The 262478-nt window shown below is 32.5% G+C and overlaps 6 protein-coding genes across 12 annotated transcripts; 4 read left to right on the top strand and 2 right to left on the bottom strand.

Moving 5' to 3' along the window:
• The first annotated feature begins 7156 nt into the window (after positions 1-7156).
• LOC135126822 (venom acid phosphatase Acph-1-like) lies at positions 7157-8533 on the top strand. Its single transcript, XM_064052976.1, has 7 exons — positions 7157-7249; positions 7300-7404; positions 7449-7685; positions 7734-7919; positions 7969-8092; positions 8140-8348; positions 8396-8533. Exons 1-7 carry the CDS (start codon positions 7157-7159, stop codon positions 8531-8533), a joined length of 1092 nt encoding a protein of 363 aa, XP_063909046.1.
• Positions 8534-11561: 3028 nt separating this feature from the next.
• Positions 11562-12940, top strand: LOC135126821 (venom acid phosphatase Acph-1-like). Its single transcript, XM_064052975.1, has 7 exons — positions 11562-11651; positions 11698-11802; positions 11847-12083; positions 12133-12318; positions 12368-12491; positions 12538-12746; positions 12803-12940. Exons 1-7 carry the CDS (start codon positions 11562-11564, stop codon positions 12938-12940), a joined length of 1089 nt encoding a protein of 362 aa, XP_063909045.1.
• Positions 12941-18705: 5765 nt separating this feature from the next.
• Positions 18706-20245, top strand: LOC135127272 (venom acid phosphatase Acph-1-like). Of its 2 annotated transcripts, none has more exons than XM_064053718.1 (7): positions 18706-18861; positions 18901-19005; positions 19071-19289; positions 19336-19521; positions 19581-19704; positions 19763-19971; positions 20022-20245. In XM_064053718.1, exons 1-7 carry the CDS (start codon positions 18766-18768, stop codon positions 20157-20159), a joined length of 1077 nt encoding a protein of 358 aa, XP_063909788.1. In that variant the 5' UTR covers positions 18706-18765; the 3' UTR covers positions 20160-20245. The 2 variants fall into 2 exon arrangements, with proteins under 2 accessions (XP_063909788.1, XP_063909787.1); XM_064053717.1 differs by having other exon boundaries at positions 19053-19289; positions 20022-20244.
• Positions 20246-27753: 7508 nt separating this feature from the next.
• Positions 27754-29683, top strand: LOC135127271 (venom acid phosphatase Acph-1-like). Its single transcript, XM_064053716.1, has 6 exons — positions 27754-28120; positions 28168-28272; positions 28328-28567; positions 28661-28973; positions 29030-29247; positions 29294-29683. The coding sequence occupies exons 1-6, from the start codon at positions 28040-28042 to the stop codon at positions 29447-29449; spliced, it is 1113 nt and encodes a 370-aa protein (XP_063909786.1). The 5' UTR covers positions 27754-28039; the 3' UTR covers positions 29450-29683.
• Positions 29684-60758: 31075 nt separating this feature from the next.
• LOC135127269 (FMRFamide receptor) lies at positions 60759-246310 on the bottom strand. 6 transcript variants are annotated; one of them, XM_064053712.1, is made up of 5 exons: positions 246081-246310; positions 141447-141483; positions 84402-85236; positions 70084-70432; positions 60759-62280 (listed from the first exon to the last, which is right to left on the bottom strand). In XM_064053712.1, the coding sequence occupies exons 3-5, from the start codon at positions 85119-85121 to the stop codon at positions 62081-62083; spliced, it is 1269 nt and encodes a 422-aa protein (XP_063909782.1). In that variant the 5' UTR covers positions 85122-85236; positions 141447-141483; positions 246081-246310; the 3' UTR covers positions 60759-62080. The 6 variants fall into 6 exon arrangements, with proteins under 6 accessions (XP_063909782.1, XP_063909781.1, XP_063909780.1 ...); XM_064053711.1 differs by lacking the exon at positions 141447-141483 and adding an exon at positions 138204-138240; XM_064053710.1 differs by lacking the exons at positions 141447-141483; positions 246081-246310 and adding exons at positions 138204-138240; positions 223545-223602.
• Positions 172949-185503, bottom strand: LOC135126818 (uncharacterized). The gene is made up of 4 exons (XM_064052973.1): positions 185479-185503; positions 185194-185408; positions 182255-182494; positions 172949-173290 (listed from the first exon to the last, which is right to left on the bottom strand). Exons 1-4 carry the CDS (start codon positions 185501-185503, stop codon positions 172949-172951), a joined length of 822 nt encoding a protein of 273 aa, XP_063909043.1.
• Positions 246311-262478: the final 16168 nt, after the last annotated feature.

The following is a 262478-nucleotide window of genomic DNA, read 5'->3' as shown; positions in this document are numbered from 1 at the left end:
TGTTCTCGTCACGTAAAACCACCATGGATCCTTTGCTTATGGAATTCGCGTTTCGTTGACTCCAACGGTTCCGTGGCTGTAGTTGGGTCAGATATTCTGCAGTCCACCTTCTCCAGAACGTTTGACGCAGCTGCTCGACTCGCTGCCATCTCGTCAATCGGTTTTCTTTTATCGCAAGTAGGCATGGTTCAGGTAGATCGGTTAATGCAGATCCGATGAGGAAGTGACCCGGCGTTAGTGGTTCCAAGTCATTGGGGTCATTGCTCAAAGGTGTTAAGGGGCGAGAATTCAGAATTGATTCAATTTGGGTAAGAAGTGTATACATCTCTTCTGCCGTAAGCAAAGAGGTTCCCGCTATTCGTTTGTAATGGTGCTTAAAAGATTTGACCCCTGCTTCCCAAATACCACCCATATGTGGCGAATTTGGTGGAATAAATTGCCATTTAATTCCCTGCTCTGTGATATTATCAATTACTGATCTTTGAAATTCGTCACTATCGAACAATTTCTTTAAATCTTTTAGTTCTCGATTCGCGCCTACAAAATTAGTCCCGTTATCCGAGTACATATGTAAAATCTTACCGCGTCTGGATATCATACGTTTCAGACAATTAAGAAAAGATTGTGACGTATAATCGAGTACTAAATCTAAATGAATAGCTTTTGTGACGAGGCAAACAAAAACTACGACATAACACTTGATGTTTCTTTTTCCGCGACCACGTCCTTCTTTTATCATGATAGGACCCGCGTAATCTACGCCACAATTTGAAAATGGTCTAGATGGATTGACTCGATCAAAAGGTAAATTACCCATCAATTGTTCATAGGTAATGGGTTTCACTCGACGACATTTTACGCAATTGTGTATTATCTTTTTGATAGTTGTTTTTCCACATACGGGCCAAAATTGCCTTCTTACTGCCGCCAGAGTTGCCTGCGTTCCTGCGTGTAGTGTGTCCGTGTGTGCGTCACGTATGATAATTTTTGTCACATAATGATTTTTTGGAAGGAGGATTTGATGTTTCATATCGTAATTTATTTTTGCGTTTTGCAAGCGCCCTCCCACTCTCAAAATGCCGTTGTCATCCATAAATATATTTAGCGATTTCAAATGGCTATTGTTGTTTATGAACCCGTTGCTTTGCAGCTCTTTTATTTTGGATGAAAATTGATCTTTTTGAACTAACTTTATGGTATTAATATGCGCTGCGTCTAATTCTTCCACCGATAATTCACCTGAATAATTACACTGTTTTTTCTGCAATTTATTAATAAATCTGTAACAGTATGCTACAATGCGTTTTAGTTTTTTATATGTACTAACTCTCGTAAACAATGAAGACAGCGAAGATTCGTCTGAAGTACAATGTGAAACTAGTGAAATTTTGCGCTCTTCAGGTAAATTATTATTTAAAACGCTTTTTGGTACTGGCCATTCGTTTGAATCTTTAGTTAAAAAAGAAGGACCGTGCCACCACAAGTCACATGATTTTAGCTCACTTGGGTCCATTCCTCTTGAAATTATATCTGCGGGATTTTCGTTGCTGATTACATGACGCCATTTACAATTATTAGTAAGAGTTTGAATTTCTGACACACGGTTAGCAACAAATGTTTGCCAACGATTTGGTGATGCCGCTATCCAAGATAATGCAATTGTTGAATCGCTCCATAAGTAACAGTCGTCAAAATTAATTTTCATCGCATTTTTGACTTTAGACATTAATTTGGCAAGTAAAGTAGCGGCGCATAATTCTAACCTAGGTAGGGTAATTTGTTTAATTGGAGCAACTCGTGTCTTCGAACAAAGAAGTTTCACAGTATGCGAATTTGATATATCAGTCGTTCTTATATAAACTGCCGCCCCGTAGGCCTTTGTACTCGCGTCGCTAAATCCGTGAATTTGTATTTTTTGATACGGATAATCTGCAACTACCTTCCGAGGAATTTGAATTTCATTTACATGCTGTAGTTCAGCGAGAAAGTGCTCAAATTGTTTATTTAGTTCAGGTGGCAATTCGTCATCCCAGTCGGATTGTAATTGACATAATTTTTGTAATATTAATTTTGCTGACACTAGGACAGGACCTAAGATGCCTATGGGGTCATACACCGTGGCTATTGTGCTTAGAACGGATCGTTTAGTAATTTTAATTGGATGTTGTAGTTTGAAGTCATATTTTAAATTATCATTCGCACAATCCCAACTTAGGCCTAACGTTTTTGTTTGCATATTTTCATCTAAACGCACGAGTGCAGTGTTGTCACTGTGACACTGTGGCAGAACAGCGTCATTATTAGAAGCCCACTTTGTGATTTCGAAACCGCCACTACCTAAAATATTTATTAAATTATCGCGAAGTGTGATTGCTTCGCTTTCGTCATTTGTACCCGTTAGAAGATCATCCATGTAAAAGTCTTCCAAAATGACCCTGCTAGCGTGTGGATAAGAGTCCGCGGTTTTTACTGCTAATTGTCGCAAACATCGCATGGCTAAATAAGGCGCACAAGCCATGCCATATGACACTGTTTTCAAGCAATATATCCGTATGGGTTCGTCTAGATTTGAACGCCATAAAACTTTTTGATATTTCCAGTCGTCTGGTGCCACCCAAATTTGCCGAAACATTTTTACAATATCAGCAGATAGCACAAAATGGTATTGTCTGGACCTCACCAATAATGAAAATATATCGGTTTGAAGATTTTGTCCCGGTAGTAGATAATCATTGAGACTAAATCCGGATGACGACTTTGTGCTGGCATCAAAAACGGCTCGTACTTTTGTCGTTAGGCTCGAATCCTTAATCACACCGTGATGCGGCAGGAAACAACCTTCGTGAATATTTTGATCTGTTGCCAGTTGCATATGATTAAGTGCAATGTAATCGGCCATGAAAGTGCAATATTGATTCCTAAATTCATAATTGTTTTCAAATTTCTTTTCGAGAGACCTAAATCGCTTGTACGCTATTTCCTTTGTAGAACCTAAATTGGGAGGATTTGCCTTAAATGGTAAGCGCACAATAAATTTCCCATTGCGATCTCTGCTGTGTTGTTTTACGAATAAATTTTCGCACAACTGATCCTCAGAACTTAAGTTTTCGATACGGTTGTCATAATTTTCGACCTCCCAAAATTTTGTTACTTGTTTGTCTAAATGTTCTAATGCACAGGTGTTTAAATTACCGCAAAATATACTATTAATCTGGATTGCTGCCGCTGTAAATGGTCCACCCAATATCCACCCCAAACATGTGTTATGAAGAAAAGTCTGTTCGTTCGACAATTTCATCCGTCCGTCTCGAAGTAGTTCCCAAAACAAAGCCGCGCCAATTAAAATGTCAATAGGACTTGAAATGTTGTAATTAGGATCTGCTAAATTTAAATTTTGGGGAACCGGAATCTCGGATTTGTCGAACGTATCTATGGGATAATTTCGATTTATATTGGGGACTACCAAACATGCAATTTTTTCGGTATAATTATCGTGCAATGATTTAAAGTGAAGCGTAGTAGAATGTTTAATTTCATTGTAACTACCACAGACCGAACTTATGCCTGCATGCACAGATTTTGTAGTTAAGTTTAATCTTTTACACATTTCTTCCGTAATTAAATGTTGTTGCGATCCTTGATCAAGCAAAGCTCTACAGGTGTAAACCTTTCCATTTGAATCTGAACACTGAACCAATGCTGTTGACAAAATTACTTGAACATTAGAATTTAATTGATAATTGTTTATGCTAAGGTTTGCAGTCTGACTCTGATTATTATAATTTGGACCTCTTGATTGATGCAGTAACGAATTGTGTCGGTTTGAACATATCTTGCACGTCATAGAACGGCAAGTTCTTGAATCATGACCACCTTTTAAACAATTGAAGCATATTTTCCATCTTTTAACGTGCTCAATGCGCTCGTTTATGCTGAGTTCGAGGAATTTGGGACAGTGAAATAAATTGTGATGGCCTTTACACATAACGCACGCGATTGTATTTTGATTATTAACAAATTGATAGTTTTTCCTTACAGGAACTTCTGTATTCTGTGTTTTCTTTAAAGGTGCAGAGTTCACGCTATGGTTACTTAAATTGAATTCCATTGATTCTAGTGTTAAACATCGTTGTTTTAAAAATTCGACCATTTGTTTCCACGTGGGTAATTCGTTGGCCTTTAAACGTGACTCCCATTCGCGTTTAGTTAAAAAATCAAATTTTGTTGTTGTTAGATATATTAATAAGGCATCCCATGACGTTACGTCCACATTTTGTGTTGTTAAAGCCGCTAAGTGCGTACTTATACCGTCTAATAATTCCCTTAAGGAACTGGGTGACTTGTTCATTGGTTGTAGATTAAAAATCGCGTGAATATGGTTTTGTACAATAAGTCTTTTATTTTTGTAACGGTCAGTTAAAAGGTTCCATGCGGATTGGTAACTTTCGGCCGAAATTGGTAATAAATCTATGGTACGTTTTGCATCTCCTAACAGGCAACCCTTTAGGTAATGAAATTTTTGAATATTAGAAAGACTACTATTTTCGTGAATAAGAGAAATGAAACTGTCGTAAAATGTCGTCCACTCTGTATATTCGCCGCTGAATTTAGGTAGATTAATTATCGGTAACTGTACGGCGATATTACTAGAATTTTGCGTTTGATTAGGAGCTTCGGTCTCCGGAGTTCGTGCACCGGGTTTTGTTTTTAGTTCAATAATTTTTCGTGCTCTAACTAATAATTCATAATACCTATCTTCAAATGCTTCACGAACATTTGCTTCTTCGTCAGATTGACGTAAAATTTCAATTTTTGATTGTACTTCCTCAAACTGTTTTAATAATGGCTTATAATTTATTAATCGTTCTTCCAACAGTAGATAATTGATGTTATTTGCCTCAAATTTGTCTAGAAATGATTCAAAACGCGTTACTGCCGATTTCGTTTGTTTACGAGTTTCCTTTAATTCTTCTACTGTTGGCATTTTGATATAAAAATTCGATCTGAGCAACGGAATAAACTGCAAGTCTGCTGAACTGAAATGTGTGATTTCTAAATCGTTTAAGCACCACAAAACGAATTAAGTACGTATAAAATTTGAAAATTGATGTTTAAAGTATCGCACGAAGAAATGTATACGGTAAAAATTGGAGTAGGACTTGAGGGAAGCAATGACCACTAACCTGATGTGCTGCTGTTATCCACGATTTTTCTCGTGATTTTTCCACCTGTTTCGTTGTGGAAATCCTGCTGTTGATTCTGAATTCGCCACTAACACTGTTATTCTTGCTGCGGGTTTGTTTCGCCCCAAAACACAATTGCAAATACGGGATTGTTTCACCCAAAACACAAAATTGTTGAAGTACGGGATTGTTTCACCCAAGACACAAAATTGTTGAAGTACGGGATTGTTTCACCCAAAACACAATCGCTGATTCACTATCCGACTCGATCGGACCAAAAATATGCTGCGATAACTCGAAGGACCAATTGTAATAAATACAATAAAAATACGGTGGCGCTTGAATATGTATATTTGTACGATGTTAACAGTCTCAAGTCCAAATTCTTACTCTCCTATTTTTACAAACTATACCTAATTATAAAGACTTGGCCCCACAAAAGGGTGCCGCACCCTCACATTGGGTGATTAAGAAATTCGCTGCAGTCGGGTGAGAGAGCCGCCGTGCAGGTGGCTCGAACAAGGGTCGTCCAACGGACCCGATTACAATGCTTCCTTCGCTTACAAAAAAGGAAAAAATAAAACAAAAATCACGACTAGAAAAAAGATAATAAATTACAAAAAAACAAAAAACAGCAACAAACAACAAGGAAAAGTGAAAAATAGCAAAAAAGAATGAGGAAAAAGCAACAAAATAAGCTAAAAAAAAGACGAAAAAAAAGCACAATAGACAGCAACAAAAAAAGCGAGATAAGAAGAACAAAAGAAAACAAAAAATCTAAAAGCGTTAAAAAATACGACAAAGAGGCAACCGAAAAACGCAACAAAAAAAAGAACAAGATAAAAAAGGCGATAAAAACGAAAATACGACAAAGGATAACAAAAAAAAAAAAAACGCTACAAAAAACGTGACCAAAAAACTTACAAAAAGCTAAAAAGAATTTTCAAAAAGGGAAAGGTGACAATAAAAGTGGCACGAAGAAGGTATCAAAAAAATCAGAAATGAGAGGCGACAAAAAAAAGCAAAAAGGGGACAAAATTCACGACTAGAAAAAGATAATTAATTACAAAAAGAAAAAACAATAAGAACAGGTACAAAAAACAAAAAGATAAAGCAAAAAATGGCAAAATAAGGATGACGAAAAAGCAACAAAAAAAAAACAAAAAGCGGCAAAAAATGCAAAAAGGCGATTAAGAAAGGGGACGAATGAATAAGCGAAAAAAATACGCTGATAATGATAACCTTTATTAGTGCTAAATTTACAACCATTATTGTTTGTACACATGTCAATTAGAATAACAAATTAAAACTATACAATCCACACATCTAAATTAAATTTAAACCGATTAAAAAAAACAACTGGAAAAAGTGAAACAACTAAACAGATACTGACGTCAGAAAATTGTTTAAATATTTAACTTTAAGCCACTTCTCTGTAGAATGAGAGCAAATTTTATTGCGAGTGTTCTGAAATTTTTTCCATAACTTTGCGATGATTTAAAGATAAATGCAAATGTGGGAGGAATGTCTCCTGGCAATCTTTTAAATCTGGAAAATTTTGCGAGCAATTTTTTAAGCTGAAACTTCTTGTCCATGATACTTACGTCATATTAAATCTCCATCGATTTTGAGCTCTTACGTACACCGTCAATCACACAGAAAATAAAAATCATCATTTTCTAGTCCACATTTTTGGAAAATATTCAAACTTTTCTTGTAAATTAATACGATAAAGCTAATTTATTATTAAAAAACACATAAAACTTTCTGCGCCATAAATTACCCTTATCTTGAATTTTTATAAACACATAACATTTACACCTAAATTAACTTGAAACTGTCTTTCTAACTAATACATTTCTGATAGAACAACTAATTCATTTCTTATCTCTTTACGCACCTACAAGTAAAAAACCAGAACTGCCAAATACAGTAACCATCTCGTACCTCGACGTACTAGAACACTGTTCAAAATGAGCAAAATTTTAATTTTTGTCTTGCTTTTACTCAACACGATCGCCAAACTAAACCTAACCGAAAAAAACACCCTGGAACTGGTGCACGTGGTACCACCTTCTGTCAAAAAAGTAAAAAAGTTCTAGATCAAAATTTCCAGATATTCAGACACGGAGACCGCACCCCCGACAAAGAACTAATTTATCCGAACGACCCCCACATCAACGTTTCCTACTACCCAGCAGACTTCGGCCAACACACCAACGTAAGTACCCGAACTATTAGCCCATCATAATCAGCCCTTTCCAGACCGGAAAAATGAAACAGTACCTTCTGGGACAAGCCTTGCGTAAACGCTACAAAAATTTTTTAGGACCTTACAAATACGAAACCGCATATGCCCGTTCTACGCAGTACCCAAGAACCAAAATTTCTTTACAGTTAGTTCTAGCGGCTTTGTTTCCTCCAGAGGGTGCGCTAGTTTGGAACAAAAATTTGAAGTGGCAGCCAATAGCGTTCGACTACTGGCCAATGAGGAACGACCACGTAATACTCGTGTTTTGTGGTTTAGGAGATTACGTCTGAATTGTTTAGGTTTTGGGACAACCGTACAAAAACTGTCCACGGTACAAGAAATTGTACTTAGAATTTCTGAATTCGACGCAAGGGCGGAAATTGTTTGAGAACTACAGTGAGACTATTGACTACCTGTCGGAACATACAGGGCTTAATATTACCAGTAGACAAATCTACGAGCTCTATTTCACACTAGATTTGGAGGTTCTAACCCAAAACGTGTGTACTAAAAAATTGACATTTTTTTTTGTAGAAGGAAAATGGATTGGAACTACCACAGTGGACACAGTCTGTATTCCCAGATGTTTTGTACGATTTGCTCCAGCTGGACTACTTTTCAAAGTCGGCAACCCACGAACTGAGAAGACTGTCCTCTGGTATGAACTTCAAACAAACAAAAAAATTGTACAACGAAATTTCGCAGGCTTTTTACTTAAAAAAATTATTAGAGATACTAGAAACAAGATCAGAGGCATTTTGCCAGAGAACCGGAAGATCTTCCTATACTCCGGGCACGAATTTACGATAACTTTTTTGATGCACCTTTGGGGAGTTTTTTACCCGCACCTTCCACCCTATTCCGCTTATATTTTAATCGAGATTCATAATGTTGGAGGGATTCGGAGAATGAAGGCATGTAGCAAGATTTCAAATTTTTTTTTTAGTATTGTTGGTTTCAGATTTTTTACCAAGATTACCTAGAGGAAAAACCCAAACAATTAAAATTACCGCACTGTGGCCATTTTTGTAGTTTTAACGATTTTACTGAATTGTACCAAAAATATTTGCCTAAATCCAAACGAGAATGTGATATATAGTTCCATTTTAAGCAAAAATAAAAACAAAAATTGGTCTAAAGAGTTTAGACAGTACTTCCCTCGCTGTCGGAAACTTGACGACTGCATGCCTATTGTGTTTTTTTTCTCATTACATTTTTGTAGTGGGAATTTAAAAAAAAATTGCGATGACGTCATCAACATTTTTGCAAGGACACGTATATCAGTTGGGATAGATGTAGTGTAATACTAAGAATAAAATTATTATATTCTCAAATTTTCGGGAAAATGAATTGGGTCGTTTGAATATTGATTTGTAATAATCAATAAAATAACGAAACAATTTACTCACGTATACCTACGTATCAGAGGCAACTGAAAATCGTGTATGTATAAACATTCTTAATTTAAGATGACAGGCGTAACAGCATACGTGAGAGCCAAACAGAGAAACTGTAAACAAAACGACCGTCGGTTTTATTGCTTCGACTTCCGCTTATTATATAAAACATTGGGTTTTATTTTAATTCTTGACGGTGAAATTCACAATTGGTTGATTATAAACATGTCTATTTCACATTCGCGGAATCAAGTGAACGCACAAAACAAATGCAGGTCTGTAATGTTAAAGTCGATGTAAATAAGCGTGCTACCCTTATGTTTCAACCGAGTTTTTCCTTTAACAAATTTTGTGTCTACCAAATTGGGTTGGTTGGGGTGTAATATTAATAATAAGTGTTGCCTTTAATTTAATCAATAAAATAAATTGACTTCATTAATTTTTTTGAACCACTTCTTAAGAAAATCTAAAAAATATGAATGGAATGATAAATCACAAGTACAAACTCATCATATTTTTTGCATTTTAGATAGGATTTATTCAGCAAAATTTAAGGGTGACGTCATCAATTTTTTTAGGAGGGATGAACAAATACATTTTGAACAAAAGTTTACCATGCTTATAATAACTTTAAAATATTCCCAAGATTTCAAAGCATTCGGTTTTGTAATTCCTGATTAAATCGATAAAATAAATTCACGCCTTCATTAATTTTTTTGAGTCACCCTGCATATGCAAATCCAAAAATATGAATGGAATGATAAATCACAAGTACAAACTCATCATATTTTGTACATTTTAGATACGATTTATTCGGCAAACTTTTGAGCTGACGTCATCAGTTTTTTGTAGAAGATAACCAAATATATTTTGACTAAAAATTTATTATGCTCTTTATAACCTTAAAACATCTGCAAGATTTCAAAGCATTCGGTTTTGTAGTTCCTGATTAAATCAATAAAATAAATTTACGCATTCATTAATTTTTTTGAGTCACCCTGTATATGCAAATCGAAAAAATTTGGATGGAATGATAAATCACAAGAAGAGACTCACCATATTTTGTACATTTTAGATAGGATTTTTTCAGCTAAATTTTGTGGTGACATCATAACTTTTTTAGGGGGGACGACCAAATACGTTTTGATCAAAAATTTACCATGCTTATGATAATTTTAAAATGTCTTCAAGATTTCGAAGCATTCGGTTTTGTAGTTCCTGAGTAAATCAGTAAAATAAATTTACGCTTTCATTTATTTTCTTGAATCACCCTGTATATGCAAATCCAAAAAATATGAATGGAGTGATAGATCACAAGTACAGACTGATCATATTTGGTACATTTTAGATATGATTTATTCGGCAAATTTTCGAGCTGACGTCATCAAGTTTTTGGAGGGGATAAGCAAATATATTTTGACTAAACATTTATTATGCCCTTTATAGCCTTAAAACATCTGCAAGATGTCAGAGCATTCCGTTTTGTAGTTCCTGATTAAATCAATAAAATATATTTACGCATTCATTAATTTTTTTGAGTCACTCTGTATATGCAAATCCAAAAAATATGAATGGAGTGATAAATGACAAGTACAGGCTCATCATATTTTGTACATTTTAGATATGATTTATTCGGCAAACTTTCGAGCTGACGTCATCAAGTTTTTGGAGGGGATAAGCAAATATATTTTGACTAAACATTTATTATGCTCTTTATGACCTTAAAACATCTGCAAGATTTCAGAGCATTCGGTTTTGTAGTTCTTGATTAAATCAATAAAATATATTTACGCATTCATTAATTTTTTTGAGTCACCCTGTATATGCAAATCCAAAAAATATGAATGGAGTGATAGATCACAAGTACAGACTCATCATATTTTGTACATTTTAGATATGATTTATTCCACAAACTTTTGAGCTGACGTCATCAAGTTTTTGGAGGGGATAAGCAAATATTTTTTGACTACAGATTTATGAATATGATGCTCTTTATAGCCTTAAAACATCTGCAACATTTCAAAGCATTCTGGTTAGCAGATTAAAAATTAAATTTCAAAATGTTGTTTTATAATTTTGATTTTTTTTCCAAAAATCTGGACGTTTCGGGTGAAAAGTCGATTCAGAGTTGTAAACTACATGTGTAGGACCATGTTATTTTATACAATTGAAAACCCATTTACTATGTACAATTTTGAAGTGACGTCATCGCATTAGTGGTGGGGATGATTAGACAAATTTTGGTTAGCGTTTTACCATCTACATGATATTCTTAATATAAGTACAAAATTTCACAACAATCGGTCGAGTACTTTCGGAGATTATCTGTCTAATAAAAATCCGGGACAACAGACGGACAGACGGACGGACAGACAGACGGAAATGGGAGACCTATTTCTTCGTCTTCTAGGGGTCATGAAAGATCGAGAAAACGTAAAAGTAGAGAGTCGGCCGACGGACTCGATTACAATACTTCCTTTGCTTACGCTCGGGAAGTAAAAATGAACTAGGGTATAAATCGTATAACACGACAAAGCTAGTTGTAATAAATGGACGAATACTCGACAATAAATTCATTTAAAGCTGTCATTCTAAGAAATATACTTGTGCTAGAACAACTCATTAATTTCTTATCAACATACGCACCGACAAGTTTAACCATAATTAAGCAAAACCTGCACTAAAGTATTTCGTTACATTCATAATAGTACGTTCTAGAACAATTCAAAAATGAGCAAAATTTTTATTCTTTTTTTTGTTCTCACTATATTCACAAAACTAAACCTATCCGAAAACACCACTTTGGAACTGGTTCACGTGGTAATAACCCCTTTTCTGAGAAAAAGTTCTAGGAAAAGTGTTCCAGATATTTAGACACGGAGATCGAACCCCCGACAAAGACCTGCTTTATCCTACTGACCCATACGTGAACGCTTCCTTTTACCCAGAAGATTTCGGCCAACACACCAACGTAAGTACCCAAATTGGGTACCCACCATAACTAACCCATTCTAGACCGGGAAACTGAAACAGTACCTTTTGGGACAAGCTTTACGCAAACGTTACAAGAAATTTTTAGGGAGTTACACGTACGAAATTGTAAAGGCGCGTTCTTCGGACTACGCTAGAACAAAAGTTTCTTTACAGTTAGTTCTAGCGGGTTTGTTTCCGCCAGAAGGTGCCTTGGTTTGGAACAAAAATTTGAAGTGGCAGCCTGTAGCGTCCGAGTACTGGCCAATGAGGAGGGACCACGTAACACTAGTGTTCAATTTGTTTCATAGATTACGTCTGCACTGTTTAGATTTTGGGACAACCGTACAAGAACTGTCCACGGTACGAGAAATTGTACTTGGACTTTCTAAACTCGACGCAAGGCCGAAAAATGTTCGAGAACTACAGTGACACTTTTGAGTACTTGTCAAAACACACTGGATTTTCTATTACGAGTAAAAGGATCTACGAGGTGTATTTTACTTTAGATGTGGAGGTTCTAACTCGTAACGTGTGTGTATTTCAAAAGTAAACAATTATTGTAGAGAGAAATGGGGCTCGAACTTCCAAAATGGACACAGTCGGTTTTTCCAGAAGCTCTTTTCGATTTACTGCAGCTGGAGTACTTTGCAAGATCGGCAACCCAAGAACTGAAAAAATTGTCGTCTGGTAGGAACTTCAATCAAGAAAGACAATGTTAAAACGAATTTTTTAGGTTTTTTGCTTAAAAAAATTATTAGAGACACTAGAAACAAGCTGATGGGAATTTTGCCACAGAATCGAAAGATCTTTTTATATTCTGCCCACGAACATCACCTAACGTGTTTGATGCAGCTTTTGGGAATTTATTACCCCCACGTCCCACCATATTCGGCTTATATTTTAATAGAAATTCATAACTTTGGAGGAATCAGAAGAGTGAAGGCGTGTAGCAAGATTAATTTTGAATACTGTTTTTATTTTGACTAATTTATTTTCAGATTTTTTACCAAGATTACTCAGACCAAAACCCCAAAGAGCTAAAATTACCAAACTGTGGTACTTCTTGCACTTTCAACGATTTTACCAACTTGTACAAAAAATATTTACCTAAATCTAAACAAGAGTGTAAAATATAGTTGAACTAACTGTTTCTTATTTGATTAAATGATTACTAAGTTTTTTCTTTTTGTTTCAGTTTCTCGATTTTTCAATTTTTCGATCTTCACTTTTTCGGTATTTAAAATTTTAGATTTTTGGATTTCTCTATTTTTCAGTTCTTCAATTATTTAATTTTAGATTTTCAATATTTTGGTATTTCGATTTATGGATCTTTCGATTTAGCGACTTTCCTGTTTTAGATTTTTTCAGTTTTTCAATTTTTCGAGTTTTAAAATTTTCGATTTTTCAATTTTTTGTTTGGGTTATTTTGGTTTATCGCTTTCTCCATTTTTTCGTGTGTCTATTTCCCGATGTTTTAATTTTTCATTAACAGGATTTTTCAATTCCGCGATTTCAACTCATCGATTACTTTTTTAATTTTTCGATATTTTAGTTTAGGGATTTTTCAGTACTTCAATCTCGTTTTTCAAAATTTTCGATTTCTCAATTTTCCGATTTTTCAGTTTCATATTTTTTAAATTTTTTGATTCTTTCGATATTTTTAATTTCAATTGTTCAAATTTTCAATTTTTGGCTTTTCTAAGTTTGCGATTTGTCGATTTTTTTAATTCTCGATTTCTCGATTAATCGAGTTTTCAATTTTTCAGTTTTTCAATTCCTCAATTTTTCAGGCTAACGATTTTTTGATTTTCGATTTGCCGGTTTTTCAAGTTTTCGATTTTTTAAATTTTAGATCTTTTGGTAAATAAAATCTTTAAATTTTTCGATTTATTTTTTGTCTCAATTTTTCGATTTTCATTTTCGATTGTTCACTTTTTCGATATTTGGATTTCCTCGATTTTCCAGTTCTCCTTATTTTTCCAATTTGTGAGTTTCAAAAAATTCAAATCTTTCTGCAAATTCCCGATTTTTAATTTTTCTAATAGTCAATTCGATTTTCCAACGTTTGAATTTATAGATAAATTTTCCATTAGACATTTTGATTTTTCATTTTTGTTCACTGTTTCGATTTTTCAGTTTCTCTCTCAATTTTAAATCATTTTTCGTCTACCGATTTTAATTTGAATTTTATAATTTTCCGTTTCTTCAGTTTCGACTTAACGCTAATTTAATTTTTCGAGTGTTTAATTTTCCACTTTTGATTTTTTGTTTCTTCAATTTTTAGATTAGCAATTTTTTGCGATTTCACAATTTTTCGTTTTTTTATGTTTCCAGATTTTAGATTTTTACTCTGGTTTTTGATGTTTCGTTTGCTGTTGTTTTTGAGTTCTCATTTTAAAATTTTTGAATTTTCGACTTCGGAATTTTTCATTCTTCAAATTTTGGATTAGCAATTTTTTGAGTGTGTTATTTTTCGTCTTTTCAGTGTTTAAACTTTTGAATGGTTCGATTTTTTAGTTTCTCGATATTCAATTTTTAGATATTTAAATTTCTTCCGTTGATTAATTTTAACCTCGGAAGTTTTCAATTTTTCACATTATGAATTTTTCAATTTTGCGTTTTTCGACTTCACAATTTTTAGATATTTTAATTTTTTGTTTTTTCAACTTTTCACATTTTCGATTTTTGTGCTAGTTTTCAATTTTTCATTTTTTTAGGTTTTCCAGTTTTTAATTTTAATTTTTTCAATTTTTGACTTTTGAATTTTTCGTTTGTCCAATTTTTTGGCTTTTCATTTCAAAAATTTGAATTTATCCATTTTCGACTTTTAAATTTTCAGCTGTTTTTTCGATTTTACAATTTTCCAATTTTTAGAAATAGTATTTTTTTTTAGATTTTCTATTTTTGTTCTATTTTATAATTTTTCGGGTTTTTAATTTTAATTTTTTTAATTTTCGGCTTTTAATTTTTCAATTACCAAAAATGTGATTATATTTAAATTTTTAGATTTTTGGATTTACCAATTTACCAGTTCTTCAGTTTTGTATTTTTCAATTTTTCGAATTTTTTAGTTTTGGATTTTCAATTTTTTGATGCTTCGATTTTTGAATTTTTCGACTGGGTTTAGATGTTTCACTTTTTCAATTTTTCGATTTTTCAACTTTTCGATTTTTAAATTTAACGATTTTTCTAAATTTGAAATTTGAAATTTTTTTAAATTTTAATTTTTTGTTTAGGCTATTTCGGTTTATCGAGATCTCGATCTTTTTGTTTCGATTTCCCGATGGTTTAACTTTTCATTTATTGGATTTTTCATTTATCGATTACTTTTTTAATGTTTCGATATTTTAGTTTCGGGATTTTCGAATTCTGCAATTTCTCGATTTTTCAAATTTCCGATTTTTCGATTTTCGGATATTCCAGTTTCATATTTTTTCAATTTTTTGATTCTTCAATTTTTCGATTTTGGTTTTACTAAGTTTTCGATTTGTCGATTTTTTTAAATCTCGATTTCTGGATTAATCGAGTTTTCAATTTTTCAGTTTTTCAACTAAATTTTTCAGGTATCCGATTTTTTTGACTTTTCGATTTGCCGCTTTTCCAGTTTTCGATTTTTTTATTTGAAATCTTTAATTTTTTTTTCTTTTTGTTTCAGTTTCTCGATTTTTCAATTTTTCGATTCTTCACTTTCTCGGTATTTAAATTTTTAGATTTTTGGATTTCTTCATTTTTCAGTTCTTCAGTTATTTAATTTTAGATTTTCAATATTTTGGTATTTCGATTTCTGGATCTTTTAGATTTAGTGACGTTCCTGTTTTAGATTTTTCAGTTTTTCAATTTTTCGAGTTTTAAAATTTTCGATTTTTCAATTTTTTGCTTGGGTTATTTTGGTTTATCGATTTCTCCATTTTTTCGTGTTTCTATTTCCAGATGTTTTAATTTTTCATTAACAGGATTTTTCAATTCCGCGATTTCAACTCATCGATTACTTTTTTAATTTTTCGATATTTTAGTTTAGGGATTTTTCAACTCTTCAATCTCGTTTTTTAAAATTTTCGATTTCTCGATTTTCCGATATTTCAGTTTCATATTTTTAAAATTTTTTGATTTTTTCGAATTTTTTAATTTCATATTGTTCAAATTTTCAATTTTTGGCATTTCTAAGTTTCCGATTTGTCGATTTTTTAATTCTCGATTTCTTGATTCAATTTTTCAGTTTTTCAATTCCTCAATTTTTCAGGCTATCGATTTTTTGACTTTTCGACTTGCCGGTTTTTCAAGTTTTCGATTTTTTAAATTTTAGATCTTTTGGTAAATAAAATCTTCAAATTTTTCGATTTATTTTTGGTTTCAATTTCTCGATTTTTCATTTTCGATTGTTCACTTTTTCGATATTTGGATTTTCTCGATTTTCCAGTTCTCCATATTTTTCCAATTTGTGAGTTTCAAAAAATTCAAATCTTTCTGCAAATTCCCGATTTTTAATTTTTCTAATAATCAATTCGATTTTCCAACGTTTGAATTTTTAGATAAATTTTCCATTAGACATTTTGATTTTTCATTTTTGTTCACTGTTTCGATTTTTCTGTTTCTCAATTTTAAATCATTTTCCGTCTACCGATTTTACTTTGAATTTTATAATTTTCCGTGTCTTCCGTTTCGACTTAACGCTAATTTAATTTTTCGAGTTTTAATTTTCCACTTTTGATTTTTTGTTTCTTCAATTTTTTAGATTAGCATTTTTTTGCGATTTCACTATTTTTCGTTTTTTTATGTTTTCAGATTTTAGATTTTTACTCTGCTTTTTGATGTTCCGTTTGTTGTTGTTTTTGAGTTCTCATTTTAAAATTTTTCAATTTTCGAACTTTGAATTTTTCTGATTTTTATGATTTTTCATTTTTTTTTAGTTTATCAGATTATCAATTTTTGTGCCGTTTTTAATTTTTCATTTCTTTAATAAAATTATTAGGGTGTTAAATAAAAAATTTTTGAATTTTCGACTTCAGAATTTTTTATTCTTCAAATTTTGGATTAGCAATTTTTTGACTGTGTTATTTTTCGTTTTTTCAGTGTTTAAATTTTTGAATGGTTCGATTTTTCAGTTTCTCGATATTCAATTTTTAGATATTTTAATTTCCTCCGTTGATCAATTTAACTTCGGAAGTTTTCAATTTTTCAGATTCCCGATTCATATTTTTGAATTTTTCCATAAATTTTCCGCTAGAGACTTTGTTTTTTAATTTTTTTCTATAGATCAATTTCAGCTTCTCAGATTTTCGATTTTTGTCCTAGTTTTCAATTTTTCATTTTTTTAGTTTTTCGAGTTTTCAATTTTAAATTTTTCAATTTTTGACTTCTGAATTTTTCGTTTGTCCAATTTTTTGGCTTTTCATTTCAAAAATTTGAATTCATCCGTTTTCGACTTTTAAATTTTCAGCTGTTTCTTCGATTTTACAATTTTCCAATTTTTAGAAATAGTATTTTTTTTAGATTTTCTATTTTTGTTCTATTTTATAATTTTTCGAGTTTTTAAATTGAATTTTTTTAATTTTCGGCTTTTAATTTTTCAATTACCAAAATTGTGATTCTATTTTTCGTTTGTTCAATTTTTAAATAAGTATTTGAATTGTTAATTCATTGATCTCAACTTTTGAATTTTTTAATTATTAAATTTTTCAATTTTCCGTTTCTTCAATTTTTCAGTTTTTCAACTAAATTTTTCAGGCTATCGATTTTTTGACTTTTCGACTTGCCGGTTTTTCAAGTTTTCGATTTTTTAAATTTTAGATCTTTTGGTAAATAAAATCTTCAAATTTTTCGATTTATTTTTGGTTTCAATTTCTCGATTTTTCATTTTCGATTGTTCACTTTTTCGATATTTGGATTTTCTAGATTTTCCAGTTCTCCATATTTTTCCAATTTGTGAGTTTCAAAAAATTCAAATCTTTCTGCAAATTCCCGATTTTTAATTTTTGTAATAATCAATTCGATTTTCCAACGTTTGAATTTTTAGATAAATTTTCCATTAGACATTTTGATTTTTCATTTTTGTTCACTGTTTCGATTTTTCTGTTTCTCAATTTTAAATCATTTTCCGTCTACCGATTTTACTTTGAATTTTATAATTTCCCGTTTCTTCAGTTTCGACTTAACACTAATTTAATTTTTCGAGTTTTTAATTTTCCACTTTTGATTTTTTGTTTCTTCAATTTTTAGATTAGCATTTTTTTGCGATTTCACTATTTTTCGTTTTTTTGTGTTTTCAGATTTTAGATTTTTACTCTGCTTTTTGATGTTTCGTTTGTTGTTGTTATTGAGTTCTCATTTTAAAATTTTTGAATTTTCGAAATTTTTCTGATTTTCATGATTTTTCATTTCTTTTTTAGTTTATCAGATTCTCAATTTTTGTGCTGTTTTTAATTTGTCATTTCTTCAATAAAATTATTCGGGTGTTAAATTAAAATTTTTTGAATTTTCGACTTCGGAATTTTTTATTCTTCAAATTTTGGATTAGCAATTTTTTGAGTGTGTTATTTTTCGTCTTTTCAGTGTTTAATTGAGTTTTCATTTCAAAAGTTTGAATTTATCCATTTTCGGCTTTTAAATTTTCAGCGGTTTTTTCGATTTTACAATTTTCCAATTTTTAGAAATAGTATTTTTTTTAGATTTTCTATTTTTGTTCTATGGTTGTACTTTTTGCACTTTCAACGATTTTACCAACTTGTACAAAAAATATTTACCTAAATCTAAACAAGAATGTGAGATATAGTCGAACTTAACTGTGTTAAGGCCATCACTTTCCTTAATTGATTAAACGATTACTTAGCAATAAATTCTTGATAGAACACTATTTAATTTCTTATCACCACAAAAATACTATCAAGTGAATAATGCAATGAACCAGAACTGTTAACAGATTAGTGCTTAGTAACTGCACCACAAGCTCACACACGTTTCAAAAATGACCAAAATTTCGATTTTTCTCTTCGCTCTAGCCACCACACTCCCAAAACTAGTTTCAAGTGACGAAAACACAACCCTAGAACTAGTTCACGTAGTAAGTACTAAATTGTGTCCCAAAATTTATTGTCTCTAGATCTTTAGACACGGAAATCGAGCTCCCCAAAAAAACTTGCTCTATCCCAAAGACCCCCACATCAACGCGTCGTACCATCCGGCGGATTTTGGCGAACACACAAATGCAAGTACTTCGAACTTTCGTTTTTATTTGTAACCAAAATCGTCTAGATTGGGAAATTGAAACAGTACCGTTTGGGAGAGGCTTTACGTCAACGATATAAGACATTTTTGGGACCTTACTCACTCGAAACTGTGGATGCACGTTCCACAGACTACGCCAGAACTAAAGTTTCTTTACAGTTGGTTTTAGCTTCGTTGTTTCCACCTGAAAATGAGTTTGTTTGGAACGAAAATTTGAAGTGGCAGCCTGTAGCTTTCAACTACTGGCCTATTAAAAATGACCACGTAACTAACGTTGTGTTAATTTTGGAATTTGGATTTGTGGGTGTAGGTTTTAGGGCAACCGTATAGAAACTGTCCACGATACAGGAAACTGTATTTGGATTTTTTAAACTCGACACAAGGGAGAAAAATGTATGAAAATTACACTGAAACGATGAAGTACCTGGAGGAGCATACAGGTTTGAATATTACGAGTAAGGCGGCACTTGAGTTGTACTTGATTCTGGATATGGAGGTACCACTGAAGTACTCTCTGTAAATACATGGTAAGTACTAATAGTATTTCTTTGGTAGCGAGAGAACGGATTACAACTTCCAAACTGGACTAAGTCTGTTTTTCCAAGTGTTATGCTCGGTTTGGTCCATTTGGAGTACCAAGCGAAAGTGGCAACTGATGAAATGAAGAGGTTATCGTCTGGTGTGACATTAACATTATCAACTGACTGTTTTTAAAAATTAAAATTACCCTATTTTAGGATTTTTGCTCAAAAAAATTATCAAAGATACCAGACACAAGATTCGAAATGTTTTGCCTCAGAAACGGAAAATGTTTTTGTATTCTGCTCATGAGTATAATTTAACGTATTTGATGCAGCTTTTGGGGATATATTATCCGCATATTCCGCCATTTTCGTCGTATATTTTGATTGAAATTCATAATTTTGGAGGGGTTAGGAAAGTGAGGGTATGGACTTTGTGGAAGTTTGGACTGAGTAGTGATTTTTTTTGTTTTAGGTTTTTTATCAGGATTATAGTGGGGAAAAACCAATGGAGTTGAAATTGCCAAATTGTCAGAGGTTTTGTAATTTTGACCAATTTGTTAAGTTGTACAAAATATATTTGCCTAAATCAAGTAAAGAATGTGACTTATAATGTAATTATTATTTAGACAAAAATTTTTTTGCAAAAATATGTATCGTAAATTAAAAAAAAATGTCCAATTTCTTAAACAAATTATAAAATTTGGTTGTGCTATTTATGATAATCCCTATAATAAAAATTGTTTGATTTTCAAGTGAGTTTTTTCATAGTAAAATTTTGAAAATGACAACAACACAGACGACAAAAAACAACGCAGAAAGGTAGAACACAAAAAAGTTGCTACAAAGCGCCAAAAAGGGCGAAAACGATCCCAAAAAATTTGTAAGAAGAAAAAAAAAGATCTTAAGGCAAAAAAAAAAGACAAAAAAGGTCACAAAAATCTGACTAAAATTACGCACAACAAAAGAAATGACAAAAACCGGGAAAAAAAAAACTATAAAAAAGGTCCAAAAAAGCAGTAAGAAAAAGTTGATAAAGAAAGCTTAAAAAAGGCGAAAAAAGCAACAAAAAAGAGATGTCAAAAAAAGGGGGAAAAAGACAAAAAGAAAAACGATACAAAAATACGACAAGAAAGGACTCAAAAAAATGTGAAGAAGAAAATGATAACAAAAAAAGCGCCATAAAAGGCTACTATTAAACACTTACTTATATTTTCGGTATATCAGCATCACTAAAGAACTCTTCCGTCACCTAGGGGCAAAAACGGGAAAAAAGACAAAAAAATGTGATATATATGTATTTTAGGATGATGTAATCAACATTTTATCAAGGATAAAAATAACGACAAAAAAGAACAATAAAAGAGAGGACAAAAATCGCCACAAGAAACAGGCGACAATAAAAACGACAAAAAAAGTTCACAAAAACGATAAAAAAAAGAAGACATCAAAAAAGCAACTAAATTAATTGTGCGAGTTTAATGTTTTATGGTAATTCCTATAATAAAAATGTTTCCTCCAAGTGATTTTTTTTTTTAATAGAATGTTGTGATAATACAATCAACATTTTATTGCCGGTAAGAATAACGACAAGAAAAGCGACAAAAAACGACAAAAAAAACCGACAAAAACTACTACAAAAAGACGCCAGAAAAAAAAATGACAAGAAAGATAATAAAAGAAGTGACAAAAACGGTGGAAAAATGAAGTCATCAAAAAAGGAATTAAAAAAGACGAAAAAAGCGAAGTGACGAATGCGACAAAAAAGTAACAAAAAAAGGCGCCGAAAGTGGCGACAAATATACGGGAAAAAATGGGATAAAAGTGATAACAACAGAGGCGACAAAAAACGACGGAGAAAAATAAAACACAAAAAAATGATTAAAAGCGCCCAAAAAGGACGAAAACGACCCCAAGAAAACTTGTAAGAAGAAAAAAAGCCAAAAATGCAACAAAAAGACGACAAAAAAGTCACAAAAATGTGATAAAAATTACACACAACAAAAAAAGTGACAAAAAACGGGCTAAAGAAAGAGAAGGCAAAAAAATGCCAAAAAAGAAGACGACAGAAAATCTGTAAAAAGAAGCGCCAACAAACATTAAGAAAAAGTAGATAAGAGAAGTTTGAATAAAAAAGAACAGAAAAAGACGAAAAAAGCAACACAAAAGGGGGAAAAGAGACAAAGCAAGACGCTGAAAAACCATACAAAAAGACCACAAGAAAGGACTCAAAAAAATGTGAAAGAAAAAAGGAAAAATAACAAAAAAGCCACAAAAAAGCTTACTTAAAGTAGAGGTAAAGAAGGGATTAAAAAGGCGACAGAAAAGAGTACAAATATGCAACCAAAAAACACCAAAAAAAGAACATAAAAAAGAAAGCAAGAAAAAGGAAAAAAAGGAAAATAGCACCAAAAGAGGGATATTAATAATAAGAACAGTAATATTTATTAGCCTTTCAATACAGTTTTTCGATTTTACAATTTTGACGATTCTATTATTTTTCGATTATACAATGTTTTGGATTCTCCAATTTTTTGGTCTTTAAGTTTTTCGTTTTTAGTTTTTCTGTTTAAATTTTTCGTTTCTTCGGTTCTTCGATTTGCCATTTTTCGATTTTTTAAGGTTTCGATTTTTAGACTTTTGAATAAAAAAAATTGAAACATTGCGAACCTGCAAAATTGAAAAATCAAAAATTAAAAAACGAAAATGTATAAAACTAAAAACTGGAAATCAAGAACTTAAAAACCGAAGAACCGAAAAATAGAAAAATCGAAAGATTAAAAATTGAGAAACTGAAAAATCGAAAAAGTACAAAATCGAAAAAACGAAATATGTACTGTAAAATCGAGATATTGAAAATTAAAAAATCGGAAAACTGGATAACTGGAAATTCAAAAATTGCAATATTGAAAAATTCAAAAATTGGAAAATCGAGAAATGAAGAATAAAAATTGAAAATTTGAAAAATTGAATTAACGAAAAATTATAAAATCGAAAGAAACATTGAAAAACTAAAAGAAATGAAAGTACGAAAACCGGTGATATAAAATCGAGATAATGAAAATTAAAAAATCTGGGAAATGAAAAATAAAAAAAAAAGAACTTGAAAAATTAAAGAAACAAAAAATTAAACAATTAAAAATTGGAAAGCGAAGAATCGAAAAATGAAAAATTGTAATATCGAAAAATTGCAAAATTAAAAAAACTACAAACGAAAACTTGAAACGAAAAATTGGAACATCGAAAATTAAAAATTGAGAAACTAAAAAATTAAAAACATGAAAAATGAAGAAAATGAAAGAATCAAGAATTGTAAAATTGAAAAATCGATAAATTATAAATTAGGAACTCAATAATTGCAAAATCGAAATTCGAAAATTGAGGAACTAAGATGTCGCAAAATAAAAAAAAATAAAGCAAATAAAAAACGAAAAATTACGAAATCAAAAAATAATAAAAATACAAAAAAAGGAAAAACGGAAAAGTGTGATTTCAAAAAATTGTAAAATCGAAAAATTAAAAAATTTAAATAACTTGAAAAATTGAAAAATCAAAAAATTGTAATATAGAAAAAAACAATCTATAACAATCGCAGACACTTATTTATATTTTTATTATATCAGCATCATTAAAGGATTCTTCTGTTTTTTTGTTCCTAAGTAAGGGAAAAAGACAAAAAACGAGACAAAAAATCCAATAAAATAAGCGTGTATAAGAAAGGGACAAAAAAATTCATTAAAAAACGAGAATAAAAGAAAGCGAAAAAAAAGCAATAAAAACTAGATGACACAAAGCGATAAAAGATTACAAAACAACGACGTCAAAAATCGCGATAAAATACTTCGGAAGAACCGAAAAATAGAAAAATCGTAAGATTAAAAATTGGGAAACTTAAAAATGGAAAAAGTGCAAAATCGAAAAACCCAAATATGGACTATAAAATCGAGATATTGAAAATTAAAAAAATCGGATAACTGGAAATCCAAAAATTGCAATACCTATTGAAAAATTAAAAAATTGGAAAATTGAGGAATTGAAGAATCAAAGGTTGAAAATTTGAAAAATTGAAGTAACCAAAAATTATAAAATCGAAAGAAACATTGAAAAATTAAAGGGAATGAAAATACCAAAATCTGTGATATGAAATCGAGAAAATGAAAATTAAAAAATCAGGAAAATAAAAAATAAAAATCAAGAACTTGAAAATCTGAAGAAACAAAAAATTAAAAAATCGAAAAATCAAAAATTGAGAAACGAAAAATTGAAAAAATGAAAAATTGTAATATCGAAAAATTGCAGAATTAACCACGAACGAAAACTTGAAATAACGAAAATTAAAAATTGGTAAAACTAAAAAATGGAAAAATTGAAAAACAAAGAAAATGAAAAACCAAGAGTTATTTCAAAAAATTGTAAAATCGAAAAATTGATAAATTTTAAATTAGGAACTTAAGTTTAAGAACTGAAAAATTGAAAAATTTAAATTTGAAAATTGAGGCACTAAGCTATCGAAAAATAAAAAAAATAAAGCAAATAAAAAACGAAAAATTGTGAAATCAAAAAATTATAAAAATCGAAAAACTGTAATATCGAAAAAAAAACACTGTATACATATAACAATTGCAGACACTTACTTATATTTTTTTTATATCAGCATCATTAAAGAATTCTTGTGTCACAGTAAGCCTTACTTCGGGATAAAAAGAGAGGACAAAGACAAAAAAAGGAGATAAAAAATCTATTAAAATAAGCTTGTATAAGAAAGGGACAAAAAACGAGGCTAAAAGAAAGTGGAAAAAAAGGAAATAAAAAGGTTACAAAAAAAGACTAAGGATATGCGATAAAAGCGACCACAATGAAAAAAGACGAAGAAAAAAGCAATAAAAAACAAGATAACAAAAAAAAACGACAAAAAAACAAAAGACCACAAAAAATATGTTAAAATAATAACAAAAGAAGTACAAAAAACGGTGGAAGGAAGGAGGCGACAAAATAAATAATAAAATATGAATAAAAATGCGATGACAAAAAGAGATCATAAGTATGTAACAAAAAAATGATGGGAAAAAGGCTACCAAAAACCGCTTTTAAACAAAAAGGGACAAAAAAATAAAAAAATCAACAAAAAATAGATGCCAAAAAAGAGGGAAAAACACCACGAAAGACACCGAAATCGCGACAAAAAAGATAACAAAGAAGGACGCAAGAAATGTCATAAAAATGACAACGAAAGAAGCTAAAAAAATGGTGGAAACAAGAAATCGGCAAAAAAGCTACTAAAAAAAGCGCCAAAAAAAACACAAAAAAAAAACGACAAAAAACACTTGATAGACCCCAAAAATTACAGTGACAGAAGTGACAACAAAATTATAAATAAGTGATAAAAAGATGAAAAAGGTTAGAAAAAGAACTATGCAAAACATGAAAGAGAAAGTGGAAAAAACGAGATGACAAAAAAGACGCCAAAAATAGGAAGAAAAAAGATGACAAAAAAGGCCCATAAAATGCCATAAAAATGATAACAAGAAGCTAAAAAAAATGGGGGAAACAATAAGTCGAGAAAAAAGCTACTTAAGAAGCGCCTGAAAAAAACACCAAAATACCGACAAAAAACACTTGATAGATAGACGCCAAAAATTACAACGAAGAAGTGACAACAAAATTAAAAAAAAGTGGTAAGAAAATTAAAAAGATTAGAAAAAGAACTATGCAAAAAATGAAAGAAAAAAATGGAAAAAACGAGATGACAAAATAGACGCCAAAAATAGGAATAAAAAAGCGCCAAAAGGGCCACAAAATATGTGATGAAAATAATTAAAAAAAAAATTACAAAGAAAAACGGGGAAAAAAATCTGTAAAAAATAAAAAAAAGGCAAATACGCTAAGGCAAGAAATAAAAAGGGCGACAAAAAGACCAAAAATATGTTACAATAAACGAATACAATTAAAATGAGACGCAGAAAAAAAAACAAAAAAAAAACAAGATGACAAAAAAATACGTCAAAAATCGCGACAATAATACGACAAAATAACCACAAAAAATGTGGTAAAAATGACAACAAAAGAAGTGACAAAAAACGGCGGAAGGAATGAGACGACAAAAAACATACTAAAAAAATGAATAAAAATGCGATGACAAAAAAACCGTTTTTTTAAAAAGGAACAAAAACACGAAAAAAACAACAAAAAAAAGAGATGACAAAAAAGAGGGAAAAACACAAAGAAAGACACCGAAATCACCACAAAAAAGATGCAAGAAAGGGCCTTAAAAACGACATAAAAATGACAACAATAGAAGTTAAAAAATGGTGGAAGAAAAGGACGACAAAAAAGCTACTAAAAAAAAACGACAAAAAAAACTCTTGACAGACGACAAAATTACAACGAAAGAAGTGACAACAAAACTACTAAAAAAAGATTAAAAAGGCTATAAAAAGACTGCAAATATGCGACAAAAAAGGCGAAAAAAGTGAAAGAAAAAATCGGAAAAAACAGGATAACAGGAAAGACTATAAAAATAGAGACAATAAAACATCTGGACAAAAAGTCCGATAAGAAAAAGACCAAAAATATGTGTGAAAAAGGGAACAAAAAACAGCAATAAAACGCAACAATGAAACGAGGTGAGAAAAAAACCAGAAAAAAGTAACAAAAAATCTCGACACGACAAAAATGAAATCTGTAATTGTAAAATTTTTGAACATATTTTGCAAAAAAAAAATACGTAGCATTGTTTGTCGTAATTTTCAAATCCCGTATATATCAAAGTAGTGAGGCATTAGTTGCCTAGAACAGAGTATTAACGTTAATTCTTGCTATCGACTCGCACTGAATAGAAAGTATTAACTTATCGTAAAAATTCCTGTCCTACGTTTTCAAAGAAATCTCTTTCAACTTAATCATCACTAAAGCATCTTATCAACCATTTCAAGGTTTTGTAAAACCCTCAAGAACAAACTACCAGTTTTTTCACAAAGCAACCACAAAATCGTGACTGACGAATCTAACAATGTGTAATTTTAATATAGTCATTTGCGAAAAATATTACGCTCTTGAACTGTCAACAGGTAACAGTTACTAGGTAAACTGCATAGATAACTTATCACGAAGTGGCCTTCTAAGTAACATTATGCCAGGAATTCCGCATGTTATGCAGTATGTACATTGTACACACCTGCACAGAGAAATTGTTCTCGATAAAACTGAACAAAAAACAGAACTTAAATCAAGTTCGTGTTCATGTGCTCGAATCTGACTGTCACCGTGACGTTTTTTGAAATGATTCTCCGAAAACTGGCCAACCAAACGTACACCAACACCGGAAAAAAGCCATGATCAGCAAACGAGTTATTTGTAGGTAACTTTAGCTCATGTTAGTATTTACAGCGGAATTTTTCGACCCCCCAAAAGAAGAACGGTCGTCGAACTGACTTCTGTGTACGTTATCGTCAACCAAGATAAAACCCACACACAAAGTTTGGTGAGAATTCGTCGCGATATCAGGAATTTTAAGTTCCGTCCAACGGTCAGCTCCAAATCTCTAAAAATATTCTAACTTATCTAAATCACAAACATCACGCATTATTCTCGGAGATCCATAAATATATCGGTTGTGCAACGGAATGAATATTGTTTTCACACGTTTGATAAGCGTCAGCACGAGATGACGGTCAACTTTTTTTTGAAAATTTAACACCAAAGAAAATACGTAGATTGAATAGGGGACTTTTCTGATGTAACGATTTTATCGGGGTGTTGTAACCGATCTATAATTAATTTGGAAAATCAGAGCACAGGAAAAGTACGTAGTTTCAAGGAAATCATCCGATGTGAACTAGAAATGTCTGGACTTGAAGATTACAGAGGTTCTTCGATTGACAGTGGCACTCAACATTTGCAGCCACGGCTGAATCACTGCTGTTACGTAAAGCCAACTTATCGCTATAAAATACAAATTAAACACATTTATTATCATTTCCTTTCTAAATATCCAAGTACTATACGTACTCTTTTGACTTAATTGTCCACCAACACCTGAGCTAATAACGCCAATAACGACTGCCTAAAAACACAAATTTGTTTTATTTTCCCAGGAGAGGTGCGATTTACGAGGGTTTCATGACGTTGGGTACTCCCACAGCACCAACACAATGACCGCACAAACTCCCTATTATTATCTCATTTATTCAAAATGATAACGTTCCATTCAGGCAAGTCTCCAATTAAATTACCCACTCAAGGTTCTTTCAATCTTCGCTGCGTTCGCAAAACTTTCCCGAACCCCAAAATCCTCGTTCCTTGTGAGTACCGTAACAAGCCGCAAATTTTACATCCGCTGATTTAAAGAATTGCGACAAGCAATGTTACTTAAGGTCAACGTTTAAAAAAAGTCCGGTTCTGTTAGTTAAACGTATAAAATGGGCGACGCTTAATAAATCCTCAGTACGGTGCTGACGTCCCGTACTGACACACTTTGCCTTTTTATCGTCCAAGATGAGATACTTGTTAGTTTTTTGTGTTTTTGCGGTTAGCTCTCTTCAAGCGAAGGAGCAGACCTTGCAGCTGGTTCACGTGGTAAGTAACAAAATTTGTTTTTTTTTGGGGACTTATGGTCTTGGTAGTTCTTCAGGCATGGTAGTCGTACCCCGGAGCACAAGCACGTCTACCCCACGGACCCCTACGATGCGCAGACGTTCTGGCCCATGGGATATGGAGCTCTGACAAATGTACTAAATCGTGCGTGCAAATTAACCCAGTTTGATGGTACGGTACTTGTTGCAGAAAGGCAAGCAGATGTCGTTCAAACTCGGCGATATTCTCCGGCAACGGTACGACTCGTTCCTGGGGGATTTGTACGTACCGGAAATGGTGGAGGCGGTTAGTACCGATTTTGACAGGACTAAGGCGTCGCTGCTTTTGGTGTTGGCGGCGTTGTTCCCACCTGCGCCTGCCCAGCGATGGAGCGACTCGTTACCATGGATGCCCATTCCGATACACTTTGACAAGGATCGGTACGATTATGTAAGTCAGTCGAGTGGAAAGGTCAAGTGACCACCCAAAAACCACCAATTTATATTTAGACAGATTACTTATGTTGATTCTAACAACTTGTAGACTTTGAGACGTCCGACGCACTATTGCCCAGCCTACGTCAAAGAACTAGAGGAGGTACTATTGTCTGACGATATTCAAAGACAAACGAAACAATATAGGGACCTCTTCAAGTACATTGAGGAACACACTAAGATAAAAATCGACAACACGGGTGACGCTTTCAACGTCTACCAAACCCTCAATGCTGAAGCCAACATGAACTTGACCCTTCCGGAGTGGTCCAAGACTGTCTACCCCGAACCACTACAGACCCTAGCTGGTTTGCAGTGCAACTTCGAAAACTACAACGCCATTTTGAAAACCCTCAACGGAGGTACTTTCTCCTATTTTCTTTGATTTTTTGATAATAATTATAACGAATTAATGTAGGTCGCATGTTGGGGGTCATCCTCAAGCACATGATCGACAAATCAAATCGCGCCCTCTCCCCCGCCGAGCGCAAGATCTACCTGTATTCAGGGCACGAGAACAACGTGGTCAATATTCTGGCAACTTTAAATCTGTTCAAGCCACATGTTCCCAAGTATTCGGCGGCTGTGATAGTGGAATTGCACTATTTGAACGAGAAAATGGGCTACGGAGTGAAGGTGAGCGTTTAAGGGGTGTTGGAACCGTTCTGAAGGGTGTTTTCAGGTGCTGTATTTGCGAGACGTGGATAGCGAGCCCGAGGAGCAGAAGTTGGAGGGTTGTGATGCGATTTGTCCTTTGAGCAGTTTTATACGGATCGTGGAGCCTCATATTCCGGTTAATTATACGAAGGAGTGTCATGCGCTCGTTAATTTGGATTAGGGTGAAAAAGACTGTGTTGTCAATGCTATTTATTGATAATTTAAGGAAATGTTAGGGTAGTTTTCGAAACTTTATAGTTATGTTTGTTTTGTAATAATTTATAACTATTTTCAGTATTAGTAGAAATTTTGAGAAATGAAAAAGTGTGATAGGTTGAAATTTCAGTGTGGTAGTAACATTTTTACGATTTATTTAAGTCGTAGTTGCATTGTCCAATAAAGATATTTTTGTAAAGTGGTGTATATTTTTTGACTATTAGTGAAACATTATTAGCAAAAAGAATAAAAACGAGTGAGGCAATTAGAAAAACAGATCTAAAGTTATTTGGATCGAACTTGTCTGGTCCTTCAAGTATTACTAAAGAAATTCAGTTTCTTAAATCAATTATAACCTTTGTTTTTTTGTGTTATATTGTTTTTATGATAACTTCTATCTAAAAATATAAAATAAGGACAAGTTATAAATAAATCAAGCATTCATCCTACATTGTAGGTTTCAAGTGAGTTATTTATAAAAATAAACTGTGAGAGAAGGGAAGAATAATAAAAAATGAAAAAGGCAACAACAAAACTAAAAACAAAGGGACATCGTAAAAAAGCTTCAAAGGTAGTAAAAAAGTGTCAAAAAAGGCTATAAAAAGTGACAAAAAGGTTAAAACATTGAATAAAAAAGGCAGCAAAGAAAAGACGATAAAAATGCGCCGAAAAAATAAAGGACAAAAAGCTACAAAAAATTAAACAAAAAAACGATAGAAATTCGGACAAAAAAGATAAAAAGTTGACAAAAAAGCGAAAAAAAAATAGGCGATAAAAACAGGAGAAAAAAGGCAGCAAGTGGCAGAAAAAGAAACAAAGCACAGTAAACAAATCGACAGAAAAAAATGGAAAAACATGATCAGAAAAGTATATGAAAGGCAAAAAAAAAATAAATATAAGAAGTCTACCAAATAACGGCAAAAGAAAATAAAAAAAAAAATCGAAATCAAAAATATGGCGTAAAGAAAGCAATACCAAAAGGTGAGAGAAAGAGCGGTTAAAAAAATCATAAAAAAGTGTCGGCAAAAGACGACAGAAACGGGACTGAAAAAAAAGCTCAAAAAAGCACTAAAGAAATGATAAAAAATGTGAAAAAAGGGGTTAGAAAAAAACGCAAAAAACAATTAAAATCCGAACAAAAAAGGAGTATATCATCACTATCATAAAAAAAAATCAGGAAAAAATCCACAAAAAAGCCATGAAAAAACTCACAAAAAGGACAAAAACATAGGCAAAAAAATGATAAAAAAGACTATAAAATGTGAGAAAAAAGGGACAAAAGTAGGACCAAAAGAGGGGCATCAAGAAAGTAATGCAAAAAAGCGTCAACATTAGTTAGGAAAAAGGCGAGAAAAACTCTCAAAAAAAAACTGCAGAAACCGACAAAAACGCGAAAAAAAAAACGCAGTAAAAAATCGATAATTAAAAAAGCGAGGCAAAAGTGAAAATAGGGCGAAAAAACTGCAAAAAAAAGAAATAAGGTGACAAAAATGCAAAAAAGTAAGCGTTAAAAACAGCAAAAAAAAGACAGCAGGAAAACAACAAAAGAGTAAAACAGTAAGAAAAAAAAAAAATACAAAAAACGTGAAACAAAACCCAGCAAAAAAAATCGAAAAAGGATATGGAAAAGGATCAAATAATCGAATATAAAGCAAAAAAAACTACAAAGAAGTTATAAAAGAGTTATTAAAAAATGATAAAAAAAAAATAAAACGAAACAATCATAAACAAAAGTGTGGAAAAAACAAAAAGACGTCAGAAACACGACAAAAAAGAAAATAAAAACATAAAAGAAATTACAAAAAACAAGTGTCAAAAAAAGGTTAGAAAAGGAGAGAAAAACAGAACCAAAAAAAGGAAAAAAGAAACTGAGAAAAAAGCGGTAACAATCGGCAAAAATATCGATGAAAAAAAAATCACAGAAAAGCTTGAAAAATAATAAAAACATTAAAAATCAAACAAAAAAGAAAAAGTTCAGAAAGTAAAAAGATGGGACAAAAAGCGATTAAAGACCGACGAAAAAGCGTCTAAAAAGGCCACCAAAAACGCGATTAAAAAAAGAAGGAAAAAATTCCCAAAGAGACCATAAAAATAACGCAAAAAAGTAAAAAAGGACAAAAACAGCGAAAAAAAAGACGGGAAACAGCTAAAAAGGTATCAAAAACGCGAAAAAAGTAAGCGATAAAAACAGCAAAAAAGTCAGCAGGAAAACAACAAAATAAAGCGAATATAAGTCGAAAAAGAAGTTATAAAAAAAGTCTACCAAAAAACGTCAAATATATATATTTTTTAATCTGAACAAAAAAAGGCTTCAAGAAAGCAGTACAAAAACGTGACAAAAAGAACGACTAAAAAAATCATTAAAAAAGTGCCGAAAAAACGCAGCAAAAAAAGACGACAGAAAAGCGAACGAAAAAAAAGCGCAAAAAAGCATTAAAGTAATTGTAAAGAAGTGACAAAAAAGATTAGAAAATACAGACGAAAATCAAGACGAAAAAAATGAACAAAAGCAGTAAAAAAAACAAAAAATCAACAACAAAAAGCGACAGAAAGTCTACAAAAAAGCTACAAATTTTTTTTTAAACGGAACAAAAAAGGAGAAAAGAAAATAACGAAAATGAAACAAAAAGCTATAAAACAGAGACGAAAAAACGTGTCAAAAGGGACGACAAAAACGCGATTAAAAAAAGCAGGAAAAACCCACACAAAACCGTAATAAAAGGAACTTAAAAAAACAAAACAAAAATTACAACAACATAGACAAAAAGTGTCAATAAAAGATGACAAAAAGGTAATAGGACTAAAAGAAGGGTATCAAGAAAATAACGCAAAAAAAATGTCAACAATAGCTAGGAAAAAGACGAGAAGAAAAAACAAAAAAAAAACTGCAAAAACTACGACAAAAAAGCGAAAAAAACGCAATAAAAAAATTGACAAACCAAAAGACGACGGAAAAGTGAAAATAAAAAAAGGCAAGAAAAGGGCGGAAAAACGCCAAAAACTGACATAAAAGTGACAAAAAATGACAAAAGAAAAAGGAGATATCAAGAAAAAATAACAAATGGCGAACAAAAAAAAAAGACAAAAGGACAACAAAAACACGATAAAAAAAGGAACACAAAATAACGGCAAAAAAATCGACGGAAAAACGCGTTAAAAAATGCGAAAATGACGCGGAAAAAAGAAAACAACGCAAAAAACAAAGATAAAAATGATTAAAAAAATTTATAAAAAAGCCGTCAAGAAAACAACAAATAAAAAAGTGACAACAGATAAAACAAGCACAAAAAAGCTTGCAAAAAGCGACAAAAAGACCAACAAAAATACGACAAAAAAGCATTAAAGAATTTGTAAAAAGTGACAAAAAAAGTTAGAAAAATAGAAACGAAAATCAGAACCACAAGAGGAATCAAAAAAGCAGCACAAAGCGACAACAAAAGCGAGAAAAAAATGAGAAAAAATTCGAAAAACGCGACAAAAATATCGATAAAAAAACAGAAAGGCTTCAAAAAAGTAATAGAAAACATTAAAAAAGAGAAAGAAGTATAGAAAGTAAAAAGATGGGACAAAAAGCGATTAAAGAGCGACGAAAAAGCGTCTAAAAAGACCACCAAAAACGCGATTAAAAAAGAAGAAAAAAATTCCCAAAAAAGACAATAAAAATAACGCAAAAAAGTAAAAAAGGATAAAAACAGCTGGAAAAAAGACGGGAAACAGCCAAAAAGGTGTCAAAAGTGCGAAAAAATAAGCGATAAAAACAGGATAAAGTCAGAAAGAAAGCAACAAAGCGCAGAAAAAAGCACCAAAAAACGAACTAGAAAGTGTCAAGACATATAAGAAGCAGCAAGAACGTATTAAAAAAGGGGATTAAAAATGCGATAGAAAGACGACAAAAAACGTGGCTAATTAAAAAAGAAACACAAAAAATCGATGAAAAGAGACAACGGATGCGAAAAAGAATGAGAAAAAACAAAAAACCGGCTTAAAAAAGAGGCCAGAAAACCAGGACAAAAGATCAAGAAAGCAACAAAGAAAAGCTACAACAAAACCAATGAGGAAAAGCGAAAAAAACTTGTAGGAAAAGAAAATCAAACCAAAAAAGACATCAAGAAAAACACATAAAGAGCAAAAACAATGTTAAAAATGGGGAGAAAAATTGTTGTAAAGTGTGACATACACGCTATCTAAACTAAAGAGGATAGAGAAAAAATTGACAAAAAAGAAGGCGATGAAAACACTCAATAAAAAAACACACAAAAATGGGGAGGAAAAGAAGGCGACAAAGAAAGAAAAAAACGATAATTATTGTTATTAAAATCTAACAAATGCGTCAATAAATCAACCAAAAACTGACAAAAGGAGCGACTAAAGAAGTGATTAAAAACGACGAAAAATACGACAAAAAATGACAACAGTCAAAAAAGTGAAAAAGTTTTAAAATATCGACAAAAACATCGACAAAAAAGTGATAAAGAAAGATTTCAACAAAAGCGAGGAAAAAAATGCGAAAAATAGAGGAAAAAAAACGAACAAAAAAGGCATTAAGAAAGACACAAAAAACGAAAAAAAGTAATACTAAAAGAAAATGAAAATGCTACAAAATGACACCAAAGACCAAAGAAAAAAGGAGCACAAAAAATCGACAAATAAAAAGCAATAAATATTTACTTATATACAGAGAGATCGAAAAAGAAATTAGTCAAAGTTAGCCATGCACGAAAAGCCGTTTGTCTTTGTTTATAATAATTTTTTATTAAACGTCACCTTGACAAAAGATTGACAAAAGTAATTTGCAATGTTATTAAACGAAATTAAAGCTTTTTTGTTAGAATATTACTTCAGAAATGGGACAAAATTGGAAAACAGTAAGTTTTATTCATTTTTATGTATTTTAAAAGTAGGTGTCATTATTCTAATTTTAAACTGTCAATTTGAAATTTAATAAAAAAATTTAAATTACGAGAAACGGCTTGTCGTGCATGGCCAACTTTGACTAATTTCTTTTTCAATCTCGCGGTTGATAATAGATGTAAATATGAATACACACATAGAGGGAAGTAAAATTTCCTTAATAAAATCAAATAAAAAATGACGTCACCAACTATTTTTAGAGGATCATTGTTGACAGGTACAACACAGATAAAAATAGCAAAGTGTTTCTATAATTTTGGGAAAAGTTGACAAATCATTCTTGATTTAATTTAAAATAAAATAAATTTCAATTACTTATACTGTAATCATTAAATTAATGTTTGTCTCTTGCTAAAATATCAAAAACGCTCGTTTTGAACATACAGACGACAGACAGTCGCCAGATAACCATAAACAGCAGCTCCACTTTCACTCGGAAAATGACAAATGATCACAACACTCAAAATATTCTCCACCCATTCAGACACCACACAAGCATAATGCGATTAATTACGCCCAAGCACCGTTTTTGCCCCCGACTGTACAGCCGCATCGCCCCTAAACCCTGCACCAAAAATTCCTAAAATCCTCACTTCCGCTCCATCTCCCCCTTCGCTGCTAACTAAAATATCACCATCGCCCAATCCGCAAAAATTGCTCCCTGAACCAAGGAACGTCCGTTCCACGTTTATGCAAATCGCTCTAAGTATCACCGGCTGGATATTCCAATCTACTTCGGCACCACGCCGTAAAATCCCGAAATCGGACACACGCATTTGTTTAAATATTGGCTTGCCATCGCGCCGGAAAATTTGATTTAAATGGTAATCGAGACTAAGACGCCTTCCGACGTTATTAATCTCCGTCGGGCGCACAATGGGTAAGTGATTTCGCGCTTTTTGCGGGGATGGAAGGTCGCGATGGAAAGTAAACAGAAACTGTAATAACATAATTATTATTTAAAATTTTTAAGTGTGTAATTTTGACACAGGTACCAATGGCACGCTGCGCTTGTGCCACGTGGTAATAAGTGGGCGTGTCTAAACTACGATCTCGGCGCAGTTAATCCTCGCCCCTCGCGATTTAGCGTCACTTTTAAATTTTAAACTTCGATGATAACTAGGACCAAGTTTGGTTATGAACCACGCCCTATCGATTACGGAGGCACCAAATTCCTTTATGTCACTCTATAAATTAAACTTGTACGCGACTCTTTTAATGGAAGAATGCATTAGGTAAAACTTTCGCTTTTCCGTAATCCGTGAAAGTTAGCTGAAAACTCACACAATTAAAGTTATTTAACCAATTAGGAACATTGTGGGTGGTTGTATGGCAGCATTGTTCGAGCTTTACTCTTAATTACAGTTATCTAACTTAGTCCCGTATTTAACAACTTCTTTGTTCTATTACAAAATTACATTCCAAATGATTTTCGAGAACAAAGTTTGCATAAATTTCTTTTGTGCCGGCGTAGACGGAAAACCGGATTTTCACCGGCTAACGATTGATGGGATTGGTGTTTTTTTATTTATGAAATTGAGCAGTGAAACAGATCTTGCTTCAGGCGACAAATAGTTTTCCATTTCAAGTGGATCCTATTCAGATACATGTGAAAAATTGCTATACTTAGGCTCACAATATAGAGGAAAGTTTAGATACATATATCATAGCTGCTGTCACTGCCAGACTAATTTTTTGATTGAATATTTGATCAGTTTTTTCCTGTATCGACTCGGGAGGGTTTTGTGATTATTTCGGTACTTACGTATTGATGAACAAATTGTATACATATTTGATTATTAGTAGAACACAATAGAATACTTTCATCGCTGTCGTCAAACATAACGTGAGTCTATTATTATTTTTTTTAGGTTATGGCTTCGAATATGTGACGCATTCACGAGAAATAATGAAAATGGGATTATAATGACGCGTATTGTATTTTTTATTAACACGTATAATTGCACAGAACTATAATTAAAGTAGGTCGGAAATGCGGACTAATTTATTGTCGGCACGTGTATAATTAAATAAATTTTGTAATTAACATTTCATTGATAATAATTGCTCTCGTGACAACTCTTCACATTCAAGCCACTGACAAAAATTTATGGTGGTCGTAGAAAAAATAACGTATACATTTTGTGACTAACGCAATTATAGAAGCGTAACTCAATTCTGACGCGCCACAGCGCCGACATAAACCCGATTTGCGAAAAACCGGAGCCGTACTTAATCTCGCAGCGAGAATAATAATAGTCGACAAGTTTTACAGTGTAATTAAGTCTTAAAATATTTACTTTGTCGGTGTGGGAAGTTCATTACTGTTTGTAAGTCGGTTGTATAACGCACTACTTGAAAATGCACTTGTATATTAACCCCTCATCTCGAATTCTCGTCTCGACTTTACGGCTCGTGTGGGCGGCTGCACTTGGCTCAGTGACGTCACCAAACTTTTTAATCAATATAAGTCGTCATTCCTGTCGCCATGCCTGTACATGCGTAAAAAACCGGTTTAAATCCAATTTAACCGCTCACGAATTAACAAATCTTTCGGCGCTGCTGGGTCGTAAAATGCAAGGTCGAGACACTGGGGGGCGACTGTAAGCCGGATTTTGGAGCTTGCGATGTATGAACTTCCGCTCAACGTCACACTGATACTTTATTCATGGATTTCGGCGGGAGTTCGGATTAGTCCAGGTTTGTTACCGTGACCTCGGTGCAATGTTTGATGCATGGGTTTTTGTTTGATTTTTGTTGCACGTCGGGAGAGGAGATAGTTGGTAAACAAGAAGTTGCAAAGTCAAAGCGCCGCGACGCCGTCTAAGAGCAGACTTGAAATGGAAATGTGGCAACAAGAAGAAAACTGAAACGTGTCGGGTATAAATATGTTCGTACAGTTTTATTGTTTGTGAGGGTTTAGATTTCATGGATTCGAGTTTTAAATTTGTAGTGCGCATTTTGGTGTGATTCTCCTTAAAATTTTCAGGTTAATCATTATTTTTTTGCTTAGTAAAAAGCACAGTTTTGTCAGAAAATTGAGGTCAAATATTTTTTAATTCATCTTGTAACCATGAATTTGTTCTTATTTTTGCCATATTTCTTAAAAAAAAAAAACTGAGAAAAGTTACCCCGGCGCATCCACCATTTTTTAACGAAACTGATAGTTCTAATAGGTCTCCATTTTAAGGAAAATTTTCTTAGGAACACGAATCTGGGCTTATTTTTTGGATATTTTTTGATTTAACAGAAAAATTTGCTAATTTATCTTAGTGTCTTCACCAATTTTACCAAAATATTAGTAAGGTTATTTATTTAAATTGGTCCGAAAAAAAAATTCTCTATAAACTGGTGAATCTACTATTTAAACAGATGTTCTTTGAATACTGGTATGTCAAATAAGTGGTCAATTAATTTTGAAATTATCTTGTAGTCACGAATCTGTTCTTATTTTCGCTATACCTCTTTAAATAAAAGAGGGAAACATTTATCCCGGCGCATCCACCATTTTTAGTACAATATTAAAATGTCTCAATTCAGTCCCATGAGATGTCCATCTTATGTGAAATTTTGTAAGGATTAAGAATCAATGCATTTTTTTCCTTCCTGAGCGTTAGTACAAAACGAAAATCGCAAAATCAAATTTTATAATACTAGATTGTCGAACTACACTTCAAGGGCGAAGGTATTTCTGTCAAAATAATTTTCGAAACAATTTTTAAGAATATGAAATATCCTCAGGGGCCTCAACTACATAGCTTTCTTTTAAGATGATGAAATTCTCTCGGGGGCCTCAACTGTTTATTTAATGTGAAACCTTCTCAAGCGCTGCGTTTCTTTACTTTTAAAAAATGTGAATTTTTTTTTCTAGGTTGCTTCAACTTTTTTTTTTAAGAGCATGAAACCTTCTGGGGGGACTCTTCTGTCTTTTTTTAAAGAAACTTTCTAGGGGCTATCAACTGTGTTTTAAAGAATCTGAAGCCCCAACTGTCTTTAAAAAAAAACTGAAACCTTCTCGGGGGTCCCAATTGATTTTTTTTAAGAAGGTGAAACCTTCTCAAGGGATTCAAATATTTTTTGCGGACGTGCAACCTTTTTGGAGGGTCCCAAACGTTTTTACGTATGTAAAAGCTTCCCGGGGGCCCTAACTGTCTTTTTTAAAAGAAAAAGTAATATTCTCAGGGCCCCAAATTTCTTTAAGATTGTAAAACCTTCTCAGGACACCCAACTGTCTTATTTTTAAATTGTGATACCTTCTCGGTAGCCCTGACTGGCTATTTTTAAAAATCTGAAACCTTCTCAGGGGCCCTAACTGACTTTTTAAAGAAAAAAGTGGAACCTTCTCTGGGCTCTCAAATATATTTTTTTTAAGAATGTGAAACCTTCTCGGGAGTTTCAACTGTTTTTTTAGGAAGCTGAAACTTTCTCAGGAGGCTCAAATGTTTTTGCGAATGTGAAACTTCTTGGAGGGTTCCAGATATTCTTTACGAATGTAAAACTTTCCCGAGGGCCTAACTGTCTCTTTCTAAGAATGTGAAACCTGCTCAGGCAGTCCAATTTTTTTTTTAAGATTGTAAACCTTCTCGACTGGTTTTTTTTAAGAATCTGAAATCTTCTTAGAACTCCGAACTGTAATTTTTTTTTAAATGAAACCTTCTCCCCAATTGATCCCTAACTGTTTTTTAAGAATGTGAAACCTTCGCAGGCAGTCCAACTGTTTTATTGTAAGATTGTGAAACCTTGCCATGAGTCTTAAGTGTCTTTCTTAAGAATCTGAAACCTTCTCAGGTCCCCCGTCTTTAAAAAAAAAAATAAATTAAAACCTTCTCGGGGGTCACAAGTGATTTTTTTAAGAAGGTGAAACCTTCTCTGCAATCCCAACTGGCTTTTTTAAGAAACTGAAACCTCCTCAGGGGGCTCAAATGTTTTTTTGAGAATGTGAAACCTTCTTGGACGGTCCGAAATATATTTATTACGAATGTAAAACCTTTCCGGGAGCTCTAACTGTGTTTTTCTAAGAATATGGAACCTTCTCAGGGCTCCCAAATCTTTTTTAAGAATGTGAAACCTTCTCAAGGAATCCAACTGTTTTTTTAAAGATTGTGAAACCTTCTCAGAGCCCCCAACTGTCTTTTATTTTTAGGTGAAATCTTCTCAGGGACCCCAACTGTTTTTGTAAGATTGTGAAACCTTCTCAGGGCGTCCAACTGTCTTAAAAACAAGTAAAACCTTCTCGCGGAACCCACCTGATTTTTTTTAAGAAGGTGAAACCTTCTCGGGAGTCCCAACTGGCTTTTTTTTTTGAAGCTGAAACCTTCTCAGGAGGCTCAAATGTTTTTTTGAGAATGTGAAACCTTCTTGGACGGTCCCAGATGTTTTTTACCAATGTAAAACCTTTTCGGTGGCTCTAACTGTGTTTTTTTTTATAAAACCTTCTCAGGGCCCCCAACAGTTTTTTAAGAATGTGAAACCTTCTCAAGAACTCCAACTGTCTTTTCTTTAGGTGACACCTCGGGAGACTCAACTGAATTTTTAAAGAATCTGAAACCTTCTCAGAGCCTCGAACTGTCATTTAAAAAAAAAAAATGAAACTTTCTCGGGGGTCCCAACTGATCCCCAACTGTTTTTTTAAGAACGTGTAACCTTCTCATGGACCCCAACTGTTTTTTGTAAGATTGTGAAATCTTCTCAAGGCCTCCAACTGTCTTAAAAAAAAGTAAAACCTTCTCACGGGTCCCAACTGATTTTTTTTAAACAGGTGGAACCTTTTGGGGGATCCCAAAGGGCTTTTTTTTGAAGCTGAAACCTTCTCAGGAGGCTCAAATGTTTTTTTGAGAATGTGAAACCTTCTTGGACGGTCCCAAATGTGTTTTACGATTGTAAAACCTTTCCGGGGGCTCGAACTGTGTTTTTTTTAAAAAACCTTCTCAAGGCCCCTAACAGTTTTTTAAGAATGTGAAACCTTCTCAAGAACTCCAACTGTCTTTTCTTTAGGTGACACCTCGGGAGTCTCAACTGAATTTTTAAAGAATCTGAAACCTTCTCAGAGCCTCGAACTGTCATTTAAAAAAAAAGTGAAACTTTCTCGGGGGTTCCAACTGATCCCCAACTATTTTTTTAAGAACGTGTAACCTTCTCAGGGACCCCAACAGTTTTTTGTAAGGTTGTGAAACCTTCTCAAGGCCTTCACCTGTCTTAAAAAAGTAAAACTTTCTCACGGGTCCCAACCGATTTTTTAAACAGGTGGAACCTTTTCGGGGATCCCAACTGGCTTTTTTTGAAGCTGAAACCTTCTCAGGAGGCTCAAACGTTTTTTTGAGAATGTGAAACCTTCTTGGACGGTCCCAAATGTTTTTTACGGTTGTAAAACCTTTTCGGGGGCTCTAACTGTGTTTTTTTTATAAAACCTTCTCAGGGCCCCCAACAGTTTTTTAAGAATGTGAAACCTTCTCAAGAACTCCAACTGTCTCGTCTTTTAGGTGAAACCTCGGGTGTCTCAACTGAATTTTTTAAGAATCTGAAACCTTCTCAGAGCCCCGAACTGTCATTTTTTTTTTAAGTGAAACCTTCTCGGAGGTCCCAATTGATCCCCAATGTTTTTTTAAGAATGTGTAACGTTCTCAGGGAACCCAACTGTTTTTTGTAAGATTGTGAAACCTTCTCGGGGCCTTCAATTGTCTTAAAAAAGAAAGTAAAAAAGTCTCGCGTGTTCCAACTGATTTTTTTAAAAAGGTGGAACCTTCTTGGGAGTCCCAACTGGCTTTCTTTTGAAGCTGAAACCTTCTCAGGGAGCTCAAATGGTTTTTTGTGAACGTGAAACCTTCTTGGAGGGTCCCAAATGTTTTTTACGAATGTAAAATCTTCCTGGGGCCTTTAACTGTCTTTTTTGAAGAATATGAAACCTTCTCAGGCCCCCCAAATGTTTTTTCTAAAAATGTGAAACCTTCTCTGGGACTCCACCTATTATTTTAAAGATTGTGAAACCTTCTCGGGAGCCCTAACTGTATTTTTTTAAGAATCTGAAATCTTCTCAGAGCCCCGAACTGTCATTTAAAAAAAAAAGTGAAACTTTCTCGGGGGTCCCAACTGATCCCCAACTGGTTTTTTAAAAATGTGAAACCTTCTCAGGGACCCCAACGGTTTTTCGTAAGATTGTGCAACCTTCTCAGGGCCTCCAACTGTCTTAAAAAAAAGTAAAACCTCGCGGGTCCCAACAGATTTTTTTTAAGAAGGTGCAACCTTCTCGAGAGTCCCAACTGGCTTTTTTTTGAAGCTGAAACCTTCTTAGGGAGCTCAAATGTTTTTTTTGAGAATGTGAAACCTTCTTGGACGGTCCCAAATGTTTTTTACGAATGTAAAACCTTTTCGGGGGCTCTAACTGTGTTTTTTTTTTATAAAACCTTCTCAGGGCCCTCAACAGTTTTTTAAAAATGTGAAACCTTTTCAAGAACTCCAACTGTCTCTTTTTTTAGGTGAAACCTCGGGGGTCTCAACTGAATTTTTAAAGAATCTGAAATCTTCTCAGAGCCCCAAACTGTAATTTTTTTTTTAAAAAGTGAAAACTTTTTCGGGGGGTCCCAAGTGATCCCCAACTTTTTTTGTAAGATTGTGATAATATCTCAGGGCCCCCTACTCTCTTAAAAAAAAAAGAAATAAAACCTTCTCGGGGCTTTCAACTTATTTTCTTTTTAAGAAGGTGAAACCTTCTCGGGAGTCCCAACTGGCTATTTTTAAGAAGCTTAAACCTTCTCAGGGGGCTCAGATGTTTTTTTTTGCGAATGTAAAACCTTCCCGGGGGCTTTAACTGTGTTTTTTAAGAATATGAAACCTTCTTAAAGCCCCCAACAGTTTTTTTTAAGAATGTGAAACCTTCTCAGGACCCCCAACTGTTTTTTTAGGAATATGAAACCTTCTCAGAACCTCCAACTGATTTTTTTTTAAGAAGCTGAAACCTTCTCAGGGGGCTCAAATGTTTTTTTTGCGAATCTGAAACTGGGGGGTCCCAAATGTTTTTTTAAGAATGTAAAACCTTCCCAGCTGCTCTAACTGTCTTTTTTGAAGATTATGAAACCTTCTCAGGGCCCCCAACTCTTTTTTGTAAGAATGTGAAACCTCTTCAAGACCTCCAACTGTTTTTTTAAGATTTTGAAACCTTCTCGGGAGCCTTAATTGACTTTTTTTAAGAATCTGAAACCTTCTCAGAGCCTATAACTGTTATTTTTGAAGAAAAGTGAAACCTTCTCGGGGGCCCCAACTGATTTTTGTTTTAATAAGGTGAAACCTTCTCGGGAGTCCCACCTCTCTTTTTTCAAGAAGCTCAAACCTTCTCAGGGGGCTCAAATGTTTTTTACGAATGTGAAACCTTCTTGGACGGTTCCAAATGTTTTTTATGAATGTAAAACCTTCCCGGGGTCTCTAACTGTCTTTTTTGAAAAATATGAAACCTTCTCAGCCCCCCCGACTGTTTTTTCTAAAAATGTGAAACCTTCTCAGGACCCCCAACTAATTTTTTTTGAGAATGTGAAACTTTCTCAGGGCCTCCAACTGTCTTAAAAAAAAGTAAAACCTTCTCGCGTTTCCCAACTGATTTTTTTTAAGAAGGTGAAACCTTCTCGGGAGTCCCAACTGTCTTTTTTTTTTAATAAGCTGAAACCTTCGCAGGGGGGCTCAAATGTTTTTTGCGAATGTGGAACCTTCTTGGACGGTTCCATATGTTTTTTATGAATGTAAAACCTTCCCGGGATTTCTCTGTCTTTTTTGAAGAAAATGAAACCTTCTCAGGCCCCCCAACTGTTTTTTCTAAAAATGTGAAACCTTCTCAGGACCCCCAACTAATTTTTTTAAGAATGTGAAACTTTCTCAGGGACTCCAACTTTGTTTTTTAACATTGTGAAACCTTCTCGGGAGACCGACTGCCATTTTTTAAGAATCTGAAACCTTCTCAAAGCCCCGAATTGCCGTTTTTTAAAGAAAGTGAAACCTTCTCGGAGGTCCCAACTGAATTTTTCAAGAATGTGAAACCTTCTCAGGGGCTCCAATTGTCTTTTTTTTAAGAAGATGAAACCTATAATTTTTCTTAGAAACAGAATTTGTTGGACTGTACTTCAGGGACGAGGAAGTTCAGTTGAATTAATTTCGACCAATTTTTTAGATATTTTTTAATTGACAGAAAAAGATGCTAATTTATCCTGGCGCCTCCACCAATTTTAACAAAGTATTCGGATGTTTTTATTTAATTTTTTGAAATTTTATCGAGTTGAAGGGTCAAACAAGAGAGAAATTAGATTTGATTTCAAAGTTGAGAAGAATTTTTCAGTAGACTTCGGGATATATTTAAGACAAAAATTGAACAAGACGGAAAAAACAACGAAAATCGAACGACAGAAAAAAATCATACGAAAAAACAAAAAATGATAACCAAATAACATTAATCTATTTTTTAATTTCCTCCAACATGGCAAAAAATCGGGTCAGCGTTTAATTCGGACCCCAGAATTTTTTGCCATCGAAATGGGATTTGCTCCTCGCAAAAACTTGCCAACGTCGATTTTTTCTTTTAATTAACCTATCCCAAGAAACCCCCACACTTCATTAAAAGTCCGAAATTTTCCCGTCCGCGGGCGTCAAATTTTTTCCCAAGATAATTTATCGCAAACATAAAATTTAATAACACCCTTAAAAAATAAGTGTTACGTTTTAATTACCACCTCTTCTCGCCAGTTTATTGCTTTATACGAAACTCACATTTTCTCATTTGCATCGAGGGTGTTCACCCTCATCATTACACAAAGTTTTTCATTAAACGCCGAAATTCGTAATAATTGCCCTTTATTACAAAATCGATAGCACACAAAACCGCCGAGTACAGACCTGCAGCTATCTTAAGCGCATAAGATAAGGGTGTGGGGACAAAAAATCTGCACAAATTTTAATTTACCGAAAATCGAGTTAGCTTTGAGAAAAATGACAGTTGACGTTATGACATTTTTTGACAGTTGTTAAAAATTGTTATGCCTAGTTCCTTTTGAAAGTTTCAATATTTTTTGTAATAATGGAACACTTAAATGAAAATGATCGCCGATGTGTGATTGCCGAATTTTATAGAAGGCATATGCATTTAAAAAAGTCATTCACCGTTAATCACTTCTTCCAAGTGGGCATATCAAAAAGGACAACTTATAGCATTTGCAGAAGAGTAGAGAATGGGAATTCGATAGAAAGACAAGTAGGAAGCGGAAGACCAGCAAGAAAAATGCCCCAGAAGAAGAGAGAAGCCTTAGTCAATCAAAGTCACGGTAAACTTGGTGTTTCACTAAGAAAGCTTGGACGGAAATTTAAAATTGACAAAAAGTATGTTAGCAACATATTAAAGGAGAACAATGTCAAGCTTGCAACGCGAAAATCCGCCCCCAAATATTCAGAAAAACAAAAGCTGGAACAAAAACGAAAATTAAGGCATCTTTCTGAATCCGCTTTTTCCCCCTCAAATGGAACTGAAATAATCATGGATGACGAATCCTACTTCACTTTTGATGGTAGCGATACTGCTAACAATAAACATTTCTATTGCAAGAAAGGAGAAGAAGTAGATGATAAAGTGAAATTAAAACGTCATAAAAAATTTCAGTCCAAGTTGTTGGTCTGGTTGGCCATTTCTTCACGTGGACATTCTACTGCGTTTATTTGCCCATCTGGAAATTCTGTTAATGCAGATATTTATGAAAAACAGTGCATTAGGTCTCGACTTGTCCGCTTTATAAGAGAAAGGCATTCGGATGGCAATTTTGTATTTTGGCCAGACATGACAAAAGCTCATTACGCAGCTAACGTTATTGCTGCATATAATGAGTTAAACATTAATTTTATCCCTAAGGACAAAAATGTTCCCAACGTACCTCAACTACGCCCAATTGAACGTTTTTGGAGAAACCTAAAGAGGAATGTGTACGAAAACGGATGGGAAGCCTCGACACATGCAGAATTAAAGAAGCCTATACTGCTGAAAATACGGCAAACAAAAATATCGGCTTTTACAAATTTAATGCGCCGTGTTAAAACAAAAATTCGTAAAGCAAGCAGATATGGTGCAGATTGTGTTCTTTAAAGTTGTTTTTATAAATGTTGTTGATCACGTTATTAATACATGCTTTTATAATACAGTTATTCTAGTTTGAAATTTGTGCAGATTTTTTGTCCCCACACCCTTAAATAGCCCGATTTGGCCACTAAACCAACAACGGGATCCGATTCCGAAAGAGCAATGGCTGGAGATAACTGGTAAGTAATTGAAGGTACTTATAAAATTCATCACATGTTATTAAGGCCAGATTGATTTATACACGTTAATTAATCTTCCTTTTCGGACGAAAAATATCGACAATTTCCCCGGAAAAATGAGTTATGCTCAAAATTGCTTATTGATCGGTTATTAGGGTATTAATTCTTCGTAATTATAATGTCGGCTTAAAAGGATTAAGCACTCATAGGCGGAACGGAAGATCAATCATTCATGCCAAAGGGTGTGCATTAAGGTAGAGAAAAATCACCCTCCGGAAAGATAAATACTAAGTGTCAAAATCCTAGACACATACTGAGCTATTTGAATTGAAATCGGACTATTACGGTTATGCCCAGCACTTACGTTTTACTGTATTAATATTAACACATGTGTCATTGGTGTCAACGTTCCCCTTATACGATTGTTGACCCTTTATTTTGCTAAATGACTTGCTAGCTTCCAGTCGTTGCCCTTCCATTAACCAGTTGTCGGTAATTACCCCCAGACAGCAAAGAAACCATCAACTTCCATCGCCCCATTGTCCTCCGTTTATTCTCAGTTTGCTTATCGGTGCATAAGAATAATAAAAACCCTCCATAAACTGCACATAGTGAGGCAAGCAATGCGGAAATTGTACAAGTAGACACATCAGACGCCTTGGGAGAGACACGAAATGGGTTTTAACGTCTAGTCTACGACCTCACTTTATTAAACCCTGTGGACCCCTGAGGTGCTAATTTTATTGGAACTATGTTCCCATTCACTTTTTACCAGAAGTTAGTCCGGCTTAAGTGATGGACGATGCTAATCCAGACAATAAAAATTGGAGCAGGAAGTTCGTTAACATGACAAAGGATCAGGGAAATATTTATAGAGTCTCTCTTTGAAATGGGGAGCACCGGATCGATGCAGCAAAAACGCTCCCGACCAACACAAACCGAAGAAAAATGCAAAATCGTAAGAAACAATGCAAATGAGTGATAGTGTAGTAGGCGAGGCGAATGTGCCAATAGAATGTCGCGATTCCGTCAGGTGACAACGCGGCGACCAACCGCAAGCTGCCACGTGATCGCGTATCGAATTTCGATTTTTCAACCTTACAGTTTTGCAAATTTTGAAAATCGTTTAATTTAGATTTTTCAGTTTTTCGATTTCTCAGTTTCTAATTTTTTCCACTTTGCAATTTTTGACTTCTCAGTATTTCGATTGTTCAACTTTGCAATTTTTGGTTTTTGATTTTTTGAATTTTCTGTATTACAATTTGTCGTTTTTTGATTTTCTATTTTAATTTTTCGATTTTTCAGTTTTTAGGTGTCTCGATTTTTCAATTCCTTTTTTGGATTTCTCGATAGTTCAAATTTTTAGTTCTCCAATTTTAAATTTCTCAAGTTCTCAATTTCCCAATTTCACAATTTCTTAATTTTTCAATGTTTCGAACAAAATTTCGAGCACAAATTTCGAAAACCATTCATTTCCCGATTTTTTTAAATTCTCTATTTGATTGTTCAAATTTTCTCTTTCGATTTTTCGATTTTTCAATTTTCGATTTTTTTTGGAATTTTTTTAGTCAACTTTTCGCTTTCTCAATTTTTGATTGTTTGATTTTTCCTTATTCCAGTTTTTCGGTTTTTTAATTTTTACAATTTTGCAATTTTTTAATTTCTCAATTTCCTAATTTCGCAGGTTTTGATTCTTCCAAATTTCCTATCAAAATTTGGGATTTTTGGAAAACCATTCAATTCCTCATTTTTCAAATTTTTAATTTTTGGATTCTTTAATTTTTTTCAATTAGTCAATTTTTCAGTTTGCCAATTATTATCTATCTAATTATTCGATTATTCATTTCAACTTTTCTATTTCACGATTTTTCCTTTTTTGGATGAGTGAATTTTTCGGGTTTTCAATTTTTTGATTTCCCAATTTTCCATCTTTTGATTTTTCGAATTCTTGATTTTTCAATTTCTCAATTTCCCAATTTTGCAATTTCTATCAATGTTTTGGTCAAAATTTTGAAATACATATTTCAATTTTTAGGTTTTCGATTTTTTAGTTTTTGTAATTTTCACTTCCACTTTTCCAATTTTGGGTTCTTCAGTTTTCCAATTTTCCAATTTTTCGATTTCACGATTTTTCGATTTTCATTTTTCCGTTTGTTTAAATTTTCAATTTCTCAATTTCACAGATTTTTAATCTCCTAAATTTTCGATAAAAATTTAGAAATTTTCTAAATATTCCTCATTTTTTTGAATTTTTAATTTTTGGTTTCTTTCATTTTTTTCGACTAGTCGGTTTTTCGATTTGCCGATTTTTCAATTATGCCATTGCTCGACTTTTCTATTTAACGTTTTTTCGAATTTTATTTTTTCGATGTCTCAGTTTTCCGATTGTTCAACTTTTCAATTTTGCCTTTTTTGATTTTTTGAATTTTCGATATTAATTTTTCAATTTTCCATATTTAATTTTTATCGATTTTTTAATTTTGATTTTATTTTTTCCATTTTTCAATTTTTAAAAGTTTGGGTTTTTCGATTTCCAAATTTTTCAATTTTTTTGATTTTTAATTTTTCGATTAGTCGATTTTTCAATTTGTCGATTATTCAGTTACTCGATTGTTGAATTTTTTTATCTCCTGATTTTTCAAATTTGCATTTTTTCGAATAGGCAATTTTCTCAATTTTTTATTTTTCGATTTCTCAATTTTTCAATTTTACAATGTTCAAATTTCCTGTCTCCTCATTTTTCGATTTTTTATTTTTTCGATTAGTCAATTTTAAATTTTTGATTTTTCCATTATCCCAATTTCATTGTTTCGATTTTCTAATTTTTTGATTTTTAATATTTCAAAATTTCTATTTCAAGCTTTTCAAGTTTTTGATTTTTCAGTTTTATAATTTCGCACTTTTTCGATTTTAAAATTAGTGAATCGAAAAATTGCAAAACCCAAAATTTGTAAAATCGAAAAATTACAGAATCGTCCAAATTGTAAAGTCAAAAAACTGTATTGAAAATTGAAGTATTGAAAGATTGCAAATCGAAGAAATGAGGAAACGAAAAATCTAAACATTGAAAAATTAAAAATTGACAAATCGAACAAATGAAAAAGTTTAAAAATCCAAAAATTGAAAAACGAAAAAATTCTAAAATCGTTTAAATTCCATTCTTGATTTTTCGATTTTTTTTATTTTGGATTTTTATTTTTATTACCGATTATTCAATTGCTCAACTTTTCTAACTGCCGATTTTTCGATTTTTAATTTTTTCGATTAATGAATTTAAAATTTTTGATTTTTCAATTATCCGGATTTTATTGTTTCGATTTTCTAATTTTTTGATTTTTAATATTTCAAAATTTCGATTTTCAATTTTCTAAATTTTTGATTTTTCAATTTTATAATTTTGCAATTTTTCAACTTTGATTTTTTTTTATTTTACAATATTGTCTGATTTTTCAGTTTTTCAATTTTAAAATTAGTGAATCGAAAAACTGGAAAACCTAAAACTTGTAAAATCGAAAAATTACAGAATCGTCCAAATTGTAAAGTCAAAAAACTGTACTGAAAATTGAAATATTGGAAGATTGTAAATCGAAGAAATGAGGAAACGAAAAATTTAAACATTGAAAAATTAAAAATTGAAAAATTGAAAAATCGAACAAATGAAAAAGTTTAAAAATCCAAAAATTGAAAAACGAAAAAATTCTAAAATCGTTTCAATTCCATTCTTGATTTTTCGATTTTTTTATTGATTACCGATTATTCAATTGCTCAACTTTTCTAACTCCCGATTTTTCGATTTTTAATTTTTTCGATTATCCGGATTTCATTGTTTCGATTTTCTAATTTTTTGATTTTTAATATTTCAAAATTTCGATTTTCAATTTTCTAAATTTTTGATTTTTCAATTTCATAATTTTGCAATTTTTCAATTTTAATTTTTTTTTTATTTTACAATATTGTCTGACTTTTCAGTTTTTCAATTTTAAACTTACAGAATTTTTCAGTGTTGTAATTTTGTATTTTTTTTATTTTTGCAATGTTCCAATTCTTCGATATCTCGAATTTCCAATTTTATAATTTTTTGATTTCTCGATTTTTCAAAATTCAAATTAGGATTTTTTTATTTTGGATTGTTTTTTATCATCCAATTCATATAAAGGTATTTAGACAAGCCTTCCTCGCCTTTGAAGCATAATCATTGAAACAAGTCGAGTTTCTTGGATAATTTTTCGCCTTAACAGCTACTCTAGTCCTATATTAGTATTTCACTTGTCAAAATCATTCTTATGTGGGCAACTACTACCAATGAGTCTGAACCCAACTTCTGGAGGTCAAAATCTATAAGAAAAAGTCTTTAGTTAATTTTCGAAAATTGTCAAAAATTGCTTTTGAAAAACTTGCTCAAAAAATGTCAAAAAATTCTGGAATGTAGATTTAGTAGTGCTGATTCCAAAAACATAGCGTGTTTATGCTTCCAGTGCAAGGTTAAAAAATATTCGATCTGAAAATAATTTGTTTTATAATCCAAAAATTGCAGTATTTTAGTGATTATAAAAGCGATTCTGAAGAACGATGTCCAAGAAATTATTCTGAAACCAACTTCTGGAAATCTATAAGAAAATGCCTTAGTTGAATTTTGAAAATTATCGAAAATAAAACCAAATTTTCATAAGGGAAAAATTCTGCTTCCGAAAAAGTTTCAAAAAAAATCCTAAAAAAATTTGAGATATAATCATTTGTTTTTAATCGATTTTATTTTCTAAATTATTAGTTCTTATTTTAATTTTTCAACAAACAAAATTCTTTTTAGCGGCGTTCGCAGCTATGTTGTTATGCAAATTGAGTATCGCTATATATAAAAGTGATCAAGCCAACTATGCATTTACAGTACGGCTCACAGTCAACCGAAATAGACGAATTTTGTGTTTTGAATTTGATTTTTGACAAGCGCCGTTTTTGCATTTTCGTTGATTTTGTGGCACAAAAAGAGCGTACAAAAGATTTAATACACCGTCAAGTAACTCTTAGTTAATTTACAACGCTCTTTCCCTTTCTTTTTTTAGAACATCCTACTTGTTAATTTGAATAAATAATGTGGCTCCATTAGAGAAAGTTAACAAACTTTCAGCAATAAATTACGCACTTGTTAGCTTATACAATACGTGGGTTCGATTCAAAAATCATTAAATTTGCCTCACAAATCCAGAATCCTAAGACATTTTGGAGCCGAAAAAAATAATCTTAGTTGGGTGGAGTCCAGTCCGATAAAACGTTTCTAAATCATTTTCTCCGAGCGTAAATTACTCCCAAGACAAAGTGCGTTGATTGCATCTAGCACATCACGCATTCTTAATGGTCGTCCCATTTAACTTTTGATTAATTAAAAACGACTTAAATTCCCCGTTTTTTCGGCGACGACATTCCTCCAAAACATCCTTGGAAGTTATTTACTACAGCATTAAAAATATACGAAAGCCTTCTTTAAACAACGTTCTTAATGACTCCAAAATTGTGTAAATACACTTTCCTCTGATTAAAACGGCTACCTATCCCCCATCGTTCATATTTCAATTTAAAGTCACATTTCGACAGTAAATACGTGCTAAGCCCTCCAAAGCAAAATTCGATATAAGCACTTTACATTCCGCTCCAATTTTATAAATTAAAAACGAGTCGTCGGGCTGCAGCTGCACTTAACACATTCGCTGCCACCTTTTAGGAACAATCAGTCCCAAGGGGCCGAATTCAGTTTTTGAACGAATTTTCAAAATTTTGCAGAAATAAACACTTGAAGGAAGTAGTAAGTGTACTGGACACAAAAAAAACAAGTTTTAGAAATTTTGGAAAATTAACGCGCCTGAGCGTGACTGGCACTGGTAATGAAAACTGCATACCCAATGCCGCCCAACGCGCAAGAGCGTTAAATTTTAGAAATTAGTTTGCTTCAACACATGATATGAATAACGAAAGAAACAAAAAATAAATAAATAAAATCTCTCCATTTTATTACAAAAATTAGTAAAACAAACAAAACTTAACAAAAACATTTGTTATATTGCAAAACGAAAACTAAAAACAACTTCAAATAAACAAAAATTCGAAATATTCATATAAAAAATTGATTATACGTGTGTAAGCGTTGCACAATCGAGGCAGTAGCCTGGAAGACCTGGACATTTCTGGCAGACGTATGTTGTATCCGTGCGCTTATTCTTTTTGTAGCACGTCTTACACGCCTTTCTCTTTATTTTCCCAGACGATGTTTTCTCCTCACGCTTGACCAAATAATGTGCGTCAAGTTTTGGCTGATTTTCTTGCACAACAGTTTGTGTTGGTAGCAATTTGCGTATTACCGCAACTCTAAAATCGTATAAATTCATTTTTTTACCCGAGTATTTATTGTAAAGTCCGTGAGCATTTATTAGCATCATTTGAAGAATATGAACGAAAATTTTAGTTGGCCACCTTATAGTTTTCCTTTCGCATGGATAATACGATAATAATTGATCTTGCCTATCTACTCCTGCCATATATGTATTGTATTGGATTATTGGCAGAGGCTTTTCTCTAGTATCTCCTCTTCTGTTTGTGACATTTAGCATAGTATTCTCATATTCATTAGATATGTAGCACACATCTCTCTTGTCTTTCCATTTGCCAACTAATATACTCCCTGAATATCTTGCAATAGTTTCACCTCGCTTTAATTTTTTTTGTTTGACTTCAGTTGGACAGTCTTTTCGGTCAATACGGAGTGTGCCTGTGCAATGTGTGTTTTGCTTCAGCAACGTTTTGGCAAGAGCGGGACTATTATAAAAGTTGTCCATGTATAAAGAGTGTCCAACATTTAACTTGCCATCTAAAAGATGCAGAACAACTTTTTCAGTGTGACCTTTTCCGCCGCAATCATCCAGTGAACCTGTGTACACCATGAATTTTAAAATAATTCCATTAGGGTCGGTTAGCATGTACAATTTTATTCCGTATTTATGTCGTTTGTTTTTTATATATTGACGAAATACCAGTCTACCGCGCCACAACATCATGGACTCATCTAGGCTCAACTCTCTGCCAGGATAAAATATTTTGCTCATTCTTTCATTGAAAAAACGTACGGGTGGTCTAATTTTATGCAATCTGTCTTGGGGAACTGCCTCACCGGGTTCTGGATTTTTTGCAAAATGGAGCGTTCTCATTATTAGTAAAAATCTATTTCTACTCATACTAGAATGAAAAATATTTATATTGAACAGTGGGTCTGTCTTCCAATAATCCTGCAATCTACTCATTCTAATGTTACCCATGTGCAAGAGTAATCCCAAGAAGACGATCATTTCTTCATTTGTCGTTTCTTTCCAGTTAGTTATTCTGGATTTTTCTTTAGTTCCTTTGGATAAAAAAACTTCCGTTGCATATATGTTGGTCTGCTCTACTATGCTTTCCAGAAACTCATGAGTCAAAAACATCATGAAAAAATCTATCGGCTCCTTACCAGGAATTGGAATAAGCATTTTCTCTTCTTTGGTAAATTGTACTGATTTCATAGAGCCTGAATCCTCTGTCCATTGAAATTCGTCCTTGTTGGTACTAACAGTCTGAGTTTGTTGAAAATCAAAAATACTCTCATCTTCGTCACCAGATTCCGACGAGGAATCTTCACTTCCGTCGTTCAAGTAGATGTCAACGTCACTATCACTACTCGCTTCTAAGATGGCCTGAAGTTCGTCATCAGTAAGAAACTTCTTTGTGCTAGCTCTTTTATTATTTTGTGAGATTTTCATACGTTTTGGAGCCGAAGGCCCAGCCTCGACTTCGTCCGTGTCGTTCATTTTGTCAGACTGACAATTAAGTCCAAAATCGAAAACCGCAAGCGGGAAATTTAAAAAGAATATTTAAGCTAGTGCCTGGCTAAATTTCATGTTCCTATGCCAGTGCCAGTGTAAATGGCAGCATGTTGAATTTAAAACGCATCGAAACGCTCTAGAGCGTGAGAGGCATTGCCAAAACGAGCGCCATCACGCGCTAGCGCGGGAACGGCAGCGAATGTGTTAATGAACTTCCCAGGCCTTCTGACGCATCACTGTAATTGTAGTTTCCACGGAATATCTCACGAACGATAAAAATTTTCAATTATTTGAGGATTTAGCGCAAATGGTTTTGTTCCTGGGAGAATTGCCATTCCGGCCTTCCGATTCGGAGCACAAGCATCGCATTCGTCATCTCGGTCATAATTATTAACTAATTCTGGATGTTTGTGCAGCGTTTTCTCAAACAATAGTCTCTAACGACATTCTTCGCCTCGGAATTTATACAATTCGAATAAAACCGACTTGGCCGAAAACCTTGCGTTAATTTTAGACCCTTGGGACACTGACAATATTTATCAGGTGTTGCTAGTCAAGATAACCTGTGAATAATAAATCAGGTTTTGACCACGACTGGGAATAGAGAGAAGCGATTTTTAATTTCTAAATTTATTCGAGAGGTGAGACTGCCGGTTTAGTCGGGCCGGGAATAGACAGAGCGGCACACGCGGCCGCCTGCGGTTGGTCGCGCGCTGGCACGTGACGGAATGGCGGCATTCTATTGGTGTAACGTCCCGCCTGCTAGTTTATTACTCACTCGTTTAGTTGTTCTTACGATTTTGCATGAACGCAAAATTGAAAAGTGAAAAATGGAAAAATTGGAAAATTAAATTGAAACTTGTAAAAAACGGATAACTGAAATATAAAAAAATTGCAAAATACAAAACTGAAAAATTGGATGATTGTAAAGTAACTATCGAACAATCGAAAAATTGAAAAATCTCAAAATTGAGACATCCAAAATTGAAAAATCGGTAAATCAAAATTGAAAATCTAAAAATCGAGAAATCGAATCATTGAATAAAGTTGATAAATCGAAAAGTCGGAAGATCAAAAAATGTAAAATTAAAAAAATTGAAAAATCTTGAAAAAATGAGAAACCGAAAAATTCAAAAATTGAGGAATCAAAAACTAAAAAATCATATCGAATAATTCCAAAACACAAATGGCGAAAAATTGGGAAATCGAAAGACTGAAAAATTGAGAATTTAGAATTACAAAGAGTGAAAAATTTATAACCAAAAAAAATCGATAAATTACAAAAATTAAATATCCAAAAATGAGAAATTGAACAATCGAAACAGAAATCTCGATAAATCGAACGAAAACCTGGAAAATCTAAAATCGAAAATTAGAGAAATATCCAAGAACTGAAAAATCGAGAAATCGAAAAATCTTTAAAAAGCAGAAAAATTGAAAAATCGAAAAGCTCAAAAATCGAGAAATCGAAAAATTCGAAAATTGAGGAATTTTAAATCACAAATGACGCAAAAATTGAAAATCGAAAAATTGCAAAACTATAAAATTCAAAAATTAAAACTTGAAAAATTGAAATTCAAAATTTGAAAAATTAAAAAAACAAATAGGTAATCAAAAAATGGAAAAATTGAAAAGTTGAACAAAAACTGAGAAATCGAAAAACTGAAAAATCGACTAATCGAAAAGTCAAAAACTGAACGATTTTCAAAATTTTGCAAAGTTGGAAGGTTGCAAAATCGAAATAGAAAAATCGAGAAATTGAAAATGAAATGGGAAATTATGCATGTTCAACAGTCGAATAATTGGATAATCGACAAATTTGAAAAATCGTTCAATCGAAAAATTAAAGAATCCAAAATTTAAAATCTTGAAAAATCAGAAATTGAATTGTTTTCGAAAATTTAAATAGAAAATTTAGAAAACTAAGAATCTGCAAAATTGAAAAATTGTAAAATTGAAAAATTTAGAAATCGAAAAATTGTAAAATTGTAAAATTAAAACCTAGAAAAATGAAATTGGATGTTATAAAAAGTAAAAAATCGAAAAATTGGAATACGGAGGAATCAAAAATTCAAAAATTACAAAAAGGAAAATGTGACTAATCGAAAAAAGAAGAATTGAAAAATCGGGAAATAGAGAAGTTGAACAATCTTAATTGGAAAATCGGCAAATCGAAAAATCGATTAGTCGAAAAAAATTAAAGAAACCAGAAATTAAAATTTCCAAAATTACAAATTTTTATCGACAATGTACGAGAGTAAGAATCTGAGAAATTGGGAAATTGAAAATTTGAACAATCGGAAAAATGAATATTGAAAACTCGAGAAATCAAAAAATTATAAAATTGGAAAATACAGAAATCGGAGAATTCGAACATAGGAAAATAAAAAAATTGCAAAAGTACAATACTGAAAAATTCTGTAATTTTAAAATTGAAAAATTGAAAAATCAGACGATTGTAAAATAAAAAAAATGGTTGCAAAATCGGAAAATTGCAAAATTATGAAATTAAAAAATCGGGAAATCGAAAAATTGGAAAATTGAAATTTCGAAACATTAGAAAAATGAAACTAATATTATAAAAATTAAAAAAAATGGAAAAATTGGAATACGGAGAAATCAAAAAATCAAAAATTAAAAAATGGAAAACCTGACTAATTGACAAAATGAAAAATTGAAAAATCGGGCAATAGAAAAGTTGAATAATCGAATAATTCCAAAATCGGCAAATCGAAAAATCGATTAGTCAAAAAAAAAATAAAGAAATCAAAAATTAAAATTTCGAAAAATCAGAAATTGATTGGTTTTTGAAAAATTACAAACTTTTGTAGAAAATTGAGGAGATTCAGAATATGCGAAATTAAGAAATTGAAAATTTGAACAATCGGCAAAATGAAAACCGAAACATTGTGAAACATAAATACCCAGTTTTTTGGATTTTAAAACTAATTATTTTAAAACCGAATATTTTTTACCTTGCTTAAACACGCTGTTTTTGGAGTCAACACGACGAAATCGCTATCCTAGAATTTTTTGGGAATTTTTTGGCAACTTTTTCAGAAGTAATTTTTTTCAACACTCCTCCCTTATGAAAATTTAGGCCAATTTTCAAAATTTAACTAAAGACATTTTCTTACAATTTCGACCTCCACAAGCTATTTTCGGATTCATTTCTCCGATAACTCCTATTATTTTCTCAGAATCCCATTGAAATTTTGTAATTTTTTGAATTCCAAAACAATTTAAGCATCTTCAACCCGAATATAAAAACACTATATTTTTGGAATCATCACTTCGAAATCTGTATCCCGGGATTTTTTCGGATTTTTTTGGCAACTTTTTCAAAAGGACATTTTTTCGATATTTCTTCTCATGACAAAAATTTCGGCCAATTTTCGACAATTTTCGAAATTTAATCAAAGATTTTCTCATAGATTTCGACCTCCAGAAGTCAGTTTCGGTCACATTTCTTCCATAGCTCTTATCACTTTTGCAGAATCACCCATTGAAATATTGTAATTTTTTTTATTTTAAAACAAATTATTTTCAAAGCGAATATTTTTTAATCTTGCATTGGGCGATTGAATACGCTGTTTTTAGAGTCAACACGACGAAATCTAGATCCCAGATTTTTTTGGAATTTTTTGGGCAACTATTTTAGAAGCAAAACTTCTTTTTTTTAGTACCTTCTAAGATAAAACTGATTTTGGCAAATAAGCGATCCTCTAAAAGAAGAGAGGGTGGGTGGGCGGGGCTAGTACCTGCTAAGATAACAGTGATTTTGGCACATGAAATATCCTCTAAGAGAAGAGAGGGCGGGTGGGCGGGGCTAGTACCTGCTAAGATAAAACTGATTTTGGCAAATAACATACTCTCTAAGAAAAGACAGGGTAAGAGGGCAGGTCTTGTACCTACTAAGATAAGAGTGATTTTGGCAAATGACATACCCTCTAAGGAAAGAAGGGGTCGGTGGGCGGGGCTAGTAGCTGCTAAGATAAAACTGATTTTGGCAAATGACATACCCCCTAAGAAAAGAGAGGGTCGGTGGGCGGGGCTAGTACCTGCTAAGATAAAAAATCCTTTCCAAACAGGAATACTTAAGACCTCAAGACAGTTTTTTTCAAAAAAAAAGGGGTTTCGAAATTAAAATTTTGACCAATTTTCGACAATTTTCAAAATTTAACTAAAAACTTTTCTTACAATTTCGAGGTCATTTCTTCGATAATTGCTATCATTTTTCAAGGACGCCATTGAAATGTTATTTTTTGGATTTTAAACGAAATTATTTTCAACCCGAATATTTTTAAAGTTCCACTAAGAACGTAAAAACTGTATATTTTTTGTATCAGCACGACGAAATTTGTATTCCAAGATTTTTCCGGATTTTTTGGAAACATTTTCAAAAGCAAATTTTTTCGATACTCCCCTCTAATGAAAATTTCAGCCAATTTTCGACAATTTTCTAAATTTAACTAAAGAGATTTTTTACAATATCTACACTGAAATATTGTAATTTTTTGGGCTTTAAAACAAATTATTTTCAACCCAAATATTTTTAAGGCTTGCAACTTTTTTGCAGAATCGCCAAGATGAAATATTTGGGATATTTTATCTTTTCAAAATTTGATTTTGAAACCAAAAATCTTGGCCCGAGACAAACTATGTTCTGCGAATCCGATCTTCGATATTTATATCCCACAATTTTTTGGGTATTTTTAAATCCCCTCCTCTTGGAATTTTTGACCATGTTCCGAGCACTTTTGAAACGTATCTTTCGAAAATTCGATCACTCATCCAGAATTAACCACGAATGAAGACAAGTTTTTCGAACTAGGTCGTCCATACCTATATCCCAAAATTTTTTGCAGACTTTTAGGCAAATTCGTTAAATTTTTGACATTTTTCAAAAGATTTTCCAAAATTACCCAAAGACATTTTCTTGTTGATTTTGACTTATAGAAGTTATTTTCAGTACCGTTTCCTCGAAAATTACAACCCCTTTTCCGGAACCACCAAAACGAAATATTGCCATTTTTGAATATTTTAAAAACTTGATTTTGAAACCGAAAATTTTGGAATTCTTGGTATGGAACCATCTGCAAGCTATGTTTTTCGAATCAGATTGTCGATATCTTTATGTTTTATAGTTTTTTGTGGATTTTTAGTCGACTTTGCGAAAAGCTCAATTTTTTAATACTCATCCTTTGTGAAATTTTTGAGATTTTTTTGAGTATTTTTGAAAATTATTTGCTTGTGTTTTTTAAGAAAGTTTGCCAAAAGCTCATATTTTCAATACTGCCCTTTTAAAAAATGTTGAACCTTTTTCGGCACACTTAATAAAATCACCCAACGACATTTTTTGTTGATTTAGATTTTCAGAAGTTATTTTCGGCAACAGTTCGAAAATTCAATTATTTTTTCAGAATCACCAAAATGAAATACATATGACCATTTTTGGAATATTCGATAAAAATTCTGGTTTTGAAACGATATTTTTGACATTTTTCCAATCACTTTCGAAAATTACCCAAGGACATTTTGTGTTGATTTTGACTTGTAGAAGTCAATTTCGACAACGTTATTTCGAAAAATCCAACCTCTTGTCCAGAATCACCAAAATCAAATATGGTCATTTTTGGGATATATTAGAAAATTTGATTTCGAAACTGAAAATTGCGAAAATTTTGGTCTGGGACCATCAATAGGATGTTTTTCAAATCAGCTCATCGACGTCTATACAGTCTAGAATTTTTTGGATTTTTTGGGGTATTTTGTCAAAAGCTCCATTGCTTAATATTTGCTGTACATTCTCAAAAATTGACCAAGGATTTTTTTGTTGATTTCAACTTGTAAAATTTATTTTTGGCAACATTTTTTGAAAATTCCAACCACTTTTTCGTAACGACCAAAATGAAATATAGCCACTTTTGGGATACCTTAAAAATTAATTACGAAATAACATTATTCTTATACATTGGGTAGGGAGTGTCAAGAAATCGAATGCTTTAAACCACAACACGAATTATTGAACTGTTCTGAACTTATGTTCTATTAAAATAAAAAAAATCTTTTTTGTTAGTCCGAAAGTTTTCTTATTTAGTTTTGTGCTGGTGGAAAGAAATAAAAGCTGAATATTTTCGTTAAGTTTAACCCACTAGAAATCCGTTTCTCGGGCTAGAATTCCCTAGGTGGCGCCCGAGCAACCTCCCCCTTAGAATACGCCAATCCTCGTGCCGTGAAAGTGACGTAGTTCCGCTCTGAAAATTTGCTCGTTGAACCAGAAAGCTTCAAGGAATCGAGTTCTCATTATTTATAATAGCGTATTTTCGGATTTTTTTATCAAATCTAGCACTAGACGAACCTATTGTGGTGAGCGTTTTGATTCCAGCTTAGTCAGCTTCCATCACACGATTCAGCGCCGCCATCTCCTAAGATCAACACAACTTGACGCATGCATCTCAATAAAAATAAATGAAAACAATGAAGATAAATATCAGAACGTAGAAACTGATTGATTTTATCTTCTGTTGGTCTAGACTACTCAAACACAAGAATGTTTATCGAATTAATATTGTGCCTGAATATTCATCCCCACACGAAATTTGTTTGTAGAAAATTTCAGCGTCACTGCTTTCGGCGTTTTTAAGTCACTACTAACGAACGCAACCACACACACACACAAATGCATCAATACTTACCGTGTCAGGGTTACCAAAACCGGAATTCTAATTAGAGATAAACTCCGCTCAACATTTGCATAACTGCCGTAAAATATTAATATTTGTACAATTTACTCGGATTGTATAATTCGGCGCTTCGCAGTGTACAAATATTCATGAAGTGCAATTGTTATGCGTAGCTCGTTTGATCCATGTTTTTGCATGACAGTTGAATCCGTCGATAAATTTGCGAAATCAATTAAGGGCGATTATATAGAGACACAGGAGGATTAGGGCGATAAATCACAGCACCTGCAGTAAACACCGACTTACGCTAATTTGGCACGAGGGAGACGATCCGACGCCGCGCCATATTTACCTCATCTGTCAAAATCATAACCTGAAAGTCGAGTCGGTATCACACTGGCCGGGAATTCCCGGCATTCTCTATCGTGATTATTCATTCTCGCTATGTGGCTTCAATTCCTCGCCTGATTTCCCATCCATCCCTCGACGAGTTATCGAATCCAATAAAATCACTCAGAAGCAAAAAAACGCAGCCAGACATGAAGTATTTTTATTGTTTTCTCATTTTCGGATACATTGTACATCTTGTGATGAAGTGATCATTCCAGGTACAAAAATAAATAATCGGGCAACTTAAACTAGACTTAGCTAAGTATTCCGCTCGGGCGAAATTTATAACGGCGACAATAAATTAATCCGCGCGTAATTTCGAGTTTATCTCTTTAATTTAAATGTATGGCAACGCGGCGAAATTAGTTCAGGTCGGTGGATACTAATAAGCATAAATTTTATCCACGTGGGTGTACACTGTACAACGGAACAGAACGTGTATCGTGTGCTTCAGGCTTATGATTAACGTGTGATTACATATTGTAATATTGTATGTACAAGATTAGGTTAGGAATGCTGAATTTGTAGATAGACGCTACGTGATTTTTCTCTCTCGAATTACAAATCCACTTTATACCAAAATAGTCTTTTATGCTTGCAAAAGATAGCGCTTATATTTCCCCACGGATGAAGATGTGCGGTGACACGTGAAGTATGATTACTATAGGATACATACATTTGTATCGATTGATATGGGCTAAAGTAAATAACTTAAGTATAGTAATATCATTTTTGGATGATAAATTAGGGCTAAAATACGGCAGTGTGGTGAAGACTAGATCTGAAAGAAGACTAAAGCGCATGGCTGAGTCAATTGTAATGTAGGTTAAGTAATACGTGACAGCTGCGTGAGAGGTTAGGCAGCTGCCAATCTTTGTACTATTGTAAACACGGCTTAAGGCTCAACTCCGACTGTGAAGTGTTCAATGAATTTTGATCTTTGTGTTTGATAAATCGGTGATATGAAATATAGCATTGTTATCTTGTTGCTCAGTTCAGTTCAGTTCAGTTCAGTTCAGTTCAGATCAGAGTCGGCCTTAAACATGCGCTTAGTCGCGGTATAAATAATACCCTGTGATGCTATTAGTGACAGTCCGGCGTCCAAAGCCCGCCCTGCTCTTGCTAATCGCAACAATTAAAAATATTGACTAGAAGAAAGATGTCTGTAGATAGGATAGAATTGGTCCAGACTTTATATACAAAGAGGATCTAACTAGTCACTACCACAACAGTTTCTACAGTCCAAGTATCACATTTAGGGGTTATCAGGGGTTATCCTCGCATCTGCATCCCTTCCTTCCTCCCTCGGACTACAGTAATTGGGTCCGAACGTCGCAAATGTCACTCCGAATAGAGGAATGCTCTTTTAATCGAAATGCCGAGATTAATTTCTAGAAAGTGTCACAAGTGGCATTCGGGAAGGAATTTGCTAAAACTGCAGGTACTTCCTTACGTTTCGCCTCGCAACCAACCCCGCATCCTGTTCCTCCCTCAGTCCGGCCCGGAGAGCGACGTTTGCGTGGTGTACGCGCTCGGGATCTCCTTGCTGCCCCGGTTTGCGGGGTAATAGACGCACGGGCCGGGGCTCGACGCCCTGGAGCGCTTCTTCTGGGAGCCGTTCATCCGGCCGGACATGCCGTTGCGGCTGATGGTCGTGTTTTGGCGGTGCAGTCTCAGGCTTTGCCTATCGCCTGTAAATAAATCAATATTGCTTATCCAGAAAAATAAACATACATTGGAAAAAATTATAAACAAATATTAATTTAAATAGTAGGAATTAAAAATGGACGTGAAAACAAAACTGAAATTTTTCGTAAAATAAAGGATAAAAATGTTGTTGTTGTTAAGTTGTTGAAAACTTCTCAATTTTAAGCGATATCGCGATTTTTTCCGAAATCAAAAATGTTTTTCAAATTTAACGGGATATAACTCCAAAACGGTTTGAAAGTCCGTTTTACGGTTCACACCCTTCATTTCCTCGAACTTTTTTCGTAATATCAGTGAAATTTCAAGCTATATTCTCGATTCGTTTAGTATGAATGTATCGGAAATATTAAGAAAAAAATCTGGAGCCGGCGGAGATATTTTTTGAATCCGGATTTTTCTTAAGGAAGTTCGAATTAATAAAGAGATTAATTTTCAAAAATATGACAAGCCATTAAAACGGGATAGTTTGAAATTGGCTTAATTTCTATTTATTATTCATTTCACTTCGTTTATAACGTCTCAACGGTAAAATATCAATATAAAGTTTTCTATAAATTTTAATATCAATATGTTGAAAAATTAATGCGAAAGTTTCTAGAAAAAATACACTTTGTTACCGATTTTTTATATTATACTTTCAAATTCTCTCAATATTCCTGAAGATTCCCTCAGATTTCCTCAGAATTTTTCAAGATCGCTTTGGATGTTTGCAGATCCCTACAGACTGTTCCATATTCTTCCAGTTTTTTCTACATTTTTCGAGATTCTCTCAAATTCTCCCAAATTTACCTAGATTCTTCTTTCTAATTCTTCCCGATTCTTAGTATCATATTCCCTCAGACTTTCTTGGATTCCCGCAGATTCTTTCAGATTCTTTCCTTTTTTCACATTCTTTCAAATTTTTTTCAGATTCTTTCAAAGACACCGTCAGGTATCTTCCGGATTCTTTCAAATTTTTGAATTCTATTCAGGTGGTTTTAAAACCGTGCAGATACTTTCAGATCCTTGCAGACTTTTCCAAATTCTTCCAGATCTTTCTAGATTCTTCGAGATTCTCACAGATTCCCACAGGTTTCCTCAGATTCCTTCAAATACTTTCAGAATTTCTCAGGTTCTTTCCAAACTCGCACTTTCTCTCAGATTCACTCAAATTCTTTCAGATTGTTTCAAGTGCATTCAGATTCTTTCATTTTCTTTCTGATTTTCTCTTTCAGGAATCCTCAAGATTCCTTCAAATTTTTCAGTTCTATTCAGATCGTTCCAGATCCTTTCAGATTTTTCCAAACTCTTCCAGATTCCTCCAGTTTTTTTTAGATTTTATTTGATTTTTTGAAATTCTTCAAAATTCTTTCAGTGTCTCACAGTTTCCCTCAGATTTTTTCAAATTGCTTCAAATTCCTTCAGTTTCTTTACGAATCTCTCAAATTTTGTTAGATTCCTTCAGACTCTCTAGGATTCTCTGGATTTTAATAATAATAATAGTAATATTTGCCTTCAAATTTTCCCACATTGCTTCAATGTCCTGCAAAATCCTTTAGATTCTTCACGATTCTTCTAGATTTGTCGAGATTCCCTCAGATTCCTCCAGGGAAAATGAGAAAATCTCGAAGAATCTAGCAAAATCTAGAAGAATCTAGAAAAATTTGAAAGAGTCTGCAGGAATCTGAAAGAATTTGTAAGGATCTGAAACAATCTGAACAGAACTAAAAATTTTTAAAGAATCTTGAGAATTTCTGACTTGAAAGAATCTGAAAAAAAATGCGAAAAAGAATTCGAAAAGAAGAGTCGTAAATAAAATTAAAGAATTTGAAAAAATCTTAAATTCTCTCAGATTCTTTTAGAATTTTTCACCTTCATATCGTTTCAGATTCTTTCAAATTTTCGCAGATCATATCAGATCCCTGCAGACTTTTTCAAGATCGCTTCCAGTTTTTTCTACATTTTTCTAGAATCTGTCAAATTCTGCCAGATTTACCTAGATTCGTCTAGATTTCATGAGATTCTTTTCGATCCCCTCTGATTCTTTCTAATTCTTCCCGATTCTTAGTATCATATTCCCTCAGATTTTCTTGGATTCCCTCAAATTCTTCCAGATTTTTTCATTTTTTTTAAGATTCTTTTTTTGGAATTTTTCGAATTGTTTCACATTCTTTCAAATTTTTGAATTCGATTCAGGTGGTTTTAAAACCGTGCAGATACTTTCAGATCCCTGCAAACTTTTCCAAATTCTTCCAGATCTTTCTAGATTCTTCGAAATTCTTACAGATTCCCACAGGTTTCCTCCGATTCCTTCAAATACTTTCCGAATTTTTCAGATTCTTTCCGAACTCGCAGTTTGTCTCAGATTCCCTCAAATTCCTTCAGATTTTTTCAAGTGCATTCAGATTCTTTAATTTTCTTTCTGATTTTCTCTTTCAGATTTTTTCGATTCTATCAAAGACCATCAGGAATCCTCAAGATTCCTCCAAATTTTTCAGTTTTATTCAGATCGTTCCAGATCTTTTCAGATTCTTCGAAATACTTCCAGATTACTCCAGTTTTTTTAAGACTCTATTTGATTTTTCGAAATTCTTCAAAATTCTCTCAGTTTCTCACAGGTTCCCTCAGATTCTTTCAAATTGCTTCAAATTCCTTCAGTTTCTTTAAGAAACTCTCAAATTTTGGTAGATTCCCTCAGACTCTAGGATTCTCTAGATTTTAATAATAATAATAATATTTGCCTTCAAATTTTCCCACATTGCTTCAATGCCCTGCAAATATGTTTAGATTCTTCATGATTCTTCTAGATTTTTCGAGATTCCCTCAGATTCCTCCAGGAAAAATGAGAAAATCTCGAAGAATCTAACAAAATCTAAAAGAATCTAGAAAAATTTGAAAGAGTCTGCAGGAATTTGAAAGGATTTGTAAGGATCTGAAACAATCTGAACAGAATTAAAAATTTTTTAAAAATCTTAGGAATTTCTGATTTGAAAAAATCTGAAAAAAAATGCGAAAGAGAATTCGAAAAGAAGAGTCGTAAACAAAATTAAAGAATTTGAAAAAATCTTAAATTCTCTCAGATTCTTTAAGAATTTTTCACCTTCATATGGTTTCAGATTCTTTCAAATTTTCGCAGATCATATTAGATCCCTGCAGACTTTTTCAAATTTTTCCAGTTTTTTCTACATTTTTCTAGATTCTGTCAAATTCTGCCAGATTTACCTAGATTCGTCTAGATTTCTTGAGATTCTTTTCGATCCTCTGGTTCTTTCTAATTCTTCCCGATTCTTAGTATCGTATTCCCTCAAATTTTTTTGGATTCCCTCAGATTCTTCCAGATTCTTTCATTTTTTTAAGATTATTTCGGATTGTTTCACATTCTTTAAAATTTTTGAATTCTCTTCAGGTGGTTTTAAAACCGTGCAGATACTATCAGATCCCTGCAGATTTTTCCAAATTCTTCCAAATCTTTCTAGATTCTTCGAAATTCTCACAGATTTCCACAGGTTTCCTCAAATTCCTTCAAATACTTTCCGAATTCCTCATATTCTTTCCAAACTCGCAATTTCTCTCAGATTCCGTCAAATTCCTTCAGATTTTTTCAAATCATTCAGATTCTTTCAGGAAGCCTCAAGATTCCTTCAAATTTTTCAGTTCTGTTCAGATCGTTCCAGATCCTTTCAGATTCTTCCAAACTCTTTCAGATTCCTCCAGTTTTTTTAAGACTCGATTTGATTTTTCGAAATTCTTCAAAATTCTCTCAGTTTCTCACAGGTTCCCTCAGATTCTTTGAAATTGTTTCAAATTGCTTCAGTTTCTTTACGAATCTCTCAAATTTTGTTAGATTTCCTCAGACTCTAGGATTTTCTAGACTTTAATAATAACATTTGCCTTCAAATTTTCCCACATTGCTCCAATGTCCTGCAAAATCCTTTAGATTCTTCATGATTCTTCTACGTTTTTTGAGATTCCCTCAGATTCCTCCAGGAAAAATGACAAAATCTCGAAGAATCTAGCAAAATCTAAAAGAATCTAGAAAAATTTGAAAGTGATTGCAAGAATCTGAAAGGAATTCTCTTAAAGAGAATTCGAAAAGAAGAGTCGTAAACAAAATTAAAGAATTTGAAAAAATCTTTTTGCAGATCGTATCAGATCCCTGCAGACCCTTTCAGATTCTTCTAGATTCTTCTGAATTCTTCGAAACAGCTAACATCCATCTACTAAGGTAAGAATAGCAATAATTTTTCACGTTTATTTTTAAAATATTAGAGAAAAAAACATTCTGTTGGCCAGAAATGTATGGGCCAGAAATAGTAAAAATAATAACACGGCGCAAATTCATTGCTGAGGCATTGCCTCATTTGCCTCATAGGACAAGCCGCCCCTATTCACGTTGGATTCTCAATTCGTTTAGTATTTAGAGACGAATATATAAAATGGTGTCATTTCCAGAGAAATGGACAACTCAAAAATTAAAAAAAAAAATCGAGTCAGCGGAGATATTTTCTGAGCCCAGATTCTTCTTAAGGACGTTCGAATTAGTCAACAGGCAAATTTTCAGAAATATGGGAGCCAATTAAATTGAGATAGCTTGAAATGATCAAAATGTCGACATTTTTAAAACGGTTTAAAAAAAGGTGTAAAGATGAAGTTTATTCAATTTTGTTTAAATAAAGCTTCTAGACTCAATTTCTGCCATCGCCTGTTGAAAATTCCTCCAATTTCGAGCGATATCGCATTTTTATACGAATTCAAAAAACTTTTTTCAAATTTAACGGGAAATAACTCCAAACCGGTTTGGAAGTCCATTTTGCGGTTAAACAGTTCGATTCCGTGCGGTTTTGTAGCACTATCAGTAAAATTTCAGGTTGGATTCTCGATTAGTTTAATATTTAGAGATTAATATATAGAATGGTGTCATTTTTATAGGAGTGGAAATCTCAAAATATTCAAAAATTAAGAAAAAAATCAGGAGCCAACGGAGACAATTTTTGGACCGGAATTTTTCTTACGAAGGTTCAAGTTACTAAAGAGACTAATTTTCAAAAATATTAGAGTCAATTAAATCGAGATAGCTTGAAATTTTCAAAATGTTGAAATTTTCACGATGGTGTAAAATAAGGCGTAAAGATGAAGTTTATTTAATTTTCTTGAAATAAGCTTCTAGACTCAATTTGTACTGTAGAAATCATTTCTGCCATTGGCTGTTGAAAGCTCTTCAAATTTCGAACGATATCCCATTTTTTACGATTTAAAAAACGATTTTCAAATTTAAGGGGAAATAACTCCAAAACGCTTTGGAAGCTCGTTTTGTGGTTTACAAAGTTCGATTCCCTGAAGCTTTGTAGCACTATCAGTAAAATTTCACGTTGGATTCTCGATTAGTTTAATATTTAGAGATGAATATATAGAATGATGTCATTTTTATGTGAGTGGAAAACTCAAAATATTCAAAAATTAAGCAAAAAATCAGGAGACAACTGAGACAATTTTTGGACCCGGATTTTTCTTGCGCAGTTTCGAGTTACTAAAGAGGATAATTTTCAGAAATATTAGAGTCAATTAAATCGAGATAGCTTGAAATTTTCAAAATGTTGTAATTTTCACGATGGGGTAAAATAAGACGTAAAGATGAAGTTTATTTAATTTTCTTGAAATAAAGCTTATAGACTCAATTTGTACTGTAGAAATAATTTCTAGCATCGCCTGTTGAATGTTCTTCAAATTTCGAACGATATCCCATTTTTTACGATTTAAAAAACGATTTTCAAATTTAACGGGAAATAACTCCAAAACCGTTTGGAAGTTCATTTTACGGTTTATACAGTTCGATTCCTTGAAGCTTTGTAGCACTATCAGTAAAATTTCACGTTGCATTCTGGATTAGTTTAATATTTAGAGATGAATATATAGAATGGTGTCATTTTTATAGGAGTGGAAATCTCAAAATATTCAAAAATTAAGAAAAAATCAGGAGCCAACGGAAACAATTTTTGGACCCGAATTTTTCTTACGGAGGTTCGAGTTACTAAAGAGACTAATTTTCAGAAATATTAGAGTCAATTAAATCGAGATAGCTTGAAATTTTCAGAATGTTGAAATTTTCACGATGGGGTAAAATAAAGCGTAAAGATGAAGTTTTTTTTAATTTTCTTGAAATAAAGCTTCTAGACTCAATTTGTACTGTAGAAATCATTTCTGCCATGGCCTGTTGAAAGTTCTTCAAATTTCGAACGATTTCCCATTTCTTTACGATTTAAAAAACGATTTTCAAATTTAACGGGAAATAACTCCAAAACGGTTTGGAAGTCCATTTTGGGGTTTATACAGTTCGATTCCTTGAAGCTTTGTAACACTATGAGTAAAATTTCACGTTGGATTCTCGATTAGTTTAATAATTAGAGATGAATATATAGAATGGTGTCATTTTTATAGGAGTGGAAATCTCAAAATATTCAAAAATTAAGAAAAAAATCAGGAGCCAACTGAGACAATTTTTGGACCCGAATTTTTCTTGCGGAGGTTCCAGTTACTAAAGAGGCTAATTTTCAGAAATATTAGAGTCAATTAAATCGAGATAGCTTGAAATTTTCAAAATGTTGAAATTTTCACGATGGGGTAAAATAAGGCGTAAAGATGAAGTTTATTTAATTTTCTTGAAATAAAACTTCTAGACTCAGTTTGTACTGTAGAAATCATTTCTGCCATCGTCTGTTGATAGTTCTTCAAATTTCAAACGATTTCCCATTTTTTTACGATTTGAAAAACGATTTTCAAATTTAAAGAGAAGTAACTCCAAAACGGTTTGGAAGTTCATTTTGCGGTTTACACAGTTCGATTCCTTGCGGCTTTGTATCACAACCAGTAAAATTTCACGTTGGATTCTCGATTAGTTTAATATTTAGAGATGAATATATAGAATGATGTAATTTTTATAGGAGTGGAAAATTCAAAATATTCAAAAATTAAGAAAAAAATCAGGAGCCAACGGAGACAATTTCTGGACCCGGATTTTTCTTTTGTAGGTTCGAGTAACTAAAGAGGCTAATTTTCAGAAATATTTGAGTCAATTAAATCGAGATAGCTTGAAATTTTCAAAATGTTGAAATTTTCACGATGGTGTAAAATAAGGCGTAAAGATGAAGTTTATTTAATTTTCTTGAAATAAAACTTCTAGACTCAGTTTGTACTGTAGAAATCATTTCTGCCATCGTCTGTTGATAGTTCTTCAAATTTCGAACGATTTCCCATTTTTTTACGATTTAAAAAACGATTTTCAAATTTAAAGGGAAGTAACTCCAAAACGGTTTGGAAGTTCATTTTGCGGTTTACACAGTTCGATTCCTTGCGGCTTTGTAGCACTATTAGGAAAATTTCAGGTTGGATTCTTGATTCGTTTGGTATTTAGAGATGAAAATATAGAATGGTGTCATTTTCATAGGAGTGGAAAATTCAAAATATTAAAAATTAAGAAAAAAAATAAGGAGCCTGCGGGGACATTTTTTTAGCGCAAATTTTTCTTACGGAGGTTCGAATTACTAAAGGGACTAATTTTCAGAAATATGATAGCTCATTAAATCGAAATCAATATTGAAATGTTGAAATTTTCACGATTGTGTAAAACAAGGTGTAAAAATGAAGTTGATCCGATGTTTCTGTAATAGAGACTAAATTTGCACGTAGAAGCTATTTCTGCCCTCAGCTGTTTGAAAATTGCTCCAATTTCGGAGATATCGCCTTTATCCTCTAATTAAAAACATGTTTTTCGAATTCAACGGAACATATCTCCAAAAACTCGAATACTCTACCATTCGACATAAAGCTGTCTTCATGCGTGGCCCCATCCGGCGACTCCCTCCCGGTTCCGAACAGCGAATTGTTGCAGAACAGCACCAAGAACAGCCGCTTGAACTTCTCCCCGAAGATGACGTAGATGATGAAGTTGACGCTAGAGTTAATCGTGACCAGCAGATTGCTGGTGTTGACCAGGATCGACAAGTTCCACCAGGGGCGGTAGGTGTCGATGATGTTGATCACCAGAGGCAGCAGGTTGCACACGAAGAACACCGCCACCACGCACAGGAGCATGGTGGCCAAACCGATCTCGCGTTTCTGGAGCCGGGAGAGGCGCTGCCGCTCCTTGTTGGCCTTGCGGACCTGGAAAAAGAGAGCAGATGAGTTATACGGGTTTTACGAGCCGACATTAATTATAAGTAGTAGCGATTTTTTGTTTTTGAGGATGGCAGTGTGTCTGCACTTCGCTTTCGGGGGTTGGGGATGTAATTAAAATTCGTACGAAAACATCAATGGGAGGACACAAAGAGAGAGCTTTTTTGGGGCTGGAATCTCTTTAGCCTTTGGAGTAATTACGGTTGAAAAGTTTGATAAAGTTGGAAATGGGGTGAAGTAGGGTTTGAAGGCCGTCACTGTACTTAAGTCAGCGAAATCACATATGTCGGACGGTTCCTCTACTCTAAATTACGATTCTTTAATGATAATAATAACCCCCGGGTTTTAAACACGAATGAATTTAAAACTGCCACAACCGATAATTTACATTAACACCAAATGTTAATTACACACTTCGTTAATTTAAATTGCCGCTATTTAATTTTACTTTTGTGGATATGTTTGCGAATACAATGTTTACGGTTTCGAGTTAATTAACTATGAAAGTAATACGTAACTACCAAATGCCATGCCATTTCAGTGTAAAATTTTTAATGGCTTTTTCTCTTGGATTAAATATAAATATTGCGTAATCGCACAAAGTGGGTGAAATGAAAGCAATAAATACAAAGGAGTGTATTTTGTTCCATTCCGAAAACCGCGAAAACCGAATTTCACGAATTAATATGATGAATCTTCAAAATTCCAGTTCCAAGCCACAAAAGCACAGAATGTAATGTTTTCAAGCTTTGATTGTTAAATTGTTAATAATGTAACTCAGAATACTGAAATCATAAGCCACACGTCTGATTCGGAGTGAATAGCAAAAGTTACATTTTCTGGAGTTAAGTCTAGTGTAAAAAGGGCGGTTTTGCTAAAAACTATACGTGTTGGTTCTTGATTTTAAAACGTAATTGTTGCGATTCCAGTTCGCAAAATTTTTTATACTCGACTCTTCACAGAACCGCAACTTGGTGGTTTCAATACAGTTTTCGCTTTCTCTATACAACTGTATGTTTTCATTTCTATTTCTTTAACATAGTGTTCTGAAAATGCTATATCATCTTTAGTAATGGAATGTTGTAGAAATTTGTTGAAAACCTTTCTTCTTTTATTTATCTATATTATGATAGAATTGTTCTATTGATTTATTGCTTTTGAAATTGAAGTGTTTTAAATTTTGGCTTCAATTATTTGAATATTTTTATATATTTTAAACCATTTCTTCGTCTAGTAATCTATTTCATCAGTTTGTTTCTTCTGTTGCTTAAGACTTTTCTGTCGTTTCTCATTCCCAAATATAATTCTTTCGCAACCGCTTTGAAATTAGATGAATAAATTTCCTTGTTTGATTTATTTTTGGGCTAGGAATGTACTGGCAAAATTTTGGAATTTAACAACGATACACTCTGTATACTACTGTGTACTCTATAATTCTGAAATAATAAAAATGTTCTAAAATTAGCTACTTTGGCCAACTGGAGAAATAGTCCTCTGACGTTTCTAGTTGAAAGAAGAAATTTAATGGAAAATGCTACAAATTTTTTCACTATTTTTTTGAAGAACATTGGGGATCATTTTTTGAAGGTTCTTCCAACAATTTCTCAATAACCGCGAGATTTTGTTTCCTTCACCAAAAAAAGTTCACCTTTTATTTCAAACAAAATTGTTCTACTCGATTTTTTGTTCGAAAAAACGTTTCAGAATTCTCTCGATTCTTCCTCAGTCGGTTTCTTGCTTCGGTTCCAATTCCACGGTCTCTTTCCAGATCTTCACTTAACTACTTTTGCAGTAACTTTAGTAGAAATATCTTCAAATATGGGTCTCGATATTTTTTCAACTTCAGTCATTATCTAGCCAAAACTAAATTCAGTTTTTTTTTAATGTACTGTCTATGATACGACTTATTTTGGGAAATGACATACCCTTTAAGAAGTAGTAAGACATAACTCCAGAACGATTTAAATATTCGCATTGTAGTTTCCAGCATTCGATTTTGAAAATAATTCATAATATTACGGCCCAAGTTTCAGACCGGATATTCTATGTGTTTAGCAAGCAGAGTCGAATTTATGTGGGACACCTGTCATTTATGAATTAAAAAACAATTTTTCAAAGTTTCACGGGTTACAATTCCAAAACAATTTAAGTATCCGTCCTGTGTTTTCCAGCATTCGATTCCATGAAGATTTCTGGTCCAGTGACCCAATTTTTAGACCGGATGCTCCATCAGTTTGGTATGGAGAGACGACTGTTTGTGGGACAGTTGTCATTTATGAATTAAAAAATAATTTTTCAAAGTTTAACGTGATATAACTCCAGAACCGTTTAAATATTCACTTTGTAGTTTTCAGCATTCGATTTCTAGAAGTTTTTTCAGATTATGGTCCAATTTTCAGACCGCAGACTCTACCAGTTTAGTAAGGAGAGACGAATATATGGAGGACAGTTGTAATTTATGAATGAAAAAATAATTTTTCAAAGTTTAACGACTCATAATTCCAAAACGGGTCAAGTATCCGTCCTGGGTTTTCAGCATTCGATTCCACGAAGATTTTTGGCCCTGTGACCCAATTTTTATATCGGATACTCTTCCACTTTAGTACGGAGAGACGAATGTTTGTGGGACAGTTGTCATTTATAAATCAAAAAACAATTGTTCATATTTTAACGGGACATAACTCCAAAACGATTTAAGTATCCGTTCTGCAGTTTTCAGCATTCGATTTCATGAAGATTTCTCCTCTTGTATCCCAATTTTTGGACCGGAGATTTCACCAGTTTAACGTGGAGAGTCGAATGTTTGTGGGACAGTTGTCATTCAAGAATTAAAAAACAATTTTTCAAAGTTTAGCGGGATATACCTCCAGAACGGTTTAAATATTCACCTTGTAGTTTCCAACATTCGATTTTTACAAATTTTCGCATATTATGGTCCAAGTTTCAGACCGAATATTCTATGCGTTTAGCAAGCATAGTCGAATATATGTGGGACACTTGTCATTTATGAATTAAAAAACAATTTTTCAAAAATTCACGGGTCATAATTCCAAAACGATTTAAGTATACGTCCTGTGTTTTACAGGAATCGTTTCCATGAAGATTTCTGGTGCAGTCACCCAATTTTTAGACCCGATACTCCACCTGTTTTGTATGGAGAGACGACTGTTTGTGGGACAGTTGTCATTTATGAATTAAAAAACAATTTTTCAAAGTTTAACGTGATATAACTCCAGAACGGTTTAAATATTCACTTTGTAGTTTTCAGCATTCGATTTCTAAAAGTTTTCTCAGATTATGGTCCAATTTTCAGACCGCAGACTCTACTAGTTTAGTACGGAGAGACGAATATATGGAGGACAGTTGTAATTTATGGATGAAAAAATAATTTTTAAAAGTTTAACGACACATAATTCCAAAACGGTTCAAGTATCCGTCCTAAGGTTTTCAGCATTCGATTCCACGAAGATTTTTGGCCCTGTAACCCAATTTTTACATCGGATACTCTTCCACTTTAGTACGGAGAGACGAATGTTTGTGGGACAGTTGTCATTTATAAATCTAAAAACAATTGTTCATAGTTTAACGGGACATAATTCCAAAACGATTTAAGTATTCGTTCTGCAGTTTTCAGCATTCGATTTCATGAAGATTTCTCGTCTTGTATCCCGATTTTTGGACCGGAGACTTCACCAGCTTAACGTGGAGAGTCGAATGTTTGTGGGACAGTTGTCATTCAAGAATTAAAAAACAATTTTTCAAAGTTTAGCGGGATATACTTCCAGAACGGTTTAAATATTCACCTTGTAGTTTCCAACATTCGATTTTTACAAATTTTCTCATATTATGGTCCAAGTTTCAGACCGGATATTAATGCGTTTAGCAAGCAGAGTCGAATATATGTGGGACAATTGTCATTTATGAATTAAAAAACAATTTTTCAAAGTTTCACGGGTCTTAATTTCAAAACGATTTAAGCATCCGTCCTGCATTTTCCAGTATTCGATTCCACTAAGATTTCTGGTCCAGTGACCCAATTTTTAAACCCGATACTCCACTAGTTTGGTATGGAGAGACGACTGTTTGTGGGACAGTTGTCATTTATGAATTAAGAAACAATTTTTCAAAGTTTAACGTGATATAACTCCAGAGTGGTTTAAATATTCACTTTGTAGTTTTCAATATTCGATTTCTAAAAGTTTTCTCAGATTATCGTCCAATTTTCAGACCGCAGACTCTACTAGTTTAGTAAGGAGAGACGAATATATAGAGGACAGTTGTAATTTATGAATGAAAAAATAACTTTTCAAAGTTGAACGGCACATAATTCCAAAATGGTTAAAGTATCCGTCCTGAGGTTTTCAGCATTTGATTCCTAGAAGATTTTTGGCCCTGTGACCCAATTTTTATATCGGATACTCTTCCACTTTAGTACGGAGAGACGAATGTTTGTGGGACAGTTGTCATTTATAAATCAAAAAACAATTGTTCATAGTTTAACGGGACATAACTCCAAAACGATTTAAGTATCCCTTCTGCAGTTTTCAGCATTCGATTTCATGAAGATTTCTCGTCTTGTATTCCAATTTTTGGACCGGAAACTTCACCAGTTTAACGTGGAGAGTCGAATGTTTGTGGGACAGTTGTCATTTAAGAATTAAAAAACAAATTTTCAAAGTTTAACGGGATATACTTCCAGAACGGTTTAAATATTCACCTTGTAGTTTCCAACATTCGATTTTTACAAATTTTCTCATATTATGGTCCAAGTTTCAGACCGGATATTCTATGCGTTTAGCAAGCAGCGTCGAATATATATGGGACACTTGTCATTTATGAATTAAAAAACATTTTTTTAAAATTTCACGGGTCATAATTCCAAAACGATTTAAGTATCCGTCCTGTGTTTTCCAGCATTCGATTCCATGAAGATTTCTGGTCCAGTGACCCAATTTTTAGACGTGATACTCCACCAGTTTGGTATGGAGAGGCGACTGTTTGTGGGACAGTTGTCATTTAAGAATTAAGAATCAAATTTTCAAAGTTTAACGGAATATACCGCCAGAACGGTTTAAATATTCACCTTTTAGTTTCCAACATTCGATTTTTACAAATTTTCTCATATTATGGTCCAAGTTTCAGACCGGATATTCTATGCGTTTAGCAAGCAGAGTCGAATATATGTGAGACACTTGTCATTTATGAATTAAAAAACAATTTTTCAAATTTTCACGGGTCATAATTCCAAAACGATTTAAGTCCGTTCTACAGTTTTCAGCATTCGATTTCATGAAGATTTCTCGTCTTGTATCCCGATTTTTGGACCGGAGACTTCACCAGTTTAACGTGGAGAGTCGAATGTTTCTGGGACAGTTGTCATCAAAGAATTAAAAAACGAATTTTCAAAGTTTAGCGGGATGTACCTCCAAAACGGTTTAAATATTCACCTTGTAATTACCAACATTCGATTTTTACAAATTTTCTCATATTATGATCCGAGTTTCAGACCGGATATTCTATGCGTTTAGCAAGCAGAGTCGAATATATGTGGGACACTTGTCATTTATAAATCAAAAAACAATTGTTCATAGTTTAACGGGACATAAATCCAAAACGATTTAAGTATCCCTTCTGCAGTTTTCAGCATTCCATTCCACGAAGATTTTTCGTAGTGTGTCCCAATTTATAGACCGCAGACTTTACCAGTTTAACGTGGAGAGTCGAATGTTTGTGGGACAGTTGTCGTTAATGAAGTAAAAAACAACTTTTCAAAGTTTAACGAGACATAATTCCAAAATGATTCAAGTATCCGTCCTGCGGTTTTCAGCATTCGATTTCACGAAAATTTGTGATCGTGTGACCGAATTTTTAGACCGAACACTCTAGTAGTTTAGTATGGAGAGACGAATGTTTGTGGGACAGTTGTCATTTAAGATTTAAAAAACAATTTTTCAAAGTTTAACGGGACATAATTCCAAAACGATTTAAGTATCCGTCCTGCTGTTTTCAGCATTAGATTCCACGAAGATTTCTGGTCTCGTGACCCGATTTTTAAACCCTAAACTCTACCAGTTTAGTAAGGAGAGACGAATGTTTGTGGAACAGTTGTCATTTATGAATTAAAAAACATTTTTCAACATACATAATTCTACACATTTTTCAATATCCACTTTGTAGTTTTTTTCATTCGATTTTTTAAAGATTTCTCATATTATGGTCCAATTTCCATCCTGGATAATCGACCAGTTTAGTAAGGAGAGACAAAATTATGTGGGACAGTTGTCACGTATGAATCGAAAAACAAATTTTCAAAGTTCAACGAAATATAACACTAGAACGGTTTAAGTGACTTTCTTGCAGTTTTCAGCGTTCCATTCCCTGGAGATTTCTGGAACTATAGATCGATTTTCAGACCGGATACTCTACCACTTTAGTTTACAGAGATAAATATATGTGGGACGTGTGTCATTTATTATTAAAAAACTTATTTTTGGAGTTTAGCGGGACATAACTTCAGGACGGTTTAAGTACTCGGATTGCAGTTTTCAGCATTCGATTCCTCGAAGATTTCTGGTCATATAGAGCAATTTTCAGACTGGGACGCTCTACCGGTTTAATTCGGAAAGACCAAGATATGTGGGATGATTGTCCTTTATGAATAAAAAAAAATCAAAGTTTGGCGGGATATAACTTTAACGGTTATGTCATTTATAAATAAAAACAGAAATTTTTAAAATTTAGCGGGACATGACTCCAGAATGGTAAGTATCCTTTCCGTGGTATCTCAGCATTCGATTCCATGAAGATTCCTAGTCCTGTAGCCTGACTGTCTAACAATTTAATATGGAAAGACGAACATATATGGGACGGGTGTCATTTATGAATTAAAAAACATTTTTCAAAGTTTAGCGGGACATAACACCAGAACAGTTTAAAAATTCTCCTTGTGGATTTCATTCGATTCATCACTTCACATTTGTCTACATAATGCCAGCGTGGTTGGCGAAACGCGTCGACACCTTATAGTATTTTCGCGCACTGATTGAAAATACCGATCAAAAAAGATTCCTTCAATACAAGTCAATTTTCGTCCGTTTTCTTTACAGCGTAAATTTTTTCCAAGAAAAGTTAATAAACCCATCCAATTCTGGTCCCAAAATGAAGCCGAAAGTCGTTTCTCATTTATCGAGCAGAATTCTTGCAAATTCCTCTCAGTCCTCCTCCAACGCTTGTCATCCAGAGTCTATCCAGAGTCTTAGTTATTCACTTCTTCGAATCCCACGCCTACGTCTACAAGCCTCACTAATTTGTCAAACCTCGCTCCTAACAAATGTTACAGTTGACGCGATTTTAGCGTGGGTTTTTGATTGATGGGCTACTTAAAATACAACTCCAAGTCCCTCCATGTTCACAAATAACTTTTTTCATGATAAATTTAATGTTTTTCGGCACCACTTTGACTAGTTAATTTAAGAATACACCTTCTACTTCTCGAACCGTCCATTACCAGAACATTCTCGACTCTTATTATAGTTATTTTTATTTTGTAATCAACTCAAAAGTAGACTGTAATTTATGGAAATTATTAATCAAATTCGCCTTCGAAATACCTGGAATTCTATTGCATTATACAATCTATATCTGGAAAGCTCGTTGTTGTGTGCGACAGCGGATTATTATTATCCGTTGTCTATGTGATTTATTGCATGCATGCCAAGTTTTTTCATCATATATAGTACCAAAGGTGCACAGTAGCTGCATAAATAATGATTTATTGTATGCAGCTGGGGTTATGCATAACCTCAACACTAATCTCCACATCCAATGAATGTAATTTAGATTAACGATTTTTGCGGCGTTTTTATACTGTAATCGACCAGAAAGAACCCATTCCTGTCGAATCGATAGCAAACGATGACTTGTATATTTTATATTGTGTCTTAATTTAGGAACTCGAGTGAAAAATATTTTATAATAACATAGTTGCCAACATTTTTGTAAGTGATTGCAGTGTCGTTAATAACTTTGCTCCTTACTTTAGCTGTTGTTCTAAGAACTCCTTCCCCCTTTGTGTGCAAAATTTCGATACGTCTGCCTGAAAATCCTTTCCTGAACCCCGTGTTTCAGTGCTTTGTTAACGCATAATAAGAAAATCAACAGACTCATCATTTACGTAAAATATTAAACCAAAGACGAGAACTCTAGAGCCGAAATCGCTTTAGAAACAAATCTAAAAAAATGATGGATTTATTGTTGAACGAAACGAGCACATAAAAGAAAATAAAAAGTGGAAAGCAAAGCACTCGCATCGTTCGATATCTCGTATTATTACTTCCAAAGTACACAGCTCGACTGGAATAAGATGTTTATCTTCGAGCAACATACTAGTTTGTTGCTTTTGGGGTTTACCGAATTAAATTAACCGAGCACATCAAAGAACGAGTATCGACTTTATTGAGACTTGTCTGCAAGGACCTTTTTTCACGTTACAGTAGATTAAAAACCTATTCTGCGACAGGCAATAAAGAAAATGTATGCAACATTCTCGGTAAGGCCCCTCAACAAGTCCTGCTCGCCTTTCAAAGCAAAGTGCTCTTTTAAGGGTTGACTATCCGTTTCGAGTAGCTGTGCGTTCGATGTGAAATTTAACTGCGCCCAGTCAGATCTTAAAAATACTCCATATTGGGTCGCTTTTGGCCTAATTCAATCGGGTCGCAGACGCTCGGAGAATTTTTATGCTGGAGTGTATTTTTTTCTGTTTAGATAAGTTGTGTCTTTTTTCATTTGTTTGGGATAAAATTATCTGCGTCGATCAATTGTAATTTCATCCGGACTGATTCTTATTTATGTTGGCTGAGGGCGAGTTTCTGTGTTTGAAGAAATTCTAGAGATAACTGTAATATAGAACAAACCACAAAAGTTTATTTATCCTCTCTCGGATCGAGGAAAAAATATAAAGGAATTCTTTCAGACTTTCATCCAATTTGTTACTTCAACTTTATGTAATTGGGCGGCAGATTGCCATCCTGGAACCTTTTAAAACGCATTACGGTCTAAAGCCCCAAATACGGCGAGGGGAGGTGTCTCGAGGGGCCTCTGATTTATAAATCGGGCGATAATTACCTAAAATGTAGTGTAGGATTTTTGGAAAAACATCACGTAGCATAACCCTTCAAAAACTATTCCAACATTTCCCCAAATCGTCCTTAAATAGCGTTTTATGACACGCATCATCCTTCATCCCGCCAGCTTTTAACCCCAAGTCGCTTTTTCCACCCTAATCCACATTAACACGCGCATGACATTCCTGGTATAATTAACAAGAACATGAGGTTCCGTGATCCGTATAAAGTTGCTTAAAGGACAGATCGTATCACAACCCTCTAACTTATGCTCTTCGGGTTCGCTGTCCATGACTTTCAAGTACAACACCTGAAGACGTCCTTCGGAGTCTTCCCAACTTTTTCAAGGAATCTCACCTTCATGTCCTAAACAATTTAGAAACAATTGATAGAAGGTTAGTTTGAAAAATTATAATAATTTTTTGCGATTTTTGCCTTCTGATAAATTCTTAAATTAAAAATTTTTTTTATTCCTTCAACTTTTCAGTTTTTCGATTTAACGACTTTTAAATTTCTCAATTTTTAGATTTTGCAATTTTTAGATAAAAATTTCTGGAGTTTTCAGTTTTCATTTTTTAATTTTCTGATTCTTTGATTTTACATTTCTTCAAATTTTTGATTTGTAATTTTTGGTTTCGGTTTTTTATTTTCTATATTTTTAGAATTTTTGGATTTTATAATTTTTTTTTAATTTCAGTTTTCCGATTTTCCAAATTTTGGATGTTTAAATTTTTAGATTTTGCAATTTTTCGATTTGAAATTGTACGAGTTTTCAGTTTTTTGCTTTTCAATTTTTCATTGTTTCAATTTTTCGTTTCGTTTTTTTTTTATTTATTCAACTTTTGGGTTTTCAATGTTCTTTCAACAATGTGAAATTTTTCAATTTTTGGATTTTTCAGATTTCAAATTTTTAGTTTTTGTTTAAGTTTAGACAATTTTTCTAGTTTTCATTTTTTTACCAAACCCAATTTTTAAAAGTTTTTCACTTTTTCAATTTTATGATTTTAGAATCGTGCCATTTTTCAACTATTCGATTTTAACACTTTTTCATCTAATCGGTTTTTCAATTTTTCGATGTTTCAATATTACAGATCTTCGAATTTACAATTTTGGCAAATCTGATTTTTCGATATTATAATTTTTGGGTTTTACAATTTTTCCGTTCATTAATTTTTTTAAAGTTTCTTGATTTTCAATTTTTTATTTTTTCGATTCTTTGATTTTTCATTTCTTTAAATTTTCGATTTGCAATTTTTCAATTTTTCATTTTTTTTTAGGTCTTCAATTTGAAGATTGAGTTTCCATCTTTAAATTGTTCAGTTTACGGAATTTGCAAATTTTGGATGTTTCAATTTTAGATTTTCCAATTTTTCGTTTCGGTTTTTTATTTTCTTAGTTTATTCAACTTTAATTTTTTTCAGTTCTTCGTTTCTTCAGTTCGCAATTTTTGGATTCGGTTTTTCAATGTCCTTTTTTTTCAATACGACATTTTTCAGTGTTTGGATTTTTCAATTTTTCAACTTGCAATCTTTCGGTTTTCAATTTTTTGCTTTTTTTTTTAATTACTGTTTTTTTTTTAATTTTAAATTTTTACAATTTTTCGATTTTTCAGTGTTCCGATTTTATAATTTTTGTTTTATTGGTTTCAGTATTTTCCATTTTTACGTTTCATCAATTTTTCCACATGTAATTTTTCAGTTTTCCTTGTTTTTGTTCCTTCAATTTTCCGATACCCCCATCTTCGAGTTTCCAGTTTTTAAATAATTTTAAATTTTCCATTTTTTTGTATTTATCCATCGATAAATTTTTCAGTTTTCCGATTTTCCAAATTTTGGACGTTTCATTTCTCTGATTTTGCAATTTTTCTCGAGTTTCGGTTTTTTGTTTTCTTTATTTATTCAATTTTTCGGTTTTTCAATATTCTATTTTTAATGTGAAATGTTTAAATTTTTGGATTTTTCAATTTTTCAATTTGCAGCCTTTAGGTTTGCAATTTTTTTTATTTTTCACCATTTAGATTTTTTTATACTCGTTTTTTTTTAATTTTTCGCCTCTTCAATGTTCCGAATTTATAATTTTTTGTTTTTTCAGTTTCAGTTTTTTCAATTTTTCGTTTCATAAATTTTTTGATTTTCAATTTTTTAATTTTAATTTTTTTTTTGTTTCTTCAATTTTAACATATGCCTCATTGAGTTTCCATATTTAAATTTTTCAGAACTGAGATTTTCCAAATTTTGCATGTTTCAATTTCTAAATTTTTTAATTTCTCATTTTTTCGATTTTCCAATTTGCAAATTTTCGTTTTGGTTTTTATTTTCTTATTTGTTAAATTTTTCGATTTTTCAATGTTCTTTTTTTGATGTGAAATTTTTCAATTTTTGGATTTTTCAAATTTTCAACTTGCAATCTTGCGGTTTTCCTTTTTTGTTTTTTTTTAATTTTAGATATTTCTATTTGTCGACTTTTCAGTTTTTAGTTTCTTTAATAACTTTCATTTAAATAAATTTTTGATTTGCAATTTTTCTAGTTTTTATTTTAAATAATTTTAATTTTAAAAATTTTTCATTTTTTCAATTTGCGATTTCAGAATTTTTCTATTTTTTAATTATTGGATTTTAAAACTTTTTCATTTATTCGAATTTTCAATTTTTCTCTTTTTAATTTTTCAATTTCTTTATATTTACCAAATTTTGGATCTTTCGACTTAACAATTTTGACGATTCTATAATTTTTCGATTTTACAATTTTTGCTGTTTCCAATTTTTCGATTTGATTTGTTTTTCCTTCTTCCCAATTTTCAATTCATTCATTTTTTTCAATTTTTAAGTTTTTCGATTCTTCAATTTTTTAAAATGTAACTCTTCAAGTTTTCATTTTATAATTTTTCAGTTTTCCGATGTTATGAAATTTTTCGATTTTCACATTTTTCAGTTTTTCGATTTACAATTTTTCGGTTTTCAATTTTCGATTTTCAACCGTTGGATTTTAATTTTTTTTCAATTTTAGATTTTTCAGTTCTTAATTTCCTCGATTTTTGATTCGCAATTTTTCTAGTTTTCATTTTTAAATATGTATCTATTGGTAATTATAATTACAATTTTTTTACTTTTTAAATTTTACGATTTTAGAATTTTTCCATTTTTGAATTATTGTATTTTAAAACTTTTTCATTTATTCGAATTTTCAATTTTTCGCTTTTTAATTTTTCAATTTCTGGATATTTATCAAATTTTGGATCTTTCGACTTAACAATTTTGACGATTCTATAATTCTTCGATTTTACAATTTTTGGGCTTTCCAATTTTTCGATTTGATTTGTTTTTCCTTCTTTCCAATTTTCGATTCATTAATTTTTTTCAATTTTCAAGTTTTTCGATTCTTCAATTTTTCAAAATGTAACTCTTCAAGTTTTCATTTTAAAATTTTTCAGTTTTCCGCTGGTGTGAAATTTTTCGATTTTGAGATTTTTCAATTTTTCGATTTTCAACCGTTGGATTTTTAGATTTTTTTTTCAATTTTAGATTTTTCCGTTCTTAATTTCCTCGATTTTTGATTTGCAATTTTTCTAGTTTTCATCTTTAAATATGTATCTATTGGTAATTATAACTACAATTTTTTTTTACTTTTTAAATTTTACGATATAAAACTTTTCTATTTTTGAATTATTGTATTTTAAAACTTTTTCATTTATTCGAATTTTCCATTTTTCGCTTTTTAATTTTTTAATTTCTGGATCTTTCGACTTAACAATTTTGACGATTCTATAATTTTTCGATTTTACAATTTTTGGGCTTTCCAATTTTTCGATTTTATTCGCTTTTCCTTCTTTCCAATTTTCGATTCATTAATTTTTTTCAATTTTTAAATTTCTAGAATTCAAGTTTTCAATGTTTCAATTTTTCAGTTCTTCAGTTCTGCAATTTGCACTTTTTGATTTATCCACTTTTTCGATTTTACAATGTTCCGTTTTTTCAGTTTTTCGATTTTTTTATTTTTTTCGATTTTTTAGTTTTTCCATTTATAAATTTTCGATTTTTCACAATTTCTCCATTTTTCTCTTTTCAAATCAAAAAAAGGAAAAACTGCAAAAAATAACGGAAAAATCAAAAATGAAAAACGGACAAAATATGAAATGAAAATGAAGAACCTGAAAAACTGAAGAAACGAAAAATTGGAAAATCAAAACAGTGAGAAACGTAAAAATTGAAATATTGAAAACTAAAGAAATCCAAAAATTGTAAAACTGAAAAATTTAAAAATTGGAAAATCGAGGAATTGAAAAATCAAAAATTGAAAATTTGAAAAATTGAATAAACCAAAAATCACAAAATCGAAAAATGAAAAATTGTGACATAAAATCAAGAAAATGACATGAAAAATCAAAATCAAGAAATTGAAAAATTGAAAAGTCTAAAAATTAAAAATTGAGAAATCGGAAAACCGGAAAATGAAAAATTCTAATATCAAAAAATTACAAAATGCAAAATTGCAAATCCAAAAATTTGTATGTGTAGGGTGAAAACTCAGCATGGATTCATACACCACAAATGCAGCAATATCTAGTTTTATAAAAACAGAAACAAATTTACTATTGAAAATTTTGGAGATGACGTCACCAAATTGTTGGTGGGAATGAATAACCAATTTTTGGTTGGTGTTTTATCATCTAAATGGTACCTAGTCTTAGTCTTAATAGTACATACAAAATTTGACAATAATCGGTTCAGTAGTTTCGAAAATTATCTGTCTAATAAAAATCCGGACAGACGGCAGACAGACAGACAGACCGACACACAACCGGAAACGGGAAATTGGGCTCAGCAAAGAATTTTTACCTGTCTATAAATGGCCGCGTTGAGTATAGCAAGCCCCATGAAGGGCAGCAGGTACAGAAAAATAAGGTACAGCCAATGAATGTACACCCTTATGTACAACTCATTCTCCCTAAGCGCCGACGCCCTCGGACAGTACACCGTCACATTCTTCTCCGGATACCACTCCTCCTTGATCGTCGACTCCCACAGCTTCGGTAGATTGTACACCGCCGAGAACACGATGATCCCCACCACGTACATCCTGGCCCTTCCGTACGTGCACAGCGACCTGGCCCTCAAAGGGTGGCACACGGCCACGAACCGTTCCAAGGACACTGTCAAAGTCAAGTACACCGACGCGGTCTGCACCACCATGGCCAGAGGGAAGACCACAGGGGCGATGTGCGGGTACACCACGTAGTAGTAGGTGAAGAGGAGTCCGCTGTAGGGGTAGATCCCGGGCAGGCCGAAGAGCAGGATGCTCGTGAGGATCAGGACCGTGTCGATTCTGGCCAGGCCGATGAGGAGGTAGTTGATGCTGGACCTCATCTGCGGCCTGGACAAGATGATCATGGAGATGATGTTGCCGAGGATGCCCAGGATGCCGATGATGTTGAGGAGGAGGCCGTTGGTGAAGAAGCGGTAGAGCTGGAGGTACTTTTCTTCGTCATTGAGGCAGGAGTCGAGGCTGAGGTTGAAGGGGGTGTCGTTCTGGAAGGCGTACGTGTCGGTGGTGGACATGGTGGAGTTTATGGCATGGTGGGTTTCATCCGGGTCTTGCGGGACTGGGAGGAGAGGGAGAAAGGGGAGCGACGGGGCGTCCAGGATTTGGGCATGGTGGGGGTTACACCATAATCTGGAACAAAGTAACCGAGAGTTAAATTTATTGAAAGCGCCAAGGACAAGAACACGAAAGTTGAATGGTTTTCAAAGAGGAAGAAGCAAAAGCAAAATTTTGAGATGAGATAGAAGAAAAGAGGAAACCATTCAGACCTAAAAAAGATATAATAAAAAAAAAATAAAACGGAGATAAGAAAATCATAACAAAGGAATTAAAAATTTAAAAAATAGTTCTAGTTTGATGCTTTTGATGTTAATGCTGTTGGGGTGAAAAAAATTGTAAATCATTTTAGTGCCAATAATAATTATTAATATAACTAATAAATACAGTGTTCTGGTTTTAAGACGTAACACACAACTTGTTTTTTTTTTTATGAAACACCCTATATATTTTTACATATTTTGATTGACCTTAGGCTTTATGTCCACAATTCACTTTTCAAATTCCAATGCGACGTTGCCACGTTATCCCAATTTTCTTGAAATTTTTTGGCAATGGAAGGGTTCAAAAAAATCGCAATATATATAAATCATAATTATAATAATTATAATATTTTATAATCTTGGTCCGTGTTGATTTTCGAATGAGTTTATTGAAATGTATTTTCCAGAATTTTTTGGCAAATTTTCAAATATCTCAATTTTTCGAAATGTCAATTTCAAACCGAACTTTTCGAAAATCTTGATCCGGCAATAAATACACGTATTTTTTTCAAATTAGCTATTTCTCAGAATTGTATGAGGATTTTTAACCAATTTTTCAAAAATCCTCAAAATATTCATCGCCTTTCGTGCATCCTTCGAAATTTACCCAGACATTTTCTAGTAGATTTCAACATGTAGGAGTTTTTTTTTTAAATTCCAATAATTTTTCTAGAACCGATAAAATGGGAGAGATATTAAAAAAAAATCATATCCAAATCGAATTTTTGAAAAAAAAATACATTTCCTTGTAGATTTTGATTTGCAGAAGTTATTTTCGGATTCATTTTCCCGAAAATTCTAACAGTTTTGCAGAATCGAGAAAATGAAAAATGACAATTTTCGAAATTAAAAAGGAAATTATTTTCAAAACAAATTTTCGAAAATCTTAGTCCAGACGCATCAAAATATGTTGTTTTTTGAATCAGTTCGTTAAAGTGTATTTTTCAGATTTTTTGTCAACTTTTAAAAAATCTAAGCTTTTCAAAATTCCATTTTCAAATTGAATTTTCCGAAAATCTTGGTCCGGGGCCATCATTACGTAATTATTTTAGAATCAGCTCGTAGAAATGTATTTCTCGGAATTTTTATGAAGATTTTTAACCGACTTTTCAAAAATTCTCAAAAAATTGTGGAAATTCGATGGGGTGTACGAAATTTTTGTCGCCTTTCGAGCATTCTTTGAAAATTACCCAAACACATTTTCTAGTAGATGTCAACATGTAGAAGTTATTTTAGGCTACATTTTTTCGAAAATTCCAATAACTTTCCCAGAATCGATAAAATGGAAGAAATATTTAAAAAAGCTCATATCCAAATCGAATTTTTGAAAAAAAAACATTTTGTTATAGATTTTGACTTGTAGAAGTTATTTTCGGATCATTTCCTCGAAAATTCTTAGCAATTTTGGAGAATCGAGAAAATGACAAACGACAATTTTCCAAATAAGAACGAAAGTTATTTTCAAAACAAATTTTCGAAAATCTTGGTCCAGACGCGTCAAAACGTGTTGTTTATTTTCAAAACAAATTTTTGAAAAAATTTGTCCAGACGCGTCAAAACATGTTTTTTGAATCAGTTCGTTAAAGTGTATTTTTCAGATTTTTTGTCAACTTTTCAAAAATCCAAGGTTTCGTTTTCGAACCTCATTTTTCGAAAATCTTGATCCGGGGCCATCAATACGTAATTATTTTAGAATTAGCTCGTAGAAATGTATTTCTCGGAATTTTTATGAAGATTTTTAACCGACTTTACAAAAATTCTCAAAAAATTGTGGAAATTCGATGGGGTGTACGAAATTTTTGTCGCCTTTCGAGCATTCTTTGAAAATTACCCAAACACATTTTCTAGTAGATGTCAACATGTAGAAGTTATTTTAGGCTACATTTTTTCGAAAATTCCAATAACTTTCCCAGAATCGATAAAATGGAAGAAATATTTAAAAAAGCTCATATCCAAATCGAATTTTTGAAAAAAAAAACATTTTGTTATAGATTTTGACTTGTAGAAGTTATTTTCGGATCATTTCCTCGAAAATTCTTAGCAATTTTGGAGAATCTAGAAAATGACAAACGACAATTTTCGAAATAAGAACGAAAGTTATTTTCAAAACAAATTTTCAAAAATCTTGGTCCAGACGCGTCAAAACGTGTTGTTTATTTTCAAAACAAATTTTTGAAAAAATTTGTCCAGACGCGTCAAAACATGTTTTTTGAATCAGTTCGTTAAAGTGTATTTTTCAGATTTTTTGTCAACTTTTCAAAAATCCAAGGTTTCGTTTTCGAACCTCATTTTTCGAAAATCTTGATCCGGGGCCATCAATACGTAATTATTTTAGAATTAGCTCGTAGAAATGTATTTCTCGGAATTTTTATGAAGATTTTTAACCGACTTTTCAAAAATTCTCAAAAAATTGTGGAAATTCGATGGGGTGTACGAAATTTTTGTCGCCTTTCGAGCATTCTTTGAAAATTACCCAAACACATTTTCTAGTAGATGTCAACATGTAGAAGTTATTTTAGGCTACATTTTTTCGAAAATTCCAATAACTTTCCCAGAATCGATAAAATGGAAGAAATATTTAAAAAAGCTCATATCCAAATCGAATTTTTGAAAAAAAAACATTTTGTTATAGATTTTGACTTGTAGAAGTTATTTTCGGATCATTTCCTCGAAAATTCTTAGCAATTTTGGAGAATCGAGAAAATGACAAACGACAATTTTCGAAATAAGAACGAAAGTTATTTTCAAAACAAATTTTCAAAAATCTTGGTCCAGACGCGTCAAAACGTGTTGTTTATTTTCAAAACAAATTTTTGAAAAAATTTGTCCAGACGCGTCAAAACATGTTTTTTGAATCAGTTCGTTAAAGTGTATTTTTCAGATTTTTTGTCAACTTTTCAAAAATCCAAGGTTTCGTTTTCGAACCTCATTTTTCGAAAATCTTGGTCCGGGGCCATCAATACGTAATTATTTTAGAATTAGCTCGTAGAAATGTATTTGTCGGGATTTTAATGAAGATTTTTAACCAACTTTTCAAAAATTCTCAAAAAATTGTGGAAATTCGATGGGGTGTACGAATTTTTTGTTGCCTTTCGAGCATTCTTTGAAAATTACCCAAAGACATTTTCTAGTAGATGTCAACATGTAGAAGTTATTTTAGGCTACATTTTTTCGAAAATTCCAATAACTTTCCCGGAATCGATAAAACGGAACAAATATTTAAAAAATCTGATATCCAAATCGAATTTTTGAAAAAAAACATTTTGTTATAGATTTTGACTTGTAGAAGTTATTTTCGGATTCATTTTGTCAAAAATTCTTAGCAATTTTGAAGAATCGAGAAAATGACAAACGACAATTTTCGAAATAAAAACGAAAGTTATTTTCAAAACAAATTTTCGAAAATCTTGGTCCAGACGCGTCAAAACGTGTTGTTTATTTTCAAAAAAAAAAAAAATCTCATATCCAAATCGAATTTTTGAAAAATCTTACCCCAGATGCTACAAAATGTGTTGTTGTTTGAATCAGCTCGTTAAAGATTTTTTGCCAACGTTTCAAAAATCCCAATTTTTCAAAATTTCATTGTCAAACCAAATTCAGCCCGTCAAAATATAGTTGTGAGAATTTTCTGAAATTTTTTACCAAATTTTCCAAAGACATTTTGTGGATTGAAACTTATAGAAGTCATTTTCGGCTGGCTTCATTTCTTCGAAAAGTTCAACAAAATCGATGAAATAAGAAATGACAATTTTCAAAATTAAAAAAAAAAAAATTCAAACCGAATTGTCGAAAAGCTCCTTAAGCTATATTTTCCAAAATATTTCGACAACTTTCCAAAAATACGAATTTTTCAAGATTTCATTTTCAAACCTCATTTTCCGAAGGTCTTGGTCGGACATTATGTTTTTTTAATCAATTCATCGGAATATATTTCTCAGAATTTTATGACAATTTTTTACCAACTTTTAACAAATTATCAAAAAATTCTGGAAAATATGATGGCGCCTAAACATTTTTTGGTCTTTCAAGCACTCTTCAAAAATTTTCTAAAGACACTATTGCAGATTAGACTTGTAGAAATGATTTTCGGCTTCATTTCTTCGAAAATTTCGACAAAATCGATAAAATGAAAAATGACAACTTTCAAAAATTAAGAAAAAAGTTTTCAAAGCAAATTGCAGAAAATCTTGATCCTGAAGGACTGACAATTGTGTTTTTTGAGTGAACTCCTTAAACTATATTTTCCAAAAATTTTTGGCAACTTTTCAAAAACCCCAATTTTTCAAGGTTTCATTTTCAAACCTCATTTTTCGAAGATCTTGGTCGGGACATTATTTTTTTTAATCAATTCATCGGAATATATTTTTCAAAATTTTATGAGAATTTTTACAAAGTTTTCATAAGTTATTAAAAAATTTTGGGAAATATGATGGCGCGTATAAATTTCTTTGGGCGTTCAAGCACTCTTAAAAAAATTCCTAAAGACATTCTTGTAGATTTAAACTTGTAGAAGTTGTTTTCAGCTTCATTTCTTCGAAAATTTTAACAAAATCGATAAAATGAAAAATGACAATTTTCAAAATTAAAAAAAACTTTTCAAACGCAATTGTCGAAAATATTAGTCCTCAAGCATTGATAATTGTATTTTTCGAATTTAATCTTAAACTACATTTTCCAAAATTGTTTGACAATTTTTAAAAATCCCAATTTTTCAAGATTTCATTTTGAAAGCTAATTTTTCGAAGATCTTGGTCGGGACGTTATTTTTTTTTTAATCAACTCATCAGAATATATCTCTCAGAATTTTAGTGTTTTTTATAAATTTTTCACAAATTATCAAAAAATTCTGGGAAATTTGATGGCGGGTAAATTTTTTTTGTCTTTCAAGCACTCGTCAAAAATTTTCTAACGATATTCTTGTAGAAGTTATTTTCCGTTTCATTTTTTCGAAAATTTCTATAAAATGAAATGAAAAACGACAATTTTCAAAATTTAAAAAAACATTCGAACCGAATTCCCAAAATTCTTGGTCCTGAAGCATTGTGTTTTTCGAATTTGTTTTCGAAAATTTTTTGGCAACTTTTCAAAAATCCCAATTTTTCAAAGTTTCATATTCAAATCTCATTTTTCCAAAATCTTGGTCGGGACGTTATTTTTTTGTATCAACTCATTGGAATTTTATGAGAATTTTTTGTCAACTTTTCAAAAACCCTCAAAGAATTCCAGAAATGAGACATGAATTTTTTGTTACCGTCTTTAAGGCACCCTTCAAAAATTACCATTAAAGACATTTTATTGTAGATTTCGACCCGAATTTTTTACCGTTTTTCGAGATTTCTATAGTTTAAAAACTACATTTTCAAAACAGAATTTTTCGAAAATCTTGGTCAATGACCATTCAAATATAATGTTTTTCAAATCAGTTCTTCGAAATGTATTTCCCAAAAGCATTGGGGTATTTTTGTCCAACATTTCAAAATTCTCAACTTTTTAGTAGGGGAATCGAAAAATAAGATTTTTTTTAATACTTACTTACCTAAAATACCCAAAAAATTTGAAGAAATACCATGGGGGTCTGTGAATTTTTTAACTATTTTTCGAGCTTTCGAGGTGTTTTGAAAATATCATTTTCAACTTTTGTTTTTCAGATCAGCTTCATCAAATGTATTTCTCAAAATTTTTCGAAGATTTTGAGTCAAGATTTTAAAAATCTCAATTTTTCGGTAAAGGGGAATTGAATACTTGCCTAAAGTCCTCAGAAATTCTGGGAAATAGGCTAGAGCCTGTACACTTTTTGACATTTTTCGAGCTTTCGAGGTTTTTAAAAGTTTCATTTTAAACCCAATTTTCGGGGAATCTTGTTCATCGACGTGAATTTACTACAGTTTTTGTCAATTTTTTTAAATTTTTGGATGTATATATTAAATTTTTTTAAACTATTTTTTAAGTTCTCGAAAATATCATTTTCAAATTTTGTTTTTCAGATTAGCTTGTCCGAATGTATATCCAAAAATTTTTCGAAGATTTTTTTTAATCATGATTTAAAAAATTTCAGTTTTTCAGTAAAAGGGAATTTAATACTTGCTTAAAATCTTCAAAAATACCGTACACTGCAAATTTTTGGAAGTATTAAAAAACATTTGCGAACCGAATTTTTCGAAAATCTTGTTTTTTACAATCACTGTGTCGAAATATATTGATTTCTTTAGATTTATAAAAAAATCTTGGTGATTAAGGAGATATGTGGACAATATGTTTACCATTTTTAACACACTAAGTATAATATTTAGTAATTTATAAAAAATTTAAACGATTAATTGCAATCTATTAAGCTTTAATAATAAAGGAAACAGTGAAAATCTATTGTTTATTATTTCATTTTTTTAATTAGTTAAACTGGAACCGGATTTTTTGGTGATGTTAGCCAAATTTTCTGGATAAGGATGAAACAAAATTTTTCTAAAACTGACCTACCAGAAACCAAAGCATGTTCTTGGGTCAATATGCGTATAGTCGAGAAAATGGGACCTACGCTGTGTTGGGTAAACAATACGCCGGAATGCGTTCCTAGATACAAAGTGGTGAGACAATCGCAGGAAGGTTTACATGTAAATAAGGGCAATTCAAAGCGAAATTAGGGGCTGTAGACAAGGTCTATGTTAGCAAAAAATTAATTACACGCTCCATTGATTTATTAATAATTATCTCCATGCAAGAAGTTCACGTTGAAAAAATAATAATAAGCACAAAAGCTTTGAATAAAATTCGGACTAAATTGCTTTCAAAGCTCGAACTAACTCAACAACCGTTTGAAAATTTTAGCTCCTCCAATCCCGAAATGCACCTCCTTGGCAGCTGCCGCTCCCATCGCCTCCATGACGGATGAACCACCCAGACAATGATTTATCTCCTTTGTCTCACCTGCTTAAACCCACCCATCCATACCCACAATCCCGCAAAAATCCCCCCGATTCCCGTCACGATAACTAATTACCAAGTTCAATTGTCTTCGAAATTATTAAAATATTTGCCAAGAAGGGGTGAGTTGTTACGAGTAAACAACAGCATCAGCTCGAAGCTCGTTATTGCAGATGTATGAACGTACAGTAATGAACGTGGGGTAAATCTAGTTTGGAAGTCTTTAATATGCATGTGCCCCGGTTTCCGCGTAGGTGAAATTCAACATCAAAAGATTATATTTATATTGTGTATGTTCAGATTGTTTGCGTTGGATTAAAAGGGAATGGAGTGTACTTCTTCGTCTGAAACTTTATCGTCGCTGAGGAATTCCACCTCAGAAGTTTGTATTGTTTTGGGGAAACGCGTTTTTCGGAAAAGGAAATGCATTTGCGGGGAAATGTACTGCACCCGGAGGAATAATGATGTCAAAGAAGTGGTGTTGGGGTAATGAGGGTTTGGCAGTGAGAGGGGGTAAGTCGTTGCTGCATGATTGGGATGGCGCTTTGCGGAAGAATAAATTGGAAATTTGATCACGAGTATTCCTGTTGTGGAGTTGTAACTCTCGGGGTAAATTAATTTATAGTTCGAGCATTGTCGAATTTGTAAATGTAAACAGTAACGTCGGTGTAAGTAATTTATAATTGTTGTAACAAAACTATGACTTTGGTTCAAATAATAGTAACTCCTTAATGAATAGAAGTCTTATTATTAATCCCAGAGGTATTTCGCTGTTATTGCTGTTATTATTATTATTATTATTATTAAATAAATATCTTGTTTTATCGTTTTTTTTTCCAGAAACGCGTGTATTCATGAAACTTTAATGCCGCGATAAGTTATTCCAGGATAAATTGAATATTTAAACAGAGGAACTCAAGGGATGGATAATGTCATAAATTGTGAAACTTACATCTCCACGCAATTTTTTTTTGTACAAAACTGAAGTTTCATAATTGTTCAATCGGCAAACATTTGAGAGACAAAAGTGTTTGTAGTAAAAATATTCTGGTCGTAAATATATAAGCGGAGAACGAAACAAATTAATTTCACGCGTCATGTTTGCTTACCCCAAATTTCCTATTCTGTAATCAGAGAAATACGAGGGTTATAAATATTTTGTTGCTTAAAATAAAGGTTCATGTGGGTCTAACGAGTTTAAAAAACGTGTCCTGATTTGTGTTGAAATTTTCGTTTAATATTGCTGGCCAAGGTAAGTGTTGATTGTAAGTTCCTTTAATCTATACTTGTTACTACCCTGCGGAAACGACTGTAATTTTTAAAATCTGTCAAAAATGGCCATATCATTTTGGTTGTTACGGAAAAGTAGTTGGAATTTTCAAAGAAATGGTGCCAAAAATTAACAAAAAATCTCTTTGGACAATTTTTGAATATGCTCAGAAAAACGTCAAAAATTTCATAAGGAAGGAGTATTAAGCAATCGAGTTTTTGGCAAAATGGCCCAAAAAATCCAAGAAATTGATGGTCCCAGAGCCAAATTTTCTCAATTTTCAGTTTCGAAGTAAAATTTTCTAAAATTTCGCAAAATGACCAGATTTCATTTTGGTGATTCTGGACAAGATGTTGGATTTTTTGAAAGAACCGTTGTCAAAATTGATTTCTACAAGTCAAAATCAACAAAAAATGTCCCTGGGTAATTTTCAAAAGTGGTCGGAAAAATGTCAAAAATTGTACAAAGCAGGGGTATTAAAAAATGAGCGTGGTAAAAGTTGCCTAAAAACCTCTAAACAATTCGGGGATATCGATATATACGACCTGGTTTGAAAAACATAAATTGCTGATGGCCCCAGACCAAGATTGTCGAATCTTTGGTTTCAAAAATCAAATTTTTAAAATATCCCAAAAATATCCGTTTCATTTTGGTGATTCCGGAAAAGCGGTTGGGATTTTCGAAGAAGTGTTGCAGAAAATAACTTCAACAAGTCGAAATCAAATTTTCGAAAACATCCCAAAAATGGCAATATTTCATTTTGGTGATTCTGGACAAGAGGTTGGATTTTTCGAAGAAACGTTGTCAAAATTGATTTCTACAAGTCAAAATCAACAAAAAATGTCCTTAGCTAATTTTCGAAAGTGGTCTGAAAAATGTCAAAAATTTCACAAAGCAGGGGTATTAAAAAATGAGCTTTCGTAAAAGTTGCCTAAAAACCTCTAAACAATTCTGGGATATCGATATATACGATCTCATTTGAAAAACATAACTTGTTAATGGCCCCAGATCAAGATTGCCGAATTTTTTATTCTAAAAACCAAATTTTTAAAATATCCCAAAAATAGCCATTTGTAGAGAGCGGATTTTATGAAATTTGCATATCCGTTATTTTTTGCATATAAGTCTTGATATTTAATATGTGAACGAATCATGCTAATTAAAAATGAATACAGCTATAAAAAAATTGCGTATTTGCATATATTTGCCTTCTACTGCATATTTCACGGAATGGGTGCATATTTTGCATTTTTATAAATTTTTGTGCTAATTTGCAAAAAAAAATATTGTCATTCTATCGATATTTATCTACAACAACGAAATTTTATGAATCATATTGCAAATATTGTCCTGACCTTCAAATAACTAGAAAAGGTTTGGGTTTTATAGTAGTTTGGAGACAGCACTGGGTGTTAAACCATCCTTCCAGGTAAATTCGCGCCCTAATTACTTTTGGAAATACCCTTCATTCCCAATATTTTTGTTCATTAGTTAGGTAAATGTATTAATGGTACGTTTAGGTGGTGGAAGGGACGTTATACTATTATTTTTCATCGTGAGTTTGTATTGAAAGCATTTAAAGGGATACAAAACGAACTGTTTTGTCGCGCCTGCCCTAAACCGGTAAGAATTTTTACACCTGTGGACGTAGTATGCAGTTTTTCTATTTACAAATACATTTACTTTAGAATCACCGGAAAAACTTTTTGTTAGCATATTTCGAAAAATATCTAAAAAAAATTGTTACCAAAATAGTAGGAAGTAATTAAATAGTGGATTACTACTATTTTTTAATCTGTTTATATTTATTTTTTAGTATAAGTATCTTTAAAAACGTGATTTATGTGTTAGTGAGATGTAATTAAACACTTTGCAATGTGATTTTTGTATTTTTTGTAATAAAACGTAAGCTCGGGAAACCTGTTTTTCAATTTTATAAATAAATTTAGTTCGCTTATTATGCTTTTTTTTAATTTTTGGAGCATATGCAACTGCATATCTCTGCATATATTAAGAAAGTTACTGCATATTTTGTATAAATTTGGTGCATATCATATGATCATATTTCTCAAAATTTTGCTGCATATTTTCCGCTCTCTAGCCATTTGATTTTGGTGATTCCGGAAAAGTGGTTGGAATTTTCGAAGAAATGTTATCGAAAATAACTTCAACAAGTCGAAATCAACAAAAAAATCGCTTTGGACAATTTTTGGAAATGCTCAGAAAAACGTCAAAAATTTCATAAGGAAGGAGTATTAAGCAATCGAGCTTTTGGTAAAATGGCCCAAAAAATCCAAAAAATTCTGGGCCATATAGATGTCAACGCGCTGATTCGAACAACAGCCCATTGATGGTCCCAGGCCAAAATTTTCGCAATTTTCAGTTTCGAAATCAAATTTCCTAAAACATCCCAAAAATGGTCATATTTCATTTTGGTGATTCTGGACAAGAGGTCGGATTTTTCGAAAAAACGTTGTCAAAATTGACTACTACAAGTCAAAATCAACAAAAAATGTCCTTGTGTAATTTTCGAAAGTGGTCGGAAAAATGTCAAAAATTTCACAAAGCGGGGGTATTAAAAAATGAGCGTTGGTAAAAGTTGCCTAAAAACCTCTAAACAATTCTGGGATATCGATATATACGATCTGATTTGAAAACCATAATTTGTTGATGGCCACAGACCAAGATTGTCGAATATTTGATTCCAAATACCAAATTTTGAAAATATCCCAAAAATAGCCATTTCATTTTGGTGATTCCGAAAAAGTGTTTGGAATTTTCAAAGAAATGTTACAGGAAATAACTTCCACAAGTCGAAATCAACAAAAAAATTTCTTTGGACAATTTTTGGAAATGCTCACAAAAAAGTCAAATATTTCATAATTATTAAGTATTAATCACTTGAGCTTTAGGCAAAATGGCCCAAAAAATCCAAAAAATTCTGGGCTATATAGATGTCGAGGCGCTGATTCGAAAAACAGTCTATTGTTGGTCCCAGGCCAAAAGTTTCGCAATTTTCAGTTTCCAAATCAAATTTTTTAAAATATTCCAAAAATGCCCATATTTCATTTTGGTGATTCTGTGTAAGAGGTTGGATTTTTTTAAGAAATGTAGTCAAAATTGATTTCTACAAGTCAAAATCAACAAAAAATGTACTTGGGTAATTTTCGAAAGTGGTCGGAAAAATGTCAAAAATTTCACGAAGCAGGGATGTTAAAAAATGAGCTTTGGTAAAAGTTGCCTAAAAACCTCTAAACAATTCTGGGATATCGATATATACGATCTGATTTGAAAAACATAACTTGTTGATATCCCCAGACCAAGATTGTCGAATTTTTGATTCCAAAAGCCAAATTTTTAAAATATCCCAAAATTAGCCATTTCATTTTGGTGATTCCGGAAAATTGGTTGGAATTTTCGAAAAAATGTTACCGAAAATAACTTCAACAAGTCGGAATCAACAAAAAATCTCTTTGGACAATTTTTGGAAATGCTCAGAAAAATGTCAAAAATTTCATAAGGAAGGAGTATTAAGCAATCGAGCTTTTGGCAAAATGGCCCAAAAAAATCCAAAAAATTTTGAGCTATATGGATGTCGACGAGCTGATTCCAAAAACAATCGATTGATGGTCCCAGGCCAAAATTATCGCAATTATCAGTTTCGAAATCAAATTTTCTAAAACATCCCAAAAATGGCCATATGGTCATTTTGGTGGTTCTGGACAAGAGGTTGGATTTTTCGAAGAAATGTTGTCGAACTTGGCTTCTACAACTGAAAATCAACAAAAAATGTCCTTGGGTAATTTTCGAAAGTGGTCGGAAAAACGTCAAAAATTTCACAAAGCAGGGGTATTAAAAAATGAGCTTTGGTAAAAGTTGCCTAAAAACCTCTAAACAATTCTGGGATATCGATATATACGATCTCATTTGCAAAACATAACTTGCTGATATCCCCAGACCAAGATTGTCGAATTTTTGATTCCAAAAACCAAATTTTTAAAATATCCCAAAAATAGCAATTTCATTTTGGTGATTCTGGAAAAGTGGTTGGAATTTTCGAAGAAATGTTACCGAAAATAACTTCAACGAGTCGGAATCAACAAAAAAATCTCTTTGGACAATTTTTGGAAATGCTCAGAAAAACGTCAAAAATTTCATAAGGAGGGAGTATTAAGCAATCGAGATTTTGGCAAAATGACCCAAAAAATTCAAAAAATTCTGTGCCATGTGGATGTCGACGAGCTGATTCGAAAAATGGCCTATTGATGATCCCAGACCAAAATTTTCGCAATTTTCAGTTTCAAAATCAAGTTTTCTAAAACATGCCAAAAATGGCATTATTTCATTTCTACAAGTCAAAATCAATAAAAAATGTCCTTGGGTAATTTTCGAAAGTGGTCGGAAAAATGTCAAAAATTTCACAAGAGAAAATTGAGCTTTTGGAAAAGTTGTCCAAAAATCACCAAAAATTCTGGGATATAGTTATCCACTATGTGATACGAAAAACATCGTGTTTAGGCGATCAGACCAAGATTTTAGAAATTGTCAGTTTCGGATTTTCGGAAGAATTGTTGCCGGAAATAACCTCTACAAGTCGAAATCAACTAAAAAATGTCCTTGGATAATTTTAGAAACTGCTCAGAAAAATGCCAAAAATTTCACAAGGAAGGAGTATTAAGCAATCTAGCTTTTGGCAAAATGGCCCAAAAAATCTAAACATTCTAGGCTATATAGATGTCAACCAACTTATTCGAAAAACAGCCCATTGATGGTCCCAGACCAAAATGTTCGCAATTTTTAGTTTCGAAACCAAATTGTCTAAAATATCCCAAAAATGGCCATATTTAATTTTGTTGATTCTGGACAATAGGCTGGATTTTTCGAAGAAACGTTGTCGAAATTGACTTCTACAAGTCACAATCAACAAAAAATGTGCTTGGGTCATTTTCGAAAGTGGTCGGAAAAATGTCAAAAATTTCACAAATTAGGGGTATTAAAAAATAGAGCTTTTTCTAAAGTTGCTTAAATTCCACAAAAAATTCTGAGATACAAATATCGACCATCTGATTCGAAAAACGCAGGTTGTAGACGGTCTCAGACTCAGATTTTAGAAATTTTCGCTTTCAAAATTTAATTTTTAAAATAGATTTCCCAAAAATTGCAGTGCTTCATTTTGATGATTTCGGAAAAGTGGCACAAATTTTCAAAAAATCTTTGCAAAAACTCTTTCTAAAAATCGAAATATACAAAAAAATTTCTTTGGGTAATTTTCGAAAGTGCTCGGAAAACTGTAAAAAATTTCACAAAAGAAGGATATTAGAAATTTGACCTTTTGTCAGAGTTGTTCAAAAAATCACCAAATAATTCTGAGATATAGATATTCACGATCTGATTTGAAAAACACAGTCTGTTGATGGTCCCAGACTAAGATTGTCGAAATTTTCGATTCCAAAATCGAATTTTTAAAATATTCCAAAAATTGCCACATCATTTTGGTGATTCCGGAAAAGTGGTTGGAATTTTCGAAGAATTGTTGCCGGAAATAGCCTCTACAAGTCGAAATCAACAACAAAATGTCCTTGGATAATTTTAGAAACTGCTCAGAAAAATGTCAAAAATTTCACAAGGAAGGAGTATTAAGCAATCAAGCTTTTGGCAAAATGGCCCAAAAAAGCCAAGAAACTCTGGGCTTTATAGATGTTGACGAGCTGATTCAAAAAAGAGCCTATTGATGATGCAATACCAAAATTTTCACAATTTTCAGTTTCGAAATCAAATTTTTTGAAATTTCCCAAAAATGTTCATATTTCATTTAGGGGATTCTGGACAAGAGATCGGATTTTTCGAAGAAATGTTTTCTAAATTGACTTCTACAAGTCAAAATCAACAAAAAATGTCCTTAAGTAATATTCGAAAGTGGTCGGAAAAATGTCAAAAATTTCACAAAGTAGGGGTATTAAAAAATTAATCTTTCCCTAAAGTTGTTTAAAATTCTACAAAAAAATTTGAGATACAAATATCTACCATCTGATTCCAATAAAAAAGCTTGCAGACGGTGTCAGACCAAGATTTTACAGTTTTTCGGTTTCAAAATTTAATTTTTAAAATAGGTCCCAAAAATTGAAATGCTTCATTTTGATAATTTCGGAAAAGTAGCAGAAATTTTCAAAAAAATCTTAACAAAAGTAATTTGTACAAATGCAAATCTACAAAAAATGGTTTTGGGTAATTTTCGGAAATGCTTGGAAAAATATCAAAAATTTCACAAGAAAATTGAGCTTTTGGCAGTTATTCAAAAAACCACCAAACAATTCTGTGATATAGATATCAACGAGCTGATACGAAAAACAGCCAGCTGAGGCTATCAGACCAAGATTTTCGAAATTTTCAGTTTTAAAACCGGAATTTTTATAATATTCCAAAATGGCCATATTTTATTTTGGTGATTCTGAAAAAGTATTTGAATTTTTGAAATTTAAATCAACAAAAATGTCTTTACGTGATTCTATAAAGTGTGTGGACAAAGGTCCAACATTTTTTAAAAGGGCGGTATTGAAAATTTGAGCTTTAGTGAAACATTTTGTGGATTTTGGAAAAGTGATTGAAATTTTACAAGAACTATTGTTGAAAATAATTTCTGCAAGCCGAAACCAACAGAAAAGTGTCTTTGGTTAGTTTTCGAAAATGCTCAAAAAAATCTCACAAAGGATGAGTATTAAAAAATTGAGTTTTTCGCAGAGTTGCCTAAAAATCTACAAACATTTTTGGGATACAAAGATATCAACAATCTGATTCAAAAAAATAGGTTGCAGATGGTTCCAAACCGAGATTGTCAAAATTTTCGTTTCCAAAATCAATTTTTTAAAATATCCCAAAATGGTCATACATTATTTTGGTGATTCTGGACAAGAGGTCGGTTTTCTCGAAGAAACGTTGTCGAAATTGCCTTCTACAAGTCAAAATCAACAAAAATGTCTTTGGGTAATTTTCGAAAATAGTCGGGAAAATGTCAAAAGTTTCACAACGAGAGAGAGAGAGTGAAACTTTTCTTAGAGAATATATCATTTGCCAAAATCAGTTTTAGTAGGTGCAAGGCCCCGCCCACCCACCCTCTCTTTTTTTGGGGGTGGCATTTGCTAATGGCACTTTTCAGATTTTCGACCATTTTTCAACTATTTTCGAAAATTAGTTGAAGACATTTTCTTGTAGATTCACAGAAATGTTTAAAATTTGTTTATCTAAGACAATAGAAAAGTCAGAACAGGTCAGGTCACGTTAGGTCAAGTCAAGGCAGGTACATGAAATAAGAAATACATTTTATAGAAAATAGTATAACAAAAAAAGTTACGATTGGCGCTTGTTTTTACTTTTTTCACATTCTTTTCCCACTCCTACACAACAGAGGAACATAATTAGCCCCGCCCACCCACCCAGTCTCCATTTTAGTCATTGATTTTATCCGGTCTAAATGAAATTGATGATCTTATACTGAACAGAAATAAATTTAGTTGTTAGAATGAAAAGAGGGGGGTGGGTTGGGCTAGTACTTGCTAAGATAAGACTGATTTTGGCAAATCGTATACTCTCCAAGAAAATAGAGGGTGGGTGGGCGGGGCTAGTATATGATAAGATAAAACTGATTTTGGCACTTCTAGCATTTGTGGACCATTTTTCAACTATTTTCGAAATCATTTTTTGTAGATTTCGAGATCCAGTTTTTAAGTAAATTTTGGGACTCCGTTTTTTTTTTTTGAAAAATTTAAAACATTCTTGAGGTTCTAAGTATTCCTGTTTGGAAAGAATTTGAAAGTGCTTTGGAACCTCTAGTGTTTTTTCTTATAATAATTTAATTACATTTTTTAAAGTCTAAGTCATTTGCCAAAATCACTATTATTTTAGGAGGTACTACCCCGCCCACCCACCCTCTCTTTTCTTAGAGAGTATGTCTTGTGTCAAAGTCGATCTTATTTTAGCAAATACTAGACCCGCCCACCCACCCTCTATATTCTTAGGGGGTATATCATTTGCCAAAATCAGTCTTACCTTAGCAAGATTCTTAATAAGGTTATTGGTAGGGAAGAGGATTAAGAAAAAGATGAAGAAAAAAAGAAAGAAAGTGGTAAAGAATCCTCTACAAGACTGTTTAGTTTTGCTTTCTATTAAGGTTTCCCTGGGATTCAAAGGAAAAGAGGGATAGGAAGCAGTAGAGGTGGAGAGGGAGGGAGGGAGAAAGGGAAAGCGATAGAAACAGTGTGAAACAAGGAAAACGAAAGACACAAAGGAAAAGAGAGAATGAATAAAAGAGGAAATGAATCCAGATGAAAAGTGAGAGAGAGAGAGAAAGATAGTGCGCGAAGGAGTCATAAAGAAGGGGCGAAGAGAGAAAAGAGAATATGGAAAAGTAATGAATGTGTGAGAAAGAGAGAAAGATAAAGAAACGGAAAAAAGGAGATAAATAAAGGGAGGAACATGCAAAAGGAACAGGTCAAACAAAAACAGAAAGAAAGAGTGAGAGAGCAAAAAAGGGGAGAAAAATATGTATTTTAATTGTATTTTTCTCCAATTTTTGTCTCAATTATGAGAGAGGTAAATAACAGAAAAGGAAATGAGAAAGATTAGAAATGAAAGTGAAAAGAATTAAGCGGAAAGAGAGAGAGAAAGAAAGTGAGAATAAAAGTCAGAGGGATGAAAATGAGAGAGCATGAAAAAATAGATGTGTAGGTTAAATAAGACGGTTAAATAAGTAAGAAAAAGGGTGGGAGAAAAGAAGCAGAAACGAGAGAGAGAGAGAGAAAGAGAAAGATAGAAAGTAATAGTGCAACAGATTAAGCGAAGAGAGAGAGAGAGAGAGAGAGAGAGGGGGGGGAATTAAGTCCCGCCCACCCGCCCGCACTTCGTTCTAGTCACTACTCTTAATACTGTTCAATTTTTGCTTAGCAAGTACTAGCCCCGCCCACCCGCCCCCCATTTTCTTAGTGAGTGTCATTTGCCAAAATCAGTTTGATCTTAACAAGTAGCTGCTAAGATAAGACTGATTTTGGCTAATGAGATACCTTCTAAGAAAATAGAGGGCGGGTGGGCGGGGTTAGTACTTGCTAAAATAAGTTAAATTTTGGCAAATAATATACATACATGGCATAGAGATATCTACCAGTTGGTATGAAAAACAGCCTATTGAGGCGATGAGACCAAGATTTTCTATTTTTTTTTTCAAAAATATTAATTAAATTTTCGACGAACTGTTGCCGAAAATAACTTCTGCAAGCCGAAATAAACAAAAAAGTGTGTTTCGTTAATTTTGAAAAATGTTAAAAAAAATCTGAAAAAATTGATTGTGAAAAAAATTGAGCTTCAGGCAAAGTTGCCTAAAAATCGACAAAAATCTCTGGAAGATGAAGATATCGACAATCTGATTCGTACAACATAGCTTGCAGATAGTTCCAGACCAAGATTGTCAAAATTTTGGTTTAAAAATCAAATTTTTGAAATATCCCGAAATGGCCATATTTCGTTTTGGTGGTTCCCGAAAACTGGTTGGAATTTTCGAGGAAATGTTAAAGAAAATAACTTCTACAAGTCGAAATCAACAAAAATGGCTTTGGACAATTTTCGAAAATGCTTAGAAAAATGTCAAAAATTTCACGAAGTTGCCTAAAAATCTCCAAAAAATTTTGGGACATAGATTCGGTCGATCTGATTCGGAAAACATAGTCTTTGATGGTCTCAGGCCAATTTTCGAAATTTTCGAATTGAAAATCAAATTTTTAAAATATTACGAGGTGGCCATATTTCATTAGTAGTTCTGGAAAGGAATTTTCGAATAATTGCTGCCAAAAATGGCTTCTACAAATCGAAATCAGCCAAAAAACTTTTCGAATGTGCTCGGAAAATAGTCAAAAATTCCAAAAGAGGAGAACTAAAAAATTTAATTTTTGGCAAAGTTTGAAAAACTGAAGCCAAAAAAATTTAAACGTTTACCTCAAAATTACTAGGCCACGCTCAACCTAAAAAAATACAACAATTTGAACAATTTGAAAATTTTGCGCATCTTTTTAATGAATTTTGGAAATTTTTCAGAGTGAATGCTTCATTTTAGTTTTGGCACTGGAATATTAAAGAAAACACTCATAATAAAAAATGCTCAGATTTCTAAATTTATTTTGACGGTACGTAAAAAACTGTAATTTTTTTACCTTGATATTATAAACCCGTAAAACCTTTGTTTTTATTACTAAATATTTACTCAATTTTGAATAATAAAAAGCAAATTTGCCAGTTAAATCGATTTAATGGCATTTAAACTGAAACCGGATTACCTCCATTTTACAACTTAATTCGCCGTTCCCCTAGGAGAATAAAACTTTTAATATTCACTAAGACCTCTCTGTGTTTTTTTTAAACATAAAAGTACCTTTTCACACCCCGTTTTATCGACCCCTCGCCTTCATCATCTATCTCCTAAAAAATACAAAACCACGTTAGCAGTTTGAATGAAGCTGCGACACGTTTACACAAAACGTAGTAAAGAAAACTTCGGCAGATGCGAAAACACGGCCTTTAGGAAGTCGGTGGTAATTTAATTAGAGAAAGTTTCGCCAACTTCCACACTTTTCTTATTAAGTTTCGGAAAGATTTTAATGTAAAGACAAGTGACTAAATGAAACGGTGACCTTTTTAGATGTGTTTTATTTGAAATTGAATTCCAGATGAGAAAAGAGATTAAAGTGGAAACTGACATGAATTTTATATCTAATTCCGAACTTGTTTCGAGGAATAAAAATGGGATTTGGACAATTACGCACTGTGGCCAATTTAATCGATCGAGCACCTCGTCGTCTGTAATTTTGATTTTCGCAAATAGAGATAGTGTGTTGGGGCAATAAAATCGCCCACATCCCGCAGCCTTCGACCTATCTAGTCGTGATTATTATGACAAGGGATCCTATCTTATCCGAGATAAGCAAACATTGATTGATGTTCCCAGATCATTTATTTCCCATAGCAATATTTCAACTCGGAATCAACCCGATTATGTAGAATCCACAAACATTATCTTCGTGAGCTTTCAGCCGTAAGTATCGGTCCGAAAACAATATTACGTTTGATGTTGACATCAACCAATTTCTAAAGTTCCTAAAGCTACGACGCCATATAAACAAATATCTGTTTATTTATGGGACTTCAATTGTGATACGCTACGGGGTTATAAAGTGTAAGAAATATGTCGGACGCTTTATTAAAAATATCGCATTTTTTATGATTTCATAAAATTGCACAATGGAACCGTTTAAGTGCGTAATACGGACGGATGCTAAAAGGAGAACAAAGTTGGCAATATGAGGCGATCGATGGAGATTCTTTCCACTCTTTTTGTTTCGAGTAATTAAAGTTTGCAAAATTCCGGTATCGAGGGAACCGTTAATAACGAATTTGTTGATAGGATTTCGGTGTGAAAACTTTAAGTCCCACTTAATCAGAGCCTTGGGTGTTTGCACAGTGCGAAACACACAAAGCTCCAATTCCGGGTAATTATTTAATTAGAGCTTTCAATAGGGCCGGCACAATTAAGCCAAAAATGATACTGGTCTGGACGCCTAGCTGGTCACACTAAAGCACCGCTACGGTATAAATTTACTCGCTTTTCGTTGAAAATACAAGCTAAAAATCCCGGCACTGACCCCTCCATTAATAAATCAATAAAAAATATGTCTTAAGAAGTCCCGAATCTGGGCCAAAGTGTTATTGAATGAACAAGTCGAGAGCTGCGTGGGCAGTGACAGCACATTCATACCCATTTCCTCCTGCCCTTGGAGAGAGGAATAAACAACCATAATTCTACCACTGCACTCTCTAGATTCCAATTAGAACAAAAAGTGCATAAATTACAGCTTCCCCTTTACTACATCTCGATTCCTCAACATTTGCCAATTAGGTTAATGGGAGCAAGTTTAAGAAACACGTTTTTTATTTTATTCTCTCGGTTCGCACAAGGGGCTATTTATAAAAGAATTCGCGCGTTTCATCTAATGGAACGAGCAACTTTAAATGCTGCTATTATCTAATAAAAGAAATATGGTGCTTCTAATAACCCGCAATCTGCTGCAGCAATAAACTAAAATGGCGCTATTTAGAAGCTTTTAAGAAAGGATTGGGAGATATTTAGAAGGTTAATACAGCATAAGAGGTGTCCGGATAAAAACACGATGCCGAATTTGTTTATTAAAAATTTTATTTCTAGTCTGAGTGGGCCAAAGCCTCGATAAATAACTTATATTTAGACCACTCTGTTTTCGACCCTAAAACTGTCATTGTTCTAGGCGTCGACAGTATGGCGGGAGCTGGGGTGATTCACCCTTTATCTCGCCGGATTTTATCTCATTTGCTTGATTTCCCAACGCCACTAATACGAATTAGGGATAATTCTGCGTAATTCCGATTACAGTGGATTTTTAAAGCTGACTTTCTCGTCGCGATAAAGCAAAATTCGCATTCCGAGGCGAGTTGGTTTCATGCCAAAACGAGCCGAATTGTGATGATGTTTTTGCGAAAAATTTGCTGCAGTGGGAAAAGTTCGGTACTTTTGGTGTATAAATTACGATTTTATTTGGATGGTGGAAATGGATGCATGTTTTGAGGGCGCAGTTTCTCGTTAATTACAGTTAAGAAAACAGACAAAGAAACAAGTTTGTGTTGTAGGAAGTTTGTTAGAGAGCTATCGGAAAGGAAGAAAAGTTTTATTTTGAAATGGGGCAAGGTTTTTTGTAACTTTTTTCAATACAACAAGCACAAAATAACAAAACTTCGACTGAAACGTGTTTAACATACACTGAAATAATCGACAGAAATGTGGTTAAAATGAACGTTTTTGCTTCATAATAACAGTTTCACTTAATAAACAGAAGTTATAACATAACAAACTTCTATACTTGTGGTTTATGAATCCGCCTTGATATTTTACTCTAGATATTCAGATTCTCGCAAAAAGTTTAAACTGTATAACAACATTTTTTAATAATGTAAGAGCATTGTTGTAATTGCAAGTAAATTGTCATTGTTATGTACATCATTTTTAATAATACAGGATTTTATTTTTATTTTACGTTTTCTCGACCGTATATATAGTAAATGAGTTTTAAATTGTATAAAATAACATAGTCCTACATATGTAGTTTATGATTCCGTGTTGAGTTTTTACCCAAAAAGTTCAGATTATGGGAAAAAAATTCAAAATTATAAAACAACATTTTGCAATTTAATTTTCAATCTGCAAAATCGAATGCTTTAAAATCTAGCAGATGTTTCAAAGTTATGATAAGCTTGATAAACTTTTAATCAAAATATATTTGCTTATCCCCTCTCAAAAATTGATGATGTTGGGTCAAAATTTTGCCGAATAATTCCTATCTAAAATTATATACTGTGGTTTATGAATTCGTGTTGAATTTTTAACCTAGACATAGAGATTTTGTAAAAAATCCGATTTTCAGTTTTAGTACTTGGTTCATGAATTTTTTGATTTTTCAGATGTTCAATTTTTCCATTCTTCAATTTAGCGTTTTCTTTAAATTTGTGGTTTCTTGTGTTTTAATTTTTCGACTTTTTCATTTTCATTTTTTTGATTTTCCCATATCTCGATTTCTCGATTTTTTGATGTTTCGATTGAACGACGTCTCGATTTCTCTATTTTTCAATATTTCAATTCTTTAATTGCTCAATTTTTCGATCTTTCGGATTTTTGATTTTTCAAATTTTCTCGACCTTTCAGTTTTTCGATTCTTCAATGTTTTTCCTATTTTTCAGTTTTTAGATTTTTCGATATATATTTCAGGTTTTGGATTTTTCATAATTCGGTTCCTAAATTTTTGGGTTTTTAGATTTCTCGATTTTTCAAATTCCAATGTCAGAAGTTTTCGATATTTCAGTTAATTGGTTATTAACTTTTTCGATTTAACAATTTCTCGATTTTCTATTTTTCGATTCTTCATTTTCGCGAATTTTTAGAGTTTTTTAAAGTTTCGATTTCTCAATTCAACTTTTCAAGATTTTGATTTTTTAATGTTTGGATTTTTTAAATTTTCGATTTGTGGATTTCTCGATTTTTTCCTTTTCATTTATCGGCTTTTCAATTTCCCGATTTTTCAGTTTGCTATTACTCGGTTTCTCGATATTTCAGTTTTTAAATTTTTCACTTACTTATTTGATTCTTCAATTATTCGATTTTTCAATTTCCTGATTTTTTAAATTTCTCGATTTCTCGAATTTTTATTTTTCGACTTCTCAATTTTCCGATATTTCCACTGTACGATTTTTCAATTTTTCGATTTCTCGATTATTGAACTTTTCGACTTTTATATTTTTCGATTTTTTGATTTTCTTATTTTTCGAATTCTCGAGTTTTTGATGTTTCGATTGCTCGACGTTTCGATTTTTCAGTTTTTCAGTTCCTCAATTATTCGATTTTTTAATTTCGCGATTCGTTTTAATTATCGCTTTCTCGAGTTTCTATTTTTCGATTTCTCAGTGTTTAAGATTTTTCAGTTATTTGTTTTTTCAATTTCCCGATTTTTTTAGATTTTCGGTTTCTCGAATTTTTATTTTTCGATTTCTCAATTTTTCGATATTTCCGTTTTACGATTTTTCAATTTTTCGATTTTTAAATTTTTTGATTTTTTAATTACATATTCAATTTTGGCGTTTCTATATTTTCAATTACTCGCTTAAGCAATTTTTCGACTTTTTGATTTCTAGATTATGGAATTTTTCGACTTTTAGATTTTTTCGATGTTTTAATTTCCTTATTTCTCGATTTCTCGACTTTTTGGTGTTTCAATTGCTCGACGTATCGATTTTTCAATTTTTCTGTTCTTCAATTTTTCAATTTTTAGACTTTTTGATTCTTCAATTTTTCTGCGATTTCAGTTTTCGGAATTTTCAACGTTGCGATTGTTAAATTTTTCGAATTTTCCATATTATTCCCTTTCGATTCTTGGGTTTTTCGATCTGCCGATTTTTCAGCTTCCTATTTCTCAGTTTTCCATGTTTCAGTTTTGTGAGTTCAGTTATTTGGTTCCTCAATTATTCGATATTTTAATTTCGCGATTTTCTTAATTTTCGATTTCTCGAGTTTTTATTTTTCGTTTTCTCAGTTTTCAGATTTTTAGTTATTTGATTTTTCAATTTCTCGATTTTTTAAAATTTCCCGTTTACAAAATTTTTATTTTTCGGTTTCTCAACTTTCCGATATTTCCGATTAACGATTTTTACATTTTTTGATTTTTCAATTATTCAATTTTTGGCGTTTCTAAAATTTCGATTTCTCGATTAACCGATTTTTGACTTTTAGATTTCTCGATTATGGAATTTTCCGACTTTAAATTTTTTCGATTTTTAGTTTTAGGATTTTTCAGTTATTTGATTCTGAATTTTTCGATTTTTCAAATGTTCAATTTTTCCATTCTTCAATTTCGTGTTTTCTTTAAATTTGTAATTTCTTGTGTTTTAATTTTTCAACTTTTTAATTATCCTTTTTTTGATTTTCCCATATCTCGATTTCTCAACTTTTCGGTGTTTTGATTGAACAACGTCTCGATTTCTCTATTTTTCAGTTTTTCAATTCTTTAATTTTTCAATTTTTCGGATTTTTGATTTTTCAAATTTTCTCGATGTTTCAACTTTTCGATTCTTCAATTTTTTTATATTTTTCAAGCTTTAGATTTTTCGATACATATTTCAGGTTCTGAATTTTTCAAAATTCGGTTCCTAAATTTTCGGATTTTTCGATTTCTCGATTTTTCAAATCCCGATACGTGAAATTTTCAATATGTCAGTTTCAGGATTTTCAGTTAATTGATTATTAACTTTTTTGATTTTTCAATTTCACGATTTTCAATTTTTCGATTCTTCATTTTCGCGATTTTTTTAGAGTTTTCTAGTTTCGATTTTTCAAGTTTTTATTTTTCGATTTTTCAATTATTTGAATCTTCAATGTTTCCATTTCTTAATTATTTGACTTTTCAAGATTTTGATTTTTAAAATTTTCGATTTTTCGACTTTTCAATTTCTCAATCTTTCAGTTTTTCGATTTTTCAATTTATTTTCCAATATTCGATATCTCGTTTTTGAATTTTTGAACATTTCGATTCTTAAATTTTTCGATTTGTCGATTTCTCGATTTTTTCCTTTTCATTTTATCGGCTTTTCAATTTCCCGATTTTCAGTTTCTCAATATTTCAGTTTTTCAATTTTTCATATATTTGATTTTTCAATTTTTTGAGTTGCAATTTTGCGATTTTTTTTTTAATTTTCGATTTCTCGAGTTTTTATTTTTCGATGTCTTAGCTTTAAGATTTTTTAGTAATTGGATCCTGCAATTTCCCGACTTTTTTAAATTTTTGATTTTCGAATTTTTATTTTTCGATTTCTCAATTTTCTGATATTTCCGTTTTACGATTTTTCGATTTTTAAATTTTGCAATTTTTGGCGTTCCTAAATTTTCGATTTGTTGCTTCACCGATTTTTCGACTTTTCAACTTCTCGATTATTGTACTTATCGACTTGTAGATTTTTCGATTTTTTGATTTTCTTATTGCTCGACTTTTTGGTGTTTCCATTGCTCGACGCTTGGATGTTTCAGTTTTTCAGTTCGTCAATTTTACAATTTTTCGATTTTCAGCAGTTTCGACTTTTAGACTTTTTGATTCTTCAATTTTTCTTCGATTTTTTAGTTCTTCGATTTTTCAGTTTTCCAATTTTTCAACATTACGATTCGTAAATTTTTCGATTTTTCGATGTTTTCCTCTTTCAATTATTCGGTTTATCAATCTCTCGATTTTTCAACTTTCTATTGCTCAGTCGTTCTATGTTTCAGTTTTGAGACTTTCTAGGTATTTAATTCCACAATTATTTGATTTTTTAAATTTCACCTTCATCAATTTATTTTTTTTTTAATTTTTGATTTCTTCAGTTTTTATTTTTCCATTTCTCAGTTTTCAGTTATTTGATTTTCGATTTCGCGATTGTTTTAATTTTCGAATGCAGATTTTTTGATTTATCAATTATTTAATTTTTGACGTTCCTAAATTTTCGATTTTTTTATTTTCTAATTTCTCGATTTCTCGACTTTTTGATGTTTCAATTGCTCGACGTCCATATTTTTCAGTTTTTGAGTTCCTCAATTTTTCTGTTTTATTAGTTTTTCGACTTTTCGATAATCCGACTCTTAAATTTTCCGATTTTTGGGTTTCTCGGTGTTTCCTTTTGACTTTTTTGGTTTTTCGAGATCTCGATTTTTCAACTTCCGATTTCTCAATCTTTCCATGTTTCAGTTTTGAGAGTTTTCTGTTTTTGATTCCTCTATTTTCCCACTTTTCAAATCTTCGATTTTCAATTTTTAGGTTCTTCAATTTCGCAATTTTTTTTTAATATTCGATTTCTCAAGTTTTTGTTTTTCGATTTCTCAGGTTTAAGGCTAGCCAGTTATTTGAATTCTCAATTTTCCGATGTTTCCGTTTTATGATTTTTCAATTTTTCAATTTGTCAATTTTTCAGTTTTTGGCGTTTCAAAATTTAGACCTTTCGATGTTTTGATTGCTGGAGGTCACGATTTTTTAACTTTTTTATTTTAAATTTTTCGATTTTCAGAAGTTTCGATTTTTAGACTTTTTAATTCTTCAATTTTTCTTCGATTTTTTTGTTATTCGATTTTGCAGTTTTCGGATTTTTCAACATTGCGATTCTTAAAATTTTCGATGTTTCGATGTTTTTCTCTTTCAATTATTAGGTTTTTCAGTTATTTGATTCTTCAATTTCTCGATTTTTTTAAATTTTCGGTTTCTCGAATATTTATATTTCGATTTCTCAATTTTCCGATATTTCCGTTTTACGATTTTTCAATTTTTTTATTTTTTAATGACATACTCAATTTTTGGCGTTTCTAAATTATCAATTTCTCGCTTAACCGATTTTTCGACTTTTCAATTTCTCGATTATTGAACTTTTCGACTTTTAGATTTTTCGATTTTTTGATTTTCTTATTTCTCGACTTTTTAAAAGTTTCGATTTTTAGACTTTTTGATAGTTCAATTTTTCTTCGATTTTTTAGTTTTTCAATTTTTCGATAATTCAGTTTTCGGATGTTTCATCATTGTCATTCTTGAATTTTTCGGTTTTTCAATCTCTTGATTTTTCAACTTTTTATTTCTCAGTCTTTCCATGTTTCAGTTTTGAGAGTTCTTAGGTATTTAATTCCTCAATTATGTGATTTTTTAAATTCGCGTTCATCAATTTCAATTTTCTTTTTAATTTTTGAATTCTTCAGTTTTTATTTTTCAAATTCCCAGTTTTAAGAGTTTTCAGTTATTTGATTCTACAATATCTCGATTATTTTAAATTTTCCGATTTTTTGATTTCTGGGTGTTTTTTTTGACTTTTTTGGTTTTTCGAGATCTGGATTTTTCAGCTTCCGATTTCTCAATTTTCCATGTTCCAGTTTTGAGAGTTTTCAGTTTTTGGTTTCCCTATTTTTCGATTTTGCAAAACCTCGATTTTCAAATTTTAGGTTCTTCAATTTCGCAATTTTTTTAATTTTTGATTTCTCAAGTTTTTGTTTTTCGATTTCTCAGGTTTAAGACTAGTCAGTTATTTAAATTCTCAATTTTCCGATCTTTTGATTGCTGGACGTCACGATTTTTTAAGTTTTTTATTTTAAAATTTTTCGATTTTTTAAATTTTCGATTTTCCGACTTTCCGAATTCTTGATCATTCAATTTTTCGATAATTTTTCTTCCATTTTTCAATTTTTCGGTTATTAAAGCCTTCGATTTCTGGATTTATTCCTTTCCAAATTTTCGAGTTTTTAATTTTTCGATTTCCCCATTTTTTAATTTTTAATACTGCAGTTTTTCTTTCGATTTTTCGACATTTGGGTTTTTCGATTTTTAAAATTTATTTATTTGTCCAGCTGGACTTCAGGGGCGAGGAAAGTTCTGTTTCAACTTTAATAATGTATTGTTGAGTTGATGCGTCATTTTTTGAACATATACAGGGTGAATCTCATTAATAATGATTATTAGACATAGAAAAAGTCAAAAACCAAATTTGTACAGCTGTTTGAGGAGCTCTAAAATTATTTTTAACTGTACAGGGTGTTCTGGCTTTAAGGCGTAATGCACAAATCAGTTTTTTTACATGAAAAACCCTATATATCTTTACAACCGCAGTTTATTTTTGAAAATAAGATGCTACGTTGCCACATTATTCCAATTTTCTTGAATGTTTTTAGGGTTTACAATAAAAATCACAATTAGGTTATTTTTAAAATCTGTTTTATAACTTTCTGAAGCCAGATAAAGAAAAGAAGGCGCTTTGTTGTGGTATAAATGAGATTTAATTTTCCTATACCAAGTGTTTGTAAAAATGTCTTAATTACTGCAATTTTCAAAAATCGATATTTCCGTTTCTTCAAATAGAACATCAGTTTTTTATTTTTTTTTTAAGAAACACGTCAATATATTAGAAGAATACAGGGTGTTTAACTTGAAAAAACTGAAATATCAATATTTGCAAATTGTAAAGTTTTACTTGGGTATTCGTTACCCTTGTAACCAAGCAAAAGGTGTTGTCGTGTAAAACTTACAAACGTCGCAAACTTAATGGAAATTCTTGTAACAACACGCGAGCTATTTTCGTCTCAGTTTAAAAGTTTATGTCGTGAAATTCAACCCATTTTGACTACAATAATTATGTTCATTTATTAGGAACGCTTGCTGGTGTGTTAGTTTGTTATTTCACAAGTTAATAATTTATGACCCTGAATCGATTGTAATTTTGCATCATAACAGCAGAATTCGTGCCAAAGCCAAGTCGTCAGCTTTATTTAAATGTTTTCATTAACATTTCAATCATTTCATTAGCTCGACACGATTAAACAGTTAATTTAATTTAGTGGTGTGATTAATAATGTGTGACAGAATTAGTAAATAATGACTAGGAGTTTAGTGGGTGGTGATTAACTAGTGCAAGTTTAACTACTGGCACAAGGTCAATGAAAGTTAGTTCATAACTTGCTGGCGCCCGCATAGATTAAACTGGTAGTTTCCATTATACAGTAGTTTTACTTTAATCGTCAACAATTGTCTAAATAGAGCTTCTGCTGCAGCGCTCCGGTTTCATGTTTCCGGTTTAACAAAAAGACAAAATAGTTAAACGCTCCAGTTCTTTGAGCACCCTGTTCAATTACACCCCATCCTCCCCAGCGGAATAAAATTTTACGCAAATGCACAATCCATGAATTAGGTCCCCCGACTTCACCATCCCGATATAAAATTTATTCGAACCCGACTTCCGGAAGCCATATTCCGGTTCCTCAAGTATAAGGTCCCTCAGCACTAGCCCCAATCCCAGAACCGGAAGCAATAAATCGTGAAAAATAGTTGCTGCGTTAAATGAAATTCAGCCGCACTTAACTCGGGTTGTACATACAAGAGTTTTGTAATCTGGTTTAGCCGGCTTTAGAAAATTAGACAGTTGCGCGTGCCGCGAATTTTGCACGTATTTACAGCGAGGAAGAGTCGACGTAAAATTCCACTTCGTTACAAATAAAATTATGCTTTATTGTTGAATGGTTTCTTTGAAGGCCCGTCGGTACAAAGGAGCTACGTCTTGGAGGAATTCTCTCGATAGAGCATCTATATTACATGTATAAATTCGTTTTGTTGTAATTGTTTGAAATTAGATTGGCTTCCATTTTCGCGGAAAGCTTTCGAAAAGCGCCGAATTTTCATAGATCGGCTTTTAGCGCGGGATATGCGGTTTGATTGGACGGCCGGGGGTGGGTATCCGAGGGTGTTTGCGAGAATTACTCACGCAAAAATCGGGTGGGTTTTTAACGACAAAGAGTCCGGAGCTTGACGAAAGTTTGACAAATTGCGTTTTGAGGAGACGTATTTTAGGCAGTGTTTCACGTCGGCGGTATTTTACAGGATACTTAAAATCTGACAGTAATCGGTTCGGTAGTTTCGGAATTATGGGTCATTTAAAATCACTTACTGTGTGATTTGTGGGTCTAGCTGGCGATATCGCATTAGTTGTCTTGGTTCTAAGATGAAGAATAAGCGTTTACCTGTTTTTAGTAGCCGCAACGAACATTGTACAGCTCTGACCTGGAAATTCGTGTTCCGCTCCATAACAATGACGAACAAATCGCGACCTTACATATGACATGCAAGTAGTATAAAAATAAAAAAAAGCTACGATTTTTTTTTCTCAACATAACGATTTCAGGGAAAAATTTTTTCCAGGAAAATAACACTCCAAAAATTTAATTGCGGTTTGATTCTTTGACGTTTCACGAGTAACTAGACAAATATATAGGAAGGTGTAATTTTTGAGTTATAAACAGCCTTTTTTCAAATTTAACGGGACTTGAGTCCAAGCCATAAGAAGCCACATTACGGTTTGAAGCATTCTAATTTCACAAAAACATTTTCAGACTGGATTCTGGATCCGCTTAGGTTCGAAAGGCGAATAGTTAGAAAGGTGTAATTTTTGGGCTAAAAAATAGCCTTTTACAAATTTAACGAGATATAATTCCAGACCGGCACACAAATTAGCACTGAGATCTACAGCGTTTGATTTCTTTAAGCTTGCTAGTTTTACGAAAAAAAGCCACAAAAGTTGACAAAAAAAATCACAAAAAAACACAAAGATTGCTCAATAAAAGGGCCACAAAGACAAAAAAAGGACAAAAAAGTCGTCAAAAACAAAGGCGAGCAAAAAGACGTCAAAAAAACAACAAAAACGCGACAGAGAAAAATATCAAAAAACGTTCACAAACAGACGACACATAGACGACAGACAGACGACAGAAACGATGACTTTCAGACGACAGACAGACGACAGACAGACGACAGACAAATGACAGACAGACGACAGACAGACGACAGACATACGACAGATAGATATACGGCAAATACACAATTCATAGATAGACAAACGACAAACAGACGACAGACAGACGACCGATACACGACAGATCAATGACAGACGACAGATAGACGACGGACAGACGACAGATAGACATACGGCAGACAGACAAATGGCAGATAGACAGACGACAGATAGTCAAACGAAGGACACACGATTGACAGACGACAGATAGACAGATCACAGATAAACAAACGATTGACAGACGACATACAGACGACAGATAGCCAGACGACCGATACATGACAGACAAATGACAGACAGACGATATAAAGACGAAAGACAGACAACAGACAGACAACAAACAGACAATAGATAGACGACGGACAGACGACAGATAGACATACGGCAGACAGACAGACGACAGATAGAGAGACGACAGATAGTCAAACGAAGGGCACACGACAGATAGACGACAGACAGACGACATAAAGGCGATAGACAGACAACAGACAGACAACAGACAGACGACGGACAGACGACAGACATACGACAAATAGACATACGGCAGACAGACAAATGGCAGATAGACAGACGACAGATAGTCAAACGAAGGACACACGATTGACAGACGACAGATAGGCAGACGATCGATACATGACAGATAAATGACAGACAGACGATATAAAGACGACAGACAGACAACAGATAGACGACCGACAGACGACAGATAGACGTACGGCAGACGGACATACTGCAGATAGACAGACGACAGATAGTCAAACGAAGGGCACACGACAGATAGGCGATAGACACACGACATAAAGACGATAGACAGACAACAGACAAACAACAGACAGACGACGGACAGACGACAGACATACGACAGATAGACATAGGACACAGACAAATGGCAGATAGACAGACGACAGATAATCAAACGAAGGACACACGATAGACAGACGACAGATAGAGATCACAGATAAACAAACGATTGACAGACGACAGATAGATAAACAAATGGCACACAACAGAGACAGACGGAGGACAAAGAGACGAAATCGGGAGAGTTATTTTTGGATTCTCTAGAGATCATAACACGGGGGGAAAATATAAAAATAACAATTTTCTGTATGGACCCTAATACAATTTTTGTTATTTATCCTATATACTGTTAAATAATCTTTAATTTTTTTCCCAGTGTTAATAACTATGTAGACTAGGTTAATTTTTTTGTCCTATTATTGAATACGTGTATATCTGTTGGACAATAAATCATTTATTTATTTATAATACAATACTTCCCTAGCGTAGACTTACGAAAGTAGAAAGCTATAGAAAACAACATAAAAACCGGCAAAAAAGGTTATAAAAATGCTACAGAAAAACAACAAAAAAAGTTACGAAAACGACAAAAAATGGAACAAATAACAAAAAGTCGAAAAATAAACGACAAAAAACAGCAAAAAAAATAAAAAAAAAACGTCATCATGCATTAAGCAAAAAACGACAAAACAAAGGACCTACACACAAAGAAAACAAAAATTAAAGACGACAAAATAGCCAAAAACGCTGAAAAAATCGATTAAAAATAAGGGAACAAAGAAAACGCGATTAAAATCATGACCAAGAAAACGGAGTCTAAAAAAAATGTTACAAAAAATTCAACAAAAAAAAAAAGCAATAAAAAAGCCAGAAAAATGCGAAAAAGGGAAGAACAAAGAATACGTAATAAAAAATGCCATAAAAACAACCAAAAAGCGCCAAAGAATTAGTCAAAAAAACGAATAAAAATTGTGCCAAAAAAATAACACAAAAAAGCGATAAAAAAGAAAGTCCAAGAACGACAAACAAATATGACGAAAAATGCAATTAAAAACAACAAAAAAGCCACCTAAAAAAAACGGAGAAAAATTACAAAAAAACCGGACGAAAAAAAGGGACAAAGAAACCGCGATGAGAGGCGATAAAAAAGCGACAAAAAAAGGAATCCAAAAAACTATTTGAAAAAAATGTGATAAAAAATAATTAAAAAAAATCCACAAAAAATGCACCAAAAAAGTAACAAAAATTACGTCAAAACAACAAAAACGCTATTAAAAAAAGGCAACAGAAAATGTGACAAAAAGAGACAAGAAAAATAAACGATAAAAAAGGACGTAAACCAACAATGAACAACAAAAAATAACAAAAATGCTACAAAAAATGAACCAAAAAAGAGAAAAAAAAAGCCTAAGAAGAAAAAAACAACAAAAAAGACTATAAGAAGAGGTGGAAAAATCTATTAAAAACTGGAACAACAAATGCGTTTAAAGAAATGACAAAAAATGCTACAAAAAACAACAAAGAAAAACGATAAAAAGAAACCGAAAAGGCGAAAAGAAGGAGCAAGAAAAATAAACCAAAGAAAAAATGCGTCGAAAACCAAAAAACGACGAAAAACATAAAAATGAAACAAAAGCGCACCAAAAAAAGACGACAAAACAAAAAAATCTACAAACACAAAAACCAACAAAAAAATCTACAAAAACAAAAAGAAAGGCGAAAGGTCGAATTAAAAAAGGAAACAAAAAACGCGACTACGAAAACGTCAAAAAATGCATCAAAAATGTGCCAAAAAGAAAGTAACGAGTAAAAAAAAAGAAAAAACTGCCTAAAACGAGTCACGGAAAAGACCAGAAAAGAGTCTAAAGTAGGAAACCGGAAAACGCGATGAGGAAAGCGAAAAATGATCAACAAAACGACATAAAAGAAGTCTAATAAACGACAAAAAAATGTCAAAAAAATCGACGAAAAATAAAGTTGAAAAGTGGACAAAAAAAAGATTAAAAAATAAATAAAATACGACAAAAAAGAGACAAAAACTAAGAAAATGACAAAAATATAAGAAAAAACGCCAAAAAAGACAACAAAACAGAAAAAACACAGAAGGTCAACAAAAAAGATGACAAAATGAAAAGTCGGAAAATCGATTAAAAAAAGGCAATAAAAACGGGATGAAGAAAGAATAAAAAATGCACCAAGAAAACAACAAAGAAAAACGATTAAAAAAAGGCAACAGAAAAGGCGACAAGAAGGGGTAAGAAAAATAAACGACAAAAAATGGGCGAAAAAAACAATAAACGAGAAAAAATATAAACATGATACAAAAATGCACCAAAAAAGGTATAAAACACAAAAAATAACAAAAAGAAAAGGTGAAAAATCGATTAAAAAAACGAGGAAAAAACGCAATTACAGAAACACCAAAAAAAACAAAAATACGCCATAAGGTGTTTAATAAACGATAAAAAAAATGTCAAAAAAACGACGAAAAATAAAGTTCAACAATGGACAAAAAAATTATAAAAAAAATACAAAAAGATTCCAAAAAAACGACAAAAAAAATACAAAAACCAGCCAACTAAGAAAATGACAAAAATATCCTAAAAAACTCCAAAAAACAATAAAACAGAAAAAACCTAAGAACACGACAAAAAGAAAAGTCGGAAAATCGATTAAAAAAGGAACAAAAAACACAATTACAGAGACAGCAAAAAATTTAATAACAATACGCCAAAAAGAAAGAGACGAGAGAAAGAAGAAAAAAACTGCTTTAAACCAGATAAAAAAAGGCCATAAAAGAGGCTAAAGAAGAGAACCAAAAAGCACGATGGGAATGGCGAAAACGACCAACAAAACGACATAAAAGGAGTGAAATAAACGACAAAAAAAGCGACGAAAAGTAAAGTTGAACAATGGACAAAAAATGATTAAAAAAATACAAAAAAAAGATTGCAAAAAACGACAAAAAAGAGACAGAAACAAGGCAACTAAGGAAATTACAAAAATATGCGAAATAAACGCCAAAAAAACAACAAAACAGAAAAAAGCCTAAGAACACAGAGGGTCAACAAAAAAAAACGACAAAAAAAAATCAGAAAATCTTTAAAAAAACGCAATTAAAGAATCGGCAAAAAATGCGCTAAAAAACAAAAAAGAAAAACGATAAAAAAAACGACAGAAAAGGTGACAAGAAGAGGCAAGAAAGATAAACGACAAAAAATGCGTGAAAAGGCAATAAACGCCAAAAAAACATACAAATGCTACAAAAGTACACCAAAAAAGACGACAATATAAAAAAGCATAACAACACAAAAAACAACTAAAAGAAAAGGGCGAGAGAAAAAAAAACTGTTTAAAACGATATACAAAAAAGCCAGAAAAGAGGCTAAAGAAGGGAACCAAAAAATGCGATGAGAAAGTCCAAAAAGGACCAAAAAAACGACATAAAAGGAGTCCAATAAACGACAAAAAAGTGTAAAAAAATGGGACGAAAAATAAAGTTCAAAAATGGATAAAAAAGTGATTAAAAAACCAGAAATGAGATTGCAATAAAATGACTCAAAAGAGACAAAAACAAGGCAACTAAGAAAATGACAAAAAAATGTGTGACAAAACACCAAGAAAATACAACAAAATAAAAAAAAAAGCCTGAGAACAGAAAAAAGCAACAAAAAAGACGACAAAGAAAGGTGGAAAATCCATTAAAAAGGGGGAACAAAAATGCGATTAAAGACACATGAAAATGCGATAATAAACTTAGAAAAGTGATAAAAAATGCACAAAAAAAGGTGACAAAACAAAGAAGGTACCAACCTAAAAAACAACAAAAAAAAAACACAAAAAGTTAATGCGAAAAATTGATTAAAAAATGGGAACAAAAAACGCGATTACAGAAATGACAAAAAATTAACAAAAATGAGCCAAAAAGGGACGACAGAAGAAAAAAAAGAAGTTCTAAAACGAGGCACAAAAGAGACTAAAAAAGGACCAAAAAACCCTATCAGAAAGGCGAAGAAAGAGCAAGAAATCAACTTAAAGGGCGACAAAAAAGCCCAATGGACAAAAAACGTGATAACAAACACAAAAAAAGTTGCAAAAAAGGACAAAAAAGGAGACAAAACAAGACAACAAAAAAAATGAAAAATATGCATAAAAACACCAAAAAAAGACAATAGAAGTAGACAAAAAATGATTTAAAAAATACACAAATTACCCAAAAACGCAAAAAAGGCGACACAGAAAGGGAGAAAATAAAACAACAGCAAAAAAAGAAAAAGTCAACACAAAAATGCTCCAGCATAAAAACCATAAAATAAAGGTGAAAAAATCGATTAAAAACAAGGCAAAGAAAACACGATTAAAAAATGGCCAAAAAAGCGACAAAAACAAAGCAACTATGAAAATGACAAAAATATTCGAAGAAACGCCGAAAAAACACAACAAAACACAAGAAACTTAAGAACACAAAAGGACAACAAAAAAGATGACAAAAAGAAAATTTGGAAAATCGATTAAAAAAATTCGGTGAAGAAACAATAAAAAATGCACAAAGAAAACAACAAAGAAAAACTAAAAAATAGGCAACAGAAAAGGCGACGAGAAGGGGTAAGAAAAATAAACGACAAAAGAATGAGCGAAAAAATTAATAAACGAAAAAAAACATAAAAAATGCACCAAAAAAGACGAGAAAACAAAAAAGGCGTAAACCGCAAAAAACAAAAGAAAAGGCGAGAAATCGATTAAAAAAGAAACAAACAACTTGATTACAGTAAGACCAAAAAATTTAACAAAAATACGCAAAAAAAAAGAGACGAGACAAAAAGAAAAAACCTTCAGAAAACGAGATAAAAAAGGCCACAAAAGAGACTAAAGAAGGGAACCAAAAAGCGCGATGAGAAAAGCGAAAAAGACCAACAAAACGACATAAAAGGAGTCAAATAAACGACAAAAAAAGTGTCAAAAAAAGCGACCAAAAATCAAGTTCAACAATGGACAAAAAAATTATAAAAAAATACAAAAGAAGATTGCAAAAATGACAAAAAGAGACAAAAACAAGGCAACTAAGAAATAAAAAATATGCGAAAAAACACCCAAAAAAGACAACAAAACAAAAAAAAACTAAGAACACAGAAGATCAACAAAAAAGACGACAGAAGTGCATCAAAAAACAACAAAGAAAAACCATAAAAAGGTAACAGAAAAGGCGACAAGAACAAGCAAGAAAGATAAACGACAAAAAATGCGTGAAAAAACAATAATCAACAAAAATCATAAAAATGCTACAAAAGTACACCAAAAAGGCGAAAAATTAAAAAAGGGTAACAACACAAAAAACAACAAAAACAAAGAGACGAGATTGTCTAAAACGATATACAAAAAAAGCCAAAAAAGAGGCCAAAGAAGGGAACCGAAAAACGCGATGAGAAAGGTTAAAAAGGACCTAAAAAACGACATAAAGGGAGTCCAATAAACGACAAAAAAGTGTTAAAAAATGGATAAAAACAGTAATAAAAAAATACAATAGAAATGGCAATAAAATTACAAAAAAGAGACAAAAACAAGGCAACTACAAAAATGACAAAAAATATGTGAAAAAAACACCAAGAAAAGACAGCAAACCAGAAACAAGCTTAAGACCAGAAAAAATCAACAAAAAAGACGACAAAAAGGAAAGGCGGAAAATCCATGAAAAACAGGGAACAAAAACGCGATTAAAGAAACATGAAAATGTGACAATAAACTTAGAAAAGTGATAAAAAATGCACAAAAAAAGGTGACAAAACAAAAAAGGTAAAAATACAAAAAACAACAAGAAAGTAATGCGAAATTGATTAAAGGAAATGGGAACAAAAAACAATTACAGCGATTACAGAAACGACAAAAAATTAACAAAAATGAGCCAAAAAGGAACGACAGAAAAAAAAGAAAAAGAAGTTCTAAAACGAGACAGAAAAGAGACAAAAAAAAACAAAAAACACGATGAGAAAGGTGAAGAAAGACCAAGAAAGCAACCTAAAAGGCGACAAAAAAAGTCCAATGCACGACAAAAAAATGTAACATAAACAACAATGGACAAAAAACGTTATAATAAACACAAAAAAGGTGGCAAAAAACGACAAAAAAGAGACAAAACAAGACAATAAAGAAAATGAAAAATACGCAAAAAAACACCAAAAAAAAAAAACAGAAGTAGACAAAAAATGTTTAAAAAATACAGAAATTACCCAAAAAACACAAAAATGGCGACACAGAAAGGGAGAAAATAAAACAACAGCAAAAAAAGAAAAAGTCAACATAAAAATGCTCCAGAATAAAAACCATAAAAGAAAGGTGAAAAAATCGATTAAAAATAAGGCAAAGAAAACACGATTAAATAAATGGTCCAAAAAGCGACCAAACAAAAAAACAACGAAGAAGCGAATTCAAGAAACGATAAAAATATTAGTAGAAACAGAATGTCCCATGGCTCTAAGGCACTGTTTTATGATAATCTCTATAAGGTAAAATCAATATAATAGATAATACGAATCCATCCAGAAATATTTATGCTTTGCCTGGTGGAAAACTCAAGACGGATTCATAAACCATAAATGTGGGAGTATATTTTTGTACAAGATATTAATGTACAAACTTTTGAGATGATGACACAGATCTGCAGACAGCAAGCAGTATAATGAATTTTCGAACACATTTTTTTGCATCGAATTTATTAATGCTTTCCTAATGAATTTGAAACATCCACCTTCAAAAACGTTCTTACGTAAAATAAAGCTCTTCGTTATTATAAATTCCTTTTATAGTATTAAGGAGTATTCTAACTATGATTTTAGCCAATCAACACTTTAATCCAGATTATTTCCATTCTTCGTTGTTTATTTTCCAATTAACGTTTCGCCTTTCGATCTGTGTGTTCGTACCAAAGTTCATCTTCATCCTCTCTCTATGTTTATCATTATTAACCCCGCCGCCCAAACTCCGCAACATAAAATTAGTATAACGAACCCGGCGCCTCCGCCAGAATCCCGACGTTTTCAACATTCTTTGTAACCGACACGTTTTCAGCACGGGATCGGAGAACAAAAGCTTCAAAAATTCCCCGCAAACATTTCCTAATTAAGCCTTCGAAAACACTTGATAAAAGCGGTAATAAGCGCGTTATCTCCGTGCAAACTTTGTAATGTTTTGATAATGTTCCGCAGCTGCCGTAATTGACCTAAACAAAAGTTTGCTCAAGCAATCGTAAGAATCGCACTCCCGAGACGGTGAGAACGGCTATGTCTCCCTGGTCACACGAACACTAACCAAGATTAACACCAACATAAAACTGTTTCCGTGTATGTGTTCCTATCACTCTAATTTCGTTCTAATTTTGTCCGTAATCGCCGGAAAACGGGAGGTTTGTTTGAAGTTTGAACGGGTTAAAAGGGTGATTAACTCGAAACTAAAAATAACGTTGTTGGAATTGTTTAGTTGTGGTTTTGAACGGACATGTAGTGACTGAAAAATTACTGAAATAATGTAAACACTACCGATTACGTAACAAATGCGCATCTCCTTATCTGTCTGACATAGACATATTTTCATGAAAGGGAAAAAGCTGTCTGGCGTTTTGCCATAAATTTAATCAGTTTACTCCGAACTGTATAAGTTAGAGACTGACGAAACAACAAATCGGTCAACAGACAGCCGCCGACAGACAGACGGAAACGCGAGACCGGTTTACGCCGGCACTTTGTGTTTGCTTTCATTGCCTTAATTCAATCGCGATTTTCTCTTTAATCGCGGAAAGTCGGCGCTTGATTCAAAAGTTGATAAATGAAGCGTGCTTGAGGATAACTTCTTGACGAAATCGATATCTGGCACGTCTGCGGGGGCGATCGTGGTAATTTGACACGGCTTGAAGAAATAATAGTAACTATAAAAATGTTGCGACAATCAAAGCTATTATGGTTTATGGCGACGCTAATGTTTTATAATCACGAGATGACGAGGTGTAACACGCACTTGGAGGAGAAAATTGAATTTTTGATGGGGCTGTAAAAGGGTTATTGAGATTTAGTCTCGGTGGACAGAGGAGATGAGAATTATTCACAGTCGACGCGGTTATATCGATAGGGGGGGAAGATAGAAGATACATATAGTTAGAACGGAAATAAGTTTATGTAAAATCACAATTTAAATGCTCCGTGCGGTAGTAAATCGCATAATGAGAAGCGTAACGGCTTCAGGAAAACGAGATTTTGGCATTGGGCACAAACAGATTAGGCAAACGGTGCGGTGTTTACATAAACAGTTTTTTCGGCCCACGCTTTTTAGGTGCACTGGTAAATTTTAAACGAGAGTCTAAAGGTAATCTAAATACTTGCAGAAGCTCCCGGATCTAGTTTTGAAAAAAAATTAAAAATCTTTCGTGATTTGTTCTTGAAAAAATTTAACAATCCTTGTAGTCCTTTGATGTTCCGTTTCTGAAAAAAATTTAATAATCTCAAGAACACCCAGTGTTTTGTTTTTGTTAGAAAAAATCTTCAAGGCCACTGCTGTTGAATTTTTGAAAGAATTTCAAAGAATATTGTTAGATCCTAGTGTTTTGTTTTATTTTCTTTTATTTTTCTTAGAATTTGGAAACAATTTTGGAGACTACTGATGTAAAAAGAAGGATCTTTGATGTTTGGTTATCTAAAACATTTGGAATAAAAATTTAAAGAATTTTGTGAAGTCTCAGTGATTTTTTTACATAACTTTTATCATCTTAGGAGCATCCAGTGTTTTGTTCTTAGTCTTATCTTAGTGTTATTCTCTAAAGAAATTTAAGAATCTCAGGCTCCTAGTGTTTAGTTTTTGAAAAAAAATCTGGGAATCTCAAGGGCTGCTTAATATTTTATTTTAAAAGAATTTTTTAAGAATTGTAAAGAATGGTATGGGCTTCTAGTGTTTTGTTTTTGACGAAATTTCAAAAAATTTCAGGGGCCACTAGTGTTTTGTATTTCAAGGAATTTTAAAGAATCTCGTGAGTCCTTGGTGTTCTGTTTTTGAAGGAATTTGAAAGAATTTCATGGTTCCTTAGTGTTTTCTTTTTGAAGCAATTTGAAAGAATTTCAGGGGCTCTTAATGTTTTGTTTTTGAAAAAAAAAATTGAAGATCTCAAATGCCCATAGTTTCTTTTCGAAAAAATTTTAAAAATCTTTAAGGCCCCTGGTATTTATAAATATTTTTTAAGAATCTCGTAAGTCCCTTATTTGTTTTTGGAAAAATTTTTTGGAATCTCAGAGGTCCCCTATGTTTCTTCAGAATTTTTAAAAATTTCTGATGATTTCAAAACAATTTTAAAGAATTTGGTGAGTTCCCATTGTTCTGTTTTTGAAGGAATTTTAATGAATTTCATGGTTCCTGAGTGTTTTTTTTAAGGAATTTCAAAGAATTTCAGGGACCCCTAGTGTTTGGTTTTTGAAAAAAAAATTGAAAATCTTAAAGGTCCATAGTTTCTTTTTGAAAAAATTTTAAGGAATCTCTAGGACTCCAGGTGTTTTAAAATAATTTTTTAAAATCTCGTAAGTCCACAGTATTTTGTTTAGGAACGAATTTTTAAGAATCTCAGGCGTCCCTTGTGTTTTTTAAGAATTTTTAAAAATCTCAGGCACCCATCGTGTGTTTTTAGGAATTTGTAAAAATCTCAGCGGCCTCTGGTGTTTTCAAAAGAATTTTAAAACATTTTAGGGTTTCCAAATGTTTTCTTTCGAAGGAATTTGAAAGAATTTCAGAATTTCAGGAACCCCTAGTGATTTGTTTATGAAAAAAAAAATTTTAATCTCAGTTTAAAAAAAAATTGAAAGAATCGGAAGGGCCCCTAGTGTTTAAAATAATTTTAAAGAATTTCATGGAACACATGTGTTTTGTTTTCGAAAGAATTTCGTAGTTCCTTAGAGTTTTCTATTTGAAACAATTCAAAAGAATTTTGAAAAAAAAATCAAAATCTCAAGGGCCCCTAGTTTCTTTTTGAAAGAATTTTTAAGACTCTCTAGAGCCCCTGGTATTTTTAAAATATTTTTTAAGAATTTCGTAAGTCCCTAGTGTTTTGTTTTTGGAAGAATTTTTAAGAATCTCAGAGGTCCTCTATGTTTTTTGAGAATTTTTAAAAATCTCAAGCACCCCTGGTGTTTTTTGTTTCTTTTTTTAAGAATTTGTAAGAATCTTAGCGGGCTCTAATGTTTTCAAAATAATTTTAAAGAATTTCGTGAGTCCCTAGTGTTCTGTTTTTGAAAGAATTTTAAAGAATTTCATGGTCCCTGAGTGTTTTTTTTTTTTGAAGGAATTTCTAAGAATTTCAAGGGCCTCTAGTGTTTTGTTTTTGAAAAAAAAATTGAAAATCTTAAAGGTCCATAGCTTCTTTTTGAACAAATTTTAAGGAATCTCTAGGACCCCAGGTGTTTTTAAAATAATTTTTTAAAATCTCGTAAGTCCACAGTATTTTGTTTAGGAAAGAATTTCTAAGAATCTCAGGCGTCCCTTGTGTTTTTTAAGAATTTTTAAAAATCTCAGGCACCCATCGTGTTTTTTTAAGAATTTGTAAGAATTTCAGCGGCCTCTGGTGTTTTCAAAAGAATTTTAAAACATTTTAGGGTTTCCAAATGTTTTCTTTTGAAGGAATTTGAAAGAATTTCAGAATTTCAGGAACCCCTAGTGATTTGTTTATGAAAAAAAAATTTAAATCTCAGTTAAAAAAAAAAATTGAAAGAATCTGAAGGGCCCCTAGTGTTTAAAATAATTTTAAAGAATCTCATAGAACACTTGTGTTTTGTTTTCGAAAGAATTTCGTAGTTCCTTAGAGTTTTCTATTTGAAGCAATTCGAAAGAATTTTGAAAAAAAAAATCAAAATCTCAAGGGCCCCTAGTTTCTTTTTGAAAGAATTTTTAAGACTCTCTAGAGCCCCTGGTATTTTTAAAATATTTTTTAAGAATTTCGTAAGTCCCTAGTGTTTTGTTTTTGGAAGAATTTTTAAGAATCTCAGAGGTCCTCTATGTTTTTTGAGAATTTTTAAAAATCTCAAGCACCCCTGGTGTTTTTTGTTTTTTTTTTTAGAATTTGTAAGAATCTTAGCGGGCTCTAATGTTTTCAAAATAATTTTAAAGAATTTCGTGAGTCCCTAGTGTTCTGTTTTTGAAAGAATTTTAAAGAATTTCATGGTCCCTGAGTGTTTTTTTTTGAAGGAATTTCTAAGAATTTCAAGGGCCCCTAGTGTTTTGTTTTTGAAAAAAAAATGAAAATCTTAAAGGTCCATAGCTTCTTTTTGAAAAAATTTTAAGGAATCTCTAGGAACCCAGGTGTTTTTAAAATAATTTTTTAAATTCTTGTAAGTCCACAGTATTTTGTTTAGGAAAGAATTTTTAAGAATCTCAGGCGTCCCTTGTGTTTTTTAAGAATTTGTAAGAATTTCAGCGGCCTCTGGTGTTTTCAAAAAAATTTTAAAACATTTTAGGGTTTCCAAATGTTTTCTTTCGAAGGAATTTGAAAGAATTTCAGAATTTCAGGAACCCCTAGTGATTTGTTTATGAAAAAAAAAATTTAAATCTCAGTTTAAAAAAAAAATTGAAAGAATCTGAAGGGCCCCTAGTGTTTAAAATAATTTTAAAGAATCTCATGGAACACTTGTGTTTTGTTTTCGAAAGAATTTCGTAGTTCCTTAGAGTTTTCTATTTGAAGCAATTCGAAAGAATTTTGAAAAAAAAAATCAAAATCTCAAGGCCCCCTAGTTTCTTTTTGAAAGAAGTTTTAAGACCCTCTAGAGCCCCTGGTATTTTCAAAATAATTTTAAAGAATTTCGTGAGTCCCTAGTGTTCTGTTTTTGAAAGAATTTTAAAGAATTTCATGGTCCCTGAGTGTTTTTTTTTTTGAAGGAATTTCTAAGAATTTCAAGGGCCCCTAGTGTTTTGTTTTTGAAAAAAAAATTGAAAATCTTAAAGGTCCATAGCTTCTTTTTGAAAAAATTTTAAGGAATCTCTAGGACCCCAGGTGTTTTTAAAATAATTTTTTAAAATCTCGTAAGTCCACAGTATTTTGTTTAAGAAAGAATTTTTAAGAATCTCAGGCGTCCCTTGTGTTTTTTAAGAATTTTTAAAAATCTCAGGCACCCATCGTGTTTTTTTAAGAATTTGTAAGAATTTCAGCGGCCTCTGGTGTTTTCAAAGAATTTTAAAACATTTTAGGGTTTCCAAATGTTTTCTTTTGAAGGAATTTGAAAGAATTTCAGAATTTCAGGAACTCCTAGTGATTTGTTTATGAAAAAAAAAATTAAATCTCAGTTTAAAAAAAAAATTGAAAGAATCTGAAGGGCCTCTAGTGTTTAAAATAATTTTAAAGAATCTCATGGAACACTTGTGTTTTGTTTTCGAAAGAATTTCGTAGTTCCTTAGAGTTTTCTATTTGAAGCAATTCGAAAGAATTTTGAAAAAAAAAATCAAAATCTCAAGGCCCCCTAGTTTCTTTTTGAAAGAAGTTTTAAGAATCTCTAGAGCCCCTGGTATTTTTAAAATATGTTTTAAAAATTTCGTAAGTCCCTAGCGTTTTGTTTTTGAAAGAATTTTTAAGAATTTCAGGGGTCCTTTGAGTTTTTTAAGAATTTTTAAAAATCTCAGGCACCTAGTTTGTTTTTTTTAAGAATTTGTAAGAATCTCAGCGGCCTCTGGTGTTTTCCAAAGGATTTTAAAGAATCTCGTGAGTCCCTAATGTTTTGTTTTTAAAAGAATTTTTAAGAATCTCAGGGTTCCCGGGCGTTTTTGGAAGATATTTAAAGAACTTCATGGTTCCCAAATGTTTTTCGTTCAAGAAATTTGAAAAAATTTCAGGGGCCCTTAGTGTTTTGTTTTTGAAAAAAAAATTAAAATTCTTATTTGGACCTGGTTTATTTTTTAAGAATTTTAAAGAATCTGAAGTGCCCTAGTGTTTCTGAAAGAATTTTAAAAAATCTCATGGATACCTCGTTTTGTTTTTGAAAAAAAAAATCAAAATCTCAAGGGCTCCTAGTTTCTTTTTGAAAGAATTTTTAAGAATCTCTAGAGCCTCTCGTATTTTAAAAATATTTTTTAAGAATTTCGTAAGTCCCTAGTGTTTTGTTTTTGAAACAATTTTCAAGAATTTCAGGGATCCCTTGTGTTTTTTAAGAATTTTTTAAAATATCAGGCACCCTATGTATTTTTTTTAAGAATTTGTAAGAATCTAAGCGGCCTCTCCTATTTTCAAAATAATTTTAAAGAATCTCGTGAATTCCCAGTGTTTTGTTTTTGAAAGAATTTTTAACAATCTTAGGGTTTTTAATGAATTTTAAAGAGGTTCAGGGTTTCCAAGTGTTATCTTTTGAAGGAATCTGAAAGAATTTCAGGGACCCTAAGTGTCTAGTTTAAAAAAAAATCTCAGTGGAATCTAGTTTTGTTTAAGAATTTTAAAGAATGTCAAGGGCCCATGGTCTTTTTGGAGGAATTTTAAAGAATCTCATGGGTCCCTTGTGTTTTGCTTTTGAAAGAATTTTTAAGGATCTCAGGGATTCCTGGTGTTTTGATTTTGAAAGAATTTTTAAAAACTTAGAGGTCCCTAGTTTTTTTTTTTAATTTTAAAGAATATCATGGGCATCTAGTGTTTTGTTTTGGAAAAAAAATTGAAAATCTTAAAAGTCTATTGTTTCTTTTTGAAAAAAATTTTAGGGATCTCTAGGACCCCTGGTGTTTTTAAAATAATTTTTAAAATTCTGGTAAGTCTCTAGTATTTTGTTTATGACAGAATTTTTAAGAATCTCAGGGGTCTCTTGTGTATTTTAAGAGTTTTTAAAAATCTCAGGCACCCCTCATGTTTTTTTAAGAATTTGTAAGAATCTCAGCGGCTTCTGGTGTTTTCAAAAGAATTTGAAAAAATTTTAGAGTTTCCAAATGTTTTCTCTTGAAGGAATTCGAAAGAATTTCAGGGGTCCCTAGTGCTTTGTTTTTGAAAAAAAATCCCAGAGACCACTAGTTTTTTTTTTTTAAAGAGTTTTAAACAATTTCAAGAGCTTCGGGTGTTTTTAAAAGAATTTTCAAAAATAATCTCAGGGATCTCTAATATTTTTTTAGAATTTGTAAGAATTTCAGGTGTTTTCCTTTTTTTTCGTTTTTCTTGAAGAAAAGTCTCAGAGGCCCCTAGTTTTTTTTTATAAAGAATTTTTAAGAATCTAGTGTGTCCTGGTGTTTTGAAAGAATTTTGAACAATTTCATGGTTTTCTATTGTTTTCCTTTTAAAGGAATTTGAAAAAATTTCAGGGGTCCCTAGTGCTTCGTTTTTGAAAAAAAAATTATTTAAAAATCCCAGAGACCCCTAGCGTTTTTCTGAAAATTTTTAAAGAATTTCAAAGTTCCCTGGTGTTTTAAAAGAGTTTTTAAGAATCTCGTGAGTCCCTAGTGTTTTGTTTTTAAAAGATTTTTTTTAATTCCTAGTGTTTTTTAAGAATTTCAGGCACGTTATAGCATTTTTAAAAATCTCATGGCTCCCTAGTGTTTCATTAAAAAAAAAAAAAAATAAAAATGTTTTCTTGACGGAATTTGAAAGAATTTCAGGGGACCCTAGTGTTTTGAGTAAAAAAAATCTCAAGGACCCTTAGATTTTTTTAAAGAATTTTCAAGCACATTAAGGGTCCCTAGTGTTTTGTTTTTGAAGAAATTTGAAAGAATCTCAGAGGTCGCCCGTGTCTAGTTTTTGAAGGAATTTTAAAGAATCCAAGGAGTACCTAGTGTTCTTAAAATAATTTTTAAGAATCTAGTGTGTCCTGGTGTTTTTGAAAGAATTTTGAACAATTTCATGGTTTTCTATTGTTTTCCTTTTAAAGGAATTTGAAAAAATTTCAGGGGTCCCTAGTGCTTCGTTTTTGAAAAAAAAAATTATTTAAAAATCCCAGAGACCCCTAGCGTTTTTCTGAAAATTCTTAAAGAATTTCAAAGTTCCCTGGTGTGTTAAAAGAGTTTTTAAGAATCTCGTGAGTCCCTAGTGTTTTGTTTTTAAAAGATTTTTTTTAATTCCTAGTGTTTTTTAAGAATTTCAGGCACGTTATAGCATTTTTAAAAATCTCATGGCTCCCTAGTGTTTCATTAAAAAAAAAAAAAATAAAAATGTTTTCTTGACGGAATTTGAAAGAATTTCAGGGGACCCTAGTGTTTTGAGTAAAAAAAATCTCAAGGACCCTTAGATTTTTTTAAAGAATTTTCAAGCACATTAAGGGTCCCTAGTGTTTTGTTTTTGAAGAAATTTGAAAGAATCTCAGAGGTCGCCCGTGTCTAGTTTTTGAAGGAATTTTAAAGAATCCAAGGAGTCCCTAGTGTTCTTAAAATAATGTTTAAGAATCTCAAGAGCCCCTTGTGCTTTTGAAAGAATTTTACAGAATCTCATGGGTCATTTGTGTTTCGTTTTTGAAAGAAGTTGAAAAAATCTCAGAGGGTACTAATGTTTTTGTATAGAATATTTAAGCGCCTCAAGTGCTCCTGGTGTTTTTTTAAAGAAATTTAAAGATTTTAGTGGGTCCTTAGTGTTGTATTTGAAAGAATTTTAGTCTTTTGGTTTTCAAAAAAATTTTAAAAATCTTATGAGTGATTTATTTTTGATAGAAGTTTCAAGAATCTCAGAGGCCCCTGATTTTTTGAAAAAATTGATGGATTCCTGGCGTTTTGTTTTTGCAGAAATTTTAAAAAATCTCAAATACGCCCGACGTTTGTTTTTTGGGACAAAATTGTAATTACGGTTTTTATTAGTGTTTGTTTTTGAAAGAATATCCTGCAAATAAATAGCGATTTTTTAAACAAGCTCTAATAGAGACTCTAAAAACAGTTTTCCATGCTTTTAACACGTATTTTGCATAAATGCTCCAAACAAGGTTTGAATATTAAAATTCCAATAAAAAACTACCAACCCGTCAAACATAGAAAAATACAACCACTAAAATTTTGCACGAGGCACACAATCCAGGAAAAAATAATTTATTACCTTGAGTTCTAAAATACGCACGGTAACTTTTATAGTTGTTATAAATTTTTAGATAAAATGTTAATTGCATTGTGATTTATAGCCCCAGATACTACCCGAGACGGGTGCCTACCCCAAAATTCACCCACAACAAACAAAACTAAATTCACCCACGTCTCTCGTCCACTTAATTTAAAAAAATACGTCGCCCCACAAACTTTAATAACCTGCACACTACGTGATAAAAAAGCCAAAAGTGCGGCCATCCCTGGAACCTGTATATAAAATTATCCGCGAAATCTCTTCATTAACTTGCAAATAGAAAACTATTTAAAAATTAATGAAACTGCCGTTCTGGGACAGTTGAAAAATAATAGAGTTCGGTTATCTGCTGCAACCTTATAAAACGCTTCAACAACCATTCCGCCAGTGGCGGCCCTTCCCTGAGGGAGAAGTAGCAAATTAAATTTCTTTCTAAGCTATTGGGTAATTCACGCGCGAAATGGTACCCCGGCGCGCGAGAATGAAATTTCTTCGTCGAACTAAAAACGATCTTGCAGCCGAGTTGCACACAAATAGTAATACTAATAATGATAACAATAAAGTAGCTGAAAATTCCAAGCCAGACTTAATATTGCACTTAATATGATCAAAATTTTCTCCACATTTTTCTACAAAACACTCCAGACGTGTTAATGATTTTTTTCAATCACAACAGGCGTGGAAAATTGTGTACATCTGCCGAAATCGCCCCCTTTCGCCACCTCTTCCGGCCGAAATCGCCGCCACCAGCACTAATGCACCATCAACTGTTGACAAATCCGGGCGATGCGTAACGAACCAATGCGAATTTCCGTAATCCCTGGAGTTTATTCGACCGATGTTTGTCCTTTGTGCTTAGAGGTCAAGTGTGATGATCTTATCTGGTCGAAGGATCCCCAATACTTTTTACACACACGCACAGATCAGTCGACGCCGAATTTATTTATTTGTAATCTCCTTACAGAATTCACAGCGAAAAATAACAAGAAAAACACGCGAATCTTAATGCGGATTTACAGTCTCTCCGGAGCTCCAATTTACTACTGCCGTTGCAGTTTTACGTTTACAACGTTGTTTATTTTTACTGCTTAAGAGTCGAATTTATGGTGTGTGTAAACAGGCAATAATTATAAGCGCCTTCATTTGGTCGAGTTAGGCAAACAAACCCGGCGCATCCACCAAACTGTTTCAGGCACAATTATTAATAACAGAATTTAATAATTGTTTTTTGGTATTATCCTGGGTGTTTTTTTGGTGTTCTGTAGACGACGGTTTCTCAATATGGGATCCGGGAACAAAGGTGGAAAAATCGCGTACGAACGTCTTCTAATTAAGCTCTGAAGGACACTTAATAAAGGCGATGCTAAAAGCGTTATCTTTTGTTAAAAGTTTGCAATGTTATCAGAGGTGCTATTGAAATAAGAAAAACTGCTTTATTTCATAAAGGCTGCATTGTTATGGAAATTGTACACTGTACAGGTATGGAAAACGGTGTGTATTAAAGTGAATCGGTTCACGGTTCGGCGATTGCATTGTTGGACGCTGAGGATGGATTTATCGATAATGACTGGAATTTAACCGGGAAAAAAGAGCAAAAACCAAGATTAATACACTGATTATAAAATACCGTACACCAAATAGATTTTGCAAAATCGATGGCTGCATTTTTAATAAAGGTTTCACGCTTTCAGGGCGTAGATAGCAAAATCTATCATGCGGCGTGAATTATTGGTTGCCTATTGATCAGATAACAAACATTCGAAAAGCGTTAGGTATGATTGATATTTATGACGAATAGCCATCATTAATAGTGTAATTTTCACACAACTAAAAATTTTTAAGGGATTATTTTGTTCTTAGGATAACAATTCCAGATTTAGATATTTTCACTAATTGTACATATTTCTGTGATGGATTCCAGGCTTTTATCTACAAAGCAAGCTTAAATTAACGAAATCACGTGTACCGCTAACAAGGCGGTGATTAAATTCCGTCTGCCGTAGAATCTGCTTGTTATTGTAATGAGTAATCCTCCCCCATCTTCGTCAAAGTTTATCTCTTGATGGTGGAGAATTCCGGGAGAAATTGGGCACCTGTAAAGTTTCCTCCGTTCTACATACGGTGGAGGTTTCTTGGAGAAACTGGACACCTATGTATTTTATCTTTACGACTGCATGTGATTTTTTGCTAGCCAATTTAAATTTTGCTTTTTGATTGTAGATTTAAGAAGAATTTCGTTTAAAATAATGAAAAAATTCAATAACTATTGCCAGAAACGAACTCAGTGGCGCAAAATTAGTGTTGAAACCGAGTTTCATTTAGATACGAAAATGTTTTTTTCGGCGCATTTTTTTCAAATTGTGAAATATTTACGATTTAAAAATTTGAAGCTTTCTCGTTTAAACGGACCCGGATTCGTCTGAAAATTACTGTATGTTCAAATTTGAGTCTCTTGAAAATGAATCTGGGCACTAAAACTGTCTCCACATCGTCTTAAAGTTTTTATGAATTTTGGAATCATCACACGGCTCCTCCATCATTTTTTTGAACATTCCTAAAATTTCAAAAATTCTTATTTCAGCCCATAGCTCTCTGAAATTTGGTTCTCTTGCTGATTTGATCCTCCTGAAATAAACTTGAGCGCTAAAAATGGCTCCGAGCCGTCTTGATTTTTTTTAAATTTTATTCATCCGCTCTCCAAAAAAATAACACCGTTTTATATTTTGGCCCATGGATTCCAAACAGACACCAATTTTAGCACGAAAATAACGTCAAGTCATCAGAAAACTTCAAAGAATCGAATGGTGAAAACCGGACAAGGGAATCTCATTCCGTTCCGGCGTTCTGCAATATCAAGCTTGAGTTAGGCTTTTTGACTATAGATTGAAGAAGAATTTCGTCTAAAATAATAAAAATATTCAACAACTGTTACCAAAAACGGACTCAGCAGTGCAAAACTAATGTAGAAACTGAATTTCAGTTGGATGGAAAAACGTTTTCTTTTGGCCCATTTTTTCGAATCCTGAATATTTCGGATTTAAAAATTTAAAGTTATCTTTGTTCAAACGAACCCTGATTCGTTCAAATTTAAGTCTCTCGAGACATTACAAATTTTTCCTAGCCAGTCTAAATTTTTATGAATTTTTGAATCATCACACGGCTCCTCCACCATTTTTTAAAAATTCCTAAAATTTCGAGAATTCATATTTCGGCTTATAGCTGTCTGAAATTTGGTTTTCTCGCTAATTTGAGCAGTCTTAAAAAAATTTGAGCACTGAAAATGTCTCTAGGCCGTCTCAAATTTTTTTGAATTTTTTTATTCACTCGCTCTCCAGAAAAATAACACCGTTTTATATTTTGGCCCATAGATTTCAAACAGACATCGATTTTAGCCGGAAAATTATGTTAAGTCATTATAAAACTTCACGAAATCGAATGGCCTTAATCGAAAATCAAAAGTTCTTGCCGTACCAGAGTTATGAGACATCAAACTTGAGATTTACATTTTGACCATATATTTAAGTAAAATTTCGCCTAAAATAATAAATAAAAATTCAAGAACTGGCGCCAGAAACGGACTCAATGGTGCAAAATTAGTGTAGAAACTGCATTTTAGTTAAATGGGAAAAAGTTTTATTTAGTAAATTTTTCTCGAATATATTGTGAAATTTTTCGCATTTATGCAATATTTCACTTAAACGGTCCCCGGTCCATGTGAAAATTTCTGTTTGTACAAAAACGAGCCTTGTAGAAAGCGTTTGAACCCAAAAAAAGTTTCCGGGCCATCCTGAATTTTTTATGAATTTTTCACAGCTCCTCCAAAATTTTTACCACATGCTTGAAATTTCGAAAATTCGGATTTTAGCCCATAGCTGTCTGAAATTTGGTTTCTGGTCTAATTCGAGCTCCCTGAAAAAGAAGCTCACTATTAAAAATTTCTTCGGGTGTCGTGATTTTTTTTTATTCATAGAGTTTTCCGAAAAATGGAAACGTTCTATTTTTTTGCCCGAGGATTCTAAATGGGCATCGATTCCGCGGTAAAACTTGATTGAAATAATGAAAAAAGGAATCGAATGGTGGAAACCAGAAATCAGAATCTCGGCCATTCCAGACTTATGAAATATCAAAATTGAACTTTGCAGTTTGAGTACAGATTTAAAAGGATTTTTTTCTAAAATAATGAAGATATTCAACAACTAGCCAGATACGGAGTCAATAGTGCAAAATTAGTGTAAAAACTGAATTTTAGATAAATGGGAAAAAGTTTTGTTAGACCCAATTTTTATGGCGAAATTTTTCAAAATTATACAATATTTCGCTTAAACGAACCCCGCATAATGCGAAAATTGATGTATGTACAAAATCGAGTCTCCTTAAAATATGTCTGAGCCCAAAATAATTTCCAGGTTGTCCTGAATTTTTCATGAATTTTTGATCCGTCACACACCTCCAAAATTTTTACCACATTCACATTTAAAAAATTCGGATTTTTACCCATAGCTGTGTGAAATTTGGTTTCTGGTCTAATGCGAGCCTTCTGAAAAAGAATCTCACTATTAAAAATTTGTCCGGGTTGTCGTGATTTTTTTTTTTTGAAAATTTTTTTCATAGAGTTTTCCCAAAAAATGGAACCGTTCTATTTTTTGGCCCGTGGATTTCACATGGATATAGATTAGGGCCTAAAAAATTATTGAATTGTTTAAAATAGTTCAAGAAATCGAATAAGGAAAACCAGAAATCAGAATCTCATGCCATTTCGGACTTATAAGTAATAAAAATTTAACTTTGCATTTTGAGTATAGATTTAAGAGTATTTTTTTTAAATAATGAAGATATTCATTCATCAACCAATGCCAGAAACGGACTCGGTGGTGCAAAGTTAGTGCAGAAACGGAATTTTAAGTAAATGGGAAAAAGTTTTTTTAGACCCACTTTTTTCGAACTTATCGTATGGTGAATTTTTTCAAATGTATACAAGATTTGGCTTAAACGAGATCCAAATCACGTGAAAATTGCTGAATATACAGAATAGAATCTCCTGGGAAAGTGTCTGAATCCAAACAAATTTCCAGGCCGTCCTGAATTTTTTATGAATTTTTGATTCGTCACACACCTGCAAATTTTTATTCCACACGCTTCAAATTTCGAAAATTTGGATTTTAGGCTATAGCTGCCGGAAATTCATTTCCCGGTTTAATTTGAGCTTTCTGGAACAGAATTTCACTATTAAAAATTTCTCCGAGCTGTCGTGACTTTTTTGAAAATTTTATTCATAGAGATTTCCGAAAAATGGAACCGTTCTATTTTTTGTCCCGTGGATTCCACATAGATATAGATTAGGGTACAACAATTTATTGAATTGTTTAAAAAGTTCAAGAAATCGAATAGTGAAAACCAGAAATCAGAATCTCATGCCATTCCGGACTTATGAGTAATCAAAATTGAACTTTGCATTTTGAGTATAGATTTAAGAGTATTTTTTCTAAAATAATGAAGATATTCATCAACTGATGCCAGAAACGGACTCAGTTGTACAAAAATAGTGCAGAAATTGAATTTCAAGTAAATGGGAAAAAGTTTTTTTAGACCCAATTTTTTCGAACTCATCGTATGATGAATTTTTTCAAATTTACACAATATGAAGCCAATTCGATTAAACGAACCCCAAATTATGTGAAAATTGCTGTTGTACAAAATCGGGTCTCCTCAAAAAGTGTCCGAGCCCAAAAAAAAATCCAGGATGTCCTGAATTTTTTATAAATTTTTGATTCGTCACACCCTTCCAAATTTTTACCATGTTTCAAATTTCGAAAATTCGGATTTTAGCCCATACCTGTCTGAAATTTGGCTTCCGGTCGAATTCGATCTTCCTGAAAAAGAATTTCACTATTAAAAATGTCTCTGGGCTATCGTGATTTTTTTTTTTGAAAATTTTATTGATGGAGTTTTCCGAAAAATGGAACCGTTCTATTTTTTTGTCCGTGGATTCTAAATTGACATCAATTCTCTAAAACTTGATTAGCATAATGAAAAAAATTTAAGGAATCGAATGGTGAAAACCAGAAATCAGAATCTCATACTATTCCGGAGTTATGAGATATCATAGTTGAACTTGAACTTTGGGTATAGATTTAAGAGGATTTTTTATAAAATAAGAAAAATATTCAACAACTGACGCCAGAAACGGACTCAGTGGTGCATAATTATTGTAAAAACTGAATTTTAGTTAAATAGGAAAAAGTTTTTTTAGACCCACTTTTTTTGGTGAAATTTTCCAAAATTATACAATATTCCGCTTAAACGAACTCCGAATGATGTGAAAATTGCTGTATGTACAAAGTCGAGTCTCCTTAAAAATGTCTGAGCCTAAAATAATTTCCAGGTTGTCCTGAATTTTTCATGAATTTTTGATTCGTCGCATACCTCCAAAAATTTTACCACATGCTTCAAATTTCGAAAATTTGGATTTTAGCCCATAGCTGTCTGAAATTTTATTTCCGGTCTAATTCGAGCCTCCTGAAAAAGAATCTCACCATAAAAAAATTCTCCGGGCTGTCGTGATTTTTTTTGAAAATTTTATTCATAGAGTTTTCCGAAAAATGGAACCGTTCTATTTTTTTGTCCGTGGATTCTAAATTGACATCGAGTTCGCCGTAAAGCTTGATTGCCATAATGAAAAAACGTTAAGGAATCGAATGGTGGAAACCAGAAATCAGAATCTCATGCTATTCCGGAGTTATGAGATATCAAAATTGAACTTTGCACTTTGGGTATAGATTTAAGAGGATTTTTTATAAAATAAGGAAAATATTCAACAACTGATGCCAAAAACGGACTTACTGGTGCATAGTTATTGTAAAAACTGAATTAGAGTTAAATTGGAAAAAGTTTTTTAGACCCATTTTTTATGCTGAAATTTTTCAAAATTATTCAATATGTCGCTTAAACGAACCCCGAATTATGTGAAAATTGCTGTATGTACAAAATCGAGTCTCCTTAAAAAATGTCTGAGCCCAAAATAATTTCCAGGTTGGCCTGAATTTTTCATGAATTTTTGAATCGTCACACACCTCTAAAATGTTTACCACATGCTTCAAATTTCGAAAATTCGGATTTTAGCCCACAGCTGTCTGAAATTTGGTTTCTGGTCTAATTCGAGCTTCCTGAAAAAGAAGCTCACTATTAAAAATTTCTTCGGGTGTCCTGATTTTTTTTTTGGATTTTTATTCATAGAGTTTTCCGAAAAATGGAACCGTTCAATTTTTTTGCCCGTGGATTCTAAATTGACATCGAGTTCGCCGTAAAGCTTGATTGACATAATGAAAAAACGTTAAGGAATCGAATGGTGGAAACCAGAAATCAGAATCTCATGCTATTCCGGAGTTATGAGATATCAAATTTGAAATTTGCATTTTGGGTATAGATTTAAGAGAATTTTTTATAAAATGAGGAAAATATTCAACAACTGACGCCAGAAACGGACTCAGTGGTGCATAATTATTGTAAAAACTGAATTTTAGTTAAATGAGAAAAACCTTTTTTAGACCCATTTTTTTATGGTGAAATTTTTTAAAATTATACAATATTTCACTTAAACGAACCCCGAATTATGTGAAAATTGCTGTATGTACAAAATCGACTCTCCTTAAAAAGTGTCTTAGCCCAAAATAATTTCCAGGTTGTTCTGAATTTTCCATGAATTTTTGATTTGTCACACGCCTCCAAAATTTTTAGCACAAGCTTCAAATTTCGAAAATTCGGATTTTAGCCCATAGCTGTCTGAAATTTGATTTCTGGTCTAATTCGAGCCTCCTGTAACAGAATCTCACTATTAAAAATATCTCCGGGCTGTCGTGATTTTTTTTTGAAAATTTTATTCATAGTTTTCCGAAAAATGGAACCGTTCTATTTTTTTGCCCGTGAATTCCACATGGATATAGATTAGGGCCTAAAAATTTACTGAATTGTTTAAAAAACTTCAAAAAATCGAATAATGAAAACCAGAAATCAGAATCTCATTCCATTCCGGACTTATGAGTAATCAAAATTGAACTTTGCATTTTGAGTATAGATTTAAGAGTATTTTTTCTAAAATAATGAAGATATTCATCATCTGATACCAGAAACGAACTCAGTGGTGCAAAATTAGTGCAGAGATTTTAAGTAAATGGGAAAAAGTTTTTTTAGACTCAGTTTTTTCGAACTCATCGTATGGTGAAATTTTTCAAATGTATACAATATGAAGCTACTTGGCTTAAACGAGATCCAAATTACGTGAAAATTGCTAAATGCACAAATTCGAGTCTCCTGAAAAAATGTCTGAGTCCAAAAAAATTTCCAGGCCGTCCTGAATTTCGTATGAATTTTTGATTCGTCACACACCTTCAAATTTTTTTCCACACGCTTCAAATTTCGAAAATTCGGATTTTAAGCCATAGCTGTCTAAAATTAATTTTCCGGTCTAATTTGAGCTTTCTGAAAAAGAATCTCACTATTAAAAATTTCTCCGAGCTGTCGTGACTTTTTTGAAAATTTTATTCAAAGGCCTTCCCGAAAAATGGAACCGTTCTATTCTTTAGCCCCTAGATTCCAAATGGATATAGATTACGGCCTAAAAATTTATTGAATTGTTTAAAAAACTTCAAGAAATCGAATAATGAAACCCAGAAATCAGAATGTCGTGCCATTCCGGGCTTATGACATATCAAATTTGAACTTTGCATTTTGAGTACAGATTTAAGAGGATATTTTCTAAAATAATGGAAATATTCAACAACTGACGCCATAAACGGACTCAGTGGTGCAAAATTAGTGTAGAAACTGAATTTTAAGTAAATGCTAACAAGTTTTTTCAGACCCAATTTTTTCGAACCCATCGTATGGCGAAATTTTTCAAATTTAAACAATATGAAGCTAATTCGATTAAACGAACCCCGAATTATGTCAAAATCGGGTCTCCTCAAAAAGTGTCCGATCCCAAAAAAAAACCAGGATGTTCTGAAGTTTTGATTCGTCACACACTTCCAAATTTTTACCGTATGTTTCAAATTTCGAAAATTCGGATTTTGGCCCATACCTGTCTGAAACTTGGCTTCCGGTCGAATTCGATCTTCCTGAAAAAGAATCTCACTATTAAAAATTTCTCCGGGCTATCGTGATTTTTTTTTTTGAAAATTTTATTGATAGAGTTTTCCGAAAAATGGAACCGTTCTATATTGTCCTTGGATTCTAAATGGACATCGATTCCGCCGTAAAACTTGATCAAAATAATGAAAAAACTAAGGAATCGAATGGTGGAAACCAGAAATCAGAATCTCATGCCATTCGGGAGTTATGAGATATCAAAGTTAAACTTTAAGAGGAATTTTTTCTAAAATAATGAAGAAATTCAACAACTGACACCAGAAATGGACTCAGTAGTGCAGAAATAATTAGTAGAAATCTATCACCCAGATTTTTTTTTTGGGATTTTTTTCAAAAGCTCCCTTGTTTGAAAATTTTGATTTTTGATTTTTCACGAATTGTAGGGATTTTAGGATTTTTTTAATTATCAAAATCTATTAATAGCGGAAAATTTCATAAGAATTCGGATACGTCTAAAGTATGAAAAAATAAGGCTCCCGTTTCCGTCTCTCTGTGTCCTGTCGCCCGTTTTTTTTTGCCCTTTGGTTACTTTTTTTGTCGTTGTCTTACTATTTACTGTTTCTTTTATTGTTTTTCTTTGTAGCAATTTTTTGTCGTTTTCTCGGTTTTGTTGTTGTCTTATATTGTAATAGGATTAATCCAGAAAATGGCTACTTTCTTGTTTTGTCGTTGTTTTAGGACTACTTGAGAGCAAAAAATAAAAAGGAATATCGAGTAAATGGTCAAACGCCAACAAGAATCTAATTAGTTTAACATAGCAAGCTCACACTTACAAATAAAAAAAAATATCAGAATTTTAAACATTATTTTGACAACTTGGGGACACAAATAAATTTAGTTATACACGAACACTATGTGTATAAAAAAAAAACAAGTGTCCATTGTTGGATCTCTAATAATACAATTAAAACATAACATCAATTGTGATACGTCTCCTCATCCGAACACTCTTCATTTTCCGACAAAATAGCAGTTCACGTACTGTTTCCCTATACAAATTTTTGTACTGATCATGTCCTTTGCAATGGGGCTTCACACACAAGCTTCACGCACGAGCAGGAACTAATAATGTAAATATTCTAGACAGCAAAATCGTATACACATGTCTACAACTTGCAACTTAAATTCAAATTGAATTGTTCAAACTAGTAACGTCCGGCGCATTTACTCACATCAAAATCATTCCAAACAAAAATGATTTTGTACGATATAGCGTAATTCCACCCCGACGCGACCCGACAACCCGGAATGCCAGCCCATCTTAACAAAGTTTTCGTCGAATCGCACGTTCCCAACACAGCCCCGACGGAAACAAGAGGTCCACATTTTCGTATTCGACAGCCGTGAAATGCCATAAACACGAAACCAGACGTTCGTCAAACCGACCCCACCGCCCCACTTCCCGACCCATCGCCCGGGAAATAATATCCGCACTAATTTTAATTATAACTTCCACTATCTGTTAGCAAACTCTCTCGCTCCGCCGCCCAAATCACCAAATCTGTCTCTCCCCTCAAATAACCCGATAAAGCGAAATTGCAAGAATGTGGGGAGAAAAAGCAGTCGGATCTGTACAGATAGATACTCGTACGCGTTCGAGGCCATTGACTGTTTTCCATCATCATCCTTTTTCCTCCAGCGGCTTTAGGTCATTTGGAAATATCACGAGAAGCAAAGTTTGACCAAATTGACCCTTGTCAAGACGATGTGATAACCATTCGACGGAGACGCGTTTCAAATATCTTCCCTTAACACGCCATTCGATAGATGTTATTGGAGTGTTACGCAGGTTGGACGAGTGCCAGCGATTACCGGGGGCTCGGTAAATTCTTGTCGTAGTTTTAATTACCGCTGTCCGCGTCTGCATGCGCTTGACAGCCGCTGATTGAAACAGTGGCTGTGCATTATTTTGCGATGGGGTTGTTTCGGGGGAAAAACCTGTTAAATTTGCACGGAATAACGTCATTGTGTAATGGCGGCGGGGAAAAAATGGTGGATGCGCCGGGCGAAGCGGCGTGAAAGATTTATGCGAGCTTTTGGAATAAAATTCAAAGTCATTTTTACTTCCTAAGGAAGTATTGTAATCCAGTACATCCTTCCGTCTGTCTGTTGACAAATATTATTGTATATTAGAAATATCATGTAGATGATAGAACGTCAACCAAAAATTGAAAATAGTATCGAAATAACCTCAGACCAATTTTTTAATAAAATAGGAATCGCTCCGTAAATAGCAATCCAATCAGCTTGGTCTATTTTTAGACCTGGGCGTTAAAGTATACTGAAATAATTTAATAGCTAGTTATTAATTACCTTGTAGGCGTTTTAATAGCTTGTATAACTTTTCCCGAAATCGGAATTAAAATCACTCTTAATTATACGGTTTCGTCCCAGACTTTGTCGCTGTGTAGTCTCTAAGGACTTTAAGGTCAAAGTGCAAATTTTAAATTTTATACTAGTTGTATGTGAGAACGTTTTGGTCGTTAGGGCACTGACAAAAACAAATTTATCTATTTATAAATATAAAAAAAAATGTGAAGTGGTTAAAACTCGCTTTTCCTTAACAATCCAAATAAATCAACCCTCTTTAAGCGCTAAGGAAACAAATGGGAGCACTAAACAAACATCGAAAGCAGGTGAAAGTGTTCCAATTACTCGTGAACATTGCAACTACTACAGTGTTGAATTAGTTGCAATTTGATGCTAAGTTTATTTCATTTACGTGCTCAGGTTGGTGACAGTGTTTTACGACGCTCTTAAACACCAAGAAATAAAGTAATTCCCTATTTGACATAAACATTTTTTACATTTTTAATAAAACGTGAAAACTAGTATTACACATTTTAGGAAGTCGTAAACGGTTTATATTACTTGTGGTAGTACTAAGAAGGTCAGAACTACGGTCATAAAGCTTTTATCGTTGTTAAATATCTTCAGTAACATCACTCCAGCAACTCATGAAACAAATAAGTCGTAATAGTAAACTGAAAATTTGTTGTAGTCTAGTTAGTTTAGTGTTATTGGAATAAATTTTGAAGTCCAATATTATGTTGTCTGTAATAAAAATAAACACAGAAATTCAGAAACCAATAACTTACTTTACGTATAAATCAGAGATGTTCAGATTCAATTTTAAAAATGAATTGCAGGATCGGAGTCTTGAGAACAATTAAATGTGATGGATTCCCTAAATTTGGTGTCTCTTTGTATGATTGGATCTATTTTTAGTTCTGTTTTGTAACTGATCGATAGACTGACATGTAATAAATCCTGATGAAATTACGAAATTATATTCTCACATTGATGGATTCAGTCAAATCATTTATAAAATCACATCGATTATTATTATATATATATTTTTTCGATTTATGTAAACCTAAAAACTACAGTCATACTTCAGAAATCAATATAAATAACTTCAAAGAAAAAGACAATGTTTCAAAAATCCTTTTTAAAACTAGAGAGCATATTGTAGGTGACGAGTTCCTCCAGGAATATTTGCCATAATTTTTCACTCTTTTATAAATATATTTTTTTATTGTTGAAATTTTTCTTGGTTGTCTTGGTTACATAGTGAAGACAATGGCTATCGCAAAATCACATACAGTCATCAGGATAAAAGATAGTAGGTGTCCAGTTTCGCCAAGAAATCTCCACGAACAATGTTAGAGATTAGGTCCTTTCCTTAGTTTATGATCGAGAAGTAAAAAACAACAGAAAGCAACAAAAATCCATAAAAAAACGGGAGACTACATTTTTCGTACTGTAGGGATCATGAAACGTCGAGAAAACATTAAAGTGGCCAATCGTCCGATGGACTCGACTACAATCTAGAAAAATGATGTCAAAAATGCGACAAGAAGAAAAGTGACAAACATATCCGACTAAAAACTAACAACAAAAACCTGGCAAAAAATGAGCAAAAACAGATACCCAAAACGGAAAAAAGTAACAAAACCCTGACAAAAAAGTAACAAAAAACCGGCAAAAAGTCAGAACACAGCAAGAGAAAAGATAGTCAAAAAATACTATGAAAAATGGAACAAAAAAATAATGCAGGCTACGACAGACAGGCGACAGACAGACAACAGACAGACGACAGACGGACGACAAACAAACGGAAGCACGAGACGGAATTTTTTGCTTTCAAGGAGTCATAAAACACGAGAAAATATTAAAGTAGCCATTTGTTAGAACGATCCTATTACAATATAAGCCAACAAAAAATGACAAAAAAATTACTCCAAGAAAAACAACAAAAATCCACAAAAAGCGCTCGAAAAGGAAGAATAAAGACAAAAAAACGACAAAAAAAGCTCCAAGAAGTGACCCAAAAAGCCACAAAAAGCCATAACAAATTCGCAAGAAAAGGAGTGAAAAAATGATATAAAAAAAGTATTTTGAAAAAAGCGACAAAAAATGTGCCAGAAAAAATAAGAAGTAACAAAACTACAAAAAGAGCGACAAATAAATTAAGACAAATGATGAATGATAGACAGACGATAAACAGCTGACCGATACACAAAGAGAGAGACGGAAACGGGAGACTTATTTTTTTTGTACTTTAGAAGTCATGAAACGTCGAGAAAATATGAAAGTATCCATTCGCCGAATGAACCCCATTACAATATTTAGTGAGCTTAGCCTCAATTTAAAAAGCGATAAAAAAGAATATAAAAAGCCACCAAGAAGGTCACCAATATGCGACGAAATATTAACAAAAAAATAACAAAAACGACAGAAAATTTCTACCAAAAAAAAGAAAAAGACGATAAAAACAGTGTCCAAAATGCAACGAAAAAAGTAGCACAAAAGGAAGCGAAAAAGACTGCAAAATAGGTGAAAAAAGTAACATAAGCAACAAAAAAATCCACAAAAAAACTAACAAAAAAAAACGCGTCTGAAACGAACAACGAAAGCCTGGCAAAAATGAGCAAAAAACAGATACCAAAAAGTGGAAAAAAGTAAAAAAAAAAACAAAAAAGTAACAAAAACCGGACAAAAAATCAGAAAACATCAAGAGAAAAAGTTCACAAAAAATACTATAAAAAATGGAATTAAAAATAGATAGACGATAGACGGACGAGAGACAGACGGAAACACGAGACCTAATTTGTGCTCTCAAGGAGTCATAAAACACAAGAAAACATGAAAGTAAACATTTGCTGGATTGATCCTATTACAATATAAAACAACAAAAACCGACAAAAAAACAAACAACAAAAACCACAAAAAGCGCCCGAAAAGGAACAAAAAAGGAAGAAAAAAACGACAAAAGCAGCAAAAAATCCATAAAAACCCATAAAAAAATCACGAAAAAGCGACAATTGTAGACCACAAAATTGCGATTAAAATGTTACAAAAACATTGTAAATCGAAAAATTGAAAAAATTTAAAAGGCAAAAACAAAAAATTCAAAATTCGGAACACTAAAAAATCGAAAAATTGTAAAAATAAAGAAAATGAAAACCGAAACAAAAAATTGCAAATCGAAAATTAGTAGAAATGAAAAATTGGAAAACTCAAAAATTATAGAATCATCATAATTGTAAAGTCGAAAACCTGTAGTATGGAAACATTGAAAAGTTTAAATAAAAAATGGAAGAATTAAAAAAAAGAATAAATTAAAAAGTTTTTAAAATTCAGTAATTAAAAAACTGAAAAATTATGAAATCGTAAAAATGAAAAAGAGACAAATTTTGTAAGTTATAATTATTACTGGATACGTATTTAAAATGAAAACTAGAAAAATTGCAACTCAAAAATCGAAGAAAGGAGAAACTGAAAAATCTAAAATTGGAAAGAGGAAAAATTCAAAAATCTAAAAGTTTAAAAATCGAAAAATCTGAAAATTGAAAAATTTCACACCACCCGAATTTGGAAAATCAAAACACTGAAAAATTTTAAAATGAAGAGTTACATATCGTAAATTTAAAGAAACCAAAAATTGAAAAAATTAAAATTATCAAAATAAAGAAAACAAAAAAACCGAATCGAACAAAATTAGAACACCCAAAAATTATATAATCGAAAAATTATAGAATCGTCAAAATGGTAATCGAAAAATTAAAAAATTAAAAATGGAGAACATAAAAATTAAAAATCGAATAAACGAAAAAGTTTAAAAATCCAATAGTTAAAAAATGAAAAAATTCTAAAATCGTGACATTAAAAAAGTGAAAAATTAAAAAAAATACAATTATTGTTGGACACATATTTAAAGTGAAAACTAGAAAAATTGCATGTCAAAAATTAAAGGAACCAAAAATTAAACAATTGAAAAACGAACGATTGTAAGTTGAAAATTTCAAAAATCCAAAAATTGAAAAATTTCACATTAAAAACAGAACATTGGAAAACCGAGCAATCGAATAAATAAAGAAAATCAAAACCGAAACGAAAAATTGCAAATTGAAAAATTGAAAAAATGAAAAATTCAAAAATTTAGAAACTGAAACATCCAAAAATTGGAAAATCGGAAAACTGAAAAATTTAAAGATCGTAAAATTGGAGGAACAAAAAAATGAAAAATTGAAAAATTGGAAATTGAAAAATTTGAGAAACGAAAAATTGAAAAAATTGAAATTGAAACAATAAAAAATGATAAAATCGGAACACTGAAAAATCAAAAAATTGTAAAAATACAGAAAATAAAAAATCCGAACGAAAAATTGCAAACCGAAAATATGAAGAAATTAAAAATAATGACAAATTGAAAAATTAAAAATCGAGAAACTTAATAATCAAAATAAAACTCATTAAAAACCCACAAATTGTAAAATCAAAAAATTATATAATCATCAAAATTGTAAAGTCGGAAACCTGTAATATTGCAACATCCAAAAATTGAAAACTAAAAATGGAGAAACTGGAAAGTTAAAAATCGAAAAACAGGAAACTCGAATAAATAAAAAAGTTTTAAAATCCAAATAGAAAAATTCTAAAATCGTAAAATTGAAAAAGTGAAATATTTTAAAAATTATAATGATTATTAGATACATATTTCTAACGAAAACTAGAAAAATTGCAAATGATAAAATTAAAGAAATGAAAAATTTAGAATGGAGAATCAGAAATAACTAATACTAAAAAAAAAACAAATGAAATAATCTAAAATTTGAAAAACCAAAAAATTGAAGACCGAAAGATTGTAAGTCAAAAAATCCAAAAATTGAAAAATTTCCACATTAAAAAACAACATTAAAAAACCGAAATATTAAATAAATAAATAAAATAAAAAATTGAAACGAAAAATTGCAAATCCAAAAATTGAAAAAGTCAAAAATTCAAAAATTCAAAATTGAGAAATGGAAAGTTAAAAATCGAAAACTGGAAACTCGAATAAATAAAAAAGTTTTAAAATCCAAATAGAAAATTTCTAAAATCGTAAAATTGAAAAAGTGAAATATTTTAAAAATTATAACGATTATTAAATACATATTTCTAATGAAAACTAGAAAAATTGCAAATGATAAAATTAAAGAAACGAAAAATTTAGAATGGAGAAACAGAACTATCTAAAACTAAAAAAACATAAATTAAATAATCTAAAATTTGAAAAACCAAAAAATTGAACACCGAAAGATTTTAAAGTAAAAAAATCCAAAAATTGAAAAATTTTCACTTTAAAAAAACAACACCGAAAAATCGAAAAATTGAATAAATAAAGAAAATAAAAAATCGAAACGAAAAACTGCAAATCCAAAAATTGAAAGTCAAAAATTCAAAAATTCAAAATTAAAACTTCCAAAATTTGGAAAATCCAGACAGAGAAACAGAAACGTCGAGAGAACATGAACGTGGCCATTCATCGGATGAACTCTATTACTTCCTTAGTTTACGCTCGGGAAATAACAAAACAATAGAAAACAACATAAAAAAGTCAAAAAGTAACTAACAAAGCGACAACGAATAAAGCAAAAACACACGACAAAATAAGTAAAAAAGCATTAAAAATATAAAAAAAATTGCTACACCAAGAAAATGAGACAAAAAAATCACAATAAGAGGAGAAAAAAAAAATACAAAAAAGCCACACAAAATTCATAAAACTAAGAAAAAATGCACAAAAATGTTATTAAGAAAGGCGATAAAAATGAAGACAGACGATGAACAACAGTCAGACGACAGACAAACAGACGACAGAGAAATCGAAATTGGAGACATATTTTTTCATTCTCTAGGGATTCTAAAATGTCCAGAAAAAATGGAAAAAGCATTCAATAGGTGAAACCTATTAAGTAAAATCGCAGTTTTTTTGAAAAACAAAGCAAGCCTGTCTGCATTACTGGTTTATTGACAAATTAACACTAAAAAGAATGAAAGAAGCACAGAATTGATGCCAAAAGTACTTGGTATACACAATGATAGGTAAATCGGAACTGTAGATGTTTTTTTAACTTTTCCTGCCGTGTTCTTTCAATTTTTAAGTAAGAAGCTTTAGCCATGTTGAATTTATTTTGTTAATACGTGAATTAATAGTTATTTATGTATTAAGGGCATAATTCGGAGATTATGGCACGAGGGAATGTTTACAGTCCGACAAAGCGGGCTTTTAATTTCCCGAGAGTCATAATCGACAATTATGCCCATGGTACATATAACGTTTTATTCTATTTTAGTTTCTAAAATATTTTTAACGAACTATTACACTATTAACAAGATTATTGTTCTAAAATAGAATCAAATTACACATTTCTGGAAAACGGAAATCCTGAACTATTAATAATTCTTTTTCCTGTAAAATCTTTCAACAATACTGGTTATTCATTTTTCTCGTAATAATTTTTTTCGTGACTAAAAAACGTCAAAAGGAGTGTCCTGTAAAAAAGGCTGGAAGAAAAATGTGCGTGATATTAAATTAAGTGTTCTAAGAGTCGCAACCATTTTTCAAACTACAGGTAATCCTAATCTGACGTGACTTGAATTTTTCATTTTTTTGTCTCCAAAAGTACCAAACTAATTAACTCTCCAGTAAAAAAGACCAGTAAAAAAAAATTAAACAAGAATATTTGCAGTTTACCCCGGCTACTACATAACGGGCATTTTCGAGATTCTGGAACCCCATTAGCACCGAGACACCACAGAACATTAACCAAAATATGTTTATCCGCCCCCTCCGAGCAGCTGACGCCGAAAAATGATTACACATTTTTATTCACAGCTACGCCCCGGCATGATGGGCATTAGTTATGCTCCGGAGGCACGGACATCTCCAGATAATTTTTATTCTCTTCTACAAAAGTCTGGGTCAAGGCCGCAATTATTCCCGCCCGTAATTAAAGTGTATCAGTGTCAATTCAAGATCAAGGCGAAATTTTCGATAATTTAAGCGCGTTGCCTTGGAGAGTAATTACGCTCCGAAGCGACGAAGATGTTTTAAAAGATATTGCGTCCGTTCTGCGTCGGAGGAAAAAAGCAATAGTGACGCGATTCCGTCTGTACAGTTAAGATAAAATACTTTAGACTTGGTTATTTTTGTAGGGGAATTTCGTCGTACTTAGAATTAAATGTGCGAATACAATGTCAAGTTTATTTGTGTTTACGGCGAGATTTTTCTGTTTATACAAAGCAGGAGATAGTTTACAAAGTGTATGATATTCGAATTCAGCAAGTTGTTTACTTGTAAAGTACGAGCTTTCCAGAACCGGTATCCACGGAAAAATATTGATGTTAAAAACACAAACAATTTTTGATGAATTGTTGATGTTTCTAGTGAACTAGCGAAATTAATACAGACTGAAATTTCGATTTGAAAAAAACTTGTTTGGAATCCATTTACCAAACAGAAACTTTGTTTGCACTAATTTGTACCCAGTAAAGCAAAGTTTAATCACAACCATTAGAAGCCTCATTCCCGACTTTTACCGTTCATATCTAAATTTATCCTAAAAGCTCAGCTTTGGCGCCAAAGCACGACTCGAAAGTAATAACCGTTCTAAATATAAACACTCAACAGATTTCCGAAACGGCAAAAAGTGGTTGTTGCGTCAACGCCGCCGACAATTAACCTTTTAAATAAACCTCCCCGACATTTAGAACGATCTCCCTAGAAAATAAAATGCAAAAGTACACTAATTAAGGCGCCTTCACAGCAACTTCGTCGAAAAAACCTAATCACAATCGACGCAGCGAACGTGCTTTGATCCGAAGAGAAACTTAGCTTGCCACGAAAGCTCGAACCGTTAAAATAATACAATTTTCGAGACGGCAGCTTTGTATTAAGCTCCGCAAACTGGGACCGATTGTCGTTAAAATATTTCCCGACATCGGGAATCTCCCGATTCCGTGTAAATGCACTATTCGAGGGAGTTAAGGCGCTCAAAACAGGAATAAAGGAGTTTTAACTCAATTACGGAAGTTAAGCTATAAGTAAATTAATCCTGAATTACACATCCAGCGCTTTGAGCAGGCTCACAATGGAGCGACGATCAAAGACACTGATGGATAAACAACCGCAAAATACACTTTTATTTCGGGTCGGTGAAAGGAACTGTAGGCGGGTAATGAGGAATTAAGGGCATGTCTGCGAAGTTTCGGTAGGTCAAATGGAAGGCGTATTGGTGCTGAAGCAGAAGTAACGAAAATTTTGAACAATAGTCAGTGATTTTTGGACGGGTTTTAGTGTTAAAATCAAAGTTTTACTTGTTTTTTGACAAGTCAATAATTTTTAAGGAAACAAAGAGTCTGAAAACGGTCTGAATGTTGGTGCTGCAATTTTGGACACGTTTTTGGAATTTTTAAATGTGTGTCAGTGTTAAAATTCAAAGTTTAATCACACTGAATTGGTATGAGAAATTTAATAGCCCGCCCTATTGTGATGATATTTTTTTATTCGTCGTGAGCCAAAGGGGCGGAGCTTAACTGCAAAATTCTTGTTTCTATACAAGAAATTACAAACATGTTTTGAGTATAAAAAATACTACGTATATTAAGAAAACAATAAAGTCAATGATTAGGTCCCACCCATACCCGCCCCGATCTCAGTTGTCAATTGTAATGAATTTTTCATTCGTCATCAGATCGAGGGGCGGGGCTTAACTGCAAGATCCATATTTGTCTACAAGAATTTATCATTTTAAACTTTAAGGTTCTTGTTCTGAAAAGACAACTAGGTATATTAAGAAAAAAGGCAAAATATAAGTCCCGCCCACCCGCCCTATCTCATTTGTGATGATTTTTTTTTTAATCGTCGAGAGCCAAAGGAGCGGAATTTAATTGTAAAATCCTTATTATTTCCTAACAAAATTTTACCATTTTAAACGTGTTTAAAGTTTCTAAGAATAAAAAAAGTCGTCACATTTGAGATGGGGTGGGTGGGCGGGGTAAATATTTTACCTTTTTTTTCTTAATATACTTGTATTCTTTAAACAACACGATATTCAAAAGCATGTTTTTAATTTCTTGTAAAGGAATAAGGATTTTGCAGTTAAGCTCCGCCCCGGCGGGTGGGCGGGCTTACATTTTGCCTTTTTGTTTTAAAATGTGTAGACTTCTTTCACAACATGAAACTTAAAACATATTTAAAAGGGAAAATTTGTATAAGCCCCGCCCACCCGCGCTGTCTCAATTCTGATGATTTTTTTTATTCATCATAACCCGAGAGGCGGAGCTTAATTGTAAAATCCTTATTTTTCTACGAGAAATTACCATGTGTTGCTCAAAGAATACCATGTATATTAAGAAAAAATTAATTTCAAATATTATCATTTTAATCGTGTTTTAAGTTTATAAGAATAAAAAGGTCATCACAATTGAGATAGGGTGGGTGTATTCTTTGAACAACACGATACTCAAAAACATGTTTTTAATTTATTGTAAAGAAATAAGAATTTTGCAGTTAAGCTCACGGCGAATAAAAAAATCATCACAATTACGATAGGGTGGGTGGGCGGGCTTACATTTTGCTTTTTTGTTTTAATATGTGGAGACTTCTTTTCACAACATGAAATATAAAACACATTTAAAATGGAAAATTTGTATAAGGAAATATCGAAGTTGCAATTAGGCTTCACCCGAAAATTGCAAAATCCATACTTCCTTGTAAAAATGTACCATTTTAACCATGTTTTAAGTTTCTTGTTGTGAAAAAGTGGCTATTAAGAAAAACAAGGCAAAATATAAGCCCCGCCCACCCGCCCTATCTCAATTCTGATGATGTTTTTAATTCGCCATAAGCCGAGGAGCGGAGCTTACTTGCAAAATCCTTATTTTTCTACGAGCAATTACCATCTGAAATATGTTTTTAAGTAATCCTGTTATACAAAAAAACTAAATGTATTAATTAAAAAAAAGACCGAAAGGGAAGCCCCACCCATCCGTCTCGATCTCAATCGTGATGAATTTTTCATTCATTATCAGATCCAGGGGCGGAGCGTACTTGCAAAATCGATATTTCCCTACAAAAATTTACCATTTTAAACGTGTTTTAAGTTTCTTGTTATGAAAAGATGACTACACATATTAAGTAAAACAAAGGCAAAATGTAGCCCCGCCCACCCGCCCTGTCTAAATTCTGATGATTTTTTTTTATTCATCATAATCCGAGGGGCGGAGCTTAATTGCAAAATCCTTATTTTTCTACGAGAAATTGCCATGTGAAATATGTTCTTACGTAATCGTGTTATAAAAAGAAAACTAAAGGAAAAGCCCCACCCATCCGTTTCGATCTCAATCGTAATGAAATTTTAATTCGTTATCAGACCCAGGGGTGCAGCGCAATTACAAAATCGATACTTCCCTGTTCAAATTTAGCATTTTAAACATGTTTTAAGTTTCTTGTTGCGAAAAAATGACTACACATATTAAGAAAAAAAAGGCAAAATGTAGCCCCGCCCACCCGCCCTATCTCAATTGTGATAATTTTTTTTATTGGTCGTGAACCAAGGAGGCGGAGCTTATCTGCAAAATCCTCATTTCTCCACGAGAAATTAAAAACATGTTTTTGAGTATCGTGTTGCTCAAAGAATACCATATATATAAAGAAAAAATTAATGCCAAAAATTACCATATTAATCGCGTTTTAGGTTTATAAGAATAAAAAGGTCATCACAATTGAGATGGAATGGGTTGGCGGGGTAAATATTTTGACGTTTTTTTCTTAATATACTTGTATTCTTTGATCAACACGATACTCAAAAACATGTTTTTAATTTCTTGTAAAGGAATAAGGATTTTGCAGTTAAGCTCCGCCCTCTTGCTCCACGGCGAATAAAAAAAGTCATCACAATTGCGATAGGGCAGGTGGGCGGGCTTACATTTTGCCTTTTTGTTTTAAAATGTGTAGACTTATTTTCACAACACAAAATTTAAAACATATTTAAAATGGAAAATGTGTATAAGGAAACATCGATTTTGCAAATAGGTTCCGCCCCATAATTGCAAAAGGCAATATATAAGCCCCGCCCACTCGCCCTGTCTCAATTGTGATGATTTTTTTTAGTCGTCATAAGCCGAGGGGCGGACCTTAATTGCAAAATCCTTATTTTTCTACGAGAAATTACCATGTGAAATATATTCTTAGGTAATCGTGTTATAAAAAGAAAACTAAAAGAAAAACCCCACCCATCCGCCTCGATCTCAATCGTAATGAAATTTTAATTCGTTGTCAGACCTAGGGGCGGAGCGTAATTACAAAATCGGTAATTCCCTGTTCAAATTTACCATTTTAAACATGTGTTAAGTTTCTTGTTGCGAAAAAATGACTACACATATTAAGAAAAAAAGAGGCAAAATGTAGCCCCGCCCACCCGCCCTCTCTCAATTAGTGATTTTTTTTTTATTGGTCGTGAGCCAAGTGTGTGGAGCTTAACTGCAAAATCCTTATTTCTCTACAAGAAATTAAAAACATGTTTTTGAGTATCGTGTTGCTCAAAGAATACCATGTATATTAGGAAAAAATTAATGCCAAAGATTACCATTTTAACCATGTTTTAAGTTTGTAAGAATAAAAGGTCATCACAATTGAGATGGGGTGGGTGGGTGGGGTAAATATTTTGCCATTTTTTTCTTAATATACTTGTTTTCTTTGAACAACATGATACTCAAAAACATGTTTTTAATTTCTTGTAAGGAAATAAGTATTTTGCAGTTAAGCTCCACCCTCGTGCTTCACTGGGAATTAAAAAATCATTACAATGGAGATAGGGCGGGTGGGCGGGCTTACATTTTGCGTTTTTGTTTTAAAATGTGTAGACTTCTTTTCATAACATGAAACTTAAAACATATTTAAAATGGAAAACTTGTGTAGGCCCCCCCCCCCCCCCCCCTCTCTCAATTGTGATGATTTTTTTTTTTCATCATAACCCGAGGGGCGGAGCTTAATTGCAAAGTCCTTATTTTTCTACGAGAAATTACCATGTGAAATATGTTCTTAAATAATCGTGTTATAAAAAGAAAACTAAAATAAAAGCCCCAACCAATCGTCCCGATCTCAATCGTAATAAAATTTTAATTCGTTGTCAGACCCAGGGGCGGAGCGTTATTACAAAATCGATATTTCCCTATACAAATTTACCATTTTAAACATGTTTTAAGTTTCTTGTTGCGAAAAAATGACTACACATGATTAAGAAAGAAAAGGCAAAATGTAGCCCCGCCCACCCGCCCTGTTTCAAATGTGATGATTTTTTTATTAGTCGTGCGCCAAGAGGGCGGAGCTTAACTGCAAAATCCTTATTTCTCTACAAAAAATTAAAAACATGTTTTTCAGTATCGTGTTGCTCAAAGAATACCATGTATATTAAGAAAAAAATAATTTCAAATATTATCATTTTAATCGTGTTTTAAGTTTATAACAATAAAAAGGTCATCACAATTGAGATGGGGTGGGTGGGCGGGGTAAATATTTTGCCATTTTTTTTCTTAATATATTTGTTTTTTTTAACAACACGATACTCAAATACAAGTCTTTAATTTCTTGTAAGGAAATAAGTATTTTGCAGTTAAGCTCCACCCTCGTGCTTCACTGGGAATAAAAAAATCATTACAATGGAGACAGGGCGGGTGGGCGGGCTTACATTTTACCTTTTTGTTTTAAAATGTGTAGACTTCTTTTCACAACATGAAACCTAAAACATATTTAAAATGGAAAATTTGTATAAGCCCCGCCCACCCGCCCTGTCTCAATTCTGATGATTTTTTTTATTCATCATAACCCGTGGGGCGGAGCTTAATTTTAAAATCCTTATTTTTCTACGAGAAATTACCATTTGAAATATGTTCTTAAGTAATCGTGTTATAAAAAGAAAACTAAAATAAAAGCCCCAGCCATCCGTCCCGATCTCAATCGTAATGAAATTTTAATTCGTTGTCAGACCCAGGGGCGGAGCTTAATTATAAAATCAATATTTCCCTATACAAATTTACCATTTTAAACATGTTTTAAGTTTCTTGTTGCGAAAAAATGACTACACATGTTAAGAAAAAAAAGGCAAAATGTAGCCCCGCCCACCCGCCCTATCTCAATTGTGATGATTTTTTTTTTTAATCGTCGAGAACCAAAGGACCGGAATTTAATTCTAAAATCCTTATTATTTCCTTACAAAATTTTACCATTTTAAACGTGTTTTAAGTTTCTAAGAATAAAAAAAGTCGTCACAATTGGGATGAGGTGGGTAAGTATTTTGCCTTTTTTTTATATACTTGTATTCTTTGAACAACACGTTACTCAAAAACAATCATGTTTTTAATTTCTTGTAAAGGAATAAGAATTTTGCAGTTAAGCTCCGCCCTTTGCTTCACGGCGAATAAAAAAATTCATCACAATTGAGATAGGGTGGGTGGGCGGGCCTATATTTTGTCTTTTTTTTTTAAATGTGTAGACTTCTTTTCACAACATGAAATGTAAAACATATTTAAAACGGAAAACTTGTATAAGCCCCGCCCACCCGCCCTGTCTCAATTCTGATGATTTTTTTTATTCGTCATAACCCGAGGGGCGGAGCTTAATTCTAAAATTCTTATTTTTCTACGAGAAATTGCCAGGTGAAATATGTTCTTACGTAATCGTGTTATAAAAAGAAAATTAAAAGAAAAACCCCACCCATCCGTCTCGGTCTCAATCGTAATGAAATTTTAATTCGTTGTCAGACCCAGGGGCGGAGCGTAACTACAAAATCGATATTTCCCTATACAAATTTACCATTTTAAACATGTTTTAAGTTTCTTGTTGCGAAAAAATGACTACACATATTAAGAAAAAAAACGAGAAATGTAGCCCCGCCCACCCGGCCAATCTCAATTGTGATGATTTTTTTTATTGGTCGTGAGCAAGGGGTGGAGTTTATCTGCAAAATCCTCATTTCTCCACGAGAAATTAAAAATATGTTTTTGAGTATCGTGTTACTCAAAGAATATACTATGTATATTAAGAAAAAATTAAAGCCAAAGATTAAGCCCTGATCTAAGTAGTAATGAATTTTTCATTCTTTGTCTGATCTAGGGGCGGAGCTTAGTTGCAAAATCCACATTTCTTTCTAAAAATTTACGATTTTAAACGTGTTTTAAGTTTCCAAAAATAAAAAAAGTCATTACAATTGAGATGGGGTGGGTGGGCGTGGTAAATATTGTGCCTCTTTTTGCTATTTTGATATGACTTCCTCAATTTTTAGAGGAAACAAAACAAACTAAAAATGTTTGAAAGCAAAATTTCAGTAAATAAAATAGAAAAAATAATATTGGTACTGAAGTCATTTAAAAAGGAAAGTTTAACAAAAAGTTCAGACGATTTTCTATATTTGTTAAATGAGTGTTGTTAAAAATCAAAATTAATGAACCCGATATATATTTATTCCAGTATAATTTCGTCAATTTTTGGAGGAAACAAAAAATGTTTCCGAAATTTTCAGCAAAAAAACCTAAAAATATAGCATATTAATTTTCCAAACTTCAATTTATCTTATTTAAAGGAAACACTGGAAGGGCATCATTTCGAGAACTTTTAATCCTAAGCAAAAAACAAAAAAACAAAGTACAAAATTTTGCCTTCCAGTTTGCTAATAGATACTTAATTGCGAATTAATAAAGAAGACCACGACAGGGGAATTAGTGTCTTAAGGTTACTTATTTAAATGCAAAATTATATCTACGTGTAAGACATCTCCTTGGCGCTCGTTAGTCGCCTCGTGGTTAGAACTTATCTCCACAAATGAAAAGAAAATTTAACTTGAGACTCCTGGGAAAAACTGAGGGACTCGTGATTCCCTCTTGCCGGTTCTCTTTTGCATAAAATTAGAATTTCGAATAAAAAGAGAGTCCCGGTAATTGATTCTGTTTGAGTAGCAAATAAATTCTGATGTTGACAAACTAAATCCTGGCGATAATTTGGATTTGAATTAATTAGGTACTTAGTACGTAATTTGGTGTCAATCAGGATTTTGCAATATTAACTTTGTCAGCGGCATTTATCATAAATTTAATTTGTATCTAAAATTATAGTGTGAATTCGTGGAAGTGTGTCAGTTCTTGATTAATAGTGGTCCTAAAATCGTTTGTAAATCAGCGCAATTAACAATTACATTAAATTTGGGTATAGGTTTATTGAAAAATTAAATTCAAATCAATGATTTACGCCTGTTTTGCTAATTTGACACAAAACACACTTGTGTGAAGGCCGCTTTTCGCCACATTAATTTTATATAATTGATTTTAGGTAACGGAAACACCGCTATTTATTCCACATTCGACGTATTTTGTATCCAGATTTGGTGCGCCGCCAAACTTTGGAAAATAAATTACGCTCTAGGCCGACGCAGATACAGAACGATTTATCCGGAGACCTTGGCATTAACCTACTGAAAGAACATAATTTATTCCGGCTCTCCCGACAAAAATCATTTTATCTCTCCCTGCAGTTTCATAAACTACACCATTTTCTAGTTCCACGCATTTTCCAACCATTTATTTCGCCACGTCTGTACAATTGATGCCGCGTTCCTCGCCCACGTATCACGTCACTTCTTGTTTTTCCTCAAGTCAATCTCGTTTTTGCCCTTCCAGAAATATGAAAGTTAATCTATGAGCAATGCGCCCCATTTGGATGCACGTCACGTTTTTTTTTCTTCAATTTTTTGTGTGATTTTATCAGATCTTATGGATTTTTCTGTCACAAATCGTGTTTTATACTTTTCAGCGTAAATAATACATAAAACAACACTCCATGCCGTTACGGAGCTAAGCTATTGTTGGAAGGAAATTGATTCCGTGTAATTTAAAAACCCGTTCTGTGTATTCAATATCGTGAGGTTTAATCAAACACGAACGCGACTTACAATCTGCTGTTTGAAATTTTTGAAATCGTCCTGTCTGTCGTAAATCTCGCCGATAGAGTTCCAGACCGAAAAACAACTTGGACGCGGAAATTGAGCAGGAAAGTGTGCGCAATATGCGCCCACTTTTTCATTTTCGGCTCAAACAAACCGATAAAAATGAAGCGGAGTTTGCTCGATTTATCTAATAACAACGATAATGCGCTGGATGATATTTATGCGCTGTGCGCACGACAAAAAGAGATCATATTTCAAAACGCAAAGTAAATTGTCCTGTAAACTCTCGTCGGGAAATTTATCGACGGAGGGAGACACATTTTTTATTAAAAGGCACTTAACGTCACTTTTGAGTTTGGAAACAAGCTAATTTTTTTAATGAAAATCTTCTTCTTGTCGTTTTTTCTCTCGTTTGTCTGGTCGTAGTTTTATTGGGCGTAATTCAAAGTGTTAAGATTGTTTTAAAAGTAAGTAGAAGCTTTCAACTTTTTTGCTTCCTCCGAGAAAATGATGACATTTCAAAATAAAAGTGTGTCTGGCTCATTAAATTTTCATTTGTAGCACCTAAACTCGGTACTTTAAGGACTATACTCTAAAAATATTTTTAACAATACAGAGTGTTCTGATTTTAAGAGTAATATAATTTACACACAACATAGTTTTTTTTTAATGAAACAACCTATATATTTCTACATTTTGTTATTAGTCTCTTCCGAGTCTTTAAACTGTAATTTATTTTTGAAATTCCGATGCGACGTTGCAACTTCATTCCAATTTACTCGAAATTTTTTGGTAATATAAGGTTTCATAAAAAATCCTAACTTAGATTTCTGAATTGCCTGTTGAGTGTCATTTATAGAAGTAAGAAAAAGTAGTGGTCCCAGAAGAGACTCCTGAGGCAATCCAGACATGACTTCATAATAGCTAAAACAGAATCCATTGACTTTTACAGCTTCTTTACGCCCTATGTTGAATGATTTGAACCGAGATTGAAGAGGATCTGAAACACCCATTCAACTGTGACCTTTGACTTTTTTTCTATATCTAATAATAATTAATGAGGTATCGAGGAACGCACTTTTAGCGACTCACCCTGTATATATTATTAGTGAAAACGCACATTTGCTATCAATCGTTAACTTCTTTGGAACTGATTTGACCTGACTTGACTTGATTAACCTGATCTGACCCGACCTGACTTCACTTGACTTGACTTGGAAAGCTTCTTAAAAGTACGTTAAAACGATTCAACAAATTATGATTGTTCTAAAAAAAACAGAGCAATCCAAATCCTAGAGATTTTGGGGAATTCAGGTAGTATACATCAGATATTTCCTAATTTTTCAAGAAATTTCAAAAATTCAGTAATGGTCAGGAAATTCAAAACTTCTAGAATTTTATAGAACGGGGATCACATAATATTGCAGATTATTTATATAGGTTTCGGAGTGTAGAATTTTTCAAAATTTTTGAGCTTTTCAAGAATTCACAATTTCTAGAAAACGTGAAGGTCCTAAAAATCCTAAAATTTTGAGAACATCGTGATTCTAAATTTTAACGAGCATTCTAAATAGTTCAGAAATTTCATCAATTTAAGACAATTTCAGATAATCTGGTCGTTTCGGGGAGTTCTAAAAATTTCAGAAAAATAAACAATCCTATAGATTCTAAGAATTTCACGTATTCGATGGGTTCTACAAATTTTATAGATTAAGGAAATTTGAGTAAATTGAAGATTTTAGAACTTCAATCACTTCAGAAAATCGATAGGTTCTAAAGGTTTACAAATATTTTAAGATAATTTTATAAACTATAGAAGTTGTACAGATGTTGGTGCTTAAATAATTTAATTAATAAAAAAATATTTTCGAAATCTAAAAATTTTGTTGATTCTAGAAATTCAAAGGATGTTCGTGATTCTGGCATTTTTACATATTTTAGAATATATTCTGACCATTAATATTTATTAAGAATGGTCAGATTAATATTCTTAATATTTGGGTAAATTTTGTAGATTGTGTAAATTTTAGAAAATTCTGTACTTGAAACAGTTTTAAAAATTTTTCTGATTTAGGAAAATGTAAAGGTTCTCAAAATTTTATAAAACATTGAATTATAGAGATTATGATGATTCTACAATTTTACTGTTTTTAAAGTTTTAACATGTTATAAATTTTAGAAATGTGGAAAATTTTTATAGATATATTGTGTAAATTTTAAAACTGTAAATATTTTATAAATCCTAGAGATTTTGAGGAATTCAGATATTGTATCAGATATTTCATAATTTTTCAAGAAATTTGAAAAATACAGTAATGTCAGGAAATTCAAAAATTCTTGAATTTTATAGAACGAGGGATCACATAATACTGAGGATTTTGGAATCTATAAGGTTTCGGAGTGTTGAAATTTTGGAAATTGTTGAGCTTTTCAAGAATTCACAGTTTCTAGAAGATGTGAAGGTCCTAGAATTCCTAAAATTTTTGAGATTATTGTGATCCTAAAATTTTGACGAGCACTCTAAATAGTTCAGAAATTTCATAAATTTAAGACAATTCATAAATTTCTACTTCTAAGTTTCAGATAATCTGGTCGTTTCGAGGAGTTCTAAAAATTGCAGAAATTTTTAAAGATCCTATAAATTCTAAGAATTTCATGTATTTTATGGCTTCTACAAATTTTATAGATTAAGGAAATTTGAGTAAATTGAGGATTTTAGAATTTTGGATCAGTTCAGAAAATCGAGAGGTTCTAAAGGTTTATAAATATTTGGAGATAATTTTATAAATAATAGAAGTTGTAGAGCTTTTTTTAAATATTTATATTATTTACGAAGTCTAAAATTTTTTTTGATTCTAGAAAGTCAAAGGATGTTGGTGATTCTGGCATTTTTACATATTTTAGAATATGTAGAGAATATCGTAATTATAGAAACTTTAGCGTGCTTAGGGATTTTGCGATTCTAAAAATTCCAAAGCTCTTAGGACCTTTAAATTTTTTTAAGATCTAGGAAATTTTATAAATTTTGGACGTTTAGAAAATTTAGAATTTTTGAGTAGTTGTTAAGGTTCTGGAGGTTTTAGGAACTATTGAATTCTAGAAATTCTGACCATTATAGAATTCTACAGCTTCTAGAGATTTTACATGTCATAGATTTAAAATATTTGGCTAAATTTTGTAGATTGTGTAAATTTTAGAAAATTCTGTACTTGAAACAGTTTTAAATATTTTTCTGATTTAGGAAATTGTAAAGGTTCTCCAGATTTTATAAAACATTGAGTTATAGAGATTCTGATCTTTCTAGAATTCTATTGTTTTCAAAGCTTTAACATGTTACAAATTTTAAAAATGTGGGAAATTTTATAGACTGTGTAAATTTAAAAACTCTAAATATTTTATAAATCCTAAAGATTTTGGAGAATTCAGACATTATATCAGATAGGAGTATTTCATAATTTTTCAACAAATTTGAAAAATACAGTAATGTCAAAAAATTCAAAAATTCTAGAATTTTATAGATCGAGGAATCACATAACACTGGAGATTTTGGAATCTATAAAGGTTTTGGAGTGTAGAAATTTTAGAAAGTTCTGAGCTTTTCAAAATTTCACAGTTTCTAGAAGACGTGAATGTCCTAGAAATGCTAAAATTTTTGAGATCATTGTGATCCCAAAATTTTAACGCGCATTCTATATACAGATTTCATAAATTTAAGACAATTCATAAATTTCTACTTCTTGACGGGTTTCAGATAATCTGGTCATCAATAGAGAATTTGAAGAAAATTTCAAGATCTTATAAATTCTAAGAATTTCACGTATTCTATGGCTTCTACAAATTTTATAGATTAAGGAAATTTGAGTAAATTGAGGATTTTAGAATTTTGGATCACTGCAGAAAATCAATGGGTTCTAAAGTTTTACAAATATTTGAATATAATTTTATAGATTATAGATATTTCATTGAATTATTGATAGAAGTTGTAGAGATTTTGGTAGTTAAATATTTATATTTACTAGATCTAAAAATTTTGTTGATTCTAGAAATTCAACGGATGTTAATGATTCTGGAATTTTTAGATATTTTAGAAAATGTAGAGAATATCGTGCTTATAGAAACTTTACCGTGCTTAGGGATTTTGAAATTCTAAAAATTCCAAAAATTTTAGAACTTTTAAATTTTTTTAAGATTTAGAAAATTTTATAAATTTTGGACAGTTTTGCAATGTTGGACGTTTAGAAAATTTAGTAAAGGTTCTAGAGGTTTTAGGAACTACTGAATTCTAGAAATTCTGACCATCCTAGAATATATAGATTCTAGAGATTTTACGTGTCATAGATTTAAAATATTTGTGTAAATTTTGTAGATTGTGTAAGTTTCAGAAAATTCTCTACTTGAAACAGTTTTAAATGTTTTTCTGAATGAGGAAATTGTAAAGGTTCTCCAGACTTTATAAAACATTGAATTATAGAGATTGTGATCATTTTAGAAATTCTATTATTTTTAAAGCTTTAACATGTTATAAATTTTTGAAATGTGAGAAATTTTATGGATCGTATAAATTTAAAAACTCTAAATATTTTATAAAACTTAGAAATTTTGGCTATTCTAGAATTCTACAGCTTTTAAAGATTTTACATGTCATAGTTTTAAAATATTTGAGTAAATTTTGTAGATTGTGTACTTGAAACAGTTTAAAATATTTTTTTGAGTTAGAAAATTGTAAAGGTTCTCAAGATTATATGAAACATTTAATTATAGAGATTCTGATCACTCTAGCATTTTACTGCTTTTAAAGTTTTAACCTGTTATAAATTTTAGAATTGTGGGAAATTTTATAGATTGTGTAAATTTAAAAACTCTAAATATTTTATATATCCTAGAGATTTTGGGGAATTCATTATATCAGATAGAAGTATTTCATAATTTTTCAGGAAATTTGAAAAATACAGTAATGTCAAAAATTCAAAAATTCTAGAATTTTATAGAACGAGGGATCACATGACACTGGAGATTTTGGAATCTATAAAGGTTTTGGAGTGTAGAAATTTTAGAAAGTTTTGAGCTTTTCAAGATTTCACAGTTTCTAGAAGACGTGAAGGTTTTAGAAATCCTAAAATTTTTGAGATCATTGTGATCCCAAAATTTGATGTATAGGTCACAGATTTCATAAATTTAAGACAATTCATAAATTTCTACTTCTTGACGGGTTTCAGATAATCTGGTCGTTAATATGGAATTTGAAGAAAATTTAAAGATGTTATAAATTCTAAGAATTTCACGTATTCTATGGCTTCTACAAATTTTATAGATTAAGGAAATTTGAGTAAATTGAGGATTTTAGAATTTTGGATGACTTCAGAAAATCAATGGGTTCTAAAGTTTTACAAATATTTTAATATAATTTTATAAACTATAGACATTTCATTGATTTATTGATAGAAGTTGTAGAGATTTTCGTATTTAAATATTTATATTTACGAAATCTAAAAATTTTGCTGATTCTAGAAATTCAACGTATGTTAATAATTCTGGCATTTTTACATATTTTAGAAAATGTAGAGAATATCGTGCTTATAGAAACTTCAGCGTGCTTGGTATTTTGAGATTCTAAAAATTCCAAAAATTTTAGGACTTAAATTTTTTTAAGATTTAGAAAATTTTATAAATTTTGGACAGTTTTACAATTTTGCACGTTTAGAAATTTTAGTAAAGGTGCTAGAGTTTTTAGGAACTACTAAATTCTAGAAATTCTGCCCATCCTAGAATTCTACAGATTCTAGAGATTTTACGTGTTATAGATTTAAAACATTTGGGTAAATTTTCTAGATTGTGTAAGTTTCACAAAATTCTCTACTTGAAACAGTTTTAAATATTTTTCTGATTTAGGCAATTGTACAGGTTCTCCAGATTTTATAAAACATTGAATCATAAAGATTCTGATCATTCTAGAATTCTATTGTTTTTAAAGCTTTAACATATTACAAATTTTAGAAATGTGGGAAATTTTATAGATTGTGTAAATTTAAAAACTCTAAATATTTTATAATTCCTAGAGATTTTGGGGAATTCAGACATTATATCAGATAGAAGTATTTCATAATTTTTCAAGAAATTTGAAAAATACAGTAATGTCAAAAAATTCAAAAATTCTAGAATTTTATAGATCGAGGAATCACATAACACTGGAGATTTTGGAATCTATAAAGGTTTTGGAGTGTAGAAATTTTAGAAAGTTCTGAGCTTTCAAAATTTCAGTTTCTAGAAGACGTGAAGGTCCTAGAAATCCTAAATTTTTTGAGATCATTGTGATTCCAAAATTTTAACGAGCATTCTATATAGATCAGAGATTTTATAAATTTAAGACAATTCATAAATCTCTACTTCTTAACGGGTTTCAGATAATCTGGTCGTTAATATTATTATATAAGATTGTATAAATTCTAAGAATTTCACCTATTCTATGGCTCCTACAAATTTGATAGATTAAAGAAATTTTAGTAAATTGGGGATTTTGCAATTAATTAAACTCTAGATATTTTGTTGATTCTAGAAATTCAACGGATGTTAATGATTCTGGAATTTTTAGATATATTAGAAAATGTAGAGAATATCGTGCTTATAGAAACTTCAGCCTGCTTAGGCATTTTGGGATTCAAAAAATTCCAATGATTTTAGAACTTTTAAATTTTTTTAAGATTTAGAAAATTTTATAAATTTTGGACAGTTTTGCAATGTTGGACGTTTAGAAAATTTAGTAAAGGTCCTAGCGGTTTTAGGAACTACTGAATTCTAGAAATTCTGACCATCCTAGAATATATAGATTCTAGAGATTTTACGTGTCATAGATTTAAAATATTTGTGTAAATTTTGTAGATTGTGTAAGTTTCAGAAAATTCTCTACTTGAAACAGTTTTAAATGTTTTTCTGAATTAGGAAATTGTAAAGGTTCTCCAGATTTTATAAAACATTGAATTATAGAGATTCTGATCATTTTAGAATTCTATTATTTTTAAAGCTTTAACATGTTATAAATTTTTGAAATGTGAGAAATTTTATGGATTGTATAAATTTAAAAACTCTAAATATTTTATAAATCCTAGAGATTTTGGGGAATTCATTATATCAGATAGAAGTATTTCATAATTTTTCAAGAAATTTGAAAAATACAGTAATGTCAAAAATTCAAAAATTCTAGAATTTTATAGAACGAGGGATCACATGACACTGGGGATTTTAGAATCTATAAAGATTTTGGAGTGTAGAAATTTTAGAAAGTTCTGAACTTCTCAAGATTACACAGTTTCTAGAAGACGTGAAGGTTCTAGAAATCCTAAAATTTTTGAGATCATTGTGATCCCAAAATTTTATATATAGGTCACAGATTTCATAAATTTAAGACAATTCATAAATTTCTACTTCTTGACGGGTTTCAGATAATCTGGTCGTTAATATGGAATTTGAAGAAAATTTAAAGATGTTATAAATTCTAAGAATTTCACGTATTCTATGGCTTCTACAAATTTTATAGATTAAGGAAATTTGAGTAAATTGAGGATTTTAGAATTTTGGATGACTTCAGAAAATCAATGGGTTCTAAAGTTTTACAAATATTTTAATATAATTTTATAAACTATAGACATTTCATTGATTTATTGATAGAAGTTGTGGAGATTGTGGTATTTAAATATTTATATTTACGAAATCTAAAAATTGTGTTGATTCTAGAAATTCAACGGATGTTAATAATTCTGGCATTTTTACATATTTTAGAAAATGTAGAGAATATCGTGCTTATAGAAACTTCAGCGTGCTTTGAGATTTTGGGATTCTAAAAATTCCAAAAATTTTAGGATTTTAAATTTTTTTAAGATTTAGAAAATTTTATAAATTTTGAACAGTTTTACAATTTTGCACGTTTAGAAACTTTCGTAAAAGTTCTAGAGGTTTTAGGAACTACTGAATTCTAGACATTCTGACCATCCTAGAATTCTAGAGATACGTGTTATAGATTTAAAATATTTGGGTAAATTTTGTAGATTGTGTAAGTTTCAGAAAATTCTCTACTTGAAACAGTTTTAAATATTTGTCTGATTTAGGAAATTGTAAAGGTTCTCCAGATTTTATAAAACATTGAATTATAGAAATTCTGATCATTCTAGAATTCTACTGTTTTTAAAGCTTTAACATGTTACAAATTTTAGAAATGTGGGAAATTTTATAGATTATGTAAATTTAAAAACTCTAAATATTTTATAATTCCTAAAGATCTTGGGGAATTCAGACATTATATCAGATAGGAGTATTTCATAATTTTTCAAGAAATTTGAAAAATACAATAATGTCAAAAAATTCAAAAATTCTAGAATTTTATAGAACGAGGGATCACATAATACTGGAGATTTTGGAATCTATAAAGATTTTGGAGTGTAAAAATTTTAGAAAGTTTTGAGCTTTTCAAGATTTCACAGTTTCTAGAAGACGTGAAGGTCCTAGAAATCCTAAAATTTTTGAGATCATTGTGATCCCAAAATTTTAACGAGCATTCTAAATAGTTCAGAGATTTGGTAAATTCAAGACAATTCATAAATTTCTGCTTCTTAACGGGTTTTAGATAATCTGGTCATCTCGGGAAGTTCTAAAAATTTCAGAAATTGTTAAGTTTTAGCAATTTGAAGAAAATTTAAAGATCTTATAAATTATAAGAATTTCACGTATTCTATGGCTTCTATAAATTTTATAGTTTAAGGAAATGTGAGTAAATTGAAGATTTTAAAATTTTGGATCACTTCAGAAAATCAATAGAATCCAAAGGTTTACAAACATTTTAAGATAATTTTATAAACTATAGAGAGTTTATTGATTGATTGATAGAAATGTAGAGAATATTGTAATTATAGAAACTTTAGCGTGCTTAGGGATTTTGGGATTCTAAAAATTCTAAAGATTTTAGGACCTATAAATTGTTTTAACACTTAGGAAATTTCATAAGTTTTTGACAGTTTTGCAATTTTAGACGTTTAGAAAATTTACAATTTTTGAGTGGTTGTAAAGGTTCTAGAGGTTTCAGGAACTATTGAATTCTAGAAATTCTCACCACTCTAGAATTCTACAACTTCTAGAGGTTTTACACGTCATAGATTTAAAATGTTTGGGTAAATTTTGTAGATTGTGTCAATTTTAGAAAATTTTGTACTTAAAACAGTTTTAAAAATTTTTCCGATTTAGAAAATTGTAAAGGTTCTCGAGATTTTATAAAACATTAAATTATAGAGATTCTGATCATTCTAGAAGCTTTAACATGTTATGAATTTTAGAAATGTGGGAAATTTTATAGATTGTGTAAATTTAAAAACTCTTAATATTTTATAAATCCTAGAGATTTTGGGGAATTCAGATATTAAATCAGATATTTCATAATTTTTAAAAAAATTTGAAAAATACAGCCAGGTCAGGAAATTCAAACATTCTAGAATTTTGTAGATTGAAGGATCACATTGGAGATTTTAGTATTTATAACGGTTTCAAAGTGTAAAAACTTTCGAAATTTTTGATTTCACAGGATCTAAAAGATTCTAATAATTTTAAAATTTTTGAGATCATTATGATTCTAAAATTTTAACGAGCACTGTAAATAGTTCAGAGATTTCATCAATTTTTTTCAGATAATCTGGTCCTTCTAAGAATTTCAAAAATGTTTAAGTTTTAGAAATATGGAATTTGAAGAAAATTTAAAGATTGTATGATTTTAAGAATTTTACCTATTCCATGGCTCCTACAAACTTGATAAATTAAAGAAATTTGAGTAAATTAGGGATTTTAGAATTTTTAAATCACTTCAGAAAATGCGTCGGTTCTAAAGATTCACAAAAATTTTAAGATAATTTTATAAACCATAGATATTTTTTTTGATTCCATGAATGTAAAGGATGTTAGTGATTCTGTGATTCTGGGGTCTGCAAATTCAAACACCTTTAATTTTTTTTAATTTAGAAAATTTCATATATTTTGACAATTATTTTGCAATTTCGGACGTGTCGAAAATCTATCATTTTTAGGTAGTTATAAGGGCTATGAAAATTTTAGAAAATATTGAGTTTTAGGGATGCTGATCATTCTAGAATATGCAGCTTGCGAAGATATTACATGTCACAGATTTTAGAAATTTGAATATTGACTTTTTAGGGAATTCAGAATTTATACATTTAGACATTTATAAATTCACATGTTCCTAGAACTTTACGGATTTCCGACATTTTGAAAAATTTCGGAGTTACAACATGTAAGAAATTTCAGAATACAAAGTTTTAAAGACTCAAAAATCAAGAAATTTCGGAGTTTCTAGAAATTTAAAAATAATGGAAATTATTCGAAATCTTCAATCAAAGATGGAAGGATTTTCGAAATTTGAGGATTTGAGAAATCTTAGTTATTAAGCAATTTTTGCCTTATTAGGGGTTCCAAAAATTTTATATATTCAAAGGTTGAATATGTTTTGGTAAAATTAATGAATTCTAATACGACTCACGACCCGAAAAGTAGCCCTAATATGATTTCAAAATTGTTCAAAAAAGAGATGAATATCTTGGTATCTGAAAGAAAAATAAATCTGACCTGACTTTTTAGGTTTAATAAATATACATTTAATAAAAAAGCCTCATGTAGCAGTTGTACCAACTTCGAATCAAATTATCTAAAGAAATGTGCGAATAGAATAGAATAATAACCTCGTGCTACTTAATTTCCACTCAAACGTCAACCTTTTAGTCCCACCATACATCTCTTTCCTCCTCCCTGCTGAAAAATATAAATCTGGATCCCTCTAATTAGTATGCAACGCCGTACGTCTCACGGAAAATTCATCCAGCCCCATTCTGCCCTGAATATTGGAAATTTAATATTCGTGTTAAACCACCTTTCCTTCATTAAACATCCTGTGTTTAATTAAGCCTATTGCAACATATTTTTTACAACCCTACATTACCCAAACACGCGCAAAACCGCGTCACTACATCTTACCACCAACAAAAAAATCATCCACAAGCGTCTCCCTGAATTCGGGTTAAGTAATTACTTATTAGTATTCACCTACAAATGAGTAGTCTTCAAAGAGAATTATACAAACAGAGGAAGAGTGGCGAAGGAAGTCGAACGTAATGGATGAAACGTTATTAATATGCTAAAACCCCAATTTAAACCGAACCAGCCGCTTTATCTAAATTATGTTGTAAAGGTGGCGAACAGTGACAGGTCAGAATTAATTTCGGGGTTGCGATCTTTGCAATTCGCTCCATCAAGCCTCCAACATATTGAGGATTTTTTATCGGGCGGACGTCTTGTTTGGGACCGGCGGCCTATTTGACTTGCAAAACTTTAATGCAATCTCAATTCTGTCAGATTAATCCGAATGGAGGTCAGATAAGTTGTATTCCGAACGAAAAGCTCTGCGATGCTATCGGGTTATTTCATTACGGAGTAATGATGCTTATCGGGATATTCAAATGTGAGTGCAGTGGTGTCTATTATTTTTCTTGCTTTCATGCCGACTCTGCAGTAATCTACGCAAGACACGACATCAAGGGAATTAAAACGGACTGACATATTCGCGAGACTAATTTTCTTACTCCTGATTAAATTGAGACCGGGGAAATTTTAAATTTTCTTGATTAAAAGTGGATTAGCAAGAGGAGCTGAATGCTATCAAAATTCGAGAAAAGGAGTAAATTGGGTTATTAAAAGCCGCCGGCTTTGACACTTTTACCGACGGAGGCAATCCGAGAATATGGCAGCGTAGCTGCTGATATTTTAAGGATTTTAGCAATGTTGTCGGTGAAAACTTCACTTGATCTCCACATTTATTAAAAAAAAACAACGCAAATAAAATCTCACCCAGTTAAAGCTGAACGTTGCAAATAAAGCAAGCCGAAGCCGGAAATTAAGTTTTAATATTTCATATTTGATTTTTTTTTTAAGTTAATTAAGATTAAATCCATAATGCTGGAGTACAAAAAAATTCAATTACAAAGGAACAAACAAGGACTTTAGAGATATTGTCTGACAAAAATGAGTTTAAGAGTGCAATAAACTAAAGTCGGGACTTGAAACACACGTATATTTGCTGGAGCTCGCGGAGCGAGCGACTCGTTCTAAATACAAGTGCTTTCATACTGAATTCAGTACAAATTTACCAAAATTAATAATAATCATAATACATACTAGGAAACACATATGAAATTTACCTACATTTGTCTGATAAGTGATTGCTTATTTTTGGATTATCGATTTATTTGTTTATGAGATGCTACGCAATCGTGACCTAGCAAACACTTGAAAATATATGAATATTTATTTGTGACGTAATACTATACGAAGCAGATTAAAACAAACTGAAATAATAATAGTACACAAAACAGAGCGGATGTCCTATATATTCAAAGCTTCATTTTACACTGATTATGATTTGCATAATATATTGGCACTGTCTTAAATTTTGGCGCGGACACCCATTTTGGCCTAAATTTCAACCACTTCGATGAGAAAATTTAAAAAAATCGAATCCTGAAACCCGGAAGTCGGAATCTCGTGCTGTTCCGAAGTTATGAGACATCAAACCTGAACTTTGCATTTTGACTATAGATTTAAGGAGAATTTCGACTAAAATGATTAAAATATCGCCAGAAATAGACTCCACGGTGTAAAATTAGTCTAGAAATTGAATTTCAGTTAAATAGGAAAATGTTTTCCCTTTTTTTTTTAAACATCGGAACTATTTTGGATTTACAGACTGAATATGAAGCTATCTTTTTTAAACGGGCCCCAATTCATGTGAAAATTGCTGTATGTACAAATTCGAGCTTTCTGAAAATTAATCTGGGGATTAAAAATATCTCCGGGTTGTCGAAATTTTTTATTTACTATATCCTAGCCATTTTGATTGTAATCCCGATTCATTTTCGAAAACTTAGATTTGATTTTATAGCTCTCTGAAATTTGGCTTCCTTACTTTGAACCACCTGAAAGAGAATCTGGGCACTAAAAATATCTCCGGACCGTTTTTATTATTTTTTTTTTTAATTTTTATTTATAACCACTCCCGAAAAATGCCACCGTTTTATTATTTGCTTCGTGGATTCCAAACAGACATTGTTTACCGCTTGAAAATCAACCTAAATCATTCAAATAATTCGAGGAATCGAACGGTAGACCCCGGAAATGTCCTTTTTCGCCCTTTTCCTAATTTCTCGTCCTTTTCGTCCTTTTTTGACCTTATCGACCTTTTCGTCCTTTTCCATCCTTTTTCGTCTTTCTCGTCCTGTCCGTCCTTTTTCGTCCTTTTTCGTCCTTTTCGTCCTTTTTGACCATTCCGTCTTTCTCGTCCTTTTTCGTCCTTTTCGACCTTTTCGCCCTTTTTAGGCCTTTTCGAACTTTTCGTCCTTTTTTCGTCCTTTTCGCCTATTTTGTCTTTTTTCTTTCTCTTCGTCTTTTTTCGTACTTCTTCGACCTTCTTCGTCCTTTTTCGTCCTTCTTCGTCCTTTTTGACCTTTCCGTCCTTTTTCGTCCTCTTTCGTCCATCTGCGTCATTTTCTTAATTTTTCGTCCTCTTTGCCCTTTTTCGTCCTGTTTGGTTCTTTTTCGTTCTTTTCGACCTTTTCGTCCTTTTTCGTCCTTCTTCGTCCTTTTCGACCTTTTCGTCTTTTTTCGTCCTCTTTCGTCCATCTGCGTCATTTTCTTAATTTTTCGTCCTTTTTCGTCCTCTTTCGTCCATCTGCGTCATTTTCTTAATTTTTCGTCCTCTTCGTCCTTTTTCGTCCTGTTTGGTCTTTTTTCGTTTTTTTCAACCTTTCCGTCCTTTTTCGTACTTCCCGTCGTTTTTCGTCCATTTTCATTCTTCTCGTCTTTTTCGTCCTTTTTAGTCCTTTTTCGTCCTAGTTGGTCCTTTTTCGTCCTTATCGAACTTTTCGTCCTTTTTCGACGTTTTCGTCCTTTTTCGTCCTTTTCGACTTTCTAATGCCATTCCGGAGTTATATATCAAACTTGTACTTTGCATTTTTTGGTCCTTTTCCTAATTTCTCGTCCTATCCGTCCTTTTTTGTCCATTTTCATCCTTTTTCGTTCTCTTTCGTCCTTTTTCGATCTTTTCGTCCTTTTTCGACCTTTCCCTCCTTTTTCATAAATTTCGTCCTTTTTCGTCCTTTTCGTCCTTGTTCATCCTTGTTCGTCCTTCTTTCGTCATTTTCGTGATTTTTTATCCTTTTCGTCCTTTTCGACCTTTTCGTCCTTTGTCGTCCTTTTCGTCCTTTTTCGTCCTTGTTCGTCCTGTTTGGTCCTTTTTCGTACTTTTCGATCTTTTCGTCCTTTTTACGTCCTTTTGGCCTTGTCGTCCTTTTTCTTTTTTTCGTTCTTGTTCGTCCTTTTTCGTCCTTTTCGACCTTTTCGTCCTTTTAGACCTTTCCATCCTTCTCGTCCTTTTTCGTCCTTTTCGAGCTTTTCGTCCTTCTTAGGTCTTTTCGACCTTTTTCATCCTTTTCGACCTTTTCGTCCTTTTATCGTCCTTTTCGTCCTTTTTCCTCCTTCTTCCACCTTCTTCGTCCTTTTTCGTCCTCTTCGCCCTTTTCGTCCTTTTTCTTTTTTCGGCATGTTTCGACCTTTTTCGTCCTTCTTCGACCTATTTCGTCGCCTTTCGTCCTTTTTCGTCCTTTTCGTCCTTGTTCGTCCTTTTCGACCTTTTCGTCCTTTTTAGGCCTTTTCGACCTTTGTCGTCCTTTTCGACCTTTTCTTCCTTTTTTCGTCCTTTTCGTCCTTTTTCGTCCTTCTTCGACCTCCTTCGTCCTTTTTCGTCCTTCTTCGTCCTTTTCGTCCTTGTTCGTCCTCTTTGGTAAATCTTCGTCATTATCCCAATTTTTCGTCCTTTTCGTCCCTTTTCGTCATTTTCGTAATTTTTTATCCTTTTCGTCCTTTTCGTCCTTTGTCGTCCTTTTCGTCCTTTTTCGTCCTTTTTCGTCCTGTTTGGTCCTTTTTCGTACTTTTCGATCTTTTCGTCCTTTTTACGTCCTTTTTGCCCTTTTCCTAATTTCTCGCCGTTTTCGTGGTTTTCGACCTTTTCGTCTTTTTTCGTCCTTTTCGTTCTATTTCGTCGTTTTCGTCATTTTTCGTCCTTTTCGGCTTTCTTATGCCATTTCAGAGTTATGGGACATCAAACTTGAACTTTGCATGGACTAAAGATTTAACGATAATTTCGACTAAAATAATTAAGATATTCAACAACTGGTGCCAGAAATAGACTCTGTGGTGCAAAATTAGTTCAGAAACTGAACTTCAGTTAAACAGGAAGAGGTTTGTTAGACCGATTTTTTTTTTTTTCGAAAAATCGTGAAATATTTTGGATTTGCAGAATATGAAACTATCTATTTTAAACGGGCCCCGATTCATGTGTAAATTGCTGTATGTACAGATTCGAGCTTTCTGAAAAAGAATCTGGGCACTAAAAATATTTACGGGTTGTCCCAAATTTTTTATGAATTTTTGATTCGTCACATGTTCCTCCAGCATTTTTATTATAAGCTTTAATTTTTAAACAATCAGATTTGATCTCATAACGGTCTGAAATTTGATTTCCTTACTAATTTGAGCGTTCTGAAGAGCAATCTGGGCATTGAAAATGTTTCTGAACTGACTTGAATTTTTTATTCATCAGCACTCACGAAAAATGACATGATTTCATATTTTAACCCTTGGATTACAAACGAACAACGATTTTGACTTAAAAATGAACTCAAATTATTAGAAAATTTCTAGCAATCGAGCGGTGAAAACCCGAAATCGGAATTTCCTGCCGTTCCGGAATTATGGAACATCAATTTTGTACTTTATATTTTGACTATAGATTTAAGAAGAATTTCGTCTGAAACTCCAAAATAATGAAAATTTTCAACAACTGACGCCAAAAACGTACTCCCCAATGCAATAAGTATTAGTACAGAAACTGAATTTCGGTTAGATGGTAAATTTTCTGAGTTTTTATGAATTTTTTGTTTGTCCTACGGCTCCTCCACCATTTTCACTGCATGCTTCGAATTTTGAAAAATCTGATTGAGCTCATAGCGATCTGAAATTTAGTTCCCGCACTAATTCGAGCTTCCTGTAAAAGAATCTGAGCAATACAAATGTCTCCGAACTGGCCTGATTTTTTTTTAATTTTTTATTCACCGACACTCTCGAAAGTAGACACGGTTTTATATTTTAACTTGTGAATTTCAAACGAACGGTGATTTCGTCCTCAAAGTGACCCCATATTATCATTAATCTTCAAAAAATCGAGCGGTGAAAACCGGAAACCGGAATCTTATGCCGTTCCGGAGTTACGTGACATCAATCTTGAGCTTTGCATTTTGACCATAAATTGAAGAGAAAAATTTCATTGAAAAATGAATCTGAATTCCGTCCGGTTTGAATTTTTTATGAATTTTTTATTCGTCGGCACTCCCGAAGTATTGCACGGTTTTATATTTTAACCCGTGGATTCCAAACGCACATCGATTTCGACTTGAAAATAAACTCAAATTATTAGAAAACTTCAAGGAAGGGAACAGTGGAAAATCATCTCTCCAAAAACTCGTATCATTTTCCCGAACCGTTAAATGAAATATGATAACGTTTACGATTTTTAAGAAATTGACTTTCAAACCAAATATTTCTAAAATCTTGCTACACACAATAAACACGCCATATTTCTCGAATCAGCACGTCGGGATCTATTTTTTGCAGATTTTTTACCAAAGCTCAATTTTTCAATGACATTGTCCCGAGTACCTCGAGGAAAATTTATTCCACGTAAAAAACACCGCTTAGCAACCAGCCGAACTCTCTTTCCGGGTAAAGATTTTCTATGTTTACTCCTTTGTTTCGCCATCACTCTCCACCCTCATTAGTCATCGTGCATTTTTCACGTCACCACGTCCCCGAAGAAATTACCACAACTCTAGCTAAACCTTCGCCTCCCCACTTTATTATGTCTATAAAACCGAACGGTCCGCGGCATCGGCCACCTGAAAATTGAAATAGCCCGTAAAAAATGTACTCTGAAAACTTTATTACGACTTTTATAATCCCACTTAAATCATTTGAGACCGTCGGGTGTCCTATTTACTTAAAGTAAAAGCTTATCGGCCCCGACCAATTCTACATCTTGGTCTAAATCCGCCCGAATTTTTGGATAGAATCCACTAGGAGCCGCCACGACAAAAATATTTTTATTTTTAACAGCTGAAGCGCGGTTCTATTTTGATGAGTGAGTTTCGGGCATAAATCAGATTAAACCAGCGTAAACAATGATAAATACGCGTCTATAAATAATGATCGACCACGAGCTTCTAAATTAATAAATTTAATAATAAGTCGAACGTTTTTAATCTTCGGTGCGGCGTAGAATAATTAAAAATAAAACACTTGGTATGGAAGTCGAGTCAGGAGAAGTTAGAATCGCAAATTCAGAGGATAGACCTGACAAACAATGCCCTGGAGGATTTCGCTAAGCTGAAAATGCATAGCATGATGAAAATCGCGAGATATAGCTCCAAAATTCGCGAAACGCATTTATCAAAGGATGGGTTTGGCAGCAGTTGGGTCTATTCTGGAGCATTGATGTAAATGTAAAAGTGCCGGCTGCATAATTAAGTAAGCTTAAAGGATAATAGCGCAGGACGAAAGAGGATTTGCCGGGTTGCATAGAAAAACAGGATGGTGTTGCAGTTCGTTATCAGCATATACGAACACAAATAAACTTAACCAGGCAAGAATACAAGTCCCGAGGGTGTGCTAAATAACCCAGGGTTTTCGGGGCGTCGTTTTTGAATTTTAGATTGAGTTACTTCGGTGGAATTTTTAAATTACGAAGTACGCATATTTATTAATCGGGTTTCGCTGTTATTGTGTGTATATCTTCCCCACTAGGCGAGATATTGCACTCAAAATAAAATCAGTACCCTCTCTAATATTTAAGTTATCATTCGAACCGACTCTTCTCCCACACAACTTTTTTAATTACTCTTAGAAGTGTAATCTGCATAATTTAATTTACTCGACTCCGGGAGCACCTCGGCTACAACCTGATTTCCTCCTCTTTCACAAAAACTCCACCTTAAACGAATGCAGCGCTCGCGGATAATTACAAAAAGTCTACAAATAGCAATAAAAAATTAATCACGCTTTAAAAACAAACAGGTCGGACGCTTTTAATTTCCACGTTATTTCTGAAATAAAAATCGCAACAATCAATTCAATTTGTTCGTAATTATTTCTGCCCGTTCTGGCGTAAGAAATTTTTCTTAGAGTGACCTGTCTCGACGCAATTACAAAAGTTGTATTTATCTGCAAACAATTCCGCCGTTTTTCGGAGAAAGAAGCCATTGTGTTACGGTTCAGCTTCCACTCGCAAATCCTTTAGAAGTGCTTCCGTGTCTCTGGCCATAAAAAGCTTTAATTTATTCACGCGTTACCGTCCAGACGTTCACCTGATGTGATTTCTTGCCTTTTCCACGTGTCAAAGGGAATCGAATCGGGGCAAAACCGGTAACGAGCTCCGGGAAATGATATCGCTTTCGAACGTCATATAATTTCACATTAAAAAAAAATATTATTGCGAAACGAATTTTCCAAATATATACAGATAAAATTATCTCGAAACGTGAAATTCGCCCGTTCTGACAATTCGCATCTGGAAAATAAGCGCTTTAATCCAGAAAAAATCTCCTTGTTCCTTGTTTTATCAGCTCCTGAGAATATCCCATTTAATGAAGAGGATTCGATTTGCGATAATATCAAGGGGCTTAAATGACCGAGATGCTAGCCAGATTACGTCCATGGGATCCTTCAGGATAAGTAAAAAGGGGATAAGACCGTGTCATAATTAATACTCCCGGAGAAGGAACCCGACAGCAAAAATCCGCACTTAATAAATAGAAATAATTCCCGAATTCCCCGCTAGAAATTAAGAAGAATAATAGTTTAATTAAAATAATAAATTCTCTCCAACGCTTGGAAAACTGTGTAATTCGAGATTTGGAGTAAACATCTGAGGAAATACACGCAACGAGTCTTTTTTTAATTTATAGAAACACTTGTACCTTTTGTTGTAAGCAAAGGCTCTTCCAATCTAAAAGGTCTGCAATAAATCGCAATTTAAGAAGGTGCAAACAGCTTTCGCAAGCTTCGTTTATTTTCGAACTGCTTTCGAGCTTGAGATGCGTCTGTTAAATTACACAATTTGAACGAGTGAATAATTAATCCGGGGAATTGAAAATCGATGCACTATAACGAGGCGCTTCGAACGGGATGTGTTTATAGAATTAATAGAATTCATTAGGTGCTATTAATATTTGGGGTTTATGTTGTCCCAGTACGATATACTCGATTATCTCTGGTTTGAGAGTGGATTTTGGGTGATGATGGAGACACCAGTTGAGCCTGGATGGCAGGAAAGAGTGAAAGTACGGAAGTTTCGCGAGGATCGGGAGATTAATGTCGGTTTATGCAGGAATTTAAGTACTTGTGAGTGAAGACACAGGACGATGAGGTAAAAATTGCAAGCGATAATAAACAAGTCAGGTCAGGTCAGGTCATTTAACATGATTTAAAATTTTAAATTTTCACATTTGAACCACTAATTTAAAATTGTTAGGCACGAATATATTTTCACAGCATTGTATTTCAATTAATTTTTTAGTGTATTTGTCGAGTAGAGGATACACGAATTACTCAACGTCAAGAACTTTAACAATCTTAGGAAGGAACTCCGGACTAAAATTTATGGAGGGAAGGAAGGAATATATTGTTAAGACCGACAAGTTTTATTGCAAGAGTTTTCTTCAATGATGACCGAATTTTACGAGCATTATAAATATACCACAATTCCCATGAATTTACACCTAATTCTGAAAATCAACATGACACTTCGAATATAGGAGTATTAATTTTCTTATTGGATATTCCAAAACTGTTTAAAATATTGTCCCTTTCTCGAAACTTTCTCCACTCTCCCCGCCCCCTCGCTCACTCTTTCTCTATTTGTCTTTCAATCTCTATTTCTTTCTTTCTATTTCCCTATCTTTCTCTCCCTATCTCTCTTTCTGTATTTCTATATTACTGTCTATATGTCTACTTTTTATCTGTCTTTCCGTCTGTCTTTCTATTTAGAATATTTTCTGACCTAATTTCTACCTACATCTAAAAATTTATTTTCTTTTTGCCTTTCTGTTTTTGCTTTTCCGCTTTTTTGCCTTTCTTTTTGTCTTCCTCTCTCTGTGTGTTTTTGTCTATCGTATTGGTTTGCCTAACTTTCTATCTAAAGGCTTTTACTTTTATACAAATTTTTGAGAACTAATTTCTATCATACATCATCTGCCTTTCTGACTTTCTGTCTCTGTCTTTCCGCCTTTCAGTTATTTCGCCCTTCAGTGTTTCAATCTGTAAGTCTTTCTGCCTTTGTGTCTTTTTATCTAGCCTCTGCCTTTCTGCCATTCTGTCCGTCTTTCTCTCTGTCTTCATATATCTCTTTCAATCTCCCTTTCTTTGTCACATTTGATTTTTATCTTTCTTTCTTTCTATCATTCTCTCCTGTTTTTTTTGCCTCCCTAATTGACGTTCCTCATATTTATAGAATGTTTTTTGGTTTTCTCTTTCTATGTCTTTATATCATTCCGTTTTTCTGTCTTTCTGTTTTACTGTCTTTTCGTCTTTCTGCCTTCCAATTCTTTAGTTTTTCAAGCTTCCAACTTCTCGGCTTGTCTATCATTCTGCCTTTCTGCTTTTCTGCCTCTCTGCTTTTCCGCTTTCTGCATTTCTTTCTGTCCTTCTGTCTCTGTGTCTTTTTATATGTCTTTGGTGTGTCTTTCTGTCTCCCTTGCTGTCTTTCTTTCTCTCTTCGAGTTTTTCTGCTTTTCTCCCTAATGTCTCTTGTTTTCATGCAAAATTTACAAAACATCGTATACCGAAAAATGTATGTCTTTCAACCTTTTAGTCTTTTTCTGGCTTTCTTCCAGTGTTTCAGTCTTTCAGTTTTTCATTCTGTTTGTCCCTCAGTCTTTCAATCTGTAAGTTTTTCTCTTTCTGGTCTTTCTGTCCTTTTGTTCTTTTGCCTTTCTGTCATTCTTTCTGTCTCTCATTTGGTTTGTCTTTCTATCATTGTCTTGTTCTTTCTGCCTCCCTACTTTAAGTCTCTCATAGTCACAAAGTGTTGTCAGAACTAATGTCTATCATGCATCTAAAAATATGAAAATACTTTTGTCCTTCGGTTCCTCTAGTCTTCTGTTCTTCAGTCCTTGAATTCTTCTATCTTTCTGTCCTTCAGCCTTTCAGCATTTCAGCCTTTCAGCCTTTCTGCCTTTCTGTCTCTTTATTTGTCGTGTTGTCTGTTTTTCCACCCCTCATTTTGTCTATCTCTGTTTCTTTTTTTCTTTCTGTTTTTCTACCTTTCAATCTAAAATCTCCTATACAATTTTTTCAGTACTCATTTCTACTATACATTAAAAAATTGATTCATTTTGTCTTTCTCACTTTTTACCTTTCTGCCTTTCTTTCCTTCTGTTCTTCTGTCTTTCTGTCCATATGTCCTTCTGATCTTCCATCCTTAAGTCCTTTTCTCCTTTTTTCTTCTTTCCTTCCATTTTTCAGCATTTTAATATTTCAGCCTTTCGCCTGTCTGACTTTCTGACCCTCTGCCTTCCTGACTTTCTGTTCTTCTGTTTTTCTGTTCATCCGTCCTTCTGACTTTCTGTCCTCCTGTACTTCTCCCCTTCTACCCGTCTGCCTTTCCATCCTTCTGTCCTTCAGCCTTTCAGTTTTTCAGCCTTTGTAGATTTCTGGCTTCCTCCCTTCCTGTCGTCCTTTTTGTCTTTCTGTTCTTCTGTCTTTTCGTCCATCTGCCCTTCTGTCGTTCTATTCTCCTGTCCTTGTACCCATCTGCCCTTTGTTTTTAAATTTTTCGACCTTTCTGGCTTTCCATCTTTCTACCCTGCTGCCTTTCTGTCTTTCTATCTCCTTGTCTTTTTGTCTTTCTGTCTTTCTATTCTTTTGTTTTTCTATGTCTCTGTTTTTCTGTCTTCTTGTCTTTCTGTTTTTCTGTATTCTTGGCTTCCTGTATTCCTATCTTCCTGCCTTCCTGTCTTCTTGTCTTTCTGTTTCTCCTTCTGTCTTTCTTCTTTCTGTCTTTCTGTTATTACGCCCTTCAGTCCCTTTGTCTTTTTGTCCTTTTGTACTTTGCCCTTTTGTCCTTTTGTCTTTTGGTCCTTTGCTCCCTTTATTCTTCTGTCTTTCCATCCCTTCGTTTTTTAGCGTTTCAGCATTCCAGCCTTTCTGGATTTCTTATTTTCGCCGTCCTGTCTTTCTATCCTACTGTCTATCTGCCATTCTGGAGTTCTATTCTTCTGTCCTTGTACCCATCTGCCCTTCTGCTTTTCAACCTTTCAAACTTTCTGTTTTTCTATCTCTGTTTTTCTGTTTTTCTCTCTTCTCGTCTTTCTGTTTTTCTGTACTCTTCTCTTCGGATCTTCCTATCTTCTTGTCTTCTTGTATTTCTGTCTCTCCTTCTCCTTTTTTGTCTTTCTTCTTTTTCTTTCTGTCTTTCTGTCCTTATATCTTTCAGTCCTTTTGTCTTTTTGTCCTTTTCTGCTTCTGTTCGTTCATCCTTTTGTCCATTGGTCCTTTGGTCCTTTTGTCCTTCTTTCTATCCCTCCGTTTTTTAGCGTTTCAGCTTTTCAGCCTTTCTCGATTTCTGGTTTTCTCTTTCCTGTCTTCCTGTCCTTCCGTTCATCTGCCCTTTCACCTTTCTGGCTTTCTATCTTTCTGCCATGCTGCCTTTCTGTCTTTCTAGATCCCTGTCTCTCTGTCCTTCTGTTTTTCTATCTTTATGTTTTTCTATTTTTCTGTCTTTTCGTATTTCTGTTTATCTGTACTCTTGTCTTCGTATCTTCCTATTTTCTTGTCTTTTTGTATTTCTGTCTCTCCTTCTCTCTTTTTGTCTTTCTTCTTTTTCTTTCTGTCTTTCTGTCCTTATATCTTTCAGTCCTTTTGTCTTTTTGTCCTTTTCTCTTTCTGTTTGTTTATCCTTTTGTCCATTGGTCCTTTTGTCCTTCTTTCTATCCCTTCGTTTTTTAGCGTTTCAGCATTTCAGCCTTTCTGGATTTCTTGTCTTCTCCTTCCTGTCTTCCTGTCCTTCTGTTCATCTGCCCTTTCAACTTTCTGGCTTTCTATCTTTTGGCCATGCTGCCTTCCTGTCTTTCTATATCCCTGTCTTTCTGTCTTCCTGTCTTTCTATTCTTTTGTCTTTCTATGTCTCTGTTTTTCTGTTTATCTGTCTTCTCGTCTTTCTGTTTTTCTGTATTCTTATCTTTCTGTATTTTTCTTTTTTCTTTCTGTCTTTCTGTCCATTTGTCCTTACGCCTTTCAGTACTTTTGTCTTTTTGTTCATTTGTACTTTGCCCTCTTGTCCTTTTGTCCGTTTATCATTTTTGTCCTTTGGTCTTTTGCTCCTTTTGTTCTTCTGTCTTTTTATTCCTCCGTTTCTCCGCGTTTCAGCATTTCAGCCTTTCTGGATTTCTTGTTTTCGCCTTCCGGTCTTTCTGTCTTTCTATCTCTCTGTCTTTCTGTCCTTCTGTCCATCTGCCCTTTCAACCTTTCTGGTTTTCTATCTTTCTGCCATGCTGCCTTTCTATCTTTCTATATCTCTGTCTTTCTGTCTTGCTGTCTTTCTGTCTTCCTGTCTTTCTATTCTTTTGTCTTTCTATGTCTCTGTTTTTCTGTTTATCTGTCTTCTCGTCTTTCTGTATTCTTATTTCCTGTATTCTTCTTTTTTCTTTCTGTCTTTCTGTCCTTTTGTCCTTACGCCTTTCAGTCCTTTTGTCTTTTTGTTCTTTTGTACTTTGCCCTCTTGTCCTTTTGTCCGTTTATCATTTTTGTCCTTTGGTCCTTTGCTCCTTTTGTTCTTCTGTCTTTTTATTCCTCCGTTTCTCCGCGTTTCAGCATTTCAGCCTTTCTGGATTTCTTGTTTTCGCCTTCCGGTCTTTCTGTCTTTCTATCTTTCTGTCCTTCTGTCCATCTCCCTTTCAACCTTTCTGGTTTTCTATCTTTCTGCCTTGCTGCCTTTCTGTCTTTCTATCTCCCTGTCTTCCTGTTCTTTTGTTTTTCTATCTCTCTGTTTTTCTGTTTTTCTGCCTTCTCGTTTTTCTGTTTTTCTGTATTTTTGTTTTCGTATCTTCCTATCTTCTTGTCTTCTTGTATTTCTGTCTCTCCTTCTGTCTTTTTATCTTTCTTCTTTTTCTTTCTGTCTTCCTGTCCTTACATCTTTCAGTCCTTTTGTCTTTTTGTCCTTTTCTACTTCTGTTCGTTTATACTTTTATCCATTGGTCCTTTGGTCCTTTTGTCCTTTTGTCTTTCTATCCGTCCGTCTTTGTCACTATCCTTCTATCCGTCTGTCCTTCTGTTCTTCATCCTTCAAGCTTTTCAATCTGTCGAGTATCCTAGCTTTTTTCCTCCCTTTCTCTTCTTCTGTTTTTCTGTCCTTCCGTCCTTTTAGCCTTTCAGTTTTCTGGTTTTCTGCCTTCCTGTCTTTCTTTCCGTCCGTCTGCATTTATGCTCTTCTACCCATCTGCCCTTCTATTCTTCTGTCCTTCAGCCTTTCAACTTTTCAGCCTTTCTATATTTCTGACTTCCTGCTTTCCTGTCTTTCTTTTTGTCTTTTTGTTCTTCTGTCCATCTGCGCTTATATACATATGTCCTACTGTTCTTCAACCTTTCAGCCTTTCTCGCTTTCTATTTTTCTGCGTTGCTGCCTTTCTGTCTTTCTATCATTCTGTCTTTCTGTCTTTCTGTTTTTCTGCTTTTCTGTCATCTTGTCTTTCTGTTTGTCTTTCTTTCTTGTCTTTGTGTCTTCCTATCTTCCTGCGTCTTTTTGTCTTCTTGTATTTCTGTTTCTTCTTCTGTCGTTTTGTACTTTGTCCTCTTGTCCGTTTGTTCGTTGATCCTTTTGTTCGTTGGTCCTTTGGTCCTTTTGTCCTTTTGTCTTTCTACCCTTCCGTTTTCAGCGTTTCAGCATTTCAGTCTTTCTGGATTTCTTGTTTTCGCCTTTCTGTCTTTTTGTCTTTGTATCTTTCTGTCCTTCTGTCCTTTCGCCCGTTTTTGTCACTATCCTTCTGTCCTTCTATTCTTCGGCCTTTTCAATCTGTGTGGCATCCTAGCTTTCCGCCTTCCTGACTTTCTCTTCTTCTGTTTTTTCGTCCTTCTATCCTTTTAGCCTTTCAGCATTTGCTTTTTTCTGCCTTTCTGTTTTTCTTTCTGTCCATCCGTATTTATGCTCTTCTACGTATTTGCCCTTCTATCCTTCTGTCCTTCAGGCTTTCAACATTTCAGCCTTTCTAGATTTCTGACTTCCTGCTTTCCTGTCTTTCTTTTTTCTTTTTGTTCTTCTGTCTTTCTGTCCCTCTCTGCCCAGCCGCCTTCTATTCTTCTGTCATTGTATACATCTGTCCTTCTGTTCTTCAACCTTTCAGCCTTTCTGGCTTTCCATTTTTCTGTCTTGCTGCTTTTCTGTCTTTCTATCTTCCTATCTTCGTGCCTTCCTGTCTTCTTCTCTTCTTGTCTTTCTGTCTTTATCTCCTTACGCCTTTCATGTCCTTTTGTCCTTTGGTGGTTTTTTCCTTTTGTCCTTCTTACCTTCTATTCCTCTGTTTTTCACCATTTCAGCATTTCAACCTTTCTGGATTTCTTGTCGAACAAGATGGCGACGAGTGAAGAAGTGTTTTCGGATTCTCAAAGAAGTGAATCGGAAATAAAGTGCGATAAATGCAAACAAGTGCTAAGAAGCAAGTGTACACGTTGTGTAGTTTGTGGGCTAACTTATCACCCTAGTTGTGCTCGTGAAAAAAATAAAAAAAAGGAAGTGTTTAGTTTCTTTACCGAAACAGAAATGGAATGTCTTCATCACAATAAAACAGCGACTTCAGAGAGTACATCTGTCAAGATAGGAGATGAAGAAACTTCGATAACGGAAACAGTAATTAGTTTCCTAAAAAGCAACACCTTTTCTAGCATCTTACGCAAGGCAATAGAAGCAGCCACCGTCTCCCTGCGTGACGAAATTCGAAGTCTTAAACAAGAGCTTAACAATGTGAAGAGTTCCAATGTTGATATGATAAAAATGTTGACAGATTATCCCAAAAATAATTTGTTGAAGGTGCCCTCTTTCGATGTCGATGTGTTCTCCGATATATCTTCCGATGGCATAAACGATACAAACGAGTGGAAAAAAAAAGTACACTATAAAACATCACGCGATAAGAGTGTCCAAAACCGATCCGGCCAAAAAACTAATAAACAGCAGAAAATTCCGAAGGATAACAATAATAAATCCGTTTTAGACCCAAAGGTTATCCCGTTTATTCCATCTAATCCATCATTAAACGTAGCATCGTCGAACATGGAAAAAAATGAAAAAAATGAAGAAATATCTTCTCACAACGCCCTAAATGATGCCGAAGGTTTTCAAACTGTTGTCTCAAGAAAGAAAAAGCGTAACTTCATTCGAGGTAAAGCTTCTGCTACAAATGAAAATGATACGTTGATAAAGGCTGTGCCGCGAAATGGGTATATCTATGTCGGTAATTTACATCCAAACACGTCTGAAAACGATTTGAAGCTATTCTTAAAGTCTAAATTCTCTGATAAAGAAATTAGTGTTGACAAACTTCCTAAGAGGCCTACTGCCAAAAGCGTGTCATTCAAAATCACAGTGGAGAAAACAATTTTTAAGGATTTCTTCAAGGAGGAATTATGGCCGGAAGGAATTTTAGTGAAAAAATTTTACTTCTTAAAAAACGAAAAAGTGAATACGTCCCTAATGAATTAATAGAAAATTTCTGTTTCAAAGGGGCCAGTTTTCGAATTTTATTTTTAAACATACAGTGCATTAGAAACAAATTTAATATGCTTTTTTCAGAAGTGGAAATTCTAAAAATAAATTGTCTCTGCCTTTGTGAACATTGGTTGAACCATATCGAAATCGATAATATTCATGTGCCCGATTTCAACACGGCAGCATTTTTTGCGCGGTCTTCAAAGAAGCATGGAGGAGTCATGCAGCTGATGCACCAAAGTATCCCCTTCAAGATTCTGTCTGATAAGGTATCAGCACTTTCTGCTGAGGTGGATTGCGAATTATGCGGCGTACTTATCACTAAGTTAGATTTAATTTTAATAACGGTTTATCGCTCGCCAAAAGGCGATTTTCATAAATTTATTGATACTATAGTCATTCTTCTTAATGAAATTCGTTGCAAATCTAAATACGTCATAGTGGGTGGAGATTTTAACTTATTATTTGGCACTAATGATACAAAAGCCAATTATTTTTGTAATCTTTTGTCTAGCTACGGCTTATATTCTACTGTCAGATTTAAAACGCGTTATAACAACACACTTGATAATGTGTTTACTAATATTAATTCAGATATGATAAATATAACACCTGCTAAACTTTATCGGTCGGACCATACTGGAATATGTGTAAATGTTACTCTAAAGGAAGCTGTATTCGATAACTCATTTATCCCTAAATATGTAAGGCCCATCTCACAGTTTGGGAAAATCATGTTTTTTAATTTATTACAACAAGTTGATTGGAGTTTCATTGATCAAAATTGCGACTTTAATGCGTCTGATTTGTTCTCGATCTTTGTAGATACGCTACTATTGTATTATAATATCGCCTGTCCTGAGAAGAAACTATCGTGTAACAGATCCAAGGTCCATAATATAATTTGGTATACCCCTGATTTAAAAATCATGCGAGAAACTCTGCATCTAATATATAGTTCTTACAGATTATATGGGACTTTGGGTTTGAAAATAATGTATAATAACTTTAAGCGTAAATATGAAGAAGCTGTTAAAAAAGCTAAAATTGCAGCTAATAATGTCTTTATTAAAAACAATTCTAATAATTCTAAAGCTATGTGGTCATTAATAAACAGAAGTAGAAAACGTACTATTCATGAAACTACAAAAATTTCCTCTAACGAATTCAATTTACATTTCTCGAGCATTGCTAAAAATATTCTTAATTCCTTACCAAATACTAATCTTGATCCTGTTAAAATTATGATATCTGTTAATAACACGTCACATATGTTCTTTAAATTCAGGACAGTTAGTGAGGTACAAGTACGTGAGGCATTGAATAAATTAAAAAATAAGAGCAGTAAAGATATTTATGGGTTCAATGTCGACGTTATAAAATCAGTAAAGGATATACTAATTGCACCTTTGACCAAATTAATAAATAAATGTATTGTTGACTCGGTTTTTCCAGACTGCTTAAAATTGGCTTTAGTATGTCCAATATACAAAAAAGGTAATGTCAATGAAGTTGATAACTATCGACCAATCTCCCTTCTTCCAGTGTTGTCTAAAGTGTTCGAAAAATTAATGTTAGAACAAATCCTTGAATTCTTTATTAGTAATAACTTGTTTTGTACAAATCAGTTTGGATTTCGAAAAGGCTTATCCACTGAAAAAGCTGTTCTATCTTTTATTGATAATGTCGTTAAATCCTTTCAAGATGGTGAATATTTTGTGTCTGCCTTTCTAGATCTTAGTAAGGCATTTGACTGCATGTCTCATGAAATACTAATCCGTAAACTTTTTTTTTACAACTTTCAGCCAGATGCCACTAGATTAATTTCATCGTATCTTTTGAATCGATTGCAAGTAGTCTCTGTTGATGGTATAGTCTCCGATAAAGAACAAATCGCGTATGGTGTACCTCAGGGGTCCATCTTAGGGCCTCTACTTTTCTTAATTTATGTGAACGATCTGCCATACTTTTTCCCTGATTTTTTTACGATATTGTACGCGGACGATACTACTTTTAGTAAAAAGGCAATGTCATCTTCATTAGTAATAAGTACTCTTATGAATATATCGTCGCAAGCGGAACCTTGGTTTTTCGCCAACAAACTTTGCGTAAATAAGAACAAATCAGTTCAGATGGTATTTTCATTGAAGAAAGATAAGTCTTTTGCGGATACGAAAAGTACTAACAAGTTTCTCGGAATTGTTCTAGATACTAAATTACTTTGGCATGAACATGTGGATTATATTGTTCAGATCATTTCTAAAAATACTTATCTCTTAAGAAACTTATCAAATCATGTTGATCAAAATATATTAAAAATTGCATATTATGCGCTAATACAATCTCACTTAGTATATGGTATACTAATCTGGGGACACAGCGCCTCGTCACAAAACCTTTTTAGGCTTCAAAGAAGAGCTATTAGAATCCTTTCAGGTATTGGTTATCGTAATGATTGCAAATTTTCATTTCAATCCTTAAATATTTTGACATTGCCCTGCTTGTACATCTATCACTGTTTTAAATTTTTAGTAAACCAAATTAATCAATTTCCTACACTGAGTTCTTTCCATGACTATAATACCAGGTCCACAAATTTGTTAATCGAAAATTTGAGAATAAACCGTTGCAGAACTGCCAGGAACTATTTCTGTATAGTGTTCTTTAACAAATTACCTCAGAGTTTCCGCAACCTTCCACCATCTCAATTTCTAAAAAAAATCAAGGATGTCTTAACCGAAAATAGTTTTTATAGTTTCAATGAATATTTTCAATATAATTTTGAGTAATTTCTTGTTTATCATGTAGCTAGCTCATAATCTACATAAGTATTGTATTGCATGGTTTTTATGTTTATTTTTACTATTACATTCTTGTAAACTTTGGACGAGTGTATAAACTTTATGTTTTTAGCACAATAAAATTACTTACTTACTTACTTACTTACTTACTTACTTACTTGTTTTCTGCCTTCCTGTGTTTTTGTCTTTCTACCTCTCTCTCCTTTCATACTTCTGTCCTTCTGTCCATCTTTGTTACAATGCTTCTACCTTCTGTCCTTTTTGCCTTCCTGGCTTTCTGGTCTTCTGTCTTTCTATTCATCCGTTTTTTGATCCTTTGGCAGTTCGATTTTTACATCCTTCTGTCTTTTTGTTCTTCTGTCCTTCTGTCCTTCGGCCAGTCAGCATCTCAGCCTTGAAATATTTTCAGCCTTTCAAATTTTCTGGATTTCTAGCTTGCTGCCGTCCTGTCTTTCTCTCTTTCTCTCTTTGTTTTTCTCGCTTTCTCTCTTTCTCTTTCTGTCTTTCTGTCCTTTTATCCTTCTGTCCTCCTGTTCTTCTGTCTTTCTAATTTTATCTCTTTTCATTATTTTGCTTTCCTATCAAAAGTCTCTCATATTAATAATTTTTTTCTCGCAACTTGTTTTGTACCATATATTTAAATATGTAAAAATGTCCTTGATTTTATTTTTCTGCCTTTCTATATTTCCCTCTTTCTCTTTTTTTTAAACTGATTTTACCTTACATAAAAAATGTAAAAATTTCTTTGACTTTGCCTTTCTGCCATTCTGCCTTCCTGGTTTAAGGCTTTCAGGCTTTCAAGTTTTCCTTTCTAAATATGTTCCTGCATTTCTGCCTTTCTGCCTTTCGTTCTAAATTTCTGCTTCTGTCTTTCAGTTTTTGACTATTTTAATCTTTCAATCGTTCAGTTTTCAGTTTTTTGCCTTTCTTTTTTTCACTTTTTCAAACTTTCAACCTTTCTGCTTTTCTACCTTTCAGCTTTGCTGCTGTTCTGACTTCTTGCCTTCCTCCATTCAAGATTTCAGGCCTTCAAACTTTGTACCTTTTTACCTTTCTGTCTTTTTTCCATTCTGTCTTTCTGGCTTTCTGCTTTTCCGTCTTTCAGTCTTTCTTGTCTTTCTGTCGTCCTGTCTGTCTTCTTGCCATTCTTTCTGTCCTTCTATCTTTCTCTCTTTCTGTTTTTCTGCGTTTCTACCCGAAGTCCGTTTTGATCAAAAAATTTCAGAACTAATTTCTATCAAAAAAAACAAATTCTTCAATTTCCAACAGAAATTTCCAAAACATCATCAATGCTTGATATTTTTATTTTTGTGTCCAAAGTATTAAAAATGAAGAATCCACGCAAAATAAATTTGAAAAACATTAAATAGTAGAGCCTTGATTTTTAGAAAATGCTTAACCATTAGTTTAGTTATTTATAACACTTTTATATTCTAATTAACAAACCATGATTGCATGACACAAACCTTGACTATGACCATGTACACTCTCAAAAACATCAAAGCCAAAAGCTTCGTTCATTTACTTTTCACACCTGTCACTTTTCATAGTTTCGTGAAATGTTTTAGTTGCTTGAATTATTAAACAAACAACTATTCGATTCTTCAATCATTTATTTTAACAAATTTAGTGTTGACTGCAAGCAAACACTACAGCTGGTGTCCCGAAATCAATATTTCAGACCGCTATTCTCTGACCATGTCGTTAGCTCGACTTTCGTAATTAAACACTATTCTCTCTGCCACCACTTGATGAAACTGCAATGTCTATTAAAGTTATTCTGCAAACGCTTAGCATCTGGACATGGTGATAGCAACTCAGCATGCAAATCGATTTAGTTCAGACAAAGCGTCTGGATCATAACATCATTTCCCCACAAAATTAAAAATCCATCCGCTGAGTATCAAATAAGTTTGATGCACTAAAAACGAAAAAATGTGTTCCTGAAATCAACGAGCAGATTATGCCGGACGCTGATTTTTACTGCTTTATATTTACATAGGTTCCCAGTTACGCTTTATATAATGTTCAGCTGCAGAGCGATTATCCCATACGCAAAGACGCAAGAGAACTTTGCGGACCCTCGCATTCTCGTTAACATTCATACCCAGCTTCAAATCTGCACAGATGCTCCATTGATACACATTATATTGAATTGCCTCCAATAAAACTTTCAAGTTATTTAAATTTGCTTTAAATGCACAAGAGAAATGGCTTTCCGTTATGGAAAGGGACTCCATTGTAAAGACGGATGGACGTTTCGTGCAAACCTTCCTCAGACTTTCAATTATTCAAGCTTAGAAACAAATCCGTTAACGATGAACCAGTCCGTCAGGCTGGAAGTCTATTAAAGTCGAAAACAAAACTCCCACTAATAAAAATTCGAATAAAGTCGATTAAAGTCGTCCGTAAAGCCAACAGGTGCCGCGCTAAAAATACCCCGCTAGAATATGCATAAGCTGTCCTCACTTTCATTACTTAATCCGTTCACCAGCCGAAGAAAAATAAATCTGATAATCTTCCGAAAACACTCGCTATTATCCCGTACGGATTACACGTTTATTTTCAACGTGTTTGTGCCAAGCCAAGCTAAAAATATTAACCACCGGTTTCATCTTCTGACAATCAAGTTCGTATGACGACCCAAGGGCTATTTTCCGCTGCCCGAAGTCTAGCGCACGCACGACACGCTAGATTTTGGATTCACACATCGTCCGGGTGGACAAGAGGTCAAAATGGTAAAATTAATATGAATTCATCCGACAACGAAGGCATCAATATTCTCTTTGGATGAAATGTCGGCGCTCTCTCTGTCGTCTATTTATTTCCATTAACTTAGTTTGAAAACAAAGGTCGTCGACTCGAATCCTCACATTCGAAGGAAATTGTAAGTTACTGCTGAAAGTATTCCGCGCAGAAAGTTTAGTGATTTTGGGGTTAGTGTGGATTGATTTACCTGCAGGAGTGAGGAGGAGTGAGTTTTTGTGGTGTGAAAGTGACACAATACCCCACGAATCGGTTGTGGTAGACGCCATTAATCAAATGGAGCTGTCAGTTTTGCTTTCATGGAATATTCAAGGAAGAGGGTATGGAAGACGGGTATCTTAGCTTCATCTGTCTCCTTTATTAATGTTATTATCTAAATCGTGGGAAGCTGTTCGCTAATAAATTAAAATCCGACTACATACACCGGGCACAATAGCCGCAGTTCCTAAACAAAGTCACAATGTGGTTAAACAAAGACTTTCCTAGACGGTGTTTTTCACTCTCGAAGGCGCGAATAGAAATTTAAGCTTCCTGAAGTTAATGTCGCGAACTGCTGCGGCGGAAATTTATTGTTCATTTCTGAAACTATGTCTTAAAAACAAAAAGATGACTAGTTTTACCTAAGTTTGGTCGGCCATTTCTTCGCTATTACCTCAACAACTCGGTTTCCATTTTGTGCCGCAAAAAAAATACGCAATAAAATCCAGATGGACTGTAACAAGTTAATTTTGTTTACACTGTGTCACACCTGTTGGCAAATTTCTAGCCAGCACTTGTGCTAGACCCAAGGCTGCGTGAATTTATGTAAGTCTGATAATTATAATCGCCACAATATCGCGCGAAAGTAACATTTTAAAGTGTGTGTTTTAGCGAACTCGTTAAAGATTTCTATTTAAAATAAGTATTCAAGGTCCGGTTTAAAATTATATTTATGCGGAGAAGTAATACGTAAGGGGGTGTTATAAATTCCGATAAATTTTATTATTAAAATGGGTTTCCAATCTCATGAAAGTGGCGGTCGTCAAATCCGGTAATAAAATATACGATGTTTCAGTTATATTTTCGAAGTAGAGTTGAGTTCCGGGTGGAGTGTATGTATGTTTCTGAAATAAATATAGAAATAGAGGTTTGTAAAGCAGCTCTCGAGGAAGTTTAAATCTGTAGGGTTTATCCGGAATCGACGTCGACTGGGATTCAGTCAAAAGGACTCTGTTTGAGTTTAAATGGTAATTTGTTTCACTTATTAACGGTTCTAACACCAAATGAATCACGCTACGAATTTTGAATTCTTTGTATTTTAGGTCAGTGATGTTTTCCGTCTATATATCCTGGGTGAATTTATGTGACATTCGTACCCGTTTACCTCTGGAATGATCAACACAAATACGATTTGGTGCACAGAAATCTAAATTTTTTGAAGATCTAGGCGTACATCTAAAAAATTTATGTAACTGAGAACCTCAATAACAAAACAGGTAATCGTTCAATGATGTAAAATTGTTCTCGCTGTATATAAATGAAATTTTTGTTTCTGTTCTCTCTTTTTCTTCCTTTCCCTCTTTCTATATTTCTATCTTTCTATATTTCTCTGTAGTTGTTTTTGTCTACTTATCTGATTTTCTCTCTGTCTTGCTGTGGTTCTGCTTCCCTGCATTTGAAGCTTTAAAACCTTCAAGGTTCAGCTTTTCAGGTTTCAGGCTTCCAGGTTTTCAACTTTTCAGCCTTTCACCCTTTGCGCCTTTCAAGCTTTCAAGCTTTCAACCTTTCAGCTTTACTCCCCTTCCAACTTTCTGCCATTCCACCCTTCTGCCTCTCTACCTTTCTGCTTTTCTGCCCTTTATATTTTCAAGCTTTCAATTTTTCAATTTTCGGTCTTTCAGTTTTCGGTCTTTCAATTTATCTGTCGTTCAAACTTTCTGCCATTCTGCCAAATGCAGGAAATTTTAAGCATACAGGCTTTCAGAATTTCTGCCGGTCTGCCATTCTAACTTTCAAAATTTCTACCATTCTATCTTGCTGCTTTTATATCTTTTCTGGATTCAAGTTTAAAGGCGTTCACTTCTTCTGTCTTTCTGTTTTTGTGCTTTTTTCCATTATGACTTTCTACCTTTCTGCCTTTCTGCCTTTCATGCTTCCAGCTTCTGCCTTTTTACTATTCTACCATTCTGCTATTGTGCTTTCGGGTTTTCAACTTTTCAACCTTTCAACCTTTCTGATTTTCAGTCTTTCAGCATTTCTGCCCTTCTGCCTTTGTGCCTTCCCACTTTTCTACTGTTCTCCATGTCTGCCTGTTCTCCATGTCTGGCTGTCCGGTTTTCAAACTTTCAGGCTTTCAGGCCTTCAGAATTTCAGGCTTCAGACTTTCAGCCTTTCAGGCTTTTTGCATTTCTGCCTTGGTACATTTCTGCCTTTCTAGCTTTCAGGCTTTTCGGCTTCCAAACTTTCAGGTGTTCAGACTTTCAGGTTTTCAGACTTTCGGACCTTCAGGCCTTCAGGATTCCAGACTTCAGACTTTCATGCTTCCAGGCTTTTTATTTCTGCCATTGTAGCTTTCAGACTTCCATACTTTCCTGCTTTCAAGCTTTGAAGTTTTCAGGTTTTCAGGCTTGCAGGTTTTCAGATTTTCATTCTTTCTGCCTATCTGTCTTTCCGCCTCTCTGTCTCTTTATCTTTCTGTCTTTCTATCTTTTTTATCCTTTCTGTGTATCTGTCTGTCTATCCTTGTGTTCCTATCGTTCAGTCTTTCAATTTTTGAGTCTTTCAGCCTTTCAGTCCCTCAGCTTCCATTTTTTTTACCTTTTTGCCTTTCTGCTTTCCTGTCTCTCTGCCTTTCGGCCATTCTACCTTTCCCTTTTTCAAGCTTCCAGCCTTTTTATTTTTTTATCTTTCTAGTTTTCTGCCTTTCAAGTTTAAAGGCTTTTAACATTTTAGGCTTTCTATCTTCTTGCCATTCTACCTTTCTACCATTCTGCCGGTCTGCCTTTCTGCCTTTCTATCTTTCTTTACCTTTTTGCTTTTCTACCTTTCTGCTGTTTTGCCTTTCAAGCTTTCAGCCTTTTAACCTTTCAACCTTTCAGGCTTGCTAGCTTGCTGTCGTTTTGTCTTTCTGCTTTTCTGCCTTTTTATTTTTCTGCTTTTCTGCGTTTTTGCTTCTCTGTCCTTCTGCTTTTCTGCCTTTCTTTTTTTCTGCCTTCCCGGTGTTATGCTTATCTGCTTTTCTGCCTTTCAGGTTTCTGCCTTTCTACCTTTCCTCCATTCTGCATTTTTGCCATGCCACCTTTCTTCCTTCCTGCATTTCAGCCTTTCAGGCTGTCCGGCTTTCATGCTTTTAGGTTTTGAAGCTTTCAGGTTTTCAATTTTTGAGTCTAAGTTTTTCAGTACTTCAGTCTCCAGTCTTTTTGCCTTTCTGCCTTCCTGCTTTCAAGATTTCAGTTCTTCAAACTTTCTACCTTTCTACCTTTCTGGTATTCTGCCTTTCTGCCTTTCACTTTTTCAAACTGTCAGACTTTTTGTTTTTCTATTTTTCTGCCTTTCAAGTTTAAAGGCTTTTAACATTTTAGGGTTTCTGCCTTTCTGCCTTTCTATCTTTCTGCCATTCTGACATTCTATTTTTGTGCCTTCCTGCTTTCCTGATTTCCAAACTTTCAGGCTTTTCGCCTTTTAGGCCTTAAACCTTTCAAATTTTTAGGTCTTCATGCTTCTAGGTTTTCAGTTTTTCTGACTTTCTGCCCCTTTATCCCTCTGTGTTCTAATATTTCTGTTTTTCAGTCCTTCTGTCTTTGCCTTTTTGCCTTTCAGCCTTCCTATCTTTCTGTGTTTTTGTCTTTCTGCTTTTCTGTCTTTCTTCTTTTCTGCCTTTCTACTTTTCTACTCTCTGCCTCTTTGTTTCTCTTGTTTGCTTTTCTTTTTGTCTACTTTTCTGCCTTTTTTGATTTTCTGCCTCTCTGCTTTTCGGCTTTTTAGGCTTTCAGGCTTTCTGTCTTTCTGTCCCTCTGCATTTCTGCCATTCTATCTTTCTACCTTTCTGTCTTCACTCTTTCAGGTTTACAGTTTTTCTGCGTTTCTGCCTATCTGCTTTGCTAACTTACTACTTTTTCGTCTTTCGGGCTTCCAGACCTTCAGGCCTTTAGGATTCCAGGCTTCAGCCTTTCAGCCTGTCTGCTTTTCTGCTTCTCTTTTTGTCTCTTTTCTGTTCCTTCTACCTTTTTATCTGCCTTTGTCTTTGTATGTTTCAGCCTTTCAGCCTTTCTGCCTTTCTACCTTTCCACCATTCTGTATTTTTGTTGTGCTACCTTTCTTCCTTTCTGCATTTTAGCATTTTAGGTTTTCCTGCTTGCAAGCTTTCAGGCTTTGAAGCTTTCAGATTTTCAGGCTTCCAAACTTTCAGGCCTTCAAGATTTCAGGCTTCTAAACCTTCAAGCCTTCAGGATTTCAGGCTTCAGCCTTTCAACATATCTACTTTTGTGTCTCTCTTTTCTTTGTCTTTTTATCTTTTTTGTTCCTTCTGCCTTTCTATCTGCCTTTGTCTTCCTGTCTTTTAATTTTTGAGATTTTGAGTACTTAAGTCTTTCAATTTTCTCTTTTTGCCTTTATATCGTTCTGTCTTCCTACATTCCTGTGTTCCTGCTACCAGGCTTCAGACTTTCAGCCTTTCAGGCTGTCTGCATTACTGCCTTTTTACTTTTCAGCTTTTCTAGCTTTTAGGCTTTCCAGCTTTCAAGCTTTCAGGTGTTCGGACTTTCAAGCTTTCAGGCTTTTCACATTTTTGCCTTTCTAGCTTTCAGACTTTCAGGCCTTCCTGCTTTCAGGCTTTCAATCTTTCAGATTTTCAGGCTTGCAGGCATCAGGCTTTCAGGCTTTCTGCTTATCTGCATTTCTGCCTCTTTGTCTCTTCATCTTTCTGACTTTCTACCTTTTTTATTCCTTCTGTCTATCTCTCTGCTTATCCTTGTTTTCCTATTTTTCAGTCTATCAATTTTTGAGTTTTTAAGTCTTTCGGTTCCTCTGTTTTCAGTCTTTTTACGTTTTTGCTTTTCTGGCATTCTGCGGACCTGCCTTAAGGCTTTCAAGCTTTCAGGTTTTCAAACTTTCAGACCTTCAGGCCTTCAGGATTTGAGGCTTTAGACTTTCACACTTCTAGGCTTTCTGAATTTTTGCCTTTCTGCTTTACTGCGTTTCTAGCTTTGAAACTTTCAGGCTTCCAAACTTTCAGGCTTTCCAACTTTCAGGTTTTAAGGTTTTTAGGCTTCAGGCTCTCAAGCTTTCTGTTTATCTGCTTTTCTGCCTCTCTGTCTCTTTATCTCTTTGTTTTTCTATATTTTTTATTCCTTTCTGTGTATCTGTCTGTTTATCCTTGTCTTCCTAAGTATCTCTCAGTCTCTCAATTTTTGAGTCTTTAAGTCTTTAGTCCCCCAGTTTCCAGTCTTTTTCAAGCTTCCAGCCTTTTTGTGTTCCTACTTTTCTGCCTTTCTGCCATTCTGCCTTTTTGCCTTTCCTTCTAACTTTCTCCTACTGTCTTACAGTTTTTTACTGTGTGAATCTTTCAATCGTTCAATTTTCAGTCTTTTTGCCTTTTTGCTTTTCTACATGCCAGCTTTTCTGTCGTTCTGACTTCTTGCCTTTCTGCTTTCAAGATTTCAAATCTTGAAACTTTCTACCTTTCTACCTTTCTGTCATTCTACCTTTCTGCTTTCCTGCCTCTCTGCCTTTCTGCCTTTCTGTTTTCCAAACTTTTAGGCTTTCCGGCTTTTAGGCTCTAAAGCTTTCAAATTTTTATATTTTATTTTCAGCTTCTCTGACTTTCTGCCGCTCTATCCCTCTGTCTTTCTGTCTTTCCGTCCTTCTGTCTTTCTGTCTGTGTTTGTCTGTATGTATTTCTGTCTGTCTTTGCATTTTTGGCTTTCTTCTTTTTTGCCTTTTCAACTTTCAGTCTTTTAACCTTTCAATCTTTCATGCTTTCTATCTTTCTGTCTTTTTGCCTTTTCAGGTTTTTAATTTTTGAGTCTTTAAGTCTTTCAGTCCCCCAGTTTCCAGTCTTTTTAGCTTTTTGCCTTCCTGCCATTCTGCCTTCCTGCTTTAAGGCTTCCAGGCTTCCAGGCTTTCAAGCTTGCAGCCTTTCTGCTTCTGTCTTTCAGTTTTTGACTGTTTAAATCATTCAATCGTTCAGTTTTCAGTCTTTTGCATTTCCTGTTTTCTAATTTTTCACACTTTCAACCTTTCTGCTTTTCTACCTTTCAGCTTTGCTGCTCTTCTGACTTCTCCTGCTCCCTGCTTTCAAGATTTCAGACCTTCAAACTTTCTACCTTTCTACCTTTCTGTCTTTTTGCCATTCTGGTTTTCTGCCTTTCTGCCATTTTGACATTATATTTTTCCTCCTTTCAGCTTTTCTGCTATCGAAATTTTCATTCAGGTTTTGAAGATTTTAGGCTTGAAAGTGTTCAAATTTTTAGGCTCTTAAGTGTTCAGGCTTTCACGTTTTCAGTTTTTATGACTTTCTGCCTCTTTATCCCTCTGTCTTCTTGTCTGTCTTTGCCTTTTTGGCTTTCTGATTTACTACCTTTCTGCTTTTTTACCTTACAAACTTTCAGTCTTTTTAACCTTTCAACCTTTCGGGCTTTCTATCTTTCTGTCTTTTTGTCTTACCGGTTTTCTGTCGCTCTTCTTTTCTGCCTTTTGGCTTCTATGTCGTTCTGTTTTTCTCCTTTTCAGGCTTTCTGTGTTTCTGTTTTTCTGTTTTTTGTCTCTGTCTTTCTGCTTTCCTGCCTTTCACTCTTTCAGGTTTATAGCCTTTCTGCTTTTCTATCTTACTATTTCGCCTTTCACACTTTCAGACTTTCATGTTTTCATGGTTTCAGGCTTTCAACCTTTCAGACTGTCAGCCTTTCTACGTTTTCGCCTTTCTACCTTTCTGCCATTTGCATTTCTGCCTTGCTACCTTTCTTCCTTTCTTCTTTTCTTGCTTCCAACCTTTCTGTGTTTCTGCTGTCGTGCTTTTCTGCATTTCCGGCTTTCAGGCTTTGAAATTTTCAGCCTTTCAGCTTTTCAGGCTTTGAAATTTTCAGGTTTTCATGCTTCCAGACCTTGAGGCCTTCAGGATTTCAGGCTTTAGCCTTTCAATCTGACTGCTTTTCTGGTTCTCTTACCTCTGCCTTTTTGTCTTTTTTGTTCCTTCTGCCTTTCTATCTGCCTTCTTTCAAACTTTTAGCATTTCAGCTTTTCTGCCTTTCTGTCTTTCTACCTTCCCACCATTCTGCATTCTTGCTGTGCTATCTTTCTTCCTTTCTGCATTTTAACCTTTCAGGCTTTCCGGTTTTCCCGGTTTCAAGCTTTCAGGCTTTGATGTTTTCAGGTTTTCAGGCTTCCAAGCTTTCAGGCCTTCAGGATTTCTGCCTTCTGTCTTTCTATCTGCATTTGTCTTCCTGTCTTTCAATTTTTGAGTCAGTCTTTTTGCCTTTATGCCGTTCTGTCTTCCTACTATCAGGCTTTCAGATTTTCAGCTTTTCTGCCTTTCAGGTTATCAGCCTTTCTGTGTTTCTGTTTTTCTATCTTTTTGTCTGTCTGCCTTTCTGCCTTGCACTCTTTCAGGTTTACAGTTTTTTCTGCCTTTCTATTTTCCTACCTTACTACTTCTTCGCCTTTCGGGATTTCAAGCCGTTCATGCTTTCATGCTTTCAGGCTTCCAGACTTTCAGACCTTCAGCCTTTCTGCGTTTCTGCCGTTCTGTTTTTCTGCCATTTTGCATTTCTGTCTTGCTACCTTTCTTCCTTTCAGCCTTTCAACCTTTCTACCTTCCTACCTTTGCACTATTCTGCATTTTTGCTGTGCTGCCTTTCTTTTTTTCTGCATTTCAGGCTTTCAGGCTTTCCGGTTTCCGGCTTTCATGCTTTGCAGCTTTTAAGTTTTCAGGCTTCCAGGCAGTCTGCTTTTCTCCGTGTCATATTGTATTTATTTTGTATGTATTTTTTGTTCTTTCTGCCTTTGTCTTTCAGTTTTTCAATTTTTGAGTAATTAACTCTTTCAGTTTTCAGTCTTTTTGTCTTTATGCCTACATTCCTGCCTTCCTACTATCAGGCTTTCAGGCTTCCAGCTTTTCTGCTTTTCTGCTTTTCTGCTGTTTTATTTTTGTGCCTTTCTGTCTTTCTGTCTTTGTTTTTGGCTTTTTGTAATGAAAAAAAAATTGATAATGATCGATTTTTTAAAAAGGAGCTATCAATTTTTTTCAAATGTCCGAATCATCCTTGATTTGATTTTTTTTTATTTAATACCTACTTAAAGAAACCTGGGAACAATAAAATCTCGCAGTCTTAATCGGTTTTTAATTTTTATTTAATAAATTCATTTTCAATTAGCAATAGAAAAGACTTCTGGCTCCGAAATAACGGTATCCAGGCAAGCCCTCTATCATCACCAGTGCTAACTCAACATGAAACGAAGTATGTCATTTTTAAAGAATTACCCACAGTACTCTGATCTAGACCACTTGGTGCTAAGCATTAACAAACGAACAATGTAATGAATGAAATTCAAGATCAGCTCAAACTTGTTCCGTAGACTCGATCCATCAATCAAAAGGATGATTATCTTTCAAAAAATCCGCCCACCGTGGCCGCTAATTTATTAATTTTCATTATATTTACCATCAGTTCGACAAGTAATCGCAATCATTTATTTCAGAGACGTTTAATTACTTAAAGTGTAATCCTTAATGGCCTGCTACAAGTGCTATTTTAAAACAAAACGAATTAGCAGCTCTTAAGTGGCATTTGAGTGACTTTCACTGTTGCGTTTGGCTTAATTGAAGTGATTAAGAGAAATAAAGTGGTAGAGTTAACTTACTGATTCCCAGATAAATTTTCATAAACTGTCCAAAATATAAAAATTCTGAGAAAGATTACTGGGTCAAGCGGACAAAAATACGTTCATAATTCACGTCAAGCGAGATTCTTGTTGTTCGAAAATCATCTTCAGTTTGATGCTTAGACACATCTTATCGATTTTGGTTCTTAATTCCTCGAATCACAGAGACGTGTTTGTACATTTATTATCAGCAACAACATCCGCTTTTGGTCGTGGTTCCTAGGACCCGGTAGAGTTCACGAAATGTAATTACCAACAAAGTCAAGTTTAAAAGTTGTGACGAACGTAAAGCGTGAGTCAAGTCGCAAATCTTGAAATACCGATGTGTCGCGAAAGCTTCTTACTGAACCAATTAGCATAAAATTCATCCTTTCAACATGTCTGTTCTTCATTAAACTTAATGGTGATTCGGTAGCAAAGGAATAGGACTTGCAAATGTTTGAAATGTCGGGCTGTCTTCATTAATGTAATTCCCCCAAACATGTTTTCATTTTACGGAAAACCAGACCGTCAGAAGGGCTATTAATAATCAGTTAGTGCTCTTGTAATTTATCGACTCCTGCTATTCTTCTCGGGTTCATACAAAAACAACAACAGAGATACATCAAACACCGAATCATCCTTTGACGAACGTCCTAGACGGTCCACGTCCTATTTTTATCCCCCTTGGAGTTTCGCCCGCGATTAAATAATCAAATTACCTCGAGCAAACATCTCGGCTGAAGATAATAAGTTGAACGAACACATCCGCTCAGTTAAGCACCTCTCCGTACTTAATCAATTAGGAATCGTTTATTCCTGACTGCGAATAAATCGCTTTGAAAATATTGTGTTTACTTGTTGGAAACGTAATTAAGCGAGGTGGTTTTGATTCAAACGTACTTTTGCGTCACTCCAGATAAAGTTATCCCGAAAGGCATAACCGTTTAAGGAAGCGAGGTCGCAGTTTGCCCTCCATCCATCAAATTCCGCCTTATCGAATGTGTAATAAAGCCGACAATACACACTCTGTGAGAAAATAAAATCGCTTGACAGTTTCTTGGCTTTGTCGCGAGATTAATTTCGAAAGTTGGGTATCGTTTCCCGGCTTTGTGATGGGCTAATTTCTACTTCGCCCCGAAATCTCAAAATTCCGCATTGATGTGTGCGCACTAAATCGAAAGAGCTGTATGCTGCGAATAATCTGTAATTCGATTTTATTGTATACACAGCGTCGAATGCGAATACGCAATTCGGAGACGAGTAAACCGAGAAGAAACTCGTCTTCGATGATTTAATAAAGACGGATGCAGCAGAAACCGATGTGTTTTTGCTATTTGTACATTTGCAAGTAACTGCGTGGAATGGTATGAAAAGGGCAAACAGCCTCTGGCTAATCGACGGATGTTTGTGTAAGTTGGTTCGGCGTTTGGGTTCTGGAACTTCGGTTCGATGCTAATCATCAAGTTTAATGGTATAATCGTGTCCTGTTTCAACTAATGTTGCTTTTTTAAAACACCGTTTCCTTGATTTGTTATCTCTACCTTTCGTTACCAGCGCAATTACGGAGGGAAAGCGAGAAAGTTTATTTTGGTATTGTGTTTTTTGGAACGTCATTAAAAAGTAACCAAGGAACAATTTACATTTCTTTGCAAAATGAGGAAAGGGATACCGCGATTTCGGAGCTAATCTAAAAAACGGGCGAGGTTTAATTTGATATCAAGTGACTTATTATTCACAAAAAGTTGGATAATCAAAGTTGGAAGTATTTTTAATTAGTGAGGAAAGAGATTCGCAAATGCATTCGGGGAAATTAAGGCTTGTTTATAATGAAGGATTGGAATCGAGGAGCTTGAATTGGCGCTAATATTGCTGATAAGTTGCGGAACGTTTGAAGCTTTTAAAAGAAGCTCGAAAAAAAGCTTTGTTTGCAGTTTTTGCGTCTTGAAAGTAAGTTGGAACGGACTCTGACGATTGATAAGTTCGTCTTTTCTGGACGTTTCGTAGCTGCTGGAACAACTGGAACAGGAAAAAGTAGGTCCTCCGTTTGATGAATTAATTAATATTTTAGATTTTTTATGAACACCTTGTATGATAAAGCTCAACCTGTTGTTTGGAGATAATATAAAATAAACGAAGACATTAAATACAGGGTGTTCTAAATTTTCAGGAGCTTCAATTGTATTTCCTTAAAAGAATTATAGATATAGAAAATCACGACCAAATCCACACATGGAAGAAATACTTTCACATTAAAAACTGCTTACATTTTTCCCTTTTTTTCTTAATATGTATAGCCTTTTCACAACAAGAAAGGTAAAACATGTTTAAAATGGTAAATTTTTGTAGGAAAATATCGATTTTGCAATTAGGCTCCGCCCCTCGTCTTACGACGAATAAAGAAAAATCATCAGAATTGAGATAGGGCGGGTGGGCGGGGTTTATATTTTACGTTTTTTCTCGCAACATCCATAGCCACCTTTTCACAACAAGAAACTTAAGACATAGTTAAAATGATGCAAGGAAATATGGATTTTGCAATTATTCCTTATACGAATTTTCCATTTTAAACATATTTTAAGTTTCATGTTCTGAAAAGATGTCTACACATATTAAAACAAAAAGACAAAATGTAAGCCCGCCCACCCGCCCGATCTCAATTGTGATGACTTTTTTTATTCGCCGTGAATCTAGAGGGTGGAGCTTGACTGCAAAGTACTTATTTTTTTACAAGAAATTAGAAATATGTTTTTGAGTATGGTGTTATTCAAAAAATACTATGTACATCATGAAAATAAATGAATAATTTTTTATTAATATACATAGTAAAATGTCTTAATATGGTAATTTCTTATACAGAAACAATAAGGATTTTTCAATTAAATTCCGCTCCTTTGGCTCTCGACAATTAAACAAAAATCATCACATTTGAGATAGGCTAGGTGGGCGGGGCCTACATTTTCAATGATAAATTTTTGTAGACAAATATAGTTCTTGCAATTAAGCCCCGCCCCTCGATCTGACAATGAATGAAAAACTCATCACAATTGAGAATTGAAATCGGATATGGATGGGGCCTAATCTTTGGCTTTATTTTTTTTTTAAACGATACTCAAAAGCATGTTTTTAATTTCTCGTAGAGAAAAAAAAGAATTTTGCAGTTCAAGTGCGCCCCCTTGTCTCATGACGAATAAAAAAAATCATCACAACTGAGATAGGGCGGGTGGGCGGAGCTATGTTTTACCTTTTTTTCTTAATATACATAGCCATCTTTTCACAACAATCAGAAACTTAGAACATGGTTAAAATGGTAGATTTTTGCAAGAAAATTAGGATTTGACAATTATGGGGCAAAATAGATATTTCCTTATATAAATTTTCCATTTTAAACATGTTTTAAGTTTCATGTTGTGAAAAGAAGTCTACACATTATAAAACGAAAAAACAAAATGTAAGCCCGCCCACCCGCCCTTTCTCATTTGTGAACCAAGGGGGTGGAGCTTAAGTGCAAAATACTTATTTCTTTACAAAAGATTAAAAATATGTTTTTAAGTTTCGTGTTGTTCAAAGAATACTACGTAGATTAAGAAACAGACACAAAATATAAACCCCGCCCACCCACCCCATCTCAATTGTAATGATTCTTTTTTATTCTTAGAAACTTGAAACACGTTTAAAATGGTAAATTTTTGTAAGGAATTATGGATTTTGCAATTAGGCTCCGCCCCTAGGTCTGGCAACGAATGAAAACTTCATTACTATTTAGGTCAAGGCAAGTATGGGTTGGGCTTAATCTTTGTGGAATCATAGTATTCTTGGAATAACACGGTACTCAAAAACATGTCTTACATGGCAATTTCCTGTAGAGAAATAATAATTATTTTAATTAATTTCCGCCTGTTTGGCTCTCGACGATTAAAAAAAAAATCATCACAATTGAGATAGGGCGGGTGGGCGGGGCTACATTTTGCCTTTTTTTGATAATATGTGTAGACTTATTTTGACAAAAATAAACTTAAAATATGTCTAAAATGTTAAATATTTGTAGTAATCAACTTAAATCTTTTCTTCTACAAACCCCTTTCGAAAATGTTTTTTGTTGATTTCAACTTGAAGAAGTTATTTTCGATTTCATTTCGTTGAGAATTACAGTCACTTTTCTAGAATCGCCTTGATGCAATCGGGCAATTTTTGGGATATTTTAAAAAGTTGATGCTCAACCCGAAAATTTCGAAAATCTTAGTAAAATTAGAAAGCCGCGAACGAATTCAACATCTGGAAAAAATTTTCGTTCTTTAATTTTCCAAATTTTCCTTTTGGAAATTTTCGTTCTTTAATTTTCCAAATTTTCCATTTGGAAATTTTCGTTTCGAATTTTTTTACATTTTCAATTCGAATTTTCAATGTATCGATTATAATTGTTTGTTCTTTCAATTCTAATTTCTTCATTTTTTCGTTTCTTCAATTTTTTGTTTCTTTAATTTTTCGTTTCTTCAATTTTCGATTTGCATTTGTTTAATTTCATTTTTTTCTGTTTCTTAATTTTTTTCATTTTAAAATTTTTCAGTTTGCAATTTCACGAGTTCATAATTTTTAGGTTTTTCAATTTTTCATTTCTTCAATTTTTCGATTTGCAATTTTTCGTTTCGGTTATAACCGAAACGAAAAATTGCAAATCGAAAATAAATAATTATTTATTTTCTCTATTTTTAAGTTTTTTCGATTTTCCAATGATCCGATTTTATATTTTTCGTTTCTTCAATTTTTCGGGTTGCGATTTATCAATTTTTCATTTTTAGTTGTTTCTTCAATTTTATGATATGCATCTCTTCGAGATTCTATTTTAGAAATTTTTTATTCTGATTTTCCAATTTCTGAATGTTTCAGTTTTTACATTTTGCAATTTTTGGATTTGCAATTTCACGAGTTTTCATTCTTTAACTTTTCAAATTTTCGATTAGTAATTTATGGTTTTGGTTTTCCATTTTCGTTATTTTTTCAATAGTCCGGTTTTTCAATGTTCGATTTTATAATTTGTTTGTTTATTCGTTTTTAATTTTTTTAATTTTCCGTTTCTTCAATTTTTGGATTTGTGAGTTTTTAAATTTGATTTTCTTTTGTTTCTTCCATTTTTAGATCTTGCAACTTTTAGTTTATCGTTAATTTCTTCAAATTTTCGATTTGTAATTTTTGGTTTCGGTTTATGTTTTTTTTTTTTACAATTTTTCGAGTTTTCCATGTTCTGATTTTATATTTTTTGTTTTTCTAATTTCTATTTTTTCAGTTTTTCATTTCCTAGTTTTACATTTTCACATTTTTATTTGTTTCTTCAATTTTACGAGATGCATCTCTTGGAGTTTCTATTTCAGAAAATTTTCAGTTTTTTGATTTTCCAACTTTTGAATGTTTCAATTTTTGCAATTTTGGGATTTTGTATTTTTTGTTGTTCCAATTTCAATTTTTTCAATTTTCTCTTTCTTCAGTTTTAGATTTGGCAATTTTTCGATTTAGAAGTTTTCAGTTTTTCGCTCATTTTTTCAAATTTTCGATTCCAAGTTTTTTTCGGTTTTTTGTTTTCTTTATTTTTACAATTTTTCGATTTTTCAATATTCGTTTTTTCATTTCTTCAATTTTTCGATTTGCAATTTTTCGTTTCGGTTTTATATTTTTTGTTTCTAAAATTTTAATGTTTTCACATTTTCGTTTCTTCAACTTTTCAATTTACAATTTATCAATTTTTCATTTTTAGTTGTTTCTTTAATTTTATGATACGCATCTTTATTTTCATCTTTATTTTAGAAATTTTTTATTCTGATTTTCCAATTTTTGAATTTGCAATTTCACGAGTTTTCATTCTTTAATTTTTCAGATTTTCGATTAGTAATTTATGGTTTCGGTTTTTCATTTTCGTTATTTTTTCAAAAATTCGGTTTTTCAATGTTCGATTTTATAATTTTTTTGTTTATTCGTTTTTAATTTTTTTAATTTTCCGTTTCCTCAATTTTATTTTTCTTCAATTTTTGGATTTGTGAGTTGTTAAATTTGATTTTCTTTTGTTTCTTCGATTTTTAGATCTTGCAATTTTTAGTTTTTCGTTAATTTCTTCAAATTTTCGATTTGTAATTTTTGGTTTCGGTTTTTTTTTTTTCTTTTTTTACAATTTTTCGAGTTTTCCATGTTCGGAATTTATATTTTTGTTTTTCCAATTTCAATTTTTTTCAGTTTTTCATTTCTTCAATTTTTCGGTTCCTAGTTTTACATTTTCACAGTTTTATTTGTTTCTTCAATTTTACGAGATTTTATTTTAGAAAATTTTCAGGTTTCTGATTTTCAAACTTTTGAATGTTTCAATTTTTGCGATTTTCGGATTTTTTCTTTTTTCTTTTTCCAATTTCAATTTTTTCAATTTTCTTTTTCTTCAATTTTAGATTTGGCAATTTTTCGATTTCAAGTTTTTTTCGGTTTTTTGTTTTCTTTATTTTTACAATTTTTCGATTTTTCAATATTCGTTTTTGTTTTATCAATTTTCCATTTCTTCACTATTTCGCAAACCGAATTTTTCATTTTACATCTCTTTTGTTTGTTCAGTTTCTTTGGGATTTCATTTTTTAGATTTCTCGATTTTTATTTTTTCAATTTTTGGAATTGCAGTTTTTCGTTTCGGTTATTTATTTTCTTCTTTTCGAGTTTTCATTTTTAACTTTTTTTAATTTTCCGAATTTCCAAAAGTAAAAAATCTTTTGGATGCTTCAATTTTTAGATGTTGCAATTTTTCGATTTGCAACTTCAGGGATTTTCAGTTTCTAATTTTTCAATTTTTAGAATACTTTATTTGTCATTTATATAATTTTTTTTGTTTAGATTTTTATTGTTTCACTTTTTTGGTTTTTCATTGTTCTAATTTTCTAACTTTTCATTTCTTCGACTTTTAAGTTAATCTGTTTTTCGATTTTTCAGTTTTTGGTTTCTTCACTTTTATGATTTTAGAATTTTTCCATTTTTCAATTATTGGATTTTAAAACTTTTTCATTTATTCGATTTTTCAATATTTCATTTATTAATTTTTCAGTTTTTCGATCTTTCAGTATTACAGTTTTTCGACTTTACAATTCTGACTTTTCTATATATAATTTTTGGGTTTTTCAATTTTTCGATTAGATTAGTTTTTTCTTCTTTCCAATTTTTGGTTGATTAATTTTTTTTCGATTTTTAAGTTTCTCGATTTTTAGTTTTTCAATGTTTTCATTTTTCGTTTCTTCATTTGCAATTTTTCGATTTTGCAATTTGGAGGGTATTTTAAAAATTTAATTTTCATCTAGGACCATCAACATTCGATGTTCCGAATTGTCTGTGTATACCCTGGATTTTTTTTTGTAGATTGTTAGTCAAATTTGCCAAAAGCTCTATTTTTCTTCTACGATTTTTTTGTCGATTTCAACTTGAGAAGTTATTTTCGGTTTCCTTTCTTTGAAAATTACAGCCACTTTTCCAGAATCGCCTTGATGTAATCGGGGAATTTTTGGGATATTTTAAAAAGTTGATGCTCAACCCGCAAATTTCGAAAATCTTAGTAAAATTAGAAAGCCGTGAGCGAACTCAACATCTGGAAAAAATTTTCGTTCTTTAATTTTCCAAATTTTCCAATTGGAAATTTTCGTTTCGAATTTTTTTACTTTTTCAATTCGAATTTTCAATGCATCGATTATAATTGTTTGTTCTTTCAATCCTAATTTCTTAATTTTTTCGTTTCTTCAATTTTTTGTTTCTTTAATTTTTCGTTTCTTCAATTTTCGATTTGCATTTTTTTAATTTCATTTTTTTCTGTTTCTTCATTTTTTTCATTTTAAAATTTTTCAGTTTGCAATTTCACGAGTTCACAATTTTTAGGTTTTTCAATTTTTCATTTCTTCAATTTTTCGATTTGCAATTTTTCGTTTCGGTTATTTATTTTCTCTATTTTTACGTTTTTTCGATTTTCCAATGATCCGATTTTATATTTTTCGTTTCTTCAATTTTTCGGGTTGCGATTTATCAATTTTTCATTTTTAGTTGTTTCTTCAATTTTATGATATGCATCTCTTCAAGATTCTATTTTAGAAATTTTTTATTCTGATTTTCCAATTTCAGAATGTTTCAGTTTTTACATTTTGGAATTTTTGGATTTGCAATTTCACGAGTTTTCATTCTTTAATTTTTCAAATGTTCGATTAGTAATTATCATTTTGGTTTTTCATTTTCGTTATTTTTTCAATAAACTGTTCTATAATTTTTTTGTTTATTCGTTTTTAATTTTTTTAATTTTCCGTTTCTTCAATTTTATTATTCTTCAATTTTTGGATTTAATTTTTTTTTGTTTCTTCGATTTTTAGATCTTGCAATTTTTCAGTTTTTCGTTAATTCTTCAAATTTTCGATTTGTAATTTTTGGTTTCGGTTTTTGTTTTCTTTTTTTACAATTTTTCGAATTTTCCACGTTCGAATTTTTATTTTTTGTTTTTCCAATTTCAATTTTTTCAGTTTTTCATTTCAATTTTTCGGTTCCTAGTTTTACATTTTCACATTTTTATTTGTTTCTTCAATTTTACGAGATGCATCTCTTTGAGTTTTTATTTTAGAAAATTTTCAGTTTTCTGATTTTCCAACTTTTGAATGTTTCAAATTTTGCAATTTTCGGATTTTGTATTTTTTGTTTTTCCAATTTTAATATTTTTAATTTTCTCTTTCTTCAGTTTTAGATTTGGCAATTTTTCGATTTAAAATTCCTCGAGTTTTCAGTTTTTCGCCCATTTTTTCAAATTTTCGATTCCAAGTTTTTTCGGTTTTTTGTTTTCTTTATTTTTACAATTTTTCGATTTTGCAGTATCCGTTTTTTTTCATTTCTTCTCTTTTTCGGTTTGCAATTTTTCATTTTACATTTTTTTTTGTTTCTTCAGTTTCTTTGGGATTTCATTTTTTAGATTTCTCAATTTTTATTTTTTCAATTTTTGGAATTGCAGTTTTTCGTTTCGGTTACTTATTTTCTTCTTTTCGAGTTTTCATTTTTAACTTTTTTTAATTTTCCGATTTTCCAAAAGTAAAAAATCTTTTGGATGCTTCAATTTTTAGATGTTGCAATTTTTCGATTTGCACTTCAGGGATTTTCAATTTGTAAATTTTCAATTTTTAGAATATTTTATTTGTCATTTATATAATTTTTCGTTTCGATTTTTATTTTTTCAATTTTTTGGTTTTTCATTGTCCTAATTTTCTAACTTTTCATTTCTTCGACTTTTAAGTTAATCAGTTTTTCGATTTTTCAGTTTTTGGTTTCTTCACTTTTATGATTTTAGAATTTTTCCATTTTTCAATTATTGGATTTTAAAACTTTTTCATTTATTCGATTTTTCAATATTTCATTTATTAATTTTTCAGTTTTTCGATATTTCAGTATTACAGTTTTTCGACTTAACAATTCTGACTTTTCTATATATAATTTTTCTGTTTTACAATTATTGGGTTTTTCAATTTTTCGATTAGATTAGTTTTTTCTTCTTTCCAATTTTTAATTGAATAATTTTTTTCGATTTTTAAGTTTCTCGATTTTTAGTTTTTCAATATTTTCATTTTTCGTTTCTTCATTTGCAATTTTTCGATTTTGCAATTTGGAGGGTATTTTAAAAATTTAATTTTCATCTAGGACCATCAACATTCGATGTTCCGAATTGTCTGTGTATACCCTGGAATTTTTGTTGTAGATTTTTACTTAAATTTGCCAAAAGCTCTATTTTTCTTCTACGATTTTTTTTCTTAGCACTTTCGAAAATTTTCTGTTTTTTTTAAATTTAAACCTACTGCGATTTTTTGAATTCTTTGCAACGTGTAGTGAAAATAAATTCACAATTATTGTCAGAACTGTTATAGAATACCTGTCTGGAGAAAAAATACGTCTGATAAATATTTATTTAACGGCAATAAACTCCTCTTTGTCAAAACAAAACATAGATTTTGGAATTTCTAAGCAGAGCTTTTTTACACTGAACATTTTCATTCAGAGTTGGCTGCGACTAAAATTTGCACACGCTTTGTTTGTGACCTTGACGCAAAATCGAATAATTAAAACTTGTTCTGTTTACGTTGGCCAACTCTGAATCAAAACCTTTTCGACCGTGCAAATTCTAACGAGTTCTATTATTGTTGCCCCACTCAGACTGCTCTCGTCTGGAAACTTAAATTTAGCCCTCTATTTTTCCAACATATGACAAAACTTTATCAATCTTCCCGTTTCGAGGGTCGCCCTGACCCTAAGAAAACCGACTTTAGTTGACTTTCCGGCGACACCTCCCCTCCACGTATGTACACAGCGTTGTAACTTGCCGCCAAAACTTAACATGCAAATATTGGAGCTTCTTAGAAACAAGGAACTTTCAATTGAACAACTTGAAGCCACACACGGTGTTCTGAAGCTCCTGGAGACGTGCATAATAGCGTATCTGGGGGTTAAAGGCTTTGTCAATACACTTTCTTCAGGCTTCTAGTTGCTAGACACTCCGCTTAAATTTTCCCGAATTACCATCTCCTAACTAGTACTGACTGTTAATTACGAGTAGAAGTAGATTAAAAGTCAGTCGGGACGTTCCTTAATAAGACGTCACTTCCTTTTTCGCTTTTGTTGATCGACTCCTGGTCTACCCTCATCCCACAAATCCATTCAGGAATAATTGCGTTATCAGAAATGATTTCTTCGCGATAAATTTCCTTCTTGTCTTGTGCAGACTTCCAAGCCGGAGTGGATTGTTCAGACGCTCCTGCATTCACCTAGTTATTCGAAAAACCGAATCCGGCTTTCGGGCAAATAGTTAGTCGATGTACCGATGTGTGATAAAAGCTAAATTTAACGACAAATTGACTATAGCGGAAAAATAGCTTGTGCTGTCTCCGCTTTGACACTTCCCACTTGTCACTGTCACACACAAACATATATTTCGTTTTTGTAACGGATACGTGTTTACTTCTTAAAACGCATCTACGCAAAAAATCCGGATAATTTACCCTATTTTTCAGCAATCTTATTCGACCTGCCTGAAAAAGCTCAAATTGTTTATGCTTGTGGTGTTCCGGTGGAAGACGTTCACTTTGCGCTTCAATTTGCCGCAACTAAATCGCGTTTTTGGGCGGAATGCATCACTGTCTGAGCACGCTCGAAATTACAAACAGGGTGAAAAACCGGAAGCTCCGGAATAGGGGATCGTCCCGCATATGCTGGCTCCGGTGGTTTCAGAGTAACTTTGTGCCGAATATCCTGAAACTATTCCAGTTAACACGGACCTAAAGGTTTTCATTGTGTTTGTGCTCTTCATCGTTGCACTTCGCGCTTTCCGGTTTGGTGCCTCTTTTATTGATTTATTGTTATCAAATTATTCATTTAACCAAAATTTAATTAATTATAGCCTGAAAGCACGGTGACGTGATTGTAATTTGCAAACTAATTAGGCTGGAGGGAGGTATTACTCGAACAAGTGTAAGGTTCAATTAGGTGGAAGGGTGTCAGAGGGCTGGAGTGGAGTCAGTGTTGAATGTTTTTATGAGAGTTTAGTGCTCATAAACACGAACTGAAATTTTATTCGGCGGGTTTTTGATAGGGCAGGTGTTAAAAGCCGGCAGAAGTTCGAAAAACAAGTGTCTACATTTATTTGGGGAGAATTTACTTCGTCCCATCAGTAAAATAAATTGTTAAATATCGGAATTATCTTTCTAATGAACTCGCCAACACACACTTTTTTTTGTTGATTTCATTACAGAAACCATTTTTGGCTACATTTCTTTGAAAATTCTACCACTTTTCCAGAATCACCAAAGAGAAATGGTCGTTTATGAAATTTCGAAAATTTTGGTCTAGGACCATCAACATTCTATCTTTGTGGAATCAGCTAGTTAAGATTTATATCCAGAATTTCTTTAGAAATTTTTGGCAAATTTGTAAAAAGTTCTATTTTTGCCTTTTTCTGAGGAATTTCGAAAATTATCAATACATTTTTTTTGTTGATTTCAACTTGCAGAAGTTATTTTTCGCTTCATTTCTTCGAAAATTATAACCACTTTTTCAGAATCGCCTAGCGATTTTCGGGGTATTTTAAAAATTTGATTTTGAAACCGAAAATTTCGAAAATCTTAACTAGACCAAATTTTTATCCTAGAATTATTCTTGGAAAATTATCAGAATCACCTAGATGAAATATAGCAATTTTCGGAATATTTTAAAAATTTGATTTTGAAACCGAAAATTTCGAAAATCTTGAGGTGAATCAATCAAAAGGTAATGTTTTTCAAATTAGCTCGTCCAGGTTTATATCCTAGAATTGTTTCTGGTTTTTTAGGCAACTTGCCGAAAGCTCAAATTTTCAAAATCGTCCTTTACGAAATTTTTGATCTTCTTTTTTTGTTGATTTCTGTTTGTAGGAATTATTTTCAGCAACATTTCTTTGAAAATTCCAATCACTTTTCCAGCATCATTAAATGAAATATACCCATTTTTGGAAAATTCATCCTAAAAATGCGATTTTGAAACCAAAATTTCGAACATCTTAGTGTAATGGATCAATAAGCTATGTTTTTCAAATTAGTTCGTCGAAATTTATATCCCAGAATTTTTGGTGTATTTTTTGACTATTTTGCCAAAAGCTGTATTTCTCCCTTATGAAAATTTTGGCCTTTTTTCGAGTACTTTCGAAATCACCTATAGATATATACATATAGATTATTTTGTTCATTTCAACTGACAGAAGTTATTTTTGGGAACATTTCGTCGAAAATTCCAATCACTTTTCCAGAAGCAGTAAAACGGAATACGAGAATTTTTGAAATAAGTGTGGGTTCACTAACACTATATATTTTTCGAATTAATTCATAGAGTTTATAATCCAGAATTTTTTGTACATTTTTAGACAACTATCAAAAGCTCGGCTGTTTTTATGAAATTTTTGAAAATTTTCCGAGCACTTTAGAAATGTTTTTGTTTTTTTCATTTTGACATGTCCAAGCCATTTTCGCCAACATTTCTTCAAAAATTCCAACCGCTTTTCCAAAATCAGCAAAATGAAATATGTAAAAGTATGTATTTTAAGATTTTGATTTTGAAAGTGAAAATTTCGAAAATATTGATGGAAATCCATCAACAGCCCATGTTTTTCGAATTAACTCGCCGAGTTTTACATTCCAGAATTTTTTGTGATTTTTTTGGGAGTTTTGCCAAAACCTCAAAATTTCAAAACCCCTTATGAATTTTTTTAATTTTTCTGAGTACTTTTGAAGCCATTTTCAACAATATTTCTTCAAAAATTCCATCCATTTTTCCAGATCAAATATGACAATTTTTGGAATATGTATATTAAACATATTTGATTTTGAAACTGAAATGTGACAATTTTTGATATATTTTATTTTGAAACTGAAAATTTTGGTCCGAGGCCATCAACACTCTACGTTTATTAAATCAGCTCGTCGATATCTACATCTAAAAATTTTTCATAGTTTTTTGTCAAAAGCTCAATTTTTCAAAATCCCTTTCTATGATTTTTTTACTTTTTTCGAGCACTTTCGAAAATTACCAAAAGAGACTTTGATAGTTTCGACTTTCAGAAGTCATTTTCGACAACATTTCTTCAAAAATTCCATCCAGTTTTCCAGAATCTATTTATATTCCAGAATTTTTCATACATTTTTGTCAGAAGCTCAATTTTTCGAAATCCTTTTATTAATTTTTTTTGAGTACTTTCGAAAATTACCCAAAGAAAGGTCATTCTCGATAACATTTCTTCAAAAATTCCATCAAGTTTTCTAGAATAAATTATGACAATTTTTGGAAAATTTTAAAAATGTTTGATTTTGAAACTAAAATATGACAATTTTTGAAATATTTTTATCTTGAAACTGAAAATTTTGGTCTGAGGCCATCAACACTCGACATTTCTACATCAGCTCGTCGATAAGATATCTAAAAAATTTTCATGGTTTTTTGTCAAAAGCTCAATTTTTTAAAATCCCTTTCTATGAATTTTTTTTTCGAGCACTATCGAAAATGACCCAAAGAGACTTTTTGTTAGTTTTAACTTTCAGAAGTCATTCTCGACAACATTTCTTCAAAAATTCCATCCAGTTTTCCAGAATCTATATGCCAGAATTTTTCATAGATTTTTGTCAAAAGCTCAATTTTTCAAAATCCTTTTATGAATTTTTTTTGAGTACTTTCGAAAATTACCCAAAGAGAAGTCATTTTCGATGACAATTTTTCAAAAATTCCTTAAAGTTTTCCAGAATCAAATACGACGATTTTTGGAATATTTTAAAAATATTTGATTTTGAAATTGAAAATTTTATGAATTTTTTTAATTTTTTTCGAGCACTTTCGAAAAATACCTAATGAAACTTTTTGTTAGTTTCTACTTTCAGAAGTTGTCTTCGACAACATGTCTGGAAAAATTCCATCCAGTTTTCCAGAATCAAATATGACAATTTTTAGAATATCTTAAAAATATTTGATTTTGAAACTGAAAATTTTGAAAATATTGGTCTGAGGACATCATCACTTTGGATTTATTAAATCAGTTTGCCGATATCTATATATATCCTAGAATTTTTCAAAAATGTTTGTCAAAAGCTCAATTTTTCAAAATCCTTTCATGCATTTTTTATTTTTTTCGAGCATTTTCGAAAATTACCCAAAGAGCCTTTTTGTTAGTTTCGACTTTCAGAAGTCATTTTCGAAAACATTTCTTCAAAAATTCCATCCAGTTTTCCAGAATCTATTTGTATTCCAGAATTTTTCATAGATTTTTGTCAAAAGCTCAATTTTTCAAAATCCTTTTATGATTTTTTTTATTTTTTTCGAGCACTTTCAGAAATAACCCACAGAGACTTAGTTAGTTTCTACTTTCAGAAGCCATTTTCGACAACATTTCTTCAAAAATTCCATCCAGTTTTCCAGAATCAAATATGACAATATTTGGAATATTTTAAAAATTTGATTTTGAAACTGAAAATTTTGGTTTGAGGGCATCGACACTCTACGTTCATTAAATAAGCTCGTCGAATTCTATATCTAAAAATTTTTCATAGTTTTTTTGTCAAAAGCTCAATTTTTCAAAATCCCTTTCGATGAAATCTTTTACTTTTTGCGAGCACTTTCGAAAATTACCCAAAGAGACTTTTTGTTAGTTTCGACTTTCAAAAGTCATTTTCGACAACATTTGTCCAATAATTCCATCCTGTTTTCCAAAATCAAATATGGCAATTTTTGGAATATTTTAAAAATTTGATTTTGAAACTGACAATGTTGAAAATTTTGGTTTGGGACCATCATTTATTAAATCAGCACGTCGATATCTATGTATAAAAATTTTCAAATTGTCAAATATGACAATTTTTGAAATATTTTAAAAATATTTGATTTTAAAACTGAAAATTTTGAAAATTTTGGTCTGAGGCCATCAACACTCTACATTTATTAAATCAGATCGTCAATATCTATATCTAAAAATTTTTCATCTTTTTGTCAAAAACTCAATTTTTCCAAATTCCTTTCTATGAAATTTTTTACTATTTTCGAGCACTTTCAAAAATTACCCAAAGAAACTTTTGTTAGTTTCTACTTTCGGAAAGCATTTTCGACAATATTTCTTCAAAAATTCCATCCAGTTTTCCAGAATCAAATACGGCAATTTTTGAGGTATTTTAAAAATATTTGATTTTGAAACTAAAAATTTTTAAAATTTTGATTTGAGGCCATCAAGACTACGTTTATGAAATTAGCTCGTCGATATCAATTTATATCCCAGAATTTTTCATAGGTTTTTGAAAAAGCTCAATTTTTCAAAATCCTTCAATACATTTTTTATTTTTTTCGAGCACTTTCGAAAATTACCCAAAGAGACTTGAGTTTCGACAACATTTGCCCAAGAATTCCATCCTGTTTTCCAAAATCAAATATGACAATTTTTGGAATATTTAAAAAAATTGATTTTGAAACTGACAATATTGAAAATTTTGGTTTGAGACCATCATTTATTAAATCGGCACGTCGATATCTACATCCCAGAATTTTTCAGATTTTTGTCAAAAGCTCAATTTTTCAATATCCTTTTATAATTTTTTTTACTTTTTTCGGGCACTTTCGAAAACCACCCAAAGACATTTTTTCTTGATTTCGACTTCCAGAAGTCATTTTCGATAACATTTATTCCAAAATTCTAACAACTTTTTCAGAATCACAAAATGAAGCCATATTTGGGATATTTTAAAAATTTGAGTTGGAACCTAAAATTTTCGAAATCTTAGCTATATATCGAGATTTGTATTCCCGAGTTTTTGAAAATTTTGGTTTGAGGGCATCGACACTCTACGTATATTAAATTACCTCGTCGATATCTATATCTAAAAATGTTTCATAGTTTTTTGTCAAAAGCTCAATTTTTCAAAATCCCTTTCTATCAAATTTTTTACTGTTTTGAGCACTTTCGAAAATTACTCAATGAGCCTTTTTGTTACTTTCGACTTTCAGAAGTCATTTTCGACAACATTTCGTCAAAAATTCCATCCAGTTTTCCAGAATTTATTTGTATACCAGAATTTTTCATAAATTTTTTGTCAAAAGCTCAATTTTTCAAAATCCTTTTATGATTTTTTTTATTTTTTTCGAGCACTTTCGGAAATAACCCATGGAGACTTTTTGTTAGTTTCGACTTTCAGAAGTAATTTTCGACGACATTTGTTAAAAAATTCCATACACTTTTCCAGAATCAAATATAACAATTTTTGATTGATTGATTTTGAAACTGATAATGACAATTTTTGAAATATTTTATTTTGAAACTGAAAATTTTGAAAATTTTGGTCTGAGACTATCAACACTCTACGTTTATTAAATCAGCTCGTCGATAATTATATCTAAAAGTTTTTCATAGTTTATTGTCAAAAGCTCAATTTTTCAAAATCCCTTTCTTTGAAATCTTTTACTGTTTTCGAGCACTTTCTAAAATTACCCAAAGAGACTTTTTGTTAGTTTCTAATTTCAGAAGCCATTTTCGACAGCATTTCTTCAAAAATTCCATCCAGTTTTCCAGGATCTATTTATAATCCAGAATTTTTCATAGATTTTTGTCAAAAGCCCAATTTTTCAAAATTCATATATGATTTTCTTTTTCGAGCACTTTCAGAAATTACCCAAAGAGACTTTTTTGTTAGTTTCGACTTTCAGAAGTCATTTTCAACAGTATTTCTTCAAAAATTCCATCCAGTTTTCCAGGATCTATTTATAATCCAGAATTTTTCATAGATTTTTGTCAAAAGCCCAATTTTTCAAAATTCATATATGATTTTCTTTTTCGAGCACTTTCAGAAATTACCCAAAGAGACTTTTTTGTTAGTTTCGACTTTCAGAAGTCATTTTCAACAGTATTTCTTCAAAAATTCCATCCAGTTTTCCAGGATCTATTTATAATCCAGAATTTTTCATAGATTTTTGTCAAAAGCCCAATTTTTCAAAATTCATATATGATTTTCTTTTTCGAGCACTTTCAGAAATTACCCAAAGAGACTTTTTTGTTAGTTTCGACTTTCAGAAGTCATTTTCAACAGTATTTCTTCAAAAATTACATCCAGTTTTCCAGGATCTCTTTATAATCCAGAATTTTTCATAGATTTTTGTCAAAAGCTCAGTTTTTCAAAATTTTTTTATGATTTTTTGTATTTTTTTCGAGCTCTTTCGAAAATTACCCAAAGAGACTTTTTAGTTTAGACTTTCAGAAGTTATTTTCGACAACATTTCTTCAAAAATTCGATCTAGTTTGCCAGAATCACATATGACAATTTTTGGAATATTTTCAAAATATATGATTTTGAAACTGAAAATTTTGAAAATTTTGGTCTGAGGCCATCAACACTATGATTATTAAATCGGCTCGTCGATATCTATTTATATCCCAGAATTTTTCATAGATTTTTGTCAAAAGCTCAATTTTTCCAAATCCTTTTGTTTTTTTTTATTTTTTTCAAGCACTTTCGAAAATTACCTAAAGAGACTTTCTGTTACTTTCTACTTTTACAAGCCATTTTCGACAACATTTCTTCAAAAATTCCATCCAGTTTTCCAAAATCAAATATGACAATTTTTGGAATATTTTAAAAATTTGATTTTGAAACTGAAAATTTTGGTTTGAGGGCATCGACACTCTACGTTCATTAAATAAGCTCGTCGAATTCTATATCCAAAAATTTTTCATAGTTTTTTGTCAAAAGCTTAATTTTTCAAAATCTTTTTATGAATGTTTTAATTTTTTTTCGAGCACTTTCAAAAATTATCCAAAGAAACATTTTGTTAGTTTCGACTTTCAAAAGTCATTTTCGACAACATTTGTCCAAGAATTCCATCCTGTTTTCCAAAATCAAATATCGCAATTTTTGGAATATTTTAAAAATTTGATTTTGAAACTGACAATGTTGAAAATTTTGGTTTGGGACCATCATTTATTAAATCAGCACGTCGATATCTATATACATAAATTTTTCATGTTGTCTTGTCAAGAGCACAATTTTTCAAAATCCCTTTCTATGCATTTTTTTACTTTTTTCGAGCGCTTTCGAAAATTACCCAAAGAGACTTTTGTCGGTGTCGACTTTCAGATATCATTTTCGACATTTCTTCAAAAATTCCATCCAGTTTTCGAGAATTGTTCATTGACTTTTGTCAAAAGCTCAATTTTTCAAAATCTTTTTATGATTTTTTATGTTTTTCGAGCACTTTCGAAAATTACCCAAAGAGCCTTTTTGTTAGTTTCGACTTTCAGAAGTCATTTTCGACAACATTTCTTCAAAAATTCCATCCAGTTTGCCAGAATCAAATATGACAATTTTTGAAATATTTTAAAAATATTTGATTTTAAAACTGAAAATTTTGAAAATTTTGGTTTGAGGCCATCAAGACTACGTTTATGAAATTAGCTCGTCGATATCAATTTATATCCCAGAATTTTTCATAGGTTTTTGAAAAAGCTCAATTTTTCAAAATCCTTCAATAAATTTTTTATTTTTTTCGAGCACTTCCGAAAATTACCCAAAGAGACTTTAGTTTCGACAACATTTGCCCAAGAATTCCATCCTGTTTTCCAAAATCAAATATGACAATTTTTGGAATATTTTAAAAAATTGATTTTGAAACTGACAATATTGAAAATTTTGGTTTGAGACCATCATTTATTAAATCGGCACGTCGATATCTACATCCCAGAATTTTTCAGATTTTTGTCAAAAGCTCAATTTTTCAATATCCTTTTATAATTTTTTTTACTTTTTTCGGGCACTTTCGACAACTACCCAAAGAAATTTTTTCTTGATTTCGACTTCCAGAAGTCATTTTCGATAACATTTATTCCAAAATTCTAACAACTTTTTCAGAATCACAAAATGAAGCCATATTTGGGATATTTTAAAAATTTGAGTTGGAACCTAAAATTTTCGAAATCTTAGCTATATATCGAGATTTGTATTCCAGAGTTTTTTGTGTATTCTTAAGTAACTTTGCCAAAAACTCAAATTTTCGATATCACTTACCAAATTTTTGACCTTTTTCCAAGCATCACAAAAATGAAATATGGCCATTTTTGAGAAATTAAAAAAAAATTTGAAACCGAAAATTTCAAAAATCTTAGTCTGGGATTATTATTATTAATATTATTATTATACACCCACGTACAACGTAGGATGCGTTTTCTGGTTTGGTCAACTAAATTATTAACCTCTTAGAAATCTTGGAGTAGGCGTATTAATTGTAGAGGCAACTGGACACCTCGATTTTCCTCGATCAATTTTCGTTAAACAATATAATTTTCCTATAAATGGATTTAAATCTAGGTTCAGGGATAACAACGTTGTTACACGATTTGAAAAAGTTGTTTACCTCCTTTACCACTTTTGATAGCCGCTTTATGGAAACTACCTGATGAGAGTCATCATTTTCATTCAAAACAACAACCTGATTACCCGTACTTTCAAAATAGAGACATCTATCAATCGAACTAGTAAACCAATTAAACAAAAATTACATTTAGAACGCTCGTAGACGTCACGCACCGTGGAACTTGCCCTTTAGAAAACTTATCTGTATGCAACGCGTAAAAACAAATTAAATAAAATTCTCCAAACTTGTTTATAGAAAATGTGTCCTTTTTAACTTGATTATCGCTTCGCTTCGCCTCACTGCGAACGTCTTAATTATCCCGAAGATCGCGTTTCTTTGTATTACTGGCTGCAGCTGTGCATCTCCAACTTAGCGAAATCCAACAAACTTTATGTTAATTTCTATAATCAAATTACCATTTGAACCAGTCCCCGCGTCCTATTACTCAACTTTATTATATTTACCTGTCGCGATGTGTGAGTAATTTGCTTTTGATTTATGGATATCGCAGGCCTCATATAAATCGAATTCCGGACCGCCACGGGCAGGAATTCACATCAACGGCAGCAAATATTTACCCATTAATCAAACTTTAATTGGTCACCATTAAAAATCTCCTCCACGAGACATACATCTTTCTCAAAACAATTATTTCCGTCCAGACTCTCCCTGCCGTCTGGCATCCAAAATCCAATTCCGGTAATTCCTCCGGAAAAACTTTTCAGATTACTGAAAAGTCCCGAGTTTAAAGTTTATCAAAGTAAAAAGAAGTTGCAAACCGATTTATTGATCTTCCGAAATTAATTAATTTAATTGGGGAGATCGCACGGGTTGCGGCTCGATTATTATGCTGCTACCAAATTTATTTCGCATTATCGTCGCGCTAGTTTGCCTACGATAAACCATCCCAGGAAGGTTATTTACTTAAAACACAAACACGCAAATTATGCGGAATCTGTGCTAAAATATCTCGTTTACATTAAAATATCGCTGACAAAGGCTGCGCAGGTTAAATTATCGAGCGCCGAAGGCCCTTATTTAACGCAAACTTCATTTTCTTAGGATTAGCGACTACGAGTGGACGTGACGAAGTCGGCAAGCAAATTTGACAAAGATACGGATCATTTGAGATAAACTTCGGAGCTTTCATGGCCCCTAGAGTACGAAAAAACAGGTCCCCCGTTTACGTCTGCCTGTCTGTTTGTCTGTCTGGCTGGAAATATATTGAAAATACTTAGTTTTCAGTTTTAAATGTGCCAAATTCATAACAATCAGTCCAGTAGTTTCATAATTTATGAGTATAATAAACAGCACAGACAAACGAAAAAGAAGACCTACTTCAGTGGTGAGAAAAGTTCTGTCAAAATAGCTTCCGACCAGTTTTTTCCCCTCCAACATTGTTTTAGTTTGTAGCCGCTTTAAAATAATAAAACCTTTACAGCCTCGCGTGCGTTTTCTGATAAACGCCTTCACAACAAGCCCATTGTGTTTTCCAGAAATGGTTTATTGTCTGCTCCAGAGCCGCCGTAAATTAACGAGAGATCGCGAGCGTAAACCCACATGCGATACCACGATTTTTCGCTGAAATATGAAATTAAAACCGCGCTTTACGACTCAACTCCGACATAAACCGTAGCCGCGCTCATTAGATCATGCTCGGCCGACGCGCCGACAGGTGACACGGACAAAGCAATCCCGTTTCCCCGACGCAAGCGAATCCGTGGTCCGATCTCATTATTTTAAAAGAAAGACGGATCCCGACCACTCCCTCCGAGGCACGGGATAATTCCTGGAATGGGATCTTCGATCCTGGAGGACGCATTATGGAAAAGTCGACCCGGGATGCAGAAGCTCCTCTGTGCAGAACTCATCGGTTGTTAAACATTTGCTTTAGTAAATGCAATTTTCGCCAAAGTGTTTGCTCGGTGGCGTAACTGGAAAGAATATGAGGGCGGCATTTATTGGGTAGGAGGGGGAGGGGGTGGGGACTTTATAGTGTTTCGGTGTGGGTGGTTTCTTGTTACGTTTAAAGAGAACGGACAGAAAGAAAAATATTTACGATAGTGTGTCGTCAAAATAATTGTAATTTCGGTGCTGAAAATCAATATTTTCTTGGGGTAACTGGGCTATAATTAATGATAACAGAGGAAAATCTTAAAAAAATACCTGCTGTGGCTTATAGCGAGATCTTAGAATTGATCATTTATTTTAATAATAAAACAAATCTAAAAAAGGGACAAAAAATAGTCATAAAAATTCGTAAAAAACCAAATAAGAAAGCGAGCTTCTACAAATCTAAGGTCATATAAAAGTCCTTGGCGAGTTTTCAGAGTGTTCGAACGACATTTGCCAAAATCAGTCTTATCTTGGTAACATCTTCTAGCCCCGCCCACCCACCCTTTATTTTTGTAAAATATGTCATCTGCCAAAATCAGTCTTATCTTGACAAGTACTAGTACAGATATGGCAGAAAAACTGATCGTTTATTTATCTTACACTAACAAACATGTTGCAAAAAAATATTAAAATATTCGTACTATTACCGTGTGTTCTGATTTCCATGTCACTTGGTATATGAGCGATTTTGGAAAAACGGTAGAAATTTTCTAAGAAATGAAGCCAAAAATAACTTGGAGGTCGACATCTGTAAAAAAATTTCTGTAGGTAATTTTCAGAGGTGGTTGAAAAAAAGTCAAAATTTCGTATTAAAAATTTGAGATTTTTGGAAATGTTGCCTAAAAATTCACAAAAAAATCAGGGCTATGTCGAAAAACAGCGTGTTGTTGATAACGGAGCAAGATTTTCCCAATATTCGGTTTAAAATTCAATTTTTTAGAAATTAAAAATTTTGTCATATTTGGTATTGCCGACTTTAGAAAAATTATATTTATTTCTAAGAAATAAAGCCAAAACAACGACCGGAAACCAAAATCTATTAAAATTTCTACGTATTTTTCGAAAATGGTGAAAAAAAAATCAAAAATTCCATTAGGGTATTGAAAAATTGAGTTTTTGGAAAAATCGTCCAAAAATCAGCAAAAATTGTACCATTTAGGACAGGTCTCAACGTGCTAATTCGAAAAATAAATAATATTATTTATCGTGTTTATCCTACAGGAGCCAAGTTTTTAAAATATCCGATTGAAATCCAAATTTTTTTAAAATCCTGGAAATTGTTATTTCATAAATATGGGCGATTTTGGAAAAACGGTAGGAATTTTCTAAGAAATGAACTCAAAAATAACTTTTGGAAAACGATATTGGTAAAAAAAATTCCATATGTAATTTTCAAAGATGGTTGAAAAAAAGTCAAAATTTCGTAGTATTGAAAAATTGAGCTTTTTGGAAATGTTGCCTAAAAATTCACAAAAAAATCTGGGTTATAGATCTCGACGAACTGAGTCGAAAAACATAGCGTGTTGTTGGTAACAAAGCAAGATTTTCCCAGTATTCGGTTTAAAATTCAATTTTTCAGAAATTCAAAATTTTGCCATGTTTGGTATTGCCGACTTTGGAAAAATTATATTTATTTCTAAGAAATAAAGTCAAAACAACGACCGGAAGCCAAAATCTACAAAAATTTCTACGTATTTTTCGAAAATGGTGAAAAAAAAATCAAAAATTTCATCAGGGTTGTGAAAAATTGAGTTTTTGGAAAAATCGTCCAAAAATCAGCAAAAAATTGTAGCATATAGGACAAGTCTCAACGTGCTGATTCGAAAAATAAATAATTTTATTTATCGTGTTTATCCTACAGAAGCCAAGTTTTTAAAATATCCGATTGAAATCCAAATTTTTTTAAAATCCTGGAAATTGTTATTTCATAAATATGGGCGATTTTGGAAAAACGGTAGGAATTTTCTAAGAAATGAACTCAAAAATAACTTTTGGAGAACGATATCGGTAAAAAAAATTCCATATGTAATTTTCAAAGATGGTTGAAAAAAAGTCAAAATTTCGTAGTATTGAAAAATTGAGCTTTTTGGAAATGTTGCCTAAAAATTCACAAAAAAATCTGGGTTATAGATCTCGACGAACTGAGTCGAAAAACATAGCGTGTTGTTGGTAACAAAGCAAGATTTTCCCAGTATTCGGTTTAAAATTCAATTTTTCAGAAATTCAAAATTTTGCCATGTTTGGTATTGCCGACTTTGGAAAAATTATATTTATTTCTAAGAAATAAAGTCAAAACAACGACCGGAAGCCAAAATATACAAAAATTTCTACGTATTTTTCGAAAATGGTGAAAAAAAAATCACAAATTTCATCAGGGTTGTGAAAAATTGAGTTTTTGGAAAAATCGTCCAAAAATCAGCAAAAAATTGTAGCATATAGGACACGTCTCAACGTGCTGATTCGAAAAATAAATAATTTTATTTATCGTGTTTATCCTACAGAAGCCAAATTTTTAAAATATCCGATTGAAATCCAAATTTTTTTAAAATCCTGGAAATTGTTATTTCATAAATATGGGCGATTTTGGAAAAATGGTAGGAGTTTTCTAAGAAATGAACTCAAAAATAACTTTTGGAGAACGATATCGGTAAAAAAAAATCCATATGTAATTTTCAAAGATGGTTGAAAAAAAGTCAAAATTTCGTAGTATTGAAAAATTGAGCTTTTTGGAAATGTGGCATAAAAATTCACAAAAAATCTGGGTTATAGATCTCGACGAACTGAGTCGAACAACATAGTGTGTTGTTGGTAACAAAGCAAGATTTTCCCAGTATTCGGTTTAAAATTCCATTTTTCAGAAATTCAAAATTTTGCCATATTTGGTATTGCCGACTTTGGAAAAATTATATTTATTTCGAAGAAATAAAGCCAAAACAACGACCGGAAGCCAAAATCTACAACAATTTCTACGTATTTTTCGAAAATGGTGAAAAAAAAAATCAAAAATTTCATTAGGGTATTGAAAAATTGAGTTTTTGGAAAAATCGTCCAAAAATCAGCAAAAAATTGTAGCATATAGGACAGGTCTCAACGAGCTGACTCGAAAAATATTTAATATTATTTATCGTGTTTATCCTACAGGAGCCAAGTTTTTAAAATATCCGATTGAAATCCAAATTTTTTCATAATCCTGGAAATTGTTATTTCATAAGTATGGGCGATTTTGGAAAAACGGTAGGAATTTTCTAAGAAATGAACTCAAAAATAACTTTTGGAGAACGATATCGGTAAAAAAAAATCCATATGTAATTTTCAAAGATGGTTGAAAAAAAGTCAAAATTTCGTAGTATTGAAAAATTGAGCTTTTTGGAAATGTTGCATTAAAATTCACAAAAAAATCTGGGTTATAGATCTCGACGAACTGAGTCGAAAAACATAGTGTGTTGTTGGTAACAAAGCAAGATTTTCCCAGTATTCGGTTTAAAATTCAATTTTTCAGAAATTCAAAATTTTGCCATATTTGGTATTGCCCACTTTGGAAAAATTATATTTATTTCTAAGAAATAAAGCCAAAACAACGACCGCAAGCCAAAATCTACAAAAATTTCTACGTATTTTTCGAAAATGGTGAAAAAAAAATCAAAAATTCCATTAGGGTATTGAAAAATTGAGTTTTTGGAAAAATCGTCCAAAAATCAGCAAAAAATTTTACCATATAGGACAGGTCTCAACGTGCTGATTCGAAAAATAAATAATATTATTTATCGTGTTTATCCTACAGGAGCCAAGTTTTTAAAATATCCGATTGAAATCCAAATTTTTTTAAAATCCTGGAAATTGTTATTTCATAAATATGGGCGATTTTGGAAAAACGGAAGGAATTTTCTAAGAAATGAACTCAAAAATAACTTTTGGAGAGCGATATTGGTAAAAAAAAATCCATATGTAATTTTCAAAGATGGTTGAAAAAAGTCAAAATTTCGTAGTACTGAAAAATTTAGCTTTTTGGAAATGTTGCCTAAAAATTCACAAAAAAACCTGGGTTATAGATCTCGACGAACTGAGACGAAAAACATAGCGTGTTGTTGGTAACAAAGCAAGATTTTCCCAGTATTCGGTTTAAAATTCTATTTTTCAGAAATTCAAAATTTTGCCATATTTGGTATTGCCGACTTTGGAAAAATTATATTTATTTCTAAGAAATAAAGCCAAAACAACGACCGGAAGCCAAAATCTACAAAAATTTCTACGTATTTTTCGAAAATGGTGAAAAAAAAATCAAAAATTTCATTAGGGTATTGAAAAATTGAGTTTTTGGAAAAATCGTCCAAAAATTGTAGCATATAGGACAGGTCTCAACGTGCTGATTCGAAAAATAAATAATATTTTTTATCGTGTTTATCCCACAGGAGCCAAGTTTTTAAAATATCCGATTGAAATCCAATTTTTTTTTAAATCCTGGAAATTGTTATTTCATAAATATGGGCGATTTTGGAAAACGGTAGGAATTTTCTAAGAAATGAACTCAAAAATAACTTTTGGAGAACGATATCGCTAAAAAAAAATTCCATATGTAATTTTCAAAGATGGTTGAAAAAAAGTCAAAATTTCGTAGTATTGAAAAGCTTTTTGGAAATGTTGCCTAAAAATTCACAAAAAATTCTGGGTTATAGATCTCGACGAACTGAGTCGAAAAACATAGCGTGTTGTTGGTAACAAAGCAAGATATTCCCAGTATTCGGTTTAAAATTCAATTTTTCAGAAATTCAAAATTTTCCCATATTTGGTATTGCCGACTTTGGAAAAATTATATTTATTTCTAAGAAATAAAGCCAAAACAACGACCGGAAGCCAAATTCTATAAAAATTTCTACAAATTTTTCGAAAATGGTGAAAAAAAAATGAAAAATTTCATTAGGGTATTGAAAAATTGAGTTTTTGGAAAAATCGTCCAAAAATCAGCAAAAAATTGTAGCATATAGGACAGGTCTCAACGTGCTGATTCGAAAAATAAATAATATTATTTATCGTGTTTATCCTACAGGAGCCAAGTTTTTAAAATATCCGATTGAAATCCAAATTTTTTTAAAATCTTGGAAATTGTTATTTCATAAATATGGGCGATTTTGGAAAAACGGTAGGAATTTTCTAAGAAATGAACTAAAAAATAACTTTTGGAGAACGATATCGGTAAAAAAAAATTCCATATGTAATTTTCAAAAATGGTTGAAAAAAAATCAAAATTTCGTAGTATTGAAAAATTGAGCTTTTTGGAACTGTTGCCTAAAAATTCACAAAAAAATCTCGGTTATAGATCTCGACGGACTGAGTCGAAAAACATAGCGTGTTGTTGGTAACAAAGCAAGATTTTCCCAGTATTCGGTTTAAAATTAAATTTTTCCGAAATTCAAAATTTTGCCATATTTGGTATTGCCGACTTTGGAAAAATTATATTTATTTCTAAGAAATAAAGCCAAAACAACGACCGGAAGCCAAAATCTACAAGAATTTCTACGTATTTTTCGAAAATGGTGAAAAAAAAATAAAAATTTCATTACGGTATTGAAAAATTGAGTTTTTGGAAAAATCGTCCAAAAATCACCAAAAAATTGTAGCATATAGGACAGGTCTCAACGTGCTGATTCGAAAAATAAATAATATTATTTATCGTGTTTATCCTACAGGAGCCAAGTTTTTAAAATATCCGATTGAAATCCAATTTTTTTAAAATCCTGGAAATTGTTATTTCATAAATATGGACGATTTTGGAAAAACGGTAGGAATTTTCTAAGAAATGAACTCAAAAATAACTTTTAGAGAGCGATATCGCTAAAAAAAAATCCATATGTAATTTTCAAAGATGGTTGAAAAAAGTCAAAATTTCGTAGTATTGAAAAGCTTTTTGGAAATGTTGCCTAAAAATTCACAAAAAATTCTGGGTTATAGATCTCGACGAACTGAGTCGAAAAACATAGCGTGTTGTTGGTAACAAAGCAAGATATTCCCAGTATTCGGTTTAAAATTCAATTTTTCAGAAATTCAAAATTTTCCCATATTTGGTATTGCCGACTTTGGAAAAATTATATTTATTTCTAAGAAATAAAGCCAAAACAACGACCGGAAGCCAAATTCTATAAAAATTTCTACAAATTTTTCGAAAATGGTGAAAAAAAAATGAAAAATTTCATTAGGGTATTGAAAAATTGAGTTTTTGGAAAAATCGTCCAAAAATCAGCAAAAAATTGTAGCATATAGGACAGGTCTCAACGTGCTGATTCGAAAAATAAATAATATTATTTATCGTGTTTATCCTACAGGAGCCAAGTTTTTAAAATATCCGATTGAAATCCAAATTTTTTTAAAATCTTGGAAATTGTTATTTCATAAATATGGGCGATTTTGGAAAAACGGTAGGAATTTTCTAAGAAATGAACTAAAGAATAACTTTTGGAGAACGATATCGGTAAAAAAAAATTCCATATGTAATTTTCAAAAATGGTTGAAAAAAAATCAAAATTTCGTAGTATTGAAAAATTGAGCTTTTTGGAACTGTTGCCTAAAAATTCACAAAAAAATCTCGGTTATAGATCTCGACGGACTGAGTCGAAAAACATAGCGTGTTGTTGGTAACAAAGCAAGATTTTCCCAGTATTCGGTTTAAAATTCAATTTTTCCGAAATTCAAAATTTTGCCATATTTGGTATTGCCGACTTTGGAAAAATTATATTTATTTCTAAGAAATAAAGCCAAAACAACGACCGGAAGCCAAAATCTACAAGAATTTCTACGTATTTTTCGAAAATGGTGAAAAAAAAATAAAAATTTCATTACGGTATTGAAAAATTGAGTTTTTGGAAAAATCGTCCAAAAATCACCAAAAAATTGTAGCATATAGGACAGGTCTCAACGTGCTGATTCGAAAAATAAATAATATTATTTATCGTGTTTATCCTACAGGAGCCAAGTTTTTAAAATATCCGATTGAAATCCAATTTTTTTAAAATCCTGGAAATTGTTATTTCATAAATATGGACGATTTTGGAAAAACGGTAGGAATTTTCTAAGAAATGAACTCAAAAATAACTTTTAGAGAGCGATATCGGTAAAAAAAAATCCATATGTAATTTTCAAAGATGGTTGAAAAAAGTCAAAATTTCGTAGTACTGAAAAATTGAGCTTTTTGGAAATGTTGCCTAAAAATTCACAAAAAAATCTGGGTTATAGATCTCGAAGAACTAAGTCGAAAAAGAGCGTGTTGTTGATAACGGAGCAAGATTTTCCCAATATTCGGTTTAAAATTCAATTTTTTAGAAATTAAAAATTTTGTCATATTTGGTATTGCCGACTTTGGAAAAATTATATTTATTTCTAAGAAATAAAGCCAAAACAACGACCGGAAGCCAAGATCTATAAAAATTTCTACAAATTTTTCGAAAATGGTGAAAAAAAAATCAAAAATTTCATTAGGGTATTGAAAAATTGAGTTTTTGGAAAAATCGTCCAAAAATCAGCAAAAAATTGTGGCATATAGGACAAGTCTCAACGTGCTGATTCGAAAAATAAATAATATTATTAATCGTGTTTATCCTACAAGAGCCAAGTTTTCAAAATATCCGATTGAAATCCAAATTTTTTTTTAAATCCTGGAAATTGTTTTATTTCATAAATATGGGCGATTTTGGAAAAACGGTAGGAATTTTCTAAGAAATGAACTCAAAAATAACTTTTGGAGAACGATATTGGTAAAAAAAAATTCCGTATGTAATTTTCAAAGATGGTTGAAAAAAAGTCAAAATTTCGTAGTATTGAAAAATTGAGCTTTTGGGAAATGTTGCCTAAAAATTCACAAAAAAATCTGGGTTATAGATCTCGACGAACTGAGTCGAAAAACATAGCGTGTTGTTGGTAATAAAGCAAGATTTTCCCAGTATTCGGTTTAAAATTCAATTTTTCAGAAATTCAAAATTTTCCCATATTTGGTATTGCCGACTTTGGAAAAATTATATTTATTTCTAAGAAATAAAGCCAAAACAACGACCGGAAGCCAAAATCTACAAAAATTTCTACGTATTTTTCGAAAATGGTGAAAAAAAAATCAAAAATTTCATTAGGGTATTGAAAAATTGAGTTTTTGGAAAAATCGTTCAAAATTCAGCAAAAAATTGTAGCATATAGGACAGGTCTCAACGTGCTGATTCGAAAAATAAATAATATTATTTATCGTGTTTATCCTACAGGAGCCAAGTTTTTAAAATATCCGATTGAAATCCAAATTTTTTTAAAATCCTGGAAATTGTTATTTCATAAATATGGGCGATTTTGGAAAAACGGTAGGAATTTTCTAAGAAATGAACTCAAAAATAACTTTTGGAGAATGATATCGGTAAAAAAAATTCCATATGTAATTTTCAAAGATGGTTGAAAAAAAGTCAAAATTTTGTAGTATTGAAAAATTGAGCTTTTCGGAAATGTTGCCTAAAAATTCACAAAAAAATCTGGGTTATAGATATCGACGAACTGAGTCGAAAAACATAGCGTGTTGTTGGTAACAAAGCAAGATATTCCCAGTATTCGGTTTAAAATTCAATTTTTCAGAAATTCAAAATTTTGCCGTATTTGGTATTGCCGACTTTGGAAAAATTATATTTATTTCTAAGAAATAAAGCCAAAACAACGAGCGGAAGCCAAAATCTACAAAAATTTCTACGTATTTTTCGAAAATGGTGAAAAAAAAATCAAAAATTTCATTAGGGTGTTGAAAAATTGAGTTTTTGGAAAAATCGTCCAAAATCAGCAAAAAATTGTGGCTTATAGGACACGTCTCAACGTGCTGATTCGAAAAATAAATAATATTATTTATCGTGTTTATCCTACAGGAGCCAAGTTTTTAAAATATCCGATTGAAATCCAATTTTTTTTAAAATCCTGGAAATTGTTATTTCATAAATATGGGCGATTTTGGAAAAACGGTAGGAATTTTCTAAGAAATGAACTCAAAAATAACTTTTGGAGAACGATATCGGTAAAAAAAATTCCATATGTAATTTTCAAAGATGGTTGAAAAAAAGTCAAAATTTCGTGGTACTGAAAAATTAAGCTTTTTGGAAATGTTGCCTAAAAATTCACAAAAAAATCTGGGTTATAGATCTCGACGAACTCAGTCGAAAAACATAATGTATTGTTGGTAACAAAGCAAGATTTTCCCAGTATTCGGTCTAAAATTCAATTTTTCAGAAATTCAAAATTTTGCCACATATGGTATTGCCGACTTTGGAAAAATTATATTTATTTCTAAGAAATAAATCCAAGGCAACGACCGGAAGCCAAAATCTACAAAAATTTCTACGTACTTTTCGAAAATGGTGAAAAAAAAATCAAAAATTTCATTAGGGTTATGAAAAATTGAGTTTTTGGAAAAATCGTCCGAAAATCAGCAAAAAATTGTAGCATATAAGACAAGTCTCAACGTGCTGATTCGAAAAATAAATAATTTTATTTATCGTGTTTATCCTACAGAAGCCAAGTTTTTAAAATATCCGATTGAAATCCAAATTTTTTTAAAATCCTGGAAATTGTTATTTCATAAATATGGGCGATTTTGGAAAAATGGTAGGAGTTTTCTAAGAAATGAACTCAAAAATAACTTTTGGAGAACGATATCGGTAAAAAAAAATCCATATGTAATTTTCAAAGATGGTTGAAAAAAAGTCAAAATTTCGTAGTATTAAAAAATTGAGCTTTTTGGAAATGTTGCCTAAAAATTCACAAAAAAATCTGGGTTGTAGATCTCAACGAACTGAGTCGAAAAACATAGCGTGTTGTTGGTGACAAAGCAAGATTTTCCCAGTATTCGGTTTAAAATTCAATTTTTCAGAAATTCAAAATTTTACCATATTTGGTATTGCCGACTTTGGAAAAATTATATTTATTTCTAAGAAATAAAGCCAAAACAACGACCGGAAGCCAAAATCTACAAAAATGTCTACATATTTTTCGAAAATGGTGAAAAAAAAATCAAAAATTTCATTAGGGTATTGAAAAATTGAGTTTTTGGAAAAATCGTCAAAAAAAAAATTTGCCTAAAAATTCACAAAAAATTTGGGTTCTAGATCTCGACGAACTGAGTCGGAAAATATTGCGTGTTGTTGGTCACGGAGCAAGATTTTCCCAATCAACAAACTAAAATAAACTCCTACAAAAAATAGCTAGAAAAGCAAGTTAACAGAGATCGAAATTAATTAATCATTATGAATATCACAGTTATCAGAAATACAATTAAATAAACCGCACATTAAATTAATTGGAGATCTATCTAGAGCATTAGTTCTAGCAGAGTTAATATAAAAAGAAATATGTTGGTGAGTATTTAGTCGTGGTACAAGAAAATTAATTTTACCCAAGAGCACAGAACAGTCAGTTCCATTATAAAGAAGATTATATAAGAAGCGATTCAAGAGCATATTTCGCCGAGCATGCAGTGATGTAAAATTAAATCTCTTCAAAAGATCCGAAAACTTAGCATGTTCATGTTCTTAAAGCAAGATTTTAGAAATTTTTCGTTTGAAATTAATTTTTTCTCAAAAATTGTAAAAACTCATAATTCATTGGGCGATTCTTGAACCATCGTGGGAGGTTTCGAAGAAATGAGGCCAACACTAACTTAGGGATATCGAAATTAACAAAAAAACTTCCTTTAGGAAATTTCGGGGGATAGTCGGAAGAAGTACAAATTTTCAGAAATTGAGCTTTTAAAGTCATTTTTTTTAATCCTAAAAAATGCTATAATTCATTGGCCGATTCTTGAAACATCCTAGAAGTTTTCTGAAAGACAAGACCGGAAGGAACTTCTCGAGGTCGAAATCTACAAAAATCTGTCTAGGTCGTAAAAAGTCGAAATTTTTTTAGTGTTTGAAAAATTGAGCTTTTGAAAAAATTATCTAAAAATCTACAACGGAAATCTTAGTATAGAACTCGACGTACTGATTCGAAAAGTATAACATGTTTATGTTCCTGGAGCAACATTTTAAAAATTTTTGGCTTGAAAGTGATTTTTTTTTAAAAATCTCAAAAGCTGCCATAATTCATTGGCGATTCTGAAACCATCATAAAAGTTTTCTGAGAAATAAGGCTGGAAGTAACTTCTGTCAATTTTTTGAAAAAATCATAAAATCTACTTTAATTCATTGGCCGATTCTTGAAACATTATAAGAGTGTTCTGAAAAATGAGGCCAAATGTAACTTCTGTAGGTCAAAATCTAAAAAATATCTCTAAAGTGATTTTCGAAGATTATCAAAAAGAGGTCGAAATTTTCAAAAGAATTAAAGAATTGTCTAAAAATAACACAAAAAAGTCTGAGCTGTAGATCTCGAGGTGCTGGTTCGAAAAATATAGCATGTTAAGGATAGAAATTTTCGGTTCGAAAATAATTTTTTTTCAAAAATCTTGAAAATTGCCATAATTTGCTGGGCGATTCTGGCAACATCCTAGGAGTTTTCTGAGAAATGAGGTCGGAAGTAACTTCTGAAAATCGAAATCTACAAAAAAATCTCTAAATAATTTTCGAAGATGGTCGAAAAGTCATTTTTTTAAATGAGTTTTTGAAAAAGTAGCCTAAAAATCCAGAAAAAATTCTGAGATATAAATCTCGACGTGCTGATTCGAACAATATCGGATGTTTAGGTTCCTGAAACAAGATTTTAGAAATTCTCGACTTGAAAATCAATTTTTTGAAAAAATCCTAAAAACTTCCATAATTCATTACCAATTCTTGAAACATCCTAAGATTCCTGAAACATCCTGAGAAAAAAGTTGAAATTTTTCTGATTTTTGAAAAATTGAGCTCTTGAAAAAACCATAAAAAAAATCCACAAAGGAGTTCCAAGATATAGATCTCGACGTACTGATTCGAAAAATGCAGCATATTTATGTTCCTGTATAAAGATTTCAAAATTTTTGGTTTGAAAGTATATTTTTTGAAGAAAATCCCAAAAACTGCCATAATTCATTGAACGATTCTGGAAACATTGTAGGAGTTCTCAAAGAATCGAGCCCGAAAGTAACTTCTGCATATAAAAATCCACAAAAAAAATCTCTTTAAGAAATTTTGGAAGATGGTGGAAGGAAAATCGAACTTTTCAAAAATTGAACTCTTGAAAAAGTTGTCTAAAAATACTCAAAAAATCCTAGGATATAAATATCGATGTGCTTATTCGAAAAATACAACATAATTACGTTCCCAGAATAAGATTTTAGAAATTTTCGATTTAAAAATAGAATTAAAAAAAAAAAACGAGGCCGGAAATAACTTCTGGGGACACAAATCTACAAAAAAGTCTTGATCTCACCAAAGACAAAAATAATATGATAAGAGTTCGCTGATCACAAATTCTCTACAATTGAGATAAATAAAACATCTTTATAATGACTTTTCAGCGCTAGTACTTGCTAAGATAAGACTAATTTTGGTAAATGACATACCCTCTAAGAAAATAAAGGGTGGGTGGGAGGGGCTAGTATTTGATAAGATAAAACTGATTTTGGCAAATGACACCCTCTAAGAAAACAGAGGGCGGGCGGGCGGTGCTAGTACTTGCTAAGGTAAGACTGATTTTGGCAAATGACATACTCTCTAAAAAAATTGAGGGTGGGTAGGCGGTACTAGTATTTGATAGAACAAGACGGATTTTGAGAAATGACATCGTGTAAGAAAATAGAGGGCGGGTGGGCGGGGCTAGTACTTACAAAGATAAAGCTGAACATAATTAAGAGTAATTACTAGAATGAAGTAGGTGGGCGGGGCTATTGGTTGCTCATTAGAGTGTAGAAAAAAGTTAATCTTACTTAATGTAAATAGAAAAAAAGTTGCAATTGCCGCTTTTTTGATTTATTTATTTTTTTTGTAAGCCAGCTTCGATTAGTTCCCACTCTCACTCAAAGGAGAAACATACGTAAAATTAACCCCGCCCACCCACCCCACATCTATTTCACTGATAATTTTATCTGCTCAGATTGAAAAGTATATCTTGCACTGAACAGAAATAAAATTAGGAAAAGGGCGGGTGGGCGGGGCTAGCACTTGCTAAGGTAAGACTGATTTTAGCAAATGACACTCTCTACGAACATAGTAGGCGGGGAGGGGGCTAGTATCTGATAAGATAAGACTGAATTTCGAAAAAGACACTTTCTGAGAAAATATAGGGCGGGTGGGCGGGGCTAGTACTTAGAAAGATAAAGCTGAACAATATTAAGAGTAGCTACTAGAATAAAGTAGGTGGGCGGGGCTACTGCTTGCTCATAAGAGTGTAGAAAAAAGTTAATCCTATTTAATGTGAATAGAAAAAAAAGTTGCAATTGCCGCTTTTTTATTTATTTATTTTTTTAGAGGCCTAGGTTCGATTAGTTCCCACTCTCACTCAAAGGAGGAACATATATAAAATTAACCCCGCCCACCCACCCTAGCTCTATTACACTGACAATTTTATCTACTCAGACTGAAAAGTGTATCTTGCACACCACAGTAATAAAATTAGGAAAAGGGCGGGTGGGCGGGGCTAGCACTTGCTAAGATGAGACTGATTTCGGCAAATGACACTCTCTAACAAAATAGTAGGCGGAGAGGGGGCTAGTACCTAATAAGGTAAGACTGAATTTGGCAAATCATACCTTCGGAGAAAATATAGGGCGGGTGGGCGGGGCTAGTACTAACAAAGATAAAGTTGAACAATATTAAGAGTACTTATTTGAATGAAGGAGGTGGGCGGGGCTATTGATTGCTTATTAGAGTGTAAAAAAAAGTTAATCTCACTTAATGTAAATAGAAAAAAAAGTTGCAATTGCCGCTTTTTTTATTTATTTATGTTTTTATAAGCCTAGGTTCTATTAGTTCCCATTCTCACTCTACAGAAGAATAAATAATTGACCCTTTTCCTGTAAGATCGTAAAACTTCCATAGTGACTTTCCGTGCGCACGCATCTTCAAAACCACGTTGGAAATAGTATCCGGCACTCCGGCAGCAGAGCAAAGGCCTGTGACAACAAACCGCTTTGACAGAATGCAACCGGCTACACATGCGTAATCTGTCGCTCATTGGTTAATTTTAACTTGGCGCTCCAAAAAACTGACTTCGCCTGCGCGATGTTGTCTCACTCTGTATCATTGGAATTTATATAATGTCTACTCACTTTGCTTACAGGAAAAGGGTCAATTAACCCCGCCCACCCACCCTACTTCTATTTCACTGATAATCTTATCTGCTCAGATTGAAAAGTGCATCTTGCACTGAACAGAAATAAAATGAGGAAAAGGGCGGATGGGCGGGGCTAGCACTTGCTAAGGTAAGACTGATTTTAGCAAATGGCATACTCTCTAAGAACATAGTAGGTGGGGAAGGGGCTAGTATCTGATAAGATAAGACTGAATTTGGAAAAATACATTTTCTGAGAAAATATAGGGCGGGTGGGCGGGGCTAGTACTTACAAAGGTAAAGCTGAACAATATTAAGAGTAGTTACTAGAATGAAGTAGGTGGGCGGGGCTACTGGTTGCTCATTAAAGTGTAGAAAAAAGTTAATCTTACTTAATGTAAATAGAAAAAAAAGTTGCAATTGCCGCTTTTATTATTTATTTATTTTTGTATAAGCCAGCTTCGATTAGTTCCCACTCTCACTCAAAGGAGGAACATATGTAAAATTAACCCCGCCCACCCACCCCACCTCTATTTGACTGATAATTTTATCTGCTCAGATTGAAAAGTGCATATTGCACTGAACAGAAATAAAATTAGGAAAAGGGCGGATGGGCGGGGCTAGCACTTGCTAAGGTAAGTCTGATTGTAGCAAATGACATACTCTCTAAGAAAATAGTAGGTGGGGATTCAATGTTTGTAAATTCACAGTTCAGGTTAGGATTTTAATCGTTAACTGGTGCTAACACAATTTAAGAGACATTAGATTTATTTAGATAAATCACTTACTAGGAGATTTCATGAAATTCACTTAGTCAGGATTCATATCATACGAACTCTTCGTTTGAATCGTTGATAAAGTGTGGCAAATATTAATCTCATGTAAATTTGTTAGATTTGCAATTTTTCACCTCATACAATATTTCTCTATCTCACAATTTTTGCTTCAGTAATTTTCTTTGCTGTATAATTTAAATCGAACGTAAACTTTCATGCTCTGCAGTTTCTAACCTCACGTAATATTTTATCTTCACAAGTTTTATTTCACACCAGATCTTTTGTTTTTATAAATCTTTGCTAGTTTTTGTTTTGTAAATAATTTGTTGATGAATGTTTCCATCATATAAATAATGTGTTGTTCAATTTTAATCTCAAATAATAATTATTTGTTGTTTAAAATTTCACAAGATCATATGGCGAATTTAAATGGAATTGAGGTTAAATAACACAGAAACACGTGGTGGAAGCGGAGTGCGCGGTTCCTAGTCGAGCTGGTGGGATTTATCTGCGCCAACTGCGAGTTTGCTTTTAAAAGATTGTGGCGGCATCCAGATCGTTATTAGAGATTTCTTCTTTAGGTAAGAGCTGCTCTCAGGTATACAATTTAATTATTATTAATAAAATGAATGAAATTAACAAAAATGTAATGAATACTTTAACACTACCTCCATGAAATAGCCATCTTCTATAAAATTTGAATCGACTGATTTACGACTTTCATCAATCATCCGTCGACCGTAAAATCCCGCTACCACAAAACCGTTATTTATGTACCGACCAAGCTAATTCTTTTTCTTAATTCGATGCCCAAAAAACCCAATAAACACAGCCTCCGGGTTCATATTTCATCGGACGCATAAAGCTCGCTCCTGATAAATAAGTTTACACGAAGCAGAGGCCTTCGGCGATTTATTTTTGTTGTTTTCTTTTATTATTTGTGTTTTTCACTCTTCCGAGTCTCAGGCGGTCATTCATCAACATTTGCACCCCATCTTCATCAACAAATCCCTTAATCTCCACTAACTAGTAAATTATCCGTGATTTATAGCCGTTTTAGAACCGTCGCTCGATATTTAAATTTTGATCCTGGAGTGAAAGCGAGATAAGCAAATGCACCTGTCAAAATAAATTGATACGACTGGGGACCGTACGTTGGCAACACTGACAGGTTTTTTATTGTGGGAATTTAAATTAAATTGGATCGCGTTTGTCAGCGAAATGATTGCGATAAGAATTGGGGGGTTCGAAACGCGCGCCAATTATTTGACAGTTGGTTTATCAGTATCGGGTACACCGTGTGACAAATGGATTATTCACACCAAACAAAAAGGGTCGTTATGAGCGCGGTTTATCCATCCCTGGAACCTCTTTTACAACCCCAATAATAGTTGTCCGGTGTCCAGATAAAATATTTATTTATCATAGAGGGTCGAGGGATGAGAGTAAATCCCGACAATGTTAGTTCTGTGGCCGTCACTCACAGCGAAAATCCTACTCGTTTTTTCTCTTTTTTCGTCGTGTTTACACAGCGCTGCGCACTCTTTTAATAGCAGCTGTAATTAATTCCGTTATTTATGGGCATGAAAATGAGCAATTAAATTGCAGATAAGGACGCTGGTATCTGCAGATCTGGGAGCATCAAGGTGGCTGCACTCAAAAGTGGCTTTTATGGCCAATCAGAGTTGTTTGTGAGTTTTTGCGAGGGGAGGTTTCAGCGAAAGGTCAGTGATTCCAGTCGGTTCACGTCTAAACGCTAAGTTTAATCTCAAATTGATAAATACGTGGAAGCAAAGGTCAAAGTTCATGCGTTTTCTTCGTAGTATGTTAGATTTTAAAAAATCTGTATTAATTCAAGTGACAGTTATATCCATTATACATAAGCAACATTTTTAATTCATTATACAGTAGCATTGAATATGAAACACCACTTGACTTTATTACACGTGGGAATAACATTTCTAAGTGATTACATTTAGTTATCAAGTGTTAAATTTGCATTAAACATAGCTATTCCATAAAGCGTTTAATTTATTTATTACTTACATTGTAATAATGCTAAAGAGTCAACAATCAACAATCTCGTGTAAAACATATTTTTTCTTTCCACACTTACATCATCCATTTTAGAAAATTAAAACTGTAGTTTTGGATTAAATCCATTTATAAAATTACGAAACAGTTAAGTGAGTAACGTAATTAAAATCAGTTTTTCCAGTGGCTGCGTCTAGAGTGCAGTCCGCGTCTAAAATGTCGGTTTCCAAATCAACACTTTAATGTCAAGGACGATTAAGGCCTTCATTAATCACGCTGCTAGTTAAAGCGCGGTTAAAGCATGAACTGAACTCGATTTTTCATATAATAACTTCATTGCAACGTCGGGAGAAAATCGGGTTATGTTGCGACACACTGAAACGTCAATCAAGTAAAAATGTTTGAAAACAACCTGTAATTTGTAATAAGATTATGATGTGTAAATTTGTAATCAGTTTAATTACTCGACTAGCGCCTCGTGTACGGACGTGTTTGTGTTTTTCGTTAAAATATAATGATTACAAAATTTTGATTTAAAAAAATGTGAACGAGTTAACTTTGAACTTAAAGTGGAGTCGGGCTATTTTTAAACACAAGTCGTGTATCACTTAAACGATGATTAATTTAGTACAGACATAAAATTTCATGTTCTAGAATTTATTACACACTATCTTGATCACACGATATTAGCTTGTAAATTTATTCAAATAAATTTTAATCTTATTAGCGTTTGCATTTGTATGGATAATTTTAAAAATTTTACGAATGTCTTTATTTTGACGTGTTTGTATTATTCTTTTGTATTTATGACTGTTAAATGGACATTATTTATTTTTATGGGGGCTATTACTCAGGAACTGTGCATCGTGTGTCTAGTATTTATTTCATTTGGTAACCGTTTTAAGCGGTGACTAATTTAGCACAGACATAAAATTTCACTTTCAAAATATAATCTGTGCAAGTATTCAAATAAATTTTAATATTTCTAGGCAGTTGATTTGTGATTTGGCTTCTGTTTTATCTTTAGAAATTGTGTGAAATTGATATTTGTACTGTGGTTATGAAGATCATGAATGTAAACTAAGAAAGGTGTTGGACCAAGAACAGATCCTTGAAGAACTTGAAGAGGAAATGAATATTGTTTTACCAACACTTCACGTAAACTCGAATTCATGAAGAATTTTAGAGCAACAAATGAAACGAATTTTGGAAAATGCAAAATTTGGAAAATATATGTTTTTACTGGAAAAGTAGTAGTAGAATTTTTTTCCAGAAAATATTTCTAAACTAGGAAATTATTATTATTTTTAATCTTATGTACGTAAGCCGAAAACAACTTATGAAGGTCGAAATATACAAGAAAATCTTTTTAAGTAATTTTCAAAAGTGGTCGAAAAAACGTAAAAAATTTCTTAATGGTACTGAAAAAATTAAACTTTTGGAAAAGTTGCCTAAAATCGTCAGAAAATTAAAAGAATTAATATAAATCTCAATGCGCTGATCCAAAAAATATAGCGTGTTTGTCGTCCCGGAGCACACGAATATCCATATTCGAATCAAAATTTTTAAAAAATCTTGATAACTGCCACATTTCATGTGGGCGATTCCTGAAAAACAGCAGAAATTATTTTCCAAATAATCGCTCTGAAATCCAAGTTTTTTTAGAAATTCGAAATTTTTGCATATTTCATATTGGCGATTCTAGAAAAATTTTAGAAAGAAGAAATGAAGTCAAAAATAACTACAGGAAGCCAAAATCTACCAAAATCTCTTTAGGTATTTCGAAAGTGGTCAAAAATATCAAAAATTTCATTAGGGTATTCAAAAATTGATTTTTTGAAAAAGTCTTTCATTCAGTGACATGGAGATCAGAACACCCAGGAATAGTAACCATATTTTAATGATTTTTGTTATACGTGGTTATTACGGCAATAGAAGTAAATGATCAAAATTTGCAGTCATTCAAAAACACAACGGGTACCAAAATTTTCAAAAAATTCAGTTCGAAATAAAATTTTCAAATATACCTACATCTTGAAAATTGTCACTTTTCATTTTATTAGTTCTAGAAAAATTATTGGATTTTTCGATGAAATGAAGCTCAAAGCTACAAGAAAATCTACAAGAAAATTGCTGAGTAATTTCCAAATCATGTTCGAAAAATGCAGAAAAAATTTATACGATAGAAAATTTCAGATTTTTGAAAAGTTGTTTAAAAATACTCAAAAAAATTTTCGGATATAAACCTCGACAGCTTATTTGATAAACAGAAAGTATGAATGCCCCTGGACTAAAATTTCCGGAAAATTTGGTTTGATAATATTTTTTTTTGCCTCAAAAATTGACATTTTTTCATTTGATAAATTGATTCTGGCAAAATTGTTAGTATTTTCGAAGAAATGGAACCCAAAATAGCTTCTACAAATCTAAAGTCATAAAAAAAGTTCTTGGCTAATTTTCGGAGTGTTCGAAAGACATTTGCCAAAATCAGTCTTATTTTAGTAAACAATTGCTACCCTGCCCACCCACCCGTTTTTTTTTTGTAGAAAGAATATCATTTCCCAAAATCAGTCTTATCGTGGCAAGTACTACTTTACTTATCTTACACTAATACACATGTATACAAAAAAAATTAAAACATTCTTACTATTACTGGGTGTTCTGATTTCCATGTTACTTAGTATATATTGGAATTGTGACTTTAGTGAAATGTAGTTTTAAGTTCTGGTAATTTTGTATTGGTTGATCTGTGTAAAACATTTATTATTTTACCAATAAACTCAAGTTCAATTTCAATTTCAATTCAAAAAGCCACAAAAAAATGATGTAAAAATGCAGACAAAAACGCCTAAAAAAATGAGATAAAAACACCAAAGAATAAAATAAAAAGCCAGAGAAAAACGATAAAAAATGTGACAAAAAAGGATAGTGTCAAAAACGCCAAAAAAAGGCCACCAAAACGCACCAGAAAAAAAGACGACAAAAAAAGTACAAACGCCTAAAAAAATCTAAAAAGTGACAAAAAAGGGACAAAAAATACGTAGAAAAACAAATAAGAAAGGGAGCTTTACAAATCTAAGATCATAAAAAAAGCTCCTGGCGAATTTTCGGAATGTTCGAAGGACATTTGCCAAAATTAGTCTTACCTTGGTAACAGCTTCTAGCCCCGCCCACCCACCCTTTATTTTTGTAAAATATGTCATCTGCCAAAATCAGTCTTATCTTGGCAAGTACTACTACAGATATGACACAAACTGATCGTTTACTTATCTTACACTAATACACACGTTGCAAAAAAAATATTAAAATATTCGTACTATTACGGTATTAGGGTGTTCTGATTTCCATATCACTTAGTATATGAGCGATTTTGGAAAAATGGTAGAAATTTTCTAAGAAATGAAGCCAAAAATAACTTGGAGGTCGATAGCTGTAAAAAAAATCTCTGTAGGTAATTTTCAGAGGTGGTTGAAAAAAAGTCAAAATTTCGAAAGAATACCTATTAAAAAATTGAGCTTTTTGGAAATGTTGCCTAAAAAAATCTGGGTTATAGATCTCGACGAACTGATCCAAAAATAGCGTGTTGTTGATAACAAAGCAAGATTTTTCCAATATTCTGTTTGAAATTCATTTTTTTTATAATTCAAAATTTTGCCATATTTCGTATTGGCGATTTTCGAAAAATCATGGACATTCTCTAAGAAATAAAAGCGAAATAACGACCGGCAACCAAAATCTACAAAAATCTCCAGGTGTTTTTCGAAAGTGGCGAAAAAAAATATCAAAAATTTCATAGGGGTATCGAAAAATTGAATTTTTGGAAAAGTCTAATAAACCAATGGAAAATTATAGAATGTCGATTTCAACGTGCTGATTCGAAAAATATGGCGTGTTTGTCGTTCAGGAACAAAGTTTTCAAAATATTCGATTGAAACCCAAATTTTTTAAAATCCTTGAAATTACTAAATTTCATATGGGCGATTTTGGAGAAACGGTACAACTTTCTAAGAAATGAATCCAAAAATACCTTCTAGCGGTCGAAATCTATAAAAAATATCTCTTCAGTTACTATTAGAAGGTGCTCGAAAAAAGGTCGAAACTTTCGTGTTGAAAAATTGAGTTTTTGGGAAACATTTTTTAAAATTCACAAAAAATCTGGGTTATAAACTCGACGAACTCAATCGAAAAACAGCGTCTTGTTGATGACAGGCCAAAATTTACCAAATAGTCGGTTCGAAATCCAATTTTTTTTGGAAATTCAAAATGTTGGCATATTTTAAACCAGCAATTCCGAAAAAATTATAAAAATGTTCTAAAAAATGGACCGCAAATAACTACTGGAAACCAAAATCTACCAAAATCTCTGTAGGTATCTTCCGAAATTGGTCAAAATAATATCAAAAATTTCATAAAGGTATTGAAAAATTGAGTTTTTGGAAAAGTCGTCTAAAAATCAACAGAAAATTGCAGCATATAAGTCTCAACGTGCTGGTTCGAAAAATAAATATCATTTATGGTATTTATCCTCCAGGAGCATAGTTTTTAAAATATCCGATTGAATTCAAAATTTTTTTAAAATCCTGGAAATTGCTATTTCATAAATATGGGCGATTTTGGAAAAATGGTAGGAATTTTCTAACAAATGGAGCCAAAAATAACTTTTGAAGGTCGATATCTGTAAAAAAATCTCAGTAGGTAATTCTCGGAGGTGGTTCAAAAAAGGTCAAAATTTCGTAAGAGTATTAAAAAATTGAGCTTTTTGGAAATGTTGTTAAAAATTCACAAAAAAATTTTGGGTTATGGATCGCGACGAACTGAGTAGAAAAACAGCAAGATTTTCCCTATATTCGGTTTGAAATTCAATTTTTAGAAATTCAAAATTTTTCCATAGTTCATATTGGTGACTTTGGAAAAATTATGGACATTTTCTAAGAAATAAAGCCAAAATAACGACCGAAAACCAAAATCTACAAAAATCTCTAGGTATTTTTAGAAAGTGGTGAAAAAAAAGATCAATCCAAATTTTGTCAAAATTGCTATGAAAAAAAGTCAAGTTTTGAAAAACTGAGCTTTCCAGAAAGTTGCTCAAAAATTCCCAAAAAATTCTGGGATATAGATTTCGTCGTGCCAATTCAAAAACAGCGTGTTTATGCTCTCAGTGCAAGATATGGAATTGACGAAATTTTTATTGGAGGGGAAGTATTGAAAAATTGTCAAAATCTGCAAAAGTATTTCAACTAAAAGTAACTGAAAATATAAAAAATAAAACTGTCATTGAAATTATTTTTAACACTACAACTTTGGCAACACAAATACTAGAAAATTTAAATTTGTTCTTAACGTACAGTTTATTTAAAAAACATCTGACTTTCCGAGCATTTATGTCGAATTAAAAACGTGATTTGTTTTTATAAAATTTAGTCTATTTTCTTAAGCATTGAAATTTTTCTTGATCTAAAATAATACAAAACATAAATATTCAACGACACGTTTCTGAAGTTAAAAGCCATACAATAAATAGCAATTTAAGCAACTTTTTAAGTGGAAGCTTTTTCTCTGAAGTGACAAAAATTACCACTAGTTGCCAAAGTTAACTCAAACAAAAAAAAAATTATATAGGGTGATTTTTAATTTCTGCTCTAGTTGGTCATGATTTAATTTAAAAAATCACACGGTATAGTATTACAGTGGGTAATCAAAACGAAGAAAATAGGGAAAAATATTAACTATGAAAATGGATAAAAAATTTTAAACAACAAACTGTGCAATTCATAACGAAAACATATCTCAAAGTACTTACATAAAAAATAAAACTCTCACTGAATTTATTTTTAACACTATAACTTTGGCAACACAAATACTAGAAAATTTAAATGTGTTCTTAACGCATAGTTTAAGTAAAAAAACGTCAGACTTTCTAAGCATTTACGTCGAATTAAATCCCTCACTATTTTATAAAATTTATTCTATAATTTTCGAAAATGTGTGCGCACTTAGATTTGTCTGGATCTACAAAAACACAAAACATAAATATTCCAAGACCCGTCTCTGAAGTTAGAACCCGTAAAATAAATAATAATTTAAGCACTATTTACACCAGAAGTTTTTCTCTGAAGTGACAAACCTACACCAAAAATCGTTGCCAAAACTATCTCAATTAAAAAAAAATCTGATGACTTGTTAACTCACCTCCCTCAAAAAACTTTTCAGTCACTCACAAACTCCGCACATCACACCCACAACGCCACCTGTTTGATCTGGAGCCGCGACTTCTTAGCAATTTTTGACGTTATAATTATGCGTTCCCGTGCGCACTTGCCACTCGTAAACTTTTCGCACTTGTGTAGCTTTCGGCGCTCTCGATAGCGTCTCGACGAGAGCTGAAAGCGCACTGACGCCCCCATACTTGTGGCACTACACGTCTGCCCGCATTTCGTCAGATAAGCTAAAAGTAGCCTCATTTGTATTCATTGATGAGGCTTTGGTTGGCTTATTTACCGCTGCACCGCATTGTTACACTTTTATTATGCACACAAGTGCAGGTCGGGGGAAAGGCCGCGGTATTGCGCTTCCACAAGAGCGGAAACTTTCGCAATATCGGGACGGGGAGTTTTTGCGGGCGGGAGCGAGGACCTGGATTCTGGATTCTTAATTTATGGGGGCTGACCGTGGCCAGCCGGCACTTAGGCCTCGCCTTTGGGCCCATTGTACCTTCCCCAAGTCCATATCAGGGTGTTTTCCCGCTCCTCTACTCGTCAAGCCACCCAACTGCTTGAATGTACTTGAGTAATGCAGAGGGTGGAAACTCCCTGATATTTGCCATACTAGGCCAGATGTCCCCTAGTATGGATTCCCTGTAGGAGGCTAGGGCTGGACACTCACGAAGAATGTGCTCAGCTGTTTCCTCTTCTTCATTGCATCCACGACAGATTGGGTCTGTTACCACCCCTATCGTATATAGATGTTTGTTAAACTGGTAATGTCCCGTAAGGAATCCTACCAGTTTACGCAGTTTGTCCCTTGAAAGTGAGAGATAAAATTTCGTCAACTTACGGTCTGGTGTCGCCATACAAGCTCTACTATGCCGACAGCTGCTCAACTTCACCCATATCTGCTCATGGCGTCTCTGGGTATATTGCTTTACGAGTTCGTTCGAGAGGGCGACCGAAGGCGTGATTGCCGGTTCGGGTCCCCAGAAGGGCATGCGCGCGGCTCGCTTCGCCATCTCATCTGCCCTCTCGTTTCCTTCGTTGCCACTGTGTCCTTTGATCCAACAAAGTTCCACACTATTCCTCTGCGTTACATACTTTAGCGTTTGTCTGCACTCCCAAACCAGCCCGGATCGAACCATACAGCTGTCCAGGGCTAGTAGTGCAGACTTGCTGTCAGTAAGTATGCGTATTGATTTGTTGCCGATTTCACGTTCAGCAATGATTCTAGCTCCCAGCATTATTCCCATCAGTTCTGTTTGTAAGACAGACGTGTGGGTGCCGAGAGGTACACTAATTTGTGCGTTCAGTTGTTCGGAGTAGATGCCGGCTCCTGAACCACTATCTGTTTTGGCACCATCGACATAGATATCTATGTCGGCTCGTCCTTCTGAATTATCATTCATTGATATTCTATATGTCTTCTCATATATTAATTTTGTGCCCATTCGGTCACAGCCCATCCTTAACAAGGGTATTCTGTTGAACGCCTCCGTTAAGATCCGAGTGTGCTTCGTTGTGCGGCCTTGTTTGTTCCATACTCCCAGAGAGTGAAGTCTTAGAGACGTCGTCATTGCCGCTTCCTCTATGTAAAGGTTAAGAGGTGCTAAGCAAAGAAGAGTCTCCAGAGCCGCTGTGGGAGTGGTCCTCATTGCTCCTGTAACACTGAGACACGCCATTCTCTGAACGTGTTCAAGTTGCAGGGCTGTTGTTTTTTGTCTGGCTCTGGGCCACCAAACTAAAGCTCCATAGCACAGCATCGGTCTGACTATTGCCGTGTAGATCCAGAGGGCGATCTTGGGATTTAAACCCCACGACCTTCCCACCACCCTACGACATTGCCAAAGAGCCGAGCGTGCCTTTTCTACTTTATCATCTACATGCTTCTTCCAATTCAGTCGCCAGTCCAATACAACTCCCAGGTATTTGACTTCGTCCGAAAGTTGAAGCGTTGTGTTAAATATTTTTGGCATCTGTAGTGTGCCAATTTTCCTTTTCCTGGTGAACAGGATTAGTTTCGTCTTTTCTCCATTAACGGAGAGGGTATGTCTGCTGCACCATTCCTCGACTATTTTTACTGCAGCTTGCATTATCTCACATAATGTATCTGCGTTTTTTCCTGTTAGCAGAATGACTAGATCGTCCGCGTATCCAATTGTGTGGTAGCCAAGATCATTGAGGCGTCGTATCAGGCTGTCAACGACAGTATCCCACAGTACAGGAGAGAGAACTCCTCCCTGAGGACATCCCCTGTCTACAACAGCCTCGATCTCAGTGCCACCTACATTAATCATTACTTCCCTGTTCCTCAGCATACCGGCCACCCACCTACTCAGGGTGGGGTCCACGTCGTGCTCTCGTAGGGCTAGCTCTATGCTTTTGAAAGTCGTTTTATCAAACGCTCCTTCAATATCCAAAAACATTCCTAAGGTGAAGAGTTTGTTCTCCATCGCCCACTCTATACGGTTTACAACTGTGTGTAGGGCCGTATCGGTGGATCTTCCTTGGATGTAGGCATGTTGGTTCGGATGTAGAGGTTGCTTGCTCAAAGCAGTCTCCCGAATCTCTTTTTCGCTTAGTCTTTCTAGCGTTTTCAGCAAGAATGATGTTAAGCTAATTGGTCTGTAGGATTTAGCCAAGGTGTAATCTTGTCGTCCTGGCTTAGGTATAAAGATAACCTTTACTTTTCGCCATGCATTCGGTATGTAGCTGAAAGCCAGACACGCCCGAAGCATTGGCAACAAAATAGGGCGTAGTCTGCTCATTCCCCTCTGCAGGAGGGCGGGATAAATACCGTCAACTCCTGGAGATTTGTATGGGGAAAAGCTGTCCACTGCCCACTCCAGTCTTGCCTCCGTGACTACCTTTGCAGCCAGCGCCCAGTCCTTCGGGGAAGGTTGAGTACCGACTACATCCCTTTTGGAATGGGAGGTAGTCCGTGTGCTGCCTGGAAACATGGTCTGCAGCAAAAGTTCTGCGGACTCTTCTAAGGTGGCTGTAAAGGTGCCATCTTCTTTCTTTAGGAAACCTAGTTGATGTGTGTGGTCCTTCGAGAGAACTCTCTTCAGCCTTGCGGCCGAAGCAGTCGACGTTATGTCGCTGCAGAAGGATCTCCACGTTTCCCGTTTCCTCTTTCTTAATTCTTTCTTAAACTCTTTCCGGTGCTCTTTATAGGCTTCCCAGTCTTCAGTTTTCTTAGTGTTTTTTGCTCTATTGAAAAGTTTTCTTAGCCCCGATTGAAGTAGGCTGAGCCTTCGGTTCCACCATGGTGTACCTTTGCCCAGACCTTCCTTCTTTAGGGGGCAACTTTTCTCATACGCTGACATTAGAGAGTCGTTGATAATGGTCAAGGTTTTCTCTATGTCTTCTGTCGAACTGTATTCTGTTGGTATAGACTGCACGGAGGTCCCCAGTCTGTCGTCCAGTTCTTCGTTGTATGAAGCCCAGTTCGTCAGCCTAGGGTTCCTGTACGTCTTTATCTCCATGTCTATACATTTTGATGTATACATGATCCATCTATGGTCTGACACTGACGCCTCTTTAGAGACGTGCCATCCCATTATATATTGTGAGATATCCCATGTAGCCAGTGTAATATCTATTACTGACTGACTACGTGATGTTACGAAAGTTGGTTCGCAGCCTCGGTTGAGAATCTCTAGATTTGTTGATGAAAGATATTCAGCTAGTGTTCTTCCTCTATCATTAGTGTCTTTGCTCCCCCACAACAGACAGTGGGCATTCGCATCGGCACCGATGATGAGGTTTATATTTCCGGTATCACAGTGTTCCACCAAGTTCGCCATTTCCCATGTTGGACATGGTTCCTGTGCTCCCTGTGGTAAGTACACGGATGCTATTACCAGTTGCTCTTCGCCTCTTCCTATGTTACACTTAACATTTACCGCAGTCACATCCCTGGAGCTGACCTGAGGTAGGAGGACGGCTTTAATTTTCCTCGGAATGTAGACGCATGTCCTTGGAGATTCTATTGTGGTACCTGAAACAACAGTGCCATTTAAATTGCTCAACCCTGCGATCCTGGATTTTACAATCCATGGTTCTTGGATTATTGCTATAGTGTTCTGCATCTTGTCTAGACGACGACACAAAACAGTCGTCGCCATGCGACAATGCTGCAGGTTGATCTGAATGAAATTTATCTGCTGCAGCGCCATCTCTGCAACCAAAAAATCCCATAATTGTCCTAGGAGACACAAGGCATATGTCTCAGGCGGGCCCGCCCCCACTGGTAGAGGCTTCACCCCCTGGGGTTTCTACCTCTTCCATAGGGGTCCGCCCTTCCTGAGCCGACGGGAGCGAGGACCTGTGGCTAACTTTATTAATTTTGGAAGAAGGGCCGACTTTAAATCGTGTGTGTCGGGAGGAAAATGAAAAGGAGTATTGATTTGTTGTACAGTGTCAACAAAACGGGAGACAGTCGAGTTTAATATCAGGGGGATCATTATTTCAATATTTAGCTTTATTACTTCTTGGCGGAGATAGCAATAACGAAAATGTAAGTGCTGAAGCGATTATAAAAAATGGATTTGTTAAATAATTAGCTGCTTACTACCCGACTCACATATAAATAGACTCAAAAACATTAACCTTAATTTCACCTAAAAACTCAGAATTATAATTCAGAAATAACTGGTCGAAGGTTATTTGAACAGAACTTTTTGCGATTTTTGTATTCTGATTCGAATTTTTGAATTCGTCAATTTTTCATTATTTTTTTTGTTTATTCAATTTTTCGAGTTTTCAAATTTAAATTTTTTCAGTTTTTCAATTTTCCAACTTTCGAATTTTTCCATTCTTTAAAGTTTTTTGAATTTTTCGATTTGAGTTTTTAAAATTTTGAATTGTTGAATTTGTTAATTTTTCGACTTACAATTTATTTGTTTTTTTTTATTTTCATGTTTTCAGTTTTTCATTTTATCAAATTTTCGTTTCGGTTTTTAGTTTTCTTTATTTCTACAATTTTCTGATTTTTTTTTTGTTGCTTCGATTTTCCAATTTGCATTTTTTCAATTTTTCATGCTTTGTTTCTTAACTTTTACGATATGCATCTCTTCGAGTTTTCATTTTTTAATTTTTCAGTTTGCATTTTTCATATTTTCCAACTTTTGAATTTTTCAATTTAATTTAGATTTTGCAATTTTTCGTTTTGTGTCTTTCGAGTTTTCAATTTTTGATTTTTCATTTATTCGATTTTTCAAAGTTCCAATTTTATAATTTTTTGTTTTTCGAATGTTAATATTTTCAATGTTTCGTTTCTTCATTTTTTGTTTCCTCAATTTTTAAATTTTGCAATTTGTCGATTTAAAATTTCTGCAGTTTTCAAATTTTCATTTTTCAATTTTTCGGTTCTTTAATTATCCGTTTCGGCTTTTTCTTTATTTTTTCATTTATTCTATTTTTCAAGGTTCCGATTTTTATAATTAATTTTTTTTCAATTTTAATTTTTTCAATTTTTCATTTCTTTAGTTTTTCGATTTATGGTTTTTCAATTTTTCATTTTTTTTCAGTGTATTTTTAGATTTTCAGTTTTTTGATTTAAAACTTCTCGAGTTTTCAATTTTTCAATTCGATAATTTTTCAGTTTCGATTTAGAATTTTTCGTTTCAGTTTTGTATTTTCTTGATTTTTACATTTTTTGGATTTTTCCCCTTTTCTAATTTTTTTTTCAATTAAATTTTTTTCAATTTTTCATCTATATCTATCTCTCCAAATCTTGATTTTTAAATTTTTCAATTTTTAAATTTTCCAACTTTCGAATTTTTCAATTTTTAGATTTTGCAAATTTTTGATATTTCAAAGTCCCATTTTACTTTTTTTGTCAATTTTAATTTTTTCAATTTTCGTTTCGTGATTTTCCAACTTTTCTTCATATTTTCGATTTGTAATTTTTCGAGTTTTCAAGTTCAAATTTTTTCATTTTCTCAATTTTCCAACTTTTGAATTTTTCCATTTTTTTTAATTTTTCAAATTGAGTTTCTCAAATTTGCATTTTTGAATTTTTGAATTTTATTGTTTTCAATTTTCAGTTTCTTTAATTTTTAGATTTGCAGTTTTTCAATTTTTCATTTTTTTTGTTTCTTCAATTTTTGATTTTTCACTTTTTCGATTGTCTAATTTTTGATTTCTTCGAATTTTCGATTTGTGATTTTTCGTTTCGATTTTTATCTTCTTTATTTTAACAATTTTTCAAGTTTTCAATGTTTCAGTTTTATAAATTTTGGTTCTTTGAATTTCAATTATTTCAAATTTTCGATGCTTCAATTTTCCAATTTGCATTTTTTCAATTTTTCGTTTCTTAAATTTTTCGAATTGGGAGTTTTCACTTTTCCATCTTTTTTGTTTCTTCAATTTTTATATTTGCAATTTAAATTAAATTTTTTAAAAGTACTCGAATTTTCAATTTCTAATTTTTCAATTTTTCGATTCAATAACTTTTCATTTCTTCAAATTTCCGATTTGTAATTTTTCGTTTCGGTTTCTATCTTATTTATTTTTCAATTTTTAGATTATTTCTCGTTTCATTTTTTATTTTCTTTAGTTTTAATTTTTTTTTTTTTCGATTAAAATTTTTAAATTTTTCAGTTTTTTCAACGTTACGATGTCCCAATTTTTGAATTTTAAAATTTTTCGATTTGAAATTTTTCACTTCGGTTTTTTATTATTTTTTATTTTTTCAATTTTTCGTTTCTTCATTTTTCTGTTTCTTCAATTTTTACATTTTGCAATTTTTCGATTTAAAACTTCTGCAGTTTTCAAGTTTTCATTTTTCAATTTTTCGGTTCTTTAATTATTCGTTTCGGTTTTGTCTTTATTTTTTCATTTATTTCATTTTTCAAGGTTCCGATTTTTATAATTCGTTTTTGTTCAATTTTAATTTTTTCAAATTATGGTTTCTTTAATTTTGATTTATGATCTTTCAATTTTTCATTTTTTTCTGTCTTTATTTTTTAGATTTTCAATTTTTTGGTTTAAAACTTCTCGAGCTTTCCATTTTTCGATTCTATAGTTTTTCATTTTCGATTTACAATTTTTCATTCAGTTTTGTATTTTCTCGATTTTTATTTTTCGATTTTTCCGCTTTCCTAATTTTTTTAATTTCAATTTTTTCATTTTTTCATCTCTATCTATCTCTCCGAATTTTGATTTTTTATTCTTCAATTTTTCAATTTTCCAACTTTCTTTTTTTTTTCGAGTTTTCTTTTTCAAATTTATCAATTTTTCAGTTTTCCAACTTTCGAATTTTTCAATTTTTCGATTTAATTATACTGAGTTTTCACTTTTTCATGTCGGCTTTTTTATTTTCTTTATTTTTTCAATTATTCGATATTTCAAGGTCCCATTTTATTTTTTTTGGGTTTTAATTTTTTCAATTTTCGCTTCGTGATTTTTAAACTTTTCATTTGCAATTTTTCGAGTTTCAAAATTCAAATTTTTTCAGTTTTTCAACTTTCCAACTTTTGAATTTTTCCGTTTTTTGAATTTTTTCAATTTTTCGATGAGTTTCTAAAATTTCCAATTTTTCGATTTTCAATTTTTTTGTTTTTTAATTTTGATTTTTTACTTTTTCGATTCTTTGATTTTTCATTTTTTCAAATTTTCGATTTGCAATTTTATGTTTCGGTTTTATAATTTTTGGTTCTTCAATTCCAATTTTTTCAATTTTTCGAATTGCGATTTTTCAATTTTTCATCTTTTTTTGTTTCTTCAATTTTTATATTTGCAATTTAATTTTTTTTTTAATTTCTTCAGTTTTCAATTTCTAATTTTTCAATTCTTCGATTGTATAATTTTTCATTTCTTCAGATTTCCGATTTGCAATTTTTCGTTTCGATTTTCGTTTCCATATCTTGTTTATTTTTCAAGTTTTAGATTATTTAATTTCTCGTTTCAGTTTCTCATTTTCTTTAGTTTTACAATTTTCCGATTTTGCAATGTTCCGATTTTATAATATTTTTTTTTCGATTTCAATTTTTACAATTTTTCGTTTCTTCAATTTTCCGATACGCATTCATTTTTAAATTTTTCAGTTTTTCCAACGTTAGGATGTTTCAATTTTTCGGTTTTACTATGTCCTGATTTTTAATATAATTTTTAAAGTTTTTCACCTTTTCAATTTTACGATTCTAGAGATTATCCATTTTTCAATTATTATTGGATTTCAAAACGTTTTCATTTATTCGATTTTTTAATTTTCGATTTTTAAACTTTTCAATTTCTGGATAATTTTTCAGTTTTTCGATCTTTTCGATCTTTGACTATTAAAGTTTGTGATTTTACAATTTTGACGATTCTATAATTTTTCGATTTTACAATTTTTGGATTTTCCAATTTTTCGATTCCTTCTTTCTTTCTTTCCACTTTTTCAATTTATCAATTTTTTCGATTTTCAAGTTCCTAAATTTGTGACTTCAATGTTTCGATTTTTCGTTCCTTTAGTTCTTCGATTTGCAATTTTTCGTTTGTTCAGTTTTTCAAAATTACAAATTTTTCCGATTTTTTAGTTTTTCGATTTTGAACTTTCCGATTTTTCAATTTTTCACCTTTTCGAATCAAAAAATAGGAAAATTTGCAAAATTACACAACAATTGAAAAATCAGAAGTGAAAAAACGAAAAAGTTAAAATGAAAACTTTGAAAAATCTAAAAATCGAAAATCAAGAACTCCAAAAATTGAAAAAAACGCAAAATTGAAAAATCCAAAGATTAAAAATTGAGACACCTAACAATCGAAAGAACGAAATACTGTAAAAGAGAAACATTGAAATAGAAATGGAAAAATCGGATAATTGAAAAAATTTTAAAATGGAAAATCGAGGAATTGGCAAATCAGAGATTGAAAATTTAAAGAACTGAATAAACGACAAATTATAAAATCGAAAGAAACAGTGACAAAATAAAGGAAGAGAAAAAAAAATTGTGATATAAAATCCGTAAAATTAAAAAATCTGGAAAACAAAAAATAAAAAAAGAACTTGAAAAATTTTCGATTTTTAAATTTTTCAATTTCTGGATAATTTTTCAGTTTTTCGATCTTTTCGATCTTTGACTATTAAAGTTTGTGATTTTACAATTTTGACGATTCTATAATTTTTCGATTTTACAATTTTTGGATTTTCCAATTTTTCGATTCGTTCTTTCTTTCCACTTTTTCAATTTATCAATTTTTTCGATTTTCAAGTTCCTAAATTTGTGATTTCAATGTTTCGATTTTTCGTTCCTTTATTTCTTCGATTTGCAATTTTTCGTTTTTTCGGTTTTTCAAAATTACAAATTTTTCCGATTTTTTAGTTTTTCGATTTTGAACTTTCCGATTTTTCAATTTTTCAACTTTTCGAATCAAAAACTAAGAAAATTTGCAAAATTACACAACAATTGAAAAATCAGAAGTGAAAAAACGAAAAAGGTAAAATGAAAACTTTGAAAAATCTAAAAATCGAAAATCAAGAACTCCAACAATTGAAAAAAACGAAAAATTGAAAAATCCAAAGATTAAAAATTGAGAAACCTAACAATCGCAAAAACGAAATGCTGTAAAAGAGAAACATTGAAAAAGAAATCGAAAAATCGGATAATTGAAAAATTTTTAAATTGGAAAATCGAGGAATGGCAAATCAGAGATTGGAAATTTAAAGAACTGAATAAACGACAATTGATAAAATCGAAAGAAACACTGACAAAATAAACGAAGAGAAAAACAATTGTGATATAAAATCCATAAAATTAAAAAATCTGGAAAACAAAAAATAAAAACAGAACTTGAAAAATTGAGGAAACGAAAAATTGAAAAACCAAAAAATTAAAAATCGAGAAACTCAAAAATCGAAAAATGAAAAATTTTAAAATAAAGTTGCAAAAACGAAAAATTATGAAACCGAAACACTCAAAAATGAAAAAATTGAAAAGAGGTCGGAGAATCGGGTAACCGACAAATCCAAAAATTGCAAAACTGAAAAACTTAAAAATTGGAAAATCGAGGAATTGCAAATTTTAAGAATTGAGTAACCGAAAATTGATAAAATCGAAAGAAACATTGAAAAAATAAAGGAAACTAATTAAAACTAAAATTGAAGAAAGGAAAATTAAAAAATCGGGAAAATGAAAAATAAAAATCAAGAACTTGAAAAATTGACAAAACGAATAATTAAAAACTGAGAAACTGAAAAATCGAAAAAGGAAAAATTGCAAACAGAAAAATTGAACAAACGAATAATTGAAACACTGAAAACATTAAAGTTACAAAAACGAAAAATTATAAAACCGAAACACTGAAAAATGAAAAAATTTCGAATATCAAAAAATTGTAAAATCGAACAAAGAGGAAAAACGAAAAACTTCCAGATTTTTGGCAAAATTATAAGGTTTGTTTTTATGTGTCGTCTTTAATTTAATCAATACAATACACTGCCTCATCCATTAATTTTTTGAGCCACCCTGTATAAGTAGTTTTAGAAATTATGAGTGCACTGATAAACCAGAGATAAACCACAAGTATATTATTCGTCAAAAATTTTGAGGTGACGTCATCAATTTTTTGGGAGAGGATAAACGAATAAATTTTGATTAACGATTTACCATGTTGAACATTTGTAAAATTTCAGAGCACTCGGTTTTTCAGTTTCAATATTAAACTGCAAAGTGTTATACTGTATGTATGTGTACGATGAAAACTCAAAACGGGTTCATATACCACAAATGTAGGAATATCTTATTTTATCAAATTTAAACAAATTTGCTATTGTAAATTGTGGAGATGAGGTCATCAAGTTGTTGGTTGGTTTTGATTGTCGTTTTATTTCTTCATACTCTAGGCATTATAGAAGGTCGAGAAAATACGAGAGTGGGAGTCGGCCGATGGACTCGATTGCAATACTTCCTTAGCTTACGCTCGGGAAGTACTTAATAGATATGTACATTTTGTAAATGTGTCCGACTCCACCCCACTCTCCCCTATCCCGGATTTCCCATATCCGTTCAACGGCATCTGCTTTGACAGGCGACAGGTGAACCAAAATCGGGATTTCTCTTAATTAACAGCGTCAGATAAGCATTAATGTCACCTTAATTTACAATTAGTATTCTGCTTTACTGCATTTCACAACAGAATCTCATTAAACGGAAGACAACGCGAGCATTCTGGAGCAATTCAAACTTGTATTTTTCACATTATGAAGCAAATGCGTGTTTAAAAGACGTCGGTAATTTATTAAGGCACATTAGGCTGCGTTATTTAGATAAGAAGGCTTTTATTGGGCGTGTGAGGGAATGCCGGAAAATACAAGTTTAGGATTTTTTCGGACGATTTCGGTTCGGTGGCTTGAAGCGGACTGGTGGATTGCCGTGGGCGAGTTTCGTCGTTTTGGTAGTGTTGAAATGTTGGATGTAAATTGTGAAGGGTTAATTTTAACAAGACATGATTCATTATTTTTCCGTCAAAATTTCCCTGATTTATTAAGAGTAGTCTAACATGTGTAATGTTCTAACTCAGATTATTATGGCTAGTTTTCTTGGCCATTTTCCAAGGTTCTATGCATTGTTTTTTTTTTTTTTCAACAAAAACCCATATTTCCACTAAAACATCAAAAACCACATTGAATGTGATTTTTTACCCTGATTTTTAACCCTAAGTTCTAACTCAGATTTTCCCAATTCATCAATTTTTTTAGGAAGATGAATCGATTTTCAAGTTTTGTCGTTGAAGTTTGTTGAGTTTGGAAAAACAGCCCATTGAAGTCTACTACCCTGATTTTTACGATTTCTTAAAAATGTGAGCCAGACGTAACAACTGAATCTGTGGTTTTTGTTGGAAAAAAATTACCACGAAAATAGAAAAATGACTAAGAAAATCAATTAGTTTGCATCAAACAAATGTAGAAATATCTAGCATTGAATCATAAAAATAGAAGATCAAACTGTTTTGGAAATTTTAAAAATCGAATTCCATAAAAATTTGAGTACCTAATCATTTAAGAAACTTAAAATTTGCATTCAGTTGTGTCGAATTGCAACCTGTTTGTATTAAACAATAAAAAAGTTATTTCATATCAATTTAGAGAGAAAACAAACAGTTGTCTCTTAAAAAACAACAGAAAATTTATCAGAACTAATTTTTTTGCTTACTTTTGCGTCCTTTTTTAATTTTTTTACAGTATTTTTTGTTTTTTTCTTGTCAGAATTGTTTTGTCACTTCTTTTCTCGCCTTTTTGTTACTTTTTGACGTTTTGTCTTTTTTGGCTTATCGCCTTTTTTTCTGGTGTGTTTTTGTGGCCCTTTTTGTTGATTTCTTAAACCATTCTTTTTTTGTCATTTTCCTCTAGTTTTTTGATATGTATAATTTTTTAGTGTTTTTAGTCCCCTTTTTTTAATAGCTTTTGCTTCCATTTTCACCTCCTTTTATGTGGCTTCTTCACTTACATTTGTTCACCGCGTTTTTCGATTTTTTTGATCGATTTTTAATTGTTCGCACTTCTGTCGTTTTTTTATTTATTTATTTGTTGTCTGTTTTTGGTGTTTTTTTAGATCAGAATTTCCTAACACTTTTTTATGGCTTTTTGGTCACCATTTTTTGCCATTTTTTGGATTTCCTTTTTTTTATCGTTTTTTTTTTCTTCATTTTTTTGTCGTCTTTTTTCTGGTGCGTTTTTGTGGCATTTTTTGTTGTTTTTGAACCATTCTTTTTTTGTCTTTTTCCGTTAGGTATTTTGATATAATTTTTTTAGTATTTCCAATTTACTTTTTTAACACGTTTTTGTCTCCATTTTTGCCTTCTTTTATGTGGCTTCTTCACTCGCATTTTTTTTTATATTTTTTGACCTCGTTTTTTGGGTTTTCTAATCAGTTTTTAATTTTTCACATTTTTGCTTGTTTGTGTCCTTTTTAAATTTTTTTGTTGTCTTTATTGCTTTTTTGGTCAGAATTGTTTCGCCATTTTTTGTGGCGTTTTGATCACCTTTTTTTGTCGTTTTTTGATTCCTTCTTTTTTATGGCCTTTGTTGCCATTTTTTTAATCGCGATTTCTTCCTTTCCCTTTTTTATTCGTTTTTTTTTCGCATATTTTGTGTGTATTTTTTTATCGCCTTTTTTTCTGGTGTGTTTTCGTGGTCCTTTTGTTGTTTTTTAAACCATTCTTTTTTGTCATTTTCTCTAGTTTTTTTTATGTAATTTTTTAGTGTTTTTAATCTTCTTTTTAACGCGTTTTCCTTCCATTTTTACTTCCTTTTATGCTGCTTCTTCACTCGCATTTTTCAGCTTTTTTGCTCTTTTAATCGTTTTTTAATTTTTCCTTGTATTGTCGTTTTTTGCGTATTTTGTGGTCTTCTTTTTTGTTGTTTTTTTAAGGTGTTTTGTTGGCAGAATTGTTTTGTGGCTTTTTGGTCACCTTTTATGGTCGTTTTTTATTTATTCTTTTTCCGCGTTTTTTGTGCATATTTTTTGTCGCCTTTTTTGTCCATTTTTTTGTCACATTTTTTGTACTTTTTCCCTAGCGTTTTATATTATTTTTTAGTGTTTTTATCTTATTTTAGTGCGTTTTTTGTCACCATTTTTTACTTTCTTTTATTGTGGTTCGTCACTCACATTTTTTTTGCTTTTTTTTGGATGCACTTGGATTTTTATCGTTTTTTTTTGTTATTTTGGGGCTTTGTTTAGATTTTTTATTTTGGCTTTTATGTCAAGGTTTTTGTTGTTTTTTACCGTAATTTTTTAGCTCCTTTTTTGTAGCTTTTTGGTCAGCCCTTTTTTGGACATTCCTTTTTTTTTATTGTTTTTTTGATCACTTTTTTTATGCCTTTTTCTTGGTCCCTTCTTTTTATAAATTTTTTTGTCGTCTTGTTTTAGCCGCATTTTTTGTTGTCTTTGTAGTTCTTTATGTTGTATTTTGTCGTATTTTTGTGGACTTTTTTAATGTCGTTTTTGTTGGCTGCTTTTTTGTTATCTTTTTTATCGTCAATTTTTAGCGCATTTTTGTCGCCCTTTTTGTTGGTTTGTTGACTCCATTTATTTAATAGCATTTTTTAGGTTTTTGTCTCCTTTTTTTAGTCGCGTTATTTTTTGTCTTTTTTTTAACTATCAATTTTTTGTCCATTTTTGTCCTCCCTTTTTGTTTTTCTTGTTACTTTTAGTAGTTTTTTTTTTCTTGATATAGTTTTTTTTTTCGATTAAATCACTTAGAAGTTAAAAAAATATCTTTGAATGGTTAAACTGATATACTATGCGTGAGTTTTCTACTTCTATCAAGGACAAAAAAAACTACAAAAAGTAACAAGAAAAACAAAAAGGGAACACAAAAATGGTCAAAAAATTGATAGTTAAAAAAAAGACAAAAAATAACGCTACTAAAAAAAGGAGACAAAAACCTAAAAGATGCGACTAAACAAATGGAGTCAACAAACCAACAAAAAGGGCGACAAAAATGCGCTAAAAATTGACGATAAAAAAGACTATAATATACAAGTTGAAAGGAAGCACCATTAAGTGGAGAGAATATTGCTTGAAATGACTCCAGGATTTTTAGGGATTCGAGTGTCAGTCGAGTAATGACAAAAGTCTTGCCTGAATGCCGGTCATTTCCGGGTCCGTACTGGGTTTTATAATAAATGCAGGACGGTGCTTCCGCCGCAAAAGCGAGTTAATTTTATTTCAGAAAATACTATCCTTCCCAATTATCAACTAACTGCCAGAAATACATATGACCACAGAGTTCACAAATAATCCAGTAACTAAACTAAAACTAAAACGACTAATTAACAGTCTAACAAGCCCTGTCGAACACTTTGAAGCAAAATTAATTTAAATGTAGCGAACTTCACCATGTCCGAACATAGCACTGTAACAGGGTTAATAGCCACACACCATGACAATAACACCCCTAGAAACTCCCTAGAATTAACTCTCACCCTTACTAATACGAAGCTTCCTCCGGCTACCTTTCCAGAACTTAATTACGCATAAACCGCGCAAAAATCCCTAGAAACGTCATTTCAAAGTCCGCTTCACACCGGCCCACTTCCTGTCCGCAATTCATAACCGCCCACCGTACATTCTGTAAAACATTTTCATCCATTTGTGGCAGCCCGTCCCGCTTTTGCCTCAAATGGTAAGAATCTAAGAATTTGAGAAGCAGGAAACCCAAATATGCTGAAAATTATGTACATATCAAGTCCCATTTCTAGCTTCGCCTTGAATCTTAATTGAAATCCGTCTCGACAGTGGTGCAATAGTCTGCATACCAACACCAAAAATATGTTATTACAGGTTTCGGTCGTATCATTATTAATCTCGACTTGTAATGATGATAGCGAGATCGAATCGGATCCAGATCTCGTGGAAGTTGGTATGCTAATGTGATAGCCATTTACATGTCTATTGGTCGTGCGATTGCATGAGCAGCCTGTAATTAAATATGAATTATTATAAGCGGCGGTTGGAAGCTGCGTTCGGTTGCGTTTTGTTTTTGTTTTGATATGTTGTGCTTACGAAACGCTCCATTCTAGCTCGGGATGCTTATCTACGACGCGATAAATTAAAAAGGTGCACGGAAAATTAATGTTGGAGGAAGGTTATTACATGTGGGGCGTAGGCCTTTAATAAGTAAGTTTCTTGGGGCCTGGAATACATTTTCTCGGCTTTTTGTAGTGGGAACTAGGGTCTGAAGAAATTTGTTGATCGATCTGCGGAGGAATTGCTCATACGCATGGCGCCCATAATGTTGGTCAAAGGGTATTTTTGGCTTTTGTGATTTATGAGTGGGGGGAGGTTTTTTTTTATATAATAAAGATGCAGACGTTTTACGGAGAATAAATAATTCTAATGTATGCGGTTTAAAAAAAGTGCTGCCTTGTGGTTTCTCATGGTTCACAATTTTATCTTGCGAATGGAATAGTCAGTTTGACAAATATTTATTTTAACATTTTTTTGGAGTTTAAACACTCATACAATACGAAAATGCATTTTAATTTATTCTCCAACCGCTCATGTAAAATTTTACTTTGTGAACCGGGTGGTTTTTTAAATTTCTGCTCTATTTATCTATGACGCCAGGAAATTGAAACTGATGACGTCAGTATCATGGGTAACTAGAACAGAAATTTAAAAAATCACCCAATTTTAGCCAACCTTAGTAAGTATAATGTAATGTAAAATGGAAAATTATCGGAAAATTGAACGCATATTTATGTATTTTTTATTTTTCCTCTTTTTGGGTTATTGACCCGTGGAAATAAAACGATGTTATTGTTATTATTGTTATTATTTTTTCCTCTTTCCAGTTCTATATCGTCTTACTAAGTTACCAAATCAACTTAATTAATTTTTTGGTGCTTTTTTCGCCCTCTTTTTTGTCGTTTTTTGTCATTTTTTTC

Source organism: Zophobas morio, unplaced genomic scaffold, assembly GCF_036711695.1.
Source record: "Zophobas morio isolate AGI-343-1 ecotype UQ-CSIRO unplaced genomic scaffold, CSIRO_AGI_Zmor_V1 ptg000011l, whole genome shotgun sequence".
NCBI lineage: Eukaryota > Metazoa > Arthropoda > Insecta > Coleoptera > Tenebrionidae > Zophobas > Zophobas morio.
This window is presented reverse-complemented; position numbering and strand designations above follow the sequence as displayed.

Bases quoted from the DNA above. Each gene is read 5' to 3' on its own strand.
- LOC135126822 (XM_064052976.1), top strand. From the start codon at position 7,157: ATGAGCAAAATTTTAATTTTTGTCTTGCTTTTACTCAACACGATCGCC. The intron at 7,405-7,448 runs GTAAGTACCCGA...AGCCCTTTCCAG, and splicing joins ACTTCGGCCAACACACCAAC to ACCGGAAAAATGAAACAGTA. The intron at 8,349-8,395 runs GCATGTAGCAAG...TGTTGGTTTCAG, and splicing joins GAGGGATTCGGAGAATGAAG to ATTTTTTACCAAGATTACCT.
- LOC135126821 (XM_064052975.1), top strand. From the start codon at position 11,562: ATGAGCAAAATTTTTATTCTTTTTTTTGTTCTCACTATATTCACAAAA. The intron at 11,652-11,697 runs GTAATAACCCCT...AAAGTGTTCCAG, and splicing joins CTTTGGAACTGGTTCACGTG to ATATTTAGACACGGAGATCG. The intron at 12,492-12,537 runs GTAGGAACTTCA...CGAATTTTTTAG, and splicing joins ACTGAAAAAATTGTCGTCTG to GTTTTTTGCTTAAAAAAATT.
- LOC135127272 (XM_064053717.1), top strand. From the start codon at position 18,766: ATGACCAAAATTTCGATTTTTCTCTTCGCTCTAGCCACCACACTCCCA. The intron at 18,862-18,900 runs GTAAGTACTAAA...TATTGTCTCTAG, and splicing joins CCCTAGAACTAGTTCACGTA to ATCTTTAGACACGGAAATCG. The intron at 19,290-19,335 runs GTAACTAACGTT...TTGTGGGTGTAG, and splicing joins GGCCTATTAAAAATGACCAC to GTTTTAGGGCAACCGTATAG.
- LOC135127271 (XM_064053716.1), top strand. From the start codon at position 28,040: ATGAGATACTTGTTAGTTTTTTGTGTTTTTGCGGTTAGCTCTCTTCAA. The intron at 28,974-29,029 runs GTACTTTCTCCT...GAATTAATGTAG, and splicing joins TTTGAAAACCCTCAACGGAG to GTCGCATGTTGGGGGTCATC. The intron at 29,248-29,293 runs GTGAGCGTTTAA...GGGTGTTTTCAG, and splicing joins AAATGGGCTACGGAGTGAAG to GTGCTGTATTTGCGAGACGT.
- LOC135126818 (XM_064052973.1), bottom strand. From the start codon at position 185,503: ATGGTGAAAAACAGAGGAATAGAAG. The intron at 182,495-185,193 runs GTCAGAAATCTA...ACGGAGGGATAG, and splicing joins GAAAGACAGGAAAGCAGGAA to AAAGAAGGACAAAAGGACCA. The intron at 173,291-182,254 runs TAGAAAAACAGA...GAAGGACGAAAA, and splicing joins GAAAAACAGAAAAACAGAGA to AGGACGAAGAAGGTCGAAGA.
- LOC135127269 (XM_064053710.1), bottom strand. The intron at 85,237-138,203 runs GTATGGGCTAAA...ACTTTGTTCCAG, and splicing joins GGAAGCCAAATTTCAGACAG to ATTATGGTGTAACCCCCACC. The intron at 70,433-84,401 runs GTAAAAATTCTT...CTCTTTTTCCAG, and splicing joins ACGCGGCCATTTATAGACAG to GTCCGCAAGGCCAACAAGGA.